This window comes from Bombina bombina, chromosome 4 (assembly GCF_027579735.1).
Source record: "Bombina bombina isolate aBomBom1 chromosome 4, aBomBom1.pri, whole genome shotgun sequence".
Taxonomy (NCBI): Eukaryota; Metazoa; Chordata; class Amphibia; order Anura; family Bombinatoridae; genus Bombina; species Bombina bombina.
The window spans coordinates 828,987,071-829,207,070 of record NC_069502.1 but is presented as its reverse complement, the minus strand read 5'-3'; the positions used below and the strand labels follow the sequence as shown (position 1 = coordinate 829,207,070).

General features: G+C 40.5%; 2 protein-coding genes across 2 annotated transcripts; one reads left to right on the top strand and one right to left on the bottom strand.

Moving 5' to 3' along the window:
• Positions 1-79,149: 79,149 nt before the first annotated feature.
• Positions 79,150-146,174, bottom strand: LOC128657158 (oocyte zinc finger protein XlCOF7.1-like). Its single transcript, XM_053711400.1, has 9 exons — positions 146,093-146,174; positions 123,868-123,989; positions 120,225-120,284; positions 110,927-111,074; positions 104,152-104,250; positions 103,837-103,923; positions 91,137-91,214; positions 81,120-81,227; positions 79,150-79,842 (listed from the first exon to the last, which is right to left on the bottom strand). The coding sequence occupies exons 2-9, from the start codon at positions 123,943-123,945 to the stop codon at positions 79,670-79,672; spliced, it is 831 nt and encodes a 276-aa protein (XP_053567375.1). The 5' UTR covers positions 123,946-123,989; positions 146,093-146,174; the 3' UTR covers positions 79,150-79,669.
• A 118-nt stretch (positions 146,175-146,292) lies between these two features.
• On the top strand, positions 146,293-213,594 carry LOC128657159 (gastrula zinc finger protein XlCGF71.1-like). Its single transcript, XM_053711401.1, has 3 exons — positions 146,293-146,304; positions 192,580-192,735; positions 212,956-213,594. The coding sequence occupies exons 2-3, from the start codon at positions 192,684-192,686 to the stop codon at positions 213,528-213,530; spliced, it is 627 nt and encodes a 208-aa protein (XP_053567376.1). The 5' UTR covers positions 146,293-146,304; positions 192,580-192,683; the 3' UTR covers positions 213,531-213,594.
• Positions 213,595-220,000: the final 6,406 nt, after the last annotated feature.

Genomic DNA, 220,000 nt, shown 5'->3' with positions numbered 1-220,000 from the left:
TAGAAGTAACTAATGCAATTAAAAAAATATCATCCAATAAGGCTGCAGGACCAGACCAGCTTCCTGCTGAATTATACAAAATCCTTGATATAGCACCATTGTTAGTATCATTATTTAATCAATATTTTATCCAAAATAACTCATGTTCAAACTACTTTGCTGCTTCACTTATAACTCTGATACTGAAAAAAAATAAAAACCCAGAGGAGATCGGTTCATATAGACTGATCTCTCTCTTAAATAGCGACTATAAGATCCTTATGTCCATACTTGCACATAGACTTAAGTGTGTCATTGGATTATTAATCCATAAAGATCAGGTAGGTTTTATGCCGGGTAGAAACTCTACACGTAATTTACGCAAGCTCCAATTAATCTTAAATGCCTTTCAAAACCATATGGGAAGGAACCCTCATTTGTTGGGACTAGACGCAGCAATAGTATCAATTGACGCAGAGAAAGCCTTCGACTCCATTACTTGAGATCATCTTTTTACAGCTTTGGAGAAGTATGGGGTCGAAGGCCCCTTTGCACAATTTATTAATTCATTGTACAATTCATCTACAGCTGCTGTTATTACTAATGACTCACTTTCGGAATATTTCCCCTTATGCAAGGGCTCAAGACAGGGATGTCCATTATCACCTTATCTCTTCAACCTGGCACTGGAGCCCCTTGCTATACAGTTAAGGAAGGAATTAGACGGGATCAAAATAGGTAAAAGAAGTTTAACAACATTATTATATGCAGATGACCTGTTAGTTCTATTATCAAACACAAAAAAAAATATCCCAGTCCTAACCCAAATTTTACGAGATTTTGGGACTTTCTCAGGATATAAAGTCAATCCTTTAAAAACAGAAATCTACTGGCTAAGTAAAAATAAGACCTCCATACAATCGTCCCCCTTTTAAAGAAGCAAAGGAATCTTTTACGTACTTCGGTATTAAGTTATCAATTAATTTTGAAGAATGGTACGATTTTAACTATCCCCCAATTTTCCTTAAAATAAAACATGCTATGGAAAAGTGGGCTAAATTCAAGCTTACTTTAACAGGTAAAATTAACTTAATAAAAATGTTGTTATTTCCTAAATTGCTTTATTTAATGCAAAACCTTCCAATTTTAATAAAAAAGAAAGATCTTAAAGGTTTCAAACAAGCATGTATTCAATTCTTATGGGGGAAAAAAAGAAGAGCAATTTCATATAAAAAAACTTTCATTATTCAGAGGGGAAGGAGGCTTTTCGCTACCTAACATTGAGATATACAATTTAGTCTGTATTGGGAAAATTGCTTTAGACTGGCTGACTGGAGCTGACTACTATGCAGTCTTGCCCCTAGAAGGATCCATAGTATACCCATTCTCTCTTAAGGCACTTGTTCATACTGCTGCTTATAAGTGCCCCTACAAAGTTTGACACCTACCTGTAATATGGAGGGTAATTGCTGTATGGCAGAAAATATTGAAGATATTAGATATAAATGTATCATTCTCCAAATATCTCCCTATAGTGGGGAACCCTAACTTTGTACCGGCATTAGAATCTAAGGTATTTAGAAGCTGGGGCCAGAAAGGGCTCAGTATGATTTATCAAGCTGTAAATAAAGAATTGGGGGTCTGTCAAACATACACTAAATTGAAGCAAGATTTTGGAATACCGAACAGAGAATTTTATGCTTTTTTGCAGATAAGACATTATATACAAGAGATTCTACAAAATAATAAAGGGTTAGAATTTTGGGATAAAATAGAACCTATCATAAACCTTTTTGAAGCAGGTAGATACAATATTTCTGTTATATATAGGATGATTATCTCTACTATTGGCTCTAATAGTTTGCAAAGACTAGCAACTATTTGGCAGATATTACCAGAAAGAATACAGGAAAGCTTTAATCTCATAGATAGAGCAACTATTTCCTCCTCATGGAGGGAAACACATACTAAGTTTATAAATAGAATTTATATCACACCACAGGTAAAGGCTAAATGGGATAAAACTATGGCATGCTGTCAGAAATGTAAGAGGATTAATGCAGATTTAGAGCATTGTTTCTGGTACTGCCCGAAGATTAAAAAGTTTTGGTATAAAATAAACAACTGGGTCAATAAAATTAATCAATGTAATTATTAAATAATAGATAAAAAAAATGTCTATTTCTTTATCAACCAAGAAGAGACATTATTTAAAAATATTTGTCAACTAAATATTATAATTATTACAGGTAGACTGCTGATTCTGAAATATTGGAAATCCAAAAAAGCTCCAAGCTTGAAGGAATTTATTCAGAAACTTAAAAACCAAATTATTTTGGAACAAATTGATACTTCACTCGATTCAGAATCACAAGTTAAACAATTCTTTATTAAATGGAAAAGTGTTATTGTTAGCTTCCCCGAAGCAATTCAGAGGCAGATAATTACCCCTTTTAGGGGTACGATTTATATGGAGATGGCTATGGCAAATAGGGAATATCCTGCTTAATAGCAGTAAAAAAAAAAAAAAAAAAAAAAAGGAGGAGGGAGGGGATGCAGGGAGAGGGGGCAAAGAGATGAGGGGGAAACTTGATTTTTGTTTTCTTTTTTTTTTTTTCATTGTCATGGTTTGACTCGATAAATGTCAAAGACTGTCTAGATTAAGGATATCAGTTTATTCATTTCCCTTAAGATGTATGTTACACCCTTGACTGTTGATGTAGTTTGCTTGAGTAAGTACACGCAGGATAGCGCTATTTTTGTTTTTTGAAGGGAACAAATAATGTTTTGATGAACAAAATAGAACCTAGTTATGTATAAAAATATACTGTGATACTGACAGTAATTAGTAATTAACAATGATGATGACTGCTTTGTAATTACAAGACATTATATGTTGATTGTTTTTTTTCTTTAATAAAAATATATTAAAAAAAAGAAAGAAAATGATGGACGGCTAGCCTTTGTCTCTGAATATAATAATCTCAGTCCAGCAATGCAAAGGATAATAAAAAAACACTGGAGTATACTTTCACAATGTAACACTAACATTCTAGAATTCCAAAGTATGCCCATGCCAGCATATCACTGCAGTAAAAATCTTCATGATCATTTGATAAAAGCGGATATTGGCCCTAAAACATCCATAACCCAAAGCTATATCACCACTAGCAATTCAGGCTCATTTCCTTGCCTGAATTGCTCTTGCTGTAGCAATTTAATTAAAGGTTCTGCTTTTTACCATTCTAGTAATGGTAAAAAATATATCAAAGGGTACTTTACCTGCATCACTACCTATGCTATTTATTTAATCAAATGCCCCTGTAGGCAGAGCTATGTTGGAGAGACAACCAGATCAGTACGTGATAGGATCATTGAGCATAAAAGCTCTATAAAGGATAAAAAATCTTAAAGCCCCAGTAGCTGAACATTTTTTGAACAAAAATAATGCCATCAACCAGCTCCGTTTCCAAATTATTGATCATGTTCCAAAACTGCGTAGAGGAGGTGATAGAGAGAAAATATTAAAGCAAAGAGAGGCATTCTGGATTCATGAATTGGGTACTATGTATCCCAATGGTATGAATAAAGACTGGGATCTATCAGTATTTCTTTAAGAGAAACAACAATAGCCATTACCTCTATATGAGAAATAATAACTGTTCCTTTAATGGTTAGAATTCTATCTAAGTTGTGTATTATTTATTTTCTTCATAAATAATATATTGAGACAGTATATCTCTGACATAATATTAAAGATTAAATGTTATGATAGACAAAGACCGTTTTGTATTAATATTAAATAAAATAAAATAAAATTATTTTCCATAGTCATTAAAGTAATGAACTGAGTATATTAATGGTTCATTTTGTAAAAAAACTTTTTTGTAAGTGATTTTTTTTTTTTTTTTATATTTTATTGAGGTATATATACACATATACAGAACATACAAAATTGCCAAAACTGGAGAATTACAGACGTTGATGTAAAGATCACATTGATAAAATAGTGTACGGTCTTAAGTACATATAAATTTAGAAATTAAGTAGGCAAAGGAAACTGTAACCTCATTTTTGAAAAAGAATAATATAATCCTCCTCTGGAAATAATAGGCCACTCTTGGACCTCAGGAAAATAACAAGATTCGATGGAGGTAAGATAATCAATAGCCGCTCTTGGGCTTGAAAGAGCATAACACAATAAATGTACATATCAACAACCAAATGTATAAGAAGATTCCATAATAATGAATAAAATAAATTTCTGGTTTAGTAAGGAGTCCCTAATGAACACTAAACTCCACCCAACTAGTACTAGGAGTCGTGAAACTCAGTAATTATATGTTCTTATTATGGCGCATAACACAAACAGGGCTGCTGTATAATATTGGACAGGGGGTAGGATATTTTTTAACCCAAAACCCATACTAGTATATAACCAAATGTTCAGTTATTTCTTCCCAGTAGTTTCTGATAAAGTGAAGTATCACCCCGTCTCGGCCGCAGATAGAGCGAGACCAACACTTTGTATGAGGCACTGATGGGAAAACCCTTTGAGAAGATCATAATAGCCATATAAGATGGCGTATGTACCCATACACCCATTCAGCAAGAAGTAAAGATATTGTGTAGTGTCTAGGATTGCATTTAACTAGGAAAACATATATCCTATATAGTTGTGAACCCAAATAAAGTGAGTTGGGATATATAGGGAGTTTATCTAAATTAAGTTATAAGGCAATGAGTGGACAGACCAACTGTTTTAAATTGGTGAGAGACAGGAGAGGTGTCCCACACATATTATATTTATAGAGGAGATCTGACTATAGTACCCATATTATACTATATAATTACTGTTGCCCTCCAGACCCATAAAATGGAGTGTGACTGCTCTCCATAGAGATCACAATAAAAAAAACAAAAAAAAAACAAAAAACAAAACAAAACACTGAGGCACATAAGGAATAATTTTGCATAGCAACCCAGCAACAAATAAACAATAGCTATCATTCTGACCCCTGTTCTTACTTTCTGTTTCCTTATCTCCCTTACCCCCTTCTGTTTTGCGAAAGCCAAATCACTTATTTGTACAGAGTAAACATAAAATCAGTGAGAATTATCTACGACAGTTGTTGTGCAGGTTAACCCTTAATCTGAACATATCATCCTGCACAAAGGACATACTGGGGAAGCATGAGTTTGGGTAATAGGCAAAATGGAAACTACACCCTGAAAGAACTTATATAAGTGAGGTTATATCCAGCACACTGACCCATATGCAGAGAGAAAGTTGCATTGCGTGTCCTTCTTGTTGTAGAATGAATGTAAGGAAGCTTCTGTAAATCAGTAAATACGCCTAGAGGAGCTTTATATACCAAAGCAGACAGTTAATGAATATATAAGCTATTAGCTGATGTGTCCCAAAAACAAACATAAGTCCAATACAAAGGCAACTTGATCCTGAACAACCGTCCTCTTGACCTTATTGCCAAACAGCAGCTGAGGGAGGAAAAGTTGTTTAGCCTACTCCGGCTTTAGGGAACGTCAACCTAGGCAAGCGGTGACCCTCTGTTACCTGCCACATCACACCACCATTTCTCCATTGCAGAGTGCGAGGTGAGGGCCGTTCCACACAGCCTGTGTCAGGTACTACCCTATATGGAGTAACACGGCTCCGCAACTGTGCAGGCTTCAAAAACAGCTGTGCCTGATCTCTGCAGGATTCCCGATCAACAGGCAAGTTTAAAAGTACCGGACTTGGAGTTTCCGCACTAAGATGAAAGTGACAGCAAATTACAGACCTCCGCTCATAGGTAAGAACCCTGTTGAGTACTATCAGCTTACCCGGGACATCGCGCCACTTAGGATAGGGTCCCTCTGCCGCTGACACTTCAACTGCTGGGCCTACCCCCTCGCTTCTGAGCGGACACACTTTGTCTAGGAGAGCGGGGGGGAACAAAGGGGGATCCTCAAACTCCGTCACCGCTGGAGTATTAGCTCCTTCATCTGGCAGCTGCACTAGTGCTGGTGGCGCAGGGGCACTGGTTTCAGCAAGAGTTACATACAGCTGTTGTCTGGCACCAAACCCCTCAGCAATTAGAGTCCGTAGTCTACCATAATGTTCCTCAAGTAGGGCACAAATAGCAGTCTCAAAGTCCCGTGGGTGGAGTACCATAATTTCGCTGTAGTGATTCAGGGAATTATTGCAGTGAGAATATTGCAATCCAATAGGGAATGCCTTACCCGGATAACCGGGGGGGGTGCTGAAGTCCCACGAGGAGGCCGCCGCCGCCAGAGGCCACAGCAGTCTAGATCAGCGCTCCAGGGTCATTATGTCAGCAATTTTGGTACAAATCAGTTCAGTAGGTTATACTGCAGACACATCCAGTATTTTTTCCCATAGATGCTGCAATTAACTGCATACAATCGGCGGATTATACAGATCGTCTCCCAGAGCTCCTGATAACACGTCCTGTCATGGACGCCGCCTAGACACGCCCCGTAAGTGATTGTTTTTAGCGCCACCTAGTGGTATATTGTTATATAAGGTGAAGGTTGCTGTTATCACCCTGCTTGTTTCATAATAAAAGGTTATGCTGTCACCTTCTTCTGTTCTTTGAATTATCTTTGTGGCCTTGGAAGTGGGCCTCTGTGACTTGCATATCATCCTGAGTGCTGGACATTACTTGTGTTCCCCCATCAGACAGCCCCAGGCCGACCTGATAAGGGTCTAGCTGGGTCTGCCGAACTGGAAGGGGGGAGATTTCTCGAATACCAGACCACCCAGGCTTCCCCCCTCATGGCTTACAAGATCTCACTGACTCTTGCTGTGTGTTGTATCTTGTCAGAGAAGAGTTGATCTCTGCCTGGGTAAACCCTCCTAGGATGGCCTGACTCCTGGAACTGCCGGTCGGCCGCATCAAAGCCAAACTCTTGCTAGGTTTAACCCTGTTTGCTCCAGCAGCCCTTTGCCCCAAAGCTCTGCTTTTTTTGGGGATCAGTAGCCAATAGGGAGTACAAGAGGGGGGGGGGGAATTACCGGAGGAGAGCTCCTATGGGAACCGGGGTGTTTGGACATCCCTATCTTTACCGAGCTGTAACTCAGGTCCCCAGTAACAAATCATGCTGCTTTTTGGACGGTGGCACCTGGGGACCGAGAGCTTTCAAACCACTCCCTTTCAAACGAAGTGCCGCCGCTCCCCCGGAATCACCCTGAAACCACCACCTCTGGGTCCTGGGACTGTAGCTGCTATGGCAGGCACCAGCCTGTCTGGAGGGACGGGAATGGCGGGAGATTTGGGAGTGAGATAAGATCTGTGTGTGTGTGTGTGTGTGTATATAAGCAGGATGTGTTTCCTCAATAAAGGGTACTTCTTGTTTCACCTGAATGCTAGTCTTTCTAGTTATTTGGGTGAGAATTGCTATAATCACTTTCTCTCCTACATAGCAGCCTGCTGTCAGAGATAGGAAGGACTCTCTGGCAGAGCTACCCAGTCAGGGTAGCCAGAGTCTGTCACAGAGTGAGATCCTGAATACTGGTGCTATCTGGTATCAGGGTCGGCTACTGGCTGTAATCACTTGGCAGCTACACAGCTGCAGTCAGCAGGGAGGAAGCAGGACCCTTTTGGCGGAGCTACCCAGTCGGGGTAGCCGCAGTAATCCACCACACCTTCTCTGAGTAAGGACGCTCCAGCAGGAGGGTAACTGAACAAAGCTGCACTATTAGTCGGGTACCAGACTGGAAAATCCCTTTCTCATGTTTCACACACCGATGAACTGTGGGGCCCAAGTCACGCTGTAATCAAAAAGGCACAAAGAGAAATAAGAATGAGAAAGAGAAATGAGAGAGAGAGAGTGAGAGGCAGTAGGAAAGTAGTGGTCCCCTGTGTTCTCTACTGAAGGAAAAGTTAATGTATCAGAAAACAAACGCCTAGATTTAGAGTTTTGTCGGTAAAAACCCGCATAGCTAACGCTGCTTTTTTTCCCAGTGCACCCTTCAAACAACGCTGGTATTTAGAGTTGCCTGAGTGGCTGCCTTAAGCTCAAAAAAGGGTGCATTGAGCATAATTTAGCTCCACTTCAACCCTCAATACCAGCGTTGTTTACGGTAGCGGTAAGCTGGAAAAACGTGCTTGTGCACGATATCCCCATAGGAAACAATGGGGCTGAGCTGGCTGGAAAAAAACCCAACACCTGCAAAAAAGTAGCCCCATTGTTTCCTATGGGGAAACACTCTCTAAGTCTGCACCTAACACCTTAACATGAACCCGGAGTCTAAACACCCCTAACCTTACACTTATTAACCCCTAATCTGCCGCCCCCGCTATCGCTGACACCTGCATTATATTAACCCCTAATCTGCCGCTCCGTACACCGCCGCAACCTACATTATCCCCATGAACCCCTAATATACTGCCCCCAACATCGCCTCCACCTATATTATTATTCATTACCCCCTAATCTGCCCCCCCCCCCACCCCAACGTCGCCGCTACCTGTCAGGATTCACCTTAAGTATCACTTGTTAACAAGAATTAGGGATGCTGTACCTTTAACAACAGGTTGCTTCACTTCCTGTTTCCTATAAAAGACTGCCACTCCTTTAGTTCAGTGCTTGGTATTGAGTCAACTTTGATACTATGCTCTCTTGAGAATTTACAGATTAACTTTTTAGTGATTCAGCACAAATCTACAAATACCCTTCAAGCCTTTTACTTCGTTGCTGTGCTCTTATTCAAGATTCTCCCTTTGTTACGATACCATCAGATATTCCGGCCGGATCTACAATATCAATCCGCGGTGACGTCACACGCCAACGGGATCGTTCAACCAGGCAATTGCTGCAGCTCTCATACTCATCGGAACTCTAAGTGTCATTGAACTTACCTCACAAATCTAAACTTGCCATCCGGCTCTGATAAGGTACCACTCTTCTTTCATGGCTTATTATAATTAACCAAATACTCGCAGCTATCATGCTCTAACAAAATACTATCAGGAGTATGTAAGTTCTATTTAACTCTGTCTATTGTTTTCAAATTAGTCTCATTTGTATCTTTCATTTTCCAAATTGTTTTCAGCAAGTTGATACTTTTTGCTACTACATATCTCAGCTTATATTTTTTCCTATAACTTCTGTCATTATTCCACACAAGTTTCATTTACTAAACTTAACTGCATTCAACTGTAGTAACATACAGGTGGCAGTTTTAAGCTATTATTTTTTTCCTTGAAACTCATATCAACTGTTTAGAATTATAATCGTGACTCACGTTATCTTTATGGTAACCTATGTGTTTCTCATATAATTCTAATCCACAATTACATACTTTTATCTCAGCAGCTGTGGTCTAATCGAAGTTTCCATTTCTTTTTTTTCATAGATAGTTTGTTTAGCAAACAGACTGTGACAGAATACCAAGCCCTATTTGTAACATGGACCCAGCTGAGATGACCGCACAAATACAATCTCTTAATCAAAAAGTAGATTTACTTGCTGATGGCCTTAACACATTAAAAGCAGAGAATGTAGCACTTAAAGCTTACATAAAAGATTACCTAGAGACTAAAGTACATACACCTGAGCCACAAGTTAGTCTTCCTGAAAAATTCTATGGAGACAGGGCACACTACAGAGATTTCAAAAATGCTTGCCTTCTCCTGTTTACTTTAAAACCACAGTCATACCCCAACGATAGAATCAGAGTTTTGACTATTATTTCGTTCCTCAGAGGGGAACCACGCAGTTGGGCCAATACTTTTTTTGAGACCAATGAAGAGATACTCAACTCATTGGATCAATTTCTCTTAGCCATGGGTCAATTGTATGAGGACCCTTTTAAACAGCAGACTGCAGAGACAGCACTCAGGGCTCTGAAACAAAAGAAAAGGGTAGTCGAGGACTACATTACAGATTTCAAGAGGTGGGCAAAAGATTCCGAATGGAATAACCTCTCTTTAAGGAATCAGTTCCGCCTGGGTCTAGCAGACTCTGTTAAAGATGAACTCTCCCGCACGAATATTCCTCCCACACTAGAAGAGTTAATGAAGCTCAGTATTACTATCGATAGGAGATTGAGGGAAAGACAGCATGAAAGAACATACCCAGAGACGTACACTAAGAAAACTACTAGTAGTACACCTGCCACTTCCTCGCATAAGTCTAACATAGAACCAATGGAGATTGGCTTTCTAAAAGGCCCTTTAAGCCCTCAAGAAAAAATTAGGCGCAGGGAAAATAATTTGTGCCTCTACTGCGCTTCAGACGAACACACAGTTAAGGATTGTCCAGCCCTGCAGAGATCTAACAAGGGTGAGTTTGTTACTTCCAGTACTTGCTGTAATACTTCTGAACTAAGAACAACATACTGTAAACTCTCACTCTCTTTTCAGTGGGATCAACATCGGATCAACGTACCCGCAATAATTGACTCTGGAGCAACAGCTTGTTATATTGATAAAGATTATACATTTATCAATAAAATACCGCTTATCCACAAAAAGTCTCCTGTTTTATTAAAGGCTATTGATGGAAGGCCTATTTCTTCAGGTCTTGTAGAGTTTCAAACAATACCCATACTTGTCTCTACCCCTGAACAACATAGGGAATATCTTACGTTTGATGTCATTGCTTCCCCTGCATCCCCAGTCATAATAGGGTTAAATTGGCTAACATTACACAACCCTGACATAAATTGGACAACTTTGACGCTTACTTTTTCTTCTAAATACTGCAGTACCACATGTTTCCCATTAAACATTATGCACATCACCCCGGTACAAGATGATATACTTCTACCTAAACAGTATAGGGATTTTGCAGACGTTTTTAGTAAAACTCAGTCAGAAAATCTTCCCCCACATAGGAAGTATGACTGCCCTATTGAGCTAGTCCCAGGGGCACAGATACCCTATGGCCATATTTTTCCTTTATCCAAACCAGAACTTTCACATCTAAAAACTTACCTTGAGGAAAATTTAAAAAAAGGATTCATTCGCCCCTCCACCTCTCCAGCTGGAGCGGGCATATTCTTCGTAAAAAATAAAGACGGCTCTCTACGGCCTATAGTAGATTACAGACAACTTAACAAGATAACAATAAAGAACCGGTACCCTCTACCACTTATCCCTGAATTGATTGAAAGACTAGAAGGGGCTAAATACTTTACCAAATTAGACCTCAGAGGGGCTTATAACTTAATACGTGTAAGAAGTGGTGACGAATGGCTCACGGCGTTCCGTACTCGATACGGCCTGTTTGAGTACACCGTGATGCCATTCGGCTTATGTAATGCCCCCGGCCACCTTTCAACATCTTATCAACGATCTTTTTAGGGATTTTCTAGATGTTTTCCTTGTCATATATTTGGATGACATACTCATTTACTCAAAGACCTTCTCTGAACATATTTTACACGTAAGACAGGTACTCTCTAGGTTGAGGAGTAATTCACTTTACGCAAAACCCGAGAAATGTATTTTCAACACACAGAGTATTACTTTTTTAGGCTATGTTATAACATCCACTGGAATTCACATGGAACAAACCAAAATTCAGGCCATTATCGATTGGCCCCCGCCTAAAACAAGGAAAGAAGTTCAAAGGTTCCTTGGATTTGCGAACTTTTATCGGAAGTTCATAAAGAACTTCTCGAACATAACAAAACCTCTAACTTTCCTAACTAAATCCAATTCACCTTTTAAGTGGAATACCGAAGCTCAATCAGCATTTGATATATTAAAACACCGTTTCACTACTGCACCAATTCTCAGATTTCCTAACCCTGAACTACCATATACCCTGGAGGTAGACGCTTCGGATGTAGCTGTAGGAGCAGTCTTATCTCAACGTTCTGGTATAAACCAACCCCTACATCCTGTAGCTTACTTTTCTCGATGTTTATCCAGCTCGGAACAAAACTATCCTATTGGAGATAAGGAGCTCCTTGCCATTAAGTTGTCACTCGAACACTGGCGTCACCTATTAGAGGGCACTTCACTTCCCATTGTCATATATACGGATCATAGGAATCTCCAATACCTTAAAACTACAAGGACACTTTCCGCTAGACAGGTCCGCTGGAACCTATTCTTTTCTAGGTTTAACTTTCAAATTGTCTACCGACCTGCGAACAAAAACCATAAAGCAGACGCTTTATCAAGGTTAGCTAACTACTCTCGTTTTGATTGTCCAAAAGATACTATTATCCCATTAGAAAATTTTATCTCTTTTGTCATAGACACCAACACAAGTCTCTCCCATGAACAATCATTGGACTCCAGTAAACCGATCTCTCATTTGCAGAAGAAGGCTGATGGTTTATATTACTTCAAGGATAAAATATACATCCCTCCTAAACTAAGAGGGATTGTTCTGCAATCCTCACATGAATCATTACTCGCTGGGCATCCTGGCATTAAAAAGACACAGGAACTTATCACACGTTCCTATTGGTGGCCAGGAATCTGTCAAGACATAAAAAAGCATGTCCTAACCTGTACAGAATGTACAATTTCCAAAAGAGCTAAACATCCTCCCTATGGACTCTTGATTCCAATACCTACGCCTAGCAGACCTTGGCTAGAGATCGCTCTAGATTTCATAGTTGATCTTCCAAAATCAGACAACAACACTACCATCTTAGTTGTTGTCGATCTGTTCAGCAAAATGTCACACTTCATTCCTTACCATAAACTTCCCTCTGCATCTGAAACTATTCAACTACTTATTCATCGTGTTTTCAAGCATCATGGTATCCCCGATACTATGCTTACTGACAGAGGAACTCAATTTTCTAGCAAACTCTGGACTGAATTCTGTAAGGTATTTTCAATTGACAAGCGGCTGAGTACGGCTTATCATCCTCAGACCAACGGCCAGACTGAGAGGTCAAATCAGTGGCTCGAGCAGTTCCTTAGGACTTACTGTTCGTCTCAACCACTGCAATGGTCGAAGCATCTCCCCTACGCTGAATTCTGCTTCAATAACACCACTCACTCCACAACTCAACAAACTCCATTCTATACCAATTATGGTTATCATCCCAGATTTCAACTACTGCCCGACAACCAGAGTTTTTCACCCAAAATCTCAGATCTCTCCATTCTTATCTCGTCCAATTTTTCCACGGTTAAGGCTGCTATAGAAGATGCAAAGAAGACCCAAAAGTATTATTATGACAGGAAAAGAATACCATCTCCTATATACTCGATTGGTGACTTAGTTTGGTTATCAACCAAAAACCTCAAACTTAATATTCCTTGTAAGAAGTTCGCTCCACTTTTTATTGGACCTTATCCTGTGACTCACATCGTCAATTCCAATGCTGTTCGTCTTAAGTTGCCTGATTCAATGAAGGTACACCCCACCTTTCATGTATCCCTACTAAAACCATACAAAGCTCTCAGGAATTCCTCTTCTGGTACCATTCATCCTGAAGTTGTTGTGGACCCTAACATTGAATATGAGGTACTTTCTATCCTGGACTCTCGTATTCAACGTGGAGTTCTTCAATATCTTGTCCGTTGGAAGGGTTATACCCCAGATGATGATTCGTGGGAACCCGCTGTTAACATCTCCGCTCCTAGACTGGTTGCACTGTTCCATCGTAGGAATCCTGACCGTCCCAGTCCTTGAGCCCCGGAGTTGCTCCTTGAGGAGGGGGTCCTGTCAGGATTCACCTTAAGTATCACTTGTTAACAAGAATTAGGGATGCTGTACCTTTAACAACAGGTTGCTTCACTTCCTGTTTCCTATAAAAGACTGCCACTCCTTTAGTTCAGTGCTTGGTATTGAGTCAACTTTGATACTATGCTCTCTTGAGAATTTACAGATTAACTTTTTAGTGATTCAGCACAAATCTACAAATACCCTTCAAGCCTTTTACTTCGTTGCTGTGCTCTTATTCAAGATTCTCCCTTTGTTACGATACCATCAGATATTCCGGCCGGATCTACAATATCAATCCGCGGTGACGTCACACGCCAACGGGATCGTTCAACCAGGCAATTGCTGCAGCTCTCATACTCATCGGAACTCTAAGTGTCATTGAACTTACCTCTCAAATCTAAACTTGCCATCCGGCTCTGATAAGGTACCACTCTTCTTTCATGGCTTATTATAATTAACCAAATACTCGCAACTATCATGCTCTAACAAAATACTATCAGGAGTATGTAAGTTCTATTTAACTCTGTCTATTGTTTTCAAATTAGTCTCATTTGTATCTTTCATTTTCCAAATTGTTTTCAGCAAGTTGATACTTTTTGCTACTACATATCTCAGCTTATATTTTTTCCTATAACTTCTGTCATTATTCCACACAAGTTTCATTTACTAAACTTAACTGCATTCAACTGTAGTAACATACAGGTGGCAGTTTTAAGCTATTATTTTTTTCCTTGAAACTCATATCAACTGTTTAGAATTATAATCGTGACTCACGTTATCTTTATGGTAACCTATGTGTTTCTCATATAATTCTAATCCACAATTACATACTTTTATCTCAGCAGCTGTGGTCTAATCGAAGTTTCCATTTCTTTTTTTTCATAGATAGTTTGTTTAGCAAACAGACTGTGACACTACCTTACCTACACTAATTAACCTCTAATCTGCCGACCGGACCTCGCTGCCACTATAATAAATGTATTAACCCCTAAACTGCCGCACTCCCGCCTCGCAAACACTAATCAGCTTTTTTACCTGAAAATAAAAATACAATACCCCCCCACATTACAACCCACATACCCCTACTCTAACCCAGCCAAACCCCCCTTAAAAAAAAAAAACTATCGCTAACCCCCTGAAGATCATCCTACCTTGAGTCGTCTTCAGCCGAGCCGAAATCTTCATCCAAGGTGCGCAGAGGAGGTCCTTCATCCGGTAGAAGTCTTCATCCAAGCGGGGGAAGAAGAGGTCCTCCATCCGGGAGAAGGGAGGGCAGATTAGGGGTTAATACTATTTATTATAGTGTTTGCGAGGCAGGAGTGCAGCGGTTTAGGGGTTAATACATTTATTATAGTGGCGGCGAGGTCCGGTCGGCAGATTAGGGGTTAATAAGTGTAGTTAGGTAGCGGCGATGTTGGGGGGGGGGGCAGATTAGGGGTTAATAAATATAATATAGGGGTCGGCAATGTTAGGGGCAGCAGATTAGGGGTTCATAGGTATAATATAGGTGGCGGCGGTGTCCGGTCGGCAGATTAGGGGTTAAAAATTTTTATTATAGTGGCGGCGATGTGGTGGGGCCTCGGTTTAGAGGTACATAGGTAGTTTATGGGTGTTAGTGTACTTTGTAGCACAGTAGTTAAGAGCTTTACATTCACCCGTTAGCCCATAAAGCTCTTAACTACTGACTTTTTTTGTCGGTAGGATCTTGTCGGTAGAGGGTCTACCGCTCACTTCTTCCAAGACTCCAAATACCGGCGTTAGGCAGATCCCATTGAAAAGATAGGATAAGCAATTGGCGTAAGGGGATCTGCGGTAGCCTGGCGTCACGGTAAGGAAGTGAGCGTTAGACCCTTTCCTGCCTGACTCTAAATACCAGCGGGCGGTAAAAAGCAGCGTTAGGACCCCTTAACGCTGCTTTTGACGGCTAACGCCAAACTCTAAATCTAGCCAAAAGTCTCTAGATCTTAAAATAGACCAAGCACACCTGACTTGTTATGGAGCTACAAGTACATGCACAGAAAGGTGCAAAGCAAAAAACTCATACATTCTAGTATCGCCCCAGACCCCTCTACTAACTAGCACAGAGAACATATTTTGAACATCCATATTTGAGAGGCTATGGGTATACAACGTCGCTTGATAAAGCGGAACGGGTTTTTTGCAATTATCTCCCTGCTGATCCTTGATATTAGGCGGGAGGATAGTGTATCTAAACGCTAATATTGCACACATCTGTGGTGGTCTATCCGAGTAGCCCCACACTAAATATAAAAATTCTTCCCACTGCCGATCCTACTAAAAGGAGTCCATAGAAGTACATAGAGGGGAAAACAAAAAAAGAGATTGGGTATAAACTTACTACCCCCCGATTCTTCAAGACCTCGTTCGTAAATAAGAGGCCTGAGGGCTTAAAGAGGGCGGGTGAATGGCACCAAAATCTCTCACACAAAGCTTGTCTCGCTTCCGCCATTAGCAAGATATAAATGTACAGTCATTTTATCTAGTAACCACTCTCAAAGCCGTCAACTGATAAGGGAGAAGTATATAATTGAGGAGCCTTACATTTTCCAAATAAAAAAATCATCTATAAAGCCTTCCGGCACCGATTGTATAAGATCTACGCTCCAGGGATAGTTAAATGCCGAACCCCACTAGAGATCCATTGGCGTATAAGTAGTGCTGTCCCTTCATTGTCCTTAAAGAACACTAACTGCACAGAGAAAATAAAGTACCCTTTATCCCATTCCAAGGATATTTAAGACCATACAGACACATTCCTCCTCAAATAAGGGCATATGGCCTTATTGTATAAGCACAGTGACCTGGGATAGGAAGAAAAGCAGTGCAACTAACACTGGTTGCTAGGTTGGTGGTTAGCATACATTTCTGAAGAGAGGACAGAGAAGCCTCCCTGCGACCGATAGCAGCTAACAGCTACCAATACTCTTACTAAAGAGGATTACACAGCATTACCCCAGTCCCACTTGAAGAGAAACTACCCATTCAAGGAATTAAATTTCTTCAGAGCACTATCTTCACTTCCTCTTTGTAACACAGGAAAAGAATGACTGGGGAGTATGGGTAGTGGGAGGATACTTAAGCTCTGGCTGGTGTGTCTTTGCCTCCTCCTGGCGGCCAGGCAGTGATTTTCCCAACAGTAATTAATTTAATCATGGACTCTCCATTCCATTGGGAAGAAATAATATTATTGTTTTAGTAAAATAAAACTATTTCTATTGATATTAATGTAATAATTTTCCTCCTTCCAATAAAGTACAGGTGAAAAGTTGATCAAATGTGAATGATTAACCAATTAAACTGGATATAGTTCACCTCCAAATAATTTCATTAATTTCATTGATCTATCTATGCATATCTAATGATACAAACCCAAATCAGTAATGGTCTGATATAACTGGTAAAAATAATATTAAAACTTATTATTCTAAAAATCATCAAAATCATATAAAAACATAATTTATGCTTACCTGATAAATGTATTTCTCTTGTAGTGTATCCAGTCCACGGATCATCCATTACTTGTGGGATATTCTCCTTCCCAACAGGAAGTTGCAAGAGGATCACCCACAGCAGAGCTGCTATATAGCTCCTCCCCTCACTGCCATATCCAGTCATTCGACCGAAACAAGACGAGAAAGGAGAAACCATAGGGTGCAGTGGTGACTGTAGTTTAATTAAAATTTAGACCTGCCTTAAAAGGACAGGGCGGGCCGTGGACTGGATACACTACAAGATAAATAAATTTATCAGGTAAGCATAAATTATGTTTTCTCTTGTTAAGTGTATCCAGTCCACGGATCATCCATTACTTGTGGGATACCAATACCAAAGCTAAAGTACACGGATGATGGGAGGGACAAGGCAGGAACTTAAACGGAAGGAACCACTGCCTGTAGAACCTTTCTCCCAAAAACAGCCTCCGAAGAAGCAAAAGTGTCAAATTTGTAAAATTTTGAAAAGGTGTGAAGCGAAGACCAAGTCGCAGCCTTGCAAATCTGTTTAACAGAGGCCTCATTTTTATTTATAATATTTTTTTTATTAAGGTTGTGCGAAAACAATACAACTTGTATGAAAACAGCGTATCATGGAAATAAACAAAAAAAAAGTACATTTCAGGTTGACGCCTTCCATATATACATAGAAGATTACATTTCTCAAAATGAATGAATAAACAAGGTCAACAGAATAATAAGATTCTCAATATGAATAAATCTTATAGAAAAGACTGGAACCTCAGTTTCTCTATTTTATACAAACTAAAATTATCAGTTAGAATGGTCACATTTAAGTTGGTAAGCTTAGAGTAGTTTAGCAGTTAGTGCTTTAAATGGTGGATTCTGCTAAAAACCTGAGCAGCCCTGCTACACTAGAAATAACAAACAAGGTCAACATCATACAGCACTGCAAGCGTTCCTGATAAATAAAAAAAAAAAAGCAATAGTTAGGTTGCGGCATAGGCAAGATAAGCCGCGTATTTAGCCCTCCTAGAATAGGAGGTAAATTATGCGGGGAGGGGTGATAAGTTAAAAATTATTATTATTTTTTTTTTACCCATGTAGGGTATCAGTTATAGGAAGATAAGGCAAACCTCAAGAATAAAGATTTAGTGTATTAGGTAAGGAACTATTTATTTATAGTTAATACATGTAACTAAGAGATATCAGGTGTATACCATATGTTGGCAGCTAAAAACTAAATTCAATGTTGTCTGTGGGAATATCAATTGAACGTTAAGATTATGCATGTAAACATTGTAAGCCCTCTGAGAACTCTTAATAGAATAAAGAGGGTAGAATAGCAGTTCCTACACCAATTGGCACAATGGAGCTGATCAAGGTGACAAGGGATGGAGCATTAACAACATTTTTGAAACCTAGCATGGATTACGAAAATACAAAGATTCATTTAGCATTTTAGATCAATATGAGGGCTGTTGAAACTAAGTCTGATAATAGGTAACAGGTCTGCTGCAGGACACGGGCCCTATGCCCTGCAGCATTAGGCACGTAGTACCAACAGGCAATTGAGTACAAGATATCCTCCCCAATACAATGCCCCCAGTATCCAGCAAATGCATAACAATTTCTGTTCCATCCATATAGAAACCCTCTCAATATCAATTTATATATATACATATTTGCGCAAACATACCCTAGGGTATCTTGAGAGTTCTGAGGAATACTTCTAGAAAATTGGGCTTTGACACCAAATTCAGGGTGCTATGGTTAGAACAATAAGTCAGTGCAGGGATTTATGTAATGCTCAAATCCTAGTGTTGGCAATATATGTTATCCTATCATGGTAATATCTGACTAATAACAACAACCAGGCATCTTTAAGAGAGTATTGCAAACATTTTAACCTAAAACTGAATAAGAAGGGCTGAAATATATATATTTTGTGAGAAAGTAACCTGATAACACTTCTTGTATAAACAATAACCCACGTGAATTTAACATTGAACATTGAAAAGGTACCCTTAGTATATCAGCCAAAATAGGCACAGACAGCATAATGTTCCGTCAAGGGTGCTATAAAATAAAGTGTCCTCCAGGCTCAATTCTGAGGGCAGTGAGGCAAGTTCAGGGACATGCATAACTAACAATATGTAAGAAGAAATGCGGACCATGTCCGTATGATAAGGCCATGACAGTTTTATGAAGGCATCATTAGATCTGTATCCTAAATCTGAGGTAAAGTTGCACATTGTCACTCACAGTCTCTTCAGGTCTTCAATTTGTTGAAGAATGCAGTGACGATGTATGCAAAGAAGAGAAAATCTTCACCCCACTCCAGACCGCGAGGCCAAAGATTCCCTCTGAGCAATCTGCAATGCTAGTCCATTCGCAGCTGTATTCAGCCGTTGAGGTTCCAGAGGTAAGGCTAAGCATGTCGGCAGATAAAGATGCAGTAGCGCTAACTGGTATAACCCTCTCATACCGGACACTTGTATATCCCCAAACCTCTCATATGCGATATCCTTATCTGGTAAGCGGTCACATGCTGGATTTCCCATGGGGACGTGAGACCTAGGTTTCCTCTGCTGAACTTCATCCTGCGCTTGTAAGTGTCGGGGACTATGACCAGCCACTTGGTTGCGTGTAGCTGCGTTAGGCCAGTTACAGGCTTTAGGATATGGCGCCTGCTTCTCTATCCCCTCTACACTGCTCTGGAACTCGCCGGGTACGTTTTGTGAGGCTGCTTGCAGGGGCAAACTGTGCTGAATGTCCTCAGGAGGTACTCTGCCGGTAATAGACAGAAATGACAAGGTAAGTGAGCGTTCCAGCTTCTGGAAGTGGGTATATAATAGCTGCCGAGCACTTTCTTCCCAATTAAGGGTCATGTTTCCCGGCTTCCATGTGGGAGAAAACATGGCGGATCCTGGCCGGTCTGATAGTTAGTCGGTTCAGTATCTAGTTATCCTCTGTTCCACATGGTGTCCTAGGGAATCCTGACGCCCTCCAGAGAGTGAAGGATGTTTGTATCATAAGTTTAAGCTGGACTGACGGCCAATTAAATAAAAATATAGATGGTTTCAGCAGAGCTGAAGTGAAGTGCGGCCATTCAGTTTCCAGGCTTGCTCCGCCCCCCCAGAGGCCTCATTTTTAAAGGCCCAGGTGGAAGCCACAGCTCTAGTAGAATGAGCTGTAATCCTTTCAGGGGGCTGCTGTCCAGCAGTCTCATAGGCTAAGCGTATTATGCTCCGAAGCCAAAAGGAGAGAGAGGTTGCCAAAGCTTTTTGACCTCTCCTCTGTCCAGAGTAAACGACAAACAGGGCAGATGTTTGACGAAAATCTTTAGTAGCCTGTAAGTAAAACTTCAAGGCACGGACTACGTCCAGATTATGCAAAAGACGTTCCTTCTTTGAAGAAGGATTAGGACACAATGATGGAACAACAATCTCTTGATTGATATTCCTGTTAGAAACCACCTTAGGTAAAAACCCAGGTTTGGTACGCAGAACTACCTTGTCTGAATGAAAAATCAGATAAGGAGAATCACAATGTAAGGCAGATAACTCAGAGACTCTTCGAGCCGAGGAAATAGCCATCAAAAACAGAACTTTCCAAGATAAAAGTTTAATATCAATGGAATGAAGGGGTTCAAACGGAACTCCCTGAAGAACTTTAAAAACCAAGTTTAAGCTCCACGGGGGAGCAACAGTTTTAAACACAGGCTTAATCCTAACCAAAGCCTGACAAAATGCCTGGACGTCTGGAACTTCTGCCAGACGCTTGTGCAAAAGAATAGACAGAGCAGAGATCTGTCCTTTTAAAGAACTAGCTGATAAGCCTTTGTCCAAACCCTCTTGGAGAAAGGACAATATCCTAGGAATCCTAACCTTACTCCATGAGTAACTCTTGGATTCACACCAATAAAGATATTTACGCCATATCTTATGGTAGATTTTCCTGGTGACAGGCTTCCGAGCCTGTATTAAGGTATCAATGACTGACTCGGAGAAGCCACGCCTTGATAGAATCAAGCGTTCAATCTCCATGCAGTCAGTCTCAGAGAAATTAGATTTGGATGATTGAAAGGACCTTGTATTAGAAGGTCCTGCCTCAGAGGCAGAGTCCATGGTGGAAGAGATGACATGTCCACTAGGTCTGCATACCAGGTCCTGCGTGGCCATGCAGGCGCTATCAGAATCACCGATGCTCTCTCCTGTTTGATTTTGGCAATCAGTCGAGGGAGCAGAGGAAACGGTGGAAACACATAGGCCAGGTTGAAGAACCAAGGAGCTGCTAGAGCATCTATCAGCGTTGCTCCCGGGTCCCTGGACCTGGATCCGTAACAAGGAAGCTTGGCGTTCTGGCGAGACGCCATGAGATCCAGTTCTGGTTTGCCCCAACGATGGACCAGTTGAGCAAACACCTCCGGATGGAGTTCCCACTCCCCCCGGATGAAAAGTCTGACGACTTAGAAAATCCGCCTCCCAGTTCTCTACGCCTGGGATGTGGATCGCTGACAGGTGGCAAGAGTGAGACTCTGCCCAGCGAATTATCTTTGAGACTTCTAACATCGCTAGGGAACTCCTGGTTCCCCCTTGATGGTTGATGTAAGCCACAGTCGTGATGTTGTCCGACTGAAATCTGATGAACCTCAGTGTTGCTAACTGAGGCCAAGCTAGAAGAGCCTTGAATATTGCTCTTAACTCCAGAATATTTATTGGGAGGAGTTTCTCCTCCTGAGTCCACGATCCCTGAGCCTTCAGGGAGTTCCAGACTGAGCCCCAAACTAGAAGGCTGGCATCTGTTGTTACAATCGTCCAATCTGGCCTGCAAAAGGTCATACCCTTGGACAGATGGACCCGAGAAAGCCACCAGAGAAGAGAATCTCTGGTCTCTTGATCCAGATTTAGTAGAGGGGACAAATCTGAGTAATCCCCATTCCACTGACTTAGCATGCATAATTGCAGCGGTCTGAGATGCAGGCGCGCAAATGGCACTATGTCCATTGCCGCTACCATTAAGCCGATTACTTCCATGCACTGAGCCACTGACGGGCGTGGAATGGAATGAAGGACACAGAAAGCATTTAGAAGTTTTGATAACCTGGATTCCGTCAGGTAAATTTTCATCTCTACAGAATCTATAAGAGTCCCTAGGAAGGAGACTCTTGTGAGTGGTGATAGAGAACTCTTTTCCACGTTCACTTTCCACCCATGCGACCTCAGAAATGCCAGAACTATCTCTGTATGAGACTTGGCAATTTGAAAGCTTGACGCCTGTATCAGGATGTCGTCTAGATACGGAGCCACCGCTATGCCTCGCGGTCTTAGAACCGCCAGAAGTGAGCCCAGAACCTTTGTAAAAATTCTCGGGGCAGTGGCCAACCCAAAGGGAAGAGCTACAAATTGGTAATGCCTGTCTAGAAAGGCAAACCTTAGGAACCGATGATGATCTTTGTGAATCGGTATGTGAAGGTAGGCATCCTTTAAGTCCACTGTGGTCATGTACTGACCCTCTTGGATCATGGGTAGGATGGTCCGAATAGTTTCCATTTTGAATGATGGAACTCTGAGGAATTTGTTTAAGATCTTTAGATCCAAGATTGGTCTGAAGGTTCCCTCTTTCTTGGGAACCACAAACAGATTTGAATAAAATCCCTGTCCTTGTTCCGTCCGCGGAACTGGATGGATCACTCCCATTACTAGGAGGTCTTGCACACAGCTTAGGAATGCCTCTTTTTTATCTGGTTTGCTGATAACCTTGAAAGATGAAATCTCCCTTGTGGAGGAGAAGCTTTGAAGTACAGAAGATATCCCTGAGATATGATCTCCAACGCCCAGGGATCCTGAACATCTCTTGCCCACGCCCGGGCGAAGAGAGAAAGTCTGCCCCCCACTAGATCCGTTTCCGGATAGGGGGCCGTTCCTTCATGCTGTCTTGGGGGCAGCAGCAGGCTTTCTGGCCTGCTTGCCCTTGTTCCAGGACTGGTTAGGTTTCCAGGCCTGTCTGGAATGAGCAACAGTTCTCTCTTGTTTTGAAGCGGAGGAAGTTGATGCTGCTCCTGCCTTGAAATTTCGAAAGGCACGAAAATTAGACTGTTTGGCCTTTGATTTGGCCCTGTCCTGAGGAAGGGTATGACCCTTGCCTCCAGTAATGTCAGCAATAATTTCTTTCAAGCCAGGCCCGAATAAGGTCTGCCCCTTGAAAGGAATGTTGAGTAATTTAGACTTTGAAGTCACGTCAGCTGACCAGGATTTAAGCCATAGCGCCCTACGTGCCTGGATGGTGAATCCGGAATTCTTAGCCGTTAGTTTAGTCAAATGAACAATGGCATCAGAAACAAATGAGTTAGCTAGCTTAAGCGTTCTAAGCTTGTCAATAATTTCATTCAATGGAGCTGTATGGATGGCCTATTCCAGGGCCTCAAACCAGAATGCCGCCGCAGCAGTGACAGGTGCAATGCATGCAAGGGGCTGTAAAATAAAACCTTGTCCTCAACCGGGATAGTGGTACGCTTTGCTAAAGTAGAAACTGCTCCCTCCGCCTTAGGGACCGTCTGCCATAAGTCCCGTGTAGTGGCGTCTATTGGAAACATTTTTCTAAATATAGGAGGTGGGGAAAAGGGCACACCGGGTCTATCCCACTCCTTGCTAATAATTTCTGTAAGCCTTTTAGGTATAGGAAAAACGTCAGTACACACCGGCACCGCATAGTATCTATCCAGCCTACACAATTTCTCTGGAATTGCAACTGTGTTACAGTCATTCAGAGCAGCTAATACCTCCCCAAGCAATACACGGAGGTTCTCAAGCTTAAATTTAAAATTAGAAATCTCTGAATCAGGTTTCCCCGAGTCAGAGATGTCACCCACAGACTGAAGCTCTTCGTCCTCATGTTCTGCATACTGTGACGCAGTATCAGACATGGCTCTAACAGCATTTGCGCGCTCTGTATCTCTCCTAACCCCAGAGCTATCGCGCTTGCCTCTTAATTCAGGCAATCTAGATAATACCTCTGACAGGGTATTATTCATGATTGCAGCCATGTCCTGCAAGTTTACAAGCAATATAAAAAACGTTACTGCGCCTTTAAGAAACACAAATTTTCCCAAATTTTGAAATAACAGTGAAAAAATGCAGTTACACTAACGAAATTTTTACAGTGTATGTAATAAGTTAGCAGAGCATTGCACCCACTTGCAAATGGATGATTAACCCCTTAATACCAAAAACGGAATAACAAATGACAAAAACGTTTTTTAAACAGTCACAACAACTGCCACAGCTCTACTGTGGCTTTTTACCTCCCTCAATACGACTTTTGAAGCCTTTTGAGCCCTTCAGAGAAGTCCTGGATCATGCAGGAAGAAGCTGGATGTCTGTGTCTGTAATTTTTGCTGTGCAAAAAAACGCCAAAATAGGCCCCTCCCACTCATATTACAACAGTAGGAAGCCTCAGGGAACTGTTTCTAGGCAAAATTCAAGCCAGCCATGTGGAAAAAACTAGGCCCCAATAAGTTTTATCACCAAACATATGTAAAAAACGATTAAACATGCCAGCAAACGTTTTAAAATACACTTTTATAAGAGTATGTATCTCTATTAATAAGCCTGATACCAGTCGCTATCACTGCATTTAAGGCTTTACTTACATTACTTCGGTATCAGCAGCATTTTCTAGCAAATTCCATCCCTAGAAAAATATTTTAACTGCACATACCTTATTACAGGAAAACCTGAACGCTATTCCCCTTCTGAAGTTACCTCACTCCTCAGAATATGTGAGAACAGCAAAGGATCTTAGTTACTTCTGCTAAGATCATAGAAAACGCAGGCAGATTCTTCTTCTAAATACTGCCCGAGATAAACAGTACACTCCGGTACCATTTAAAAATAACAAACTTTTGATTGAAGAAATAAACTAAGTATAAAACACCACAGTCCTCTTACGACCTCCATCTTAGTTGAGAGTTGCAAGAGAATGACTGGATATGGCAGTGAGGGGAGGAGCTATATAGCAGCTCTGCTGTGGGTGATCCTCTTGCAACTTCCTGTTGGGAAGGAGAATATCCCACAAGTAATGGATGATCCGTGGACTGGATACACTTAAGAGAAATTGGTCTTATTGACTAGTGATTTAAATCAAATCCAACCTGGGTTCACCTTATAAATGCTTGAGGTGCAGAAAAGTCTTCAAACAGCTCCAAAATTGCACGCCCCGGGGGGGGGGGGGGTGTCACATGCAGTCATCATCAGCACTTGGTATTGTGTGATTGACAACTACATGCCACCCTTTGCAGTTAGGTTAAGCTCTAAAAAAAATTTAATATGAGATTTCTGATGCCCAATAAGATTTGATTTCCGATTAAAACATTTCCCACAGTTAGAACATAAAAAACATTTTACTCCTGTATGAGTTTTCAGATGTGTAAGAAGAGTTGATTTCTGGGTAAAACATTTCCCACATTCAGAACATGAAAATGCTTTCTCCCCTGTATGAGTTTTTTTATGCATAATAACAGTTGATTTCAGAGTAAAACATTTTCCACAGTCAGAACATAAAAAACTTAAAATTATGCAGTCCACAGCTGCATTCATTACTTTTGGGAAATACAAAACCTGGCCACCAGGAGGAGGCAAAGACACCCCAGCCAAAGGCTCAGATACCTCCCCCACTTCCCTCATCCCCCAGTTATTCTGCCAAGGGAACAAGGAACAGTAGGAGAAATATCAGGGTGAAAAAAGGTGCAAGGAGAACAAATAAAAATAATTTAAGACGGCCCCATAGAAAAATACAGGCGGGGAGCTGTGGACTCTCCCCATCAGAAGAAAATAAAATTATCTGGTAAGCATAATCTAAGTTTTTCTTTTTAAACAGGGAGAGTCCACAGCAGCATTTATTACTTTTGGGAAATCAATACCCAAGCTATAGAGGACACTGAATGCAAAACGGGTGGGAACAAAAAAGGCGGCCCATTCTGAGGGCACCACAGCCTGTCGTAACCCAAACTCCCGATAAAGAAAATGGAACAAAAATGGAAAAGGATCGAGTAACTGGCCATCAGTTAGAAAAATAAAGATCCTTGCTAGAGACCACTCAGAAATCACTGGACTCAAATGAGCACAAAAGCCTCTGAGGTCCAGCTGACTCGAAGCCCGCAATTAAACCCTCTCCATGGCCAATGGCAAGAGGGACACCAAAAAATCCCCACCACATTCTTCCAGAATAAAAAGAAAAACATAATTTATGTAAGAACTTACCTGATAAATTCATTTATTTCATATTGGCAAGAGTCCATGAGCTAGTGATGTATGGGATATACATTCCTACCAGGAGGGGCAAAGTTTCCCAAACCTCAAAATGCCTATAAATACACCCCCCACCACACCCACAATTCAGTTTAATGAATAGCCAAGAAGTGGGGTGATAAGAAAGGAGTAAAAGCATCAATAAGGAATTGGAATAATTGTGCTTTATACAAAAAATCATAACCACCACAAAAAAGGGTGGGCCTCATGGACTCTTGCCAATATGAAAGAAATGAATTTATCAGGCAAGTTCTTACATAAATTATGTTTTCTTTCATGTAATTGGCAAGAGTCCATGAGCTAGTGACGTATGGGATAGCAATACCCAAGATGTGGAATTCCACGCAAGAGTCACTAGAGAGGTAGGGATAAAAATAAAGACAGACAATTCCGCTGAAAAAATAATCCACAACCCAAATCAAAAGTTTTAATCATATAATGAAAAAAACTGAAAATATAAGCAGAAGAATCAAACTGAAACAGCTGCCTGAGGTATTTTTCTACCAAAAACTGCTTCTGAAGAAGAGAAAAACATCAAAATAGTAGAATTTAGGAAAAAGAAAGCAAAGAAGACTAAGTTGCTGCTTTGCAAATCTGATCAACAGAGGCTTCATTCTTAAAAACCTAGGAAGTGGAATCTAACCTAGTAGAATGAGCCGTAAACCTCTGAGGTGGGGAATTACCCGACTCCAAATAAGCATGATGAATCAAAAGCTTAACCAAGATGCCAAAGAAATGGCAGAAGCCTTCTGACCTTTCCTAGAACTGGAAAATTTAACAAATAGACTAGAAGTCTTCCTGAAAGTAGCTTCAACATAATAATTCAAAGCTCTTACCACATCCAAAGAATGTAAGGATCTCTCCAGAGAATTCTTAGGATTAGGACACAAAGAAGGGACAACAATTTCTCTACTAATGTTGTTAAAGTTCACAACTTTAGATAAAAATTGAAACGAAGTCCGCAAAAAAAGCCTTATCCTGATGAAAAATCAGAAAAAGGAGACTCACAAAAAAGAGCAGATAAAACAGAAACTCTTCTAGCAGAAGAGATGGCCAAAAAGAACAATACTTTCCAAGAAAGTAATTTAATGTCCAGAAAAAGCATAGGCTTAAATGGAGGAGCCTGTAAAGCCTTCAAAATCAAATTAAGACTCCAAGGAGGAGAGATTGACTTAATGACAGGCTTGATACGAACCAAAACCTGTGCAAAACAAAAAAAATATCAGGAAGTTTAGCAATTTTTCTGTGGAACCGAACAGAAAGAGCAGAGATTTGTCCTTCCAAGACCTTGCAGACAAACCCTTATCTAAACCCTCTTGAAGAAATTTAATGATTTGAGATCCTGATGGAAAAACAAACCTTGAGAAAGAAGGTCTGGCCTTAATGGAAATGGCCAAGGTTGGCAACTAAACATCTGAACAAGATCCAGATACCAAAACTTGAGCGGCCATGCTGGAGCCATCAGCAGCACAAACAATTGCTCCATGATGATTTTGAAAATCACTCTTGGAAGAAGAACTAGAGGCAGAAAAATATAAGCAAGTTGATAACTCCAAGGAAGTGTCAATGCATCCACTGCTTCCACCTGAGGATCCCTGGACCTAGATAGGTACCTGGGAAGTTTCTTGTTTAGATGAGATGCCATCAGATCTATTTCTGGAAGCCTGCACATCTGAACAACTTGAAAAAAAGACATCTGGGTGAAGAGATCATCCTCCCAGATGTAAAGCTTGATGACAAAGATAATCTGCTTCCCAATTGTCTAAACCTGGGATATGGACCGCAGAAATTAGACAGGAGCTGAATTTTGCCCAAGCAAGTATCCAAAATACTTCTTTCATAGCCTGAGGATTAAGAGTCCCACCCTAATGATTGACATACGCCACAGTTGTGACATTGTCTGACTAAAAAAACCAATAAACGTCTCTCTCTTCAAATAGAAGCCAAAACTGAAGAACTCTGAGAATCGCACGGAGCTCCAAAATATTGATAGATAATCTCGCATCTTGAGATTTCCAAACCCCTTGTGCTGTCAGAGATCCTCAGACAGCTTCCCAACCTAACAGACTCGCACCTGTTGTGATCACGGTCCAGGTTGGATGAACCAAAGAGACCCAAAAAAATATATGATGGTGATCTAATCACCAAGTCAGAGATAGTTGAATATTGGGATTCAAGGATATTAAATGTGATATCCTAGAATAATCCCTGCACCATTAAGTCAGTATTAAAAACTGGAAAAGGTTTCATATGAAAATGAGCAGAGAGAATCGAATCCAATGCTGCAGTCATGAGGCCAAAAACTTCCATGCATATAGCTACTGAAGGAAATAATAGAGACTAAAGGTTCTACAAGCTGAACCCAATAAAAATTGTCTCTTGTCTGTTAGAAACAAAGACATTGACACAATCTTATCTGGAAACCCCAAAAAGGTGACCCTTGTCTTGAGGAATCAAGGAACTTTTGGTAAAAAGATCCTCCAACCATGTCCTTGAAGAAACAACAGAAGTTGAAACGTATGAGATTCTGCAGAACGAAAAGACTGAGCAAATACCACAATATTGTCCAAATAAGGAAAACACCAAGAACCTTTTGAAAAGATTCCTAGAGCTGTCGCTAGGCCAGAAAGGAAAAGCAACAAATTGGTAATGCTTGTCTAAAAAAGAGAATCTCAGAAAATGAAAATAATCTAAATGAAAACAGAATATGAAGATATGCATCCTGAAAGTCTATTGTAGGCAAATAACATAATTTATGTAAGAACTTACCTGATAAATTCATTTCTTTCATATTAACAAGAGTCCATGAGCTAGTGACGTATGGGATATACATTCCTACCAGGAGGGGCAAAGTTTCCCAAACCTTAAAATGCCTATAAATACACCCCTCACCACACCCACAAATCAGTTTAACGAATAGCCAAGAAGTGGGGTGATAAGAAAAAAAGTGCGAAGCATATAAAATAAGGAATTGGAATAATTGTGCTTTATACAAAAAAATCATAACCACCACAAAAAAGGGTGGGCCTCATGGACTCTTGTTAATATGAAAGAAATGAATTTATCAGGTAAGTTCTTACATAAATTATGTTTTCTTTCATGTAATTAACAAGAGTCCATGAGCTAGTGACGTATGGGATAATGACTACCCAAGATGTGGATCTTTCCACACAAGAGTCACTAGAGAGGGAGGGATAAAATAAAGACAGCCAATTCCTGCTGAAAATAATCCACACCCAAAATAAAGTTTAACAAAAAACATAAGCAGAAGATTCAAACTGAAACCGCTGCCTGAAGAACTTTTCTACCAAAAACTGCTTCAGAAGAAGAAAATATATCAAAATGGTAGAATTTAGTAAAAGTATGCAAAGAGGACCAAGTTGCTGCTTTGCAGATCTGGTCAACCGAAGCTTCATTCCTAAACGCCCAGGAAGTAGATACTGACCTAGTAGAATGAGCTGTAATTCTCTGAGGCGGAATTTTACCCGACTCAACATAGGCAAGATGAATTAAAGATTTCAACCAAGATGCCAAAGAAATGGCAGAAGCTTTCTGGCCTTTCCTAGAACCGGAAAAGATAACAAATAGACTAGAAGTCTTACGGAAAGATTTCGTAGCTTCAACATAATATTTCAAAGCTCTAACAACATCCAAAGAATGCAACGATTTCTCCTTAGAATTCTTAGGATTAGGACATAATGAAGGAACCACAATTTCTCTACTAATGTTGTTGGAATTCACAACTTTAGGTAAAAATTCAAAAGAAGTTCGCAACACCGCCTTATCCTGATGAAAAATCAGAAAAGGAGACTCACAAGAAAGAGCAGATAATTCAGAAACTCTTCTGGCAGAAGAGATGGCCAAAAGGAACAAAACTTTCCAAGAAAGTAATTTAATGTCCAATGAATGCATAGGTTCAAACGGAGGAGCTTGAAGAGCACCCAGAACCAAATTCAAACTCCAAGGAGGAGAAATTGACTTAATGACAGGTTTTATACGAACCAAAGCTTGTACAAAACAATGAATATCAGGAAGAATAGCAATCTTTCTGTGAAAAAGAACAGAAAGAGCGGAGATTTGTCCTTTCAAAGAACTTGCGGACAAACCCTTATCTAAACCATCCTGAAGAAACTGTAAAATTCTCGGTATTCTAAAAGAATGCCAAGAAAAATTATGAGAAAGACACCAAGAAATATAAGTCTTCCAGACTCTATAATATATCTCTCGAGATACAGATTTACGAGCCTGTAACATAGTATTAATCACGGAGTCAGAGAAACCTCTTTGACCAAGAATCAAGCGTTCAATCTCCATACCTTTAAATTTAAGGATTTCAGATCCGGATGGAAAAAAGGACCTTGTGACAGAAGGTCTGGTCTTAACGGAAGAGTCCATGGTTGGCAAGATGCCATCCGGACAAGATCCGCATACCAAAACCTGTGAGGCCATGCCGGAGCTATTAGTAGAACAAACGAGCATTCCCTCAGAATCTTGGAGATTACTCTTGGAAGAAGAACTAGAGGCGGAAAGATATAGGCAGGATGATACTTCCAAGGAAGTGATAATGCATCCACTGCCTCCGCCTGAGGATCCCGGGATCTGGACAGATACCTGGGAAGTTTCTTGTTTAGATGAGAGGCCATCAGATCTATCTCTGGGAGCCCCCACATTTGAACAATCTGAAGAAATACCTCTGGGTGAAGAGACCATTCGCCCGGATGCAACGTTTGGCGACTGAGATAATCCGCTTCCCAATTGTCTACACCTGGGATATGAACCGCAGAGATTAGACAGGAGCTGGATTCCGCCCAAACCAAAATTCGAGATACTTCTTTCATAGCCAGAGGACTGTGAGTCCCTCCTTGATGATTGATGTATGCCACAGTTGTGACATTGTCTGTCTGAAAACAAATGAACGATTCTCTCTTCAGAAGAGGCCAAAACTGAAGAGCTCTGAAAACTGCACGGAGTTCCAAGATATTGATCGGTAATCTCACCTCCTGAGATTCCCAAACTCCTTGTGCCGTCAGAGATCCCCACACAGCTCCCCAACCTGTGAGACTTGCATCTGTTGAAATTACAGTCCAGGTCGGAAGAACAAAAGAAGCCCCCTGAATTAAACGAAGGTGATCTGTCCACCACGTTAGAGAGTGCCGAACAATCGGTTTTAAAGATACTAATTGATATATCTTCGTGTAATCCCTGCACCATTGGTTCAGCATACAGAGCTGAAGAGGTCGCATGTGAAAACGAGCAAAGGGGATCGCGTCCGATGCAGCAGTCATAAGACCTAGAATTTCCATGCATAAGGCTACCGAAGGGAATGATTGAGACTGAAGGTTTCGACAAGCTGTAATCAATTTTAGACGTCTCTTGTCTGTTAAAGACAGAGTCATGGACACTGAATCTATCTGGAAATCCAGAAAGGTTACCCTTGTTTGAGGAATCAAAGAACTTTTTGGTAAATTGATCCTCCAACCATGATCTTGAAGAAACAACACAAGTCGATTCGTATGAGACTCTGCTAAATGTAAAGACTGAGCAAGTACCAAGATATCGTCCAAATAAGGAAATACCACAATACCCTGTTCTCTGATTACAGACAGAAGGGCACCGAGAATCTTTGTGAAAATTCTTGGAGCTGTAGCAAGGCCAAACGGTAGAGCCACAAATTGGTAATGCTTGTCTAGAAAAGAGAATCTCAGGAACTGATAATGATCTGGATGAATCGGAATATGCAGATATGCATCCTGTAAATCTATTGTGGACATATAATTCCCTTGCTGAACAAAAGGCAATATAGTCCTTACAGTTACCATCTTGAACGTTGGTATCCTTACATAACGATTCAATAATTTTAGATCCAGAACTGGTCTGAAGGAATTCTCCTTCTTTGGTACAATGAAGAGATTTGAATAAAACCCCATCCCCTGTTCCGGAACTGGAACTGGCATAATTACTCCAGCCAACTCTAGATCTGAAACACAATTCAGAAATGCTTGAGCTTTCACTGGATTTACTGGGACATGGGAAAGAAAAAATCTCTTTGCAGGAGGTCTCATCTTGAAACCAATTCTGTACCCTTCTGAAACAATGTTCTGAATCCAAAGATTGTGAACAGAATTGATCCAAATTTCTTTGAAAAAACGTAACCTGCCCCCTACCAGCTGAACTGGAATGAGGGCCGTACCTTCATGTGAACTTAGAAGCAGGCTTTGCCTTTCTAGCAGGCTTGGATTTATTCCAGACTGGAGATGGTTTCCAAACTGAAACTGCTCCTGAGGACGAAGGATCAGGCTTTTGTTCTTTGTTGAAACGAAAGGAACGAAAACGATTGTTAGCCCTGTTTTTACCTTTAGACTTTTTATCCTGTGGTAAAAAAGTTCCTTTCCCACCAGTAACAGTTGAAATAATAGAATCCAACTGAGAACCAAATAATTTGTTTCCCTGGAAAGAAATGGAAAGTAGAGTTGATTTAGAAGCCATATCAGCATTCCAGGTCTTAAGCCATAAAGCTCTTCTGGCTAAGATAGCCAGAGACATAAACCTAACATCAACTCTAATAATATCAAAAATGGCATCACAGATGAAATTATTAGCATGCTGGAAAAGAATAATAATATCATGAGAATCACGATTTGTTACTTGTTGCGCTAGAGTTTCCAACCAAAAAGTTGAAGCTGCAGCAACATCAGCCAATGATATAGCAGGTCTAAGAAGATTACCTGAACATAGATAAGCTTTTCTTAGAAAAGATTCAATTTTTCTATCTAAAGGATCCTTAAACGAGGTACCATCTGACGTAGGAATGGTAGTACGTTTAGCAAGGGTAGAAATAGCCCCATCAACTTTAGGGATTTTGTCCCAAAATTCTAACCTGTCAGGCGGAACAGGATATAATTGCTTAAAACGTTTAGAAGGAGTAAATGAATTACCCAATTTATCCCATTCCTTGGAAATTACTGCAGAAATAGCATTAGGAACAGGAAAGACTTCTGGAATAACCGCAGGAGCTTTAAAAACCTTATCCAAACGTATAGAATTAGTATCAAGAGGACTAGAATCCTCTATTTCTAAAGCAATTAGTACTTCTTTAAGTAAAGAGCGAATAAATTCCATCTTAAATAAATATGAAGATTTATCAGCATCAATCTCTGAGATAGAATCCTCTGAACCAGAAGAGTCCAAAGAATCAGAATGATAGTGTTCATTTAAAAATTCATCTGTAGAGAGAGAAGATTTAAAAGACTTTTTACGTTTACTAGAAGGAGAAATAACAGACAAAGCCTTCTTTATGGATTCAGAAACAAAATCTCTTATGTTATCAGGAACATTCTGCACCTTAGATGTTGAGGGAACTGCAACAGGCAATGGTACATCACTAAAGGAAATATTATCTGCTTTAACAAGTTTGTCATGACAATTATTACAAACAACAGCTGGAGGAATAGCTACCAAAAGTTTACAGCAGATACACTTAGCTTTGGTAGATCCAGCAGGCAGTGGTTTTCCTGTAGTATCTTCTGGCTCAGATGCAACGTGAGACATCTTGCAATATGTAAGAGAAAAAACAACATATAAAGCAAAATAGATCAAATTCCTTATAAGACAGTTTCAGGAATGGGAAAAAATGCCAAACATCAAGCTTCTAGCAACCAGAAGCAAATGAAAAATGAGACTGAAATAATGTGGAGACAAAAGCGACGCCCATATTTTTTAGCGCCAAATAAGACGCCCACATTATTTGGCGCCTAAATGCTTTTGGCGCCAAAAATGACGCCACATCCGGAACGCCGACATTTTTGGCGCAAAATAACGTCAAAAAATGACGCAACTTCCGGCGACACGTATGACGCCGGAAACGGAAAAGAATTTTTGCGCCAAAAAAGTCCGCGCCAAGAATGACGCAATAAAATGAAGCATTTTCAGCCCCCGCGAGCCTAACAGCCCACAGGGAAAAAAGTCAAATTTTTGAGGTAAGAAAAAATATGATAATTCAATGCATAATCCCAAATATGAAACTGACTGTCTGGAAATAAGGAAAGTTGAACATTCTGAGTCAAGGCAAATAAATGTTTGAATACATATATTTAGAACTTTATAAATAAAGTGCCCAACCATAGCTTAGAGTGTCACAGAAAATAAGACTTACTTACCCCAGGACACTCATCTACATGTTTGTAGAAAGCCAAACCAGTACTGAAACGAGAATCAGTAGAGGAAATGGTAAATATAAGAGTATATCGTCGATCTGAAAAGGGAGGTAAGAGATGAATCTCTACGACCGATAACAGAGAACCTTATGAAATAGACCCCGTAGAAGGAGATCACTGCATTCAATAGGCAATACTCTCTTCACATCCCTCTGACATTCACTGCACGCTGAGAGGAAAACCGGGCTCCAACTTGCTGCGGAGCGCATATCAACGTAGAATCTAGCACAAACTTACTTCACCACCTCCCTTGGAGGCAAAGTTTGTAAAACTGATTTGTGGGTGTGGTGAGGGGTGTATTTATAGGCATTTTAAGGTTTGGGAAACTTTGCCCCTCCTGGTAGGAATGTATATCCCATACGTCACTAGCTCATGGACTCTTGTTAATTACATGAAAGAAAATGCCGTTGCTGACCAAAAAGCAGAATAGACCATATAAACACCATTCTGAAAGATGGTACTCTTACATGACAATTCAAAAAAGATTTTCTATCTTTGGGACAATGAATAGTTCTGAACAAAACCCCAGACCCCGTTCCTGAAATGGAACTGGTATGAATACCCCAGGTAACTCCAGGTCTGAAACACACTTCAGGAAAGTCTGAGCCTTTACTGGAATAGCTGGAATATGCTAGAGAGAAAAAGACTTCTCACAGGCGGTCTTACTCTGAATCCTATTCTGTACCCAAATTTAAGAAGTTTGGACCGAATTGAACCAAACAACTTTAGAAAAAGTCTTAACCTGCCCCTTACCAGCTAGGCTGGAATAAGGGCCGCACCTTCATGCGAATTTGGGGGCTGACTTTGATCTTTAAAATGGCTTGAATTCATTCCATTTGAAGAAAGCTTCCAATTAGAAACATGTTACTTGGGGAAGAAATAGATTTCTGTTCTTTAACAAGAACACAAACTAATATAAGCTTAAGATTTACTCTTAGAACTTAATCTTGAAGCAAAAAAACTCCCTTCCCCAGAGTAACAGATGAAAATATTAAATCCAATTGTGAACCAAACAATAATTACCTTGGAAAAATAAAAATCTGGATTATAGAAATCAAATTAGCATTCCAAGATTTAAGTCACAAAAGTTCTTCTAGCTAAAATAGCTAAAGACATAGATTTAACCTCAACTGTGAAAATATCAAAAAATGACATCACAAATTAAATTATTAGCATGTTGAATCTACTTAACAATGCTAAACAAATCATAATCCAATCCTTGTTGCGCTAAAGTATCCAACCAAAAAGTTGAAACAGTTGCAACATCAGCCAAATAAAATGCAGGCCTAAGAAAAGGACCTGAAAATAAAATAATTTTCCTTAGATAAGATACAAATTTCCCATCTGAAGAAACTTAAAAATAAATACTATTTCCATAAGAATAGTAGTATGTTTAGCAAGAGTAGAGATAGCCCCATTAACTTTGGGGATCTTTAGAACTCCAAACTAACTGCTGGCAAAGGATACAACTTAAAAACCTTAAAGAAGGAATAAAAGAGCTCCCAGGCCTATTCCATTCCCTAGTATCAGGAACTGGAAAAAAACCTCTGAAGAAACCACAGGAGGTTAATAAGCAGAATTTAAATGTTTAGCTTGTCTTAAAATCAAAAGGACTAGTTTCCTCAATATCCAAAACAATCAACACCTTTTCAACAAAGAACGAATGTACTCTATTTAAAAGTAAAAAAGTAGATTTGTTAGTGTCAATATCTGATGAAATATATTTTGAATGAGATAAAACATCATCAGAGAAGGATAATTCAGTATGTTGTCGGTCATTTGAAAATTCATCAATTAAATGAGAAGTTTAAAAAAGACCTTTACATTTTAATAGAAGGTGGGATGGCAGAAAAAGCCTTAGAATAGAATCAGAAAAATATTCCTATAAATTCCTAGGTATATCTTGTACATTAGATGTTAAAAGAATAGTAATAGATAATGCATTAATACTGATGGACTCTGCATGTAAAAGCTTATCATGATAACTTTATTACAAACCATAGCTAAAGATAAAAATTCATAATATTAAAATAAATGAACTTAGCTTTGGTAGGACTGATATCAGTCATCAGGAATCCAACAGTGTTTTCTGATACAGGAACAGTTTTTGAGATATCTTGCAAATGTAAGAGAAAAAACAACATATAAAGCAAAATATCAATTTCCTTAAATGACAGTTTCAGGAATGGGAAAAAAATGGAACAAAATAAGCCCCTGAAAACCAGAAGCAGAATGAAAGAAAGACTTAAATAATGTCAGAAATTTGGCGCCAAGTATGACGCCCACAACTGACAAAATATTTTTTGGCGCCAAGAACGTCTGTAACAAACACAAGCGTCATAGATGACGCAACTATGTGAAAATTCTCAGCGCCAACTAAGACACCAGAAATTACGAAAATACGTCAACGTAATTCTCGCGCCAAAAAAGTCTTGCGCCAAAAATGACACAATAAATTATAGCATTTTGCGCACCCGCAAGCCTAACAGCCCGCAATTTAGAAGAAAGTCAATTTGAATTTTTTTTTTTTTTTTCTTCATATGCATTTCCCAAATGAAACGGACAGTCTGCAAAAAGGAAATATACTGATAAACCTGAATCATGGCAAATATAAGTACAAACATTATATTTAGAACTTTACATTTAAAGTGCCAAACCATAGCTGAGAGTGTATAAATAAAGGAAAACCTACTTACCAAAAGACACTCATCTACATAAAGTAGATAGACAAACCAGTACTGAAACGAGAATCAGCAGAGGTAATGGTATATAAGAGTGTATAGTCGATCTGAAAAGGGAGGTAGGAGATGAATCTCTACGACCGAAAACAGAGAACCTATGAAATAGATCCCAGTTAGGATGACCATTGCATTCAATAGGTAATATTCCCTTCACATCCCTCTGTCATTCACTGCACTCTGAGAGGAACCGGGCTTCAGCATGCTGAGAAGCGCATATCAACGTAGAAATCTAGCACAAACTTACTTCACCACCTCCATAGAAGGCAAAGTTTGTAAAACTGAATTGTGGGTGTGGTGGGGGTGTATTTATAGGCATTTTGAGGTTTGGGAAACTTTGCCCCTCCTGGTAGGAATGTATATCCCATACGTCACTAGCTCATGGACTCTTGCCAATTACATGAAAGAAAGAAGAATCAGATAAAGAAGTCTGAAAAGGACCTCCAGAAACAAAACCCGAAAATCAAGGGCAAACAAAGGAAGAAGCCCCTAGTATAACTAAAAAAAGAGCAGACTACAAGGCTTGAAGAGGACAAGCCGCATAGAGAACACCCTACTGAAAGAGGAGAGCAAAAGAAGGAAAATTCCAGACCACCTCCTACATGGATCCCAAAGAACCAATGTAAAGCCCTAACCAGAACCGAAGTCCTAGAAGGACAAAAAATGTAGGTCCTACTACCTTACCACAGAGTGCTATCCAGCACTAAGAAACTTAACACCAGTAGGTAAAGAAAACCCGGGAGCAGAACAGGTAACAGAATAGAAGTAACATAAATTATGCTTACCTGATAATTTTATTTCCATCGTTGGGAGGAGAGTCCATAGCTTCATTCATTACTTTTGGGAATAAAGAACCTCCCCAACTCCCCTTATCTCCCAGTCATTCTGCAGAGGGAACAAGGAACAGTAGGAGAAATATCAGGGTATAAATGGTGCCAGAAAATAAGTTCAATTTAGGTCCGCCCACCAGAGTTACTTGCGGGAGCCGTGGACTCTCCTCCCCACGATGGAAATAAAATTATCAGGTAAGCATAATTTATGTTTTCCATCTAAAGGGGAGGAGAATCCACAGCTTTATTCATTACTTTTGGGAAACATTTACCCAAGCTTTAGAGGACACTGAATGAAACCGAGAGGGTAAAAAGGCGGACCCTAATCTGAGGGCCCCACAGCCTGTAAAACCTTTTCTCCCAAAAGCAGCTTCTGCAGAAGCAAAAACGTCAAATTTGTAAAACTTTGTAAAAGTGTGTAAGGAGGACCAGGTATCCGCCTTACAAATCTGCTCCATAGAGGCCTCATTTTTGAAGTCCCAAGACGAAGCCACAGCTCTAGTTGAATGAGCCGTAATCCTCTGAGGAGGCTTATGTCCTGCGGTCTCATAGGCCAAGCGAATCAAGCTCCTCAACCAAAAAGACAAAGAAGTAGAAGAGGGCTTCTGCCCCTTGCGCTTCCCTGAATACACCACAAAAAGAGATGTAGACTGTCTGAAATCCTTCGTAGCCTGAAGATAAAACTTCAAAGCACGAACCACATCCAAATTATGAAGTAACCTCTCCTTAGGAGAAGAAGGTTAGGACACAAAGAAGGGACAATTATTTCCTGATTGATGTTACATTTTTTTTTAAGATAGGGTACTACAACCTTATCTCCCGAAAACATCTTCATATTTAAAAGATACTGGTGATTTAAATAAACTTAAGGATATAGGCTATATTGGCAACAAATGTAACTTTTATACTCTGGATGTAACAAGCTTATACACCTCAATTAAACATACTAGTGGCATCTCTGCAGTTGCTAATACTCTTAAAATGGATAGAAAATATGGGGAGGAGGAAGTCCAATTTTTGTTAGATCTATTATCTCTGATTTTATATACAACAACAGGGAATGGCAATGGGCTCCAACGTTGCTCCAACCTATGCCAATATTTTCATGTCCCATATTGAAGAAAAATTTGTATACTCGCATAAGTCGTTTTTGCGACATGGGGTTGCTTGGTGGAGATTTATAGACGACATCTTTGGCATATGGTTGGGCGACATTGGTAGCCTATTGGAATTTGTTGATGACCTCAATAGGGCAGTTTCTGGGCTTAAGTTTACATTAAACATGAGTGAAACAGGTGTCCAGTTTATGGACACATATGTATATATTGAGGGAGGCTTCCCCAAGACAGATTTATTTTCTAAACCAACAGATAAAAATAAAGTACTCCAATATAGTAGTTTTCATCCGTTGAATACACTTGAAGCCATAACCAAAAGTTAATTTTTGAGGGTTAAGAGAATTGTAACTGATAAAAAGAGATGTGAACAGAGGTTAGAAGAGATGGCAAAAAAAATTACAGCAAGGGGTCCAGAGAAGTTAATTAGGAACCAACTTGAATCTATAAATAAAATAGAGCACACACAAATTGAGACTAAGAAGAAGAGTGATAGGATGATATTTGTTACCCAATACAGCAATTTAGGGCCAAAAATTTCACGTATCCTCAATAAATATTGGTATGTTCTGAAGGATTGTAATCCTCATGTTGAGAGCTTTCGGGAAAGACCAATGACAGCATATAAGAAAAACAAGAGCTTAAAAGATATTTTGGTTCATGCTGATGTAGGAAGTGAGACATTAAGTACACAAACATATATGGGATCTAAAAGAACAGGGTGTTACCCCTGTTTACACTGCAGTCATTGTAGTTCTATTATCAAAGGAGACAAATTATCTCATCCTATAAATGGGACACAGTATAAAATAAATAGATTATCTTACATGTAGGAGTACACATGTGATATATATCATTAAGTGTCCGTGTGCCGGACTTCCGGTAGGCGGCTAACCAAGATGGCCACAGTTTCACTTTGCTCCGTGAAAGAATCTTACTTCTAAAAAGCATTGTGGCAGATCTCGAGCCATCCAGACCTCCCTTGGCAATATTTGTGCCCGGGAAACCTGCAGGATCAGGACACTACAACCCCTGGCCACCGAGAAGGCATTAAAAAGTTATATTCCGTACTTGGGCCTTTCAGACGCGCTCACTATGGAGCACCTTATCGCAGCCCTTACTGAGGTCTTTGCGCCAGCATTGGACTCCCTTACAATAGCTATGGGGGAACTCATTTGTGAAATACAGAAGCCTCACGTACCTGAACCTCAACAAGTCTCACTAACTAAACCGAAGGTGGCTGGGACATTTCTGGCAGTGGATGCTTTGGTTACCGGCATGCGACCCCGCTCTCATGTTGCCACCTCTCCACTTAGCATGGACAACACGGCTGTGCAGTGTCCTGGGCAGACGGCGAGGAGCGGCGCCACAGCTCTAGGGACTATGGGTTCCCAATTTGTGATGTGCTCACCGGATTGTGCTGTCACGGCCCCAGCTCTGCAGCGGAGTGGACATCCCGCAATAGAACTCGATGCACTACAGCGCACTGCTCCCTTACAGGCTGCGCACTTGGTTGCAAGGGTCGACAACTGTCCCTCTGATTGTCTGGCTCTGAGGCAGCTCCGGTCAACTTTGCTACTTGAACCGTCTGCAGTTGTGGTGGTCGCAGACGGGTGTTTCTCTCAGTACTTCCGAGTCTGTCTACCATGTGGATTGCGCTGCTTGGGCTACTCTGTTCAGTGCATGGAACGGCTGGGAGACTGGCTCTTAGGAACATCGGCATCGATCAGGGAGGGAATAGGTTAATGCACTCCGCTCTCACCCGAGATTGTCTTTCTGGAACAGAGGAATTGTGCTGCTGCTTTGCCTAATGTTTTATACATCAATTAGGGGTTTTGACTGAGTGTTTGTGAAAAAAAACTGTAAATGCTGCAGAGGAAACCGGTCAAATATAGTATAGCAATCTCTCCCTGACCCAGGCTGAAGTCGGGTGAACTGATTATCTAATATTGCCCACCTGTTGTCAGCCCTCAGTTCCTTTGTATATGCTATTTTGCTTACCCGATATCTGTACACTCTATACTGCTTGTAGCTGACTGAACAAGGTAACTCCTCCACTTTTAGGTTAACTTACATACCTGAGCCGGCTGATATATAACATATGCACTCTTGCTGTGGATGATTGTCTACCCTCCTATTCCAAACTACCTTGCCCTCAATTACTAATATCAGCTGTCGATATACCAGATGTATGTGTTGGATATTTTTCCAGACCCTGCATGTGTGACTTTATTACTATTAAATGTTTGTTAGGTTGGAGGTCTGCCCATGTAATCGAGCCATCATGAGCGGTGGTGTCTACGGGGAGTGGTGCAGGGTGGATGATGTTTACACTGTAGTGCTCTGTGCTTCCCCACTGATCTAACATGATGTATTGTAACCTCATAGTAACACTTATATGCTGCCATAGAGCTTGTTAAATCAAAATCACTGGACTTGGTGGAAGAGGTGAGAACTTTTACTGGCTAGATGTATCTCATATTTTAATTTTAATTATAACCTACTCATGCTGTGGATTGTTGCCTACTCTTATGCTCCAAATTACCTTGCCTTCACCCAGCACAAATACTAGTTCCAGTTGTAGATATAGCAGATATATTTTTTTTATTGCTAACTGTCTGCTCGCTTAGAGGCAACCCACGTGCGCCATATGTCGGCACATAGCAGGCACAGACAACACCTCCCGCATCAGGCTCATCTCCTTCACTCTATTGCTAATGCAGGCTAAATGTTTCATGTCATAAATTACCTTCCACGCTTAGCGGCGACAATCTCGACTGATAGAGTAGACTGAACTATGCCTAGCTATTTATATGGCATCCTGATCTAACCTGCTAACGGCTCTGAAAATGTTTTGGAATGGGCTCCTGAAATAGTTTGCCAATATGTGTATCAGCCTCCTCACTACTAGGTGCCCTATCTTTTAATCCCCTGATAACAACATGATAGCATACCGTAGTATCCAGTGGGGCTTAGTGCGGAGTCTGGCCTCGTTTTATTCTGTTTTGTTTAAAGAGATTTAGGTTAAATTAGTTTTGTTAAATCTACTAAATTGACATACCTTACTTATACCTATCACACCTGTGGAGGATGTGTGCCCCCCTTTGAGGTAGCTGCTACATTTGAAGGTTAACACTTGACACCCATGAGTATATCCCCAATACGGCAATCTCGTCATCACTGATAGGGGGAATTGTAAATTAACCACTTACCGCCCCATCACAACTACAGGCATATTTATAGTGCAGCTCACATTGTGCAAGATTTTTGTATTTCTATAATACCGCCCCTAATAATTGTACAACTCTAAGAGTCTCTATTACTCAAACATAAGTCTATCCACCTAGAATTATCCCCCAATATGAGCTTGTCCACGACGACCTCCCATACTGAAAATTCCAGCTTAACTTGGACCCCAAGTTGTTTGGCTTATGGGCTACTTACTTCTCTTAAGGAACCGACATATTGTTGCTAACAGGTTAATAATTAATATGATATCCATATTTAATTTGTAAGGTGCTGTATACTTCATTAGGAGAGGGTACTGGTTCTTAGTTTTATTTGATTTATAGTTTATAATATAGTTTATAATTTATTTAGATTGGTTGTGAAAATAATTTTTAAAATAGTATAGGATATTGATTTTTGTAAGTCATTTAAATTATGTTTTATTTTTATATATATTGGTATATGCCACAAGATGGCAGTGCTGTATAGCTTGATAATTGTTCACACAAGTATAAAAGGCACACCTGTGCAATCATTCATTGACATGACTAAGAACCAATTGCTGGTTTGAAACGTTGTTGTTTGTATATTATGGACCCTGTATAAATAAAGTTTTTTTATTTACCACTTGGAGGCTGGAAATCTTTTGGATTTTTATATGATAAGGTTAGACACCACCTTGGGAAGAAACCCTAACCTGATGTGAACAGCCTTATCCACATGAAAAACCAGGTAAGGGTGCTAAAATTGCAAGGCAGCGAGCTCAGATACTCTGTGCAGCGATGCAATAGCCAACAGGAAGAGAACCTTCCAGGAGAGAATCTTAATGTCAATGGAATGCATAGGCTCAAACGGAACCCTCTGCAATACCTTAAGGACCAAGTTTAAGCTCTATGGGGGAGCAGACTGCCTAAAGACAGGCCTGATTCTGGATAGAGCCTGAACAAAAGATTGAATGTTAGAAAGCTCAGCGAGTCTCCTGTGCAACAAGACTAATAATGCCAAAATATGTCCCTTTAAGGAACTAGCGGCCAGACCCTTCTCCAACCCCCCTCCTGGAGAAAGGACAGAATCCAAGATAACTTCACCTTGTGCCAACGATATCCATGCTTATCACACCAGGACAAGTAAGTCTTCCACACCTTATGGTAGATGTAATGAGTGACTGGCTTCCTTGCCTGAACTAGATTGTCAATCACACTTTCAGAAAAACCTCTCTTGGCTAAGACTAAGCGTTCAATCTCCACGCAGTCAGCCTCAGAGAAATGAGATTTTGATGTTGAAAGGGACCCTGTTCCAGCATATCCCTCCATGGCGGAGAGGACGACATCCCCACCAGATCCGCAAACCATGTCCTTTGTGGCCACGATGGAGCAATCAGGGTGGCCGAAGCTCACTCCTGTTTGATGCGTGCCACTACAAGAGGTAGAAGTGGTAACAGTGGAAAAATATAAGCTAGGCCGAATCCCCAAGGCACCACTAAGGCATCTATCAGCTCTGCTTGGGGATCCCTTGATCTTGACCCATATTGGGGTAGCTTGTAATTTAGCCTGGATGCCATGAGATTTATCTCCGGTGTTCCCCATCTGAGACAAATCTCCGCAAACACTTTGGGTTGAAGAGACCATTCCCCCGGATGAAAGGATTGTCTGCTGAGAAAGTCCGCTTCCCAGTTATCCACACCTGGAATGTGGATCGTTTAACGCGAGCAGTTGTGGGACTCCGCCCACTCCAAAATTCGAGACACCTCCCTTATTGCTAGGGAGCTCCTCGTACCCCCCTGATGGTTGATGTAAGCAACCAAGGTAATGTTGATGGTCTGGAATCTGATGAAGCTGATCGACCCCAGAGGAGGCCACGCCCTCAGAGCATTGCAAATTGCTCGAAGTTCCAGAATATTGATCGGAAGGAGAGACTCCTCCCGGGTCCATTTTCCTTGTGCCATCCTGGCACCCCAAACAGCTCCCCATCCCTGGTCCGAGCATCCAGGGATATCCACTGCGATAGATCTGAATGATCGCTGTTCCACTGTCTCAACATGCACAATTGAAGGTCTGAGATGGAACCTGGTGAAAGGGATGATGTCTATGCTGAAGAGCATGAGCTCGATCATCTCCATACACTGAACCACCAAAGGGTTTGAGGAGGACTGAAGGGCAAGACAGGTGGACGCAATCTTCCTGCGTTGCTGTGAGAAATATTTTCATGGACATAGAGTCTATTATCGTGCCCAGGAACTCCACCCTGTTGCTGGGAACCAGGGAACTCTTTCCTGAGTTGATCTTCCAACTGTGAGATTGGAGCAAGAAAGGAAGAGCCCTTGAATGGTCCTCTGTGAGGCTGAACGATGGCGCCTGGACTAGGATGTTGTCCAAAGAGGGCACCACAGCAATGCCCCTGGATCTGGCCACTGCAAGTACGCCCCCAGAACCTTTGTGAAGACTCTGCGCCGCCCCTTCATGCCGAATTTGTCTCGGTGAGCTTCTTGTTCTGCTTCGACTTGTTCCAAGACTAAGCAGGCTTCCAAGTTCCCTTGGACTGATCCGCTTTCGCGGCAGGCTGCGGCCGTTGGGCCTTGTCCGCACAAAAGGGACGAAAAGTAGACCTGTGACGAAAAGGCATAGAATTACTGGGGGATGAGAGGAGTGGGGAAGGTATTTAAGCCTTTGGCTGGGGTGTCTTTGCCTCCTCCTGGTGGCCAGGTTCTGTATTTCCCAAAAGTAATGAATGCAGCTGTGGACTCTCCCCATTTAAGAAGAAAATCCTCTCTCTCTTGTATGAATTTTCTGATGCGTAATAAGATTTGATTTCTGAGTAAAACATTTCCCACAGTCAGAACAGGAAAATCCTTTCTCCCTTGTGTGAATTTTCTTATGTGTAATAAGATTTGATTTCCAATTAAAACATTTCCCACAGTCAAAACATGAAAATCCTCTCTCTCCTGTATGAATTTTCTGATGCGTAATAAGATTTGATTTCAGAGTAAAACATTTCCCACAGTCAGAACATGAAAATCCTCTCTCCCCTGTATGACTTTTTTGATGTGTAATAAGATCTGATTTCTGAGTAAAACATTTCCCACAGTCAGAACATGAAAATCCTTTCTCCCCTGTGTGAATTTTCTGATGCCTAATAAGAGTTGATTTCTGAGTAAAACATTTCCCACAGTCAGAACATAAAAATCCTCTTATTCCTGTATGAGTTTTCTGATGTGTAAGAAGAGTTGATTTCTGGGTAAAACATTTCCCACAGTCAGAACATGAAAATGCTTTCTCCCCTGTATGAGTTTTCTGATGCGTAATAAGATTTGATTTCTGAGTAAAACATTTCCCACAGTCAGAACATGAAAATCCTCTTACTCCTGTATGAGTTTTCTGATGTGTAAGAAGAGTTGATTTCTGGGTAAAACATTTCCCACAGTCAGAACATGAAAATCCTCTTACTCCTGCATGAGTTTTCTGATGAGCAACAAGATTTATTTTACACTTAAAACATTTCCCACATATAGGACAGGAAAATTGCTTTTCTCCTGTATGAATTTTTAGATGTTTAAGAAGATGTGATTTCTTAAGAAAACATTTCCCACATTCAGAACATAAATTTCCCACATGGCTTCTTTGATTTTGAAGAAGATGTAAAGAAGCATCTGCACTTTGATCATGACTAGGATTATTGCAGTTTGTGAAATCACCTGTCAATTAGAAACATAATGGAAGTAATGATATTAATTACATAATTATTTTATCATGAGAACATATAAACTGATTTAGTCAGTCCCCTACACTTGTAGTAGACACTGTGACAACTAGAATTCAAACAAAAAGAGAAACAGTCTTCTAGGAACGAACAACAGCTCAAATAGCTTGTTCTATGGCCTGGTTGCCACCTGGGAGCTACTCCCAGGTGGCAACCGAACCATAGAAAAAGCTATTGAGCTGCTGTTCGTTCCTGGCAGACTGCTTCTCTTTCTGTTTTGCAACTGTGACAAGTAGACATTTTCCCAGTTTCTATGCTAAGGCTTAAAGGACTATTTCTAAGAATTCACAATTAGTCAAAGACCGAACTAAATTGAAATTGTTTTTTTTCTACCTAATGTATCTAGTCCTTTTAAAATTGTGTTAACAGAATCTTTTAGTAATATAATTATTTCAGCCTATGAACTTATCTTTATAACTACTGCTTGTGTGCTTTAACTTTAGAAGAACAAAAACAAAGAAAAAGTGATGTAGTATATTTAAGCAATATGAAAAATCTTCATCAGAGAGAAGAATCTCACTCATGTGTCAACTACACCTTCTGAGATAATCAGCAGTTCCCCAGCCAACTGTATTACTCAGGCAATTCTGTTATTCCCAATAGATGATGAGGATTATTTAGCTGAAAAGGCTTAAAGACCCCAATACAGCTAGACCAAAAGGATATCAACTTGTGACACATTTTCAAAATAACATCCAACCACAGGCTAAGAGCATTTACATCACAGGAAAGAGGGTTATAATATGCAAATTAAAGGGCCATTAAATACAGTACAATTGCATAATAAAAAGACAAGGCAATAACACCTACTATGAATTTCAAATAAGCAGTACATTTTTTCTGTCAAATTTATTTTTTCTGCCCTTTTTCCGCCCCTGTATCATGTCACAGACATGAGTCAATCACAGACTAGTATACGTATATAAATAATAAAAAAAGAGGACGTTTGCTCACCTTAAAGGGACATAAAACCCAAAAATGTTCTTTTATGATTCTGATAGACCATACAATTTTAAACAACTTTCCAATTTACTTTGGTTATCAAATGTTCTTAGTTTTCTTGTTATCCTTTGTTGAAAAGCTGGGATGTAAGCTCATAAGTGTGCATGTGTCTACAGCACTATATGGGCACAGTTTTGCAACAATGGTATACATTAGCAGGAGCATTAGATGGTAGCACTATTTCCTGTCATGTAGTGCTTCAGGCAAGTGCACACCACCTACCTAGGTATCCCTTTTACAAAGAATAACAGGAGAACGAAGCGCATTTGATAATAGAAGTAAATTCGAAACTTTTTTAAAAAGAAAACATCTATAAAAAAAAAGTTAAATGCAGAAAAATGAATGCACCGCAAAAAGGAACATTCAAAAGACCAGGTAACAGCACATGCTTGCGGTGCATTTAACTTTTTTATACTAGTATACGTATACCCTGTGAGCTTGTGCTTGTTGCTTATGTGCACAAAACATTCAGTTTAATATTTTTTAAAATGTTGCATTAATTCTATATATTCTGTACTTGTAATTAAGAGCAGATCATCATTTTTTATAAAATGCAATATATAATATGTAAAATAAACTTTATTAGTGAACATAAATGTCACACACGTACACTCACCTATGCCCTGCAACCATCACACGTTGCACAATAGGGCTGCGCGATTAATCGCGGATGCGGTTTTAAACCGCGATTAATCACTGCGGTTTTAAAACCGCGAGTGTATGCAATTTTTTGCCCCGCCCCTTTGTCGTCACCTATGACGTACAGGAGGGCTGGTGTTGTGTCAAATTGTCAAACTCTTCGGAATTTGGAACCCCGTCACTCCGCATGCACAAGAGGCCCAACCTCCTAAAATCAGCTGTTCCAAATTGATCCATAACGCGCCGCCGACTTGCCGTGCCCGCCTTGCGACATTGAGCCGACTTACCGGGGAGCGATGTGGCTGATGCGGGTTACAGGGAGGCGGGTGCGCTGGAACTTATGTGGGTTGGGGGTTGATGGTGGTTACATGTGATGCTTATGATGTTAAAGGGGGTGCTTACTGGGGGGGTTACAGTGGGAGGTGATGGGACATGTAGGTTACACAGGGGGTGCTATTGGGGGTTACAGTGGGAGCTGATGGGGCTTATGTAGGTTACAGAGGGGGGGTTATGGGGGTTACAGGGGGTGCTGACATGCACTGACTTTAGCAATCCAGCCTTAGCGCCTCTGCAGTACAGTAATCCCTAATCACTCACTGAAGGAGCCAGCCACATTTAACTGCTGTGCAGTTGTTTTTTGAAATTCCTCTCCTGGGTTGTAAACATTATAGTGGATATATATACAGGTAGCCCTCAGTTTACGCCGGGGTTATGTTCAAGGAGGAATGGTTGTAAATAAAAATCGTTGTAAATTGAAACCCAGTTTATAATGTAAGTCAATTGGAAAGTGAGGGAGTTGGGTTCCAGGCCCCTCTCTAAATTGTCATAAGTAACACCTAATACATTATTTTTAAAGCTTTGAAATGAAGACTTTAAATGCTAAACAGCATTATAAACCTAATAAAATAGATTGCATCATCATCAAACTAAGTTTAATGAACAAAAATATTTGCTAAACCGCACCTAATAAAATTATCACACAGACTGTATCGTCATCATCAAAGTTTAATGAACAAAAACAAAATTACACAACAGACTGTATCATCAACAAACTAAGTTTAATGAACAAAAACTTTTTTTTATTTGCCTTTTTCTGCAAACAGTTCTCTGAGTCTGCCGCTAAGGAAAGTGGCTGCTAGATCTTGTTCCTTTAAAAACGGCTCCATTGCTCAGGTCTGGTTATACACTGGTTAATTTCAGCCTGCCTGTATTTAATCACACAACAGACTGTATAATTATCAAACTAAGTTTAATGAACAAAAACGTTTTTTTCTTAGTCTGCAGCTAAGGGAAGTGGCTGCTAGATCTTGTTTCTTTGAAAGCTGATCCATTGATCACATCTGGCTTGCTTGGCTTTGCATGTGTTTGCTGCAACACAAGCGGACAGCTCCACCTACTGGCTATTTTAATAGCAGTCAATGCTTTTCAATAGCAGTCACATGACTGGAAAAAAGGGCGTTATTCTGAAACAGCGCAAATTGAACGTCGTAAATCGAGGGCCACCTGTATGTATGTATGTATGTATGTATGTATGTATGTATGTATATATATATATATATATATATGCTATATATGTAAAGATTCTGTAGTGTTAAAATACATTTTTTAATGAAAGTAAATTTATGCTTACCTGATAAATTAATTTCTTCTATGGTACGACGAGTCCACGGATTCATCCTTTACTTGTGGGATATTATCCTCCTGCTAACAGGAAGTGGCAAAGAGCACCACAGCAGAGCTGTCTATATAGCACCTCCCTTAGCTCTACCTCCCAGTCATTCGACCGAAGGTACAGGAAGAAAAAGGAGAAACTAAAAGGTGCAGAGGTGACTGAAGTTTACATCGTCGTACCATAGAAAAAAATACGGATTCATCCTTTACTTGTGGGATACAATACCAAAGCTACAGGACACGGATGAACGGGAGGGACAAGACAGATGGTTAAACAGAAGGCACCACTGCTTGAAGAACTTTTCTCCCAAAAATAGCTTCCGAAGAAGAAAAAGTATCAAATTGGAAAAGGTATGAAGCGAAGACAAAGTCGCAGCCTTACAAATCTGTTCAACAGAAGCATCATTTTTAAAAGCCCATGTGGAAGCCACCGCTCTAGTAGAGTGAGATGTAATCCTTTCAGGAGGCTGCTGCCAAACGGATGATGCTTTTCAGCCAAAAAGAAAGAGGTAGCCGTAGCTTTTTGGCCTCTTCGTTTTCCAGAACAGACAACAAACAAAGAAGATGTTTGACGGAAATCTTTGGTTGCTTGCAAGTAAAACTTCAAAGCACGAACCACGTCCAAGTTGTGCAACAGACGCTCCTTCTTAGAAGAAGGATTAGGACACAGAGAAGGAACAACAATTTCCTGATTGATATTCCATTGATATTCCTATTAGTAACAATCTTAGGAAGGAATCCAGGTTTGGTACGCAAAACCACCTTATCAGCATGGAAAACAAGATAAGGCGAGTCGCATTGCAATGCAGATAGTTCAGAAACTCTTCGAGCCAAAGAGATAGCAACTAAAAACAGAACTTTCCAAGATAGAAGCTTAATATCTATGGAATGCATAGGTTCAAACGGAACCCCTTGAAGAACTTTAAGAACTAAATTCAAACTCCATGGCTGAGCAACAGGTTTAAACACAGGCTTGATTCTAACTAAAGCCTGACAGAACGACTGAACGTCTGGAACATCTGCCAGATGCTTGTGAGGTAGAATTGATAAAGCAGATATCTGTCCCTTTAAGGAACTAGCTGATAGCCCCTTCTCCAATCCTTCTTGGAGAAAGGACAAAATCCTAGGAATCCTGATCTTACTCCATGAGTAGCCTTTGGATTCGCACCAATAAAGATATTTACGCCATATCTTATGATAAATTTTCCTAGTGACAGGCTTTCGAATTGCAACGTCCCAAGCACCCGGCAGCTGTATAAAGGCAAATGTAGAAAAAAGAGACAATACTCAGGCTTACTTCGTTAGTGCTTGTATATTTCAATGAAGTATATGGCATAAATACAGGTAACAGACTGGCAACAGCTATACTCTTGGCAACATTTTGTCACCTTCAATGTTGCCAGGGATCAAATGTACCAATTGGTTGTCCATAAAACCAGGTTTTTTCAAATGTGGCAGTAGGAGATGTAAATCGTGCTCCTTTGCCACATTTGGAACAAATTTTGTATCTTCTTTTAATAAAAAAGAATTTACAATACAGGAACACATAACGTGTAATTCATGTTATGTCATATACCTTTTGACCTGCAGGGGGTGCTATAGGCAATATGTAGGTCAAACGACAAGGGCCTTAAAAGATAGATTCCTAGAACATCTACGTTCTATTGAGGACCCTGAATCAACTACGCCCATCTCCCTGCACTTTAAAAAGGAACACAACTCTGACAGTTCCCTGCTGACATTCCAGGGTATCCAGCTGATTTCCAGACATCCTAGAGGTGGAAATAGAGCTGTTACTCTCAGCAAAAGAGAAATATTCTGGATATTTCAGCTGGATACCAGGATGCCAGCAGGTTTAAATTCTGACCCTTTACCCTTGGGGCAAGTAAGCGACGACCATACAACTGCATGTCAGGAGATGGGCAAACCACCTGGCTCATAGAGAAAGAAGGGTCCTGGTCGGTAGCAAGTAAAAAAAAAAAGGTACTTTTAATTTGACATTTCCTGCCTGTATAACCGTTCATCTGAAAGGGGTGACTGCTGTTAAAGGTCCCAAAAAGGTTATCTGTTTACTTTAAAACGATCCTACTTATAACCGGGGACAGAAGCTACGGCAGAGTTGAATACAGCATGGACTTGAGACAAGCAACATTGTAACAGTCTTAGACATTTTGAGGATTTGGTTATGTTGGAAGAAGTTTCTTTTTTTCGTTGTTGTCTGTTGCAAAGACTATTGATTTAGAAAGCTTAGGCTGTTACAGGAATAGTGATCGCTGAATATTAACATGCATGTATCAATCTAATAAGAGAGCATGGTTTAAAGTTGGAATATAAGAAAATGTTTTTTTGCAACTTATTGTAATAGGGTACAAGCTATTGTAATATTCTGCCAAAATTTAATTTGGGCTAGAAAGATTGGTGATATTTTTGACACATCTTATAGGTATATTGTTTGCAGGGTATGTCTGAAGCTTTGCAAGAAAAATAAGATAACCTGCTGTGTTTGATTTTATGGTTAAACATATATTACTTAATTGTATGACTATACGCCCTCAAACATATGAGTTAGTGTTCTTTGCCTCTCTGCATGTTAAAAGTTTCTGTATATGCTAGCTCTGACAAATTTGTTTCAAAAGTTGTTTTAGGAGAATATGAATTAACTATTGCTGGCGTCCAACACGATCACTGAAGCTGAACTCAGCGTTTAAAAAGTTTTATTTTTGTTCACTTTTTTTTTTTTCTTCTCTTTCTTTGTTTTTTCACTTTTTTTCACTACTTGCACCTGCCTAGATAGTGTGGGGCAAGGCACACTTCACTCTGTGGTTGTTATTTGTGTATATATATATATATAGGCTGACCATATTGCCGCTTTAAAAAGGGACACATATGAAAAATACATATGTCAGGGCTGTTTTCAGGGCTGTTTAAAGAAATGGTTTTGTATAAGAACCCTCACATATGTATTTTTCATATGTGTTCCTTCTTAAAGCGGCAATATGGTCAGTATATATATATATATATATATATATATATATATATATATATATATATATATATCTATGTGTGTGTGTATGTATGTGTATGTGTATATATATCTATATACTTCTTTGCACTTCATTGGTCTGTTCAATCAATTATACCCACACTGACAGGGTATAAATAGGGAAAGCACACTCTCACAAACACATGGATAGATTCATCACACAATCAAAAAAATCGCCAGCAATGCCACCTAAACGCGATAAGAAAGCAACAAAAAACTTGGAGTTAGAACTTAGTATGGAGACCCACACGGTACAATCTGATAAGCAAGAGACACAGACACTTATGCAATAAATTACTGATTTAATAATGCCACAATTTAATTCTATTAAAAATGATATAAGTGGTCTCACGGAGGAAGTTAGACAATTTTCAAAAAGGATAACAGAGGTAGAATTAAGAGTCTCCGATTTGGAGGACCAGGTAGGATTACAAGATAAGAAATGCAAAGCTCAGGAAGTAACAATAATAAAATTACAAGCTAAAGTGGAGGAACTAGAAGATCAGTCACGCAGGAATAATATAAAAATAGTTGGTTTGCCAGAATCTATTATGCCCCAGGATTTAAATAAATTCGCCTCTCAAGAACTTCCAACTTTACTAGGTTTGCAAATTGTAGATTCATTGTTTACTGTAGAAAGGGCACATAGACTAGGGCCACCCAAAACGGGTTCTGAAAGCACAAACAAGCCCAGACCTATTATGGTAAAATATCTGAATTTTCAAGCTAAGGTTACAATAATGAGACAATTTAAACAGAAAAACACGCTAATGGTAGGTCAGAATAGGATACTTTTGTTTCAGGACTATTCAATGGAGACACAAATGAAACGTAAGGAAATGGCTCCTTATTGCACAACTTTAATTCAGAGAGGTGTACAGGCTAGGCTTATATATCCAGCAAAAATTTGTTTTAAAGCAAATAATGAAAATTTGACATTGAAAACGGTTAAAGAAGCTCAAGATTTCATTAGTACATTATAGCTAACGATATAGGAATAGAGGTGTCTCTCTGTTTAGTTTTTGCAATGTATGATAATACTAGAATCATTAGGCGACCACATAGTGGTCACCAAAAAGGCTCTATTTTTCAAGATCATAAACGTATTAAATTTATGATGGTGTTGAGTTCAGCTGTACAGAGATATGGTTTGCAGAGTAAAGAGCTTTTACTTTATGTAATGGTTGGTCTCTGTTGCTTTTGTTTTCTGTTGTGTGTTTTTTTTTTTTTTTTTTTTTGTGTATTCTGTTCTGCCGACAGAATTCTGGTTCTATAGTTTAAAATAGTTAATATTCTATCATGGAATGTTGGGGGAATAACTTCCCCAGCAAAGAGGAGCATAATTTTAAAATTACTAAAAAAAAACAAGCCAGATATTGCTCTCATACAGGAGACGCACCTACAAGATGATGAAATCGTTAAACTTAAATGTAACTGGGTAGGCGAGATATTATCTGCCCCTGGACCGAAACGTAAGAGAGGGGTCGCAATATTATTTGCAAGAAAGTTCATGTATAAAATTGTTACCCAAATACAGGATCCAGAGGGGAGGTACATTATAGCTGAAGTAGAACATGGTGACACACACTTAGTAATTTGCAATATACATGGCCGAAATGAGCTAGATGCAGAGTTTTGGGAAAAAAATTATATTAAATTATTCCCATATATTAATAAAAATTTGATTGTTGCTGGAGACTTCAACATGGCGACCAGCCCAATGCTGGATAGAATTAGAACCGGTCACTCCCAGAGAGGTAGGAAATCGGAAGAAAATTGTTTGCCTCTTTTCGCAGCAAGTTGAACTTATTTGATATTTGGCAAATAAAAAACCCAGATACAAGATCTTTTACTTGTGAGTCTAAGACACATAAAGCGATGTCCCGGATAGATCTCTTTCTAATAAGTGAATCAATGTTCTCACTTGACTTAAATCCTAGGATCCAGGATATACTAATGTCAGACCATGCAATTGTTGGACTTGAGATAGATGGGATTAGGAGACAGAAGAGTGGTGTTAACAATTTTTATTTCCCTAAATTTTTAGTACAGGATAGTGATTTTAACAGGTTTTTAACAAAAAAATGGAAATTATACTACGAAGAAAATAAAAACTATTACCACAAGATTGAAATATTTTGGGAGGCTGCCAAGGCAGTCCTCCGGGGAGAAATAAAAGCCTACATGGTTAAATGGAAGAAAAAAAATCACAGCAAAAGATGTGCAGTTGGCAAACCAATTAAAAAATAAGTACAGAGCTTATATTAATACGCCTAATGAGAGAAGCTGGGCTGAGTACACAAAGGCAAAGATAGAAAGAGAGGACTTTTTGAAAATAAAAATGGCCAAACAGGAAAAAAAAATGAATGCCTTTTTCGCCAGTCATCATGGGAGGTCAGTTAAAGCATTGTCAAAAATAATGAAGAAAAGGCAGGCCGAGAAAAGATATTTAACATCAATTAAAATCGGGGAAACAAGGTATACTACTGCGAGTAAAATAAGACAGGCAATGTTTGAATATTATAAGGAAATTAACATGGCAGGAGCTTGTGACAAAAAGATAAAAGAACAGTTCTGGGGAAAAGTTACTCCACCAAAAATTGACCCAGACGAATTAATGGAACTAAATCTACCAATAACAGAAGAGGAAATTATTAAAGAGATAGGAAAGGCCAAATTGAATAAATCTCCAGGCACAGATCAAATTCCGGTGGAATTTTATAGAATACTTAAAAATGAACTGCCTGGCACGTTAAGTGATCTTTTTAATCAGTACTATAGGGAGAACTCTGCAGAGTCCAATTTGTTTTTTGCGTCCACAGTCACATTAATATATAAGAAAGATAAAGATCCAGAAAACCCAAATGCATATAGACCAATATCATTATTAAATAATGATTACAAGTTACTTACAGCAATAATTGCAGATAGACTAAAAAAGTACATAAATAATTTGATCCATCAGGATCAATCAGGGTTTATGCCAGGAAGAAACGCTTCAAAAAATATAAGAAAAGTTCTATTGACCTTAAACCATTATTGGAATGAAATTAAGGTAAAGGGAAATAACTGTGAAAATGATGCAGCCTTAGAAACATTTGACGCCGAAAAGGCATTTGATCTAATCACCTGGAACCATCTTTTTACCACATTAACACAATTTGGCCTAACAGGGAATTTCTTTAATTTTGTGAAGTTGATTTATAACACACCATACTCCTGCCTTTTAATAAATGGTCAATTGTCGCCAAAAATAAGGTTAACAAAGGGAACAAGACAAGGGTGCCCGTTGTCACCCTTGTTATTTAACTTGTCATTAGAACCATTTGCTATAAGACTTAGACAAATCTTACCGGGGGTAAAGATAGGAAATGGCAGGGTATCTTTGGCTCTCTATGCAGACGATATAATACTTTTTCTGCCTAGAACATCACAAAACATACCGGTACTACTAGAATTAATAGATGAATTCAGTGCGTTTTCCGGCTATAAGGTTAATCAGGGAAAATCAGAAATATTATGGATCAGAAAACCCTGTGGGCAGTTGAGTAAGCATTCCTTTCATGAGGTAGAACAAATTAAATAATTGGGTATATATTTAGGTAACAATCCAGGATTATGGTATAGTTTAAATTTTACAAAATTTTTTCAAGAAAGTAAAAGGTTGCTAGACGGATGGAGACCACTACCCATAGCATTATAAGCCAAAATTACGATTTTGAAGACTTATCTATTCCCCCGTCTATTATACTTATTACAAAATTTACCTATTTTTGTTAAAAATATCGATCTGAAGAAATATGAAAAAGACTGCAACTCCTTTTTATGGGGGAAGAGAAGGGCCAGATTAGCTAAAAGATTGTTGTATCTGGATAAAGAGGTTGGGGGATATGGTCTGCCCAATATTAAATTATACAACCAGGTTACCATGGTAAAATTAGCTGCTGATTGGATCACAGAAACAAGCCAATTCTCCTTGTTAGAGATAGAAGAAAGCCTAATAAAACCACTTTCCTTAAAAGATATACTGCATATTCCAATTTCTAAATTACCTTTAAAATTTCGAAATATGAGGGTGATAAGTAATATAGTAAGGGCATGGCAAAAATTCTGCACCACTCTCAATATCAATTATAAGGTATCTAAGTATCTTACGTTTCTGGGACACACAGATTTTGGACCTGGCTTGAATCATGGAATATTTCATATTTGGAGAAATGCAGGCCTGGAGTATATAGTACAACTGTTAGATAAAAGGACTGGGATGATAAAATCATTCATACAAATTCAAGAAGAATTTGGTCTACCGAGACATCACTTTTATGGCTACCTTCAGGCAAGACAATTTTATAACCATTTAACGTATAACCAAGATAGTAATTGGGAGTTAGGAATAGTTGGAATAGGTATTCAAATCTATAGGGCTGGTTTTATCTCAATTGCAACATGGTATAAAATGATTATGAAAAACCTAGGTAAGATACATTTAGAAAATTTACAGAACAAATGGCAAAAGATCTTGCCAGAAATTACAGAAATAGATATTAAACAAAGCATAGAAATAGTTGGAGATAGGAATATGCGGTGGAAGGAAACGCACAGTTATATTATGAATAATGCATATATTACTCCTAAATTATTGGCTAAATGGGATAAAAATTCCAAAGGAGATTGCTTCCATTGTCACGCCCCAGAGGCAGATATCACACACTGTTTCTGGTATTGCCCTAGGATATTACAGTACTGGAAAAAGGTGGCGTTCTGGTTAAACAGATTTTTAACACAAAGTTTTTCCCCCACTCTCACTTCTATATTTTTTTTTTGTGCTACCAATACAATTTAAGAAAGAAGAATACTCGCTGATAACGACTATAATACAAGTAGCTCGGAATCTAATATTACAATATTGGAAAGCACAAAAATACCCCAGCATAGTAGAATTTAGACAGAAGGTGATTGCCCAATTGATACAAGAACAATTGAATATAGAACCCGGTAATGAGAACCAGCTTAAAACCTTTTTTACTAAATGGAGGAAGATCATTAAGATCCAGACAGCTGAGTTTATAGAGGAAATAATGAAACCTTTTTTTAAAGTAGGTTACATAGGTAGGGAGGATTTGTAAATAAGGTGGTACAAAGTTTCTGTCCAGGGGCTGATAGTAAGACTCTGACAGGAAGTTATATATATATATATATATATATATATATATACAGGATTAAAATGGTTGTTTATTTGTTTTTTTTTGTCTTGTTTTGTTTTGTTGTGTTTTGTTTGGATCTGTGTTGTGTTAGTTGATTCAGTGGCCATTCTTATGTGTGTTTTAAAATAATGTTCTAAAAACCCCCAATTCAAGTGATAAGAGTATAGCATATTAGCTAGCTAGACGAGTGTTGGTTTTGTTCCTTTTTTTTTCTGTAAGATCGAGAGATGGTTGTAGGGGTATCTTTATTGTTAGATTATGATAATGAAGATATAATATTTTATTTTTATGATATATATGATAAGTGATTTTTGTATGCTCTTATTTTATGTTTCATTCTCTCAATTGTTATACGATTTGTTTGCTTGAATTGGTATATAAATAAAGATTAAAAAAAAAATTAAACATTTGTTTGTGTTGGGCATTTTTATACTCCGCATAAATTTAGTACAGAAATATAAATTTATTTTGAGCAAAACATTTTATGATTAAATATCAGGAGTTAAGTGTATATAAAATATTTTTGTTTTTGGATGAGAAACAGTTAATCTTGCTAACTTTTGTGTTCATTTTTTTAGCACATGTCCCCCAGACATACGCCCATAATGATGCCAAATAGATTCAATTGGTAGATAATGAAGGGTGTGTTTTCTAAACTCCTTAAATAAACAGGCATTATGGGAAATCAGGTATGGTCACTGATGAAGTTAATATAGTCCATATGAAACGCGTTTGACCTACTAGCTGTTGCCAGTCTGTTACCTGTATTTTTGCCATATACTTCATTGAAATATACGAGCACTAACGAAGTAAGCCTGAGTATTGTCTCTTTTTTCTACATTTGCCTTTATACAGCTGCCGGGTGCTTGGGACGTTGCAATTCTATTGTTTTTCTAAGCGGTGGTGGATCGCTTTACACTTAGCACCGGCACAGCTGTTTTCCTTGAGGCACGTCATCGTGACGTCAAAGAGGGGGTGTGCTGCCTACGTGAAGCACGCAACACAGTAAACGGCCACACACAGTGAATGTCTGAGCGCTCCCTGGATGCTACAATTGATTTCTTATCCATCGGAACGGGTAAGCGGCACGGATCTTCAGTTGTCTTATATTCAAGACTTTTTATGAAATGTGGCTGTGATTATACTGTTTTTTGAGTAAGTCGTAGCTCCCCTGAAGCATTAATTGGGCAAGTACTCTTGGATTTGTGTTTGTATTAAGTGATATCAGGCAATAGCGGTAATCAGACATGGCAGCAGGGGGATATGTTTTTCAGCAGTTAGCTGAGGATGTTAGCGACACAGAGGATTTATTTAACAATGACACGATAGAACAAGAAGTGAATTCAGATTTGGATAGCTTGTTTTTTAAAATGGATGCACTGTTAAAGAGAGACACAAGCATTGAAATGGATATTAAAAGCTTACAAATGTATAAAAAGGCTCAACGTATTCCTAGAGGGTTACGTATAAGAAAGTTTCCTTCCTTTCAAGTCACAGACCAAGCATTTATTGATAAATGGAACAGAATATTATCAGAATGCTCCCTAGCATTAATCGATTTGCTCATTGAATATAAAAAGCAAATTCGTCATGAGTTGAGTATTGATAAAGTTAAGTTGCAATCATTAAATACAGGATCATTACATAACGGACGCATAAATAAGTATGATCAGAAGCTACAGAAAGTTATAACAGAATTTAGAAACAACTTATGGCATTTCAAAAAACAGAAAATTTTAATGATAAGCAAGATTATGAGATGAATAAGGTATATAAATGGACTTTATCAGACACCAGGAGGAGGTATAAAAGAGCTAAACAGGATAAAAAAAGTAAGGTTTGCAGAAACTGATACAGAATATGACTATGATTCTTCAGACTTGGAAGCAAGTAATGATAATAACACAATCTATGGTGGAACACCCACATTTGCGCTAAGCACACAAGATGATGCTATTGCCACAACCTCCTCCTCAGAGTCAAAAAACGAGAGAGGCCCACAGAAGCCAGGGGTGAGAAGAAAAAAATACGTAGAGGGGGACGTGGAAGATCAGGAAAGGCTTGCTCAACATCAAGAGACTTTAACACCGAAGCCCAAGCGTTACCCACAGAGAAGGAGGGCCATTCCGTTCCAGAAATATGCTTAAAAGCTATTGATGTGACTAATGTTATCAATTTCTCATCTTATGATTTAACACAAACTCAGTTAGAGGTACTTTCTCTTGGTCTTGGGTACTCTCCCACTTCACACTTTAATTTATTTGAAACAGTGGTTGATCTCAACAGATTTGTGAGGTCAATAGTTCTTAAGAAACATTTCTTGGGAGCTATTTCAGAAGGCCCTGAAGTGGTAAGTGGAGAAAAAACAAGACCAATAAGACTTGATCTTGATTTTGCAGATGATTGCGCTTTATTAGATCTTATTGCACTGGATAAAGAAAATAAAGATTTATATTCATGTGATGTTAAGGAGGCATATGACATTACCAGATTAAAGAAAAAATCTAAATTTTACCCAGTTAAGGCAAGATCTAGAGCTATAGAGGTTTTCAAAAGACAGTTGAGAATTCTCTAAAGAAACTCAGTGTAGATAAATCATTAAAAAGTCATAAGAAGGATAATCTGTCCAAAGAACAATACTTGTCAATCATACAGTTAGCCGATAATAAAGAGCTGATAATTCGTAATTCGGATAAAGGTGGTAAAGTGGTTGTTTTAAATCGTAAGGATTATGTTAAAGAAGCTTATAAACAACTTACGGATGATTCAGTGTATGAAAGGTTGAAGTTTAACCCAGTACATTTTTACAAATCTGAATTAAAAAACATTTTAAATGAGGCATTACATGAAGGTTTGATAACTGAGTAAAATTTTGATTTTCTATTCACTGAACACCCTATAACAGCCATTTTTCATTATTTGCCTAAGGTCCACAAGGACAGGTATAACCCACCCGGTAGACCTATTGTGGCTGGAATAGGTTCTTTAATGAGCCATTATCTGAATTGATTGATGGTTACTTACAACCATTAGTCTTAAGTCTGATGAGCTATATAAAGGATACCACTGATGTTGTCACACGCATGGAACATATTGTATGGAAGGAAGCATACATTTTTGTGACCATAGATGTGGTTTCGTTATATACTTGCATCCCACATGATCAGGGTATCAGAGCCATTGAATTTTTTCTTAACACATTTTCTCAATATGATGAGTCTCTGAAACGGTTTATAATCAATTCTGTGGACTATTTGTTGAAACATAATTTTTTCTTTTTCGAGGGTGGTTTCTATCTCCAGAGACGTGGGACGGCTATGGGGGCAAAGTTTGCCCCCTCCTATGCCAACCTGTATATGGGTTGGTGGGAGCTGTCCCACGTCTATGGAGATGGAAACCCCTTCAGAGAACACATTTTATTTTTTGGTCGCTTTATTGACGACATGTTATTAATCTGGAGAGGTCCTGAAGACTTGATTAAAACATTTTTAGAATATCTTCATGATAATTCTATGAATTTGAAATTTACCATGGAAATGAGTAAAACTTCAATGTCCTTTTTGGACATCAGACTAGTGTCTAATGTGGCTGACTCGAGCATTGATGTGGAATTATTCCGCAAAGAAATAGCGGGAAACACCATATTAAATGCTCAATCGTGTCACCCAAAACATATCATCAAATCAATACCTAAAAGCCAGTACATTAGAGTCAAAAGGAATTGCACCAAAATTCAGGTTTACAATAAACACTCAGAAGATTTAACTAATAGATTAGCTGAGAGAGGCTACTGAAGAGAAACATTAATGACAACTAAGGAAGAGGTTGACAAGATTGATAGGTCTACCTTGTTTTATACAAGGAGACCAAAAGACACAAAAAGGCTTTCACAGCCGAAATTTATAACTACCTACAGTGAGGAATATGGTACAATTTGTAACATTGTTCGCAAAGCACTTCCAATTCTGGGAGACTGATGAAGCCCTACAACCTGTACTGAAAGAAGGGATTCATTTTGTTTCACGTAAAGCTAAGACTCTTGGCAACATTTTGTCACCTTCAATGTTGCCAGGGATCAAATGTACCAATTGGTTGTCCATAAAACCAGGTTTTTTCAAATGTGGCAGTAGGAGATGTAAATCGTGCTCCTTTGCCACATTTGGAACAAATTTTGTATCTTCTTTTAATAAAAAAGAATTTACAATACAGGAACACATAACTTGTAATTCATGTTATGTCATATACCTTTTGACCTGCAGGGGGTGCTATAGGCAATATGTAGGTCAAACGACAAGGGCCTTAAAAGATAGATTCCTAGAACATCTACGTTCTATTGAGGACCCTGAATAAACTACGCCCATCTCCCTGCACTTTAAAAAGGAACACAACTCTGACAGTTCCCTGCTGACATTCCAGGGTATCCAGCTGATTTCCAGACATCCTAGAGGTGGAAATAGAGCCGTTACTCTCAGCAAAAGAGAAATATTCTGGATATTTCAGATGGATACCAGGATGCCAGCAGGTTTAAATTCTGAATGGGATGTCAAACTGTTTGTTGACACCCATTAAAAATTGATTTAATTAAACATTTGTTTGTGTTGGGCATTTTTATACTCAGCATAAATTTAGTACAGAAATATAAATTTATTTTGAGCAAAACATTGTATGATTAAATATCAGGAGTTAAGTGTATATAAAATATTTTTGTTTTTGGATGAGAAACAGTTAATCTTGCTAACTTTTGTGTTCATTTTTTTAGCACATGTCCCCCAGACATACGCCCATAATGATGCCAAATAGATTCAATTGGTAGATAATGAAGGGTGTGTTTTCTAAACTCCTTAAATAAACAGGCATTATGGGAAATCAGGTATGGTCACTGATGAAGTTAATATAGTCCATATGAAACGCGTTTGACCTACTAGCTGTTGCCAGTCTGTTACCTGTATTTTTGCCATATACTTCATTGAAATATACGAGCACTAACGAAGTAAGCCTGAGTATTGTCTCTTTTTTTCTACATTTGCCTTTATACAGCTGCCGGGTGCTTGGGACGTTGCAATTCTATTGTTTTTCTAAGCGGTGGTGGATCGCTTTACACTTAGCAGCGGCACAGCTGTTTTCCTTGAGGCACGTCATCGTGATGTCAAAGAGGGGGTGTGCCGCCTACGTGAAGCACGCAACACAGTAAACGGCCACACACAGTGAATGTCTGAGCGCTCCCTGGATGCTACAATTGACAGGCTTTCGAGCCTGAATCAAGGTATCTATGACCGACTCAGAGAAACCCCGCTTGGATAAAATCAAGCGTTCAATCTCCAAGCAGTCAGCCGCAGAGATGCTGATGCTGGAACGGACCTTGAATCAGAAGGTCCTGTATCAGCGGCAGAGTCCATGGTGGAAGAGATGACATGTCCACCAGGTCTGCATATCAAGTCCTGCGTGGCCACGCAGGTGCTTTCAAAATCACTGAAGCTCTCTCCTGTTTGATTCTGGCAATCAAACGAGGAAGGAGAGGAAATGGTGGAAACACATAAGCCAGGTTGAACGACCAGGGTACTCTGAGGATGCCTTGACCTGGACCCGTAACAAGGAAATTTGGCGTTCTGACGAGACGCCATCAGATCCAATTCTGGTGTGCCCCATTGCTGAATCAATTGTGCAAACACCTCCGGATGGAGTTCCCACTCCCCCGGATGAAAAGTCTGATGACTTAGAAAATTCGCTTCCCAGTTCTCCACTCCTGGGATATAGATTGCTGATAGATGGCAAGAGTGAGTCTCTGCCCATCAAATTATTTTGGTAACCTCTATCATCGCTAGAGAACTCTTTGTTCCCCCCTGATGATTGATATATGCTACAGTCGTGATATTGTCCGACTGGAATCTTATGAATCTGGCCGAAGCCTGCTGAGGCCACGCCTGAAGCGCGTTGAATATCGCTCTCAGTTCTAGAATATTTATTGGGAGGAGAGCATCCTCCTGAGTCCACAAACCCTGTGCTTTCAGGGGGTTCCAGACTGCACCCCAGCCCAATAGGCTGGCGTCCGTCGTCACAATGACCCATGCTGGCCTGCGGAAACACATTCCCCGGGACAGATGATCCTGTGACAACCACCAAAGAAGAGAGTCTCTGGTCTCTTGATCCAGATTTATCTGAGGAGATAAATCTGCATAATCCCCATTCCACTGTTTGAGCATGCATAGTTGCAGTGGTCTGAGATGCAAGCAAGCAAACGGAACTATGTCCATTGCCGCTACCATCAGTCCGATTACCTCCATACACTGAGTCACTGACGGCCGAGGAATGGAATGAAGAGCTCGGCAGTTTGTTAAAATCTTTGATTTCCTGACCTCCGTCAGAAACATTTCCATGTCCACCGAATCTATCAGAGTTCCCAGGAATGGAACTCTCGTGAGAGGGATAAGTGAACTCTTTTTTACGTTCACCTTCCACCCGTGAGATCTTAGAAAAGCCAACACGATGTCCGTGTGAGACTTGGCTAGTTGGTAAGTCGACACCTGAATTAAGATATCGTCCAGATAAGGCACCACTGCTATGCCCTGCGGCCTTAGAACCGCCAGAAGGGACCCTAGCACATTTGTGAAAATTCTGGGAGCTGTGGCCTACCCGAAGGGAAGAGCCACAAACCGGTAATGCTTGTCCAGAAAGGCGAACCTGAGGAACTGGTGATGATCTTTGTGGATAGGGATGTGTAGATACGCATCCTTTAAGTCCACGGTGGTCATATATTGACCCTCCTGGATCACTGGTAAAATAGTCAGAATGGTCTCCATCTTGAAAGGTGGGACCCTGAGGAATTTGTTTAGGATCTTGAGATCTAAAATTGGTCTGAAGGTTCCCTCTTTTTTGGGAACCACAAACAGATTGGAGTAGAACCCATGCCCCTGTTCTGTTTTCGGAACTGGGCAGATCACTCCCATGGTATATAGGTCTTCTACACAGCGTAAGAACGCCTCTCTTTTTGTCTGGTTTACAGACAATTGAGAAAGATGGAATCTCCCCCTTGGAGGAGAATCTTTGAAATCTAGAAGATACCCCTGGGTTACGATTTCTAAAGCCCAGGAGTCCCGAACGTCTCTTGCCCAAGCCTGAGCAAAGAGAGAAAGTCTGCCCCCTACTAGATCCTGTCCCGGATCGGGGGCTACCCCTTCATGCTGTCTTGTTGGCAGCAGCGGGCTTCTTGGCCTGTTTACCCTTGTTCCAAGTCTGGTTAGGTCTCCAGACTGACTTGGATTGAGCAAAATTCCCCTCTTGCTTTGCAGCAGGGGAAGAGGTAGAGGGACCACCTTTGAAGTTTCGAAAGGAACGAAAATGATTTTGTTTGGTCCTCATCTTATTTGTCTTATCCTGAGGAAGGGCATGGCCTTTCCCTCCAGTGATGTCTGAAATGATCTCTTTCAGTTCAAGCCCGAATAGGGTCTTACCCTTGAAAGGGATGGCTAAAAGCTTAGATTTTGATGACACATCAGCAGACCAGGACTTAAGCCATAACGCTCTACGCGCTAAAATGGCAAAACCTGAATTCTTTGCCGCTAATTTAGCCAGTTGAAAAGCGGCATCTGTAATGAAAGAATTAGCTAGCTTGAGAGCCCTAATTCTATCCAGAATATCATCTAATGGGGTCTCAACCTGAAGAGCCTCCTCCAGAGCCTCGAACCAAAAAGCAGCTGCAGTAGTTACAGGAACAATGCACGCTATAGGTTGGAGAAGAAAAACCTGATGAACAAATATTTTCTTTAGGAGACCCTCTTATTTTTTAACTATAGGATCTTTGAAAGCACAACTGTCCTCAATAGGTATAGTTGTACGCTTAGCCAGGGTAGAAATAGCTCCCTCCACCGTAGGGACCGTCTGCCACGAGTCCCGCATGGTGTCTGATATGGGAAACATTTTCTTAAAAGTAGGAGGGGGAGCGAACGGAATACCTGGTTTATCCCACTCCTTAGTAACAATGTCCGAAATCCTCTTAGGGACCGGAAAAACATCAGTTTAGGCAGGAACCTCTAGAAATCTGTCCATTTTACACAATTTCTCTGGAACAACAATAGGGTCACAATCATCCAGAGTCGCTAAAACCTCCCTGAGCAATAAGCGGAGGTGTTCTAGTTTAAATTTAAAAGCCATCATATCTGAGACTGTCTGAGGGAACATCTTTTCTGAGTCAGAAATCTCTCCCTCAGACAGCAAATCCCTCACCCCCAACTCAGAACATTGTGAGGGTACATCGGATATGGCTAATAAAGCGTCAGAAGGCTCAGTATTTGTTCTCACACCAGACATACTGCGCTTCCCCTGCAACCCAGGCAGCTTAGCTAAAACCTCTGTGAGGGTAGTATTCATAACTGCGGCCATATATTGCAGGGTGAAAGAATTAGACGCACTAGAAGTACTTGGCGTCGCTTGTGCGGGCGTTAATGGTTGTGACACTTGGGGAGAATTAGATGGCATAACCTGATTCCCTTCTGACTGAGAATCATCCTGCGACATAGTTTTAGTAGCTAAAATATGTTCTTTGCAATTTATTGACCTTTCAGTGCATGAGGGACACATTCTAAGTGGGGGTTCCACAATGGCTTCTAAAACATATTGAACAATGACTTTCCTCAATGTCAGACATGTTGAACAGGCTAGTAATGACTACAAACAATCATGAAAACACTTTATTTAGTGAAAAAATAACAATCTTAAAAAAACGGTACTGCGCCTTTAAGAGAAAAAAAGCATACACGTTCTGCAAAACTGCTTTAAAATGCACCAAATTTTTCAAATTTTTTACAGCAGACTCAATATGTGTAGTTAAGTTTGCCCCACAAGGAAATTTAACATTTAACCCTTTAATGTGCAAACCGGATTGAAATAAGGCCTTAATTTCTAGAAAAACACCCACCAGCACCTTGCCACAGCCCTGCTGTGGCTCCTACCTGCCCTCAGGGATGGTAAATATGGGGTTAAAGGTTCAATTTGGCCCAAAACATCCACAAGGGCCCTCAGGAGTTGGAGCTTGCTGCGTGAAAACAACTGCGCATCTGAGGCGCGAAAATAGGCCCCGCCCATCTCACTCGATGTCTCTACAGCCTCAAAGAACCGCACCAGAGCGGTTTTAAACTAGCCATGTGGGTTCTGAGACCCAAAATTAAGCCAAGTGTACCCTCAATAAATGTAGACAAAGGGTTGTTCCGCTGGCTAGTGAGTATCCGTGCTGCTATCGGTGACTGAAAGAAATTATGACATATGTTCTCACCTCTGTGCGTCTCTTCTGTCTGACCCCATACCGGTTGAATCCTCGGTACCCGATCTCACCGCTCTGTCGCGGTTGCGGGATTCTTCCGACGGCGTCTGACGTCACTCCCTCGTGACTACTCCTGACCAATGGCGGGGCAGACTTGGCGAACAGTTGTCCAGGTAACTTACAGTTTACACCGGTCTTGGCAGCAAAAAAATGCAAGTGTGTAGCCGGAGCTCCCTCGGGTAAACCCGGGCTAAACACCCTATAGCAGCACTCAAAGGCCCTCTTCTCCTTGGCCAAAATGATTCAAAAAATATATGTTAGAAATGCTGCTTGGGTAAAAAATAGTAACTTTATTTCACACAATTAAAATATTAGTGCTATCGTGCAGTAAACTTTAAAAATAGAGAATAATAATGTCACAGAAACAGGGCAGTCTGACGCGTTTCGGCTCTTGTGCCTTATTCATAGACTCTATATGCTCAATCTTCCTGTGGAGCTTTAAATGCCCCCTCACAATCTCATTGGTCGCCTGAAGCTGTGGGTTAACTCTCTCCTCCCTCTTACTTATCAGACATTGGTTTCAATAAGACTCCCACTACACACCTCTTTACACACCCCCTTACAAACCTGTCTATTCAACTGCTGTAAATCTCAGCTGAAAATTAATGCCTTGCGCTCTATATCATTGTCTTATATGGAGGCATCTTGCGTACAAAGTCCTGCAGTATTCGGATCGTTATATGCAGGCTTTTGTAATGAGGACTGGGTGTTAGCTACAATAACCACCGATAATTTGTTAGCTCATACTCAGTGTAGTTATTGAATGTCAACTCCCAATGTTATCCTATATTATCAATGATTGTTAGAGCGCAAGGTAACAGTTAACCAGAATAAACAAATAGTAATAAATGTCCCTGCTTGTGAATGAATAATTAATTTAATGTTGTAATTTAACATACACATATAATTTGTTTTTTGGGGGGCATGGAGTTTGGTTTCATCACCTAATTATTGTCAAGCATTATGTCAATCTCTCTCTCATACAACAGATAAGTATGTAAAATAATGCCGGGAGACCTTCCCTTATTTTTGAGACTGGCTAAATGCACGACAGTTAAGTGTGTACCTGGCCCCATGTCCAATATGATTACTCCCAGAAATTTATTATATCATCCTTAATATTGAGACCTGCTGGTCTGCGTGTATTTAAAGTGAAAATCCAGTATGCCTCTCTACGGAACAATTAATTTGTCCTATTGCCCCCTCTGGGTTGTTTGTCTATCACGTCTATTATAGTCCATCTGAGGGCACTAACATCTCCCTGATGATCATTTAAAAAATGTTTGGCTACTCCAGTAGGAGTTCTTTCTTTATCAATATCATTAAGGTGCTCCCTAATTCTCGTTCGTACCTCTCTGGAGGTGCACCTTACATATTGTAATTTGCATTGCTGGCATGTCACCATGTACACTGCATATTCGGTTCTACAATTTGTACATTTTTGACAATCCTAAACTTTGTGCGTCTGTGTGGATTGAAACACCTTGTTGACTGTTGTGTATTTGCAAGCTGTACAACTCCTCGTGCCACATCTATAGTGCCCTTTGCAACTTAACCAGCTACTCTCTTTCTTTGGTTTCTTCAGCATACTGTGTGAGATCATATTACCAATAGTAATATTCCTTCTTGAAACAAATCTACAGCCTTTGTCAACCACACTTTTCAATGCATCATCACCTCTCAATATTTGCAAATTCTTTTTAATAATATTGCAAATGTCGTTGAACTGACTGGTGTAAGTGGTTACAAATGTAATTTCACTTTTGTCTTTTTGTCTAGGGGGTTTGGGCTTTAACAGCGTCTCTCTTGGCACGCTGTTAACTTCCTTCAAAGCTCTATTAATTGGGCCCTCTGGATAGCCCCTCTCTCTCAGCTTCTGAACCAATTTAATGCTTTCGGTCACATAATCAGAGTCCTCTGTACAATTACGTTTTGCTCTGATTAGTTGGCCTTTTCTCCTGTTAAGTGTAGTCAGTCCACGGGTCATCCATTACTTATGGGATTATATCTCCTCCCTAACAGGAAGTGCAAGAGGATCACCCAAGCAGAGCTGCTATATAGCTCCTCCCCTCTACGTCATACCCAGTCATTCTCTTGCACCTAACTAATAGATAGGACGTGTGAGAGGACTGTGGTTGTTAAACTTAGTTTTTATTTCTTCAATCAAAAGTTTGTTATTTTAAACAGCACCGGAGTGTGTTGTTTTTTCTCAGGCAGTATTAGAGGAAGAATCTACCTGAGTTTGTGTATGATCTTAGCGGACGTAACTAAGATCCATTTGCTGTTCTCGGCCTTCTGAGGAGTGAGGTAACTTCAGAACAGGGGACAGCGGGCAGGGTTCACCTGCAAGGAGGTATGTTGCAGTATATTATTTTCTAAGGAATGGAATTGACTGAGAAAATACTGCTAATACCCATGTAATGTAAGTGCAGCCTTAAATGCAGTAGTAGCGACTGGTATCAGGCTGATATGTATGTATGTTTACACTGAGGTATTTCTGGGGAATGGAACTTCACTAAGAAAATACTGTATACATTTAACTTATATTTGAGCCTCCACTGCAGTGAAAGCGACTAGCAGCAGGCTAATTAATAACATTTAATATTTTTATTTTTAAACGTTTACTGGCATGTTAATCGTTTTTCTCTGAGGTACTTGGTGATAAAACTTTTTGGGCATTATTTTCCACATGGCTGTCGTTTATTTATGAATAAAATCAGTTTACTGAGCTTCCCCACTGTTGTAACATGAGTGGGAGGGGCCTATTTTGGCGCATTATTGCGCAGTAAAAATTCAGTCACAGTCTTCCTATTTCCTTCTCCATGATCCAGGACGTCTCTATAGAGCCCAGGGGTCTCCAAAACTAGTTTTGAGGGAGGTAATCACTCACAGCAGACCTGTGAGACTGTGCTTTTGACTGTGATAAAAACGTTTATATTAAATTGTTATCCGTTTTTGGGTACTAAGGGGTTAATCATCCATTTGCTGGTGGGTGCAATCCTTTGCTTACTTATTGCATTTACTGTGAAAATTTGGTTGCTATAACTATTTTGGTTCATTGTTATTTCAACTGTGTGTTTTTTTGTGCTTCTTAAAGGCACAGTAACGTTTTTTATATTGCTTGTAAATTTATTTGAAAAGTATTTTCCAAGCTTGCTAGTTTCATTGCTAGTTTGTTTAAACATGTCTGACACAGAGGAATCTCTTTGTGCAATATGTTTAAAGGCCAATGTGGAGCCCAATAGAAAATTGTGTACTAATTGCATTGATGCTACTTTAAATAAAAGCCAATCTGTACATGTAAAGAAAATTTCACCAGACAACGAGGGGGAAGTTATGCCGACTAACTCTCCTCACGTGTCAGTACCTTCGTCTCCCGCTCAGGAGATGCGTGATATTGTGGCGCCAAGTACATCAGGGCGGCCCATACAAATCACTTTGCAAGACATGGCTAATGTTATGACTGAAGTATTATCTAAATTGCCAGAATTTAGGGGTAAACGCGACCACTCTGGGGTGAGAACAGAGTGCGCTGATAATAATAGAGCCATGTCTGATACTGCGTCACAATTTGCAGAACATGAGGACGGAGAGCTTCATTCTGTGGGTGACGGGTCTGATCCAAGTAAACTGGACTCAGACATTTCAAATTTTAAATTTAAGCTTGAGAACCTCCGTGTATTACTAGGGGAGGTATTAGCGGATCTGAATGATTGTAACACGGTTGCAATTCCAGAGAAAATATGTAGGCTGGATAAATATTTTGCGGTACCGACGTGTACTGACGTTTTTCCTATACCTAAAAGGCTTACAGAAATTGTTAACAAGGAGTGGGATAGACCCGGTGTGCCTTTTTCACCCCCTCCTATATTTAGAAAAATGTTTCCAATAGACGCCACCACACGGGACTTATGGCAGACGGTCCCTAAGGTGGAGGGAGCAGTTTCTACTCTAGCTAAGCGTACCACTATCCCGGTGGAGGATAGCTGTGCTTTTTCAGATCCAATGGATAAAAAGTTAGAGGGTTACCTTAAGAAAATGTTTGTTCAACAAGGTTTTATATTACAACCCCTTGCATGCATTGCGCCTGTCACGGCTGCGGCGGCATTCTGGTTTGAGTCTCTGGAAGAGACCATTAGCTCAGCTACATTGGATGAGATTATAGACAAGCTTAGAGTCCTTAAGCTAGCTAATTCATTTATTTCTGATGCCGTAGTACATTTAACTAAACTTACGGCTAAGAACTCCGGATTCGCCATTCAAGCGCGCAGAGCACTGTGGCTAAAATCCTGGTCAGCCGATGTGACTTCTAAATCTAAATTGCTTAACATACCTTTCAAAGGGCAGACATTATTCGGGCCCGGTTTGAAAGAAATTATCGCTGACATTACTGGAGGTAAGGGCCATGCCCTGCCTCAAGACAGAGCCAAACCAAGGGCTAGACAGTCTAATTTTCGTGCCTTTCGTAACTTCAAGGCAGGAGCAGCATCAACTTCCTCCGCTCCAAAACAGGAAGGAACTGTTGCTCGCTTCAGACAGGGCTGGAAACCTAACCAGTCCTGGAACAAGGGCAAGCAGGCCAGGAAACCTGCTGCTGCCCCTAAGACAGCATGAAGTGAGGGCCCCCGATCCGGAAACGGATCTAGTGGGGGGCAGACTTTCTCTCTTCGCCCAGGCTTGGGCAAGAGATGTCCAGGATCCCTGGGCGTTAGAGATCATATCTCAGGGATATCTTCTGGACTTCAAAGCTTCTCCTCCAAAAGGGAGATTTCATCTTTCAAGGTTGTCAGCAAACCAGATAAAGAAAGAGGCGTGTACAAGACCTTTTACTAATGGGAGCGATCCACCCAGTTCCGCGGTCGGAACACGGACAAGGGTTTTACTCAAATCTGTTTGTGGTTCCCAAAAAAGAGGGAACTTTCAGACCAATCTTGGACTTAAAAATCCTAAACAAATTCCTAAGAGTTCCATCGTTCAAAATGGAAACTATTCGGACAATCTTACCTATGATCCAAAAGGGTCAGTACATGACCACAGTGGATTTAAAGGATGCCTACCTTCACATACCGATTCACAAGGATCATTATCGGTACCTAAGGTTTGCCTTCCTAAACAGGCATTACCAGTTTGTAGCTCTTCCCTTCGGGTTAGCTACAGCTCCAAGAATCTTTACAAAGGTTCTGGGCTCTCTTCTGGCGGTACTAAGACCGCGAGGAATTTCGGTAGCTCCGTACCTAGACGACATTCTGATACAAGCGTCAAGTTTCCAGACTGCCAAGTCTCATACAGAGTTAGTTCTGGCATTTCTAAGGTCGCATGGGTGGAAGGTGAACGTAGAAAAGAGTTCTCTATTGCCACTCACAAGAGTTCCCTTCTTGGGGACTCTTATAGATTCTGTAGAAATGAAAATTTACCTGACAGAGGACAGGTTAACAAAACTTCTAAATGCTTGCCGTGTCATTCATTCCATTCAACACCCGTCAGTGGCTCAATGCATGGAGGTAATCGGCTTAATGGTAGCGGCAATGGACATAGTACCTTTTGCACGCCTGCATCTCAGACCACTACAATTGTGCATGCTAAGTCAGTGGAATGGGGATTACTCAGATTTGTCCCCTATGCTGAATCTGGATCAAGAGACCAGAGAGTCTCTTCTATGGTGGCTCTCTCGGCCACATCTGTCCAGGGGGATGCCCTTCAGCAGGCCAGATTGGACGATCGTAACAACAGACGCCAGCCTGCTAGGTTGGGGCGCTGTCTGGAATTCCCTGAAGGCTCAGGGATTATGGACTCAGGAGGAGAGACTCCTTCCAATAAACATTCTGGAATTAAGAGCAGTTCTCAATGCCCTTCTGGCTTGGCCTCAGTTAACAACTCTGAGGTTCATCAGGTTTCAGTCGGACAACATCACGACTGTGGCTTACATCAACCATCAGGGAGGGACAAGGAGTTCCCTAGCGATGATGGAAGTCTTAAAGATAATTCGCTGGGCAGAGTCTCACTCTTGCCACCTGTCAGCGATCCACATCCCAGGCGTGGAGAATTGGGAGGCGGATTTCCTAAGTCGCCAGACTTTTCATCCGGGGGAGTGGGAACTTCATCCGGAGGTATTTGCCCAACTGCTTCGGCGTTGGGGCAAACCAGATCTGGATCTCATGGCGTCTCGCCAGAACGCCAAGCTTCTTTGTTACGGATCCAGGTCCAGGGACCCGGGAGCGGTTCTGATAGATGCTCTGACAGCACCTTGGGTCTTCAACATGGCTTATGTGTTTCCACCCTTCCCGATGCTTCCTCGATTGATTGCCAGGATCAAACAGGAGAGAGCATCGGTGATTCTAATAGCGCCTGCGTGGCCACGCAGGACCTGGTATGCAGATCTAGTGGACATGTCGTCCTGTCCACCATGGTCTCTGCCTCTGAGACAGGACCTTCTGGTTCAGGGTCCTTTCAAACATCCAAATCTAATTTCTCTGAGGCTGACTGCATGGAGATTGAACGCTTGATTCTATCAAAGCGTGGATTCTCGGAGTCAGTGATTGATACCTTAATACAGGCTAGGAAACCTGTTACCAGGAAGATTTACCATAAAATATGGCGTAAATACTTGCATTGGTGCGAATCCAAGAGTTACTCATGGAGTAAGGTTAGGATTCCTAGGATATTGTCTTTTCTACAAGAAGGTTTAGAAAAGGGTTTATCTGCTAGTTCGTTAAAGGGACAGATCTCAGCTCTGTCCATCCTTTTACACAAACGTCTGTCAGAAGTTCCAGACGTTCAGGCTTTTTGTCAGGCTTTGGCCAGGATTAAGCCTGTGTTTAAAACTGTTGCTCCGCCATGGAGCTTAAACTTAGTTCTTAATGTCTTACAGGGTGTTCCGTTTGAACCCCTTCATTCCGCTGATATCAAGCTGTTATCTTGGAAAGTTCTATTTTTAATGGCTATTGCCTCGGCTCGAAGAGTCTCTGAGTTATCGGCCTTACATTGTGATTCTCCTTATCTGATTTTTCATTCAGACAAGGTAGTTCTGCGTACTAAACCTGGGTTCTTACCTAAGGTAGTCACTAACAGGAATATCAATCAAGAGATTGTTGTTCCATCATTGTGCCCTAACCCTTCTTCAAAGAAGGAACGACTTCTGCACAATCTGGACGTCGTCCGTGCCTTGAAATTTTATTTGAAGGCAACTAAAGATTTTCGACAAGCTTCTTCCCTGTTTGTCGTTTATTCTGGACAGAGGAGAGGTCAAAAGGCTTCGGCTACCTCTCTCTCCTTCTGGCTTCGTAGCATAATACGTTTAGCCTATGAGACTGCTGGACAGCAGCCTCCTGAAAGAATTACAGCTCATTCTACCAGAGCTGTGGCTTCCACTTGGGCCTTTAAAAATGAGGCCTCTGTTGAACAGATTTGCAAGGCTGCAACTTGGTCTTCACTTCACACCTTTTCAAAATTTTACAAATTTGACAATTTTGCTTCTTCGGAGGCTGTTTTTGGGAGAAAGGTTCTTCAGGCAGTGGTTCCTTCCGTGTAAAGGTCCTGCCTGTCCCTCCCGTCATCCGTGTACTTTTAGCTTTGGTATTGGTATCCCATAAGTAATGGATGACCCGTGGACTGACTACACTTAACAGGAGAAAACATAATTTATGCTTACCTGATAAATTCCTTTCTCCTGTAGTGTAGTCAGTCCATGGCCCGCCCTGTTTTACGGCAGGTCTAAATTTTAAATTAAACTCCAGTCACCACTGCACCCTATAGTTTCTCCTTTCTCGTTTGGTTTCGGTCGAATGACTGGGTATGACGTAGAGGGGAGGAGCTATATAGCAGCTCTGCTTGGGTGATCCTCTTGCACTTCCTGTTAGGGAGGAGATATAATCCCATAAGTAATGGATGACCCGTGGACTGACTACACTACAGGAGAAAGGAATTTATCAGGTAAGCATAAATTATGTTTTGCCACACCATAATGCAAATGGTGTGGGTGGCTACTCCTTGCATGAATTAGTGAATTGGCTGAGATGGGCTTCGTGTAGAGTTTAGTCTTTACCCCACCAGCTACGACATCACCTATTAATGTAATGTCCAAGTAATCCACTTGATTCGTATCAAAACAAAATGTGAATGACAGGCCCACTTCGTTGCTGTTAAGGTATGACACAAACTGCTCGCTAGATTCCCCGCTGCCCATCCATATGAACAGCAGGTCATCTATATAGCGTTTGTACCCCACTATCTGCTCCCCATATGGATTACTATCCGCAAAGATGTGGGACAGCTCCCACCAGCCCATGAACAAGTTAGCATAGGCTGGTGCGAACTTTGCCCCCATCGCTGTCCCACGTCTCTGCAGATAGAATTGTCCATTGAAGCTAAAAAAAATTGTGAGTTTTTTTAGCTTCAATGGATAATTCTATCTGCAGAGACGTGGGACAGCGATGGGGGCAAAGTTCGTACCAGCCTATGCTAACTTGTTCATGGGCTGGTGGGAGCTGTCCCACGTCTTTGCGGATGGTAATCCATATGGGGAGCAGATAGTGGGGTACAAACGCTATATAGATGACCTGCTGTTCATATGGATGGGCAGCGGGGAATCTAGCGAGCAGTTTGTGTCATACCTTAACAGCAATGAAGTGGGCCTGTCATTCACATTTTGTTTTGATACGAATCAAGTGGATTACTTGGACATTACATTAATAGGTGATGTCGTTGCTGGTGGGGTAAAGACTAAACTCTACACGAAGCCCATCTCAGCCAATTCACTAATTCATGCAAGGAGTAGCCACCCACACCATTTGCATTATGGTGTGGCAAAAGGCCAACTAATCAGAGCAAAACGTAATTGTACAGAGGACTCTGATTATGTGACCGAAAGCATTAAATTGGTTCAGAAGCTGAGAGAGAGGGGCTATCCAGAGGGCCCAATTAATAGAGCTTTGAAGGAAGTTAACAGCGTGCCAAGAGAGAGACTGTTAAAGCCCAAACCCCCTAGACAAAAAGACAAAAGTGAAATTACATTTGTAACCACTTACACCAGCCAGTTCAACGACATTTGCAATATTATTAAAAAGAATTTGCAAATATTGAGAGGTGATGATGCATTGAAAAGTGTGGTTGACAAAGGCTGTAGATTTGTTTCAAGAAGGAATATTACTATTGGTAATATGATCTCACCCAGTATGCTGAAGAAACCAAAGAAAGAGAGTAGCTGGTTAAGTTGCAAAGGGCACTATAGATGTGGCACGAGGAGTTGTACAGCTTGCAAATACACAACAGTCAACAAGGTGTTTCAATCCACACAGACGCACAAAGTTTATGAGTGTCAAAAATGTACAAATTGTAGAACCGAATATGCAGTGTACATGGTGTCATGCCAGCAATGCAAATTACAATATGTAGGGTGCACCTCCAGAGAGGTACGAACGAGAATTAGGGAGCACCTTAATGATATTGATAAAGAAAGAACTCCTACAGGAGTAGCCAAACATTTTTTAAATGATCATCAGGGAGATGTTAGTGCCCTCAGATGGACTATAATAGACGTGATAGACAAACAACCCAGAGGGGGCAATAGGACAAATTAATTGTTCCGTAGAGAGGCATACTGGATTTTCACTTTAAATACACGCAGACCAGCAGGTCTCAATATTATGATGATATAATAAATTTCTGGGAGTAATCATATTGGACATGGGGCCAGGTACACACTTAACTGTCGTGCATTTAGCCAGTCTCAAAAATAAGGGAAGGTCTCCCGGCATTATATTACATACTTATCTGTTGTATGAGAGAGAGATTGACATAATGCTTGACAATAATTAGGTGATGAAACCAAACTCCATGCCCCAAAAAAACAAATTATATGTGTATGTTAAATTACAACATTAAATTAATTATTCATTCACAAGCAGGGACATTTATTACTATTTGTTTATTCTGGTTAACTGTTACCTTGCGCTCTAACAATCTTTGATAATATAGGATAACATTGGGAGTTGACATTCAATAACTACACTGAGTATGAGCTAACAAATTATCGGTGGTTATTGTAGCCCCCAAGGCAGAACATACAGTGATCTGAGATGTCATCGCAGAAAATGCAGCCTGTCTGCAGAAAGAACAGGACACATGCAGGAACTGTTAGCGCTTGAACTTTGTAGTGCTGCTCCACATTAGACAGTTCTCTTCAAACAGAGCTGTGCTGTGGTTGCAGTGTGTAAGTTTTTTCCTTAACACAGTGCATCAAGAGCAAAGTGCTGTTTGAAGTGAGTTGTCAAATATGCAGTAGCGCTGCAAAGCAGCAGCACATTGCTTTCTGACTGGCTCTCAGAGATTTTTTTCATACCCGCCCCCTAGCCTTTCCCAGTCTGCAAAGCTGTTTATTGTGAATGTAAGACGTTAGTATGATCATTGCATCTTTTTTATTACTACATTTCTATGTTAGACCAAGAGAAAAGGAAACAGATTTATTCAAGAGACATTTTAAAATTTCTTTTTTTTGTATGCAGCTAATTTGCAATGCAATTATTTATAAAGCATTAAAAAAAAAATTATTATTCAGTTAATCAACACATTGCAGTTGAACTGGTGCCTTAGTGTAACTGTCTAATTTAAAATTTTATTTTATTTAAAAATTACCTGCAGAAAATTTTTCACTAAAAAAATCTCATTGCAGAAAGTGAAGAAAAGTTCTGCCTCTGGGATTGTAGCTAACACCCAGTCCTCATTACAAAAGCCTGCATATAACGATCCGAATACTGCAGGACTTTGGACGCAAGATGCCTCCATATAAGACAATGATATAGAGCGCAAGGCATTAATTTTCAGCTGAAATTTACAGCAGTTGAATAGACAGGTTTGTAAGGGGGTGTGTAAAGAGGTGTGTAGTGGGAGTCTTATTGAAACCAATGTCTGATAAGTAAGAGGGAGGAGAGAGTTAACACACAGCTTCAGGCGACCAATGTGATTGTGAGGGGGCATTTAAAGCTCCACAGGAAGATTGAGCATATAGAGTCTATGAATAAGGCACAAGAGCCGAAACGCGTCAGACTGCCCTGTTTCTGTGACATTATTATTCTCTATTTTTAAAGTTTACTGAACGATAGCACTAATATTTTAATTGTGTGAAATAAAGTTACTATTTTTTACCCAAGCGGCATTTCTAACATATATTTTTTGTACCCTCAATAAAGTTTGCCCAAAAAACGTTATTGCCCACAAAATTATTGCAGCACTCCCAGTTCATAAAAACGTTTGCCCACAAACATTCAAAACTCAGTGTCAACCATTTTTTAACTAACCCCTTATGCAAGCTTAGTAATGCCTTTCTATAGCTCTTAGGATTACTGCTTACCTTACCCTTATGGGGATACTGTCAGCCTTTCTGAAATACACAGTCTCTCCAGAAAAAATGACTGAACATACCTCACTGCTATAAAGCATGAAAACGTTCCTCACACTGAAGTTTCTTGTACCCCTCAGCCTCTGTGGGAACAGCACTGGATCTTAGTTACAAATGCTAAGATCATCATCCTCCAGGCAGAAGTCTTCATCCATCTGCTGCCTGAGAGTAAATAGTACACACCGGTACCATTTAAAACAAAAAACTCATGCTTGAAGAAATTAAAAACTAATATTTTATCACCTCTTTCACTTTACCCTTCCTAGTACTTAGAGTAGGCAAAGAGAATGACTGGGAGGTGGAGCTAAGGGAGGAGTATATAGACAGCTCTGCTGTGGTTCTCTTTTTTCCTACCAGACATGACACAACATTCCTCAAGTGTCACACACTTACACTGCTTTCCTTGATATGTCCCACACATACATACATCTATCCCCTCCTTCCCACAGACATGTCATATATGTACACTCACCTGTGCCCTTCTTCCCAGTAGGAACGTCACACACATACACTCACCTGTGCTCTGCGTCCCTTAGACATATCACACACACATACACTCACTTGTGCTCTTCTTCCCACAGACATGTCACACACTTACACTCACTTGTGCCCTTCTTCCCACAGACATGTCACACACATACACTCACTTGTGCCCTACTTCCCACAGACATGTCACACACATACACTCACTTGTGCCCTACTTCCCACAGACATGTCACACATACACTCACTTGTGCCCTTCTTCCCACAGACATGTCACACACATACACTCACTTGTGCCCTACTTCCCACAGACATGTCACACACATACACTCACCTGTGCCCTACTTCCCACAGACATGTCACACACATACACTCACTTGTGCCCTTCTTCCCACAGACATGTCACACACATACACTCACTTGTGCTCTTCTTCCCACAGACATGTCACACACATACACTCACTTGTGCTCTTCTTCCCACAGACATGTCACACACATACACTCACTTGTGCCCTTCTTCCCAGACATGTCACACACATACACTCACTTGTGCCCTTCTTCCCACAGACATGTCACACACACTCACATGTGCCCTTCTTCCCACAGACATGTCACACACATACACTCACTTGTGCCCTACTTCCCTTAGACCCATCACACACACACATACACTCACCTGTACTTATATTGTCACATATTTCCTGCTCTGCAGCTTCTGTTATATTTTGTAGCCCCTGATCTTCGGTTTGTTCCGTGTTACATGAAATCTTAGCATCATTTTCACCTGGAAAAACAACAGAATAAATAAATAAATCACTATTTACAGTTTCTGTTGTCTCTTGTTAATTATTTTATTTTTTAAACAAAATGTGAAAAATTGTGTAATTTAAGTTAAATACGCCTCAGCCTCCATCACTAGCAGTCACATCTGGAAGAAACATCCCATATAATGACATTGGCACAGCAGTAAATGTATGCGTCAAGCAGTAAAGGGAGTTAGCTGGGAATCAGTTACTTTACTTGCTGCAAATACAGCCTCATTGTAACCAATCAGAATTCCCATATGAGACGTATTACAGGGTTTTGTGAGGTTTTGAAAATAAAATCCATTTCCTATTGCTTATTAAAACCTCACTATAGCCCATTTAATTATATTAACATGCATTGCCTGGGTGAGAGAGTGTACCACAGTGATATGATACAAACTTTAGATATACTGTATATAGGGATTTATATAGTTCAAGACAAAAGTATTTTCTATTTCTTCAATAAAAGAGGAAAAGGAATAGAAATAATGGAAATAAGCAAGTTTAATCTTAACTGCTGAACCATTTCATACCGTTGTGCTGAAGCAGTTTTCAGTCTTTTGCATTCATTGTATTTAGAATTCAGCCCTACATGAGTTATATCACAATCACCACAAATAACAGGTGAGTTTTCATCTATGTGTTTTATTGAGGGGGAATAGGGACTCTAAAAGTGAGACACATGACCTATATACACACTCACCTGTGCTCTGTATCCCTCAGACACATCACACACGTGCACTCACCTGTGCCCTGTATCCCTCAGACACATCACACACGTGCACTCACCTGTGCCCTGTATCCCTCAGACACATCACACACGTACACTCACCTTTGCCCTGTATCCCTCAGACACATCACACACGTACACTCACCTTTGCCCTGTATCCCTCAGACACATCACATACGTACACTCACCTGTGCCCTGTATCCCTCAGACACATCACACACGTACACTCACCTGTGCCCTGTATCCCTCAGACACATCACACATGTACACTCACCTTTGCCCTGTATCCCTCAGACACATCACATATACGTACACTCACCTGTGCCCTGTATCCCTCAGACACATCACACACGTACACTCACCTGTGCCCTGTATCCCTCAGACACATCACACATGTACACTCACCTGTGCTCTGTATCCCTCAGACACATCATACATGTACACTCACCTGTGCCCTGTATCCCTCAGACACATCACACATGCACACTCACTTGAGCCCTGATTCCGTCATACACATAAACTCACCTGTACTTATTTTGTCACATATTTCCTGCTCTGTAGCTTCTGTTATATTTCTTAGCCACAGATCTTCTGTTTGTTCCATGTTACATGAAATCTTAGCATCATTTTCAACTGAAATAAAAAAAACGCAAGAATCACTATTTACAGTGTTAATGGTCTCTTTTAAAAACTTAAAAGGGACAGTCAACACCAGAATGTTTGTTGTTTAAAAAGAAAGATAATCCCTTTATTACCCATTCCCCAGTTTTGCATAACCAACACAGTTATATAAATACACTTTTTACCTCTGTGATTATCTTTTATCTAAGCCTCTGCAGACTGCCCCCCTTATTTCAGTTCTTTTGACAAACTTGCTTTATAGCCAATGCTCACTCCAAGGTAACTTCACGTGCATGAGCTCAATGTTATCTATATGAAACACATGAACTAATGCCCTCTAGTGGTCAAAATACATTCAGATTTAAGGCAGTCTTCAAGGTCTAAGAAATTAGCATATGAACCTCCTAGAATTAGCTTTTAACTAAGACTACCAAGAGAACAAAGCAAAATTGGTGATAAAAGTAAATTGGGATTGCAGGGATTTTGGTCAGAAGTTCACCGGAAACGATGCTCTTACTCAATCTACCCAAAATTGGGGAAAAACACAAGAGGGCCCTATTACTCCTCATGATTACTGGAGCTAAAAGATTAATTCCCAAAAGATGGAAGACCGGGGTAATACCAACGGTCGAGGAGTGGGTCAGCTCAGTGGGGGACCTGCTCCAGCTGGAGAGGTTTCATTATTTTAAAATCAATCAATTCAGCACCCACAAAATGATGTTAGCCAAATGGAAGGAAGTTAATGTGTGAAGTTATATAGCAGGTTTTTTTTTTGTTTTGTTTTCTTCACCCTTTCCCTTTTTCCCCTTCTTTCCCCACCTGAATGTGTGTCTTTTCCCTCTTCTGAGGGAAACCTAATACATAGGACTTAGATTATGATATACTTGCAGATATAGTATTTTGAAAAATATTAAAAATAATTCAATAACATATAAAACAGTGTTCCTAATCCCAAGTTGACTGGGATTTGTTATACTCATGAAAACGTTGTTATAAAGTTGCCTTTTAAATATACTAAATCTCCTAAATGTGCAATTGTCTTATAACAAGATTGTAAAAAGAAAAAGATCTTATGCACCTGAAGAGATGTTTGTTGTTTGCAATGTTTAATTCTCTATTTTTTATTGTAAACGCTGTCGATTATGTTTATACTACTGACTCAAAGCTTGATTGAAGAAAAAAAGTAAATTGGAAAGTTTAAAATTACATTCCCTATTTAAATCATGAAAGTTTCTTTTGGACTTGACTGTCCCTTTAAGATTAAAATAAAATGTAAAAGAGGGTGTAGGGAAAAACTGATCCGGCAGGACTCATCATGAAGAAACTCCCAGTCACAGTATAGATAATTATAGTTTTATAAGGCTTTTAATTTGTTTACAGTGTACTTTTTATCCAGTGGACTCAGAGTGGGCACAAGTTCTTGGTGAAGGCTGCTTCTATGAAGATACCGAACTGCACATCTGCAAGACTAGTTCCGACAGAGCTGCCCTGCTCAGGATGAATGGAACTTGCCTAAGTGGAACTCCTCACGCCAGGATAACATGCTCTTATCTGTGAGACCTGCTGCTTCGGGACAAATAGCGTCCCTTCCTCTGACAAACAACATGTGAAAAATGCTGACTTATATAAAGCCTGTGACCCCTCCCCTTCCTCTCAAGGCTACCAATCACTGATAGCAGTACGTGCTTATCAAAACATAGTATATTTGTGAATAGTACAACAATCACATTGTTAATACAGTGTAAGGTGGTGTGTGTTGCGTAATGCAAAAAGAGGATAAAAGTGGTGCAGCAGTGGGGGTGTCTATGATCAGTAAAGTCAAACACAAGTTACACCGGATCGTAAATAATGGTGACATCACAAGCATCTGATAGTCAAAACAAAAACGCTGATAGGCCATCTCAGCCGACACCCCTCCCTATGATAGGCTACAAGGTATCAGTGGACACGGCCAGCCAGACCTCCTATCAAAACAATGGTTCAACATACCACGATCACCGTGTATCACCGGCATTATGAGTCTATGTAATCGACAAGTTTCAGGCTGTCAGCCTCATCAGAAGCTTATTTATTGTTCTGAACATTCTTAGCCGATGTCAAGCAACGCCCACCAGGAGATGTCGTTAGTGCCTCTATCCAGCACTATTCAATATAACAAACCATGCAGATCAGCATTAAAGGGACATTAAACACTAAATACATGCTAGATAGAATGATGCATTCAAAGAAAAGGTTAGTCCATGACTAACATGTAGATGTATTTTTTAAAGTTTCATTAGTTGTTTAAAAAGTGACAAAATAAGTAAAGTTTTAGTGTCTATAAAACACTGGGAGCTGCCATGTTGTAACTTGTGTTACCTTCTCTGCTGTGGCCAATTAGAGACAGTTATAAATAGGTCACTAGAGTGTGCAGCCAATGGTTGTGCTGGATTTAACAGTGTTCTGCACTTCCATTTCTAACAGAAACTGAAAAGCTCACAATTTCAGAATGGAATTACAGGCAAAGAGGACAAAATAAATAATGAAAGTATATTGCAGAGTTGTTTTATTATATACAATTTATCATTTTATATTACCATCTCAAAGTGTTTAATGTCCCTTTAATAGTAAAAAAAAAGTGTTAAATCACACCGATCATCACACATCTCGCTCAGTAGTGAAGCAAATCCACTCACGAATCGAGGGCTGGATTCCTACGTCAGTACACGTCAGACCTGTCAAGCAGCGACACGCCCCCCTGATAACTCATGGACCAATGGGGCCACAGATACGTCATTCTATGTTAACATCGTAGCCAACAATAAACACAACCTGAGGGCAGGATGCACTCCGCTCACGTTAACCCTGTTATTACACCAATTGCATGTCTACTCACAAACACCTCATCGTCACTTCAGTGCCCCACCGTAAGTATTAGCTCAACACCGTCACGTCGAAAAATCAAGGCCCCAATGCGAGCCCCACTGGTAAAGCCGTAGCATCGGGAATCCCAGAGACCGTCAGCCAGACTGTGTGCCCTAATAGTCTATTCACGACCAACTGTAATAAAACGCCTAGGCACAGCAGACACCACAGTCGCTCACTAAGCTCATCCAGCATGGAATCAAATTCCATACCAACAACCGCACTAATGGACCAATAGGGCCACACATCAAGTCACTCCCCAAAGTGAGCTGACACTAATCATCTATGTGTCAAACCTTATGATACTTGACACACTGGATGGAGCGTCACACTAACACATCAGTACACTAATCATGACTCAATAAAGTATATGTGAAAACGCAAACATGAGACCTCCACTCAAATATTATCAGCTCTATGGTGCGGTCTCAACAAAAGTTCACCACATAGCAACAATGATCCGACCAATCATCATAGCTGGCTGCTAAGAGCTCTCAAAGAGCCAAGGTCCAAATTGTATCGGGATGCATTGCCAGCGGGTGACGTAAAAAAAAAACAGATCAAAAACACCTACCGACCCTTAACAAGATCAAAACCTATGGGCTAGCTTGATGAAGACAAATACCGAACACAACACCATACATCACCCACCCTCGAGTACACCACACCACACACACACTAAGTGTTCATGTGTCTCTAAAACAATGTTAGCAATTTAAAATCGAAAAATAAAAATAAAAACAAATCCAAGTAGACCCAGCAGGATCTCAGCCAGTAAGCAAAAAATATCATGTATAAAAGAAAGATAATATAAATATAAATAGTGCATTCATAACTCAAAATGTAATTGCATAGGGATAACAGAAATATATCTAAACAGAACATCTTAGTTCTTGCTGTAATCACACTATCGTAACTGAAATAGGTATCTAGATAGCCTGGAGGTGAGGTTGCTGAGAAGGAGACTCGACAACTGACATTTGTCACCACATACACGCCAGATAGCCATCTGATTACTAGAGCGGTTAAGGAAGAATGGAAACTCTTGGAGGCAGACTCTACATTGCCCTTTAATGGATGGGATGTTCCACGAATTGCCTACAGAAGGGGTAGGAGTCTGAGGGACATGCTTATGCTGACGGATGTTCTACCCGATACCCCACAACAGACCTGGTTGAAGAAAAAGAGAGGATGCTTCAGGTGCACAAGCTGCGTGACCAGTAACAGCATGTTAACCGGCACGCATTTCCATCACCCTGAGCGGAGAAAAAGATACGAATTGAAGTCTTTTTTAACTTGTACCACTCAGTACATCATATAACTATTGAACTGTCCATGCGGAAAGTTTTATACCGGTAAGACTACTGATGATGCTAGGACAAGGATGGAGGATGGCTAATCACCGGTCCAGCATCTGTATGGCCATCTCCAAGGGGAAGACCGAGCAACCGGTGGCTCGCCATTTTTTAGAAGCGGCCCATACTGTGTCAGACCTTAGGTTCTGCATCATTGACTATGTGCCCAACCCCAGGAGGGGAGGCAATAGAGCGAGGATGCTACTGCAGAAGGAGGCTCAGTGGATTTTTGAATTGGGGACTCTAACACCTAGGGGACTAAATGTCTTCACCGGTTGGCAATGTTTTTTGTGAGAGTCCTCTTGTTCCATTTTTTGTGAGAGTCCTCTTGTTCCATTTAGATTGAGGAGAGATGGGGCTGCTTTGGTATAGGATGAGGTGTCTCTTTCCTATGATTGTGCAAACATAACCCCCCCCCCCACCCCCTCTTTGATGAGAGTCCACAAATTGCTATGATGAGAGTCCATAGATCTATTTATTCAAGCTTTTTGTTCCTAACGACATATGGACATTAATTATTCTTCTCTTTCCTTCTCTAATAATACAGTTGACTATATATATCCTCTCTCTGATTTATGATCTATGGTAGCCAGTGTAATTACAACTAGAGTTAGGATGTACTGCCTATATACATGTACATCTTTTACTCTCCTCTTTCCTTCCCGGGATAGGGTCGGGGGGTCAGGACCTAGTATATTGGAGAACTAAGATGTTCTGTTTAGATATAGAAGAAGAACTAAGATGTTCTGTTTAGATATATTTCTGTTATCCCTATGCAATTACATTATGAGTTATGAATGCACTATTTATAGTTATATTATCTTTCTTTTATACATGATATTTTTTGCTTACTGGCTGAGATCCTGCTGGGTCTACTTAGATTTGTTTTTATTTTTATTTTTTTATTTTAAATTGCTAACATGGTTTTAGAGACACATGAACACTTAGTGTGTGTGTGGCGTGGTGTACTCAAGGGTGGGTGAAGTATGGTTGGTGTATGGTGTTGTGTTCGATATTTGTCTTCATCAAGCTAGCCCATAGGTTCTGATCTTGTTAAGGGTCGGTAGGTGTTTTTGATCTGTTTTTTTTTTACGTCACCCGCTGGCAATGCATCCCGATACAATTTGGACCTTGGCTCTTTTTTTGAGAGCTCTTAGCAGCCAGCTATGACGATTGGTCGGATCATTGTTGCTATGTGGTGAACTTTTGTTGAGACAGCACCGTAGAGCTGATAATATTTGAGTGGAGGTCTCATGTTTGCGTTTTCACATATACTTTATTGAGTCATGATTAGTGTACTGATGTGTTAGTGTGACGCTCCATCCAGGGTGTCAAGTATCATAAGGTTTGACACATAGACGATTAGTGTCAGCTCACTTTGGGGAGTGACTTGATGTGTGGCCCTATTGGTCCATAAGTGCGGTTGTTGGTATGGAATTTGATTCCATGCTGGATGAGCTTAGTGAGCGACTGTGGTGTCTGTTTTGCCTAGGCGTTTTATTACAGTTGGTCGTGAATAGACTATTGGGGCACACAGTCTGGCTGACAGTCTCTAGGATTCCCGATGCTACGGCTTTACCAGTGGGGCTCACATTGGGGCCTTGATTTTTTGACGTGACAGTGTTGAGCGAATACATACGGTGGGGCACTGAAGTGACGATGAGGGGTTTGTGAGTAGACATGCAATTGGTGTAATAACAGGGTTAATGTGAGCGGAGTGCATCCTGCCCTCAGGTTGTGTTTATTGTTGGCTACGATGTTGACATAGAATGACGTATTTGTGGCCCCATTGGTCCATGAGTTATCAGGGGGGGCGTGTCACTGCTTGACAGGTCTGACGTGTACTGACGTAGGAATCCAGCCCTCGATTTGTGAGTGGATTTGCTTCACTACTGAGCGAGATGTGTGATTATCGGTGTGATTTAACACTTTGACTATTAATGCTGATCTGCATGGTTTGTTATATTGAATAGTGCTGGGTAGAGGCACTGACGACGTCTCCTGGTGGGCGTTGCATGACATCGGCTAAGAATGTTTAAGAGGTTCAGAACAATAAATAAGCTTCGGATGAGGCTGACAGTCTGAAACTTGTCGATTACATAGACTCATAATGCCGGTGATACACGGTGATCATGGTATGTTGAACCATTGTTTTGATAGGAGGTCTGGCTGGCCGTGTCCACTGATACCTTGTAGCCTATCATAGGGAGGGGTGTCAGCTGAGATGGCCTATCAGCGTTTTTGTTTTGACTATCAGATGCTTGTGATGTCACCATTATTTACGATCCGGTGTAACTTGTGTTTGACTTTACTGATCATAGACACCCCCACTGCTGCACCACTTTTATCCTCTTTTGCATTACGCAACACACACCACCTTACACTGTATTAACAATGTGATTGTTGTACTATTCACAAATATACTATGTTTTGATGAGCACGTACTGCTATCAGTGATTGGTAGCCTTGAGAGGAAGGGGAGGGGTCACAGGCTTTATAAGTCAGCATTTTTCACATGTTGTTTGTCAGAGGAAGGGACGCTGTTTGTCCCGAAACGTCACAAGCTTGAAATAAAGAGAATTTATCACAGATGACAGAAGACCAGTGAGTGCTTATTTCACTTCAATTTATCTACAATTTTACAGCACCCTGGCAGTTGAAATTGATGGTGAGAGTGCACACACACTCCTTGTTTTATATGTAATATATATATATATATATATATATATATATATATATATATATATATATATATATATATATATATATATATATACACATACATACATATATAATATATACATACACACACATATACATACATATATATACACACACACATACACACACTTTCTTATAAAGTCAAGAATCTATTACTGGTTAATACCTAAGATTAAGTAATTTTTATTATGATGAGGAAACTAATTCAATTGCTCCTCCTCTTAACTTACCTACTAAGCTATGGCTAAAATGGTGGAGGTATATATGAGAGTGGAAACTGGCTTATTGCCTATAACAATGTCACACAGTATTAGTTTGAATGAATAGTTTACCTTTTCACATTCATGTTTTATATTACATTCCAGTTACTGCCACGGTTTTTGGAATATAGACTATCCTGATTCAGGTATAATTTTTGACTACTTTATTTAGTTCATGGTATATGTTATTGTCAGGGATACCAGGCTGCAAGGGTTATATACTCCTAACTCCTACTACCTCACCCCCTCTAATTTCTTGGTGGTTTTGGGCTCCTCAGAGCAACTGCAATCTCCAAACCCTTCCCTTTTGTGAGAAATGTATGTTGAACCTGATCTTTAAAGAGCTGGTCTCTGACTGACCTATCCCTCTCCGGCCGGGCTCCTGGAACTACCGCCCGGCCACCGCATCCAGCAACCTCCGGGAAACTTTACCTCCGGCCGCTCCAGAGGCCCCTTGTCCCAAAGCTCTGCTCTCTTGGGAATTGGTACCCCTTGGGGAGGGCAAGAGGTGGGCCAGTTGCCGGAGGTGAGCTCCATTGGGAACCGGGGTTTCCGAGCTCTATTCCGCAGACCGCTCTTCAGCTGGCCGGCCGACCACATCAGCTCGGATCCTCTGTACTTTTTAACCCAGGTTACTTCAGCGGTCCTTTGTCCAAGAGCTACGCTCTTCTGGGAATTAATACCTCTTGGGGAGGACCAGAGGTGGGGTGATTGCCAAGGAGGAGCTCCCATGGGAACTGAGGGTTTCGGACTCCCCATCATCACCTAGTCTCCAGCGGGATTCCCGGTATATGGTTGGACGTCCATAGTTCCGACCCCCAGCCATGGATCAGGGTGCTTTCTCGACTGTATCAGAACATACAAAAGAGCAGTGTGATAACTCCCTTTTATGCAAGGAGAAAGACTGGTTATAGACCTTAGCTGCAGAACTTCCCAGAAATAGTCACTGTGGGAGTGTGGCACAGCATAAATTGACAGCTACAACTTTAAGCTTCCAAGGTAGATACTTTGTATCAGAAAGGGAATAGTATCTTCAATGTAGAATTATTAAGGTTGTAATGTAAAATTTCCCACAACTTGGTGGCAGTGTCCCTCTGTTTTTGTGAACCACACTGCATTGTGCAGGAAAACAAAACAGTGTGATACAGGAAGAGGATTCACAGCAGGAATGTCTAAACTTTTAAGTACTGCCAGCAGGGATTCAGGTTTATGAATTGGTGAGTTACCAGTGGTGGTTAGAGGAGAGGAGATCTGTCTTGGTACAAAGTGTGGGGCAGCAGGAGAAAAGATAAACTTCAGCAGTTCCAGGAAATAGGGAATGGAAACTTGCTCAGTTGTAAGAGGTTAGAAAACACAACTTGTTAGATGCTTTATACACTGGCTTTATAGTTGCTGACACGAAAACACACTGCAGGTCAGAAATGCCTGTGGAGAGGCAACACAGAGTAGCAAGTTTCCCCAGGATCTTTAATGAACAGCAGTCTTGCTGTTTAGTAACAGCAGTGAAAGTAAAACCTTTTATCTATCTAGCAGCCAGAACCAGGAGCGGTTTAGGTTAAACAAATCCTGTTAACAACTGAGAGGACAGGTCAGAAAACAATTCACAAGACGCCGCTCCAGGTTCACTAAAGGTGCCACAATAGTGCAAAGCTGTGTGGGGGGAGCTTCTTGCTCTACTGAGTGGGTCTGGGTTTTTTTTAACGGCATCTGGGCATGCTGTCTATTCGCAGCCGGCCCGATCACGCTATTAAACTAAATGAAGCTCGCTCCCGGTAGTGGGAGCGAGCTACATTTAGTTTAATGGCGCTATATATATATATATATATATATATATATATATATATATATATATATATATATATATATATATATAGTTTGTTTAATGCATATACATTTTTGACCTGATAAATGTTATGTATAACATAACAGGGGCCTTTTTTTGAAGGTGCCGTCTCCTGGATTGGCATAGATGTTTGCTGATGGGTTGTGGTCTCTTCAAAAGGGCTTCGGGTAAACACCTGAGACATCCTATGATTAAGTGCCTATCCGGCACGAAACACGTAAGGAGTCTTTGTTCTTCTTCCTCCTGTATGCTGTGACTTCCTTTTTAAATGATGAATCAATAAAATTGGATTGTATATTTTTTCTCAAACCCCTTGAGTGCTGCTGTATTTCTTTGTGTTTACTCTCAGAATGTTTTGCAGATCACACAAGTGAAGTCTTGCAGTCTAACAATCAAGCAAAGATATTCAGGCTAGGCGGGGTTAACTGTGCAATGTGACATCATAGCTGGAAGAGCGGTGTTAAAGGTATATTACAAGCGGCTTTAAAGATAACATAGCGCTGTGCGATTTATTTTATGCTCCTACGAAGTCCTACGAAGTTCTACCAGTGCATCTAATCAGATCACAATGATTATACTCTGGTATAATCTGATATAAATGTCAGCAGCTGAATAGGGTCTTCCTGCTTGGTGTCATTATATGATCAGGGCTGATATAACCAAACACTAGAAATGTGACAACAGTCAGTGAGTATCAGGCTATATTATACTGTGACACTCAGTGTGCGATTGTGGTGACACCCTGACTGGTGATATAATGTACAGCACTTACAGACAATAAGCTATAAAACCAGGCAATACCTCACAAACAGAAGACACGTCACACATGTGCACTTACCTTCATTGTCATTGTCACACATTTCCTGCTTTGGAGCTTCCAGATGACACGTTACACTCAGATCTTCTGTTTTAACAGCTACATCAGAATTAATATCATCTGTCAGATCATTTATAACAGACAATATTTCATGGTTTAGGATTTTATTTCACCCCAAAAGCAACTAATGTTTAACACAGTAATGGGTACTTTATAATTCCCTTACATTATTAATATTTGGGGGATATTGAAATTGATCAATAATATTAAAATAGAGGGCATGTGTGTGTACTATTCACATAAAGCAGTGGATGAGAAAGAAGAGAGGGCATGTGTGTGTACTATTCACATAAAGCAGGGGGTGAGAGAGAAGAGAGGGAATGTGTGTGTACTATTCACATAAAGCAAAGGGTGAGAGAGAATAGAGGGCATGTGTGTACTATTCACATAAAGCAAAGGGTGAGAGAGAAGAGAGGACATGTGTGTGTGTATTATTCACATAAAGCAGCGGATGAGAGAGAAGAGAGGGCATGTGTGTGTACTATTCACATAAAGCAGGGGGTGAGAGAGAAGAGAGGGAATGTGTGTGTGTACTATTCACATAAAGCAGGGGGTGAGAGAGAAGAGAGGGGATGTGTGTGTGTACTATTCACATAAAGCAGAGGGTGAGAGAGAAGAGAGGGCATGAGTGTGTACTATTCACATAAAGCAGTGGGTGAGAGAGAAGAGAGGGCATGTTCGTGTGTACTATTCACATAAAGCAGAGGGTGAGAGAAGAGAGAGGGCATGTGTGTGTACTATTCACATAAAGCAGAGGGTGAGAGAGAAGAGAGGGCATGTGTGTGTGTGTGTGTGTGTGTGTGTGTTATTTACATGATGCAGATGGAGAGAGAGAAGAGAATAGGGGGCATGTGTATGTACAATTAACATAAAGTAGAGGGTAGGAGATAAAAGAGAGGGCATGTGCATGTACTATTTACATGAAGCTTATAGGGACAGCAAAACCAAAAATTGTATTTTGTGATTCAGATAGAGCATACATTTTTAAGCAACTTTCCAATTTACTTCTTTCCTCAATTTTGTTTTATTCTCTTGGTATCCTTTTTCGAAGGAGCAACAATGCACTACTAGGAGCCGGATGAACACAATTGTTAAGCCAATAAAAAGAGTTATATATGTGCAGCCACCAATCAGCAGCTAGATTCCAGCTCCTGTGCCTATCTAGGTATGATTTTCAACAAAAGATACCAGGAAAACAAAGCAAATTAAATAATAGAAATAAATTGGAAAGTTGTTTAACCCCTTAATGACAACTGACGTACCAGGTACGTCATGCATTAACTTACAGTTAATGACAATAGACGTACCTGGTACGTCAGTTGTCTAAGAGAGTGCTGGAAGCGATCGCAATCGCTTCCAGCAGCTCTCAGGGTATTGCAGTGATGCCTCCATATGGAGGCATCCTGCAATACCCTTTCAGAAGACTCCGATGCAGAGAGAGCCACTCTGTGGCCCTCTCTGCACCGGTAGCGATGGTGCCGGTTCGTTGGTGGGTGGGAGCGCAACAGGGAGGCGGGTGGGCGGCCCATCGCTACCCGGCATCCGGCTCCTGTAAGTGCAATGTGCACGCCGGGTGCCGGGAGCGTGCGGGGGCGCGCATGCGCGTGCGCGCGGGCGCGATTAGCTACCCACACTGACACCAATGAGGAGGGAAGAGGGGGGAAAAAATAAATATATGAGGATCTGGGAGGGGGAGGGGGTTGGGGTATTGTGGGGGGCTGCTACACTACAGAAAAATTTAAACTGGCAATAAAAGATAAAAAAAAACACTTTTTTGGGGGGCAAATTGGGTACTGGCAGACAGCTGCCAGTACCCAAGATGGCGGCAATTAGGTAGGGGAGAGGGTTAGAGAGCTGGGGGGGGGGGATCATGGAGGTTGGGGCTAAGGCAGGAGTCCATCACAGCTAAAACATTTTATTTTTTTTAATTAAAAAAAAGAAAAACTCCTTTTATTTAGTACTGGCAGACTTTCTGCCAGTACTTAAGATGGCGGGGACAATTGTGGGGTGGGGGAGGGAAGAGAACTGTTTGGGAGGGATCAGGGGGTGGGATGTGTCAGGTGGGAGGCTGATCTCTACCCTAAAGCTAAAATTAACCCTGCAAGCTCCCTACAAGCTACCTAATTTAACCCCTTAACTGCTGGGCATAATTTACGTGTGGTGCGCAGCAGCATTTAGCGGCCTTCTACTTACCAAAAAGCAACCCCAAAGCCATATAAGTCTGCTATTTCTGAACAAAGGGGATCCCAAAGAAGCATTTACAACCATTTGTGCCTTAATTGCAGAAGCTGTTTGTAAATAATTTCAGTGGGAACTTTTTTTTTTATTTGATGACATTTGGCGGTGAAATGGTGGCATGAAATATACCAAAATGGGCCTAGATCAATACTTTGGGTTGTCTTCTAAAAAAAAATATATACATGTCAAGGGATATTCAGGTATTCCTGACAGATATCAGGGTTCCAATGTAACTAGCGCTAATTTTGAAAAAAAGTTGTTTGGAAATAGCAAAGTGCTACTTGTATTTATGGCCCTATAACTTGCAAAAAAAGTAAAGAACATGTAAACATTGGGTATTTCTAAACTCAGGACAAAATTTAGAAACTATTTAGCATAGGTGTTTTTTGGTGATTGTAGATGTGTAACAGATTTTGGGGGTCAAAGTTAGAAAAAGTGTGTTTTTTTCAATTTTTTCCTCATATTTTATATTTTTTTTATAGGAAATTATAAGATATGATGAAAATAATGGTATCCTTAGAAAGTCCATTTAATGGCGAGAAAAACGGTATATAATATGTGTGGGTACAGTAAATGAGTAAGAGGGAAATTACAGCTAAACACAAACACTGCAGAAATGTAAAAATAGCCATTGTCATTAAGGGTAAGAAAATTGAAAAATGGTCCGGTCATTAAGGGGTTAAATTTGAATCCTCTATATGATTAATGAAAGTAATATTTTGGGTTTCAAATGCCTTTAAGGTGATAGAGAAGATAATAGAAGGCATGTGTATGTACTATTCACATAACACAGAGCATGAGAAAGAAGAGAGGACATGTGTATGTACTATTCACATAAATAAGAGGGTGATAGAGAAGAGAGGGCATGTGTATGTACTATTCACATAAAGCAGAGGGTGAGAGAGAAGAGAGGGCATGTGTATGTACAATTCCCATAAATAAGAGGGTGATAGAGAAGAGAGGGCATATGTATGTACTATTCACATAAAGCAGAGGGTGAGAGAGAAGAGAGGGCATGTGTATGTACAATTCCCATAAATAAGAGGGTGATAGAGAAGAGAGGGCATGTGTATGTACTATTCACATAAAGCAGAGGGTGAGAGGGGAGAGAGGGCATGTGTATGTATTATTCCCATAAAGCAGAGGGTGAGAGAGAATAGAGGGCATGTGTGAGTACTATTCACATAAAGCAGAGGGTGAGAGAGAAAAGAGGGCATGTTTATGTACTATTCACATAAAGCAGAGGGTGAGAGAGAAGAGAGGGCATGCGTGTGTACTATCCACATAAAGCAAAGGGTGAGAGAAAAGAGAGGGCATGTGTATGTACTATTCCCATAAAGCAGAGGGGGAGAGAGAAGAGAGGGCATATGTATGTTCTATTCACATAAAGCAGAGGGAGGGAGAGAAGAGAGGGCATGTGTGTGTGTACTATTCACATAAAGCAGTGGGTGAGAGAGAAGAGAGGGCATGTGTGTGTACTATTCACAGAAATCAGAGGGTGAGAGAGAATAGAGGGCGTGTGTATGTACTATTCACATAAAGCAGTGGGTGAGAGAGAAGAGAGGGCATGTGTGTGTACTTTTCACATAAAGCAGAGGGTGAGAGAAAAGAGAGAGCATGTGTATGTACTATTTACATAAAGCAGGGAATGAAAGAGAAGAGAGGACATGTACGTGTGTGGTATTTGCATGAAATAGAAGGTGAGAGAGAAGGGAATACACGGTATGTTTGTGCACCAAATAGATGGTATCATTGTAACCTGTCTGTACTAAGGCTCATTATTCACATACACCTAGATTACAAATTTTGCGCTATAGAGGGTGCGAAACGAACGCAACAAAAGTTGCATTATTTCACCCTCCATAGCGCTGCTTTTACAAGTCCTGTGCGTGCGATATGGTGGCGATAAGCTCCATACCGCACAAAATCCAAGGGCTGCTTTGACGTGCTCATGCACACTTTCCCCATAGACATCAATGGGGACAGTGTGTTAGAAAAAAACCTAACACCTGTGATCGCGGAATGAAACGCTCCGTAACGCAACCTCATTGATGTCTATGGGGAAAAAAAAGTTACGTTTAAACCTAACACCCTAACATAAACCCCAAGTCTAAACATCCCTAATCTGCCGCCCCCGACAACACTGACACCTAAATAAAGTTATTAACCTCTAATCTGCCGCTCCCGACAGCGCCGCCACTAATAAAAGCTATTAACCCCTATTCCGCCACTCCCCGACTACGCGGCCACTATAATAATGTTATTAACCCCTATTCCCCTGCACCCCAACATTGCCGACACTATAATAAATCTATTAACCCCTATTCTGCCGCTCCCCGACATTGCAGCCACTAAATAAAGTTATTAACCCCTAAACATCTGGCCTCCCACATTACCTCCACTAAATAAACCTATCAACCCCTAAACTACCAGCACCCCACATCGCAAAAAAACTAAATTAAACTATTAACCCCTAAAACTAACAAACCCCTAACTTTAAATTAAAATGACAATATCCCTATCTTAAAATAAATAAAAACTTACCTGTGAAATTAAAAAAACCTAAATTTAATCTAACAATTAACCTAACATAACTATTATACTGAAATTAAAATAACTACCAAATTAAATAAACTAAATGACACATTAAAAAAAAAAACCTAACACTACTAAAAAATTAAAGTCTAAAATTACAAAAAATCAACACTAAATTATGAAAAATAACAAACAAAATTATTCAAAATAAAAACAATTACACCTAATCTAATAGCCCTATAAAAATAAAAAAGCCCCCCCCCCCACCAAAAATAAAAAAAACCCTAGCCTACAATAAACTACCAATAGCCCTTAAAATGACCTAAAGAAATCAGCTCTTTCCTTCTTAATATAAGGAGAGTCCACGGCTTCATTCCTTACTGTTGGGAAATACTGAACCTGGCCACCAGGAGGAGGCAAAGACACCCAGCCAAAGGCTTAAATACTTCTCCCACTTCCCCCATCCCCCAGTCATTCTTTGCCTTTCGTCACAGGAGGATGGCATAGAAGTGTCAGAAGATTTCGGAGTAGTTCCTTAGGAGGGATATTTGCCCTTCGATATGGGACTGGAGTTTTAAGTAGTCTTGTCAGCCTCTCAGTGAGAGCATTGACGAAAGTTAGACAGGCCCATTTATCAAGCTCCGTATGGAGCTTGAAGGGCCGTGTTTCTGGCGAGTCTTCAGACTCGCCAGAAACACAAGTTATGAAGCAGCGGTCTAAAGACCGCTGCTCCATAACCCTGTCCGCCTGCTCTGAGCAGGCGGACAGGAACCGCCGGAAATCAACCCGATCGAATACGATCGGGTTGATTGACAGCTCCCTGCTGGCGGCCGATTGGCCGCGAGTCAGCAGGGGGCGGCGTTGCACCAGCAGCTCTTGTGAGCTGCTGGTGCAATGTTAAATGTGGAGAGCGTATTGCTCTCCGCATTTAGCGAGGTCTTGCGGACCTGATCCGCAGTGTCGGATCAGGTCCGCAAGCCCTTTGATAAATGGGCCCCAGAGACTGGAGATGCAGGAAGAGAGTCTTTCTGCGAACCCATCCAGACTGCCTGCTAACAGCTCCTTAAGCAATCAGTGTTGATGAGTTTCACTGCCTGCTCGTTTTCTTCACTCAAGTCCATGTCAGGAGCGATGCTACAAGACTGTCACACTTGAGAGGCTGTGTTTCTGTTCCACAGCATCGATTCTGGCAAGATCTTTTCAATTTTTACATATGTTGGAAACGCTAGAAGACAGGGTCACAGTGTGGCTCCTTTTATCGTAATAGAATCATGGGCTAATATCTCCTGAGGGGGAATATTGAACAGTGGGGATTAATCAAATGTGTTGCTTTTATTTTATGCTGCTTTATGCGAAGAGATTTTATTGGGCTCATAGACTGTTATGTGGCTGGAACACACAGGTTTTTACTTTCACTTTGAACACTGCGCAGCTTGTAGCTTGGCACGCTTTTTCTCATAGCATGGGCGGTCCTGCCTTGCGCACCACGCGACCAGGAGTGGTCTCGCTTTCATTTCCTCTTTCCTGACCGAGCTGGCTGTCGGAGAAGGCGCTTTTTCTCTGTATTGTCTGGGTCTAGGAGGTAGCGAGTGCCCCAGCCATTGGGAGTATAAAGGTGTTGTTTTTGTGAGAAATAAAAAGATCGTTCTATTCTGTGTCCTACTGTCATTAGCTTAAGCTATGGATGATTCTGATATTTTGAGGGTACTCCCTCTATTCCAAATAGTAATACCTGTTTATATTGTGAGGAGGCCTTGGTATGCTCGCTCTCTTAACTATGTTCCACATGCCTTGACAAAGTTATTAGGTCTAAGAAGGTTAACCCCTTTAGTACCACTGAGCCGTCCACCTCTGAGGACTCGCCGTCCCGTGAGATGCATACCCATCAGTCATCGCCCTTATCATATGCAGCTTCCCGTAGCACGCCTGATCCTCCATCTGGAGGGAGCCTTTTACCATCAGACTTTACCGCGCAGTTAAAAACGGCGGTGTCTGAGGCGCTCAGTGCTTTACCTCGCCCTACCAAGCGCAAGCGAAAGGTAAACATAGCTCTCATGCCCAGGGGTCATCAAAAGATTTATTGGATTTATCTGTTTTTCAATTATCCAAGGATGAGTCACACTCAGACTTCAGAGGGTGAACTTTCTGGGTCGGAGTCTTCTACCTCTAAGCCTCCTGCTGCGGAGGAACCAGCCTTTAGATTTAAGATTGAACACTTACGTTTTCTTCTAAAGGAGGTCCTGTATAAATTAGAGGTTCCAGAGGCCAAGTTGCCTGATGAACCTTTGATTCCTAAATTAGACAGAGTTTATGAGGACAGGGTAGTGCCGTTAACTTTTCCTGTTCCTGTAAAACTAATGAGATAGAATTGGATCTTCCTTTTCCCCTTTGTCTTTCTTTAAGAAATTTTTCCCGGTCCCGGACTCTCAATTGGAGTTGTGGGGTTCCGTCCCTAAGGTGGATGGTGCTATCTCCACGCTGGCCAAATGTACTACTATTCCACTTGAGGATAGTTCGTTGTTCAGAGAGCCAATGAATAAAAAGATGGAAACTTTTCTAAGAAAAATGTTTCAACATACAGGATATTTGTTTCAACCGGCAGCGGCTGTTGCCTCGGTTGCTGGAGCTGCGGCCTACTGGTGCGACTCCTTATCGGAATTGATCAAGGTGGAGGGTCCCCTAGGCGTTATCCAGGAAAGAATTAAAGCCTTAATTGCTAATTCTTTTATCTGCGATGCAAACATGCAGATTATTTGCTTAAATGCTAAGGTCTCTGTTTTTTCAGTTCAGATCCGTCAGGCACTCTGGCTGAAGTCCTGGTCTGTGGATATGACTTCTAAGTCTAGGCTTCTTTCCCTTCCTTTTAAAGGAAAATATTTTATTTGGTCCGGGCCTGGACTCCATTATCTCCACGGTTACAGCAGGCAAGGGTGCCTCCCTACCGCAGGATAAAAACAAACAAGTATAACGGACAGAGTTCGAATTTTCATTCCTTTCGTTCTGAGAAATTCTAATGACAACAGTCCTCCTCTAAGCCCGAGCAAGCCAAGAGTACTTGGAAGCCGGTTTAATCCTGGAATAAATCCAAGCAGAGCAAGAAGCCCACCGAGACCAAATCGGCATGAAGGGGCGGCCCCCAAACCGGCGCTGGATCATGTAGGGGAAGACTGTCGCTGTTTTCAGACGCTTATTTCAGGGACGTGCAGGATCCATGGGTCCTGGAGGTCACAGTTCAGGGAGACAAAATAGGTTTCAAATCTCATCCACCCAAGGGCAGATTTCTCCTCTCAAGCTTGTCTTCCAAGCCAGAAAAGAGGGAAGCCTTTCTGGGGTGCAAGCGGATCTGTCCTCCTTAGGAGTCATTGTCCCGGTTCCTATTGCGGAAAGAGGTTTGGGATACTATTCAACCTGTTTGTGGTTCCAAAGAAAGAGTGAACTTTCCACCCGATTCTGGACCTAAAATGCTTAAACAAATTTCTAAATATCCCCTCCTTCCAGATGGAGACAATAAAGTCCATCCTTCCCCTAGTTCAAGAAGGACAGTTCCTGACCACTATAGATCTGAAGGATGCTTAGCTTCACATTCCAATTCACAAGGATCACTTCCAGTTCCTAAGGTTTGCGTTCCTAGACCAGCACTTCCAGTTCATTGCACTTCCGTTTGGTCTAGCTACTGCCCCAAGGATTTTTACGAAGGTTCGAGGGGCTCTTCTAGCCTTTGCCAGAACCCAGGACATAGCAGTAGCTCCAAACTTGGACGATATTCTGATACAAGCGCCATCTTTTCGTCTGGTGGAGGACCATTCGGTATCTCTTCTCTCTCTTCTTTGATCTCATGGATGGAAGATAAACTTAGAAAAAAAGAGTTCTCTTATTCTACGCACCAGGGTAGAATTCCTGGGTACTGTAATAGAATCCATATCTATGAGGATATTCCTAACGGACCAGAGATGTTGCAAGCTAGCTTAGGCATATCTTGCCCTCCAGACCTCCTTAAGGCCATCTGGTTTGCGGATCTGGTGGGGATGTCATCTTCTCCTCTATGGAAGTTACCTTGTCGCAGGGATCTGCTGGAACAGGGTCCTTTTGTTCACCAAAATCTAGGTTCTCTAAGGCTGATTGCGTGGAGATTGAACACTTAGTCCTAGCCAAGAGAAGTTTTTATGAGAGAGTTATTGATACTCTCATTCAAGCTCGTAAGCCGGTTACTCATCGCATCTATCATAAGGTGTGGAAAACGTACTTATTCTGGTGTGAAGAGTGTGGATTTCCCTGGCATAAAGTTATGGTTGCCAGGATCCTATCGTTTTTCCAGGATGGACTGGAAAAGGGTCTTTCTGCCAGTTCCCTAAGGGGACAGATTTCGTCCCTGTCTGTTTTACTGCACAAGAGGCTCTCGGAACTTCCAGATGTACAGTCCTTTGTTAAGGATCTTATTAATATCAGACCCGAGTTTAGATCTAAGGCGCCTCATTAAAGTGTAAATCTTGTTAAGATTTTGCAACAGGCTCCATTTGAGCCTATGCATGAAATTAAAATTAAATTGTTGTCCTGGAAGGTTCTTTTTCTACTGGCTATTGCTTCTGCCTTGCAATGAGAGCCTCCTTATCTGGTGTTCCACTCTGATAAGGCTGTCCTACATACTAAATTAGGTTTTCTTCCTAAGGTTGTGTCAGCCCGCAACATCAATCAAGAGATTGTGGTTCCTTTCTTGTGTTCCAATCCTTCTTCTTCAAAGGAACTTCTTCCTTGTTTGTTGCCTATTCTGTGAAGCATAAGGGTCAGAAGGTCTCTTCGACTTCCTTATCTTTTTGGTTACGGAGTGTTATCCGCTTAGCTTATGAGACAGCGGGACATAAACCTCCTCAGAAAAATACGACTCATTCTACTAGAGCAGTGGCTTCCTCTTGGGCCTTTAAGAACGAGGCCTCCATGGATCAGATCTGTAAGGCGGCTACCTGGTCCTCTTTACATACGTTTTCTAAATTTTACAAGTTTGATGTTTTGCTTCAGTTGAAACAGTCTTCCGGAGAAAGGTTTTGCAGGCTGTGGTGCCCTCAGATTAGGGTCCGCCTCTCTTTTTATCCCTCCCATCATCATTTAGTGTCCTCTAGAGCTTGGGTATAACAATAAGGAATGAAGCCGTGGACTCTCCTTATATTAAGACGGAAACCATAAAATTATGATTAACAGACAATTTCATTTCCTTCTGTAGGAGAGTCCACGGCCCCCGCCTGTGTTCTCCAATGGGCGGCCCTCTAAATTATAATTTTCTTTTGGCACCTTTTATACCCTGATATTTCTCCTACTGTTCATTGTTCCCTCGGTAGAATGACTAGGGGATGGGGGAAGTGGGAGAGGTATTTAACCCTTTGGCTGGGGTGTCTTTGCCTCCTCCTGGTGGCCAGGTTCAGTATTTCCCAACAGTAAGGAATGAAGTTGTTGGACTCTCCTTATACAGAAGGAAATGAAATTATCTGGTAAGCATAATTTGTGCTTTTACCAGTAAAAAAAACACAAAGACCCCCCCAACAGTAAAACTCACCACCCATACAACCCCCCAAAATAAAAAACCTAACAAAAACCTAAGCTACCCATTGCCCTGAAAAGGGCATTTGTATGGGCATTGCCCTTAAAATGGCATTCAGCTCTTTTAAGAAAGCCCAAACCCTAATCTAAAAATAAAAAAATAAAAAAACACCCAGAAAAAGTAAAAAAAAAACTAACACTAACTCCCTATGATCCACCCACAGTTTCTGAAGTCTGGACATCCAGGTGGCGAGAAGTCTTCATCCAGGCGGCATATTCTATATTCATCCCGGCTGCGTCTCCTATATTCATCCCGGCGGCACGGAGCGGGTCCATCCTTGAAGACATCCGGTGCGGAGCGTCCTCTTCATACAGTCACCGAATCTTCAATGCAAGGGAGCCTTTTCAAAATGGAGTCCCTTGCATTCCTATTGGCTGATTTGATTTTTGAAATTCAAATCAGCCAATAGGATGAGAGCTACTGAAATCCTATTGGCTATTCAAATCAATCAATAGAATTTCAGTAGTACCCATCTTATTGGCTGATTTGAACAGCAATAGTATTTCAGTAGCTCTCATCCTATTGGCTAATTTGAATTTCAAAAATCAAATCAGCCAATAGGAATGCAAGGGACACCATTTTGAAAAGGCTCCCTTGCATTGAAGATTCAGTGTACAGCGGTGACCGTATGAAGAGGATGCTCTACGCTGGATGTCTTTAAGGGTGGAGCTGCTCCGCGCCGTGGGGATAAGGATAGCAGACACAGCCGGGATGAAGATAGAAGATGCCGCCTGGATATAGATAGAAGATGCCGCCTGGATAAAGATAGAGGACGCCACCTGGATGAAGATAGAACACCTCACCGTCTGGATGTCCGGACTTCAGAAACTGTGAGTGGGTCGTCGTGGGTTAGTGTTGGGGTTTTTTTACTTTTTTTTGGTGTTTTTTTTTTTTTTTTTTTTTAAGATTAGGGTTTGGGCTTTTTAAAAGAGCTGAATGCCCTTTTAAGGGCAATGTAAAAGAGCTGTATGCTCTTTTAAGGGCAATACCCATACAATTGCCCTTTTCAGGGCAATGGGTAGCTTAGGCTTTTGTTAGAGTTAGTTTTTTTATTTTGGGGTGTTGGTTGGGTGGTGGGTTTTACTGTTAGGGGGTCTTTGTGTTTTCTTGCAGGTAAAAGAGCTAATTTCTTTATGGCAATGTCCTACAAAAGGACCTTTTAAGGGCAATTGGTAGTTTAATGTAGGCTAGGGTTTTTTTTATTTTGGGGGAGGCTTTTTTATTTTTATAGGGCTATTAGATTTGGTATAATTGTTTTAATTTGAATAATCTCGTTTGTTATTTTTTGTAATTTAGTATTTTTTATTTTTTGTAATTTTAGATTTACATTTTTTTAGTGTTAGGTTTTTTTAAATGTGTAATTTAGTTTATTTAATTGGTAGTTATTTTAATTTTAGTATAATAGTTATGTTAGGTTAATTGTTAGTTTAAACTTTTTTTTTTTTTATTTCACAGGTTTTTATTTATTTTAAGATAGGGCTATTGTAATTTTAATTTAAAGTAAGGGGGTTGTTAGGTTTAGGGGTTAATAGGTTTATTTAGTGGCGGTGATGTGGGAGGCCAGGGGTTTAGGGGTTAATAACTTTAGTGGCGGCGATATCAGAGAGCGACGGAATAGTGGTTAATAGCTTTATTATAGTGGCGGCGATGTTGGGGTGCGGGGGAATAGGGGTTAATAACTATTATAGTGGTGGCGATGTCGGAGAGAGGCGGAATAGGGGTTAATCACTTTTATTAGAGGCGGCAATGTCGGGAGCGGCAGATTAGGGGTTTTAATAAGTTTTAAATAGTGTTTGCGATGCGGGAAGGCGGCGGAATAGGGGTTAATAACTTTATTATAGTGGTGGCGATGTCAGGAAGCGACAGCATAGGGGTTAATAGGTAGTTTATGGGTGTTAGTGTACTTTGTAACAGTTTAGTTATGAGTGTTGTGAAACATTTTTGTGGCGCAAAACTCATAACTACTGCTTTCAGATAGCAGAATGGATCGTGTCAGCATAAGCTGGAATGCAAGCATTTTAGCCTTACCGCACAACCTGTAATACCGGCGCTATGAAAATCACACGCAAAAACATAATTTTTTGTGAATGCGAGATTGACATTGCGTTACAGGCTAAAATGCTTGCGGTATAGCTATACAGACAAGACTGCGTTACTGTTTTTACGCTGAATTGGACATTTTTACAGCGGTAAAACCGTTACGCACAACTCGTAATCTAGCTGAATATTATTAATAGGGTTAAATCATTTCAACATTTTAGTTTTCTAACTATGAAGCTTATGCCATAGATCACTCACCTGCAGAGATATCTGATGGCTGAATATTCTGTACAAGGTCTCCATGTGATCCTGTGTCTAGATTTTCATCACTGTAACCCGTTAGTTCTAAAAAAGAATAAAATTAGTTTTTTTTTGGTTAAATGGATTTAGGTGCAGTTATCTCACACACATCTGATTATACAGTAATATTACACAACACATCATTATTTTATTATTGTATTAGGTCTGTCTTCAGGTCCATCATTTACATAACTATTAGTAAGGGTTAAATAATTTAAGAATCTGAGTTTTTACATTGTAAATGAACATTAACAGCAGCCATAGATCTCTCACCAGCAGAGACGTCTGATGGGGACTCCACTGGCTGAATATTCTGCGCAAGTTCTCCTTGTGCTCCTGTGATTAGATTTTCATCTCTGTGACCTGTTAGTTCTAATAGAGAATAAAATTTGTTTATTTAGTAAAATGGATATGAAATCATTTTTGTTGCAACTAAAAAGCATCTTACAATGTGTCAGAGATACCAGGCTGCAAGGGTTAAACCCCTACCCCCTATAACCTCACCCCTGTTTCTCAGTGGTTTTGGGCTCCTCAGAGCAACCACAATCCCTGGAAGCTTTGGTTTGCTTGTCTTGTAAGTGTATGACCAGGAAAACCCTCCTAGGCTGTCCGGGCTCCTGGAACTCCCGGTCGGCCACAGGACACCCGCTAACTTAACCCCTGGTCGCTCCAGCAACCATGTGCCCCAGAGCTCCGCTCTTTTGGGGATTAGTAGCCCCTAGGGAGGACAAGAGTTGTGGGAATTACCAGAGGGGAGCTGCTTTGGGAACTGGGGGATTTGGACACCCTTACCCCCATAACTTCAACGGGCTGTATCTCCGGTCCCCAATAACAAATCACACCGCTTTTTGGACTGCGGCATCTGGGGACCGAGAGCTTTCAAATTACTCCCTGGAAGTGCCGCCGCTCCCCCGGGATCACCCCAAAACCGTCACCACTGTGTCCTGGTAATCTGTGGGACTATGGTTGCTATGGAGGCGCCGGTCAGTCTGGAGGGGCGGGAATGGCGGGAAAACTGTTGCATTGTCTCCCTGTTTTATCAAGATGTGTGTGTGTGTATAAAAGATTTGTTTGTCCCAATAAAAGGCAGTTCTTTTTTCACCTGAATGCTAGTCTGTCTAGTCATTTAGGTGGGCTCCTGCTAGAATCACTTTCCTGGGCTACATAGGAATCACTTTCCTGGGCTACATAGCAGCTTGTTCCAGGCAGCGGAAGGACCCGTTTGGCGGAGCTACCCAGCCGGGGTAGCCGGGTATCCGTCACACAATGTATTCAATTAAGAACAAAAACAAAGCATAAATTCCTTGGACATCCACAGGCCAACCCGTATGTGGATCTAGCCGGGCCTGACGAACTGGAGGGGGGGAGATGTCATGGATACCAGGCTGCAAGGGTAAAGCCGGGGATCCGTCACAGTGGTTGGCAGCTGTCTACCTGGAACGTCCAAACCACCAACTGAAGATCTTGCCGGATGGAGCAGTACCATGGGCTCCGGAAGGAAGAATTGATAACGTTGCTGCAGGCTAGAGGGAAAGTCGCTGGCAACAAGACAAAGGCAGTACTCGTAGCCGAACTGAGGACGATCGGGCTAGCGAACAGGCTGGTGGGTCGGACAGCGACCAAAGCGGAGGACGGCCAAGTACAGCCTCCACTCGGGACTACAGTGTCCGACATGCAGCGGCAGGTACAGTGGCAACTGGCTCTCTATGGACCTAACCCCCCCAGGAGATCATTACTCGGATAGTGACTGACGCCACCAAGGTACATATGTTGGAGCTTCAGAAGTCTATGGGGGGGGGGGTCATGCTGGATCCCCTGGACTATCCTTCACAGCCCAAGTAACTACCTCACGGGGCTTTCCGAGCATTCCAGGATGATGAGAGCGACGATATTGACCGCTATCTACAGCTGTTCGAGACCCAGTGCCGGATGCATGGGGTCACTGATGCCGACAGGGTTACTATTCTCATTGGGAAACTGTCCAGTAGGGCCCTGGAGGCTTTCCACACAGTCCCTTCCGAGGACCAAGACAACTATGACCAGGTGAAGGAGCGTATTCTTGCCCGGTATGCACTCACACCGGAGGCTCACCGGCTAAGATTCCGGGGGCTACAAAGACGAGAGGAGCAGCCGTATACAGAGTTTGCCCACTGCTTAGTTCGGTCCTTGAACTCCTGGGTGCCACATCACCACCCTAGATGGAGCTGTTCAACTCATCCTCCTGGAGCAGTTCTACAACCACACCCCAGCAGAGATAAGGGACTGGGTAAAGGACAAGGGACCCAGAACAGCTGACCAAGCCGCCGCCCTGGCCGATCAGTATGTGGATGCCCGGCGCCAGACGGCCACAGACCTCCAGCCAGTAACCCGCTCCGCTCCAGCGCGACCACCAACAGTTTTTAGGCAGCCCCAGACCCGACTGCCCCCTGTGTACCCGGCTGGAGGCAGCAATTCCCAGGGGGGGTGTTATGGGTGTGGACACCCCGGCCATGTGGTATGGAACTGCCCAACAAGACAAAGAAACCCCCCAGCCCAGCCGCCAAGGAACCCTGCACCAACTCTGTGGTTGACTCCTCAAGCCCGCACCTACCAGGCTGCTGCCCATTGTTCGCATACAGCAAGCTCCGAACCCTATGCTGAGTGGACAGGAGAAGAAGTGGGTGTCTTGCACCACGTCAGCTCAGTGGGCCAAGACAACCGACACCAACATCAGCAAGATGTCTTGGTCAACGGGCAGGCGGCTAAAGGAATGAGAGATATGGGGGCCACCATCTCTTTGATTCAGCCTCACCTCGTTCCCCCCTCTGGCTGCACTCGACGGACCCTAGCTGTAGGGGTAGCGGGAGGTGCTGTTCTGAGGGTTCCTACAGCCTGGATCCATTTGGACTGGAAAACCGACACCCGCAAAGTAGAAGTGGGGGTTATGCAAAACATCCCTGCCGAGGTCCAGTTGGAAAATGACCTTGGCCACCTTGTCTCTGTCTTTTTGGGGAATACCTCTCCGGACACCTGCCCTGTGACTACCCGCCAGCAGGCCAGATGCCAAGCCACCAACTCTGGGGACCCAGGTAAGACCTACTGCCCTGACTTCTACCTTACCCCGACTGACCGTCCCCACTAAACCCGAACTTGCCGACACCCTCTCCTGGGCAACCCCTTCCGACTTTGCCAAAGAGACCTTGAGCAACCCGACCCTAGCCCCTTACCGAGACCTAGTAGGTGCTGACGCCCAGGGCCCCGGAGACGAACGGTTCCAGTGGGAGGGCGAGCTCCTGTACCGGATCTCCAAAAGGAGAAAAGGACCGGTGCCAAAACGCCAGCTGGTCGAACCGAAGAAGTTTCGGTCCAACCTGCTGAAAATAGGGCATGAAATTCACTTAGCTGGCCACTTAGGAAAACAAAGGACCCACCACCGCTTGACTCAAACCTTCTTCTGGCCAGGCATTACAGCCGATATTAAGGAATACTGTAAATCCTGTGAGGTTTGCCAGAAGGTAGGAAAGACAGGAGATCATACGAAAGCCCCCCTCCATCCCATGCCCATTATTGATGAACCCTTTAGCCGAGTAGCAGTAGACAGCGTGGGGCAATTAGCTGGGCCCAGCCCCTCAGGGAAGAAATACATCCTTACGGTGGTAGACTATGCCACCTGATACCCAGAGGCAATCCCCTAGGCCAATATCCAGGCGGAGACCATAGCAGATGCGATGCTCCGGATATTGACCAGGGTAGGCTTCCCTCGGGAAGTGGTTTCCAATCAGGGAACACAGTTCACTGCGGAAATCACTCAAGAACTCTGGAAGTTGTGCGGGATTAAACCCTTGCACAGCACCCCTTACCATCCCCAGACGAATGGGCTGTGTGAGAAGTTTAACGGGACCCTAAAGCAAATGCTTCGGACGTTCTCGGCCACTCACAGGGACTGGGAAAAATTCCTGCTGCATATCCTCTTTGCATATCGAGAGGTGCCTCAGGAATCCACAGGTTTTTCGCCCTTTGAACTACTGTATGGTTGAAAGGTTAGGGGCCCGCTAGATTTGGTATGAGCCAACTGGGAGGGAGCCACAGGGGGAGAAGAGCACTCTGTCGTGGGGTATGTACTCCAGCTCAGGGACCGGCTGCAGGACCTGGCAGCCCAGGTCCGTGAGAACCTTCAGGCCTCTCAGCACAAACAGAAGCGATGGTACGATCGCAATGCCCATACCCGAACCCTGATAGTGGGACAGAAGGTCCTTGCCCTGAAGCCTGTCAAAACACAGACAAGCTACAGGCCTCTTGGCAAGGACCCTACCGGGTTGTGGAACAGCTGAACAACACCACATACCTGGTAGCAAAGTGTTCAGATGAAAGGATCCATCGGACCTTTCATGTGAACATGTTGAAAGACCCAGAGATGTGGCCGCTATCTGTGCGCTGGCAGTGGAGGACTCTGAAAGTCTTCCAATGCCGGAGCTGCCCGGACCTACTGACGCTCCCCAGGGGGTGGATGACATATCCCTAGATGACAGGTTAGAGCCCAGACAGAAAAGGCAGGTCCAGCGACTCCTAGAACAGAGAAGTGACATGTTCTCTACTGTCCCTGGGTTTACCACCACAGCCATCCACTGGGTGGAGACCCCAGGACAGACCTCCCTGCAACAGGCTGCCTACAGGGTCCCAGAGGCTGTCAGGGAAAGTATGCACCGGGAGCTCCGGGGAATGTTGGACCTCGGTGTCATTGAACCGTCCAACAGTCCCTGGGCCTCCCCGGTAGTGTTAGTACCCAAGGAGGACAGAACTACCTGGTTCTGCGTTGACTACCGTAGACTCAATGACAGAATCACCACTGACGCCTATCCCATGCCCTGAGTAGATGACCTGTTAGATCGAATCGCCCGGGGCCACTTCCTGACCACCCTCGACCTATGCAAGGGTGGTTGGCAAATTCCCCTCGACCCCGAGTCCATCCCCCAGTCTGCCTTCATCACTCCCTTCGGCTTATACCAGTTTAAGGTCAGGCCGTTTGGAATGAAGAACGCCCCAGCCACTTTCCAAAGAATGGTAGACCGCCTGTTAGATGGCCTCCAGGACTATGCCTGTGCATACCTGGATGACATCGCTATCTATAGCGAGACCTGGGAGAACCATCTGGTCCACCTAGGCATCTTCTTAGATCGTCTTCGAGCCGCCGGACTAACTTTGAAGCCAGAAAAGTGTACCATTGGGCGCTCGGAGGTTCAATATTTGGGCCACCGAGTCGGCTGCGGTAAGCAGCGACCCGAACCGGCCAAATTCGAGGCAGTGGCTAACTGGCCCACCCCCAGGACCAAAACCCAAGTCCTTGCCTTTCTGGGTACTGCAGGCTACTACCGGAGGTTTGTCCCCAATTACAGCACCCTCGCCAAACCCCTGACTGACCTGACCCGTAAACGACTTCCCCGACAGGTCCTGTGGTCCCCCGAGTGTGAACAAGCCTTCCAGAGTCTTACGTCTGCCTTAATCTCTGCTCCAGTACTGGCCGCTCCTAACCCAGCCAAACGCTTTTCTGTCCACACAGATGCCTCCATGTTCGGGTTGGGGGCCATATTAAGTCAGGCAGACGAGGAAGGAAAGGACCACCCCGTTGCCTACCTCAGTCGAAAACTGCTACCCCGGGAAGTATGCTACGCAGCGGTCGAGAAAGAGTATCTGGCGCTGGTATGGGCTTTGAAGAAGTTGCAGCCCTACCTATATGGAAGACCCTTCACCGTCCTCACTGACCATAATCCCCTTGCATGGCTCAACCGAGTTTCTGGGGACAACGGGAGACTGTTGAGGTGGAGCCTAGCCCTGCAGCCATTTAACTTTGACATTCAGTACCGACTGGGAAAAAGCAATGGGAATGCTGACGGACTTTCCCGGCGGACTGAAGTGACATAAATTCCTCGGACATCCCCAGGCCGACCCGTATGTGGATCTAGCCGGGCCTGCCGAACTGGAGGAGGGGAGACGTCACGGATACCAGGCTGCAAGGGTTAAAACCCTACCCCCTATAACCTCACCCCTGTTGTTTCTCAGTGGTTTTGGGCTCTTCAGAGCAACCACAATCCCTGGATGCTTTGGTTTGCTTGTCTTGTGAAAAGCTGGTGTATGACCAGGAAAACCCTCCTAGGCTGTCCGGGCTCCTGGAACCCGTTCGGTCACAGGACAGCAGGACACCCGCTAACTTTACCCCTGGTCGCTCCAGCAACCATGTGCCCCAGAGCTCCGCTCTTTTGGGGATTAGTAGCCCCTAGGGAGGACAAGAGGTGGGGGAATTACCGGAGGGGAGCAGCTTTGGGAACCGGGGGGTTTGAACACCCCTACCCCCATAACTTCAACGGGCTGTATCTCCGGTCCCCAATAACGAATCCCACCGCTTTTTGGACTGCGGTCAAATGACGCTTTTTGGAGAGCTTTCAAATGACACCCTGGAAGTGCAGCCGCTCCCCCGGGATCACCCCAAAACCGTCATCACTGTGTCCTGGGATTCTGTGGGACTATGGTTGCTATGGAGGCGCCGGTCAGTCCGGAGGGGCAGGAATGGCGGGAAAACTGTGGCATTGTCCCCCTGTTTTATCAAGATGTGTGTGTGTATAAAAGATGTGTGTTTGTCCCAATAAAGGCAGTTCTTTTTTCACCTGAATGCTAGTCTGTCTAGTCATTTAGGTGGGCTCCTGCCAGAATCACTTTCCTGGGCTACATAGCAGCTTGTTCCAAGTAACGGAAGGACCCGTTAAGCGGAGCTACCCAGCCGGGGTAGCTGGGGATCTGTCACACAATGTATTCAATTAAGAACAAAAATAAAGCATCTGCTACTTTTTGCATTTAAAATATTTACATATATAAATAGATATATAATTGGTTTCACATTAATCACTCTTTACCCTTTAAATGTGTTTTTATTATTTTTTGGGGGTATAAAATTAGTTTTTAATCAGACATCTTATTAGATCACACATGACAGGATCACTGTAGATTAGCTCTGTTAGTCACGTCAGTAGTGCATGTGCATTTCATGAGTGAGATATTTAATACTACACAGCGTTACCGGAGCTCTTGTTTCCTGGCATCTCCATAGTCCTTAGTGCTTGGTGAGTCTCTAGCATGACGTCCTTGTAAAGCTCCTTGTGTCCCTCTATATACTCCCACTCCTCCAGAGAGAAATACACAGCAACATCATCACACTTTATAGGTACCTGAAACACACACAAATCATTCAGGCCCTGATATTCTAAATCTCTCTGCTCAGGTGAGATATTCTAAAATGATCCTCAAGGCAGATTTTGCCTTACTTCTCCAAGGAGTGTTCCTTGCATTTTTATATGTGAAGGAGAGACAAGCCCAGTGCAATATAGCACTGGATGACATGACAGTTCTGCTGCATTTACACTTTGTGCTTTATATATTATACAGCTTTACACTTCAGATTAAATTTTATTACATTTAAACTTTGCACTTTCTATTTAGTATTTTATTTTGTGTACAGCAGAATATTTTACAAATTCTGATTATAGCGCAGACTTCACAGAGACAGAACTGAATTTTCTAAGATAAAGGAGAGGAACCTGGAAATCCCAGAGACATAAGAAATGCCTTCCATAGAAAGTAATAAAGCTCTCTGGGATATAAAATCTCATGTGAGAGAGAGGTTAACTGGATAATCCCTGGGGATGATATAAAGGCTCCAATTGCATCTATTCAAAATTAAACTAAAAAAATTTCACTACAATTTAACTTGCTTTTGTCTATATTTTAGTATATATTACTTTTATATTAGTTAAAATGTGTTTTGTGAATTTTGAGCAAACGTCACCTGCATACAGCTGGCGAGAAAAATCAGTGAGACCAACTTGTATAAAATGCTTAGAACATTTCACAAGACTTGCGAGAGAGCTTCAGACATACCATGGGAACTCCCCTGTTCAGCCCAGGGAACTGCCCTTCTCCTCCCACTATATATATATATATGTGTGTGTGTGTGTGTGTGTGTGTGTGTGTGTGTGTGTGTGTGTGTGTGTGTGTGTGTGTGTGTGTGTGTGTGTGTGTGTGTGTATGTATGTATGTATGTATGTATGTATGTATATATATATATACATATATATATATACATATATATATATACATATATATATATATATACATATACATATATATATATATATATATATATATCCTCCAAAAAGAGATAAGCACAGTCTTACATTACCACAACTGCCATGGTGCACTTCAAATGAAATATGTATGTTCCTCGTTTGCAAGAAGGCACTCACTGGTCTTTAGAGAAAACAATTTTTTAATTCATATCAAAAAGCAAATATATCCATAACGTTTCGATGTCGTTATGACATCTTTATCAAATGTTCTGCCAGTATCAATATCATAGAACAATCATGTCCCCAAAGTAGAAAAAAATCGCTAACATAATACCTCTAATACCCACCTTATATACACACATATCTAAATCTTCCCGCTCGGCAAATCACCAACCTCATCTCTGACGTCATCACGCTCAAGCGTGAGCGTGAAGCGTCATTCGGATCCGATTGGCTACATATTTCCATGGCAACCGTGTATACACAGTCCACAGTGCGTCTTACACATCCGCCCCCACTGATGTCATCACGCAATAGCGTGATTTCAACATATCAGTATTGGCTGGTCGGCTACCGGTTGTCATGGGAACATTCAACACAAAAACAAAAACAAAACATGCCGTATAAGTCCTAGATTAAAAGCGCATGTGTGTGAATGGGCATCGATCAATACTCCAGCTTTAAAACAAAAGCATGATCTATGTGAAGCACAACAGTGCTCTTCAAATACAGACCCATCAAATTATTTGACATTGATCGATACCACTTCAACACATAACACTCCAGACAAAAGGACAATATTTACAGTGAAATAAAAACAACATAGCTGTTTAACAGATACATCCTATGCTAACAATTTGCAATTCCTATATGACATTATTAACACTTTATTATCTTATTCATAATCCTTAGTATGAACACTTTGCTCTATTGCTATATACAGTTGTCATACATTAGTTACCACCTTCCTTCATGCCTTTTAGAATAGATAGAAACCAGTGTGTACCCACTAGAATGAAAATTCATGTAGGATCCTGGAACTTATTCTCACATATTGGAGTGGTAGATTGGAATATATGTCCATGGTCAGTCTATGGGTTATTTAGTGTAAAACGGTCAAAAGTCCAGATAGGTGTTCAATCCCTTGGGTATAACAGTATCCAGCATATGAATCCATTGTTTCCCTCTGAAGCAGTCGGTTTGCTCTATTACCACCCCTAGATAGTGGTGGGATGTGGTCAATAACCATCGTTTTCATGCTAGAAACACTATGTCTGTGTTGCAAAAAATGGCGTGCTACTGGCTGGTCTGAATCGCCTGATTTTAAGGCTTCTCGGATGGCACACCGATGATTTGCCATCCTATCCCTGAAGCTTGTGACGGTTTTTCTGATATATACCAGGGAACATGGGCAAATCAACATGTAAATAACATGTGTGCTGGTACAGGTAAGTCGATGGCGAATAGTGTAGCGCTTGTTCGTATGGGGATGTTGAAAGGTCTTCCCTTTTATCATGCCGTACAACCACCACAGGTAAAACAGCCTTTACTTGAGGGCTTCAGCCATGTATCCTTCTGGTAACAGCTGACTGGATCAGTTTTCACCAGTAAATCACGTAAATTGTCAGCCCGCCTATGCACCATACGTGGTGGCCTGGTACCATAAAAAGGGAGCGTCATATCGGTTTCCAGAATCGACCAGTGTTGACGTACAGATCTAGATAGTTCCCCACTCATTGGAGTGTAAGTGCTGATAAAATTCTGTTGTGGTAATATCTTTTGGTTTATTTGCATGTGTGGCTGTGCCATCCAATAGCTCCATTCTTACACCATGGACCATTTTACCATCATAACCCCTCTTTATCAAATTTATTTCCATCTCATCGAGTTGTCTCAACATAGTGGGTACATCACTGTTGTTGCGGACGACCCTAGTGAGTTGTGATTTCACTAACCCTGTTTTTTGGTGTCTCGGGTGAAAGCTATTTGCTTCCAACAAAGAATTACGGTCCGTTTCTTTGGTATATAATGATGTACCAAAGACATATTGCTCATCATTCTGTACCTTAATAATATTAAGGTCCAAAAAATGCACCTCAGTCTCACTGTACTCAAGTTTAAATCTGATTGGACAGTCCATGGAGTTCAAACATGACACCCATTGCTTCAATTCAATTACATCACCTCTCCACACCAGGAACACGTCATCAATATAACGTACGTAGTACCTGATGCGGGGATGAGGCTTCATGGCTTGTTGTTCGTACCATGCCATGTACAAATTAGCATATGAGGGTGCCATGTTTGAACCCATGGCTGTCCCAGAGATTTGTAAGTAATAGTCACGTTCAAACTTGAAGTAGTTCTTGTCAAGGCACAACATAACCAATTCACACAAAAATTCCACAGGTGGGCCCTCATATAGAGGATTGTCAGTCACCATGAGGGATGGAGGTGTAAAGGCTGTCAACATCCATGGTGACCAACAAGTCATCAGCACATAAATCAGTGTAACTCCTAAGGGTTTGTATCAGACTTGCTGAATCCTGTAGGTATGCAGGAATGCTTTTAACCACAGGTTGCAGATGTAAGTCAATAAACATAGATAGACTGGATAACAAAGAATCTCTGGCAGACACAATTGGTCTGCAAGGAGGATTTTCAAGAGTCTTGTGTACCTTTGGCAACAAGTATAGCACTGTAATTTTTGGATAATCAGTTTTTAAGAAATCAGCTTCATGCTCAGATAATATCCCTGACTCCAAACCCATACGTATCTGCTGATCAATGATTTTTTTATATATACCTGTGGGGTTACCCTTAAGTTTCAGATATACTCCAGTGTCTGAGAGTTGACGCAGAGCTTCCGCTCTGTAGTCTATATAATCTTGTATGACTATAGAGCCACCTTTGTCCGCAGGGCGGATAATGATTGAATTATCATCACTCAAGGACTTAATAGCTAGCCTCTCATCAGCATTTAGGTTTGGATACACCATATGCCATGATATCAATAACTCTAAGAAAAGTGCCGTGTATCCAAACCTAAATGCTGATGAGAGGCTAGCTATTAAGTCCTTGAGTGATGATAATTCAATCATTATCCGCCCTGCGGACAAAGGTGGCTCTATAGTCATAAAAGATTATATAGACTACAGAGCGGAAGCTCTGCGTCAACTCTCAGACACTGGAGTATATCTGAAACTTAAGGGTAACCCCACAGGTATATATAAAAAAAATCATTGATCAGCAGATACGTATGGGTTTGGAGTCAGGGATATTATCTGAGCATGAAGCTGATTTCTTAATAACTGATTATCCAAAAATTCCAGTGCTATACTTGTTGCCAAAGGTACACAAGACTCTTGAAAATCCTCCTGGCAGACCAATTGTGTCTGCCAGAGATTCTTTGTTATCCAGTCTATGTTTATTGACTTCCATCTACAACCTGTGGTTAAAAGCATTCCTGCATACCTACAGGATTCAGCAAGTCTGATACAAACCCTTAGGAGTTACACTGATTTATGTGCTGATGACTTGTTGGTCACCATGGATGTTGACAGCCTTTACACCTCCATCCCTCATGAGGGGGGGGGGGCTGTCAGGTCCATGGTGACTGACAATCCTCTATATGAGGGCCCACCTGTGGAATTTTTGTGTGAATTGGTTATGTTGTGCCTTGACAAGAACTACTTCAAGTTTGAACGTGACTATTACTTACAAATCTCTGGGACAGCCATGGGTTCAAACATGGCACCCTCATATGCTAATTTTTACATGGCATGGTACGAACAACAAGCTATGAAGCCTCATCCCCGCATCAGGTACTACGTACTTTATATTGATGACGTGTTCCTGGTGTGGAGAGGTGATGCAATTGAATTGAAGCAATGGGTGTCATGTTTGAACTCCATGGACTGTCCCATCAGATTTAAACTTGAGTACAGTGAGACAGGTGCATTTTTTGGACCTTAATATTATTAAGGTACAGAATGATGAGCAATATGTCTTTGGTACATCATTATATACCAAAGAAACGGACCGTAATTCTTTGTTGGAAGCAAATAGCTTTCACCCGAGACATCAAAAAACAGGGTTAGTGAAATCACAACTCACTAGGGTCATCCGCAACAACAGTGATGTACCCACTATGTTGAGACAACTCGATGAGATGGAAATAAAGTTGATAAAGAGGGGTTATGATGGTAAAATGGTCCATGGTGTAAGAATGGAGCTATTGGATGGCACAGCCACACATGCAAATAAACCAAAAGATATTACCACAACACAACAGAATTTTATCAGCACTTACACTCCAATGAGTGGGGAACTATCTAGATCTGTACGTCAACACTGGTCGATTCTGGAAACAGATATGACGCTCCCTTTTTATGGTACCAGGCCACCACGTATGGTGCATAGGCGGGCTGACAATTTACGTGATTTACTGGTGAAAACTGATCCAGTCAGCTGTTACCAGAAGGATACATGGTTGAAGCCCTCAAGTAAAGGCTGTTTTACCTGTGGTGGTTGTACGACATGCAACGGCATGATAAAAGGGAAGACCTTTCAACATCCCCATACGAACAAGCGCTACACTATTCGCCATCGACTTACCTGTACCAGCACACATGTTATTTACATGTTGATTTGCCCATGTTCCCTGGTATATATCAGAAAAACCGTCACAAGCTTCAGGGATAGGATGGCAAATCATCGGTGTGCCATCCGAGAAGCCTTAAAATCAGGCGATTCAGACCAGCCAGTAGCACGCCATTTTGTGCAACACAGACATAGTGTTTCTAGCATGAAAACGATGGTTATTGACCACATCCCACCACTATCTAGGGGTGGTAATAGAGCAAACCGACTGCTTCAGAGGGAGACTAAATGGATTCATATGCTGGATACTGTTATACCCAAGGGATTGAACACCTATCTGGACTTTGGACCGTTTTACACTAAATAACCCATAGACTGACCATGGACATATATTCCAATCTACCACTCCAATATGTGAGAATAAGTTCCAGGATCCTACATGAATTTTCATTCTAGTGGGTACACACTGGTTTCTATCTATTCTAAAAGGCATGAAGGAAGGTGGTAACTAATGTATGACAACTGTATATAGCAATAGAGCAAAGTGCACATACTAAGGATTATGAATAAGATAATAAAGTGTTAATAATGTCATATAGGAATTGCAAATTGTTAGCATAGGATGTATCTGCTAAACAGCTATGTTGTTTTTATTTCACTGTAAATATTGTCCGGAGTGTTATGTGTTGAAGTGGTATCGATCAATGTCAAATAATTTGATGGGTCTCTATTTGAAGAGCACTGTTGTGCTTCACATAGATCTTGCTTTTGTTTTAAAGCTGGAGTATTGATCGATGCCCATTCACACACATGCGCTTTTAATCTAGGACTTATACGGCATGTTTTGTTTTTGTGTTGAATGTTCCCATGACAACCGGTAGCTGACCAGCCAATACTGATATGTTGAAATCACGCTGTTGCGCGTTGACATCAGTGGGGGCGGATGTGTAAGACGCACTGTGGACTGTGTATACACGGTTGCCATGGAAATATGTAGCCAATCGGATCCGAATGACGCTTCACGCTCACGCTTGATGACGTCAGAGGTGAGGTTGGTGATTTGCAGAGCGGGAAGATTTAGAGATGTGTGTATATAAGGTGGGTATTAGAGGTATTATGTTAGCGATTTTTTCTACTTTGGGGACATGATTGTTCTATGATATTGATACTGGCAGAACATTTGATAAAGATGTCATAACGACATTGAAACGTTATGGATGTATTTGCTTTTTGATATGAATTAAAAAATTGTTTTCTCTAAAGACCAGTGAGTGCCTTCTTGCAAACGTGGAACATATATATATATATATATATATATATATATATATATACATACAGGTCCATTTATCATTGTGCAGATGGACATAATCCGCTATAGCGAACCGTGTCCGCCGCACATCGATAAATGTCGACATCATACGCTGTCGGCATTTATCATTGCACCAGCAGTTCTTGTGGCCGCTAGCAAGGGATGCCAATCAACCCGATCGTATTCATGAAGCAGCGGTCTTTAGATCTTATATATATATATATATATATATATATATATATATATATATATATATATATATATATATATATCGTATTGTCCCGAGTATAGGCCGCACTTTTCCCCAAATGCAAGTCTTTAAACTAGGGATGCGGTCTATAATCGGGATGTTGCACAAAATACCATAAAAATACTGGTATAGGTAAGTACCTTGAATTGTCTGTGTTGGACGGAAGCGCTGTTTTTGTTTCAGGGAGAATTTGTGCCTCACGGATCTGCAATAACATCAGTACTGGATCGCTACTGTTGACGGTTATGACCCACTCTCTCTAACAGCGTTGACATGGTATCCATGATAACCACAATCAATTGCAGCAGTTTGATGATGTCATCAGAGTCGGACTGTTACACTGGGCTTCCTGGAGACACCGCTGGCCGCCGCCACCATCAACCGAAGCTCCTGCAGTGACAATCTGCATGACCCCACACTCAAAGCTGCACTCAGGAGCAGCGAGTTTAAGCAGGAGAGCAAGAGCCCAGATCTGGGACACCATGCCAGCACAACGCTTGGGAGTGAACTCCCCCTACTTTCATTGTGGTTTGGGAGCTATACTGTGGGAGTGTTTGCCGACCAGAGAGTCAGTGATATCACAGCGGGTCTGACAACTCTGAGACGTTAACCGCAGAGGTCCCTAGAGAAAGTGATGCTGGTGAGAACCTGTTGGAGGTACAGCTAGCAGCTAGAGGGACAACTGTCACTTATCCTGTTTTCCCTAATCGTTGTGTGTGATGATGAACCGTTAAAGGGGAAGGTAAGAGAACAGGACCTGTTACACAGTTGTTACCTTGAAATAGCTGGGCTATCTGGGCACATTTGCCTGTTAACCGGTCACTAAAGAGAATATCACCATTGACACAGCGTGAGAGATACTTTAACAGGGGTTGTTTTAAGAAGAAGGGGGCTAAGAGGGTGTGGAGGGCTGAGGGGAGGCTTGTGTGAGGTAGGTAGTTAATAGGGTGAGTAGTGGGCACTGTGTGAGGGAAGGAGGCTGAGTGGGTTAAGAGGAGGAAGTAATGTGTATGAAAGGCAGTAATGTGTTAAAAATTTAATTTCTTTAAAATGGCACCAAACTTTAAGGGTGCGGCCTATAATCAGGATTATATATATTCAAAACATAATTAGAATGTGTAAAATCATTGCTAGAGCTAAATCTAAATGTATTAAAATATAAATTAGAAAGTGAAAAGCTTAAAGGGATATGATCCAGATGGAGCATGCAATTTTAAGCAACTTTCTAATTTAGTCCTATTATCAATTTTCCTTCGTTCTCTTAGTGTCTTTTTTGAAAAGGCAGGACTGAAAGCTTAGGAGCTGTCCAATTTTTGCTTCAGCATCCTGGGTAGCGCTTGCTGTTTGATGGCTACATTTAGTCACCAATCATCAAGCACTACCCAGGTTCTGAACCAAAAATGGGGGGCTCTTAAACATTCCTTCTTTTCAAATAAAGATACCAAGAGAACAAAGAAAAATTGATATGAGCAATATATAGAAATTAAAAAGATCTTGCAGTGCTGGAGAGTTCTGACCTTTTTCTTTTGACTATTCAGTGAGTTCAGCCCATGTAAAGTGTGATCTGCAATTTCTTTCCAAGCTGGAGAACCTTTGAATATCAGAGCCTTAGCACTGAGACAGGGACTGGTTCTCCAGATACATAAATATGGTCAGCACATGTGCCCTCAATCTCTGTGTGCAGACTACAGGATCCCTGCAGAAACCCCAGTAATAACAGAAAATACAAAAAGTAGTAGCACAGGTTCCAATAAAAACTGCTTTATTCAGGTACTGGTTCTGTCACACACTTTTACTGACAGAGCCAGGGTAATGTTACTGAGAGCATGAAGAGACACAGACAGAAGGTAGGAAATACACACACAGGGCCAGATGCATCAGTAAAGGGCATCACTATGTATAATGTTACATTCCCCAGCAGTGCTCACCTCTCCTCTCAGCTGGTGAATGCTGCTGTTGGGGGATAATGTTACTGAGAACATGCAGAGACACAGACAGAAGGTAGGAAATACACAGAGGGCCAGATGCATCAGTGAAGGGAGACACTGTCACCTGACTCTGATATAATGTTACATTCCCCAGCAGTTCTCACCTCTCTGCTCTGCCGGTGAATGCTGCTGTGGGAGGGCCTCTTCTTCACAACAACATATTCCTATTAAATATAGAAGAGAAAATCATCAGACTATTTCCCTGGACTAAAATTTCTCCAGTTTTCATTTGCTTCTAAAACTCGTTAAATGAATGGGGTTTTCTTCACAGTCTTGATCATCACAAAGTAACGTAACTGACTGAATTACTTTGTGGGACTTCAGTGGTTTGAAGCTTCTGAAGACTGAGGACATGAGCTTCAATCAAAAATGAAGACATTGCAGTATCATCAATTAATGTAAAATATAACCTGTGGGGGGGGGTCTGTTTTGGGGACCCTAGAGTTGAGTCTTTAGGTGATAGGAGATTCCTCAGATACTGGGGTCTTGCAATTTAGCCCTTGGGAACTAGCGTTTTATATTTGTTTGTGTTTTTGGGAATTATGCAGGGGGACCCTTGGGTTCTGGAGGAAGTTTTTGCCACAGGGGCCATGAGCCCCTCGTTGCTGGTGGAGGTTTTGCAATGAAGGATTGTGCAGGAGACCCTGAGTGTTGGGGATGTTTTACAATGGATGGTTTTGCATTTCCTAGGTGTTGGGGGTGGTGAGGTGGACCCTGTGTGCTTGACAGTGACGACAGGTTTAGTAGTTGAAGGTTTTCCAGGCAACATTGGATGCAAGAGGTTTTAGCGTGTATAGTTGTGTTGTGCAGGGGAGCTGAAGTCGGGGTTAGAGCGATGGCCTGGGTGAGCTGAAGTCGGGGTTAGAGCGATGGCCTGGGTGAGCTGAAGTCGGGGTTAGAGCGATGGCCTGGGTGAGCTGAAGTTGGGGTTAGAGCGATGGCCTGGGTGAGCTGAAGTCGGGGTTAGAGCGATGGCCTGGGTGAGCTGAAGTCGGGGTTAGAGCGATGGCCTGGGTGAGCAGAAGTCGGGGTTAGAGCGATGGCCTGGGTGAGCTGAAGTCGGGGTTAGAGCGATGGCCTGGGTGAGCTGAAGTCGGGGTTAGAGCGATAGCCTGGGTGAGCTGAAGTCGGGGTTAGAGCGATGGCCTGGGTGAGCTGAAGTCGGGGTTAGAGCGATGGCCTGGGTGAGCTGAAGTCGGGGTTAGAGCGATGGCCTGGGTGAGCTGAAGTCGGGGTTAGAGCGATGGCCTGGGTGAGCTGAAGTCGGGGTTAGAGCGATGGCCTGGGTGAGCTGAAGTCGGGGTTAGAGCGATGGCCTGGGTGAGCTGAAGTCGGGGTTAGTGCGATGGCCTAGGTGAGCTGAAGTCGGGGTTAGTGCGATGGCCTGGGTGAGCTGAAGTCGGGGTTAGTGCGATGGCCTGGGTGAGCTGAAGTCGGGGTTAGTGAGATGATCTGGGTAAGATGAAGTTAGGATTAGTGAGATGGTCTCGGTGAGCTATAGTTAGGGTTAGTTAGAAGGTCTGGGTGAGATGATCTGGGTGAGGTGAAGTTAACCCCTTAATGACCACAGCATTTTTCCATTTTCTGACCGTTTGGGACCAAGGCTATTTTTACATTTCTGCTGTGTTTGTGTTTAGCTGTAATTTTACTCTTACTCATTTACTGTACCCACACATATTATATACCGTTTTTCTCGCCATTAAATGGACTTTCTAAAGATACCATTATTTTCATCATATCTTATAATTTACTATAAAAAAATATAAAATATGAGGAAAAAATGGAAAAAAACCACACTTTTTCTAACTTTGACCCCCAAAATCTGTTACACATCTGCAACCACCAAAAAACACTCATGCTAAATAGTTTCCAAATTTTGTCCTGAGTTTAGAAATACCCAATGTTTACATGTTCTTTACTTTTTTGCAAGTTATAGGGCAATAAATACAAGAAGCACTTTGCTATTTCCAAACCACTTTTTTTCAAACTTAGCGCTAGTTACATTGGAACACTGATATCTTCCAGGAATCCCTGAATATCCATTGACATGTATATATTTTTTTTTAGAAGACATCCCAAAGTATTGATCTAGGCCCATTTTGGTATATTTCATGCCACCATTTCACCGCCAAATGCGATCAAATAAAAAAAAATGTTCACTTTTTCACACATTTTGTTACAAACTTTAGGTTTCTCACTGAATTTATTTACAAACAGCTTGTGCAATTATGGCACAAATGGTTGTAAATGCTTCTCTGGAATCCCCTTTTTTCATAAATAGCAGACATATATGGATTTGGTGTTGCTTTTTGGTAATTAGAAGGCCGCTAAATGCCACTGCGCACCACACGTGTATTATGCCCAGCAATGAAGGGGTTAATTAGGGAGCATGTAGGGAGCTTGTAGGGTTAATTTTAGCTTTATTGTAGTGTAGTAAACAACCCTAAGTATTGATCTAGGCCCATTTTGGTATATTTCATGCCACCATTTCAACGCCAAATGCGATTAAATAAAAAAAAAAGTAAAATTTTTCACAATTTTAGGTTTCTCACTGAAATCATTTACAAACAGCTTGTGCAATTATGGCACAAATGGTTGTAAATGCTTCTCTGGGATCCCCTTTGTTGAGAAATAGCAGACATACATGGCTTTGGCGTTGCTTTTTGGTAATTAGAAGGCCGCTAAATGCCGCTGCGCATCACACGTGTATTATGGCTAGCAGTGAAGGGTTAATTAGGTAGCATGTAGGGAGCTTGCAGGGTTAATTTTAGCTTTAGTGTAGAGATCAGCCTCCCACCTGACACATTACACCCCCTGATCCCTCCCAAAGAGCTCTCTTCCCTCCCCCACCCCACAATTGTCCCCGCCATGTTAAGTACTGGCAGAAAGTCTGCCAGTACTAAAAAAAAAGCTATCCTTGATAAAAAAATAAATTAAAAAAAGGGCATATTTACATATGCTGCTCTGGAGGATCCCCCCTTAGCCCCCAACCTCCCTTATAACCCCGAAACAGCTCTTTACCCATCCCCCTCTAACTTATTAGTAGCCATCTTTGGTACTGGCAGCTGTCTGCCAGTACCCAGTTTATAGTAAAATATGTTTTATTATTTTTTTTTAAATAATTTTCTGTAGTGTAGCTTGCCCCCCCAAAAGACCAACCCACCACCCCTCCCAGATCTCTCAGATCTCCATATATTTAAATATATTTGGCAATCACTGCCACTTTTCTCCCATCATTTTTCTGTAGTGTAGCGGTTCCCACCCGCTTCCTACCCCCACGCGCGCCCCCGGCGTTCCCGCCCACGATCCCGCCCCCCTCCACATCATACGGCCCATCGATGGCCGCCCACCCGCCTCCCAGACTGGCTCCCACCCACCAACGAAACCGGCCATCGATGTCCGGTACAGAGAGGGCCACAGAGTGGCTCTCTCTGCATCGGATGGCCAAGGGGGGTTATTGCAGGATGCCTCGATGTTGAGGCATCACTGCAATAACCGGAAAGCAGCTGGAAGCGAGCAGGATCGCTTCCAGCTGCTTTCCAGACCAAGGACGTACGCCACACGTCCTCGGTCATTAACTGTATTTTTTTTGAGGACGTGTGGCGTACGTCCGTGGTCGTTAAGGGGTTAAGGTTAGAGAGATAGTCTGGGTGAAGTGAAGTTTGAATTAGTCAGATGGGTCCGGTGTATCAGAGGCAGCACAGTAAATAGGACCAGTGTCACATGACATTCACCAGCAGCTTTTACCTCTCCGGTCAGCAGGCAAATGATGCTCAGGGCCTGACTCAGGAACTGCTCTGCTATCTGCTTCCTGTATTTGTTCATCTTGTTTACATCAGTGACTGAGTCAGATTTTATAAATGTGACACCTACAAAAGAAAGGAAAACAGCAACATGAGAGATGAGAAATAATCTGAGCTCTTCCTGTATTTATATTATGGTAAAGAACCGATTATGTCATATAAAACATGTTTGTTTATTTTACTTATGCACAATCTAATACTACACATATGACCAGCTGCATGTAGAGCAAGTAATACATACAGTGATAAAATGTGACAATATTTATAAAGCATGAGTCAAATGTTATCAGAGATACATTAAAAGGGACACTGTACCCAAATTTTTTGTTTTGTAATTCAGAAAGAGCATGCAATTTTAAGCAACTTTCTAATTTACTCCTATTATCAATTTTTCTTCGTTCTCTTGCTATCATTATTTGAAAAAGAAGGCATCTAAGCTTTTTTTTGGTTTCAGTACTCTGGACAGCACTTTTTTATTGGTGGATGGATTTATCCACCAATCAGCAAGGACAACCCAGGTTGTTCACCAAAAATGGGCCGGCATCTAAACTTACATTCTTGCATTTCAAATAAAGATACCAAGAGAATGAAGAAAATTTGATAATAGGAGTAAATTAGAAAGTTGCTTAAAATGTCATGCTCAATCTGAATCACGAAAGAGAAATTTTGGGTACAGTGTCCCTTTAATGTAATAGCATCTGAAAAGCAAGAGGTTGGCTGTATACAGGAATATGCAGAATAAGCCGATATGTCATGAAGCAGATGTAAAATACTGAGTAGCTCCCTGGATCACAGGATTTGTTAAAGGGACAGTCTGCATCATTTTTTATTGTTTAAAAAGATAGATAACCCTTAACTACAGGGGTTATCTGACCCACCAGACTGTGGCCCTGAATCAGCCTGTCCTGCCCACACACCACCCAGACTATGCCCCTGAATCAGCCTGTCCTGCCCATACACCACCCAGACTGTGCCTCTGAATCAGCCTGTCCTGCCCACACACCACCCAGACTGTGCCTCTGAATCAGCCTGTCCTGCCCATACACCACCCAGACTGTGCCTCTGAATCAGCCTGTCCTGCCCATACACCACCCAGACTGTGCCTCTGAATCAGCCTGTCCTGCCCATACACCACCCAGACTTTGCTCCTGAATCAGCCTGTCCTGCCCATACACCACCCAGACTTTGCCCCTGAATCAGTCAGTCCTGCCCATACACCACCCAGACTGTGCCCCTGAATCAGTCAGTCCTGCCCATACACCACCCAGACTGTGCCCCTGAATAAGTCTGTCCTGCCCATACACCACCCAGACTGTGCCCCTGAATAAGTCTGTCCTGCCCACACACCACCCAGACTATGCCCCTGAATCAGCCTGTCCTGCCCATACACCACCCAGACTGTGCCTCTGAATCAGCCTGTCCTGCCTATACACCACCCAGACTGTGCCTCTGAATCAGCCTGTCCTGCCCATACACCACCCAGACTGTGCCTCTGAATCAGCCTGTCCTGCCCATACACCACCCAGACTTTGCCCCTGAATCAGCCTGTCCTGCCCATACACCACCCAGACTGTGCCCCTGAATCAGTCAGTCCTGCTCATGCACCACCCAGACTGTGCTCCTGAATCAGTCAGTCCTGCTCATGCACCACCCAGACTGTGCTCCTGAATCAGTCAGTCCTGCCCATACACCACCCAGACTGCGCCCCTGAATCCATCAGTTCTGTTGGTGCATGCATGGGACAATAACCCTGAATCAGTCTGTCCTGCTCATGTCCACCCAGACTATTGATTCAGGGTCATAGTTCTGTTGGTGCATGAGTAGGACAATAACCCTGAATCAGTCAGTCCTGCCAATACACCACCCAGATTGTGCCCCTGAATCAGTCAGTCCTGCTCATGCAACACCCAGACTGTGCTCCTGAATCAGTCAGTCCTGCCCATACACCACCCAGACTGCGCCCCTGAATCCATCAGTTCTGTTGGTGCATGCATGGGACAATAACCTTGAATCAGTCTGTCCTGCTCATGTCCACCCAGACTATTTCCCTGAATAAGTGTATCCTAGGATTAAATATATAATGATGCTTAAATCTGTGCAATAAAGCATCACATAGATTAGTAATAGGGTTGCACCGATACCGATACTAGTATCGGTATCGGTGCCGATACCAAGTATTTGCATGAGTACTTGTACTCATGCAAAAGGCACAGATACTTAAACCGATACCTCCAAATCCTACACATACGCCATCTTGTGGCATTTTTCAAACTGGATGTTCCCATTTCATTTTAAGCTGGAGTGGAGACTTAACTAAAAAATTGTTCACTTCTGTTCTGCTAATACAAATTGCTGTCATTTTTATTATTGTACGTTTGAGAGCAGTGCCCCAAAAGCTGCTACTATACAGCTGGAAGCCTACCTGGGAGAGATCTCTGTACCTCATTCAGACAAACCCCTGACGTACTGGGCAGTTAATAAACTGAGATTTAATGGCCAAAAAAATATCTTTATGACCTGTGCAGTAGTGTGAAAGTGAAAGACTGTTCAGCTTAGCGTCAAACGTCCTTACTAATAAAAGAAACAGACTTATAGCTGAACATGCAGAGATGCTTCTGTTCCTTAAAAAGAACTTGCCAATAACTTTTGAAAAATTACTCTAATTGCTAGATTGCCTGTTATACTGCTAGTTCTCATCTTGCACAACTATGCTCAAAACATACTGTACTCTGAGGAACATCCTTAGCCAGGGCTGGACTGGGAATAAAAAGCAGCCCTGGAAAAATATGAAGACCAGCCCTATTTTCTGTTGAGTCAGTAGAATGCAAATGCCCAATTTTTCTCAAAGGGGATTACTGGGATACTCCTTCCCCAATATTATTTTCAGAATTAAATTATATTACTTTGTATTAGGTACAAATGTCAGATTGATGAGTTATATAGGCACCTTACAACCCAATTGCATCCAGTAATCACCCCTTTAAATTGTAGCTTTCGGGGGCGGAGTCTGGAGCAGCAAGGGAATGGCTTCTTAAGCTGAGAGCTCCGTGCAGGAGAAGGAGAATAAAGGCAGAAATCTGTGCTACAGGCACATCAGAGTCACAGAATGTGAGCGTATGTGGTGCAGAACATCCAGACACTACTCTACAGACATCGGAGCAAAGACTCTTTCAGTGTTAAGCAAGATTTAGTGGAGACTTCTGACAGGAAGGCCGGTCGCCATTTTCACAGCCCACGTGGAGAAACTTTCTTAAGAAAAGGCTGCAGCGGCTGCAGAACTCTATAGCGGAGGTGGGTAAGAGGCTTAAAATCATAATAAAGGGTCTCAACCAGAAGGAGACAGATGTAAATAAGCGGCAAGTGAAGGAGGAAGAGGGTGAGGTTGGCTTCTGCAGCTCTTAAGCTACGGAGTGATAAAGGCCTAGCTGACACAGACCTGCATAGCAAGGGGGTCTGGATAAATAAACAGAATAGCTTCTGGGGCCACATAACCTTTAATGGGAGACATAGCTACAATGAAAAAGAGGGACATTTACAAAGAATGAACCGGGGGAGATAGAGGATACAAACAGTAACAAGCTGCCAGGGATAAGAAAGACAAAATTATACAAACTCTGCATGCTGCAGTTATATTAATGCAGTGAATGAGAGATGTCACACAGGCCCATATAACTTATATGAATACAGAGAGAACAGCATGGTGAACTTTCCCTAGGGATAACTATAGGGGAACAAGCTGCTTGTTTTAATATACTTGGGGCCCTGAAGGATCCACTGAAAGGGTCAAGAAAGACAGACTGTGAGAATGTTTATTAATGTGTTGGAGGAGAGGAGGAGGAAGCAAATCCCACATCTTGTAACAGCAAATATGTAATCTCCCATATACTTGAAACTGTGAAGGAAATTATGATTTAAACAGTCTGCAACTTGTCATTACATATAGCACCCTTCTCCCTGGCTCTACAGTTATCAACTCTATACTCAAAGGAGTAAATATACATTACTTGTCTATTTTTGCCTGTTAGAAGATAAAGGAGGAGGTTTGGCCTGTGATACCGCTAAAGGACAGTACTTATAATTCTTACATTTGCATCAGTGACGCGCTAAAATGGCTGCCAGAAAGAATACTAAGGTGAACCCTCTAAGCAAACAATCGGCCTCTAGCCTCTTTTTCAGACCCGCAAAGGGGGATAAAGCCTCTGATATACAAGCACAGCATTCTGATGAAGAGAGGGATATGGATGAGCATCCCACAGAAGGGACAACAGATACAAGGCCCATAACTAAGGCTGATTTGGATCACCTGGTCTCCAAGCGGGACATAAATACGAACTTTGAGAAACTTTTGGAAAAAATGGAAAGCTTGCAAAACTCTGTGACCAATAGTATAGCAGAGCTGAAAAAGGAGGTAGTAGATTTAGGATCTTGAGTAAACACCCTAGAGGAAAGCGGAGACTCTATGGTGGAAGGTCTAAATGAAATGACAGAAAAGGTCTCCTCACAACAGGCGGACATTGAGGATATATATGACAAGCTGGAAGATTTAGAAAATCGGAGCCGCAGATCTAATCTGCGGCTAAAAGGAGTCCCAGAATCAATTGGCCCTAAGGAGCTGAGTGCATATTTGCTCAACCTTTTTCATTCCATCACTGGCTCAGCTGGAGAGGAGAAATTCCAGATGGAAAGATCACATCGGGCACTCAGGCCCAAGCCTAAGGGGGAAGAACCTCCCAGAGATGTCATCATAAGGATGCTACGCTTTCAAGAAAAGGAAGAAATACTGGCTGCAGCAAGGAAGAACCCAACATGTTATTCAGTTCTTCCAGGATTTATGCTTGAGGACACTACACAGAAGAAGCTCTCTTCGGCCTTTGACTTCTTTAGTAAGGAAAAATCAGGTCCCATATAGATGGGGGTTTCCTTTTGCCCTCCACATAACGTGGGAGAACAAGTCATTCTTCATTAAAGAACCGTGGGAGATTCCAGAAGTATGTCGTAAGCTAAAGATGGAGCCTCCGGATCTTTCACAACAGGGAGGTCCCTCAGATCAACTCAGTCAGGGGAATAAAACCCGACAGAAGCAATGGACCAGGATACCAGAAAAGAAACGGAAAACTTGAGGAGTTTGGGTCACATCAACAAAAGATGAAGAGGAAGGACACGTCCCTTATTTGGGTACACCCCCTTTTAGAGGGGAGGAACTCTATGTGATTACCTGAAGGTTATTAAAGAAAGGGACGATGGATAGATAAGTATACTAAAGCTGTATTCACTTTATGTTTCCTTTTTTCTTTCTTGTTCTCTAAGGAAATAAGGGTTGTAAAGTTTAATGTCTTGTAGGAGAAGGTTGGGGGGATATGTTGATCACCATGTGGGCCCTTGAACATTGGGCCATACTTGTAAGTTATGACACTATGTTAGTTAAAATACAATGTAACTGTTAATATTAGACAAAGTCTGTCTTCCAGTGAGGAAAAAGTAGGGTTATTTTATCACAATTAGTTGCTGATCCACTGACTATACTGTAAAGGGAAAAATGTAAATGACCTCTTAATGTTTTATTTGTTTCTGTACATTCTAATATCATATCTTGCCACAATAACTATTTATGAATGTAACTGCACTTAGGTACAATATGTGGGGGAGTCCTAAAAGGACCAAAACAGTTTATGTTTTTGAAAGTGTTTTTTATTGTTATTTAATGTGTTTTTTTTTATACCAGGTGTTTCCTAGTAAGTATAAGATGGCAGAACAGGAGAGAAGACGAGGTGAGAGGGTGATTCAGGTGTCTGGGGGCAAGGAAGTAGGAGGGGGGTCTCAGGGCGGTGAGAGCTTGGTTGACGTGATAACTATATGGGACATACTGAAAGGTATTGGGAGAAATGGCAATGTCACATAATTTAAACTTGATTTCTCATAATGTTAGGGGACTTAATACAGATAATAAGAGACGCACTATCTGAAACTAAAAGCAAACATTATTTTCCTTCAGGAAACACACTTCATTTCCCAGACAATACCAAAATATTGGTCGCACCAATTTCCACATCACTTCCACTCCACGACGGACGCAAAAAAAAAGGGGGGTGACAATATTATTACATAAGTCATTAGACTTTATCCTGGACAAAGTAACTAGAGATAAGGAAGGCAGGTTTGTAATTGTTCGGTGGCACGATTCAGAATATCAAAATCACATTATGTAATATTTACGCACCTAATGAGACACAGAATACCTTTTTTCGGCAAATATCACATCATCTCACCCAGTGGTCACAAGATAGAGTCATTTTAGCAGGGGATTTTAATGTATCTATGTCCTCTTTCTCAGGGGGGGGACCCAAAGGGATGACGAGTAAACAACACAGGCACAATGCTATTATTAAGTCCATTAGATAATCACTGGGAGCTCATAACCTTATAGACTCTTGGACGGCAGTAGGCAATTCCAAACATGACTATACATACTACTCGCCGGCACACCAATCGTACTCAACATTAGACTATATATACGTGAGTCAAATCATGACTCCTAACTTGGTTGCATCAAGCACACAGCCGTGCGTTTGGTCAGACCACTCCTTAGTGACTTTGGAGCTATCGGGTATAATAAACTTCACACGACAAAGGTCGTGGACATATAATGCAACACTCCTTAGGAATCCAGAGATACATGAGAGAGTAACCAAAGCATTGAAGGAATACTGGCAGATAAACGTGGGGTCCACAAGCAACCCTCTAATAACATGGGTGGCACACAAGCCCTTTATGAGAGGCCTATTCATTAAAGAGAAGTCGATGTTGTTGAAAAAGTCATCACAATTAGTTAATGCCCTCCAGGGGGAGGTTGAGACACTTGAGAGAGAGCATAGACGTACCTTATCAACTAGGATATATAAGACCCTCCAGTCCAAAAGACAGGAATTATCTAAAATCCTAAATGAATTCTCTATCCGAGCGGCTTTGAAACTGAGGGCGCACTATTATGTATATGCGAATAAGCCTGACAAATATTTGGCGTTTAAATTAAGGGAGAGAACTAAATTTTTTGCTATACCTTCCATTCAGAAACCAAACAGTGCTCCCACCTCAAACCCTCAGGAGATAACTGAAACCTTTGCCCAATATTATGAGGATTTGTATGATGGGAAAAAGGTGGCTTCGGGGGACCTTACGACACAAATAGACAATTTTTTACGACAGGCTGACTTACAGGTAATCCAGGACTCTGACCTTACACAACTTAACGCGAAAATTACGGCCATAGAAATACTGACGGTTATCAAAGACTTGAAGACAGGGAAAGCAGCGGGCCCCGATGGTCTTACAGGGGAAAATTACAAATTGTTCGGTAGGCCACCTACTTACATTCTGCAATGAAATCCTGGCAGGGGGGGAGCTCCCTAAAGAAATGCTACAAGCTAAGATTGTGGTAATACCTAAGGTGGGAAAGAATTCGAAACTTTGCCAAAATTATAGGCCTATATCGCTGATAAATACAGATCTTAAAATTTTTACAAAAATTATGGCGAATAGATTGAAATTGATTCTTCCCTCCCTGGTTCATCAAGACCAGGTGGGATTTATCAAAGAGCGGGAAGCCCCAGATAATGTGCGGAGAATAGTGACCCTAATAGACTACTTAGCGAAAACTGAGACTCCAGCATTACTACTATCACTCGACGCGGAAAAGGCGTTTGATAGGGTGGACTGGAACTATATGTTTAAAGTGCTAGATAAAATGGGATTTCAGGGGGCCTTTATAAAAGCCTTAACAGCTATATATTCAAATCCAACGGCGGTGGTGGGTGCCGCAGGTTATACATCGAGGTCCATAGATATCTTGAATGGGACTCGTCAGGGGTGCCCGCTATCGCCGCTCTTATTTGCCATTTGCATCGAACCGTTAGCAGCGGTCATTAGACAATCAGGGGAGATATCGGGTGTACATTTGGCGGGGGGAGACTATAAGATGACATTGTTCGCCGACGATGTCTTGTTGACGCTGACCAAGCCCCTAATCTCTTTACCTAACCTATATGACATTCTGGGGAAGTTTTCAGAGATTTCAGGATATAAGGTTAACATAGACATATGCGAGGCCCTTCCGATCACCCTTCCCCCTCATACCAAAAAAACAATGGAATTGAATTTTAACATCTCATGGGCAAAGGTTCACATCACTTATCTAGGGGTGAAATTGAACGGGAATTTCTCAGATTTATACCGATAAAACTATGTCCCCCTCTATAAAGCTATTAGGAAAGACCTCAGTAATTGGAAAAAGGGGTAGGTTCTCGTGGTACGGGAGACTGTCGGCTTTAAAAATGAATGTGCTACCTAGGATCATGTACCTCTTTAGAGCGGTACCGATTGCGGTCCCCTTGACAGACCTGCAGGCCTTACAAGTAGATCTACTCCGCTTTTTAAGAGGAGATAGGAAAGCAAGAATAGCAGCACAAGTGTTAAAGCAGCATAGACAGGTCGGGGGTGTAGGAGTCCCGAATCTAGTAGACTACTACTATGCCTCTAGGTTAGCACAAACTACCATTTTAGAGAAAAATCTGAAGGAAGTCATTTGGCCACGAATAGAGGCTGATATAGCTGGGTGTGAAAACCAGCAGATATTTTGTGGGACCCCCACTTTGAAAGCAAAAACGCTGACGTATAGATCCCCTGTAACATGTGAGACAATACATTTGTGGGACAAGTTTACTAAAACAATGAGACTGTACTCTCCTCAATCCTTATTGATGCCAATGAAATTCTTAATGCCCCGGGAACTAAGGAAATCTGTGGGGAAATGGGAAAATAAGGGATTATATAGGGTGGCGGACTTTCTAGATGGAAACACAATACTCACATTTAACCAGATCAAAGATAAAGTCCAACCATATGTGGTACACTGGTTCCTCTACTTACAGATCTCGTCGGTTATTACTAAATACCTGACTAACAGCACTGGCCGGTCCCCGACCATGTTGGAAAAGATTTGCAAAAACCCCTCTAGAGGAAAGCATCTGATATCACAATTATATATATTGCTTCAGGAGATGGGAACTGTCTCTAAGTCTTCCCTGATGGAAAGATGGGAGAAAGATATATTTGTGAGACTAGGGAGAAGGGAAAATGGGATGACATCCTATCGGAGGTGGGTAGGGGAATGCTGAGTGCAGATATGAGAGAAAACTGCTTGAAAGTAGCTTTCAGATGGTATCTTACTCCTGAGCGGACAGCGCACATGACTTCGGATAGGACAGGGACCTGTTACAGAGGTTGTAAGGAGAGAGGGACATATAAGCATATGTGGTGGGACTGTCCGAAAGTGCAACCACTGTGGGGTGCGGCTCTCGGAGTTACTCAGCAACACTCTAGACGAAAACATTTCACTGACGATAACTCAGGCACTACTAAACGAAAGAAATAGAGCGTTTAACTCAGCGATCAATACTTTCATTAAGACTCTCTGTACATGCTTACGGATATGTATAGCCAGGCATTGGAAGGTGGGAGCGCCTAGTTGGGGGGTAGGTAGTAGATTAAATTAAAGACGCCTACACAATGTCAGAACTAGCAGCATGGTCTCAGGGATCTAATGAGCAGTTTCAAAAAATATGGTTTTACTGGATCTTGAGAAAGGATAACTTCTTATAGATTTGCTGGCAGGATCAGATGTGAGAGGGTTGAAGCTGAGGAGGACGGGAGAGGGGAATAGTAGAGAACCCCAGACACCCACACCTAAATACTTATGCAAAGACAATGTATTTAGCTAGCTGTTGATACAAGAGTATTGATTTTGCCAGGATTTAGCTATGGGCCTTGGAAACACCTGGGGGGGAGGGGGAGGATTTCGTGGGAGTTATAAATGTTTTGAATATAATGTTTGAAGTTATGTTATTGGACTTGCAGGGATTGAGATGGGGCAGAGTCTTTATATTATGGACTATGGGAAATATTGACTTTGTCCATCTTTAATCACATGATTTGTTCTGTATTATGTCCAATGGAAAATGAATAAAAATGTATTTCAATTAAATTGTAGCTTTCCAGCCCCAGCTGCTGCAGCTATTATTTATTGCAGTTATTAATATATGTTATTGTAATATTTATATTTATAAACATGTTCTGTGAACTTTGTGACAACAAGCACATAAAACTGTTTTAGTATTAAAACATGTCTTTTGAGATACAGTTCATAATTATAAAGAAGCAATCTTAAATCATTAGTCTGTATTGTGCTTGGTAAACTGTCATGACATAAAAAAAAAAAGTATCGGTAATTGGTATCGGTGAGTATTTGAAAAAAAGTATCGGTACTTCTACTCGGTCTTAGAAAAATGGTATCGGTGCAACCCTAATTAGTAAAATTACAAAATCCAAAAGATGTATTACTACACTTGCTGTAAGGCTGCTTCTTATACCCAGTACCCTCTGTACAGATGCGATTGTGCTTCTGTTCACAACTTCATATCATTATACAGACATTGCTCTTTGACAAAGGGTTTACTCGTAATATTTAGTTAAAATGTTTCAGATCACCTTTTCCTGCTCTATTAATCCCACAGTGTATTTCATACACCTTAAATAGATAGGGAAGTCGAAATAAAACTTGCATGATTTAGAAAGAGCATGTCATTTTAAGACACTTTTAAATTCACTTCTATTTTCAAATGTACTTTGTTCTCTTGGTATCCCTTGTTGAAAATGAATATGCACATATCCTGCACTAGTGGGAGTTAGCTGCTGATTGGTGCCTGCACACATTTGTCTCTTGTGATTGGCTAACTAGAGGTGTTCAGTTAGCTGCCAGTAGTGCAATGTTGTTCCTTAAGCAAAGGATAACAAGATAATGAGGAAATTTTGATAATAGAAGTAAACTGAAAAGTTGTTTAAAATTGTATGTTCTATCCAAATCATGAAAGAAAATTTGTTTGTTTTTTATACCTTTAATAATGAAAAAAAATAACAACCACTTCCTCACACTCTAACCCCTCTCACACATAGCCCCCTTCTGAACATCTAAGCCCCTCTCCCTCACACACATATCTCCTTAAGGGACACTGAACACATTTTTTTTTCTTTCATGATTCAGATAGAGCATGCAAATTTACTCCTATTATCAATTTTTCTTCATTCTCTTGGAATCTTTATTTGAAAAAGCAGAAATGTAAGTTTAGAAGCCAGCCCATTTCTGTTTCACGGCCTAGCTGTGCTTGCAGATTGGTGGCTAAATGCACCCACCATTAAACAAGTGCTATCCAGGATACTGAACCAAAAATTGGCTGGTTACTTAGCTTAGATGCCTTCTTTTTCAAATAAAGATTCCAAGAGAATGAAGAAAATTGATAATATCAATTTTCTTAATTCTCTTGCTATCTTATTTGAAAAAGAAGGCATCTCATCTAAGCTAAGTAACCAGCCAATTTTTGGTTCAGTATCCTGGATAGCACTTGTTTAATGGTGGGTGCATTTAGCCACCAATCTGCAAGCACAACTAGGCCGTGAAACAGAAATGGGCTGGCTTCTAAACTTACATTTCTGCTTTTTCAAATAAAGATTCCAAGAGAATGAAGAAAATTTGATAATAGGCTTTCATTTTACATCTTGGCAGATATCAAAATGCATCTAAAAAGGACTTCCGTTTGGGGGCGGAGCCAACAGGTAGCTGCCGTTTGCTTCGATGTCCAAGTTTATGGGAACCTGAAAATCACCATTCAACCGAATAATACCTTGCCCTGGCTCTGCTAGCCCTGGGCCGGTAGATGATCCTAAGATTTCGGTTGGAAGTCTAAAAATTGGCAAGTTTTGTGCTTTGTCGCTGAAGCGCTCCACTCTGTACCGTTCTATCTCAGACCTGCACCCACTGGACACCCCTGCTTATGCCGCCTCTGCACTATTGTTTTTTTCTCTTCTGCTTAAATAGAGGTAAATATGATGCCCTAAGCAGACGGACTATCTACAGTGTGGCTGCAATATAGAGGAAGCTGGCCTGATTGGCTGTAAGGCGCTTTGAACAGTCACTGCCTACAGCACGCGGACAAGGAGAGCGGAGCCTGCCTCAAAAGAGCTTACACAATTTTGCTCCTGCTTCGTGAGGCTTCCTGGAGCGTCGGCGGGGGATAGGCAAATCCTACGGCCCCCGCCCCCTCTATCGCAAGCACTCTCACAGTGAGTTGGAAAACAAAGTATCGGATTGACAAGACAGGACTCCCGGAAGGAAAGTCTCCCCCAGGACCAGACCTCAGGTAATACTGACCTGGTGCAGTGCCTGATCATAGCCGTATTGCTGGGGAGGAAGTAAGCCGCGTACCGCACTGTGTCTGGAGTAAGTGCCGGGCCTGCAATTACAGCTATGGGAGGACTCCTAAGGCTCCGATAACTCCTGGGGCACCTTGAAGACTCATCGGAAGCGTGAGTAGAATTGGTACAGTGTAAGAGTGGTTGGAGGAGTGGTTAAGTCTTGTACGCTCCCTGATACATATAATACTGTGGAGGCTATTGCTGGACGGTAATTTAGGTATGTGTATGCAGATGTATGTTTTGCCTCGATATACTCAAGACAATCTGCCTAATTCAAGAAAAATATTTCAGTAGGTACCCAGAGAATAATCATTAGAAGGGCAGAGCTGAAATAAGAGCTTTGTATGCCACGCTTTTCTGAGTCCTATAATATATTGTTAGATTTAGACTTGTGCGGATAACACTTTGTCCTATCTTGCTTGTCAACAAACAAATTTGGGCTATTGTAAAGTGCGAGACATATGCCCAGAGTAGCTGTTTTAAATGTGGAGGGCCTCTACATAACAAGAGCCAGTGGATACAACATTGCAAGTGGGGAAAGTGTTTTATTCAAGAGTTACAAACTGTATTGTATCAAGAGTCTTATGGGAAGTAAAAATCAGACTTTCAAATTATTATAGAGGCAGCTGGTTAAGGCATAGTGAGCCCGGCTTCTCTAGATTGGGTTTACGTGGCAGCAGGTTCGATAAGGCCACTTGGAAAATTCAAGGAAGGACTCTTATATTGTCTGGGGTCTGTTGCCTCGTTAAGGAGAATGTATTGAGGAAAGCTACATGTGCATTCCACCTCATATAAGTTTTGGGATAAAAGGAAAAACAAGGTCCAAAGGACTGTGAGCTTTTTTGTTTGATCGAGAGAGCCCACAGAATTGGGCCTCTCAGAGAAAATAGTGCAATTTCCAAACCAAGGCCCATTATTTTTAAGTTTGTCAATTATCAGGACAAGATATTATTTTTGACCTATTATAGAAAACTTAATGCCCTTAATATTAATTCTCATAGAATTTGGATTTTTCAAGACTTCTCTGCCGAAACCAGGGCTAAGAGAAAGGAAATGGCCCCTTTTTTTGATAAATTCTTGAAAGCTGAATGTAACGTTAGATTGGTATACCCCGCCAAACTTATAATTAATAAGGCAGGAACCTCCTATGTAGCGAATAATAGTGAGGAAGCTTTGTCTTTATGCAAAAAATGGATATCCAGTGAGCAGGTATCATAAGTAACGGGAACGTTATTGTTATGTTGATTAATAATGTATAGAATGGAGTTTATTGTTTATGTTTTAAACGGTAAGTTTTTACTCTGTCAATCTTTTTATTCTTGTTTTTTTTCCCCCTTTTTTTTTTCTCTCTTCTCTTTCGCTTCTCCCTCGGCTACCCTCTCTGCACTGGTGCTCCTTTGCATTTTTATAATCGCTATATGTAGAATGGGGCGACTAATTAAATCTTTCCTTCGGGGTCTATGCTAGATACTTTTAATTTAGCGTCTTGGAATGTAGGGGGTATAAACTCCCCAATAAAAAGGAAAGCGATAATTAAACATTTGGCAAAACTAAAACCAAACGTAGCCTTTCTCCAAGAGACACACCTAAAAGAAGCAGAATCGTTGAAACTTCAGACTAACTGGGTGGGAGAGGTTATTTCGGCCCCATTTAAATCATGTAAAAGAGGCGTTGCTATCCTCTTATCTAGAATACAAAATAGAATCAATCACGAGAGATCAGGAAGGGCGTTTTTGAATTGTAGAAGTCACTATTAATAAAATTCGGTATGTATTATGTAATATCTACGGGCCAAATAAAGTGGATAAAGTATTTTGGGATAAGATGTTATTACAGTTACATAAATTTATAGGGCAACATCTTATAGTTGCGGGGGATTTTAATCTTGTAGCGGATCCTATCCTAGATAGAGACAATAAAGGCATATATTTTTCCACGGGACAGGAAGACTCATATTTTTCAGAAACTTTGCTCTCAATTGGGGCTAATAGATATTTGGCGTGCTCAAAACCCAGATTTAAGATCTTTACATGTTTATCCAAAAGGATACCATTCTTTATCAAGGATAGATTTTTTTCTGGTCTCAGATAATATGACAGGTTTAGATTGGAAAGCGGATATCAGAGATATAACAATCTCAGACCATGCAGTAATTACATTACTACTTAATGCACCGCACAGGCTAATAGCCCCCAATCAAACCATTTTTTTTTCACAAATATTTATTGAATGACAGTAAATTTCAGAATTGGTTGATTAACCAATGGCAAGAATATGAGTCCTTCAATAAATCTTATATAGATAAACCGGAGGTATATTGGGAAGCGGCTAAAGCTGTAATTAGAGGCAAGATTAAGGAATATCTATGCAAGCGTAATAGGAAAGTTAAACAACAAGAGACACAAAGCGAATAATCGGGTGAAAAATGCGTTTTTCGGCTTACTTGAGTGAGCACTCTAATGAGAAATGGCGTAAATATATAGATGCCAAAGCAGCGCGAGATATTTTTATCCATCAAAAAACAGCTTTAGAACTGCAAAGGCAAAAGGCCCTATACGGTGGTTTCGCCGGGAGATCTGCCAAATTTTTGGCTAAGCTAACCAAAGCAACTAATCGTAACGCTGTGACGGCTATTAGAACCAAGACAGGTAGATTCACAAATAACTCAGATATCATTAAAACTTTTCATCAGTATTTTAGTGAATTATATAAAGCTGAGGAATATGATATAGGAAGACAGAAGCAATTTTGGGATAAGATTAAGACCCCAAAAATCCCCTCTGGAAATTCTGACAGAAATAACAAACCGATTAACAAACAAGAGATTTACACTGCAATTAAAGCAAGAAAACAAATAAGGCAGCAGGTCCGGACTGTCTCCCTACTGAATTTTATAGGATACTTCAGACGCAAGTTGCTTCAACCCTTACAAAACTATTTAACTATTATTTCATTGGAAATAACAAATGCTCACCATATTTTGCGGCCACGGTAATTTCGCTAATCCCAAAAAAAGAATAAAGATTTAGAGATTCCAGCATTTTATAGGCCTATATCTGTTCTAAACACGGACTATAAACTCTTGACCTCAATTTTAGCTGAAAGATTAAAACCCCACTTAGGTATAATAATTCATGAAAACCAGTCTGGTTTCATGACAGGGAGAAACCCCACAAAAAATATCCGTAAGGTTATGACATTACTTGATTTTTTTTGGGAACAAATTCAGATTGTCAAGACAGAAAGATACACCGGATCTAGCGTTATTAACGGTCGACGCGGAGAAGGCGTTCGACCGCATCTCTTGGAAACATCTATTTTTCTCATTAGAACAATTTGGTTTGTCTGGTCATATACTAGAGTTTACGCAAGTAATATATAGCTCTCCAATCTCATCCTTATTAATCAACTGTGAGATTTCTCAGCGTCTATTATTACAGCGGGGCACCCGGCAGGGTTGCCCTCTATCGCTGTTGTTGTTTAACATATCTTTAGAGCCATTTGCGATTCTGCTTCGTCAACAATTAGACAGGATTCGTATTAGAGATCAGAAACTTGTATTATTAATGTATGCAGATGACATAATTTTGTGTCTGAGCAACATTGCTCAAAGTCTTTCCCTGTTATTAGAATCAACTGAACTTTTCGGTTCAATTTCGGGATATAAAATTAATCTCGCTAAATCTGAGCTGTTATGGATCTATAAGGAAAAGCAAAACATCAAACACCCGTTTTCCGAAACGTCTCAAATTACGTACCTTGGCATTAAATTAAGCGTAAACCCGGAGGAGTGGTACAAACTTAATTTTAGTAAGTATTTCCGGGAATGTAGGGAAAGGATGGAAGGTTGGAAAAATCTGCCCATTTCCCTATCAGCGAGAGTTACCCTTATAAAAACCATCTTGTTTCCTAAAGTACTTTATCTTATGCAAAATATTCCGATCCCTATTAAGAAGACGGATATAAATAAATATAACAAGGCATGCTCAAATTTACTTTGGAAAGGTGCTAGAACTCGTATTTCGGCTACGCGGCTCATGTGTAATAAAGATGCGGTCGGTTTGTCCCTTCCGAATATACAATATTATAGTTTAGCAGCTCGGGGTCAAGGTTGCAGTTGACTGGTTAACCGAACAAGACCAGGTCTCAGCAGTTCCTTGGGAAACTGCCTTAGTGAAGCCGTTTCGTTTGGATGCTATTCTACATTGTCCAATGACTGCTCTTCCTTCTTCGCTTTTTGCGCTCATAACATTTAGAAACATTATCTTCGCGTGGCAAAAATTCTGTGTGCTCTTAGGTTGTTCACCGTTTGTATCTAAATATTTACCTATTATAGGGAATCCAAATTTCGTCCCGGGATTGTCAACAGAAGTCTTCAGATTATGGTTCTCAAAAGGACTGATATTTGTTGCGCAAATGGTAAAACCAGATTCATCATTACTATCTTTTGCCGAATTAAGACACCAATTTGATCTTTCGAACAAAGAGTTTTATGCATATTTGCAGTTAAGGCATTTCATACTTGAGCTTAAGCAAAAGTATGGAAGGGAGTGGACTCTTGTTTCAACTACAAATTAATAACTTTCAAAGGGGCCTATATTCGATAGCTCCGTTTTATGTGCACCTTAACCAAAGACCTTCTATTGAGCAAAGGGAATACATCGTAGCAAAGTGGATTTTTTTTTTCCTGAGGTAAATGGTCAAATTATAATAAATACATTTAAAATCATGGATAAAAGCTGGGTTTTGACATCATGGAGAGAATCGCAGGTCAAGATATCTCTTATGTCTTATTTGACCTCTGCCAGGCTGTCTAGTTGGTACAAGGCATTGAGTCTATGTCCCAAATGTTCTGCTGTCAAAGCAGATCTTATGCATTGTTTTTGGGCCTGCCCTAAAATCAGCCAATTTTGGCTGAAAGTAGCATATTGGATGCGATCAACTCTTAAATTAGATTATCATATACAAGCGATAGATGTATTTTTTTTGTGCAATCTCAAGTAACTCTTAAGAATGTCAAATTAATTAATTTTATCATATTGCTGGGACGTATTATGTTATTGAGAGCTTGGAAAGCTAAAATTATGCCGAACTTGAAAGAGCTTAAGAATGCTCTGACCATGCAATTCACGCAAGATCAGATGAACTTACAAAATCCGACAGACGACTAGCTGAGTTTTTCAAGCAATGGAAAATATCTTATCATTCCCATTAGAGACACAAATTACGTTGGTTAAACCACTTAGGGATACTGTTTACGTACAATTGCAAATATTGGCCGGTAATTTCCCCAGTGCATGGGGTGTTGACTCTGGAGTCCTAGTGGGGAGTGGGGGACAGTGTGGAGTGATTCTTTATTCTTTTTTTTTTTTTTTTTTCCCTTTTTATATGTGTATTTAAAGATCCTATCTGAACAAAGGAAACTACAGGAATCGGTTAGGGGAGTTAGTCAATAGAAACGACCTAATATGTGTTCAGATATGGCAGATGTCCTGTCTTGAGTCATAGTGTGTTAGGCGAGTTTATATGGTTTAGTCAGATATATGAAAGACAGATACAATTCTAAAGAAGAATATGGTTTTCTGTCAATGTACGAGAAATGTTTATCTCTGTGTTCTTTTGCACTTGTTTCTTTGTATAATTTATGTTTATAATATGAAAACTCAATAAAAAATAATATTTTAAAAAAAAAAAAAAGAAAATTGATAATAGGAGTAAATTAGAAAGTTGTTTAAAATTGCATGCTCTGGGGTGTGTCTCTGGGCGTCACCTTGAATGGATGCAAAATTGGTTGCTCCGTGTGATATGCTTAAAACTTGCCACTTATCAGCTTTTTATGAAGCCATCTATTTACTGTTCGGGGACTTTTGAGGCTTGTAAGCTCCACTGTGTTATCGGATACAAGATTGAGCTGATATCTACACTGACCGACTGATCCGGAGAGTTGAGGCCTACGGCAGCCTTTACGAGAAAAAGGTCTCAACACCCCCCCCCCCCGCAACCATAATCGGGGTAAAAGCAGCTTTTACGCTGCATTGGATATACTATCCTATTGAAAAGATGAAGAACACATACATTGTTATAGCAGAGTTAAAAGCTATTCTAGAGGAGCACAGAATTCAGATTATCAACGAGATAGAGAAGGCATTCCGGTCTACTCAAAATGAGTGCAAGATGGCGGTGAAACAGTTGTCTGCAGCGAGTCTGTCCCCCCCAACCCAGGAGCTCCATAAAAAAACAGCAATCGCAGATGTAGGGTACGTCCACAGACTATGAGCTGGTCTAGGCAGGAAGGAGAATCCTGACTCCCTTGTTTCTACCCACTTTGACAAAGAGGTTTCCCTGCTACCTCCGAGAAATGCTTGTGGGAAAGACCAATCCTCATAACTTCCACTACTCAATGGAGTTGCCCTTTCTGAGCAAGAGAATGCGTCCAGAGGCTGCTATACCCTCAATACGGCATCTCCCAATAGCAAGCTAATCCTGCATGAATCTGCCGTTCCTGACACTTGCAGAGATACATCACATCGGCTATCCTCTTATCTTAAATTAGGAAGTCACAGACTCCTTGGAGATCTATCCGTCAGGGCTCAGTTCCATCTGCTTGCACGAGCAGAGCATGGGCATGCTGTCAGAAAATTTAAGTGGGAGTCAGCTGAGTCCTTAGTTTACAATATAAACAGTCTGGGAATAATCCTTGTTGCCATAAATCTTAACCCTCTACTACCTTTTCCCTAATCTGGCTGTCTATAGTTTCACTCCTTGAGCGCAATGCTATCTGTTCACAGTCGGACTTTCCTTAGAGGGAAACTGTACCCAAAATTTTTCTTTTGTAATTCAGAAAGAGCATGCAATTTTAAGCAACTTTCTAATTTACTCCTATTATCAATTTTTCTTCGTTCTCTTGCTATCATTATTTGAAAAAGAAGGCATCTAAGCTTTTTTTTTGGTTTCAGTACTCTGGACAGCACTTTTTTATTGGTGGATGAATTTATCCACCAATCAGCAAGGACAACCCAGGTTGTTCACCAAAAATGGTCCGGCATCTAAACTTACATTCTTGCATTTCAAATAAAGATACCAAGAGAATGAAGAAAATTTGATAATAGGAGTACATTAGAAAGTTGCTTAAAATTTCATGCTCAATCTGAATCACGAAAGAAATATTTTGGGTACATTGTCCCTTTAAATGAAGGCAACCAAACCTGATGCCGGGGGACTTTAATACTTACTGTCAATCCATGTATTTCACAGCCTCAGTTGATGACTCTTATGCGGTAGTCATAAACTCCCTGCACCACTATTTTTTATTAATCTAACTAGGTGTTACAGTAGTGTCTATTGTCCGGTCTGCTTTAATAACAAGCGCTTCCCAATACTTTTATGGTATGCTTGGACTGAACTTTATGTATCTCACAATGAGCACGGGAATGACTGACAATCACTGGCTTGATATGTATACATATAGCACTTTGTAAATACTTATTTATATCCTTACAGATCTCATAAGTAAGTTTGTCTCTATTTGTATAGACTTCTACACCCTTGGATTTACCAAAATACCACTGGGGTAAATGTAATTCCTACGCATACAAATTGTCTGGATCACAGTATGTATATATACACATACACACACACACTTTCTACTTCTTGTTTTTGTACTTGATATACAGTTGAGAGACTTCTATACATCAAATAAATCAGTTTAATCTTATAACCCTGAAAGTGAGAGTGGCTGGAGTGTTAATCCTTGCTTACTGGTAGAAAGCACAAATTCACCATATTGAATAGCTGATCATGCAGTAGATATGCATTATGTTATCTATCAATACGTGTAACTGTATATACTATACAACTGCAATGAGGTACCCCATGTTATATACTATATGTTTACTGTTATGGTGCTGATACTATAATTTTCTTTAGTCTCGATGGCTGTTGACCTCTTTATAACTTGATGGTGTATTGCACTTCTTGCCTTTCTTATTACTACTAGATTTGTGTGCTCATATAGTATTAACAACTTAAACATTTGAAAATCATTGAGTTGTAACTATATGTAGTTTCAAAACAAAAGTATTTATCCCAGGTCTAGTTCAACTAGATAGTATAGTGATCCTCCTCAGAATTTACACTGTAGTTACCTATAGCATATAAGCTTTTACAGTTATTCATATGTAGTGCTGTTTAATCCGTCTAGTATATATATATATTATATAATATATATATATATATATATATATATATATATATATATATATATATATATATATATATATATATATACAAATAACAAAACAAAAAAATTAGGTTTGTCTTGAGGCCTAAAAGAGGTCTCCTTTAGTCCAGTATAACCTTCATTATTAGTTTCATTTTTGTTATAAGGTCCAAGAGTGGCCTTCTGGGTACCTAGGAAGGTTCACATTTAATATGGCAAACTATTTTCCTACTGCATGATAACATTGTTTCCTAATGTTTATTTCTTGTATCTGCCACAATCTTTTGACATTGTAATGTATTTGAAACTTGTAGTGATTTTTTCACTTGTATGCCTCATGTTTACCTCAATAAAAAAAAAAATTAAAAAAAAATTTGCATACTCTTTCTGAATCCTGAAAGAAAAAATTGGGTTTAGTATCCCTTTAACTTCTAACCTCATTCTTCTTCATACAGCCCCCTCTATATCCATTAACACCCCCTTCCTCACACACAGCCCCCTTCTCACCCTTTAACCCTTTTCTCCCTCACACACACATATTCACCCCTTTAGACCCCTCTATCTCACACATAGCCCCCTCCTAGTTCTCACCCTCTAACACACAGCCCCCTCCAAACCTTCTAATCCCCCTCTCCCTTACACAAAGCCCCCTCCTCAACCTCTAACCCACTCACCCTCACACACAGCCCCTTCCTCATCAATTAACCCCACTCCCTCATACAGCCCCCTCCTCACCCTCCAACCCACTCACACTCAACCCCTCAGTCCCCCTCTTTCTCACACACAGTCCCCTCCTCATCCATTAAACCCTCTCCCTCACACACAGCCCCCATCTCACCCTTCTTCCCCTTACACACAACTGCATCCTCAGCCTCCTCCCCCTTACATGCAGCCCCCTCCTAGTCCTCACCCTCTAACCCCTCTCCCTTACACACAGCCCCTTCATAGATAACCCCCCTCTACCTAAAACACGGTCTCTACCTCACCCTGTACCACACAGCCCTGCATCAATTAACCCCTCTTTCTCACACATAGTCCCCTCCTCCCCCTTACACACATCTGCATCCTCACCCCTTCAGACCCCCTCCTAGTCCTCACCCTCTACCCCCCCCCCCTCTACCTCACACAGACACAGTCCCTCCTCCCCCTCACACACATCTGTATCCTCACACCATCCTTCTTACACACAGTCCCTTTCCTAATCCTCACCCTCTAACCCCCCCCCCCCACATCTGCATCCTCACCCTCTTAGGACCACCTCACACACAGGCCCCTCCTAGTCCTCATACTCTAAACCCCTTATACCTCACACACAGCACCCTCCTCGCCCTCTAAACCCCTTTCCCTCACAAACAGCTCCCTCCTCACCCTCTAACCCCTTTCCCTACAAACAGCTCCCTCCTCACCCTCTAACCCCTTTCCCTCACAAATAGCTCCCTCCTCACTCTCTAACCCCTTTCCTCCCTCCTAACAGCCCCCTCTCGATTACACACAACCCCCTCCTCACCATCTAACCCTCCTCTCTTTTACAAAGCCCACTCCTCACCCTCTCCCCGTCTCCCTCATACACACAGCCCCCCTTCTCACACAACAAGCGGATTCCGTTAGCTGTCACACACAGCCCCCTCAGACAATAAGCCGCTGCCCTTACCTGTGACGCCGCTTCCTCCTGTGTCACACACAGCCACTAACAAAGGTCTACGTACAGCACACAGTTATCTGGTAGTGGCTAGATCCCACAACACTAAAGGACCTAAATATGTCACATGGTACAGGCAAGGGGAGGGAGTGGGTAGGTGGAGATATTCAGCTTTCTTTGAGTTTGTACGGGGCGGGCTTCTTGCCTGGTGTGTTTATAGTGCGGTAAGTACATAATGTGATATGTGTAATTCACAGAGCGTAACTGTGTCATGTGTGTAATCCACTGTGTGTGCAGCTCTGTAGTGTTTTATGTGTATAAGGTGCTGTGTGTTTATACTAATGGTACCTCTCTACTGTGTTATATGTCTGTTTATAAAGTGCTGTGTGTAAGAGAGAGATAGATTGTACCTCTTTATAGTGTTATATGCCTGTATAAGGTTTGGGGAGAGGTGATGTGAGATAGATGGTACATCTCTATAGTGTTATTTGTCAATATAATAAGGTGCTGGGATGTGAATGTGAGATAGATGGGTACCTCTCTACAGTGTTATAAGTTATTGTATAAGTTCTGGGGAGAGGGATGTGAGTGTGAGATAGATGGCACCTTTCTTATAGTGTTATATGCCTGTTTTATAAGGTGCTGTGTGTGGGAGATAGCTTTATCTCTGTATAGTGTTATATGTCAGTCTGTATAAGGTGCTGGGGAGAGGTGATGTGAGTGTTAGATAGATGGTACCCCTGTATAGTGTTATATGTCTGTTATATAATGTGTGGGGAGAGGGGGTGTGAGTGTGAGATAGATGGTACATCTCTATAGTGTTATTTGTCAATATATAAGTGCTGGGGATGTGAGTGTGAGATAGATGGTACCTCTCTACAGTGTTATATGTTTGTGTATAAGGTTTCTGGGGAGAGGGGATGTGAGTGTGAGATAGATGCACCTTGTCTATAGTGTTATATGCTGTTTATAAGGTGCTGTGTGTGTGAGGGAGATAGCTTTATCTCTGTATAGTGTTATATGTCAGTCTGTATAAGGTGCTGGGGAGAGAGAGGTATTGAGTGTGAGATAGATGGTACCCTGTATAGTGTTATATGTCTGTATATAATGTGTGGGGGGAGAGGTGGTGTGAGGTGTGAGATAGATGGTACATCTCTAAGTGTTATTTTGTCAATATATAAGGTGGCTGGGGATGTGAGTGTGAGATAGATGGTACCTCTCTACAGTGTTATATTTTTGTTGTATAAGGTTCTGGGGAGAGGGGATGTGAGTGGTGAGATAGATGGCACCTTTCTATTAGTGTTATATGCCTGTTTATATAAGGTGCTGTGAGTGTGAGGGATATAGCTTTATCTCTGTATAGTGTTAATATGTCTGTATAAGGTGCTGGGGAGAGGTGATGTGAGTGTGAGATAGATTGGTACCCCGTATAGTGTTATATGTCTGTATATAATGTGTGGGGAGAGGTGGTGAGAGTGTAAGATAGATGGTAACCTTCTCTATGTGTTATTTGTCTGTGTACAGTATAAAGTGCTGGGGAAGAGGGTGATGTGTGTGATAGATGGCACCATTCTGTGTTTATAAAGGGGTTGTGTTTATGAGACAGATAGTGGATGTACTAAAAGGAATGACAAGAATGAATGACAAAATGGCAATGCCCATATACTTAATGGGTTGTGGCGTAACAGCCGGATCCATGCCTAATTAGACAGATATACACAAATTTAAACTGTTTTCCACACAAACACATCCAGGCACCTTCTGATCTACCAATATTTTACACAAAAACAATCTGGATCCTTTCAGAACCAAACACTTTGTTTTTACACAAAAACAGCCAAATCCTACCACGGGAACCATGTCTAATTTAGATAACTACACACAAAATGTAAGTGTTTTCCACACAAACACAACCAGGACACTTCTGGATCCACCAATTATTTACACAAAAACATCTGGGTCCTTTCAGAACCAACACTTTTTTACAGAAAAAAAGCCAGATTCTGCCGGATCCATATCTAATTTAGACAGATACACCACAATTTAACTGTTTTCCACACCAAACACATCCAGACACTTCTGGGATCCACCATTTATTTACACAAAAACATCTGGGCCCTTTCCAACCAACACTTTTTTATAGGAAAAAAGCCGGATCCTGACGGATACATGTCTAATTTAGACAGATACCCTACAAAAGTAAATGTTTCCCACACAAACACATCCAGACACTTCTGGATCCATCAATGTTTTACACAAAAACATCTGGGTCCTTTCAGACCAATCCTTTTTTACAGGAAAAAAAGCCGGATCCTGTTTGATCCATGTCCAATTTAGACAGATACACACAAAATTGATGTGTTTTCCCCACGCAAACACTTCCAGGACACTTCCGAATCCAACAATATTTTGCACAAAAACATCTGATCCTATCAGGAACAAGGGCCCCCTTTGTTTTTTACGGAAAAACAGTTGGATCCATGTCCTATTAAGACAGACGCCACACACAAATTCAGGTATTTTCCAAACAAACACATCCAGACACTGCTGAATCTAATGCTATTTTATACAAACACATCTGGTAACTTCCAGAACCGTCTTCTATTTAATGAAAAAAGGCTCATTCTGCTGGATCCATCTCTAATTTAGTGTTTTCTCCATGCAAACACAAACTATACACTGGTGGAATCCATCACTATTTTGACATTTTGATTCTACTAGCACCATCTCTTTTTAACAGCTAAACAGTTGGATCCTACCGAATCCATGGATAACTTACACAGACACACACATATCCAAATGTTTTCCACACAAACATATCTAGGACTCTACTGGATCTAATGCTAGTATAAAAAAACAAACAAACATATAGATCCTACTAGAACTGACATTTTTATTACAGAAAAATATCCGCAACAGCTTGATCCATGTCTAATTTAGACAGACACAAATAAATGTAAGTGCTTTCCACACAAAAACATCCAGGCACTGCCTGAACTATTGCTATTTTAGACAAAAACATATTATCCTCTCAGAACCAACCCTTTTTTTTACAGAAAAATAGACAGACCCTGCTTGATCCATATCTAATTTAGACTGACACATACAAAATCCAAAAGTTTTCTATACAAACTCATCTAGACATTGCTGGATCCAATGCTATTGTTCACCAAAAGACCAGGATCTTACCAGAATCAACTCTATTTTACATCTAACAGGTGGATCCTGCCGGATCCGAGTCTAATTTAGAAAGGTACATACAAACCCAAGTCTTTTCAACACAAACACATCCAGACACTCCTGGATCCAAACTATTGTACACAAAAACATCAGGATCCTACCAGAACTAACTCTATGCTGAATCTAGTGCTATATTTACACACAAACAAAATGTGTTGTTTCTGAAAGGACCTAGATGTTTTTGTGTAAAATATTGTTAGATTCATAAGTGTCTGAATGCGTTTGTGTTGAAAACACTTACATTTGTGTATATCTGTCTAAATTAGACATGGATCTGGTAGGATCCAGCTGTTTTTGTGTAAAAAAAGAGTTGGTTCTGAAAGTACACAGATGTTTTTGTATAAAATATTGTTGGATCCAGAAGTGTCTGTATGTGTTTGTCTGGAAAACAGTTACAGTAATTGTTTCAAGACTATAGAGATATATCTGAAAAAGAATGACTGTTATTGATACAATAAAGTAGCAAAAAGGGGGAGGGGGAAACCAGGTGATACAATAACAACTGAAACAAACAAATAGAGATCCTTCTGGGAACCCACTCCTTCTCTTAAAGGGTAAGAAGTCTTTGTAAAATATTAAGAAAATAAGTCATTATTATAATTATATAATTATATGTTATAAAATAAAACCTACTGTTTTACTGAAACAAAGTTTCTAAATATGTTTGATTTAACTTTTTTAATTTGTGTAAATTGAGAATTAACAACCTCCCATAAAAATAGGCAGGGTTTATGTAAAATTATTTCCGTGCCCCATCCAATAGGGACACGTTTCTGCCCATTACATTTTAATATTCATAGCCAGGCTGGCTGAAGGTGATTGTTCTAACTTCTATCAAAATAAGAAGCACAAGGTTTTGGAACATAAATTATCCCATTAGCCTCCATACTAGCCCAGCTTCCCCCAGCCCCACCGTCAGCCGTCAAACACCAGAGATTCATGAAACTAGCCGGCTCCCATCAGCATTGTGATGTAGACATTGGTGGGTGTGCGCACCAGAGCGTTCTCAGCGCTGAAGATTCACTGCTGGCTGAAGGTGATTGTTCTAACTTCTATCAAAATAAGAAGTCCAATGTTTTGGAACATAAATTATTACATTAGCCTCCATGCTAGCCCAGCTTCCCCCAGCCCCACCGTCAGCCTTTAAATACCATGGAGATTCACGGACCTAACCGGCTCCCCCCAGCATTACTCTCAGCCATCAAACCCACAAAAGTGACTACGGACTTCATTTTATTTTGTTATAAGAAAGTCGTTTTTTCTATATGAAATCCGGAGTCACTTTTGTGGGTTTGATGGCTGAGTGTAAGAAGAAAGGGAATCCTTAATAGGTTTGATCATGCGATTACATCTTTGGTCTTTACCTCCATATTAATAAGTTGGAATTTCAGAATTAGGTATCTACCCTCCCTGTCCGCTATAGTGAATTTGTGAATAAAATTTATTGAGGAGTGAATGAGAATAGAAACTCCTCTTTTTTTTAGTATTGGCTGTAGCATGATAATGGTTGGTATAGCGTCTAGCCCAATAGCGGGTAATTTGTGCCTTAATAAAGTGGGTTTCTTGCAAGAACAATATCGGGTAGATTACGAGTTTTGTCGGTAAAGCCGTACGGTGCTAACGAGCAGTTTATGCTCACCGCTCATCTACAAACAACGCTGGTATTACGAGTTTTCTGAAACCCGACGTTAGCCGCAGAAAAGTGAGCGGAGAGCAAAATTTAGCTCCACATCTCGCTGTAATACCAGCGCTGCTTACGGTAGCGGTGAGCTGGCTAAATGTGCTCGTGCACGATTTCCCCATAGAAATCAATGGGGCAGAGCCGGCTGGGAAAAAAAAAACTAACATCTGCAAAAAAGCAGTGTTCAGCTCCTAGCGCAGCCCCATTGATTCCTATGGCGAAAGTAAATTTATGTCTACACCTAACACCCTAACATAAACCCAGAGTCTAAATATCCCTAATCTTACACTTATTAACCCCAAATCTGCCGCCCCCGACATCGCCGACGCCTGCATTATATTATTAACCCCTAATCTGCCACCCCCAATGTCCCCGCCACCTACCTACATTTATTAACCCCCTAATCTGCCGCCCCCAACGTTGCCGCCACTATAATAAAGTTATTAACCCCTAAACCTAAGTCTAACCCTAACCCCCCTAACTTAAATATTATTTAAATACATCTAAATAAAATAACTACAATTAACTAAATTATTCCTATTTAAAACTAAATACCTATAAAATAAACCCTAAGATAGCTACAATATTACTAATAATTACATTGTATCTATTTTAGGATTTATTTTTATTTTACAGGCAACTTTGTATTTATTTTAACTAGGTAGAATAGTTATTAAATAGTTATTAACTATTTAATAGCTACCTAGCTAAAATAAATACAAATTTACCTGTAAACTAAAACCTTACCTAAATTACAATTACACCTAACACTACACAATAATTAATTAAATAAATGAACTAAATTAAATTAATTACAATTAAATAAAAAAAACTAAAGTACAAAAAAACACACTAAATTACAGAAAATAATAAAATAATTACAAGTTTTTAAACTAATTACACCTAATCTAATCCCACTAATAAAATAAAAAAGCCCCCCAAAATAAAAAGCCCTACCCTATACTAAATTACAAATAGCCCTTAAAAGGGCATTGCCCCAAAGTAATCAGCTCTTTTACCTGTAAAAAAAAGTACAACACCCCGCAACATTAAAACCCACCACCCACAAACCCAACCCTACTCTAAAACCCACCCAATCCCCCCTTAAAAAAACCTAACACTAACCCCTTGAAGATCACCCTACCTTGAGAAGTCTTCACCCAACCGGGCCGGAGTCCTCAACGAAGCCGGGGGCAAAGTGGTCCTCCAGACAGGCAGAAGTCTTCATCCAAGCCGGGAAGAAGAGGTCCTCCAGACAGGCAGAAGTCTTCATCCAGACGGCATCTTCTATCTTCATCCATCCTGCACGGAGCGGCTCCATCTTCAAGACATCTGCCGCGGAGCATCCTCTTCCATCGACGGCGATTGGAACAATGACGGGTCCTTTAAATGACGTCATCCAAGATGGCGTCCCTTGAATTCCGATTGGCTGATAGAATTCTATCAGCCAATCGGAATTAAGGTAGAAAAAATCCTATTGGCTGATGCAATCAGCCAGTAGGATTGAGCTCGCATTCTATTGGCTGTTCCAATCAGCCAATAGAATGCAAGCTCAATCCTATTGGCTGTTCCAATCAGCCAATAGGATTGAACTTCAATCCTATTGGCTGATTGCATCAGCCATTAGGATTTTTTCTACCTTAATTCCGATTGGCTGATAGAATTCTATCAGCCAATTGGAATTCAAGGGACGCCATCTTGGATGACGTCATTTAAAGGACCAGTCATTGTTCCAGTCGCCGTCGATGGAAGAGGATGCTCCGCGTCGGATGTCTTGAAGATGGAGCTGCTCCGCGCCGGATGGATGAAGATAGATGTCATCTGGATGAAGATAGAAGATGCCGACTGGATGAAGACTTCTGCCCGTCTGGAGGACCTCTTCTTCCTGGCTTGGATGAAGACTTCTGCCCGTTTGGAGGACCACTTCGCCCGGCTTCGTTGAGGACTTCGGCCCGGGTGGGTGAAGACGTCTCAAGGTAGGGTGATCTTCAAGGGGTTAGTGTTAGGTTTTTTTAAGGGGGGATGGGGTGGGTTAGGGTTGATTGTGTGGGTGGTGGGTTTTAATGTTGGTGGGGTATTCTACTTTTTTTACAGGTAAAAGAGCTGATTACTTTGGGGCAGTTCCCCGCAAAAAGCTCTTTTAAGGGCCATTTGTAATTTAGTATAGGGTAGGGATTTTTTTTATTTTGGGGGGCTTTTTTATTTTATTAGTGGGATTAGATTAGGTGTAATTAGTTTAAAAACTTGTAATTATTTTATTATTTTCTGTAATTTAGTGTTTTTTGGGTTTTTTTGTACTTTAGTTTTTTTATTTAATTGTAATTAATTTAATTTAGTTCATTTATTTAATTATAGTGTAGTGTTAGGTGCAATTGTAATTTAGGTTAGGTTTTATTTTACAGGTACATTTGTATTTATTTTAGCTAGGTAGCTATTAAATAGTTAATAACTATTTAATAACTATTCTACCTAGTTAAAATAAATACAAAGTTGCCTGTAAAATAAAAATAAACCCTAAGGTAGCTACAATGTAATTATTAGTTATATTGTAGCTATTTTAGGGTTTATTTTATAGGTAAGTATTTATTTTTAAATAGGAATAATTTATTTAATTGTAGTTATTTTATTTAGATTTATTTAAATCATATTTAAGTTAGGGGGGGTGTTAGGGTTAGACTTAGGTTTAGGGGTTTATACATTTAATATAGTGGCGGCGACGTTGGGGGCGGCAGATTAGGGGTTAATAAATGTAGGTAGGTGTCGGCGATGTTAGTGACGGCAGATTAGGGGTTAATACATTTATTAAAGTGGCGGCGATGTGCGGGGGCCTCGGTTTAGGGATTAATAGGTAGTTTATGGGTGTTAGTGTACTTTTTAGCACTTTAGTTAAGAGTTTTATGCTACAGTTTTGTAGTGTAAAACTCTTAAAGGGACAGTCAACACCAGAATTTTTGTTGTTTAAAAAGAAAGATAATACCTTTATTACCCATTCCCCAGTTTTGCACAACCAACACAGTTATATTAATATACTTTTTACCTCTGTAATTATCTTGTATCTAAGCTTCTGCTGACTGCCCCTTATTTCAGTTCTTTTGACAGACATACAGTTTAGCCAATCAGTGCTCAGTCCTAGGTCACTTTACGTGCATGAGCTAAATGTTATCTATATGAAACATGTGAACTAATGCCCTCTAGTGGTCAAAATGTATTCAGATTAGAGGCAGTCTTCAAGGTCTAAGAAATTAGCATATGAACCTCCTAGTTTTACCTTTCAACTAAGAATACCAAGAGAACAAAGCAAAATTGGTGATAAAAGTAAATTGGGAAGTTGTTTAAAATTGCATGCCCTATTTAAATCATGAAAGTTTTTTTTGTACTTGACTGTCCCTTTAACTACTGACTTTAAAATGCGGTTGGAGTCTTGACAGGAGAGGGTCTACCGCTCACTTTTAGGAAGACTCGTGATACCGGCATTAGGAAAATCCCATTGAAAAGATAGGATATGCAATTGACGTAAGTGGATTTGCGGTATTTTCGCGTTGTGAAAAAAAGTGAGCGGTACACCTGTACCTGCAAGACTCGTAATACCAGCGGGCGTTAAAAAGCAGCGTTGGGACCTCTCAACGCTGCTTTTTAAGGCTAACGCCAAACTTGTAATCTAGCCGTATATTTGCTCCCAGAGCATTGTATTGATTCAAGGCAGTTCGGCGTTTAATATCCGAGTTCAGACTTTGAACATTATGGGAAACAATGTGTAAGGTGTGTGTCATTTTTTTTGTCAAAATGAACATATCACATGTTGCTGATTGTAAGTAAACTATACCTCTATTTATGCAGTGAGTAGCCTTATAAGTAGTAAAGTACCTGAGTTCCAAAGATGGGCCTCCCAGAGTCCCGGCATCCTTAAACACATAACAAAATAAACATAACTATACTAGTTGTACACATATCACATGAAAAAAATGAAGAACCCAACTGTTGGGTACTAGTATAAACATTTTATAACAATATTGAACTTATATGAAAGTGTTGTTAAAACAGCACTTGCATATAAATGTTTTGAGTGGCAGACAACATATTCAATGTCCTAACGTGGTATCATTATTATTATCAGGTATTTATAATAATAAATTGGAGATAGATTCAGGTACACATTTTAGTCTAATATTGTCTCTCCTGCTCCTATTCTCTAGATCCTCTAACTTATCCTGCATCTCATTAATTAACTGGTGTTGAGACACAACTGATTGAGACACTTCATTGAGATCCTCAACTATAGAATCTGTCTATTCTTCCTCCTAGATCGGCTATCTCAGATTTGATTTCAGAGAGACTGTTGGTTACAGAAGTGTGCATATTATCTGTTTTATTCCACAACTTCTCAAAGTTTGCAGATATATCCTTTTTGGAAACCAGATTCCTCAGATCAGCTCTTGTTGCTGGAGTAAGGTCTTTTTCCATTTGTATGGGATCAGTGTCATTCTCTTCCGGATCATCGGAACCTGTAGCTGCAGAATTTGGTGTTTTTGGAGTTTGAGACGATCTAAAGAAAGCATTCATATTAGGTACTTTGGGTGTTTTATCCCCTTTCACTGGTCTTCTAGACGACATTGCTGAATGGAACAGCCAATCAGTTATATGATGGAGTTGAAGTAGTCTAAGAAGTGAAAATATAGCTATAGGAACAATAAAGGTGACCCCTCTCTACTCCACCCTTGCTGAAGAGAGGATTCTTTTGACTATGGTTAGTCTCCTCACATCTTAACACTCACCTCTGCCTAGGTGTGTATCTCTTTAAGTCTCACCAGGGTTGATGTATATACTGTATGTGTATGTAGCTCGCTTTTGGTTCACTGGAAAAATTGAGAAGAAGCAATCTCCACATATTATCATCTGCCACTCAATCTCTTATATTAGCGTCTCCCTCATGTATAGATATATTCTCCAGGGTTCAGACTACTAATTTTGGTAGCTGGAGGTTATCCTCTGAAGAGGATAATTGTGAGATTGAATACATAGTAGTTTGTACTGGGCATGAGAAGACAAATGCCAGATATTATTCTAGGTACTGCATAAAGTTTATTAATTAGTCGGCCATAAGCAGCTTCATTATCATTGTGTTTCCTAAGCCTTCAAAAGGTCCAAATAACCAGTGTGTCTTGAAAGTTATACTTGGGCCTTTTATGCAAGTATCCTATGCGGCAGGGAAAGGCTTAATATCCCCTCATGAACGTGGGTACTGTATATAAATAAAATATACTAGGTTTGCAAATAATGGTTAGCACCCAAGAAGTTAATTGTAGTGTGTCTGCTGTGGGGATTAAGTTGATGATCGTCACTGCTAGGTCTGGGTAAAATGAGTCAAGATGGCTGCTTTTTTGCACCACTGAAAATTTCCCTGCAGCACACTAGACAGATCCCCTTCTATGTAATAACCCACCCTCTTGCAGGCTTTGTGGGGTCTAAATTATGGCTTTTGATAAAGGTCAAAGGCTGGGGAGAACAAGTCGCAACATGTCTATCTGAGTAAGTGCCGTTGGCAGGCCCGTAATCAGACCAGATTGCTACACTTACCTCCCCCTATTGCCGTTGATGTCATGCCATAGAGTTTAATGGGATGTAAAGTTAAAAGTGATATAGCAACAAAACTATGAGACAAATCTAATAGATATTAACCAGATATGTTCCCCAGGTAAAGTAGCATATTCTGAAAGTGAGATTATAGCTGCTTTCTATGAAATGACAAGGGTGAATTACAAAATGAAATGCCCATAGACTTTAATGGGATGTAAAGTTAAAAGTGCTATAACAACAAAACTATGAAACATATCAAATAAATATTTACTAGGTATGTTCCCCAAGTACAATAGCATATTCTAAGTGAGTATATATGGGATTATAGCTATTTTCTGTGGAATGACAAGGGTGAATGACAAAATAGAATGCCCATAGACTTTGATGGGATGTACAGTTAAGTATCATAGTGACCAAACTATGAGACATATCACACAGATAATTACCAGATATATTCCCTAAATAGAGTATCAGATTCAGCGTGAGAGATTAAGTGGGATTTTAGCTGATTTCTATGGAATGACAAGGGTGAATGACAAAGTTGAATGCACTTATACTTTAATGGGATGTAAAGTAAAAGTGCTATAGCAATAAAACAAGGAAACATAATCACATAGATATTAACCCACTAAGATTCACTAAGATGCCTCTCTACTACATGGAACTTTCAATGTGGTCTGAATCCTTGAGTTCACTGTTGATATTGGGATCTAACGTCTAAGACGACTGTCACCTGTTGTATACCTTCAACTTTTCTCATTAGCCTGGTCTTCCAGATGAAAAAGCGCATCAAATGAATTGGTTTCTTTTTGCCCTATATACAATTTTATTGTATGCATGTAAGAATTACTTACTAGCACTTGCTCCTTTGTGATTTGTACATTACGATGACTGAGATGGGACAATATGTATGCTAGCCCTCCTCTTGTGTTGGGGCTGTGTAGCAATGAAACCATTAGAATCCCCACAGTTTAGTAACAGGCCCTCTAGCCAGGGTTGAAGCTCCTATTCTTTGCTAGAGATCTAGAGGTAATTATATGTCCAAAGCTGAGCCTTCTTGTTTTATTCTGAAGGTGAAGCAAAATAGAGTTCTAGGTTTTATTATATTTTCTCAAACCACTCTGTATCATATAAGATAGATGATCAATATAGTAAACAACTATTTGTGGTTTATATCGCAGTTTAACACAGTTTTAATTTAGTTGCAGCTTAGATCTTGCAGACATCTTACATTACTGGGAGACTCCCAGTTAGCAGGACTGACTATAGTATATTGGGATTGACTTAAAGGGACATGAAAAACACTATTTTTTTCATTTGCTTTCTTTTCTTGTTATCCTTTGCTGAAAGGTTTATCCAGGTAAGATCAGGAGCAGCAAAGAACCTAGGTTCTAGCTGCTGATTGGTGGCTGCATATATTTACTATATTTACTGACTGTCATTGGCTCACCCATGTGTTCAGTTAGAAACCAGAAGTGCATTCCTGCTCCTTCAACAAATGTTACCAAAAGAATGAAACAAATTAGATAATAGAAGTAAATTAGAAAGTTGTTTAAAATTGTATTCTCTATCTGAATCATGAAAGACATTTTTTGGATTTCATGTCCCTTTAAGTGCACAACCGTAGTTAGTTTGTGTTTGTGCTATACTAAGTTACCCTAATAGTTTCACAGGTGCTATTACTATATTAGTTGACACCGGTTAACACATTATATGTTTAGAGGTCTGTTAATAAAGGAGAAAGCTAATTAGCATATAGTATTACGAGTCTAGCAATATCCTTCTTTATATTTAGACCTATATAGGAGCAACCCATCTGTGCTGGCTAAGAGGTTTGAGAGCATGCACTATGTCACTCAGCAGATACATGAAAAATGCTTATGGATGCAATGTAGCATGGACTCCCAATCACACTTACCCAAGAGAAATCAGTCAATAAAGCTGGTTCCACAACACTTGTGCCAGTATAACTGTTGGAATTTAGTAAGTACTTTATAAGAACCAACTCCTATAGTCAAACATTTACAGTCTAGACCAATATAGTTTTTGGTAATGTTTATATTGACTCAGCTAGCCATCTATGTAAGTAGGAATCTCTGTTAAGTGTGTGTATATAAGGTGCTGGGGATGAGGTGTGTGGGTGAGATAGATAAAGTATATGGAACTGGTGACAATGGTTATAGAAAAACACCTTATTAATGACATAATGTTTTGCACTCACTGGCACCAATGTCTGCTACGCCCCCTGCAGTACACCAGCCTTTAGTTCTGCAGTGTAGTGCTTAATAATTAGACAATGTGCTGCACAACTAACCATAAAGCCTGGTGTGCTGCAGACGGTGAAGACATTGGTGGTAGTGAAAAATAAATACAAGTTTTTTTTCTGCTCACTGTTACCCATTACACTGTAATATAAAACTATTGCCACAAAAAATTTTTAGAGGATTGTCACCAATTTGGTCACATGCTCTCAAAATGATTTATAGCCCTGAGACATATGTATACAAACAGCACCAATTTAGGGCCAGATTACAAGTGGAGCGCTAAATATCGCTTTTGCAAAAGCGATATTTGCGCTTCACTGAGTAATACCAGCGAATGTATGTGCCAAATGGGAGCCTCGTTCCCATGCCGTGAGACATGGCTTGAGAACCTAGTGCAGCAAAGGGGGTAAGTTGCACAGCGATGGGCAGCAATTATAAATATATCTGTATATGATTATATCCATATATATTTATGTGTTAATATGTGTAAATCTACATATTAACACATAAATATAAATATATATATATATATATATATATATACAAGCAAATACATATAAAAATATATATATATTTACTCGGAACACACAGTTCCCATAGATCACAATGTAAAAGCACTTTTCAGTGCCGTTTTTTTTTTCCTAACGCCCCACACCCGCCACTTTAACCCCTAAAATCTGCCTAGTGTAGTTGTTTTTTATAAGGAAAAAAATGCTACTTTTCTCCACAAAAAACTAAAAGACCCTCTATTTTTGGAGGTATTTGTGGCATTTTTAGAAAATTAACCAGATATCTGATCTTTGGTTAATTTTCTGAGCGCTAATTGTCACCGTGAGCTCGCAGTAGCAAGAACCAGCCACTTGTAATAGCTGGTTATTTATCACTCACCTGCAAATGGGGAAATTCGCCCATTTGAGCTGCGCTACATTACCAGACAACGTGTTTCCTGAAATATGGTAGAAACATAAAATATGCCCACACAGCAATGTTATTCAATCGGAGGGTAATCAGATTCTCAATCGGGTTTAGCGGAGTGCAGCTATGCAAAGATCAATGGGTTCGTTATCCACAGATGGAGTAACGAATATGCTAAAACAGAAGAGAGGGAGACAGCGCACATCCGACTCAAGGTAGTAGTTTATTTGATGAAAGAAGACACACACTAGTAATAGCACTTACTAGATGATAGATAAAAATAGGCCCCAAAATAGTGTGGTATTAAAATTCACAATAGGAATATGGCAGCATCAGTCCAATCGGAAGGAGCCGTCTACGTTCAGAGGATTCAAAAGTTCCCGGCTATTGCTACGAATGCGTGATTGACAGGACACGTCACTGAGCGTCCTTCCAGCTGGTGCTACGGATCCACAGGATGACCAAAAAGCTCAACGCGTTTCGCCGGTGACGGCCCGGCCTTCTCAAGAGTCCTGTAAATCACGCATTCGTAGCAATAGCCGGGAACTTTTGAATCCTCTGAACGTAGATGGCTCCTTCCGATTGGACTGATGCTGCCATATTCCTATTGTGAATTTTAATACCACACTATTTTGGGGCCTATTTTTATCTACCATCTAATAAGTTCTATTACTAGTGTGTGTCTTCTTTCATCAAATAAACTACTACCTTGAGTCGGATGTGCGCTGTCTCCCTCTCTTCTGTTTTAAAATTAAACTTGTATCATTCAGCTAGAGCATGTAACTTTAAGACACTTTTAAATTCACTTTTTTCAAATGTGCTTTGTTCTCTTGTAATCCCTTGTTGAATAAGAATACGCACATATCCTACACTAGTGGGAGCTGGCTGCTGATTGGTGTTTGCACACATTTGTCTCTTGTGATTGGCTTACTGGATGTGTCCAGCTAGCTGCCAGTAGTGCACTGCAATTTATTCAGAAAAGGATAACAAGAGAATGAAGCAAATTTGATAATAGAAGTAATTGGAAAGTTGTTTAAAAATTGTATGTTGTATCCAAATCATGAAAGAACATTTTGGGGTTTTCTATCCCTTTAATGTGTTGCTGTATGTAATAAAAAATGGTACAAACATCTTATATGTTACATTTGAGATCATTACTTTTTACCATATTTGGGTTTTAATGCAAACTGAAGTTATTTTCTAAAGTGCTTGGTCTGTTGAAAAGCAGCAAATAATTTGTGTGGATAACTCACATAAGAAAACAATTTTAAACAACTTTCCAGTTTATTTCTATTATCAGATTTGCTTCATTATCTTATTTACCTTTGCTGAAGCAACAGCATTACACTACTAGCAACTAGATGAACACATCTAGTTAGCCAATCACAAGAGACAAAAGTGTGCAGGCACCAATCAGCAGCTAGCTCCCACTAGTGTAGGATAAGTGCGTATTCTTTTTCAACAAGGGATACCAAGAGAATGAAGCACATTTGAAAATAGAAGTGAATTTATAAGTGTCTTAACCCCTTAACGACGCATGTTGTACAGGGTACGTCGCACACAACCTGGTCTTTAAAGACCAGCGACGTATGACATTAGGGTTTAAAGCGGCTGGAAGCGATCCTGATCGCTTCCAGCCGCTTTCCGGTTATTGCAGTGATGCCTCAACATCGAGGCATCCTGCAATAACTCTCCTTGGCCATCCGATGCACTCTGTGGCCCTCTGCACCGGACATCGATGGCCGGTATCGTTGGTAGATGGTAGCAGGTCTGGGAGGCGGGTGGGCGGCCATCGATGGGCCGTGTGATGTGGAGGGGGGCGGGATCACCGGGACGCGCGCACGGGAGTGCACGCGTGCACGGGCGTGCGCATAGGTAGGGAGCAGGTGGGAACCGCTACACTGCATAAATTTTTTTAACAGAAAGTGGGAAAAAAATAAATAAATAAAAATGATCTAAGGGATCTCGGAGGGAGGGAGGTGGGGGGCAAGCTACACTACAGGAAAATTATAAAAAAAAATAATAAAAAATATATTTTATTGTAAACTGGGTACTGGCAGACAGCTGCCAGTACCCAAGATGGCTACCAATACGTTAGAGGGGGAGGGTTAGAGAGCTGTTTGAGCTGGGATCAGGGAGGTTGGGGGCTAAGGGGGGATCCTAAACATCAGCATATGTAAATATGCTAAAAAAAGTTTTTTATTTTTTTGGAAATACCTTTTATTTTAGTACTGGCAGACTTTCTGCCAGTACTTAAGATGGCGGGGACAGTTGTGGGGTGGGGGAGGTAAGAGAGCTATTTGGGAGGGATCAGGGGGTGTGATATGTCAGGTGGGAGGCTGATCTCTACATTAAAGCTAAAATTAACCCTGCAAGCTCCCTAATTAACCCCTTCACTGCTGGGCATAATACACGTGTGGTGCGCAGCTGCATTTAGCGGCCTTCTAATTACCAAAAAGCAACGCCAAAGCCATATATGTCTGCTATTTCTGAACAAAGGGGATCACAGAGAAGCTTTTACAGCCATTTGTTCCATAATTGCACAAGCTGTTTGTAAATAATTTCAGTGAGAAACCTAAAATTGTGAAAAATGTAACGTTTTTTTTCCATTTGATCGCATTTGGCGGTGAAATGGTGGCATGAAATATACCAAGATGGGCCTAGATCAATACTTGGGGTTGTCTACTACACTACACTAAAGCTAAAATTAACCCTAGAAGCTCCCTACATGCTCCCTAATTAACCCCTTCACTGCTGGACATAATACAAGTGTGGTGCACAGCGGTATTTAGCGGCCTTCTAATTACCAAAAAGCAACGCCAAAGCCATATATGTCTGCTATTTCTGAACAAAGGGGATCCCAGAGAAGTGTTTACAACCATTTATGCCATAATTACACAAGTTGTTGGCAAATAATTTCAGTGAGAAACCTAAAGTTTGTGAAAAAAATTGTGAAAAAGTGAACAATTTTTTTTATTTGATCTCATTTGGCGGTGAAAGGGTGGCATGAAATATACCAAAATGGGCCTAGATCAATACTTTGGGATATCTGCTAAAAAAAATATACATGTCAAGGGATATTCAGGGATTCCTGAAAGATATCAGTGTCCCAATGTAACTAGCGCTAATTTTGAAAAAAAGTGGTTTGGAAATAGCAAAGTCCTACTTGTATTTATTGCCCTATAACTTGCAAAGAACATGTGAACATTGGGTATTTCTAAACTCAGGACAAAATTTAGAAACTATTTAGCATGGGTGTTTTTTTGGTGATTGTAGATTTGTAACAGATTTTGGGGGTCAAAGTTAGAAAAAGTGTGTTTTTTTCCATTTTTTTTCCTCATATTTTATAATTTTTTTATAGTAAATTATAAGATATGATGAAAATAATGGTATCTCTAGAAAGTCCATTTAATGGCGAGAAAAACGATATATAATATGTATGGGTACTGTAAATGAGTAAGAGGAAAATTACAGCTAAACACAAACACCGCAGAAATGTAAAAATAGCCCTGGTCCTTAAGGGAAAGAAATTGAAAAATAGCCTTGTCCTTAAGGGGTTAAAGGGACACTAAACCAATTTTTTTCTTCTTCCATGATTCAGATAGATCATGAAGTTTTAAGCAACTTTCTAATTTACTCCTATTATCAATTTTTCTTTGTTCTCTTGCTATCTTTATTTAAAAAGCAAGAATGTGACGCATAGGAGCCGGCCCATTTGTGGTTGAGAACCTGGGTTATGCTTGCTTATTGGTGGGTAAATGTAATCCTCCAATAAGAATGTGCTATCCATGGTGCTGAACCTAAAATGGGCTGGCTGCTAAGATTTACATTCCTGCTTTTAAAACAAAGATAGCAAGAGAACGAAGAAAAATTGATAATAGGAGTAAATTAGAAAGTTGCTTAAAACTTCATGATCTATCTGAATCATGGAAGAAGAAAAAAATTGGTTTAGTGTCCCTTTAACCCTTAAGGACAAGGCTATTTTTCAATTTCTTTCCCTTAAGGACCAGGGCTATTTTTACATTTCTGTGGTGTTTGTGTTTAGCTGTAATTTTCCTCTTACTCATTTACAGTACCCATACATATTATATATCGTTTTTCTCGCCATTAAATGGACTTTCTAGAGATACCATTATTTTCATCATATCTTATAATTTACTATAAAAAAATTATAAAATATGAGGAAAAAAAATGGAAAAAAACACACTTTTTCTAACTTTGACCCCCAAAATCTGTTACAAATCTACAATCACCAAAAAAACACCCATGCTAAATAGTTTCTAAATTTTGTCCTGAGTTTAGAAATACCCAATGTTCACATGTTCTTTGCAAGTTATAGGGCAATAAATACAAGTAGGACTTTGCTATTTCCAAACCACTTTTTTTCAAAATTAGCGCTAGTTACATTGGGACACTGATATCTTTCAGGAATCCCTGAATATCCCTTGACATGTATATATTTTTTTTAGCAGATATCCCAAAGTATTGATCTAGGCCCATTTTGGTATATTTCATGCCACCCTTTCACCGCCAAATGAGATCAAATAAAAAAAATTGTTCACTTTTTCACAATTTTTTTCACAAACTTTAGGTTTCTCACTGAAATTATTTGCCAACAACTTGTGTAATTATGGCATAAATGGTTGTAAACACTTCTCTGGGATCCCCTTTGTTCAGAAATAGCAGACATATATGGCTTTGGCGTTGCTTTTTGGTAATTAGAAGGCCGCTAAATACCGCTGTGCACCACACTTGTATTATGTCCAGCAGTGAAGGGGTTAATTAGGGAGCATGTAGGGAGCTTCTAGGGTTAATTTTAGCTTTAGTGTAGTGTAGTAGACAACCCCAAGTATTGATCTAGGCCCATCTTGGTATATTTCATGCCACCATTTCACCGCCAAATGCGATCAAATGGAAAAAAAACGTTACATTTTTCACAATTTTAGGTTTCTCACTGAAATTATTTACAAACAGCTTGTGCAATTATGGCACAAATGGCTGTAAAAGCTTCTCTGTGATCCCCTTTGTTCAGAAATAGCAGACATATATGGCTTTGGCGTTGCTTTTTGGTAATTAGAAGGCCGCTAAATGCAGCTGCGCACCACACGTGTATTATGCCCAGCAGTGAAGGGGTTAATTAGGGAGCTTGCAGGGTTAATTTTAGCTTTAATGTAGAGATCAGCCTCCCACCTGACATATCACACCCCCTGATCCCTCCCAAATAGCTCTCTTACCTCCCCCACCCCACAACTGTCCCCGCCATCTTAAGTACTGGCAGAAAGTCTGCCAGTACTAAAATAAAGGTATTTCCAAAAAAATAAAAAACTTTTTTTAGCATATTTACATATGCTGATGTTTAGGATCCCCCCTTAGCCCCCAACCTCCCTGATCCCCCTCAAACAGCTCTCTAACCCTCCCCCTCTAACGTATTGGTAGCCATCTTGGGTACTGGCAGCTGTCTGCCAGTACCCAGTTTACAATAAAATATATTTTTTATTATTTTTTTTATAATTTTTCCTGTAGTGTAGCTTGCCCCCCACCTCCCTCCCTCCGAGATCCCTTAGATCATTTTTATTTATTTATTTTTTTCCCACTTTCTGTTAAAAAAATTTATGCAGTGTAGCGGTTCCCACCTGCTCCCTACCTATGCGCACGCCCGTGCACGCGTGCACTCCCGTGCGCGCGTCCCGGTGATCCCGCCCCCCTCCACATCACACGGCCCATCGATGGCCGCCCACCCGCCTCCCAGACTGCTACCATCTACCAACGATACCGGCCATCGATGTCCGGTGCAGAGGGCCACAGAGTGCATCGGATGGCCAAGGAGAGTTATTGCAGGATGCCTCGATGTTGAGGCATCACTGCAATAACCGGAAAGCGGCTGGAAGCGATCAGGATCGCTTCCAGCCGCTTTAAACCCTAATGTCGTACGTCGCTGGTCTTTAAAGACCAGGTTGTGTGCGACGTACCCTGTACAACATGCGTCGTTAAGGGGTTAAGACACTTATAAATTCACTTCTATTTTCAAATGTGCTTCATTCTCTTGGTATCCCTTGTTGAAAAAGAATACGCACTTATCCTACACTAGTGGGAGCTAGCTGCTGATTGGTGCCTGCACACTTTTGTCTCTTGTGATTGGCTAACTAGATGTGTTCATCTAGTTGCTAGTAGTGTAATGCTGTTGCTTCAGCAAAGGTAAATAAGATAATGAAGCAAATCTGATAATAGAAATAAACTGGAAAGTTGTTTAAAATTGTTTTCTTATGTGAGTTATCCACACAAATTATTTGCTGCTTTTCAACAGACCAAGCACTTTAGAAAATAACTTCAGTTTGCATTAAAACCCAAATATGGTAAAAAGTAATGATCTCAAATGTAACATATAAGATGTTTGTACCATTTTTTATTACATACAGCAACACATTAAAGGGATAGAAAACCCCAAAATGTTCTTCATGATTTGGATACAACATACAATTTTTAAACAACTTTCCAATTACTTCTATTATCAAATTTGCTTCATTCTCTTGTTATCCTTTTCTGAATAAATTGCAGTGCACTACTGGCAGCTAGCTGGACACATCCAGTAAGCCAATCACAAGAGACAAATGTGTGCAAACACCAATCAGCAGCCAGCTCCCACTAGTGTAGGATATGTGCGTATTCTTATTCAACAAGGGATTACAAGAGAACAAAGCAATATTGAAAAAAGTGAATTTAAAAGTGTCTTAAAGTTACATGCTCTAGCTGAATGATACAAGTTTAATTTTAAAACAGAAGAGAGGGAGACAGCGCACATCCGACTCAAGGTAGTAGTTTATTTGATGAAAGAAGACACACACTAGTAATAGAACTTATTAGATGGTAGATAAAAATAGGCCCCAAAATAGTGTGGTATTAAAATTCACAATAGGAATATGGCAGCATCAGTCCAATCGGAAGGAGCCATCTACGTTCAGAGGATTCAAAAGTTCCCGGCTATTGCTACGAATGCGTGATTTACAGGACTCTTGAGAAGGCCGGGCCGTCACCGGCGAAACGCGTTGAGCTTTTTGGTCATCCTGTGGATCCGTAGCACCAGCTGGAAGGACGCTCAGTGACGTGTCCTGTCAATCACGCATTCGTAGCAATAGCCGGGAACTTTTGAATCCTCTGAACGTAGACGGCTCCTTCCGATTGGACTGATGCTGCCATATTCCTATTGTGAATTTTAATACACACTATTTTGGGGCCTATTTTTATCTATCATCTAGTAAGTGCTATTACTAGTGTGTGTCTTCTTTCATCAAATAAACTACTACCTTGAGTCGGATGTGCGCTGTCTCCCTCTCTTCTGTTTTAGCATATTCGTTACTCCATCTGTGGATAACGAACCCATTGATCTTTGCATAGCTGCACTCCGCTAAACCCGATTGAGAATCTGATTACCCTCCGATTGAATAACATTGCTGTGTGGGCATATTTTATGTTTCTACCATATTTCAGGAAACACGTTGTCTGGTAATGTAGCGCAGCTCAAATGGGCGAATTTCCCCATTTGCAGGTGAGTGATAAATAACCAGCTATTACAAGTGGCTGGTTCTTGCTACTGCGAGCTCACGGTGACAATTAGCGCTCAGAAAATTAACCAAAGATCAGATATCTGGTTAATTTTCTAAAAATGCCACAAATACCTCCAAAAATAGAGGGTCTTTTAGTTTTTTGTGGAGAAAAGTAGCATTTTTTTCCTTATAAAAAACAACTACACTAGGCAGATTTTAGGGGTTAAAGTGGCGGGTGTGGGGCGTTAGGAAAAAAAAAACGGCACTGAAAAGTGCTTTTACATTGTGATCTATGGGAACTGTGTGTTCCGAGTAAATATATATATATTTTTATATGTATTTGCTTGTATATATATATATATATATTATATATATATATATTTATATTTATGTGTTAATATGTAGATTTACACATATTAACACATAAATATATATATGGATATAATCATATACAGATATATTTATAATTGCTGCCCATCGCTGTGCAACTTACCCCCTTTGCTGCACTAGGTTCTCATGCCATGTCTCACGGCATGGGAACGAGGCTCCCATTTGGCACATACATTCGCTGGTATTACTCAGTGAAGCGCAAATATCGCTTTTGCAAAAGCGATATTTAGCGCTCCACTTGTAATCTGGCCCTAAATTGGTGCTGTTTGTATACATATGTCTCAGGGCTATAAATCATTTTGAGAGCATGTGACCAAATTGGTGACAATCCTCTAAAAATTTGTGTGGCAATAGTTTTATATTACAGTGTAATGGGTAACAGTGAGCAGAAAAAAAACTTGTATTTATTTTTCACTACCACCAATGTCTTCACCGTCTGCAGCACACCAGGCTTTATGGTTAGTTGTGCAGCACATTATCTAATTATTAAGCACTACACTGCAGAACTAAAGGCTGGTGTACTGCAGGGGGCGTAGCAGACATTGGTGCCAGTGAGTGCAAAACATTATGTCATTAATAAGGTGTTTTTCATAACCATTGTCACCAGTTCCATATACTTTATCTATCTTACCCACACACCTCATCCCCAGCACCTTATATACACACACTTAACAGAGATTCCTACTTACATAGATGGCTAGCTGAGTCAATATAAACATTACCAAAAACTATATTGGGCTAGACTGTAAATGTTTGACTATAGGAGTTGGTTCTTATAAAGTACTTACTAAATTCCAACAGTTATAGTGGCACAAGTGTTGTGGAACCAGCTTTATTGACTGATTTCTCTTGGGTAGTGTGATTGGGAGTCCATGCTACATTGCATCCATAAGCATTTTTCATGTATCTGCTGAGTGACATAGTGCATGCTCTCAAACCTCTTAGCCAGCACAGATGGTTGCTCCTATATAGGTCTAAATATAAAGAAGGATATTGCTATACTCTTAATACTATATGCTAATTAGCTTTCTCCTTTATTAACAGACCTCTAAACATATAATGTGTTAACCGGTGTCAACTAATATAGTAATAGCACCTGTGAAACTATTAGGGTAACTTAGTATAGCACAAACACAAACTAACTACGGTTGTGCACTTAAAGGGACATGAAATAAAAAAAATGTCTTTCATGATTCAGATAGAGAATACAATTTTAAACAACTTTCTAATTACTTCTATTATCTAATTTGTTTCATTCTTTTGTAACATTTGTTGAAGGAGCAGAATGCACTTCTGGTTTCTAACTGAACACATGGGTGAGCCAATGACAGTCAGTAAATATAGTAAATATATGCAGCCACCAATCAGCAGCTAGAACCTAGGTTCTTTGCTGCTCCTGATCTTACCTGGATAAACCTTTCAGCAAAGGATAACAAGAAAAGAAAGCAAATGAAAAAAATAGTGTTTTTCATGTCCCTTTAAGTCAATCCCAATATACTATAGTCAGTCCTGCTAACTGGGAGTCTCTCAGTATGTAAGATGTCTGCAAGATCTAAGCTGCAACTAAATTAAAACTGTGTTAAACTGCGATATAAACCACAAATAGTTGTTTACTATATTGATCATCTATCTTATATGATACAGAGTGGTTTGAGAAAATATAATAAAACCTAGAACTCTATTTTGCTTCACCTTCAGAATAAAGCAAGAAGGCTCAGCTTTGGACATATAATTACCTCTAGATCTCTAGCAAAGAATAGGAGCTTCAACCCTGGCTAGAGGGCCTGTTACTAAACTGTGGGGATTCTAATGGTTTCATTGCTACACAGCCCCAACACAAGAGGAGGGCTAGCATACATATTGTCCCATCTCAGTCATCGTAATGTACAAATCACAAAGGAGCAAGTGCTAGTAAGTAATTCTTACATGCATACAATAAAATTGTATATAGGGCAAAAAGAAACCAATTCATTTGATGCGCTTTTTCATCTGGAAGACCAGGCTAATGAGAAAAGTTGAAGGTATACAACAGGTGACAGTCGTCTTAGACGTTAGATCCCAATATCAACAGTGAACTCAAGGATTCAGACCACATTGAAAGTTCCATGTAGTAGAGAGGCATCTTAGTGAATCTTAGTGGGTTAATATCTATGTGATTATGTTTCATTGTTTTATTGCTATAGCACTTTTACTTTACATCCCATTAAAGTATAAGTGCATTCAACTTTGTCATTCACCCTTGTCATTCCATAGAAATCAGCTAAAATCCCACTTAATCTCTCACGCTGAATCTGATACTCTATTTAGGGAATATATCTGGTAATTATCTGTGTGATATGTCTCATAGTTTGGTCACTATGATACTTAACTGTACATCCCATCAAAGTCTATGGGCATTCTATTTTGTCATTCACCCTTGTCATTCCACAGAAAATAGCTATAATCCCATATATACTCACTTAGAATATGCTATTGTACTTGGGGAACATACCTAGTAAATATTTATTTGATATGTTTCATAGTTTTGTTGTTATAGCACTTTTAACTTTACATCCCATTAAAGTCTATGGGCATTTCATTTTGTAATTCACCCTTGTCATTTCATAGAAAGCAGCTATAATCTCACTTTCAGAATATGCTACTGTACCTGGGGAACATATCTGGTAAATATCTATTAGATTTGTCTCATAGTTTTGTTGCTATATCACTTTTAACTTTACATCCCATTAAACTCTATGGCATGACATCAACGGCAATAGGGGGAGGTAAGTGTAGCAATCTGGTCTGATTACGGGCCTGCCAACGGCACTTACTCAGATAGACATGTTGCGACTTGTTCTCCCCAGCCTTTGACCTTTATCAAAAGCCATAATTTAGACCCCACAAAGCCTGCAAGAGGGTGGGTTATTACATAGAAGGGGATCTGTCTAGTGTGCTGCAGGGGAATTTTCAGTGGTGCAAAAAAGCAGCCATCTTGACTCATTTTACCCAGACCTAGCAGTGACGATCATCAACTTAATCCCCACAGCAGACACACTACAATTAACTTCTTGGGTGCTAACCGTTATTTGCAAACCTAGTATATTTTATTTATATACAGTACCCACGTTCATGAGGGGATATTAAGCCTTTCCCTGCCGCATAGGATACTTGCATAAAAGGCCCAAGTATAACTTTCAAGACACACTGGTTATTTGGACCTTTTGAAGGCTTAGGAAACACAATGATAATGAAGCTGCTTATGGCCGACTAATTAATAAACTTTATGCAGCACCTTGAATAATATCTGGCATTTGTCTTCTCATGCCCAGTACAAACTACTATGTATTCAATCTCAAATTATCCTCTTCAGAGGATAACCTCCAGCTACCAAAATTAGTAGTCTGAACCCTGGAGAATATATCTATACATGAGGGAGACGCTAATATAAGAGATTGAGTGGCAGATGATAATATGTGGAGATTGCCTCTTCTCAATTTTTCCAGTGAACCAAAAGCGAGCTACATACACATACAGTATATACATCAACCCTGGTGAGACTTAAAGAGATACACACCTAGGCAGAGGTGAGTGTTAAGATGTGAGGAGACTAACCATAGTCAAAAGAATCCTCTCTTCAGCAAGGGTGGGTAGAGAGGGGTCACCTTTATTGTTCCTATAGCTATATTTTCACTTCTTAGACTACTTCAACTCCATCATATAACTGATTGGCTGTTCCATTCAGCAATGTCGTCTAGAAGACCAGTGAAAGGGGATAAAACACCCAAAGTACCTAATATGAATGCTTTCTTTAGATCGTCTCAAACTCCAAAAACACCAAATTCTGCAGCTACAGGTTCCGATGATCCGGAAGAGAATGACACTGATCCCATACAAATGGAAAAAGACCTTACTCCAGCAACAAGAGCTGATCTGAGGAATCTGGTTTCCAAAAAGGATATATCTGCAAACTTTGAGAAGTTGTGGAATAAAACAGATAATATGCACACTTCTGTAACCAACAGTCTCTCTGAAATCAAATCTGAGATAGCCGATCTAGGAGGAAGAATAGACAGATTCTATAGTTGAGGATCTCAATGAAGTGTCTCAATCAGTTGTGTCTCAACACCAATTAATTAATGAGATGCAGGATAAGTTAGAGGATCTAGAGAATAGGAGCAGGAGAGACAATATTAGACTAAAATGTGTACCTGAATCTATCTCCAATTTATTATTATAAATACCTGATAATAATAATGATACCACGTTAGGACATTGAATATGTTGTCTGCCACTCAAAACATTTATATGCAAGTGCTGTTTTAACAACACTTTCATATAAGTTCAATATTGTTATAAAATGTTTATACTAGTACCCAACAGTTGGGTTCTTCATTTTTTTCATGTGATATGTGTACAACTAGTATAGTTATGTTTATTTTGTTATGTGTTTAAGGATGCCGGGACTCTGGGAGGCCCATCTTGGAACTCAGGTACTTTACTACTTATAAGGCTACTCACTGCATAAATAGAGGTATAGTTTACTTACAATCAGCAACATGTGATATGTTCATTTTGACAAAAAAAATGACACACACCTTACACATTGTTTCCCATAATGTTCAAAGTCTGAACTCGGATATTAAACGCCGAACTGCCTTGAATCAATACAATGCTCTGGGAGCAAATATACGGCTAGATTACGAGTTTGGCGTTAGCCTTAAAAAGCAGCGTTGAGAGGTCCCAACGCTGCTTTTTAAGGCTAACGCCAAACTTGTAATCTAGCCGTATATTTGCTCCCAGAGCATTGTATTGATTCAAGGCAGTTCGGCGTTTAATATCCGAGTTCAGACTTTGAACATTATGGGAAACAATGTGTAAGGTGTGTGTCATTTTTTTTGTCAAAATGAACATATCACATGTTGCTGATTGTAAGTAAACTATACCTCTATTTATGCAGTGAGTAGCCTTATAAGTAGTAAAGTACCTGAGTTCCAAGATGGGCCTCCCAGAGTCCCGGCATCCTTAAACACATAACAAAATAAACATAACTATACTAGTTGTACACATATCACATGAAAAAAATGAAGAACCCAACTGTTGGGTACTAGTATAAACATTTTATAACAATATTGAACTTATATGAAAGTGTTGTTAAAACAGCACTTGCATATAAATGTTTTGAGTGGCAGACAACATATTCAATGTCCTAACGTGGTATCATTATTATTATCAGGTATTTATAATAATAAATTGGAGATAGATTCAGGTACACATTTTAGTCTAATATTGTCTCTCCTGCTCCTATTCTCTAGATCCTCTAACTTATCCTGCATCTCATTAATTAATTGGTGTTGAGACACAACTGATTGAGACACTTCATTGAGATCCTCAACTATAGAATCTGTCTATTCTTCCTCCTAGATCGGCTATCTCAGATTTGATTTCAGAGAGACTGTTGGTTACAGAAGTGTGCATATTATCTGTTTTATTCCACAACTTCTCAAAGTTTGCAGATATATCCTTTTTGGAAACCAGATTCCTCAGATCAGCTCTTGTTGCTGGAGTAAGGTCTTTTTCCATTTGTATGGGATCAGTGTCATTCTCTTCCGGATCATCGGAACCTGTAGCTGCAGAATTTGGTGTTTTTGGAGTTTGAGACGATCTAAAGAAAGCATTCATATTAGGTACTTTGGGTGTTTTATCCCCTTTCACTGGTCTTCTAGACGACATTGCTGAATGGAACAGCCAATCAGTTATATGATGGAGTTGAAGTAGTCTAAGAAGTGAAAATATAGCTATAGGAACAATAAAGGTGACCCCTCTCTACTCCACCCTTGCTGAAGAGAGGATTCTTTTGACTATGGTTAGTCTCCTCACATCTTAACACTCACCTCTGCCTAGGTGTGTATCTCTTTAAGTCTCACCAGGGTTGATGTATATACTGTATGTGTATGTAGCTCGCTTTTGGTTCACTGGAAAAATTGAGAAGAGCAATCTCCACATATTATCATCTGCCACTCAATCTCTTATATTAGCGTCTCCCTCATGTATAGATATATTCTCCAGGGTTCAGACTACTAATTTTGGTAGCTGGAGGTTATCCTCTGAAGAGGATAATTGTGAGATTGAATACATAGTAGTTTGTACTGGGCATGAGAAGACAAATGCCAGATATTATTCTAGGTACTGCATAAAGTTTATTAATTAGTCGGCCATAAGCAGCTTCATTATCATTGTGTTTCCTAAGCCTTCAAAAGGTCCAAATAACCAGTGTGTCTTGAAAGTTATACTTGGGCCTTTTATGCAAGTATCCTATGCGGCAGGGAAAGGCTTAATATCCCCTCATGAACGTGGGTACTGTATATAAATAAAATATACTAGGTTTGCAAATAATGGTTAGCACCCAAGAAGTTAATTGTAGTGTGTCTGCTGTGGGGATTAAGTTGATGATCGTCACTGCTAGGTCTGGGTAAAATGAGTCAAGATGGCTGCTTTTTTGCACCACTGAAAATTCCCCTGCAGCACACTAGACAGATCCCCTTCTATGTAATAACCCACCCTCTTGCAGGCTTTGTGGGGTCTAAATTATGGCTTTTGATAAAGGTCAAAGGCTGGGGAGAACAAGTCGCAACATGTCTATCTGAGTAAGTGCCGTTGGCAGGCCCGTAATCAGACCAGATTGCTACACTTACCTCCCCCTATTGCCGTTGATGTCATGCCATAGAGTTTAATGGGATGTAAAGTTAAAAGTGATATAGCAACAAAACTATGAGACAAATCTAATAGATATTAACCAGATATGTTCCCCAGGTAAAGTAGCATATTCTGAAAGTGAGATTATAGCTGCTTTCTATGAAATGACAAGGGTGAACTTACAAAATGAAATGCCCATAGACTTTAAGGGATGTAAAGTTTAAAAAGTGCTATAACAACAAAACTATGAAACATATCAAATAAATATTTACTAGGTATGTTCCCAAGTACAATAGCATATTCTAAGTGAGTATATATGGGATGATTATAGCTATTTTCTGTGGAATGACAAGGGGGAATGACAAAATAGAATGCCCATAGACTTTGATGGGATGTACAGTTAAGTATCATAGTGACCAAACTATGAGGACATATCACACAGATAATTACCAGATATATTCCCTAAATAGAGTATCAGATTCAGCGTGAGAGATTAGTGGGATTTTAGCTGATTTCTATGGAATGACAAGGGTGAATGACAAAGTTGAATGCACTTATACTTTAATGGGATGTAAAGTAAAAGTGATATAGCAATAAAACAATGAACATAATCACATAGATATGAACCCACTAAGATTCACTAAGATGCCTCTCTACTACATGGAACTTTCAATGTGGTCTGAATCCTTGAGTTCACTGTTGATATTGGGATCTAACGTCTAAGACGACTGTCACCTGTTGTATACCTTCAACTTTTCTCATAGCCTGGTCTTCCAGATGAAAAAGCGCATCAAATGAATGGTTTCTTTTTGCCCTATATACAATTTTATTGTATGCATGTAAGAATTACTTACTAGCACTTGCTCCTTTGTGATTTGTACATTACGATGACTGAGATGGGACAATATGTATGCTAGCCCTCCTCTTGTGTTGGGCTGTGTAGCAATGAAACCATTAGAATCCCCACAGTTTAGTAACAGGCCCTCTAGCCAGGGTTGAAGCTCCTATCTTTGCTAGAGATCTAGAGGTAATTATATGTCCAAAGCTGAGCCTTCTTGCTTTATTCTGAAGGTGAAGCAAAATAGAGTTCTAGGTTTTATTATATTTTCTCAAACCACTCTGTATCATATAAGATAGATGATCAATATAGTAACAACTATTTGTGGTTTATATCGCAGTTTAACACAGTTTTAATTTAGTTGCAGCTTAGATCTTGCAGACATCTTACATTACTGGGAGACTCCCAGTTAGCAGGACTGACTATAGTATATTGGGATTGACTTAAAGGGACATGAAAAACACTATTTTTTTCATTTGCTTTCTTTTCTTGTTATCCTTGCTGAAAGGTTTATCCAGGTAAGATCAGGAGCAGCAAAGAACCTAGGTTCTAGCTGCTGATTGGTGGCTGCAAATATTTACTATATTTACTGACTGTCATTGGCTCACCCATGTGTTCAGTTAGAAACCAGAAGTGCATTCCTGCTCTTCAACAAATGTTACCAAAGAATGAAACAAATTAGATAATAGAAGTAAATTAGAAAGTTGTTTAAAATTGTATTCTCTATCTGAATCATGAAAGACATTTTTTGGATTTCATGTCCCTTTAAGTGCACAACCGTAGTTAGTTTGTGTTTGTGCTATACTAAGTTACCCTAATAGTTTCACAGGTGCTATTACTATATTAGTTGACACCGGTTAACACATTATATGTTTAGAGGTCTGTTAATAAAGGAGAAAGCTAATTAGCATATAGTATTACGAGTCTAGCAATATCCTTCTTTATATTTAGACCTATATAGGAGCAACCCATCTGTGCTGGCTAAGAGGTTTGAGAGCATGCACTATGTCACTCAGCAGATACATGAAAAATGCTTATGATGCAATGTAGCATGGACTCCCAATCACACTTACCCAAGAGAAATCAGTCAATAAAGCTGGTTCCACAACACTTGTGCCACTATAACTGTTGGAATTTGTAAGTACTTTATAAGAACCAACTCCTATAGTCAAACATTTACAGTCTAGCCCAATATAGTTTTTGGTAATGTTTATATTGACTCAGCTAGCCATCTATGTAAGTAGGAATCTCTGTTAAGTGTGTGTATATAAGGTGCTGGGGATGAGGTGTGTGGGTGAGATAGATAAAGTATATGGAACTGGTGACAATGGTTATAGAAAAAACTCCTTATTAATGACATAATGTTTTGCACTCACTGGCACCAATGTCTGCTACGCCCCCTGCAGTACACCAGCCTTTAGTTCTGCAGTGTAGTGCTTAATAATTAGACAATGTGCTGCACAACTAACCATAAAGCCTGGTTGTGCTGCAGACGGTGAAGACATTGGTGGTAGTGAAAAATAAATACAAGTTTTTTTTCTGCTCACTGTTACCCATTACACTGTAATATAAAACCTATTGCCACACAAAAAATTTTTAGAGGATTGTCACAATTTGGTCACATGCTCTCAAAATGATTTATAGCCCTGAGACATATGTATACAAACAGCACCAATTTAGGGCCAGATTACAAGTGGAGCGCTAAATATCGCTTTTGCAAAAGCGATATTTGCGCTTCACTGAGTAATACCAGCGAATGTATGTGCCAAATGGGAGCCTCGTTCCCATGCCGTGAGACATGGCATGAGAACCTAGTGCAGCAAAGGGGGGTAAGTTGCACAGCGATGGGCAGCAATTATAAAATATCTGTATATGATTATATCCATATATATTTATGTGTTAATATGTGTAAATCTACATATTAACACATAAATATAAATATATATATATATATAATATATATATATATATACAAGCAAATACATATAAAAAATATATATATATTTACTCGGAACACACAGTTCCCATAGATCACAATGTAAAAGCACTTTTCAGTGCCGTTTTTTTTTTCCTAACGCCCCACACCCGCCACTTTAACCCCTAAAATCTGCCTAGTGTAGTTGTTTTTATAAGGAAAAAAATGCTACTTTTCTCCACAAAAAACTAAAAGACCCTCTATTTTTGGAGGTATTTGTGGCATTTTTAGAAATTAACCAGATATCTGATCTTTGGTTAATTTTCTGAGCGCTAATTGTCACCGTGAGCTCGCAGTAGCAAGAACCAGCCACTTGTAATAGCTGGTTATTTATCACTCACCTGCAAATGGGGAAATTCGCCCATTTGAGCTGCGCTACATTACCAGACAACGTGTTTCCTGAAATATGGTAGAAACATAAAATATGCCCACACAGCAATGTTATTCAATCGGAGGGTAATCAGATTCTCAATCGGGTTTAGCGGAGTGCAGCTATGCAAAGATCAATGGGTTCGTTATCCACAGATATCAGGTTCCTTGGTTATTTGAATCACAACTGCAGAGTCTAAATAAATTATATTTGTTTCACAACTGAAGTACAGGCTATTATATCAGCATAGACTGTTTTATTCAGAGTGATTTTTATAAGTAATGGCAGTAAGTCTTTATATGGTTATATTATATCGTTATACCATATAAAATATTTAGAGGCTGAAAATAAGTATTATTATTAATAACAACTTTTGACAATAATTGTGCTCAAACCCAAATGTGAGAGATAGTGTTCATTGTAATAATCACTGAGGCATGAGAGATGTGAGACACACAGACTGCAGCTGCTGACAGGGGCGTGACCTGCTGCGAGACACAGCACACAGAGTAAGGCTTGCAGCGTGGAAAACTGAACACAGACTAGTGATTGTAAATGGAGCTGTGAGACACGCTGAGTTATAAGGAGCTGTATGGCACGCTGAGATGTATGATGCTGTGTGACGTCACATAAAGTCCGTTACTGTCCGGTATGAGAATGTATTCAAAGGAAGTTCACAGAATTAAATAAAACATTCGTTGCAAACAAAGCAATTTCTGAGAGACAAAGTCAGTTTATAAAAGTTCAAAAAGGAAACATGAAATTTGTAATTAGCCGTTACCTAAGGCATCCAAGGTAAATTAGATTTGATACTAATACCGTAGTAGTAGTTGGTAGAATCCTCCTGTTGGAAATTAGATAGCAATTCCTGTAGAGATGAGGAGTTGAATAACTTAATACTTCTTGGAATAGCAATCTTCAGGATGAATGAGACTAGTTGTTATTAGTCCCTTTGTGACCAAACTGCAGCTGGTATTTGTAAATCCAAATGTTAAAGTAGTAGAAGTAAAACTTCTTTTGATAAGTATATAGCTTATAAGAAAGAGAGCACTGGTTTCAGCAAACAATACTCAACAACTAAGCACTTGTTTGGGGCGGGGTGATGCCTTAAGTACAGGTGAGGAAGGTAAGTTGAGGCAAAAAGTAAAAGCAGGACTGGAATCCTTACAACAGATGGAGTAACGAATATGCTAAAACAGAAGAGAGGGAGACAGCGCACATCCGACTCAAGGTAGTAGTTTATTTGATGAAAGAAGACACACACTAGTAATAGCACTTACTAGATGATAGATAAAATAGGCCCCAAAATAGTGTGGTATTAAAATTCACACAATAGGAATATGGCAGCATCAGTCCAATCGGAAGGAGCCGTCTACGTTCAGAGGATTCAAAGTTCCCGGCTATTGCTACGAATGCGTGATTGACAGGGACACGTCACTGAGCGTCCTTCCAGCTGGTGCTACGGATCCACAGGATGACCAAAAAAGCTCAACGCGTTTCGCCGGTGACGGCCCCGGCCTTCTCAAGAGTCCTGTAAATCCCGCATTCGTAGCAATAGCCGGGAACTTTTGAATCCTCTGAACGTAGATGGCTCCTTCCGATTGGACTGATGCTGCCATATTCCTATTGTGAATTTTAATACCACACTATTTTGGGGCCTATTTTTATCTACCATCTAATAAGTTCTATTACTAGTGTGTGTCCTTCTTTCATCAAAATAAACTACTACCTTGAGTCGGATGTGCGCTGTCTCCCTCTCTTCTGTTTTAAAATTAAACTTGTATCATTCAGCTAGAGCATGTAACTTTAAGACACTTTTAAATTCACTTTTTTCAAATGTGCTTTGTTCTCTTGTAATCCCTTGTTGAATAAGAATACGCACATATCCTACACTAGTGGGAGCTGGCTGCTGATTGGTGTTTGCACACATTTGTCTCTTGTGATTGGCTTACTGGATGTGTCCAGCTAGCTGCCAGTAGTGCACTGCAATTTATTCAGAAAAAGGATAACAAGAGAATGAAGCAAATTTGATAATAGAAGTAATTGGAAAGTTGTTTAAAAAATTGTATGTTGTATCCAAATCATGAAAGAACATTTTGGGGTTTTTCTATCCCTTTAATGTGTTGCTGTATGTAATAAAAAATGGTACAAACATCTTATATGTTACATTTGAGATCATTACTTTTTACCATATTTGGGTTTTAATGCAAACTGAAGTTATTTTCTAAAGTGCTTGGTCTGTTGAAAAGCAGCAAATAATTTGTGTGGATAACTCACATAAGAAAACAATTTTAAACAACTTTCCAGTTTATTTCTATTATCAGATTTGCTTCATTATCTTATTTACCTTTGCTGAAGCAACAGCATTAACACTACTAGCAACTAGATGAACACATCTAGTTAGCCAATCACAAGAGACAAAAGTGTGCAGGCACCAATCAGCAGCTAGCTCCCACTAGTGTAGGATAAGTGCGTATTCTTTTTCAACAAGGGATACCAAGAGAATGAAGCACATTTGAAATAGAAGTGAATTTATAAGTGTCTTAACCCCTTAACGACGCATGTTGTACAGGGTACGTCGCACACAACCTGGTCTTTAAAGACCAGCGACGTACGACATTAGGGTTTAAAGCGGCTGGAAGCGATCCTGATCGCTTCCAGCCGCTTTCCCGGTTATTGCAGTGATGCCTCAACATCGAGGCATCCTGCAATAACTCTCCTTGGCCATCCGATGCACTCTGTGGCCCCTCTGCACCGGACATCGATGGCCGGTATCGTTGGTAGATGGTAGCAGGTCTGGGAGGCGGTGTGGGCGGCCATCGATGGGCCGTGTGATGTGGAGGGGGGCGGGATCACCGGGACGCGCACACGGGAGTGCACGCGTGCACGGGGCGTGCGCATAGGTAGGGAGCAGGTGGGAACCGCTACACTGCCTAAAATTTTTTAACAGAAAGTGGGAAAAAAATAAATAAATAAAAATGATCTAAGGGATCTCGGAGGAGGGAGGTGGGGGGCAAGCTACACTACAGGAAAATTATAAAAAAAATAATAAAAAATATATTTTATTGTAAACTGGGTACTGGCAGACAGCTGCCAGTACCCAAGATGGCTACCAATACGTTAGAGGGGGAGGGTTAGAGAGCTGTTTGAGGGGGGATCAGGGAGGTTGGGGGCTAAGGGGGGATCCTAAACATCAGCATATGTAAATATGCTAAAAAAGTTTTGCCTGACGGCATTTTCATTGATGATGTGTAGAATTTTGAATGGACCAAGGAACAATCCAGCCAATTTTTTACTTGGTAAGTGCATTTTAATGTTTTTGGAAGATAACCAAACATAGTCCCCTATAGAATATTTCGGAGAAGCTCTACGACGTAAATCATAAAATTTCTTCTGAGACGCCTGAGCTTGTTTGATGTTATCTCGTAAATGTAGAAAATTTTTCAGCTATGTTTTGTGTTAGCACATCAACAGATGGTGAGTCATGTGTAGAAGTCGTTTGGATAGTGAACCTTGGATTAAAACCATAGTTGGCGAAAAAGGGAGAGTAATTTGTAGTGCTGTTAATGGTATTGTTATAGGCAAATTCAGCCATGGAGAGAAAGGAAGTCCATTTATTTTGATGATATGAGCAATAGCATCGTAAATATTGCTCAAGCCACTGATTGAGTCTCTCAGTTTGGCCATTAGTCTGAGGGTGGAAGGCTGTGCTTAACCTTTGATCGATTTGGAGTGCTTTAGTGAGTGCTTTCCAGAAGCGTGAGGTGAATTGGGTTCCTCTATCAGTAGTTAAAATGGATGGTAACCCGTGGTATCGTACAATGTGGTTTAGAAATAAATATGCTGTTTCAATGGAAGTGGGTAACTTATGAAAAGGAATAAAATGTGCCATTTTAGTAAAATGATCGGTAACAACTAAAATGGTGGTTTGTCCAGAACTAGGTGGTAGATCAACTATAAAATCCATTCCCAAATGAGACCAAGGAGATTCCGGTACTTCCAAAGGAATTAAATAGCCATAGGGAGGTCTCCTTTCTGGTTTTGATACTGTACAGGTTGTACAATGTTGTATATATTCCTTTATACTGGTTTTCATCGATGGCCACCAGTAACTTCTGGAGATGAGCTCATGTGTACGTTTGATTCCTGGATGACCAATTAGTGGAGGGTCATGATGATCTTTGATTATTTTCTGTCTGAAACGTTCTGGAATATAAAGTTTAGAATCATAGAAGTAAAAACCATCCTGGAGGGTTAGGCTATCTAGTAGGGTTTGGTCTTCTGAAGAAAGATCAGATTGGTATTCCTTATCCTGTTGAGATAGGATAGCAAGGAATCGAGTAGGGGGAAGAATGCTAGTAGGAGAGTCTTCCTGTATAGGTCTTGGATCTCGTCGAGAGAGTGCATCTGCCTTCCCATTTTTTGAACCCGGCCTGTACATGATTTGGAAATTGAAACGACTAAAATAGAGACTCCATCTCACTTGACGTCCAGATAAAGTTTTATTATTTTGTAGATATTCCAAATTCCGGTGATCCGTATAAATCACTATAGGTAGGGAGGTACCTTCAAGGAGATGTCTCCAGAATTCGAAGGCTCTTTTAATGGCTAGAAGTTCCTTGTCCCCAATGGAATAATTGATCTCTGCTGGAGTCATAATCTTTGAATAGAACCCAACTGGGTGTAGTGGTTCTGTAGGAGACTGTCTTTGGGAGAGGACAGCGCCAAGAGCATAATCTGAAGAATCCACCTCTAGGGTATATTGAAGGTTTGGATCAGGATATTTCAGAATGGGGGCAGATGAAAAGGAATTCTTTAGGAAGTTGAACGCATCATCCTGTTCTTTAGTCCACTGGAAAGAGCAATTAGCACTAGTTAATTTAGTCAGAGGTTTTGCAATTTTAGAAAAATTGCGAATGAACTTTCTGTAATAGTTACTGAAACCAAGAAACTTTTGTAGTTCTTTCCGTGTTGAAGGTGTGGGCCATGATTTTACTGCTTCCACTTTGTTATCTTGCATTTGAATCCCATTTGGGCTGATGGAGTAACCCAGGAACTCTATTTTGTTGGTGTGGAAAATACATTTTTCCAATTTGGCGTATAGCCGATGGACTTGGAGTCTTGCTAAAACCCAACTAACATGTTTGATATGTTCTTCTAGATTTGTGGAATAGATTAAAATGTCATCTAGGTAGACAACAACACATGTGTCAAGGAGATCATGGAAAATGTCATTAATAAAGAACTGGAAAGTTGCGGGTGCGTTAGTTAAGCCGAAAGGCATAACTAGATATTCAAACAACCCATACCTAGTTCTGAAAGCGGTAAGCCACTCATCCCCCTCACGGATACGCACTAAATTGTACGCCCCTCTCAAATCTAATTTAGTAAAAATCTGAGCATGTCTGAGTCTTTCTATGAGTTCAGGAATGAGAGGGAGAGGGTATCGGTTTTTTATGGTTATTTTGTTCAATTGTCTGAAGTCAATAATAGGCCGAAGAGATTGGTCTTTGTTCCGCACAAAGAACATTCCTGCACCAGCAGGGGAAACCGAAGGACGGATAAACCCTTTCTTTAGATTTTCATCTAGGTAAGTTTTTAGATGATCCAGTTCCGGTTGACAAAGTGGGTATAAATGTCCAATAGGTGGCGTGGTTCCAGGTTTCAGTTCAATAGGGCAGTCGTAGATTCTGTGTGGGGGAAGGGTATCTGCTTCCTTCTTACTGAAGACTTCAGAGAACTGCTTGTACATTTCTGGTATCAGAGTTTCTGATGTGGAGGATAAACTGTGAAAAGAAATTCTATGGCAAGTCTGTTGACAGAAATCAGAATTTAATTGAACTTTTAAGGATTTCCAATTAATATCAGGTTCGTGTAGCTGTAACCAAGCTAGCCCAAGTACTATTGGGAATAATGGAGAAGTGATTACATCAAAAGTGAGATGTTCATGATGTGTTTTTAATGTAGTGACAGAGAGCGGGATGGTGTGATGTGTAATTGGCCCTGATGATATCTCAGAGCCATCAACCACACGAAGGAAAATAGGAGACAACTTTTTTATCAATGGTATTTTATTTTTAGAAACCAGAGAACTGTCTATGTAGTTTCCTTGTGCTCCTGTATCCAAGATGGCTGGAATGGTCAGTTGTTTATTTGCCCACTGTAGAGAAAGAAGTAAAGAACAATGAAGAGGGTTGTTATGCTTTGTCTGGAGAGAAAGATTGGTATGGTACTTACTCTTCTTGTTCTGTGGCAAAGATGGGCAATCCTTTAAAGTATGAGATGAGGATGCGCAATACATGCAGAGGCCTCTAGTCTTCCTTCTGATACGTTCTTCAGGAGTTAGAGGTCCTCTGAAAAAACTTATATCCATTGCTTCAGCACCAGTTGAACCAGTATGAGGACTGTTAGAAGTGGGATGGTTAAAAACCTTATCCTTCTTATGAACAATTTCAGGGTATTGACGTTCAGATCTTCTTTCACGTAATCTCCTATCAATTTGCCTGCTGAGCTTCATAAGGCCTTCCAATGTTTCAGGTAACTCAGTTCGGGCAAATTCATCTTTTACTGCGTCAGAGAGTCCAAGCCTGAACTGGTTTTTTAAAGCAATGGCGTTCCACTGAGAGTCAATAGAATATTGCTTGAATTCTGTTATGTAACATTCAACAGGTTTGTTACCTTGTTTTAAGTTCCTCATCTTTTTCTCAGAAGTATACTGTAGGTTAGAATCATAGTATAATTCATCCATGATATCCAGAACAGATGAAAAAGATGAAAGAACAGCATTATTTGTCTCAAAGAGAGTGTCTGCCCAAATGCGAGGTTCACCTCTTAAATAGCTTATCATTGTAAGGACTTTAACCCTATCATTTGGGTATGTTTTAGGTTTAAGGGTGAAATTAAGCAGACAAGCATTTTTGAATTGACGGTATAAATTCCTATCTCCATTGAAAAAATCAGGAGGTGCAATAAATGGTTCTGACAGATTGTCAGGAAGGCTCTGTTTAATAGAGACAGTGTCTTTTATTACTTTTCTTAAAGTTTCATTTTCTAATTGTAACTCTCTAAAGGCTTGACTAAGTTGGTCAACTCTTTGTGTTAAATTATAAACAATTTGAGGAAGCTCTGCTGGATCCATATTTTATGGCTTAGTTGTTATATCAGGTTCCTTGGTTATTTGAATCACAACTGCAGAGTCTAAATAAATTATATTTGTTTCACAACTGAAGTACAGGCTATTATATCAGCATAGACTGTTTTATTCAGAGTGATTTTTATAAGTAATGGCAGTAAGTCTTTATATGGTTATATTATATCGTTATACCATATAAATATTTAGAGGCTGAAAATAAGTATTATTATTAATAACAACTTTTGACAATAATTGTGCTCAAACCCAAATGTGAGAGATAGTGTTCATTGTAATAATCACTGAGGCATGAGAGATGTGAGACACACAGACTGCAGCTGCTGACAGGGGCGTGACCTGCTGCGAGACACAGCACACAGAGTAAGGCTTGCAGCGTGGAAAACTGAACACAGACTAGTGATTGTAAATGGAGCTGTGAGACACGCTGAGTTATAAGGAGCTGTATGGCACGCTGAGATGTATGATGCTGTGTGACGTCACATAAAGTCCGTTACTGTCCGGTATGAGAATGTATTCAAAGGAAGTTCACAGAATTAAATAAAACATTCGTTGCAAACAAAGCAATTTCTGAGAGACAAAGTCAGTTTATAAAAGTTCAAAAAGGAAACATGAAATTTGTAATTAGCCGTTACCTAAGGCATCCAAGGTAAATTAGATTTGATACTAATACCGTAGTAGTAGTTGGTAGAATCCTCCTGTTGGAAATTAGATAGCAATTCCTGTAGAGATGAGGAGTTGAATAACTTAATACTTCTTGGAATAGCAATCTTCAGGATGAATGAGACTAGTTGTTATTAGTCCCTTTGTGACCAAACTGCAGCTGGTATTTGTAAATCCAAATGTTAAAGTAGTAGAAGTAAAACTTCTTTTGATAAGTATATAGCTTATAAGAAAGAGAGCACTGGTTTCAGCAAACAATACTCAACAACTAAGCACTTGTTTGGGGCGGGGTGATGCCTTAAGTACAGGTGAGGAAGGTAAGTTGAGGCAAAAAGTAAAAGCAGGACTGGAATCCTTACAACAGATGGAGTAACGAATATGCTAAAACAGAAGAGAGGGAGACAGCGCACATCCGACTCAAGGTAGTAGTTTATTTGATGAAAGAAGACACACACTAGTAATAGCACTTACTAGATGATAGATAAAAATAGGCCCCAAAATAGTGTGGTATTAAAATTCACAATAGGAATATGGCAGCATCAGTCCAATCGGAAGGAGCCGTCTACGTTCAGAGGATTCAAAAGTTCCCGGCTATTGCTACGAATGCGTGATTGACAGGACACGTCACTGAGCGTCCTTCCAGCTGGTGCTACGGATCCACAGGATGACCAAAAAGCTCAACGCGTTTCGCCGGTGACGGCCCGGCCTTCTCAAGAGTCCTGTAAATCCCGCATTCGTAGCAATAGCCGGGAACTTTTGAATCCTCTGAACGTAGATGGCTCCTTCCGATTGGACTGATGCTGCCATATTCCTATTGTGAATTTTAATACCACACTATTTTGGGGCCTATTTTTATCTACCATCTAATAAGTTCTATTACTAGTGTGTGTCTTCTTTCATCAAATAAACTACTACCTTGAGTCGGATGTGCGCTGTCTCCCTCTCTTCTGTTTTAAAATTAAACTTGTATCATTCAGCTAGAGCATGTAACTTTAAGACACTTTTAAATTCACTTTTTTCAAATGTGCTTTGTTCTCTTGTAATCCCTTGTTGAATAAGAATACGCACATATCCTACACTAGTGGGAGCTGGCTGCTGATTGGTGTTTGCACACATTTGTCTCTTGTGATTGGCTTACTGGATGTGTCCAGCTAGCTGCCAGTAGTGCACTGCAATTTATTCAGAAAAGGATAACAAGAGAATGAAGCAAATTTGATAATAGAAGTAATTGGAAAGTTGTTTAAAAATTGTATGTTGTATCCAAATCATGAAAGAACATTTTGGGGTTTTCTATCCCTTTAATGTGTTGCTGTATGTAATAAAAAATGGTACAAACATCTTATATGTTACATTTGAGATCATTACTTTTTACCATATTTGGGTTTTAATGCAAACTGAAGTTATTTTCTAAAGTGCTTGGTCTGTTGAAAAGCAGCAAATAATTTGTGTGGATAACTCACATAAGAAAACAATTTTAAACAACTTTCCAGTTTATTTCTATTATCAGATTTGCTTCATTATCTTATTTACCTTTGCTGAAGCAACAGCATTACACTACTAGCAACTAGATGAACACATCTAGTTAGCCAATCACAAGAGACAAAAGTGTGCAGGCACCAATCAGCAGCTAGCTCCCACTAGTGTAGGATAAGTGCGTATTCTTTTTCAACAAGGGATACCAAGAGAATGAAGCACATTTGAAAATAGAAGTGAATTTATAAGTGTCTTAACCCCTTAACGACGCATGTTGTACAGGGTACGTCGCACACAACCTGGTCTTTAAAGACCAGCGACGTACGACATTAGGGTTTAAAGCGGCTGGAAGCGATCCTGATCGCTTCCAGCCGCTTTCCGGTTATTGCAGTGATGCCTCAACATCGAGGCATCCTGCAATAACTCTCCTTGGCCATCCGATGCACTCTGTGGCCCTCTGCACCGGACATCGATGGCCGGTATCGTTGGTAGATGGTAGCAGGTCTGGGAGGCGGGGTGGGCGGCCATCGATGGGCCGTGTGATGTGGAGGGGGGCGGGATCACCGGGACGCGCACACGGGAGTGCACGCGTGCACGGGCGTGCGCATAGGTAGGGAGCAGGTGGGAACCGCTACACTGCCTAAAATTTTTTAACAGAAAGTGGGAAAAAAATAAATAAATAAAAATGATCTAAGGGATCTCGGAGGGAGGGAGGTGGGGGGCAAGCTACACTACAGGAAAATTATAAAAAAAATAATAAAAAATATATTTTATTGTAAACTGGGTACTGGCAGACAGCTGCCAGTACCCAAGATGGCTACCAATACGTTAGAGGGGGAGGGTTAGAGAGCTGTTTGAGGGGGGATCAGGGAGGTTGGGGGCTAAGGGGGGATCCTAAACATCAGCATATGTAAATATGCTAAAAAAAGTTTTTTATTTTTTTGGAAATACCTTTTATTTTAGTACTGGCAGACTTTCTGCCAGTACTTAAGATGGCGGGGACAGTTGTGGGGTGGGGGAGGTAAGAGAGCTATTTGGGAGGGATCAGGGGGTGTGATATGTCAGGTGGGAGGCTGATCTCTACATTAAAGCTAAAATTAACCCTGCAAGCTCCCTAATTAACCCCTTCACTGCTGGGCATAATACACGTGTGGTGCGCAGCTGCATTTAGCGGCCTTCTAATTACCAAAAAGCAACGCCAAAGCCATATATGTCTGCTATTTCTGAACAAAGGGGATCACAGAGAAGCTTTTACAGCCATTTGTTCCATAATTGCACAAGCTGTTTGTAAATAATTTCAGTGAGAAACCTAAAATTGTGAAAAATGTAACGTTTTTTTTTCCATTTGATCGCATTTGGCGGTGAAATGGTGGCATGAAATATACCAAGATGGGCCTAGATCAATACTTGGGGTTGTCTACTACACTACACTAAAGCTAAAATTAACCCTAGAAGCTCCCTACATGCTCCCTAATTAACCCCTTCACTGCTGGACATAATACAAGTGTGGTGCACAGCGGTATTTAGCGGCCTTCTAATTACCAAAAAGCAACGCCAAAGCCATATATGTCTGCTATTTCTGAACAAAGGGGATCCCAGAGAAGTGTTTACAACCATTTATGCCATAATTACACAAGTTGTTGGCAAATAATTTCAGTGAGAAACCTAAAGTTTGTGAAAAAAATTGTGAAAAAGTGAACAATTTTTTTTATTTGATCTCATTTGGCGGTGAAAGGGTGGCATGAAATATACCAAAATGGGCCTAGATCAATACTTTGGGATATCTGCTAAAAAAAATATATACATGTCAAGGGATATTCAGGGATTCCTGAAAGATATCAGTGTCCCAATGTAACTAGCGCTAATTTTGAAAAAAAGTGGTTTGGAAATAGCAAAGTCCTACTTGTATTTATTGCCCTATAACTTGCAAAGAACATGTGAACATTGGGTATTTCTAAACTCAGGACAAAATTTAGAAACTATTTAGCATGGGTGTTTTTTTGGTGATTGTAGATTTGTAACAGATTTTGGGGGTCAAAGTTAGAAAAAGTGTGTTTTTTTCCATTTTTTTTCCTCATATTTTATAATTTTTTTATAGTAAATTATAAGATATGATGAAAATAATGGTATCTCTAGAAAGTCCATTTAATGGCGAGAAAAACAATATATAATATGTATGGGTACTGTAAATGAGTAAGAGGAAAATTACAGCTAAACACAAACACCGCAGAAATGTAAAAATAGCCCTGGTCCTTAAGGGAAAGAAATTGAAAAATAGCCTTGTCCTTAAGGGGTTAAAGGGACACTAAACCAATTTTTTTCTTCTTCCATGATTCAGATAGATCATGAAGTTTTAAGCAACTTTCTAATTTACTCCTATTATCAATTTTTCTTCGTTCTCTTGCTATCTTTGTTTTAAAAGCAGGAATGTAAATCTTAGCAGCCAGCCCATTTTAGGTTCAGCACCATGGATAGCACATTCTTATTGGAGGATTACATTTACCCACCAATAAGCAAGCATAACCCAGGTTCTCAACCACAAATGGGCCGGCTCCTATGCGTCACATTCTTGCTTTTTAAATAAAGATAGCAAGAGAACAAAGAAAAATTGATAATAGGAGTAAATTAGAAAGTTGCTTAAAATTGCATGCTCTATCTAAATCATGAAGAAAAAATGTGGGGTTAGTGTCCCTTTAAGGACCGGGCATTTCAGACAAAAACGTCCCCAAAAGACCAGAGCATTTTTAGCATTTTTGCCATCACTACATTTAAATAGAAATAGAGCCTCCTTTTTATATTTAACTATATATTTTTTTTTAGTAGACAACAAAAAGTATTGATCTAAGCCTATTTTGGTATATTTTATGCCATCATTTGTGATCAAATAAAAAAAATTGTTAACGTTTTCACAAATGTACATATATAAAAATAGAGAGAGCCCCTGTGTGGGGGTGAAACGTGCGTTGGCACTTGTGTATTTGGCACCTATGTGTCTTTAACCTTGAAGTAAGTCGACCATCTCCAAGGTCCTTCCATGTGGTAATCATCAGTTACACGGCTGACTAGCTTAAAACTTTCCCTGCACTTATAGCAAGACATTGCTGTGTGGAGCTACACTATTGAAAATGCAAGATTCTCTATTTGTTTGATGCAGTGGTGATCCGCAACAGAGTTAGCAGTACAAGCTATTCCAAAAGAATGGTACATCTGTTGTAAGACTCGCTACACACTATATATGAGTGTTGGATGTATAAAGTCATTATACGGTACATCTGTGGTAAGATCCGCTACACTGTGTTTAGCGTGGATAATTTGCTACCTCAGCGTGAACTTTGCTTGGCCAACAAGGAACGGACTTTGATGTCTGTAACCAATCAGAGAAGATGTGGTAGTTGGGCCACTCCTCCACTCGACTTGTCATACTGGTGAGGTTTCGCCCAGTGAGAGTGTTAGAGGATTGATGGCTATGTGAACGCTGACATCCCAATGATAAGTGCAAGATTATCAACTATTGTACTTTACTTATGACCTAGTGTGCAGTCTGATCTGCGGTCAATCTTGGGAACGAGACTGTCTGTAAGAAAACACACCGTGGGACCTAGAATGCAGTTGATACTGCGGTCCAATTTTCTTTCTGCTCATTTATTTATTTATATATTTCACACGCTATGTATATGTGTGCATATATATGCATGATTTAAGCTGGTTGGTGACTATTTAATCAAATATACGGTTTATATGGTTCTTTAGTATCAATGCAGATACAGGCCATTTAACAGTCATATATACAGTGTCTTACTGTTTTAGGTTTCCCCTGTGTGTGTATATATATATGTGTGTATATATATATATATATATATATATATATATATATATATATATGTTTGTTTAATATGCTTTTACTTTATGCAGTGCTGCTAGGCATAAATGGGCAAATACCATTTTGATTTATTTGTAAGTTAATTAAAACTGACATAAAACCTATTTCATGTGCTGCTTTTCCCTTCTTTTTAGGGGATTATTATATGCCCTAATTTTTCTTCTTTTTTTAAATAATATATATAACTTTTTCACAAACTAGGTTTCTCACTGAAATTATTTACAAACAGCTTGTGCAATCGTGACACAGATGATTATAAATGCTTCTCTGGGATCCCCTTTGTTCAGAAATAGCAGACATATATGACTTTGGCATTGCTTTTTGGAAATTAGAAGGCCACTAAATGCAGCTGCGCACCACACTTGTATTATGCCCAGCAGTGAAGGGGTTAATTAGGTAGCATCAGTACCTCTGGCCCACTTGTGGGGTGTGCAGAAATAGCGCGATCTCACTAGTTTTAGCGGGATTGCGGCAGAGAGAGATCCAGGACAGCAGCGTTGTACAGGGTACGACACTGGTCTTTAAAGGGACAGAATACACCAAATTTCATATAACTGCATGCAATAGACACTACTATAAAGAATAATATGCACAGATACTGATATAAAAATCCAGTATAAAACTGTTTAAAAACTTACTTAGAAGCGTCCAGTTTAGCTCTGTTTAAAAGGTTACTGGAACACCTACTGCAAGTGGGAAATATCAGACACTCCCCCCTTCCTTTGCATATGAAAAGACCCTTTGCACAAACAGAAGCAAGCTGGAGTAGGTATACGTCTGTATTCTCCTAAAACTTTGGGGCTTGGTTAGGAGTCTGAAAATCAAAGCAATGTTATTTAAAAATATGCAAAAAACTATCCATTTAAAAAAAAAAAAAACTGGGCTATATAAATGGATCATCTACAAAACATTTATGCAAAGAAAAATCTAGTGTATAATGTCCCTTTAAGGGCTTAACGACCAGCGTAGTAAAGGGTACTGCGCTGGTCGATAAAGGGTTACAATTACATGCTCTTCCTTAAAGTGAATGTAAAGTCAGCATGGTCTCTAAAGTTCGCATTAACTTTAAAGTTAAAATAACAGCACTTTAATTCATATTTTTTTTTTTAAAGATTGTAATTACCGAGTATTTTAATTTAATATCCTCGCAGTCGTAATTATAATCGTCCGCCCGGCATTTTTCATCATTGATTGACAGGGTAGGCTCGATCATCAGAACCAATAAATGTATTTTCCATGGGGGACCAAACCCCTTTTGCTGTCGTCACGCGTCTGTATTGCGCTTGCGTTAGACAGTTCTGACACCGATCTCTGAAGCTCATGCACATTTCGCGCATGCGCAATTACAGTTATCGGACTTCGTAATTTTTTCTGGAAGTTTTGGAGAGCTAGATTCTTCCTTAATGAGGCATGCAAGGTGTTTAGCATCGCTTGGAGCGCAAATTGCCACTACGTAAACAGCGGGTGGGACCGCTGTATACGTAGGATTGAATAAGACAAGGACGTTGCGGGTGGGAGGAGCTGGTAAATATAAGAGACTAAATTTCATATTATAATATAAAATGTATTATACATTTTATTAAAAAATGAAAGTGGCGGTTTAATTGATATAGTGATAAGCTATTGAATGATACTTTCATATCCTAAAAATTGACATTCACTTTAATCATGCAAGTTTAATTTTTACTTTTCTATCCCTTTTAATTATAAAAATGTGCAAATGGCTAGAACTGCCCCCTGTTGGATTAACCATTTTTGTTTCTCTTTAATCCGTTTGCGATACTCAGTTAAGGGCATAGGTCACTCATAATTCGCAGCATTTCCCCCATGACAAGGAACTGTACATAAAACTGCTCTCTCGCTCTGTGTTTAGGCTCCTGTTACTATGAAGATCAGGTACAATACACATCACTGTGTTTGCCAGTAAAGGAGAAACATTATAAGAATATCTGACAAAATCAGTTGCTGAACAAGAAAATGTCTGACAAGACCGAGAACCAAACTTTAGAGCTTCCTGATGCACACGGAGGTAAGCAGGACGTCACATGCATGTCACCTGGTTTTGTCATCAGAATGGGATAATGAACAATAAATCTCAGTGATCTGATCACTTAAAGGACCTAATGGTCGCTGAAGTTGTTTATAAGTTTATGTTAAGCAGTGTTTAAAAAAACGCTTTAGTCTCATTAATGATTAGATCAGCATCAAGTCCTCACACTCAGCTTCAATCTCTGTGCTTAAATAGTCACTTAATGGTATGTAAGCTCCATGCACAGTATACATGGTATAACTACCAATCATCTTTTGCATATGGTGACATTCTCATCTTTAAAAATGGCTAATGCAGGTTGTTTTTCTCACTTTCCATTTCATAATGTCTTGCACTTGTGTACTGGAAATGTACACCATCAGAATACTATTAACTTCAATATCCCTTTAATTAACTGAATATTTGCAGTTTAAATCATGGGTTTTTATAAGTTTATAGGCACAGAGCTGTGTAGTTACTATAATGTGTATGTGGTGTTGTTGGTCACATACAGGGAGCACTAAATCAGGGGATAATAAGTTTTATAGTTAAAGAGCTGTGTAGTTACTATAATGTGTATGTGGTGTTGTTGGTCACATACAGGGAAAACTAAATCAGGGGGTTAATAAGGTTTATAGACACAGAGCTGTGTAGTTACTATAATGTGTATGTGGTGTTGTTGTTCACATACAGGGAACACTAAATCAGGGTTTAATAAGGTTTATAGACACAGAGCTGTGTAGTTACTATAACGTGTATGTGGTGATGTTGTTCACATACAGGGAGCACTAAATCAGGGTTTAATAAGGTTTATAGACACAGAGCTGTGTAGTTACTATAATGTGTATGTGGTGATGTTGTTCACATACAGGGAGCACTAAATCAGGGGTTTAATAAGGTTTATAGGCGCAGAGCTGTGTAGTTACTATAATGTGTATGTGGTGTTGTTGGTCACATACAGGGAGCACTAAATCAGGGGATAATAAGTTTTATAGTTACAGAGCTGTGTAGTTACTATAATGTGTATGTGTTGTTGTTGTTGGTCACATACAGGGAGCACTAAATCAGGGTTTAATAAGGTTTATAGGCACAGAGCTGTGTAGTTAATATAATGTGTATGTGATGTTGTTGGTCACATACAGGGAGCACTGAAGCAGGGGTTTAATATGGTTTAGCGCATGGATGTCAAACTCATTTGAGTCTCAGGCCATTTTCCATAAAAGTACAATTCACGTGGGCCACACACTTCCAACATATCTTGCCATTGCTAAACAAAGCAGTGGCATTTGCTATAACTGAATAATTGTGTTCTGTAACTCCTAATTAACTTACTCTGGCTTGATGAAACGTGCTCTAAAGCTTTTAAGAAGGTGACACACACGCTCCATCTGGTTGTTCTCGCACAGAGTATGTGCTATTTTTTTCTATATCAGTCCTGTTCCATGCGCACTCACAGTTTAGCCTACACATGCGCATAGTATAACATTTCTTCTGCTTTATAAATAGTGGATCACAATGCTGTCGGCATAGCGACACTCTGTTTATTTAGTGATAGACATATACATGTTGTAAATAATATAACATACATACATATAAAATATATATTTATCAAATATAAAGTATGTGATTTTAGTTAAAGAGAAAATTATAGAAGGTAATAACCAAAAATGATGCGTGGAATCAGTGCTGCCATAGTAATGAACGCATATAAAGAAGTGGTGCATGTGTCAAATAAATCATTATGCACTTATCTGTTTTTGTGTTTGCTTTTTGTTTTTAATAACAATGTTACTCGTTAAAGACTGAGGGGTTTTAAAGTATGAGCATCCCTAACAGTAAACGCACTTGCTCTTTAAGTAATAAGCATATTATAATTATTATTTTTCATGGAGGTGGTGTGGGCCGCTCAAAATTAGGTTGAGAGCCGCATGAGGCCCGCGGGTCGCCAGTTTGACACCCCTGGTTTAGAGGTACAGAGCTGTGTAGTTACTATAATGTGTATGTGGTGTTGTTGGTCACGTACACGGAGCACGAAATCAGGGGTTTAATGAGGTTTATAGGCACAGAGCTGTGTAGTTACTATAATGTGTATGTGGTGTTGTTGGTCACATACAGGGAGAACTAAATCAGGGGTTTAATGAGGTTTATAGGCACAGAGCTGTGTAGTTACTATAATGTGAATGTGGTGTTGTTGGTCACATACAGGGAGTACTACATTTGCACTTATGCTTATTTAATTTATGGATAGCAGTCAAACAATCTTGTCACAACTTTATACAGACTGGTTTTAAATTCGGGGGGGGGGGGGGCGGGGCAGTAGAAGCTTCCTGTCATACACAGGACAAAATTACTTATAGGAAATATAAGATTTGAGGCAAAATTGCATGCACAATTTGCGGTATGCAGCTTTAACTAAGTTGAATAACCTGGTACTGGAATAGATGTACAGATAATAAAACGGAGAGAGGATTAACAATAGCAGATTCCTCTCTAATAGTAATACAAACATCAGTGGGGACAGATTATGTTCCATAGGACAGTGTAAAACAGATATACACAGATAATGAAAAACAAGTAGAGAGCTCTCTACATTAAACCCACAAAAAAACAAACTTACACTCTTTATAGCTTAGTATTTGCACACTAAAAGCCCCAAAGTGCAGACTGAAAAAGCTAAACAAATCAGCTCTTTGCATGAGTACTCACCCCTTCTTGCAACTAAATCCAAGATTTGATGCATCAAACTGGAAGATATACAGCCTCAGGCCTCAGCACTGCTTAGCTATACTGAAGCAGGCCTTAGAGTGTTTGAAAAAACACGGGACGTCTTGAGGGGGCTACCGATCAGTTTGAGGCCAATACTTTAATGATACAAAGAATGGCAAAAAAACAAACAATTTTTGTATTGGGCACAATAATAATTTAAATCCATTAAAAAAAACGCATCCCCTGCAAGACTGAAATGAGCACTACTAAACTATTTAGTGCACGGAGCAGCCAGCAGTTTTCTTAAAGAGCCAGACGCTAAAAGTGCAAAATATGTTTGCACAGAGCTGCAGAGTGTTATTAAAGCCATTTATTATTATTTGTAATGTTTTAAAACAGAATAAAGTATGCAGAAATGTCAGTGAGGAGAAACCGGGTAAGTCCCCTGGCTATGCTGTACCGGTGTTAAAGTACCTACAAATAGCCTCTGGGCTGTCTGTGTGCTAAGGTAAGGCACTTACCTTCAGAAACACTGCTCCACTGGCTTACCAAGCAGGTTAAATCCTTACAAGAAAGACAGCTGTAGCTGTATTCAATAGAGAGCCCATGCAGAGCAGGTATTGGGTACCACAGAGGATTGCATTAGGAAATACCTATGTCCCTCAGGGAGAAGCTAAGGACGAGTCCCTGGGAAGCCTGAGGGTAGTTATAGCTGAAGTCCCATAGGAAAACACTTGTGCACATAACAGGGTATTCCTATGTCCCTGTATCATTTAGCTACTGTGAAGTCTATCTTCCTTGTAAATGATAAATCCTGGGGACTCTGCATCTCACATTGGTCTGAGCTCACAAATTAAATCCATAAGCAAGTAGCAGGAACAACCTCTGTTCTCAACCTTCACCTACTAGGCCAAGAAAAAAAACTAGAGAGAGATAGGAGGTATTTAAAGCTCTGGTATGGGGTTTTGACCTCCACCTAGGGGTGAGAAATATATCCTATATGTTATTTAGGACCGTGGATCATCATTGTTTTATGAAAGAAGCAATGCATTTTACAGTAACTTTATGACCGTGACTAGCCTTGTTGTCTGCAGACTAAAGCTTAGATTGGCTTCTACAAATAAGGCAAATGGCGGGGTGGCATTTGGCTATTGAAAAATAATTGCAGTAAAAAGGATGTTAGACTTGGCTGAATGCTTTGAATACATCATTATATCTAGGATTTATTTAGGGCTACATTACAAGTAGATCATCACTTGAGCACAATCAATAGCACTTTTATTTTTGTGTTCATATTACAAGTTAAAAGTAATATTTCAGCACTTAAGCTAAAGTCTAGAGTGCACTTCTGCATGTTCATCACAAAATTAGACTTCTGTGGTGGCAGGTGGGAAAACTCATATTGGCTATGGCTCGAACACATACACACGTGTGCACATACTTACACATACAAACACATACACACGTGTGCACATACACACACACATACAAACACATGCACACGTGTGCACATACTTACACACACACACATACAAACACATACACAAGTGTGCACATACTTACACATACAAACACATACACACATGTGCACATACTTACACATACACACATTATAGCAAGAGAACGAAGAAAAATTGATAATAGGGAGTAAATTAGAAAGTTGCTTCAAATTTCATGCTCTTTCTGAATTACAAATGAACAAATTTAGGTTCAGTGTCCCTTTAAGAGATAATAAAGGCAAAAATAAACTTTTGTGATTTAGATAGAACATGCAATTTTAAACAACTTTCCAATTATTTTCTGGTATCTAATTTGCTTAGCTTTATTGGTATCCTTTGTTGAAAAGCATACCTACATAGGTTCAGGAGCAGCAATGCACTACTGGGAGCTAACAGCTACTGTAAATGGTGGCTAATGCCTTTTGTCATTGGCTCACCAGGTGTGTTCAGCTAGTTCCCATTAGTGCATTGCTGCCCCTTCAGCAAAGAATACCAAAAGATTGAAGCCACTTTTATAATAGAAGTAAATTGGAAACTATCAGAATCATTAAATATTTTTTTTTGGTTTAATGCCCTTTAACACTTTACTTCAGGCCTCTAAAAGCGCAGATTTTTTTCACAATATTTTGTAAAGTCATGGTAAACCCTTCTCCTTTTCAAAATCGGATTGTTGTAATGAAGTTGCGCTATAACTTACTTTTTAAAGGGACATTATACACTAGATTTTTCTTTGCATAAATGTTTTGTAGATGATCCATTTATAAAGCCCACACAGGGTTTTTTTTTGGGGGGGGGTTTAAAGTATAGTTTTGCATTTTTTTTAAATAACATTGTTCTGATTTTCAGACTCCTAACCAAGCCCCAAAGTTTTAGGAGAATACTGATGTACTCCTCCTCCAGCTTGCTCCTGTTTGTGTAAAGGGTCTTTTCATATGCAGAGGAGGGAGTGTCTGGTATTTAGCCATTTTCCCTGGGGGTTCCACCTAACCTTTTTAACAGTGCTAAACTGGGAGCTTCTAAGTAAGTTTTTAAACGGTTTTATACTGAATTTTTATATCAGTATCTGTCCATATTATTCTTTATAGTAGTGGTCTATTACATGCAGTTGTATGAAAATTGGTGTTACTGTCCCTTTAATGTAGATATGAATTTCAAATACCCTGCACTCCGCCGTCTACTTCTTTGTTCTCTAATCAGCACTCTAGCTACAGCAAAAGTGCCATATGGGGAGAGCGCTGATTGGAGAATAATTCAAACTTTTAGCCCACAGAAAAATTGACTTGTCGGCAGGCGGAACGTGTTTATATTTACATTTCTATGAAAAAGTAAGTTATAGCGCATCTTCATTACAACTGAATGAATTAAACTCCATCTAAAATCACTAACATACCAGATCTGTTTTTAAAAAGGGGGAAAGTTTACCATCACTTTAACTATCATTTGTAATATGAGCAATAGTAGAGGGCACCCTGCACTATCCCGTCAAAACAAAGGGCATGCTAAATAAAAATGTTAGCCTTGTTAAGATTCTCTGGGTAAACCTTTTTACCATACACTTGTAATACCAGATTGTGCTCTATACTTAGCGCAAGGTCCACAAGTAACGCTAACGGTTGCACTCCACTTGTGTCTCAGATATGCAAGGACACAGGTGTGTAATGTACATGTGTGACGTGTCCTGAGTGACAAAGTGGTGACTGGTGAGTGTTTGAGGGAAGCAGAGCGCAGCTGAGTGTATGTGTGTAAAATGTGTCTGAGGGGATGTAGAGTGAGTGTACATGTATGACGTGTCTAAGGGGCACAGGCAAATTTATGTTTGTGACAGTGTCTGAGTGAATGCAGGGCACAGGAGTAGTGTTTGTGTGTCACCTATCTGAAGGATACAGGGCACTGGTGAATGTATGTGTGTGATGTGTCGGACTGACTCAGGTCACAGGTGAGTGTTGTGTGATATGTTGAAGGTACACAAGGCAACAGTGATGTGTTGTATGTGACATCTCGAAGGGACACAGGCCATAAATGGCACAGTGGTTGATGTGTCCCTTGAGGGACGCAAGGCACTGGTGTGTGCCTGATGTGTCTAAGGGGACACATGGCCACAAGTGAGTGTATGTGGGTTATGTGTCTGAAGGACGCAGAGCACAGGTGAGTGTACATGTATGATTTGTCTGTGGGGGCGCACAGTAACAGGTGAGTGTACATGTGTGACCATTTAGATATTACAGTTCCTTGTGCAGTGCTAATGTGACCATATTTATATGATTTGTACAGGATGTTAAGCCTGAATTCACACTTAATACTGAACAAACAAATTTATCTGGGTTAAGAGCCAACTGGAAGCTGTGAAGCAGGAAATCAGTAACAATATCAGTACAGGTGAGTGCACGATGTGTGGACATGTCTGAGTGATGCAGGGCACAGGTGAGTGTACGTGTGTGATGTGTCTGAGGGGCACAGGGTACTAGAGGAGTGTATGTATATGAGTGTCTGAAGGATGCAGGCACAGATGAGTGTTTGCATGTGACATGTTGGAAGGATGCAGGGCACTCGGCACAGATGAGTGCACATGTGTAAGCGTTTTGAGGGATCTAGAACATAGGGTTAGTGTATGCTTCTGATGTGTTTAAGGGATGCAGGGCCAGGTGAGTGTACGTGTGTAACGTGTCTGAGGGATGCAGGGCACAGGTGTGTGCACTTTGTTATTGGGTCTAAGTTAAACAGGGCACAGGTGAGTGTACGTGTGTGACATATCCAAGTGGGGGCAGAGTACAAGTGAGTGTACAATTGTGATGTGTCCAGAGGGATGCAGGCCCCAGTTAAGTGTACATGTGTGACATTCTAAGGGACGCAGGCACAGTTGAATGTCTGCCATTCCCCAAGTCTACAGTATGTTGCTCCTTACAGATCCTTGGCACATTGCTTGCTCTGCCTCAGATGACCTGTTTAATGGAAGCAGACTTCTGCAGCTAAGATGAGCAGCTGTAGATGATAGTGCTGATAGGTAAGTACCATTAACATTCAAAGCCCACTGGCTATTAGCATGTACACATGAATTCAAATAGCCTGGGGACAGTAGTCACATACACCATTTAATACTACAAAACAGTTTTAGGCACTTTTGTCACTTTATTTTGTCTCTTCAGCACAGGGTTTGGGGATCCTCAAGCCGAGGTTGCCAATCAATATGATAGAACTCAGTGCAATTCTCAGACCCTTCAAGTATGGTCTATGTTTATAGGTAGTCTCATCTAGCATTGTACAGACAGACAATGTCACAACAGTAAACTCTGTCAACCATCAAGGGAGGAACTCACAGTTCTCTAACTTTGATGGAGGTGTCTCCTATTCTCTCTTGGGCAGGAAGTCAATTCTTGTGAACAATGGGAGGGAGACTTGCTCAGCCATTAGTCTCTACATCTAGGGCAATGCTCTCTTCATTTGAGTGGTTTATCTGATTGTTTGATTTTGGGGCCAGAATAATTCTAAGGACCTTTCGTTTGAATATCAAACGTTCCCAGGTACTTTGCAAAGTCTAGGGATCCTTAAGCAAAGGTGGTGGATGCACTAGTAGTACCTTGGACATTTCAACCTGCTTATCTGTTTTCTTCTCTGTTCTTTTTCCAGAGTGATTTTCAAGATACAGACTAGAAAAGTAATTTTTAATACTGATTGCCCAGCATGGCCTGTAACAATATTTGCTTTCGTATCTGGTTCGAAGTGTGACAAAATGGCTTAGTGGTAAACGGTGCGTGGCTTGTATTCTGAAGGTTGATAGTCCAATATAGAGGTTTAGCAGCAAACTTGTTTCTAGGAAAATGTATCACAAGTTTGGAAAATATACAATGATGTATAGATCTTAAGTTCTCTTGTAAGATGTATCGAGTCCACGGATTCATCCTTACTTGGGGGATTTTCTCCTCCCTACAGGAAGTGGCAAGAGAAGCACCCACAGCAGAGCTGCCTATATAGCTCCCCCCTTAACTGCCACCCCCAGTCATTCTCTTTGCCTACTCTAAGTAACGAGGAAGTGCAGAGTGAGTGTGGTGACAAAAAATTTTAGTTTTTTATTTCTCAAGCAAAAGGTTTGTTTATTTTAAATGGTGCCCGGTGTGTACTATTTACTCTTTGGCAGAAAAAGAGATGAAGATTTCTGCAAGGAGGATTATGATCTTAGCACTTTGGTAACTAAGATCCACTGCTGTTCTCACAAGGGCTGAAGAGTACAGGAAAACTTCAGTTGGGGGGGATACGTTTGCATGCTATAGCTGGCATATGAGGTTATGTTCAGTCTATGTTTTTCTAGGACAGACTGTGTGTTTATTCTAGAAGGAGGGCTGGCAATATCCCCATGGGGAAAGGGTAAGTTGTATTCAGACACTTGGATAAGAATTTCAGCTTGCTTGAAGGGCTCATGTTGTTACTGGTGACACTGTTAAAAAAAAAACAAACGTTTTTTGTTTGTTCAAGTAAATGATGCATTTGTAGGACGTGAAGGGGTCTTTGTGGCTTTTGTTAGGGATTTTTAACCCACATGAGTTGATTAGAGACACTCAGGTGTTTTTCTAATAGGGCCTCAAAACATTGAGGTGAGGTGGGAGGGGCCTATTTTTGCGCCCTCAGTTGTGGCAGTTTCTTTTCCTTAAGTCTTCCAACTGCTCCTGCTGTGTTTGAGGGCTGTAAAGGAGGTTCCCCCCCACAAATCGTTCTGAAGGGCAGGTAGGCGCCACTGCAGAGCTGTGCAAGGTGCTGAAGGTCTTTTTTTACCGGTTTTGAAGTTTTTTCAATCCGGTTTTGCCAGTAAGGGTGTTAATTGTTTATTTGCATAGTTGTGCAAAGTTACTAAGGCTGTAAGATAATACTGTAAAAATGTAAGTAAGTTTTACTGCTTTTTTTACACTGTTTTGCAGAACTTGGTGCAGCTTTTTTTTCCTCTTAAAGGCACAGTACCGTTTTATTTCTAAGTGTTATTTACTTTGATTACAGTGTTTTCCAAGCTTGCTTGTTACTATACTAGCCTGTTTAACATGTCTGATACCAGGAAAATCCTTGTTCAATAGTTTTGGATGCCATTGTGGAACCCCCCTCTTAGAATGTGTACCAAATGTACTGATTTGTCTATAAATTATAAAGAAAATATATTAGCACTTTAAAAATAGAGCGAATAGATTGATTCTCAGTTCAGAAGTAAATGAGGGTTCGCCATCTAGCTCTCCCCAAGTGTCACAACCAGTAACGCGCCCGCACAAGTGACGCCAAGTACCTCTAGTGCGTCAACATTCATTTACTTTACAAGACATGGCCACAGTTATGAATACAACCCTCACTGAGGTTTTGTCCAAACTGCCTGGTTTACAAGGAAAGCGGGACAGCTCTGGGTTAAGGAAAAATGCTGAGCCGTCTCACGCTTTAGTAGCCGTTTTCTGATATACCCTCACAATGCTCTGAAGGGGCGAGGGATTTGTTATACTGAGGGAGAAATTTCTGATTCAGGGAAAGACGCTTCCTCAGACAGATTCTGATATGACGGCCTTTTAAATTTAAGCTTGAACACCTCCGCTTATTGCTTAGGGAGGTATTAGCAACTCTAGATGATTGTGACCCTATAGTGGTCCCAGAGAAATTGTGTAAAATGGATAGATACTTAGAGGTTCCTGTTTACACTGATGTTTTTCCATGCCCTAAGAGGATTGTGAATATTTTTGCTAAGAGTGGGGATAGACCAGGTATTCCGTTCACTCCCCTCCTGTTTTTTAAGAAAATGTTTTCCCATATCTGATACCATAAGGGACTCATGGCAGACAGTTTCTAAGGTGGAGGGAGCTATTTCTACTCTGTCTAAAGCGTACAACTATACCTATCGAGGACAGTTGTGCTTTCGAAAGATCCTATGGGATAAAAATTAGAGGGTCTCCTGAAGAAAATTTTTGTTCATCAAGGTTTTTCTCTCCAACCTATTGCGTGCATTGTTCCTGTAACGACTGCAGCTGCTTTCTGGTTTGAGGGCTCTAGAAGAGGCTTCTCCAATTGGGAGACTCCATTAGAGAAATTATGGACAGAATTAAGGGCACTTAAATTGGCTATTCTTTTATTACAGATGCCGCTTTTCAAGCTGGCTAAATTAGCGGGCAAAGAATTCAGGTTTTGCCATTTTGAGCATGCGGGGGCGTTATGGGCTTAGAGTCCTGTCTGCTGATGTGTCATCTAAATCTAAACTTTTGACATTCCTTTCAAAGGTAAGACCCTATTCGGGCCTGAACTGAAGGAGATTATTTCAGACATCACTGGAGGGAATGGTCATGCCCTCCCTCAGGATAAATCAAATAAGATGAGGGCCAAACTAAATAATTTTCGTTCCGTTCGAACTTAAGAGTGGTCTCGCTTCAGCGTTCCTCTGCTACACAAGCAAGAGGGAATTGTGCCCAATCCAAGTCAGTCTGGGAGACCTAACCAGGCTTGGAACAAGGGTAAACAGGCCAAGAAGGCCTGCAGCTGCCTCTAAGACAGCATGAAGGGGTAGCCCCTGATCGTGGGACCGGATCTAGTAGGGGCAGACTTCTCTCTTCGCTGCAGGCTTGGGCGAGAGATGTGCAGGATCCCTGGGCTTTAGAAATTGTGTCCCAGGGATATCGTCTGGAATTCAAGGGCTCCCTTCCAAGGGGGAGATTTCATATTTCTCGATTGTCTGTAAACCAGACAAGAGAGAGGAGGCGTTCTTAGGCTGTGTAGAAGACCTACTTACCATGGGTTGTGGATTCGCCCAGTTCCAAAGGAGGAACAGGGGGCTAGGGTTTTTAGTTCAAACCTGTGTTGTGGTTCCCAAGAAAGAGGGAAGTTTCAGACCAATCTTGGAGAGCTCAAAATTCTAAACAAGTGCCTCAAAGTTCCATCATTCTAGATGGGAGGACTATACGGGACTATTCACCTCTGATCCAGGAGGTCAATATATGAGTACCGTGGACTTAAAGGATGGCGTATCTACACATCCCTATTCACAGAGATCATCATCAATTCCTCAGATTCGCCTTTCTGGGCAGGCATTACCAGTTTGTTGGCCCTTCCCTTCGGGTTGGCCATGGCTCCCAGAATTTTCACAAAAAGTGCTAGGGTCCCTTCTGGCGGTTCTACGACCAGGGGCATAGCAGTGGCGCCTTATCTAGACAACATCTTAATTCAGGCGTCGACTTTCCAGCTAGCCAAGTCTCACACAGACATCGTGTTGGCTTTTCTGACATCTCGACGGGTGGGAGGTGAACATAAAAAAGAGTTCTCTCTTCCCCTCTTACAAGAGTTTCCTTCCTAGGGACTCTGATAGACTCGGTAGAAATGAAAATATTTCTGACGGAGGTCAGAAAGTTAAAAACTCTTATCCACTTGCAGAGCTCTTCATTCCATCCTCGGCCATCTGTGGCTCAGTGTATGGAGGTAATCGGACTCATGGTAGCGGCAATGGACATAGTTCCTTTTGCCCGTCTACACCTCAGACCACTGCAACTATGCATGCTCAAACAGTGGAATGGGGGATTATGCAGATTTATCTCCTCAACTGCATCTGGACCAGGAGACCAGAGATTCTCTTCTCTGGTGGTTGTCTCAGGCACCACCTGTCTCAGGGAAGGTGCTTCCGCAGGCCAGAGTGGCTCATTGTAACGACAGATGCCAGCCTGTTAGGCTGGGGTGCAGTCTGGAACTCCCTGAAAGCACAGGGCTTATGGTCTCGGGAGGAAGCTCTCCTCCCGATAAACCTTTTAGAACTGGGAGCGCATTTTCAATGCACTTCAGGCGTGGCCGTCAGCTTGCTGCGGCCAAATTCCATCAGTTTCCAGTCGGACAACATCACGACTGTAGCTTATATCAATCATCAGAGGAGGAACAAGGAGTTCTCCTAGCGATGATGGAGGTAACCAAAATAATTTGGTGGGCAGAGATCACTCTTGCCATCTCTCAGCAATCCACATCCCAGGAGTAGAGAACTGGGAGGCGGATTTTCTAAGTCGTCAGTCTCTTCATCCGGGGGAGTGGGAACTCCATCCGGAGGTATTCGCCCAGCTGATTCAGCTATGGGGCACTCCAGAATTGGATCTGATGGCGTCTCGTCAGAATGCCAAACTTCCTTGTTACGGGTCCATGTCCCGGGATCCCAAGGCAGTACTGATAGATGCTCTAGCAGTGCCTTGGTCCTTCAATCTGGCTTATGTATTTCCACCGTTTCCTCTCCTTCCACGTCTGGTTGCCAGAATCAAGCAGGAGAGAGCTTCGGTAATTCTGATAGCTCCTGCGTGGCCACGCAGGACTTGGTATGCAGACCTAGTGGACATGTCCTTGGTTCCACCGTGGATTCTGCCAATGAGGCGGGACCTTCTAATTCAAGGCCAGTTCACATATCCAAATCTAATTTCTCTGTGTCTGACTGCTTGGAGATTGAACGCATGATTTTATCAAAGCGTGGTTTCTCTGAATCGGTCATTGATACCCTGGTTCAGGCTAGAAGCCTGTCACCAGGAAGATTTATCATAAGATTTGGCGCAAATATCTTTATTGGTGTGAATCCAAGGGTTATTCTTGGAGTAAGATTAGGATTCCTAGTAATACTTGTGCTTTTCTCCAAGAAGGTTTGGAGAAGGGATTATCTGCTAGTTCTCTTAAAGGTCAGATATCTGCTTTGTCTATTCTACTTCACAAATGTCTGGCAGATGTCCCCAGATGTTCAAGGCATTTTGTCAGGCTTTGGGTCAGAATCAAGCCTGTATTTTAAACCTGTTGCTTCCGCCATGGAGCCTAAACCTTAGTTCTTAATGTTCTTCAAGGGGTTCCGTTGAACCTATGCATTCCATAGATATTAAGCTTTTATCTTGGAAAGTTTTGTTTTTTAGGTAGCTATCTCTTCGGCTCGAAGGAGTTTCTGAGCTATCTGCTTTACAATGTGATTCCCCTTATCTTGTTTTCTCATGCAGATAAGGTGGTTTTACTGTACAAGCCTGGGTTTCTTCCTAAGGTTGTTTCTAATAAAGAATATCAATCAAGAGATTGTGGTTCCTTCTTTGTGTCCTAATCCTTCATCTAAGGAGAGGAACGTGCTGTTACATCAATCTTGATGTAGGTTCGTGCTTTAAAATTCTATTATAAGCAACTAAAGATTCGCGTCAAACATCTTCTTTGTTTGTTGTTTATTCTGGAAAGCGGAGAGGTCAAAGGGCTACGGCTACGTCTCTTTCCTTTTGGCTGAAAAGCATAATCCGTTTAGCCTATGAGACTGCTGGACGGCAGCCTCCTGAAAGGATTACTGCTCATTCTACTAGAGCTGTGGCTTCCACATGGGCTTTTAAAAATGAGGCTTCTGTTGAACAGATTTGTAAGGCGGCGACTTGGTCTTCGCTTCATACTTTTTCCAAATTTTACAAATTCGATACTTTTGCTTCTTCGGAGGCTATTTTTGGGAGAAAGGATCTACAAGCAGTGGTGCCTTCCGTTTAAGGTCCCTGTCTTGTCCCTCTCTTCATCCGTGTCCTAAAGCTTTGGTATTGGAATCCCACAAGTAAGGATGAATCCGTGGACTCGATACATCTTACAAGAGAAAACATAATTTATGCTTACCTGATAAATTTATTTTTCTTTGATGTATCGAGTCCACGGCCGCCCTGTTTTTTAAGACAGGCATATACATTTTTATTTTTAAACTTTCAGTCACCACTGCACCCTATGGTTTCTCCTTTTTCTTCCTAGCCTTCGGTCGAATGACTGGGGGGTGGAGTTAAGGGGGAGCTATATAGGCAGCTCTGCTGTGGGGGCTCTCTTTGCCACTTCCTGTAGGGGAGGAGAATATCCCACAAGTAAGGATGAATCCGTGGACTCAGGTAAGCATAAATTATGTTTTTCCTGACATTCTTTTAGAATCCCATGGATTCTTCAGTTTTTGCAGGACGGTTTAGATAAGGATTTATCTGCCAATTACCTGACGGAGCAGATATCTACTCTTTCTCTTGCAAGATGTATCGAGTCCACGGATTCATCCAATACTTGTGGGATATTCTCCTTCCCAACAGGAAGTGGCAAAGAGAGCACCCACAGCAGAGCTGTCTATATAGCTCCTCCCCTAACTCCATCCCCCAGTCATTCTCTTTGCCCGCTCTAAGCATCAGGAAGGGTAAAGTGATTGTGGTGACAAAAATGTTAGTTTTTATTTTCTCAAGCAAAAGTTTGTTATTTTAAATGGTACCGGTGTGTACTATTTACTCTCTAGCAGAAAAGGGATGAAGATTTCTGCATGGGGGATGATGATCTTAGCACTTTGTAACTAAGATCCACTGCTGTTCCCACAGAGGCTGAGGAGTACAGGAAAACTTCAGTTGGGGGAACGGTTTGCATGCTAAGCTGCACTGAGGTATGTTCAGTCTTTTTTTTTTCTAGACAGACTGTGATAATTCTAGAAAAGGCTGACAATATCCCCATGAGGGAAGGGTAAGCTGTATTCAGAGACTTAGTATGGAATTACCAGCTTGTATAAAGGGCTAAGTTAATACTGGTTGACACTTATAAGAAAGGCTAACGTTTTTTATTAAGGATTAACGTTTTGAGGGACTTTGGAGGTTCATTTGGGCTTACTTAAGGGTTATTAACCCACATGACTAGTTTGGAAACACTTTGGTGTGTTTCTTTTAGGCCCCACAGACATCGAGTGAGGTGGGAGGGGCCTATTTTCGCGCCTCAGATGCGCAGTTATTTTTACAAGACAAGACATCAGGCTGCTTCACCGGAGGGTCCTGCTGTAATTGAGGGCCTAAAGGAAGCATTTTCCCCACAAAATCTATCCCTAAGGGCAGGTAGGCACCACAGCAGAGCTGTGGCAAGGTGCTGAGCGTTTTTTTCCGGTTTTTGACGTTTTGTCAATCCGGTTTTTGCATTAAGGGGTTAACGTTTATTTGACTGGTGGGGCAATCTTACTAAAGCTTTATGAATCCACTGTAAAATTTCGAAAAGTTTACTGCTTTTTTACACTGTTTTGCAGAATTTGTGCACCTTTTTTTCTCTTAAAGGCACAGTACCGTTTTTTCTAAGTGTTGTTTTTACTTTGAACAAAGGTGCTAGGGAAACTCCTCAGAGTCCCATCTTTCAAGATGGAGACTATTCGGACTATTCTGCCACTGATCCAGGAAGGTCAATATTTGACCACAGTGGACTTAAAGGATGCATATCTGCACATCCCTATTCACAGAGATCATCACCAATTTCTCAGGTTCGCCTTTCTGGACAGGCATTACCAGTTTGTGGCCCTTCCCTTCGGGTTAGCCACGGCTCCCAGAATTTTCACAAAGGTGCTAGGGTCCCTTCTGGCGGTTCTACGACCGCGGGCATAGCAGTGGCGCCTTATCTAGACGACATCTTAATTCAAGCGTCGACTTTCCACCTAGCCAAGTCTCACACGGACATCATGTTGGCTTTTCTGAGATCTCATGGGTGGAAGGTGAACATAAAAAAGAGTTCTCTCTTCCCTCTCACAAGAGTTTCCTTCCTAGGGACTCTGATAGACTCGGTAGAAATGAAAATATTTCTGACGGAGGTCAGGAAATCAAAACTTGTAACCACTTGCCGAGCTCTTCATTCCATTCTCTGGCCGTCAGTGGCTCAGTGTATAGAGGTAATCGGACTAATGGTAGCGGCAATGGACATAGTTCCATTTGCTCGCCTACACCTCAGACCACTGCAACTATGCATGCTCGAACAGTGGAATAGGGATTATGCAGATTTATCTCCTCAGATACATCTGGATCAGGAGACCAGAGATTCTCTTCTCTGGTGGTTGTCACAGGTTCACCTGTCCCAGGGAATGTGTTTCCGCAGGCCAGAGTGGGTCATAGTAACGACAGATGCCAGCCTACTGGGCTGGGGTGCAGTCTGGAACTCCCTAAAAGCACAGGGTTTATGGACTCTGGATGAGGCTCTCCTCCCGATAAACATTCTAGAACTGAGAGCGATATTCAATGCGCTTCAGGCGTGGCCTCAACTGGCTGCGGCCAAATTCATCAGATTTCAGTCGGACAACATCACACTGTAGCTTATATCAATCATCAAGGAGAAACACGGAGTTCTCTAGCGATGATTGAGGTGACCAAAATAATCCGATGGGCAGAGACTCACTCTTGCCATCTTTCAGCAATCCATATCCCAGGGGTAGAGAACTGGGAGGCGGATTTCCTAAGTCGTCAGACTTTTCATCCGGGGGAGCTCCATCCGGAAGTATTTGCCCAACTGACTCAGCTATGGGGCACACCAGAATTAAATCTGATGGCGTCCTATCAGAACGCCAAGCTTCCTTGTTACGGATCCAGGTCAAGGGATCCCCAGGCAGTACTGATAGATGCTCTAGCAGTGCCCTGGTCCTTCAACCTGGCCTATGTGTTTCCACCATTTCCTCTCCTTCCTCGTCTGGATGCCAGAATCAAGCAGGAGAGAGCTTCAGTGATTTTGATAGCACCTGCGTGGCCACGCAGGACTTGGTATGCAGATCTGGTGGACATGTCATCCGTTCCACCGTGGACTCTGCCAATGAGACAGGACCTTCTAATTCAGGGTCCATTCAAGCATCCAAATCTAATTTCTCTGAGTCTGACTGCTTGGAGGTTGAACGCCTGATTTTATCAAAGCGTGGTTTCTCTGAGTTGGTCATTGATACCCTGATTCAGGCTAGAAAGCCTGTCACCAGGAAAATCTATCATAAGATATGGCGAAAATATCTTTATTGGTGTGAATCCAAGGGTTACTCATGGAGTAAGATTAGGATTCCTAGGATATTGTCTTTTCTCCAAGAAGGATTGGAGAAGGGATTATCCGCTAGTTCCTTAAAAAGGACAGATATCTGCTTTGTCTATTCTTTTACACAATCGTCTGGCAGATGTTCCAGACGTTCAGGCGTTTAGTCAGGCTTTAGTTAGAATCAAGCCTGTGTTTAAACCTGTTGCTCCGCCATGGAGTTTGAATTTAGTTCTTAAATTTCTTCAAGGGGTTCCGTTTGAACCTATGCATTCCATAGATATTAAACTTCTATCTTGGAAAGTTCTGTTTTTAGTAGCTATCTCTTCGGCTTGAAGAGTTTCTGAATTATCTGCTTTACAGTGTTACTCACCTTATCTTGTTTTCCATGCGGATAAGGTGGTTTTCCGTACCAAACCTGGATTCCTTCCTAAGGTTGTTTCTAATAGGAATATTAATCAGGAAATTGTTGTTCCTTCTCTGTGTCCTAATCCTTCTTCCAAAAAGGAACGTCTGTTGCACAACCTAGATGTGGTTCGTGCTTTAAAGTTCTACTTACAAGCAACTAAAGATTTCCGTCAAACATCTTCATTGTTTGTTGTCTATTCTGGAAAGCGGAGAGGTCAAAAGGCTATGGCAACCTCTCTTTCTTTTTGGCTGAAAAGCATCATCCATTTGGCTTATGAGACTGCTGGCCAGCAGGCTCCTGAAATGATTACTGCTCACTCTACTAGAGCAGTGGCTTCCACATGGGCTTTTAAAAATGAGGCTTCTGTTGAACAGATTTGTAAGGCGGCGACTTGGTCTTCGCTTCATACTTTTTCCAAATTTTACAAATTCGATACTTTTGCTTCTTCGGAGGCTATTCTTGGGAGAAAGGTTCTACAAGCAGTGGTGCCTTCCGTTTAGGTCCCTGTCTTGTCCCTCCCTTCATCCGTGTCCTAAAGCTTTGGTATTGGTATCCCACAAGTATTGGATGAATCCGTGGACTCGATACATCTTGCAAGAGAAAACAAAATTTATGCTTACCTGATAAATTTCTTTATCTTGCGATGTATCGAGTCCACAGCCCGCCCTGTCTTTTTAAGACAGGTAGTATATTTTATTAAAAAACTTCAGTCACCTCTGCACCCTATAGTTTCTCCTTTTTCTTGCTAACCTTCGGTCGAATGACTGGGGGGTGGAGTTAGGGGAGGAGCTATATAGACAGCTCTGCTGTGGGTGCTCTCTTTGCCACTTCCTGTTGGGAAGGAGAATATCCCACAAGTATTGGATGAATCCATGGACTCGATACATCGCAAGAGAAAGAAATTTATCAGGTAACATAAATTTTGCTTTCCTATTATTTCTCGGAAAATTGCTATATTGCTTGTTTTTTTCAGGCCCTGGTCTGAATTAAATCTGTTATCAAGCCTATTTCTCCTTCTAGGAGTCTTAACCTAGTGTTAAAGGGTTTTGCAGGCCCTTTTGAGCCCATACATGTATTAGACATTAGACTACTTTCTTGGAAAGTGTTGTCTCTCTCTTAACATTCTCTTCTACCAGAAGAATTTTTGTATTGTCTGCTCTCTCTTGTGAGTCTCCTTATCTGATATTCCATTAGAATAAGGCTGTTTTGCAGACTACATGTAATTTTATTAGGAAGATTGTTATTCCCTCCTGAGAATGCTTCTGAAAGATCTTTTGGATGTTGTTAGAGCATTGAAATATTAGGGTAATGCTACTAAGGTTTTCAGACAAACTTCTAGTTTGTTTGTTCCTTTTTTTCTGGCCATAGGACAGGTCAAAAGGCCTCTGCTATTTTTTAGCCTCTTGGTTAACACTTTTGATTCACAAGGCTTATTTGGAGGGGGGTAAGCTTCTGCCACAGAGGATTATGGCTCTTTCTACTAGGTCAGTTGCCACCTCTTGGGTTTTTAAGAATGAGACTTCTGATGTTCAAATTTGCAAAGCAGCCACTTGGTCTTCTTTGTATACCTTTACTAAATTTTACCATTTTGATATTATAGCTTCCTCTGAGTAATACCTCTGCAAAAAAAGCTGTTTTTTTTAATTCCTCCATTTATAGTTAATAGTGGACTTCCACAGCTTGGGTATTAGTTCCCATATGTAACATATTGTAGACTCTCAACACCTATATGAAAGAAAACATGATTCATACTTTCCTGATTAATTCATTTCTTTAGAGAGTCCACAAGCCCCCACCCTCTACTGAGGTTGATTTGTTTTAAGCACATCTTTTTTTTTTTCCTGCTCCTTTTTAGCTCTTACTCCATTTTAAACCTTACTGCTTGGCTTTAAGTTAAACTAAGGTGTGTGTGAGGTGGGAATGGTTTTATAGGGCTCTTGGGGTTTGGGAAGCTTTGCCTCCTCCCAGTGGTAGGAATGTAATCCCATATGTAACAGATTGTGGACTCTTGCCACTTTGAAAGAATTATATTTAGCAGTCAAGTAAAAATTATGTTTTTTTCTCCTTTGAATCTTTATCTGTTTTTGAGGGTTCTTCAAACGCCTCAAACTCCTCTTTTTGAGCCTATGCATGGTTTAGACCTTCAGCTTCTATCTTGTAAGATTCTTTTTCTTCTGGCTATTTCTTCTGCCAGAAGGGTTTCTGAGCTCTAAGGAGCAACTTTTTCACAATCTGAATGTTGTGAGTTCATGTGTATGCCTCCTCTGTGGCAGGAATGTTATGCATGCTGTAGTGCTTGATTTAATTTACTTGTCCCTCCCTATTTCATTGTGATTTTGTGGACTGAAGGTAAGAGTTCACAAGCCCTGCACTTTTTGTTCAAGTGAGGACAGTATTTGTTTTGCATTTCCATTGCCCAAGATGATATGACAAGGTATGTTCATTCATGATTTTTAATTGCGTTTTAAAACATACTTTTATTTTCTGTCTTTTTTACAAACATAACTCCCTCCTGCCGCCCACCGCAAAGCTTTATTTTATTCACATGGTGATGTTTCCACCTCTTCTCCAATAGCTGTGCTAGCCATACAGCACTAAATGGTTATGATTCATAAATTAACTTACTTTTATTTTACTCCTTATGCTATTGTTTTGTAAATGTTTTACCATCATTTTAGATTACATTACAAAAAGCTTTATTTCTAGATGTTCCATAAATGTTTAATTACATAGGTGTAGAAGTCATAGCCCGTCCCCTCCTCTTATAGTAGACACTAATTCTGAACAGTGGAAATGTTTTTACAATAAAATAATTGTGCCATTAATAAAAAGCATTAATTTCACTATATTTCTTTTCCATAGGTAGAGTCACAAACTGCAGTTATCCTTGTCATGGTCAACATGCTGATGCTTCTGTCAATCTTTTTCAAAATCAAGGAAGTCACACAAGACATATATGTTCTGAATGTGGGAAATGTTTTACCAGGAAATCAAATCTTATTATACATCAGAAAACTCATACAAGAGAGAAAGCGTATTCATGTTCTGAATGTGGGAAATGCTTTACTCTAAAATCATCTCTTTTTAAACATCAGAAAATTCATACAGGAGAGAAAGCATTTTCGTGTTCTGAATGTGGGAAATGTTTTACACAGAAAACAAACCTTGTTACTCATTTAACAAGTCACACAGGAGAGAAACCATTTTCATGTTCTGAATGTGGAAAATGTTTTACTCGGAAATCAAATCTCATTAAACATCAGAGAATTCATACAAAAGAGAGTGAAGCAGTCTCATGTGCTGAATGTGGGAAATGTTCTACCCAGGAATCACATCTTGTTACAGGTGAGGAAGCATTTTCATGTTGTGCCGGTGGGAAATGTTTTACACAGATATCAACTCTTATTACTCATCACAATGTTCATAGTGGAGACTAAAAATGGGTTATAATGCTCTGAATGTGGGTAATTATAAAGGAGAGCAAGCATTTTCATGTTATAAAAGTGGGGAAACTTTTTATTATGAAATAAAATTGTATTACTCATCAGAAAATGCATATTAAATAGAAAATATTTTAATGCTATGAATGTAGGGAATCAGAACTTAAAATCGGAAATGGTTCCTAATTACTTTGATAGCACAAGGCCATGTACCTTACTAGTTAAAGTTGCTTTATTATTTAAATGACTTTTCTTCCATTGTTGCATATCTTCTTATTTACATGGTACATAAATAATATCTGGGCTCCTCATTTGATAAATGTGTCTTAACCCAGGAACTCAAGGGGTTAAAATTTGTCACTTACTTAATAACCCCTCAATAGATAGTTTTCTGACTGATAGGCCATTTTATTTTATATTTATTTTATATATTATTTTTTTTTAAACTTTATTTTTGAATTTTTTTTACAGGTGAACCTAAACACTGCCACACAGCATTGTACAATGTTTTATCATCATAAGGCAATAACAATATGAGGTGTAGTATAGTCTTTTCAAGGAATCCGAGTCTGAATTGTGTCCATCAGATTTTCCCTGAGCCATGTGGAGTGGTCAGGCCCCCTGCATAATTAAAACGTTTAAGAAAACACAACTATACAAAACAATACAAAACATACTCATAAATAGATATTGGCTAACTGCATCAATGAATCTAGGGGATGCTGCAGGGTGATATCGTACCAAGTATGGAAAAATTATGCTCTGAGGTGCTAATTGCACTATATTGAGGTTTACTTTCACACTCCAGTAGGGTTCTTTTGCATTTATAGTATTAGTGCGAAGTCAGGCCTTCCATAATAGGCATTAATGTTGTAAGACTGCAATTATGTCAATAGGCTGATGCAGTCATGCCAACTAATAACATAAAACATAAACTCAAGACAACTTAAGTACCTTTGATATGTGGATAAAGGAGTATTCAGGTTGCTGCGTTGTTGTGTCGGCGGATGGATGTGCTCACGTTCCAAGGGTCCCTACATGTAGCCACCAAAACTTCTAGTGCTGTACTGGTTGTGTCAGTCCATATTAGTAGTGTATTAGTTAAGAGTCAGGGTCTGAGTCCGACTCTGGTACGCACCAGCGTCCTCGTAGGTTCTCACTTAGCATGAACATGGAATGTTGGAAGGGGCGCAGGAGTTTCCTCCTCAGTCCCATTGGTAGATGCAATATGTACGGTTCCCACTTAGTCATAAATGATTTAATTCTAACATCACGGTTACTCTGTGTGTCTGCGTGTTCTGCCAGAAACTGTTGATGTATAGCATGGATTAATATATTTATTTTATATTTTATTGGTGCTTTTGGTTGTAACACTGGGCCTAATATGGTCATGTGAGTAGGTCCTAAGTTAGGTCTTACAAGGTCAATTAAGAAGCTTTAGGCTGGGTTAGGTCTGGTAAGTGCACCTTAGAAACACTTAAGTAAAAATGACAACCAAAACTAACCCTATAAGGGAACAACATGAGACGCCACATTGTGTGAACAGTGTATAGCTCAAGAAACATATAACTGCAGATGTTATACTCACATACGGATAAGCACGCACATGCTGGTAGGAGCAGACTGAACAATTTGAATCAGTTCAGCACACTAACCCTCTGGTCAGAAATTGGATCCTAGGCTTAGCATCTGCCTTACACCTCTAGCAAGACAGCAGCCAACACGATCAGATGAAATTTAAAACCATTTATTAAAAAGCTTGAATGAACACACGGTCATTACAACAACAATAACCAAATCTATTCAATGCGTTTCTCTGCGTATTATCCACTGTTTCATCAGGCAAAATTTGTACATTCAAGTGTTCACAATTTATAAAAACAATAAACCAATCAGATTGTGTTGTACTGAAAACACCCTTAGCATGACCCTTCCTTTACTGGTATAACCCCTAGCATGACCCTTTCTTTACTGGGAGGTGTATTTAGGACATCTATACCTTCTATAGTACATAAATATTACACCAAAATTAATCCATACAAGAGGATGGTACAAGAATATATCATAAGAAAATACATAATAAGCATTATATTTACACATAATATTATGCTTGATTGATGCCTTCGCTAAAACACAATATGGAAGATAGAGGTCCCCACGTGAGTAAACTCTTTGATCTATTACAAAAAGCATCTAATATAATCCCATAGAGGAATCTCACACCTTTAGGGGCAATGAGTAGTTTTAGTTTTTTTAGTGTTAGTTTTTTTAACAGGGGTGTGTATACTTTTTATATCCACTGTATACACACACAAGTATGTGCAAAGATATATGTACAAACTCTATCATTTAAAAAAAAAAAAAAAACATGAGATAGGCATATCATGATTTATAGAAATAGAAATACACATTCATTTATGTGAAAATAATCATATATCAATGATTACTGTTTGTTCAGGTATAAATCTAGCTATTTCTTGGACATTAACAGATAAAAAATAAAAGATTACCTTTAGAGAAATGTGCTTGTTCATGGACAGTAATGAAATGGTATAAATAAAGTTGGAAAAAACAGAATATCTGCGACATCGATTACTTATTTATCAACAGTCTGATGCTCATCGTGCCGTACTTGATGCGCATGTTTTTTACAGACTTTTTAATAAATAAGGCCGTCGTATGTAGATTTGTGGCAGCGATGTCTGGCGAACGTATTGACTCCAGCGAATGCGCCCAGTTTGACGCTTTGATAAATCGTCCCCCTAACGTAAAGTGTAACAGTTAAAACAAATGTGCATCAAACACAACGTAAATACATTAAAATAAAGTGTTACACTCATATATAAAGTTTCAAATAAAAATTATTCACAAAAATAATTTAAACAAAATAAAAAAATAAATGATAATATATATATATATATATGTATATATATATATATATATATATATGTAATATATATATATATATATATATATATAGATGCTCAAAAAAAAAGTATTGCAGTATGCAGTGATACCTTTTTTATTGGACTAACATAATATTTAAAAGACAAGCTTTCAAGAGTTTTCCTCTCTTCCTCAGGTCTAAAGCAATACTGATCATTCTGATATAGATACACATCACATACAACAAATGGAAGGGAGGGGGGGTGAGAGGGGGATCATAAAAGCAGAGAATGTGTCTGAAGGAGAAAATAGCTGAGAATAGCCAGAAAGAATAAATAAACAGAGGAGAGTAAATAGGCCAGATGAGAGGAAAAACAAAAGGAAAAAGAAACCAATATAGGACAATAAGATGAGAGATTATAGAAAGTTATGGTAGTGCGTGAGAAAGCCAGAGTCTACATTAAGTCCTTCATTTCTGGTATTGAAATGTGTGATAATTTTCATCTCAAACGTCTTTCGTTAATGAGAGTCTTTGAAATTCCCTTTAAGAATTTTAATCCTGAGGTTAAGGATGGAGTGACCAGTCTGGGTGAAGTGATGACCAACAGGGGTACAATATTCATTTTCCTTGTGGTTTTTGATCGAGTGTCTGTGTAGATTCATTCTGAGATGCAGCTTTAGGCCAGTTTCTCCAATGTAGCAACCTCTGTCACACGCTGTACACTGTATCATGTACACCACATTAGCAGATGAGCACGAATAGGATCCTTTAATATTGTATGACGCGTTGTTGTGTCTGGCTGTGTTGTTGTCACATATTTGTTGACACAGTTTGCAGAGTGATTTGTTGCATCGTGCAGTGCCATTCTGTGTAAGCTTCTGTTCTGTGGTTAATTTGCTGCGGACCAATCTCTGTCTCAGGTTAGGCGGTTGTTTGAATGCTAGTATGGGGGGGGGTTCAGGAAATATTTTTTGTTTTTTAATTTTTGTTTTTTAATTTTTGATTTTGCAAGGAGACTTGTAAGAAAAAAAAAAATTTTAATTTTTTTTTTCTCACATATCACTGAGTGATCACCTTATTATACTAAGTTTGAATACACCAACATTGGGATATTATATCAGTTTGACACATTATAGGATCATTGACTGTTTTTTCGGACTTTCAGGATTAATAGCTATATTAACATTTGGACACCTTTTCCATGGACATACAATGGTACCATTAGTTTTTGTTTTAGAGTTTTTTTCGTAATATATTGTATTTTATGTATGCTTTAATTGTTAAGGATTTTAAACTTCTTATGTCATATTAAATGTTATGAACTAAGTATATAGGAGTATTTGATCTATTACACTTCTGCTTTTCTATTTTAACACCTATTTATTTAGGCCCATCAGTCATCACCTATTATAGATATTATTACCAATCGTGGACACCATATTTAGCCACATACCCTTCCTTTAGGGCATTGTAGCGCTGTACCCACTAAGCACTTTATTCCATTGATATTTGGGGATCTGGTTGGGAGATTCCGTATTTTGGAGTATAGCTTGTATGGTTGATATCTTGGCGCTTCAAGATATATATTCATATCATTGTTGCGTAGTTTCTCACTAGTCTGTCTGCAGAGATTCTCAGCATATGGTGAATTGTGGGTAGTAGAAAGTGGGTTCTTAATTCAAAGTCCATTAGGGATTAGATACATTTTCTTACAACGTGTAAGAAAATATATGTCACTGTTAATTTGTGTTTCTCTTCTAATCAGTTTGATCATTTGCTTCTTTATGCGGCTGAATACGGTATCTGCCATAGAAGTGAAGATTGGAGTAGCCGTGTTAGTCCAGTAGATAGATGCTCAAAAAACTAAGTATTGCAGTTTGCAGTGATACCTTTTTTTATTGGACTAACATAATATTTAAAAGACAAGCTTTCAAGAGTTTTCCTCTCTTCTTTAGGTCTAAAGCAATACTGATCATTCTGATATAGATACACATCACATACAACAAATGGAAGGGAGGGGGGTCATAAAAGCAGAGAATGTGTCTGAAGGAGAAAATAGCTGAGAATAGCCAGAAAGAATAAATAAACAGAGGAGAGTAAATAGGCCAAATGAGAGGAAAAACAAAAGGAAAAATAAACCAATATAGGACAATAAGATGAGAGATTATAGAAAGGTATGGTAGTGTGTGAGAAAGCCAGAGTCTACATTAAGTCCTTCATTTCTGGTATTGAAATGTGTCTTCATTTTCATCTCAAACGTCTTTCGTTAATGAGAGTCTTTGAAATTCCCTTTAAGAATTTTAATCCTGAGGTTAAGGATGGAGTGACCAGTCTGGGTGAAGTGATGACCAACAGGGGTACAATATTCATTTTCCTTGTGGTTTTTGATCGAGTGTCTGTGTAGATTCATTCTGAGATGCAGCTTTAGGCCAGTTTCTCCAATGTAGCAACCTCTGTCACACGCTGTACACTGTATCATGTACACCACATTAGCAGATGAGCACGAATAGGATCCTTAATTGTATGACGCGTTTTGTGTCTGGCTGTGTTGTTGTCACATATATGTTGACACAGTTGCAGAGTGATTTGTTGCATCGTGCAGTGCCATTCTGTGTAAGCTTCTGTTTTGTGGTAATTTGCTGCGGACAACTCTGTCTCAGGTTAGGCGGTTGTTTGAATGCTAGTAAGGGGGGGGTCAGGAAATATTTTTTTGAGTGTGGGGTCCTCTGAAATTAGTGGTTGAGCTCTTTAATAATTTTGTTGCACTCTTTCCAGAGTAGGGTAAGTGATACTAGAGGGGTTCTTGTTTTGTTTTCCTTTCTTGTATTGTAGAGTCTTTCCGTGGTTTTTAAGGGCAGATTTGATTTTTTTAGATATTGTCCTTTCCTTGTAGCCCTTTTGCCTAAATGACTCTGACAGTGTACTCAGTGCTGATCTCTGTCTTTGTGTCAGAGCAAATGCGGTGATATCTGATAGCTTGGCTGTAGATGATACCTTGTTTGTGAGATTGGATGGAAGCTGGAATTGTGGAGGTAGCTTTACCTGTCTGTGGGTTTTCTGTATATAGATGAATGAAGGATGCCATTGGTGACAGTTATTGTGCAGTCCAAGAAGTTCACACTATGATTTGAAAAGTCCATTTTAAGGTTTATTGACGGGTGAAATGAATTAAATGATTTGTGGAAATCTAAGAGGCTTTCTTCTCCTTCTATCCATATTATGAAAATATCATTGATGTTAAACGATATATGTATAAGGTTTGTGGGCTGAGTACATAAGAATCTGTATTCTAGGTACGCCATGAAAAGATTGGCGTGGGGTGACATTTTTTGTGCCCATCGCTGTCCCTGTCATTTGTAGGTAGTAATTGTTGTTAAAACTGAAATAGTTGTGTGTGAGTATGAACTACCAATAACCAAACCAAACTGAGCCTGCTAACTACCAAAAACAATTCATGCACAATACTGGGATTGGTAAACCTCTCTAATCAACACCTTTCAATACCTGAAAAATCAGTCTTATCCAAGGGGCTAACATTCTGTCCTAACACAAATCATATTGTCCTATATTGGTTTCTTTT

Excerpts from the sequence above, each read along its gene's own strand:
- LOC128657158 (XM_053711400.1), bottom strand. The coding sequence starts at position 123,945 with ATGAACAAATACAGGAAGCAGATAGCAGAGCAGTTCCTGAGTCAGGCC. Across the intron at positions 91,215-103,836 it reads GCCATCAGATATCTCTGCAG|CTGTTAAAACAGAAGATCTG; the intron begins GTGAGTGATCTA and ends ATTCTGATGTAG. Across the intron at positions 79,843-81,119 it reads ATGTGACAAAATAAGTACAG|GTGAAAATGATGCTAAGATT; the intron begins GTGAGTTTATGT and ends TTGTTTTTCCAG.
- LOC128657159 (XM_053711401.1), top strand. The coding sequence starts at position 192,684 with ATGTCTGACAAGACCGAGAACCAAACTTTAGAGCTTCCTGATGCACAC. Across the intron at positions 192,736-212,955 it reads GCTTCCTGATGCACACGGAG|GTAGAGTCACAAACTGCAGT; the intron begins GTAAGCAGGACG and ends TCTTTTCCATAG.